The sequence below is a fragment of the Ictidomys tridecemlineatus genome, chromosome 10, assembly GCF_052094955.1.
Source record: "Ictidomys tridecemlineatus isolate mIctTri1 chromosome 10, mIctTri1.hap1, whole genome shotgun sequence".
NCBI classification, from domain to species: domain Eukaryota; kingdom Metazoa; phylum Chordata; class Mammalia; order Rodentia; family Sciuridae; genus Ictidomys; species Ictidomys tridecemlineatus.
The window spans coordinates 46,846,308-47,066,200 of NC_135486.1; the positions used below are offsets into that span (position 1 = coordinate 46,846,308).

At 36.6% G+C, this 219,893-nt stretch overlaps 2 protein-coding genes and 2 pseudogenes across 8 annotated transcripts; 3 read left to right on the forward strand and 1 right to left on the reverse strand.

Moving 5' to 3' along the window:
- Positions 1-26,241: 26,241 nt before the first annotated feature.
- On the forward strand, positions 26,242-27,150 carry LOC120887642 (UMP-CMP kinase pseudogene; annotated as a pseudogene).
- A 13,757-nt stretch (positions 27,151-40,907) lies between these two features.
- On the reverse strand, positions 40,908-41,480 carry LOC101975810 (eukaryotic translation initiation factor 1 pseudogene; annotated as a pseudogene).
- Positions 41,481-54,567: 13,087 nt separating this feature from the next.
- Positions 54,568-182,687, forward strand: Mark1 (microtubule affinity regulating kinase 1). 7 transcript variants are annotated; one of them, XM_078022847.1, is made up of 18 exons: positions 54,568-55,245; positions 121,476-121,679; positions 122,866-122,919; positions 140,068-140,116; positions 141,367-141,432; positions 145,074-145,144; positions 149,747-149,803; positions 151,908-152,144; positions 152,233-152,352; positions 160,678-160,777; positions 161,829-161,941; positions 165,529-165,682; positions 165,985-166,178; positions 169,659-169,759; positions 171,022-171,186; positions 172,430-172,681; positions 176,769-176,813; positions 180,588-182,687. In XM_078022847.1, the coding sequence occupies exons 1-18, from the start codon at positions 55,195-55,197 to the stop codon at positions 180,940-180,942; spliced, it is 2,388 nt and encodes a 795-aa protein (XP_077878973.1). In that variant the 5' UTR covers positions 54,568-55,194; the 3' UTR covers positions 180,943-182,687. The 7 variants fall into 7 exon arrangements, 6 of the variants coding, with proteins under 6 accessions (XP_077878973.1, XP_077878974.1, XP_077878975.1 ...); XM_078022848.1 differs by lacking the exon at positions 176,769-176,813; XM_078022849.1 differs by lacking the exon at positions 171,022-171,186.
- A 19,476-nt stretch (positions 182,688-202,163) lies between these two features.
- Positions 202,164-213,618, forward strand: C10H1orf115 (chromosome 10 C1orf115 homolog). Its single transcript, XM_005335859.5, has 2 exons — positions 202,164-202,543; positions 211,301-213,618. Exons 1-2 carry the CDS (start codon positions 202,253-202,255, stop codon positions 211,418-211,420), a joined length of 411 nt encoding a protein of 136 aa, XP_005335916.2. The 5' UTR covers positions 202,164-202,252; the 3' UTR covers positions 211,421-213,618.
- Positions 213,619-219,893: the final 6,275 nt, after the last annotated feature.

The window sequence follows — 219,893 nt, forward strand, 5'->3', positions numbered from 1 at the left end:
TTAATATCATTTTTATTTGGACTTCCATATGGGGGAGAGTACCAGAGTACCTCATAATCTTTTTCAGTGCTTAAAACCTGCAAAAGTCTGTTTGGTTTTGACCCCAGCCTCCCACAGTGCTTTACTGTCTTTACTCTGGATCACATACCCAGACTTCCTTCAACTAGCCCTTTTTTTTGACTAGAGGCAATGGCCTGGTCTCTGTGGTTGCCCTTCCACATTCTTATTTTCCTGCATCATTTGATCTTTGCTCTGTTTTTAGTATCACCTCTGTTGCCCTCTCTATAGAAGCTCCAAGCATCCTATGAATCTTTTGGTCCCTTGTTTTATTTCTTTCTTGTGAGAATTCATTGCCTCTAACACAAATGAATTCATACACATGTATCTAGGCTAGTTCTTTTCTTCAGCTAAAATGGGATGGCTATACTACACACACATTTGTATAGGTAGCTCCTCAACACTCCCTCACCCCAACACCTGCTTTTTTCAGCTCCCTCTAAGCATTTGGAGACTGTGGCAGGTGGGGACAGCTTATCTTAAATTGCCTGAAATCATTCATCATCAAAAACTGCAGCAGACCATCACTGTCCTAATAGCTAGCATCATGTCCCAGAAAATTTAAGAAAATGCATATTTTACCTACTTAGGGTAATGATAAAGTGACACCACTTTATGCTTACAACAGCGTTATAATTAGGTTCATAGTCAACAAACACCTGGGGAATAAATAAACATGTGTTTTGGGGCATATGTATGTGAGATACATACAGAGAGTATATATATTATATATATACACACACACACACATATATATTTGAAGGGTCTGTTCTCAACTATTTATTTCACTAAAATGTGGAAGCATCTCGAGATTGAGCAAAAAGTGGTGGTATGTAATCAGTCCTCACCATACTTGATATATACACATACGTGTGTATGTTGTATATACATATACATATTTCCTGTGTAGTTCTTTTTTTAAGAGAGAGAGAGAGAGAATTTTTTAATATTTATTATTTAGTTTTCGGTGGACACAACATCTTTATTTTATTTGTATGTGGTGCTGAGGATCGAACCCAGCGCCCTGCGCATGCCAGGCAAGCGCGCTACCGCTTGAGCCACATCCCCAGCCCTGTGCAGTTGTCTTTTGTCAACTACTTTGGGAAGGAGCTAGGGCCAGAGGCCCAACAATCCAATTGGCAGGTCCATACCATCAGCTGTATTTTTTGTTTACATATATTGCCTTAAAATGTGATACTAGTAATACTTAAATATATTCTTATCATAAATGATTTAAATAATATCAACTATAAGAAATACATGGACAGAAAATGTAAATACCTTCCTTCTTTCCACTCTGACTTATTTAACCAGAGGGGAGAATGTTAACATTTTGGTGAATGTCTGCCATAGTCTGAATGTTTGTGCTTCCCAAAATTCATGTGTTGAAACCTAGTGTCCAAGATGGGGCCTTTGGAAGGAGATCAGATCATGAATAGGATTAGTACCTTTATCCAACAGGCTTGAAGGACACTGTTTGCCCCTTCTGCTCTGCAAGGACACAGCAGGAAGATTACATCTATGACAAAGGTCCTCAGCAGCTACTGAATCTGTTAGCGTCTCGATCTTGGACTCTCCAGCCTCACTATTTGTTTTATATACATGTGGCCATTATATATGGTCGATTCCTCAACTTGCTTTTCCATTTAGTATTAAATCTTGCAGAGCTTTGCACATCAGTGCAAGCAGCGCTACCTCCCTCTTACAATGGCTACCATTGTTATGCATGTAATATATATAGTTTGGCCATTAGCCTATATAGCTAATAATGAACATTCTTGTATTTTTGTGGAAATAAAGAAGTATTTCTTGAGAATGGGGAAGTTGCTGAATCAAAGATCACATATATATTTTTGTGGGATTAACTTTCAGATTTACTCCCTTCTGCATTTTACATTACCCATTAGTTCCTACTCAAACAATTAATATTTTAACTGTTAACATTCTAACAGGCAAAAAATGTTACACTTATTTTAATACTCACTTTTCAGACAATAGTGAAACTGAATATTATTTTGTCATTCATTTATAACTTTTCTATTAAATTTTCTTTCCATCTTCTGCCTTTTTAAATAGGCTATTTGGCATTTTCTTATTAATATGAAAAGATTCATTATATGTTAGATATTAATTATTATTCCTTTGAGTATGTTGCAATGTTTTCTTTTCTGTCATGCAATTTAATGTATGATATTTTTGCTGTACTAAAATTTTTAATTGGTCCAGTCTACCAATATTTTTCTTTATGGTTTTTTTTTGCCTTGTTTAGAAATTATTTCCTTATTCCAAATTTAGAGACACATTTTTACTATATTTTCTTCTGACTTACATTTAAGAATAACTCTTAAATTCACTTGGCATTTATTTCAGAGAGTAGTGTTAGGTTGGTATAGTTTTATACATGGTAGGGACTAGGTTTTTTTTTTAACATTACATTCTGTGTTGATTTTTAAAAATTAACATCAGATAAACTAAAATTATAGTAAAAAAAAAGGTGTTTGGAGAATATACATATTTATTACACAAAGAATGTTATACATAGGGATAGAACTTTAAGGTTATTTTCTGAATACAAAAATATGTTATATACATTTACAAAGATCTCAGAGAAAATTTAGGTTGGTATGAATATTGTATGAAGTGATTATATGGGATTGGAGAGTTCTGCACATGCTCTTAAGAGACATTTTAATGTTGAGATTGCTTTTGAGAATTATTAACTAGTAAATAATTAAAATGTTGTCAGAATGGATTCGAGGCCAATTAGTTTGGTTGCAGATAAAGAAGTAAGCATAAGAAATCCATGACTGCCAACAAGAGCAAGTAATGTGGTTTTATCTGCTTGCTAAAAAAAAATAATAATAATTTAAAAATCACTGTGGGACCCAAAATGTACATTTTTTTAGAATAGAATAATACAACTTTCATGCCCCAAGTGGAAATGTGATTCTAACAATAAATGAATCCAATCATGGAGGTACAGGAAAATAATGACATAGTAATAATATAGGACGCTTGCATAAGCTTTATTACTTTTCAAATAAATTTTACAGCTCTTTTATCCTGATTGTTAGACCTAATATCTATTTGTAGCCATTTATGTAGGCTGGAGTTCCCTTCAGTTTGAATGAATAATTTATGAATTTCAAGTAACCCTTTGACATTTTTCTATCAAATTAGCTGGTTATTTGGTCAAAGCAAATCCTTGACCTGCTTAGTGACAGTCCATGCCTTACCAGCCATCCCAGCCCCAGGATGAGCAAAAGCCAGGTCTGGAAGACATGCCTGTGCTGGCACATATCCTACCACATAAGTTCTTTGAAGCAGTTGGGGCAGGGCTGTCACTGTAATGGGGAACTCTCCAAATCTTGTCAATAGACTTCCATCTTTATTCCTGTTCTTAGTATCCTTTGGCTCTAAACTCTCTTTTTCTACTATTACTTTTCTAGCTGGTTCTCCTCTCACTTCTACCCATTGATGATAATGAATGCTACAGTTTAGATCTTGAACATCTCCCGAAGGCCAATGTGTTAAAGACTTGGTCCCCTGGTCGGTGCTATTGGGAGATGATTGAGTCTTGAAGAAGTGGGACCTAACAGGAGATATTGGGTTGTCAGAAGTGTGCTCTCATAAGGGATTATGGCACCTTGGTCTCTTCTTTTTTTTTTCTCTTCTGCTTCCTGGCCATGAGGTGATAGGTTTTGCTCCACCACATGATTCTGCCATGATGTGCTTTCTCACCACAAACCCAAAAGCAATAAGGCCAACTGATTGTGGACTGAAACTTTCAAACTATGAGTCAAACCTTTTCCTCTCTATAAGTTGATTATCTTGGGTATTTCTTATAGTAACAGTGAAGAACTCCACTGAACAATAGGATCACACCATTCAGGAAAATGTACAGTTATTTTTTGGGGTGAAAATTCTACTCATTGAAAATATATTTGGTTAAATAAATCTACTTTTCCTGCTAGTAATATTATTATTAATAGTATAGTGATAATTTTAATTATTAAAATCAGAACCCTTGTAATGAAAAGCTATAGCCAAATGGTATCCAGTAAGATATTTAATAAAATCTGTAGATGCCTTTGGTTATTAAATTAATACAAAGCTCCCAAGGGATATTTAAGTTTCTTTACCATCCAAGCAAGTTGTGGGCAAATATATGGGGGGGGGGAAACAATTGAAATAAATCTAGGGTGTTTCCTATACATTTTAAAACTCTTAGCAAATTGGAGATGTTAATTTAGAATATTTTGTGGATAACACAGATCCCCAAATATTTTGAACTGAAATATTCTGATGCTGAAATTAACAGATTAATTGTTTAAATTTTTACAACAGCACATCTGTGACCTTTTGTTAATTATTCAGTTTTATTGCTGGACATTTAGTTCACTTCACCAATCTTCCAATAAGATACTATCTATCAAAAGAGACTCCTGGAGGGACTCATTCATTGGTGACCTAAGGGATTAAAAACTTAGTTTCCCTCCACTTAAAATAAGAGGGGTAGCCAACTCTTCTTCCTAGTACATATTAAATTTTTTAAGGCTATAAGAAAGCACATTGGTTTATTAGCTATCCACATGAATTTCCAGCTGGAAACAGTCTTTCTGGGAGTTATGTGAAGGTTTCATTCCAGAAATAAAGTTCAAGGTGAGGGAATTCAAGAAATCTTTTTTCCTTTGTGTGACAAGTGTACATCAAGGTCATTATTTCAAAGCCAGACTCTGACATTTAAAGAAATATATACTCCTTCAACAACATCAACATATTTTCTTCTTTTCCTCGAGGACCCCATGTTATAGCCCCAGTGCATGTGAAATAACCAGTCAGCTTGGCGATTTATTACCTGACTCATTTGTAACAACTGTAAAGTTTCATTGGATTCATCATTGGTTTGTACTCCATTTTGGCAAATCACGCAGAAGGCTGCCAGAGATGATGATCTCCTGGAGATAGGAAATAAATATTTTATATCATTATTTTCTTCCTAGACTGTAATCAAAATTACAATTGGATCATTACTATTTGGTGTAATCTCCTTCCCTGATTCAATCTCTGAAAGTTACCTCACATTTTAATAGAAATGAATTTTTTTTAATATTTATTTTTTAGTTTTAGGTGGACACAATATCTTTATTTTATTTTTATGTGGTGCCGAGAATCGAACCCAGTGCCTCACGTATGCTAGGCAAGCGCGCTACCATTTGAGCCACATCCCCAGCCCCTAGAAATGAATTTTTAACCAGTTGATTTTGTATTCATACAGAGTTTTTATTACTGCTTAGTTCTTTTGTTCCTGTTGAAGTGTCATAGACTTCCTGGTCTGCTCTGCAGTGGGATGTCAGCCACTTTTAGGTATAGACAGGATAGTCAGAGCAGCCGAGGTAAATGCAGTATTTAATCAACCTGATGGACAATGTGATGGTTTGTTTCAGATTTTGTTGTTGAGATAGACAAAACAATTTTTTTGTTATGGCAGGAAGTTATTTCTGTGTGACTTTAACCATCATTTTAAAAAATCTCAAGTGCTATTATAGCAAAATGGACTGTGTCAGAACATTATCCCATTTCTTCATGTAGACACACAGCTCTAAATAATCGTATCACTCATTATAGAGTATTACTCTGGTGCCAGAAGTGAGTCAACTCACGACTCTCACACGTATTAACTCAGTGAACTCTTATGATGATCCCATGAGATAAGTACTATTTTTATTCCCACTTTACAAATGGGGAAATTCAGACACACAGAATTAAATAATTTACCCCAAATGACACAGTTTATAAGTGGCAGAGTCAGGATTTAAACCATTATTAGTACCACTTATCCTTAACACTTATTAACCCAAAGTGAAATAATCATCAAAAAAATCACCTATACCTTTGGGGGTTCCTACATGCTCTTGTAAAATAAAGCTACATGATCTAGATAATGGGGCCAGTACTTCACCTGACATATGGAACCATAACTTTATATTCCTAGTGCTGAGTCATTTGTCTTTTCTATGCTGAGCAGTAGAGAAATATGGTAGCTTATCTTCTAGGAATCCTATTGTTAGTACTGTCCTTTCTAGTGGGCAAGCCATAGGCTTAAGAGGGAAAGTCTGACTTCTAAAAGATCTTCATATAAATGCTTTCTATGCTAATTCCTATTGCTTGAAGCATAGGAAGTTAAGACCTTGTCTTGTAGTGTTCTCTAAATTTCTCTCACATCTCTGCTAGTAAATCATTTAATTTTCCACTCAGGGCTTCACTTTGACATTATGAGAATGATCTTGGAGGGATTGTGACCATTTCATTCCCTAAAGAGTTGGTTTCCATATCTATGCAATGGTATGGAAATACAGACCTTTGCATGTTATGGAAAAAAATGTCATCTACTGACAGACATCTAATTCTTTTAATAAGTGTTCAGGAATACACAGCATTACCCTTTTGACTGCTGATACAGAATTTTAGCAATTGTCAGTCATCCACTGGAGGAATGATAATCCATTTCTTTGCTAATGTGATTTCTTAATGGTTGAATTTCCTGGCTTTGATCATTATAATAAATTCAGCTTCATTTAAGAATATTGCATTCTTCATGCAGCATTTTTACGGTGTCTATTTGTGTTTTCAACAGCAATAAAAACTGAAATATCATCCTTCTGCCCTCCTGCCCCCATCACTAGCATTTAATCTCCATGAGGCCCAGAAATTTTAATTGTTTTATTGAAGTATCATAAATACCTGGCACATAGTAGGTACTTAAAAATTTTTTATTGAGTAAGTGAATTTTTTAAATTACATATTCAGATTTTAGGGGAAATATAACAATTTTAATTATTAGCCTTTGGAGCCACAAAATTCAGAGTTAGAATTTTAGTCTGGTTTACCAATTGTGTGACCTGGGCCCAATTCTTGGCCTCTTTGAAATATAATTTTCTTATTTAAAAATTGGAGATGACATCTAAGTCACAAGGCAGGTGTGGGGATTAATAGGTGCTGCAGGGCAAGCTCTGGTGTCCAAGTGTTGGCTCCCGCCCATCTGTGGATCTCCAAGTACTTCTCTTTTTTTTTTTTTGATTTTTTAATATTTATTTATTTTAGTTCTCGGCAGACACAACATCTTTGTTTGTATGTGGTGCTGAGGATCGAACCCGGTACGCATGCATGCCAGGCGAGCGCGCTACCGCTTGAGCCACATCCCCAGGCCCCCAAGTACTTCTCAAATCCTTGCTCTATGTAGTACCCAAGTATTCTCCTCACTTTGCCAGTGAGGTAGGGGAGAGATGATTGGTTAAAGGCTACTTAGAGTGGTAACAGTTTAGCTAGGGTCATCTTTTGCTGTCCTGCCTCTGCAGCTAGAATGCCTAGGGATGCCTGGGAATCTGGAACAGATTTGGGGATTGGAGGAAGGTGATCATGTGGAGACTGTTTATCAGGTTTTGTATCTTGTGCTGCAACCTTCAACAATAAGGAAGGAAACACCAGTTATCAGTTCAGGACTTGAGATTCTGGCAGGGAGTGGGAAAGTGGGGATCCAAAGAAATGATATGAGAGCAGGTGATGACATGCTCGATGACTTTAAAATGTTATTTATAGCTCACTGAGTTGGTCACAGCAATTTCCATTGCAGCTCTCCTTTGGAATTCTTTGGGTTGGGAAACAGCAGCTTCAAAGTCCTCTCTCTTAAAGACAACGAATCCTGACCTTTTGCTGACAGTGTGGTCAGGGTGGAGGCTGAGCCTCTGACTCTGGATAAACATCTCCATATTGTTGCGTGGGCTTGTGTTGCCTTCCCTCTCCATGCTGTAGGGGATTCTGGATTAAGAGGAGGCTGGAAAGGGAGGATTTGCCCATATGCTTGCAAGGCAGCCTTACAGGTTCCAGCAAAGCTGCAACCCCAGCCAAAGAGAAGAGCATATGTGTTGCACATTAAACTCCTACTGGGTGGTGATGGGATGGGGGTGGGGAATGTAGAGGGACGGATAACAGAACCTTTGGAGTGATGCTCCCAAGGAATGCTGGCTTTGTCTGTCACCAGCAATCATCCTTGCTCTGGCAGCATGTCTACAGAGAAAGAGCAAACATGAGTCTTGGCGGAACACTTTCCATTACTCAATTTTTGCAAATATGGCTCAAGATGCTTGTGTTTGGTGGGCAACTGTCCTAGCTATCACTTCAGTGCCATTAATGCTCCATGACTGTATTAACCATACAGCCATCTGTTTTAAGGACTCTTGTTTTTAATTGTGACACATCTCAAGCACGATACTTTAAGAACACATTGAATAAAAATGTTTCTGATTATGAATGACTGGGGGAGGGTGACTTGATTCTTCCATTCTGTCATTACTTGGTAGAAATTGGCCACAAGTGGCATTTCAAGAACAGGGTGATGAGTTAGTAGAAGAGGCCAAGACCAGACAGGACCTAGAGTGGGAAGAGGTCAGTTGTCCGCATGGAGATGGGGAGGCCCATGGAGAAGATTGAGAAGAGAAGAAAGGAGAGGAGAGGAGGAGAGAGGAAAGGAAAAAGAGACTGCAGTGGCTTGAGATATGGACAGGTATCCTATCAGCAGAGGGATTCAGTTCACAGATAAGACAGTCAGAACCCTGGATATGAGTTTTGGGCATTTATTCCTGCACAGCAAAATCTCATTCAACAAAGATGGATTTGAGGAAGGGCTCACAGGCTAGAAACAGGCAAAGCTAGACTGTGGACTCTGTATGGCCAGGCCTGCTCATATGTCTTTATCTGGTTGACAAGGACAATACCTGATGTGAACATGCATCTAAAATTTGTCAAATAAACAAATGCAAGAAAACCAAACAAAAACCAATCCAAGTCGTGCAGATTGAGCTAATACTGGGGCAGAGTTACATAGGTATGCATGCACTTAGGATGATAGCCCATGAGTCCAAGGCAGCAGAACCAATTAAGTCCAAACTGTAACAGAGGCGACCATAAGCTGTCATGACTGACTCACAAACTACAAGGGGCAAAGCCTTCATCTGAAGAAGATCACCCATGACGGCACCATTGCAAAGGGCTGACAGAGGTTGACATATACAGGTGAGCTTTGGCTGTATCTCCTGGACGGGGATGTTTAACATCCCCTTTGGCACTAAGGCTCTGTCAAGGAGAACATAGACACTCAGGGCACACACTTCAGCATGACAGATTTAGAGTATTTCAAAGCTGGAAGGGGTTTTGAAGACCATTTAATCCAACCTCTTTCTCATCAGAAAAGAAAATTGAAACACAAAGAAGATAAATGACCTGTTGGATAGGTTCCAAAGTATTTTTTCTTTATTCTGTTTATTTTTTTTCATCTTTACATGGTTTTTGTTTTATTTTGTGTCCCTAGTAGACTGTAAGTTCCCTCCAAGGAAGCTATTTTTGTAATAACACCATCTCATATATACATGGCATAATTTTATGGACAGTCTCCAATATAGCTGTTGCCTGACTGGTGAAAGGAGTAAACAAAAAATAAAAGAATGCATTTTTAAAGGGCAATGAGTCGTTTTAAAACTCTCAATCCTTACGTAAGGAAAAGGCTCCTGAGAGTGCTTTGTAGCTTCTGTTCTACTCACATGTGCTAATCTCCCAGATTGAGAAACTGTTCTGAGTAGAAATTGTACTTCAGGTAATGTTGCTTGTGTTCCAGAGCCTATAATGGAAATTTAGTGGAGTTGGCCCCTTGCAGAGCAGCAAGCTACATTCCATCTTAATTTACAGGGAGTATACACTAGGACAATCATGATTAGTCCTTTGAAAAATTGGAAATCCATGTTTGGGAAGGAAAATGTAGCAGGATAGGGATACTGGATAATTGCCTGTGGCAGATTAGATGGAAACCAGGTGTGCACGTCATAGTCACCTGAGAAGTTCTTTAAGAGCACACGCCCACGCCCAACTCTAAATGTATTTCAGGGAGGATACCTAAGCATATTTATTTTGAAAGAACTCCCCCAGGGGATTTTGATGTACATGCTGATAAATTAACCAACTGCATTAGAGGAGCAAATATAGCACCTCTACCAGTGAAGGTGAAATTTCCTTTGTGGTTTCAGTTTTGAATTATGTCTACCTACTCTCATAACTAGTCCCAGAACCATACCCGAATATTCTACTTTCACCCATTAAAACTGTTCCTACAAAGAATCTGTTAGAGCATTCACACTAAGTATAGTGTAGATAACTGATAAAGTTTAAAACTTACTCCCATTTTGGATCTGGTTGAATTTTTCTTCGTTATATTATTAATATAGCTGAAAATGCAAGGGTGGCATCCATTAACTAGAGTAGGGTTTCTCAGTCTTGCTACTGTTGACATGTTGGCTTGGATGATTCTTCATTACTGGGACTGTCATGAGCTCTTAGACCTACTAGATACCCAGTAGCACCATCCCAAGTTGAGACAACCAAAAAATGTCTCCAGACACTGACAAATATCCTTTAGGAGATGCAATTTCCCCAAGTAGACAATCACTAGACTTCAGAAACATACAACATGGTGTATTGGTAGACATGAGGTGCTTAGTACCCAAAGACAGACACTATAGGAATTCAGGAATGAGGAAGACCATGTAGGGCTAAAGAATCCATGGCAACTCCATGCAAGAGGCAGAATCCACAGGACCTAGATTAATAGGAAAAGGACATTGTTGCCTTCACTCGCCTTTTTGTACTTGAAAATGAACTTGTAGTTATTGAATTTTAACTATGGTCAAAGGACAAGAATGACTCAGATGATAAAAATCTGAAGTCTGAATTAGTTCACCTTAGGAGTAGAGATGTCTCCAAATCCAGGTACATAAATTGCTCACCTAAAGTAAAAGTGGACCTTGGGAAGCAACTCCTGATCTGAAGAGGCTCAAAGAATCTGGAGGGCAGGCCAGACAAATTCTAGAAGTCACCACAGGGCTGCTTGCTTTGTGGGGCTATCACAGCACCCCAAAGTTCCAGGACATTGGGCAGAAAAATAGCTTTGACCCTTCTTGTAGGCCTTTCTGTAGAAAGAATTACAGTTCAGAAATAGTGCTTCTGCAATAGCTAAACTGTGGAGCCAAACTAGATGCCCTTCAGTGGATGAATGGATAAAAAAAAATGTGGCATATATACATAATGGAATTTTACTCAGCAATAAAAGAGAATAAAATCATGGCATTTGCAGGTAAATGGATGGCATTGGAGAATATAATGTTAAGTGAAGTTAGCCAATTCTGCAAAAACAAACGTCAAATGCTTTCTCTGATATAAGGAGGTTGACTCATAATCGGGTAGGGAGGGGGATTATGGGACTAATAGATGGATTCTAGATAGGGAAGAGGAGAGGGAGGGAAAGGGAGGGAACAGGGGATTAGCAAGGATGGTGTAATGTGATGGACATCATTATCCAAAGTACATGTATGAAGACACGAATTGGATGTCAATTTACTTTATATACAAACAGAGATATGAAAAAATTGTGGTATATATGTGTAATAAGAATTGTAGGGTCTGGGGATGTGGCTCAAGAGGTAGCGCGCTCGCCTGGCATGCGTGCGACCCGGGTTCGATCCTCAGCACCACATAAAAACAAAGATGTTGTGTCTGCCAATAATTAAAAAATAAATATAAAAAAAGAATTGTAATGCAAAAAAACCCAAGTACATGTATAAAGATGTGAATTGATGTGAACATACTTTATACAAAGACATGAAAAACTGTGCTCTATATGTATAATAAGAATTGTAACACATTCTGCCGTTGTGGTATTAAAAAAAATAAAATTAATTTTAAAAAAAGAAATAGTGCTTCTGTTTTCTGCAAAAGAATAAAAAATAACTATAAGGGGTGCAGTGCCAGCAGGTCATAGAGGCCTCTGGAAAAGGAAGCCTGAGAAGACAATGCTAGGAGACATTTCTAAGTCTGAAGGGGTGTGAAGGGGTAGTGTAAATTCCATGGTTAACTTTTTAAAATTAATTCATTTATTAATTTATTCATTTGTTCTAATTAGTTATACATGACAGCAGAATGCATTTCGATTCACAGCACACAAATGGAGCACAGCTTCTCATTTCTCTGGTTGTACACAAGTCACACCCTTTGTGTCTTCATACATGTACCTAGGGTAACAATAGTTAATTTTTAACTCCCTCCTTGGTGAGCTCTGAATCAGGGGACAGTGTTTCTATAGTGTTAGGTGATGTTCCTGTTCAGGCTGGGGCATCACCTGATGGCACTAAGTGAATAAGGCAATGGGTGGTGGCACCATTGTAACCCTCTGCCATTTCCCCCGGGACCCTGCTTTATTCACACCAGAAACCAGTGTCTTACCCTTGTCCTGAATGGCACTGTCCCTTCCAGTTACCTTTCCATTGTTCCACCCTCGTCTTAGTTGCAGCATTCAGGCGACTACAGTTTCACATTATTAACTCATTGCCATGGTTTCCATTCCATGTGCAATGATGTCAGAGCCAATGAGGAATAGAGCCTCTTTTTTTTTTTTTTTTGCTCTGATTACAGCCTGCTGCACATCTCTTTTCACACTCCCTGTAATACGGCTAACGCTCACAGTAATCAGATCTCTTTCACATGGGTTCTGCCTTTCACTGGACATGTGATTTCCAGTTGATCACAGAGCAGGGGCTGAGCGGAAGTGTAAAAGTGGGTGTGCGGGATCAGCGGTTGGCATTCAGGGGCAGGTCTGGTCCATTGTCCCAGAGATGACCTCAGGCACAGTCATTGAGGACTACTGAGAGGAGATTATTACCCAGATAGAAAATTTTAAACATAAAGGTAAACAAAAAGACATTAAAAACCACTGTCAGCATTTCCACTCACCCTAGACTTTATGCCACACAGAGATGCAACAGGGTGAGGAATTGCTAAATGGGGATAGGGTGTGCGGACATCTTCTTCCAACCAATTATTTGGATTTTGTTGTCCATATGCATAGGGACTTCAGCATTCTAGATGAAGGTGGGGAAAGGGATTCAGCAGGAATATTGGAGAAAGAAATAAGGATAATAGGGAATATGGTTTGGGGTATACTTGGCTTGGTCCCCCTAAATGGTTCTGAACCACTGTGGAAGAAAGAGGGTTAGAAAGAATTAGATGTGAAAAGAATTAATTCTTCTAAGATCCTGAAACTTGGAGCAAAAGCAGCTTTGCTTTAGTGGCCTTGGGGGCAAAGGAGGACACAGAATGGGGGGAGGTCCTTTCTCCCTGTTTTTACTGTCATAAAACCAAGCAGCCTGAGTTCTCAGGCCTTTGGATGGCTCCAGTGGGGTGTCTTAAGTCATTTTGCATTCAATTAGTCCACAACAGAATGCAGATTCTCTTCTTACCAAGTCCACTCCTCTTGCTGTGTTCCCAACTGGTGACTGTCACCGTCACCTACTAGTTATACAAGTCACACACCCCAGTCATCCTGGCCTCTCCCTTCCCCCTCTTCCTCCAGACCCTATCAAGCATCAAGTCTATTGAGTTTACAACCCAATTATCTCTTGAATCCATTCCCCATTGCCACTCTCCTAATGCAGGACAAAGTCACCTGGATTATTGCATTGTGTCCTAGAGGGTATGCCAGCCTCTAGTCTGAGATCTCCTTGGTCCTTCCTCTCCAAAGCCGCTGGAGCAAACCTTTAACACTGAAATGGAACCACATCACTGTGCTGCCCACCTGATGTCAGCCTCTTCATCGTCATCTTCATAGTCATTTGAGCAGACTTGTCATTTTGCCCCAACACACCTCTGTAGCCTACTCACTCTTCATACTTTTATAATGTCAAACCGTGTGACATTCCCTGAGCTTGCTGTATGTTCTCTTTTTCTTCATTCCCTTTCTTCATCTCTATACTTTTCCCTGCTTATCTTCCTAAACCTACTCTTTAAAACTTAATTTTAAGGGTTTCTCATCTTTTAACTCATCTCTGACTCCTCCGGGGAGATTTAAGTATTTCTTTTCCTGTGCTCTTATTGTCGTGTGTTCACAAATTCACTTTGGTTCTTTCACACTCTACTGTCATTGTGGGTTAGAGAGTTTATGTCCCCATTAACTTGTAAACCTCCTTGAGAAGAGGAGCATGTCTTTTAGTCTTGAGATCCCCAGTATTTAACACCATGATAAGCACATAGTAGGTGCTCAGTAAATTTTGGATATACATATGAATGGATGAAAGTGTGGATGGATGGATGGATGGATGGATGGATGGATGGATGGATGGATGGATGGATGGTTGGAAGCTTGGTTGACTGGATGGATGAGCAAATGACAAACAACAAGCAACAAACCCCAACCCCAAACTTAGAAAAATAACCATTAAACCTTTCTTCTGTTTTTCTATTTTCCTCTTAGTGGATCTTGCTTATTAACATAAGACAAACTCCTCTTCAGCCTATTCATACAATAGGAGGCTAGAACTCACCAGCATCGGGAGTTATGGCTTTGGCATGTTATCACTGACTTCAGATTTGGATTGTATCATTTATTAGTCATGGACAATGATTCTACATGACCTTCTGTTTCCTGGACTTAAACTCAGCCATATAGTCTTACTTCTATCCATTTGGACAGTCCAACTCTTTATTTATGTAGGACACTCCTAAAACATGCCACTCTCCCTCTTTCTTTATAGTAAGTAGGGATATTGCTTCATGCCTCATAGTATTGTTGTGAGGACAAAATGATACATTTTACATTAAGTACTTAGCATAATACCTGGTACATAAAAAATTGTCCCACAAGGATGATTATTGTTATTTCTATTGTTTTTAAGGTTTTAATTCACTATCATGTCATTAATTCACTGGAATAGTTGTTCTTAACCTTTTTAATGTCAAAGATCCTTTTAAGAGTCTGTGCACATAGAGATCAACCTCACAATTTTTAAGAGTATTACAAAACTCCCAAAGCAGTTGCATGGAATCCATTTTGAAATTCCTTGTGCTAGAAGATATGTCATTTTAACTGTATTTTGCTTTAAAAAAATAAGAAGGAAAATGTCCAAAATGCAGTTATAAATTGTTGATAACTAGGTGACAGAACAGAGATGCATCTGAATTTCTTATACTTCTTGTAAAATGCCATCAGACTAAGACGAATATTTTAAATATATTTTTATTAGTACATCATAATCATTCATAGTAATTGGGTTAATTCTGACAAAATCATAAATGCAAGGAATTCGATTTCAAGCTCTATTCCCTCTACTTTTCCTCCCCTCCTCCCTTCCCCTATTCTTCCTCCTCCACTCTACTAAACTTCCTTTCTTCTACATATGTATAAAGGTGGAATTCACTTTGGTACCTTTATATGTGAATATAATATGATTTTGTTAAATTCATTCCACTTGTCTTTTCCTTCTCCTTCCTTATTCCCTTTCATTCCCTTCTTGTATTCCATTGATCTTCCCTATACCTTTTTTTAAAGATTTATTTTTTAGTTGTAGTTGGACACAATACCTTTATTTTTTTAATTTTTTTTATGTGGTGCTGAGGATCAAACCTAGGACCTTGCGCATGCTAGGCAAGTGCTCTACTGCTGAGCCACAACCCCAGCCCCCTCCCTATATCTTTATGGTACTAGAATATTAAAAGAAAAAAGTTCTGATGGATTTGGAAATGTCAGCTCAAAGGGTCAGTCTAATTTTCTTGTGGGTTCTATATGTTCATCAGTTGTATTCTGGCCAGTGGTTCTGCTAACAGGTTTCAAGATAGATAAAATTAGTGGAAATTTCTTAGCTGTATAATTAGCCTGAATTGGCACAAATAATACAGTTTAGACAGATTTTTAATTTAAGTAAAAACCTTAAAAAAAAAGAGCCTAGAGTCTTTCTTACTTAAAACAGAAGAAACTGTAGACTGTGAAGTAAGTGTGTTACTGAATGATAAAACATATGTTAAAGATACCAAAAACACTGGGCATCATCCCAGTCTCCTTCTGTTGATGGGATTAGTCTACCACCAATGACTGGAAATGAGTCTCTGATACGGACAACATAGCAATCAAAACCTAATACAGAGGGCTTTTTTTTTCTCTTTTAAAATAAATTAATCTCTTTAAATAAATGCATAGGGGCTCTCTTGACTTGATAGACTACAGTGCTGAAATGCATAAAAAGTGTTCTCTCATCTTAGCAAGGATCCGATAATTTAATTATCTTATAAGCTTGGGTTTTAACATTTAAGATTTTAATAACAAAGTACAGCTACATGATGTTAAGGTAATCTGTAATGGACTTAAATTTTCTTTCCAATTTGGGAAAACATTACACTTGAACTCTCATTAAGACTGGAATTAGTATTTTAATCAAGCAGAAAATTGCTCATCTAGGATTGCCTGCCAGGTCTGCCAGCATATAGTAATTTCCAGGTAGCCGTCGGAGTGTTAAAGACAATGTCAGGGTTGGGACAAATAAACATTTGTTGCATGCTCTGAAAATAAGAAACGTTCAACTTTCCATCCATTCTTGGTAACCATGGTGGAGTCTGCTTATTGTTCCCCATTATCCATTCTCTCATCTTTGTTTAATCACACACTCACCTTGAGTTTTGACAGGCACATGGATGACCAGTAAGAGACTACAGTTTTCAGCCTCCTTGTAGCTCTGTGTGGTCCTGTGCCCAAGTACCTACTAATAATATGTGAGTGGGCGCGATCTGTGTAATCACCCTGTTACATCACATCCTCAAAACAAATTTAATTCCCAGGTATTAGAAGAATGAAGATGAAGTAGTAATCTATTTTTAATCATAGGGAATCAAACTATTTTACATATGTGTGTATATGCATATTCATATATGTGTATATAATTTATGTATATATCTACAATATATATAATTGCTTCTACTATTGCTGTATAATATATTACCCCCAAATTTAAAACTACTCACATTTACTGCATCCCAGTTTCTGTGGGCCAGGACCCTGCCAGAGCTCAGCAAATTCCTGCACTTCAGGGTCTCTAATAGGCTTCATGGTCTCTAACAGGGTCTCTAACAGGTCTGGTATCATCTGGAACACAGACATCTTAAGGTTCAACTAGGAAAGGGTTTTTTTTCAAGTTTGTATGGTGGTTGGCAGCACTGAGGTCTGTGTGGACTGTCTGACAGTGTCACAGTCCTCCACATCCTGGAAGAGAACTGAGCAACAGGATAAAAGGAATCTGTTTTTGCTGGTACCTGGAGAGGCATTGCCACCTCTTTGCCTCAAACTGTTTGCTGGCCACTTATCTTTTGAGAGAGAGAATTAAACCTATTTCCTTAAGTTACTACATTTGAATTTCCTTGTTCAAACAACTTAGCTTGTACCCCAATGAGCCACAGTCCCCATGAGAACAATATATGATGGTCTAAGATAACACATGGTAGCCTAGGTAGCCTCTAAGATGCTCTCCAAAGACCTCTGCCTCCCGGGGATGCACACCTTTGTGTAATCCCTCCTCTGGAATATGGGCTCATCCAGTAATTTCTTCTATTCCAAGGAATATGGCAAGATTACACGATGTCACTTCTGTGATAAAGGTCCAAAAATTGCCATGTTCCTCTTGCTACAGCTAGACATTCTCCTTCCAGGTTTTGATGATGCAAATTGCCATGTTGGAGGGTTACATGTGGCACAGAATTGAAGGTGGCCTGTGGCCAGTAGCCTCAGGAAACAGAGACCCTCATTCAGACAGTCAACAAAAACCTCAATGCTGCCAACCAGCATGTGAGTTTGGAAGAAGATCCTTGTTAAACCTTAAGATGACTATGCCCCTGCTGACACCTTGAGTGCAGCCTGTTAGAGACCCTGAAGTGCAGAAACTAGCTAAGGCATGCCCAACTCCTGATCCACAGACACTGCGAAGCAATAAATGTAGGTTGTTTTAAATTGGGGGATAATTTGTTATACGGCAATAGGTTAATAAATGCCACGTAGACATAATTTTATTTCTGTGCGACACGTCACAGAAGTAGGATGTTAAGGTCAGAACGCAAGTTTTAAAATATCAGAGAAAGAGTTGAAGTGGATTCTAATGTAGGACCTCCTGGCATCAGTTCTCTGTTGTGGTCACTGAGTTCCAGAACAATACATGATCCTCTTCGTTGGAGGTCCACAGACTTAGTTTATTAGCAAGCTCAATCGCTGAGGCTCTGGGGAGCTTCATTGGCTAAACAAATTCCCAAAAGAGTTCTGTCTAAATCAGAATGCTAACTTGTTAATTTACCTTCGTAAATAAAACTGCTGAGTGGATCAGATAAATTATATCTTTGTAAGTTAGAGTTTTTCCAAGGCTCAGTTAAATGCTACCTTCTTTTTCTGCTTCTAGCCTCTCCCTAAAAAAAAATCTTCAGTAAACACATACACATCACAAATTTCATCGTCTCAATTAGACTTCTGTGAGCTTAGACATTGTTTCTCTTAATATGGTGATACCACTGATTAGGCCACAGCTTGCTTTCACAGTCAGCCATGGCTTGATTAGGTGTCTGGATCTGGTTAAACCTTCTTGGTCCTGCTAGACATCTGGATGCCCAGGGGAGCATGGATCTTCCCATCTGGCCCCCTTCTTTGGAATTTAGTCTTGCTCAGGTGCAAGATGACTTTTCATCCACATTCTTTTAGAGTCCTAGATTAAAGCTCTAACTGGAACTTTGGTCACTAGTGCCTACAGGGACTTCTTATTTGCTTAATAACAATGACTCCTTTGCCCATGTCACACACTTCTTATGCCCTACCTCGCATTCTCTGCCCACTTCTTATTCCAGCCATGGCTGTGACAACCAGCTCCTGGCAGGTGTGAATCTGACAGTATGTTGCCTCCGCTGTACTTTGTTATGATTTGATTTCCACCTGGGGCTTCACAGAGGCCTTAGAGTAGGACACCAGCAGAAACCGGCCTTCTGTTCAACAGTACGGCTGCAGCCGTAACGAAAGGGAGTTCAAACCCCACAGAAGGCAACCTCTGACTTCTGGGGGAAGGAGAAAGTACAAATCAATTCTGAGGTTCATTCTGTACGGCTTCTCAGAGGTTTCCGAATAGGATAGAGCCTACTTCACCTAGAAAGATGATTCCTCACATAAGGATGCTCTTATGTTGGCTTTTCCTGGGCCCCCACAACCCACCTTCACCCTTCTCCTTCCCCCTATCATATTCCCTAGGATGGTGTCCAGAAACTAATTGAAAGCCCTTGACTCAGACTCTGCTTTCTGGGAGAATCCTGGCTAAGATTCACCTTGGAAGCTCATTGTCACTTACCGATGTCCCTGTCACTATCGAATGGAGGTCTTTGGCTTCTGGCTCTTCCTCCAGTCCTACTCCTGCCATTGTCCTACCCAGAGAAGGTGATCCTCCCATCACCCAAGTAGTGCAGATGGTTTTGATCTTCTCTCTCAGATGGCCTCTGGAAATTGACATGACCCTGCACAGCTTCATTTCTGAAATCTTAAACATCAGGATCCTGACCTTCAGACATCAGGACTCCTCTGTTTGTCCCATCTTCTCACCCATGGTCCCTTCTCTGGTCTTTAAATCTCACTGAGACCTCTTAGGTTTTGGCCACTTGATTTTTATTTCTGTTGAGCTTCTTCATTCCCTTCCCTACTCATCGACTTTCAATCACTCTCCGGGAGGCCTCTTTGTCTTTCTATTCCTAAATATTTTACCTTCTGAAACTTATTTTTTCATCCTTCAAATCATCCAGTGATTCCATACATAACAGAGCTACTGAGTACTGCTTCATAAAATCATGCCATCATGCAGAATGGGGACACTCTAAGTATGGTCAACAAACTCAACAGGACATTTTTCTCTCCCAGATCCTGTCTGATAATGTGTTCTGCTTCCATGATATCATAGCTTGCTGTGCATTTGACATATATACACATCATTTAGCATGTACTTAAATGAACATCTACCATGCCAGGTGTTGCATTGAGTGTTGGGGATAGAATCCTGAACAGCAAATGTAGTCCCTACCCTTTGTGATGTTTACATTTTTCTCTAATACGTTGTACTCTAATTACTATATTGTACTCAGCCATCTCTTTTTTTTCTCCAACCATCTCCTTATTAGAAAGGTTTTACTTATATCCTGGATCCAGATTATATGGCATGTAGTAGTGCTTCTATATATTTTTGTTGTATAAATGAGCAAATGAATGAAAAAATAACTACTGCTGATAATTAAGTCTACTTACAATATCCAAAGTTTCCTATTCTATACTAAGAGGGTACTCTATTCTCAGTGTGGGTCTTTGGTTCTTGACTCGAGGCGTATGAGAAGAAGGAATATATATCACTTGACTCTACTTCACAGCCTCAATTGTTTATTGTCATTTTTCCATTAGGATGCTGAGTTTTAAAAAAAAAGTGGATAAGTTTATGATAAATGATGTTGAAATTGTGACTTTCCCCTCCTCTAATTTGTTTGGAATTCCATTTCCGTGTCTGCTAGTTTCTGCTTCTCTTGGTCTCTGTCTCCATGTCTTTCTGTAGGTCTTTTCTAGTTAGGTATTCTATCTGCTAATTTTTCATTCCTGAGTTGGGGTGGGGAGTGCTGGGGTATCTGGGAACAATCTAGGTTATCGTCCAGTTTCCTGCTGATTAGAGAAGATCTCTGGGCCAACTGGAGCAACAAGTGAGTGGGAAGGCAAGATGGAGAGGAGTGTCCTAAGAAAGACAAGACTACTGTATTCAAGAACAGGTTGCCTTCCATCAGATTCGAGCTATCTATGCTCAGCACATTTTCACTGAGGAAGTCTTTTTTACCTGATTACTACATTGGAATGCTAATAGGACACATGGGCCCCAAAGCTGGATGAATACTGATAATCAGGCAATAGAGGAAAAGAGGCAAAGGGCAGAGAGAAACAATTCCACGGGATGAACTATCACCTGCTCGGTGAGCTCTATCCAGTCATTCATTTTTTAAACTCAAGTCTTCAGGTCTGGGTTGTAATAATGTATATATATAATTTATATTTATATATATATATATATATATATATATATATATATATATATATATATATATATATCCTAGACTGTGGGCACCCTGAAGATCTATTTTTTTTAATTTATGTAGCTCCAGGATGTGGCTATTATTATTCAATCATCTTATTCGTAATTATTTATTTATTCTTGTCTCCAAAATGCATAATATTCAGAAAAAGGATTTCAAACCCAATTTGTAATGAACCCGAATGTTACTATTATTTTAATGGTTGGTTAAGAAATTCTCAGGAAAGTTCTTAGAGTAGGATTAAATTATTTATATCAATTAAAACTTTTTGTTTTCTGATAGGCATTCTAATTAAGCTGAGGGGGCCATGAAGATAACGATAGTGCAAATGCACATCCCAGCTTTAGAGAGGTGGAGTCAGGTTCTGAGGGGCGTCTTTGAGATGCTGCAGAGATATCTTGGACTTGGAAACTCTGCGTTCCTTCAGGCAAAAGGGGATGCGGTGAAAGCACCAGCTCAGATTGAGCTTAGGTTTCAGATGAGCATAATGGATTCACCACTGAACATTAGAAACCCGAGGAAGTCGGAGGCAAACATGGAACTTTCCTATCCAGGTTTTTCTGGGGGTTTACCTGCCCTATCACTCCCACACCCATGTGCCTGTCAAAATGAACTCCTTTCTTTTTTTTTAATTAATTAATTAATTTTACAGTAGAACGCATTCTGACATATTGTACACCAATGGAGTACATCTTCTGATTCCTCTGGCTGTACATGGGGCAGAGTCACTCCAGTAGTGTATTCATGCATGCATATAGGGTAATAATGTCTGTGTGAGCTCCTTTCTTGACACCCTCAAGCTGCCCATATTCTCTACTTCCTCACCTCTCTCCTCTCTGTGATCTGTGTTCAAAGACTCTTTCTTTCCCTTCCCCCACACTTCTCTATTTTTCCTAGACAAACTGGGTAGGGGATTTTGGAATACTGCCTCCTTCCATTCTGCACTTCTCCTGCCACATAAGTACATGATAATATTCTAGTTGATTGTTTGATTGCTTGTCTCTCCCATGAGACCACAGACTTCTTGAGGGCAGGAGCCATGTCTATTTTGTTTCCTATTGTAGCTCTGTGATAGTAGGAGCAAATGTGACTCCATTTTGTTTTGTGACTTCATCCTGTAAAACAACCATGCCAAGTAGAAGAGTCATGACTGGGGCGAGATGTTCTTTTCCTTTTGCTATAGAAACTTTTAAGAACACGGAACTACCTAATGGGGTATTGTTTCTGTCACTAGGGTAACGGGGCTCTGTTTCTGTAACTGGGGTGACTGGGCTAACTGTGATTGGTTAGGCTTCCCTCCGCTTGACTGCACTGTCCCGCTTCTGTAACCTGGCTTGCTTGCATTGGCCAGACCCCCTGAACATCCCTTTTCTGGCTTATAAGGAGTGCCCTTGCAATTGTTCGGGGCTGATCAGGGGAACAGCTTTATGTTCTGGTCAGCCGCCACCGGTGTGCTTCAATAAAGGCTTAATTTGATTATATGTGAGTGGTATGGAAGTCAGTTTATGAAACCCCAGGACAAAGCTTTGACTATAACAGCTCCAGCACCCAGCTCAGTGTCTGGCTCATGACACTTAGTGAATAAACTTTAAGCCTCTCCCTCTACTGATGCACTATGATTTATCCTTCTGAACTAACCACTGTACCCAAGTTTTGCCTGGACCCTCCTGTCTAATTAGAATTTAGGGATGCCATGCCCAGCCATACATACAGCTTACTACAAAATTTCCCAAGCCACTTTGACATCAAAACTCCTTTGAATTTAGAATGTACTGATAGATCATTGACAGGTATTACAGAGATGTAATAGGGATTGGTTTATATTCGTGCCAGATAAAACAATTACTGTCATAAATAATTAAAAATCTGACCTATTTTATTTTTTATTATATTTTTATCTTATGGTGACAGTGAAAAAAAATTTGTACATGGTCCTACATGGATTTCTAGGGATAGTTCTGATTAGCCATGTGGGGTGATGGACTTATGTGTAATTAGGCAGATCTGGAAGTGCAGGAAGGCTACAGGGATAAGTCAATGGGGAAAGAGGAAAAGGGAGATGGACAAACAGAGACAATATCAGAAGGAGCAGCTGGCAGTCTTGGAGAGACAGAACCCAAGGGAATTTTGTCATGAAGGCATTCACAAAGTGAAGGCAACATCTCCTGGGGCTCTACTGTATTTAAGAGCAAGTTCCCTTCCATCAAATTCAAGCTACCTATGTTCAGCACATTTTCACTGAGGAAGTCTTGTTACCTGATTACTACATTGGAATGCTAATAGGACCTATGGGCCCCCAAAGCTGGATGAATACTGATAATTAGGCAATAGGGGTAAAGAGGGAAAGGGGCAGATAGAAACAGCTCCCCAGGACATGAACCATCACCTTATTTATTCTTGTCTCCAAAATGCATAATATTCAGGAAAAGAATTTCAAACCCAATTTGTAATGAACCCAAGTGTTACTATTATTTTAATGGTTGGTTAAGAAATTCCAAGGAAATTCAGTAAAATATTCCTGGTACATTAATGCCTGCGGAGTGGATATTCTGTTATGGAAACTGGGGGAAGAACTGTCAGAATTAGCATAGGACAAACAAAGGAAGCTGTGGAGACAGGCAACTTCCTGAGCACCTACAGGAAGACCCACCTCAACACGGAGACTATTTGAAAGAAACAAAGTGGCTTCGGAGAAAGACTCACAGGATGGGAACGATGACTAAGTGACGTTATCTTGAGGAGGTAGCCAAGTTGAGGATTATACTGTAAAGTACAGAGAAGAGCAAGTAGCTTTCCCATCTTTCTCAACACTCAACTACATGATTGACAGATGCCGTTTCCAGTCCCTTTTTCTCTCCCCAAACTCTGATGACCTTCCTCTGCCTCCAAATTTCTTTTTTTTTCTTTTTGATCTTTGACCTCGTAATTTCTCCCAGTCTTCAATTCACCTTTTCTCCTACCATCACCACAAAGGTCCAAAGAACTAACTATGGAACAGAATATTCAGTAGAATATATGCCAGGGAAAAGCATATATATTTAAGGTTTAATATTTATTGTCCATGTGATAAGGTTGTCAGAAGGAAAATAATAAAAGTGTGATACTTTAAAAGAAAACATAAAATCTTATTTTACATGTTAATATAAATATGTCCATCAGACAAAACATTTGCAACGAAAATAGTGTTTTTATCCTTCCTTCCCATAGATATTAATTTGGGGGAGTTTGGGGAATGATATTAATGAGTCAAAGGCCAAATGAGAATTGTAGCATTAGGTCAATTCTGTTTTCCATTCATTGCAAAGTAATATGAAATAATCCAATGTTGTAGAGATGTGTTAGAGGGACAGAAGAGCCCAAATATTTGTGCTTTGCAGAATCTTGTTAGTTTGGATTTAGATTATTTCAGCATAATTCATTGTTTCATTGCAGACAGCTAACTCCTCAGTATCTTAAGACAGCAAAACTGTAAACTTAATTTTAATGAAGGTTATTTGGCCAACTTTTGCTTATTTGTTTATGACACATTTTGAGAACCTCAAGACTTTTTTTTTTTAATTTGAAAACATTCTTCTTGGAGTCAGGTCTAGGGAGAGTGAGTTTGTATAGAATAAATATTTAATATAAAAGAAACATTAAATATTAATTTATGTTGAAATTGTAAGACAAGATACATAACATACAGCAGCGGTCATTGAATAAATGACATGGATCAACCTGAAATCAATGCTGCTTTTTGCATCACTGTAGAGGGTGAATGTTTTGCATTCTTATGTCAAGCAATAATCTTTCAAGGAAAGTCTCGAGTTTGGCTGACTGTCACATAATATTTGGGGTTGTTATATAAAAGTATATTTTGCTTTTATCTTTCTAAGAAAATTTAGATGAAAAAACATTACTGGTTTTGGCTGAATGCTGTGTTTTCTAGAGTATCAGTTCATGTCTTAAGACTCAGTTGTGTTTCCAGGAACCCTGTTTGGGAAATGCTGCCCGTGGTAGACCAACTCTAAGATGAACTTCAATGACTCCTGATTCTTGCCCTTGTATAATCTCTTCCCCTTGAGTATGAGGATGATTGTGAGTTACTTCTAACCTGCTAGCTGACTCTCTCCCTTCTGTCTTTAATAATGGCAAGGCCAGACACTGTTGCACATGCCTCTAATCTCAGCTCAGGAACCTGAGGCAGGAAGATTGCAAGCTCAAAGCCAGCTCCCCAACTTAGTGAGACTCTAAGCAATTTAGAGAGACCCTGTCTTAAAATTTAAAAAATTTTAAAATGGCTGGGGATGTGGCTTAGTGGTTAAGTGTCCCAGGGTTCAATCCCTGGTACAAAAAAAAAAAAAATAGTGGCCAAGGGAGAATCAACAAGTTGCTGAAGCCTACCAACAATTGCATGTGTTTAGAAGCTCATCCTTCCCCTTTAGAGACTTTATATAAGATCCCAGTTCTAGCAGATACTTTGATTGTAATCATGTGAGATATCTTGAAGCAGAGGACCAGGATAGACTGTGGCTGTATTACCAATCTCAAGAAACATGTCAGATATGTGTTGTTTAAAGCTACTAGGTTTGTGATTATTTGTTACATAGTAATAGATAACAAATATCCTGCCTGTATTAGTCTGTTTTCCATTGCTATAACAAAATACCTAAGATTGAGTATTTTATAAAGAAAAGAGGTTTATTTAGATTTCAGTTTTAGAGGTCTAAGATCAAGTTTCTAGTATCTTCTTGGATATTGTAAGGGTTCCATTGGCTATATAGTATCATGATGGGAGCATGTGAGAGAGGGAGAGATCACAGAGCATGATGTGAAAAGTCAGAGAGATTCCGGGGTCAGCCTTACGTTTTAATTTTGTTTCTTTACTTTAAAAAAAAAATTACAGTGGTGGGGAATCAAAATGTACATGCCACTGAGCCATACCTCCAAGCCCAGCAGCCTCACTGTTTTATAATAACTCGCTCTCTCAGGAACTAACTGAGAAGCCATGAGAAGTACCCTAGTCCCTTCCAAGGACGGAGACCTAACCATCTCACCCAACATCCTAAAATCCCACCACCTTAACACCACCACACTGAGGACGAGGCTCTCACACATGAACCCCCAGGGAGAAAAACCATGTTCTACCACAGCACTGCCCTAACCTGAGTTTTAAGTCAGAGAATATTTGCAGTTTCTATTAAGAATATGTGTGAAGCTAAAAGCTTCTTAGTAAAAATCCGAATTACTGGTAAGATATTTTCCTTTTCTCCTTTGGCTAAATGGTGGTTCCTTGGGATGACACAAATTGTTAAGTTATAAATATTAAATGATCCTCCCTTAAATTCATTCTTTTAAAGTAAAATAACAAAATACTAACCTTTAAAGACGGACCACAGGAGAGTGTCCTGCTTCTCTCTGGACTGTGCTTTCTCCAGGCCCTTTCAGACTTGTCCTATTCAATAGTCTTGCTGAATTCTCCAGTTTCTCTTAGGCAGCTTTAGAATCAAATAAAGATGAGAGCAGTTGACAATTTATCAAGAATATTCAAGGAGCCGCCCAAGGTGCTTATTCCTGTGCCCCCTTTTCCTTGCATTTTGGGGACCAGATGCATCTCACAAGTGGGCAAGGAGAAGGCCCCATGCTGAGAAACATGGCTACACTCCCACCTCTCTGCAGGAGAACTTCTCCATGATGAAAGGAAGAGCCCAGATTCACAGTATGGTGAACTCACTGAAAAGTACATTAAAGATGGAAAGATGGTGCTAACCATCAGTTTATTAAAGAGGGAAATGAAGTAAGTAAGCAATGGCTACCAATGCGGAGAAGAATAAGTTCTTGATTGATGGATTTCCAAGAAATCAAGACAATTCTTCAAGGTTAGAACAAGACCATGGGTGGGAAGGCAGATGTGTCTTCTGTTCTGTTGTTTGACAGTAACACTGAGATCTGTATTGAACGATGTCTTGTGTGGGAAAAGTAGGGGTAGGAGTGATGACAACAAAGCCAATTATTGACTTTTATGAGAAAATGTGGAAAGTCAAGAAAATAGATGCTTCTAAATCTGTTGCTGAAGTTTTTGATGAAGTGGTGAAGATTTTTGACAAAGAAGACTGACTCTAACGCTGAAAGCATCCTTGAAATCAAGCTTTAATATTGCTTTGATAGCGGCTATTGCAACCCCCTTTTTAAAGACAATTTTAATTTTCAAATTTACATCTCAATTAATGACTAGAAAATACACAGTAAGTCAAAGTAAAAAAAATAATAATAATAATTCAAGTACCGTCCTATGTGCATCACATGGATTGATCCATTTAATGCCCATGGCAATTCCATGAGGTAGGTACTAAGACTATGACCCTCTTATGGATGTGAAGACTAAGGTACATGAGGTTAAGTAACTTTAGTCTTCTCATCATTGTCCTGTCCACTGCTATAGTCACCCCATCAGCTCCAGACGATGCTAACTCACTCACGGTTCTGGTTGGCTTTGTCCTGGGTCACTTCTTACCGAAGACAGATGATATCTTCCTGGCAGTTCATTGTCTCTAACGCGGGATGAATATCATAGTCCCCCTGGGGCCTTTCAAAGTACGCTGAATCAAACCCGCACAGTGAAAAACCCTGGGAAACTACTTTAGAGATTCACCTTGGTTAAGTTAAATAATCATCCCAACAACCTTTTGACCAACGGATGTGAGAAAAGGACTGGAAATCCAAAGTCCAAGTTGGCCTCTGTGGGCAGCAACCACTGCTGCATGGATTGAAACCTTTCATCAGCTGAAGCTCACAGGATGAGAACAGGTTACCTCAGAACCGTCCCAAATTATACTACCGTATAAAAAGAATGTTCTGATCTACTGAGTGGTTTTACAACCATTTGAGCTACTTCCAACCAACTAATGCCAGCAAAGAGATTTTTGATGATGATGGAGAGTAATGCTTCTGGGCAGGTACGGTTTGATCTTTCCCTTACTTTTATTTATTTAGTTTTTAAAATGTTTAGTTGTTAATGGACCTTTATTTGATTTATTTATATGTGGTGCTAAGAATTGAACCCAGTGCCTCACACTGGCTAGGCGTTAGATGCCACCTTCCTTTCTCCCTCCACACAGAGCTCAGCTCCCTGCTCCACAAACACTGGAGAAAATGGGGTTGCTGTGAACGGAGCAGCCATCTGATGGCTTTTATAGACACTCTGCCTCTGAGCGCTCTGCCCCTGAGCCACAATCCCAGCTCCCTTTCCCTTACTTTTATATCCAACATGGTGGCAGGTGGTGGAGGAGATTGAGCGGGGTGCTGTGGTCTGGACAAGTATATCCCAAAGGTCCCTGAGTTGAAGGATCTGTCCCCAGGGTTTTGCTATTTGGAGGTGGTAAAACCTTTAAGATGAGGTGCATTGGCACTGGGGACATGCCCTTGAAGGGGATGGAAGGACCCCAGCTTCTTCTGTTTCCTCTTTTTTCCTTCTTGGCTCCTGACATAAGCAGTTCTGCTCTATATACTATATATATATACTCTTACCACAAACCTAAATCAACAGGGCTAACCAATCATAAATTGATAGTTCCAAAGTAATCCTTTTCTCTGTATAAGTTGATTATCCCAGTGAATTTGTTCTAGTGGTGGAAAGCTAAATAATACAGAGGGTGAGGTGGAGAAGAGGTATTTCTATTCTTTTCACTCATCAACTAAGGCCTAGTATACACACGGCCCAAGACTCACTCATTCATGTCACTGCTTTACAAGTAATGCTAGACCAATTGTTCATTTATTAGTTTACCAGTGTTTCACTGGTATCATTAAAACTACCTTTCCTTAGACTACAGTAAGTACTAAGGAGTACAAATGCACAACCCATATGTTTGTAGTTCTTCCTGTAAGCCTATAAGAAGGGGGAGGGGCTGTTTGAAAATATAAAAGGAAAAGCTACTGACAGGTTAGATTTTCTTGCTCCGACCCTTGCCACCTTCCCTGATTGCATCTGAGGGTTCAGAATTATTGACCAAGATGAGAAAAACATTTTCATTAAATCAAGGAGCATATATCAAAACATTTGTGTTCTTTGCATATAGTGCAACTTTATTTCACGTGGCACAATAGGATACACACAGGGAACGTTTGCCCCAATGCTAATCCATTAAGGAAGTACATCATATAGCAGCAGGCAAACTCTATATACAGAGGAATTATTACCAAGGCAACTGATACATATAAAGTTGTATTCTTGTCTGCCTATGCCTGCCATAAGTTCTTCAGTTTGAACTCTTTATGAACTTCTATGGTTTCCACCTAAAGATTTCATTTCTGTTTCTTCTTCTAAAACGCATAAGAATTCTCTGGCTAAATAACAGTAGTGTAAATTTTTCATTTTGAGAAAAAAAATTATCACTCTCTCCTTGGAGCATGGAAATGGAGAAAGGTCAGCTTCTCTATGTAGTTCTTCATGTGAAGTACCGTCACCAGAGAGAACTTTGAATATGTACATAAAAACTCAGGTAATGATGCTGCTGATAACATGGTAGGTCATGTTCAAGGAGAAGATGCTCATAGCCTTCCAGTGGTAAATGTTGTTCTGCGTTGCTGCAGCCCATTTTCCTGACCACTCTAGGGGTCAATAAAGATTTCTAGCCCATTTTCTCTACTTTCTAAGATGAGAAAAAAAGCTAATTAGAAGAACTCACCTGCATTTGCGGTGGAGTCTACGAAGAGCTTCCCTTCTCCATCAAGTCACGCCATTGCCTTTTTGAGCAACTTGTTTACCTTTATGATGTGATTCCTAGTTCATCCCTTTATGGGGGAAGAGGAGATAGATACCACAGGCTGGTGAAGCCATATTTGGGGGACATCTGGGGTCTTTGGCTTCCCTGAAAGTGAATCCCTTCTTATAATACTGCTTCTGTTATTGGCTAATAACTGTAATATGCAGGTACTTTTATCTTGCAGCACTTTGATGTAAAATGCAGTTCTATATGATCACAAAATTGGTTTCAGTGCAATTATTTTAAGACTAGTTAATGGACATTTATTATTTAACAGTATTTTCTAAGGTCATTTGCAGCCAGCAAAGAAAGGCTAACTTCTCTCTCCTCTACTGAGATACGTACATTCGTTATGAAAATATCCCCTAACGATGTGAGTTTATTTGTTAATTTGGAAGGTTTTCTTCCCGGTAAAACAGGGATGCAGTTATTTGGCTCCCTAAATTGGTAACAGAGAATCTTTTAAAGAGAAATCCTTCGCTCTCATTATAGCATTTGTTTCTGGAAGATTATCAGCTGCTATTTAGACTTATTCCTAGCCTTTCTCCCCACACGAATTCATTTCTCATGGTACCATCCTCAAGGTTATTACTGTGTTCAGGGAGAGAATGCTATTATAGAAAGCCAGAGAGCTTTCTCCTATTCACCGGTGACCTCTGAGACGTCTGCACCAATCATCATTTCGATTCCAGTCTGTCGAAAGCCACTGCCGGGAAAATCTATAACAGTTGTTTCAGCATCTTCCCCCTGTGATCCTTCAGCCCAGGATAGCAGCTGGACTCGGCTTTGAATCAGCAGTACTATGGCCCTCCCAACTGTTATGAAGTCCCAGGGAGTGTCTATAAAGGCCATCAGATGGCTGCTCAGTTCACCGCAACCCCATTTTCTCAGTGTTTATTGAGCAGGGAGCTGGGCTCTGTGTGGAGGGAGAAAGGAAGGTGGCATCTAATGAAATTACAGTTTAGATTTTTAGAGCTGGGAAAATGCTTGGAACTTATTTAGGCTACCTTTCGTTGTCAGTCTTTGTCTTAATGCAGTAAGGCCACACTAAAATCGTTCTCCCTGCTGTCTGGAGCTGTGGGTATGCAAACATGGCATCGCCCCAAGCAAAGACCATTAGAACAGAGAAGGATATACATCCCCACCCTCACTCCACGGCCAGGAAGAAACAGGGAGGGAAGCAATGCAAGAGTCTGTTTCTGCAGCACAGTGCTGAACACTGAAATTTGGGACTGACCATCTGTGGCTCCCAGTCTGGTGGAAAACAGGAGCTCACCAGCCCTTTCCCAATTAAGTGGTAAGTGCCACAACAAAACGTGTACCCTGTGGCAAAAGAACATGGAGGAGGGCATTTAAATGAGCCTGGGGTAGCAGGTCACTGAAGGCTTCTTGGAAGAGGTATGGCTTGAACTCCTTTTGAATCAGAATTTAAATCCGCCATCAGGAAGATAGCTGTCCAAGGAGGGCAGAAAACATGATTGCAGGTGTGCAAAGTTATACCTGTGACCTTGGACTAAAATCTCTCTCTCTCTCTAAAAATATATATGGCAAGAAAACTTCATGCCAGTGCACAGTAAAAAGCAAGGCCATGCTCCTTCCTCAAACCTTTCTGAACTTGGACCCCACCTGCAAGCAAGAAGACTCAGAAAGGCCCTGCTCACCATGGTGCCTGTCAACAGCAGCAGCTCCTGGGAATCTGGTGACATTTTTTAATATTTGAAGTGACAAGTGAGAACAGTAGTTCTTTGAGGTCCTCTATTCTGAAAAACATTAAGGGTTTGCAACTTACGTTTTTTTTCTGATCACAGTGGACTCTTGGCCTAGCTTTCCCTGCTCACACTTTTGAAGTGTGAACAGTTGGCCAGTGGTTCCCTGAAATAAGGATGAGGGTCCTTCACTCAGACTTAGAGACTGTTTTAGTCTGCTCTTTCATCAGGGTGACCAAAAGATCTGACAAGAACAATTTTCGAGAAAGAGAAGTTTATTTGGTTCTCATGGTTTCAGAAGGCTCAGTCCACAGATGGCCAACTCCATTGCTTTATGCCTTAGGTGAGGCAAGACATCACTGTGGAAGGGTATGGTGGAGGCACGTGGTTTAGGACAGGGAGAAAGACTCTCCTCACCGCGGACAAAGTATAATCCTCAAAGGTGTGCCCCCAATGACTCATTTCCTCCAGCCACACCCTGTCTGCCTACTGGTTCCACTCAGTTCATCCAGATCCAGGAATTAATGTACTGATAGGTTAAAACTCTCATAACCCAATTATTTCACTTCGAAACTTTTTGGCATTGTCTCACACATGAGTTTTTGGGGACACCTCATATTTAAACCATAACAAAGGCTCTCTGCTGCCATGGTTAATTAATTAATTAATTAATTATTAGCAGATATTAAGTCTTTTCAGTGCCATGAACTAGAGAGTAGCTATCATACAAAGATGGCTTCCTCATAAGTCCCAAGATGCTGACAAGAAAGTAAAGGTTTACAGGATAATATAATAAATTCTATGACAAAGACATGCACCAAATGGACATAAGAGTCTGCTGGGAGGGAGAGGTTAGAAAGGAACTTCTAGAGAAGGCAATCTTTAAAAAGGGATATTGGAGAAAGTGAAATTAGCTGAATATGTTTGCATGAGTATTAGAGATGAGTGGAAGAGATACGGCTAAAATGATCTTTTGAAGACACCAGTCTAGCTATGCTCTTTCTGCTAATGCTTTGAGTACAATTCCAACTACTTAGTCTTAAAGATGGAGGAGAAATGAGATATCATTTATCTACAATCCTCTTCAGTGCCCAAAACTTTTCAGGTATTCTCAAGTATTGTACTGTCAATAAAGTATAAGTACAATGTGTAAGTCAGTTTTCCATGACTGTAATAAAATACCTGAGATAAATAAACTTAAAAAGAGAAAGGGCTAATTTTGGCTCACAGGTTTGGAGGTTTCAGTTCATAGTTGGTTGGCCCTGTTGCTTTTGGACCTGTGGTGAGGCAGCACATCATGGTAGCAGTGCATGGCAACACTTCACTGTATTGCTGAGATGCAATGGAAGAGGAAGAAGAGATTAGTGTCCCACAATATCCTCCAAGGGCAGGACCCAAATGACCTAAGACCTCCTACTAGCCTTTACCTTCTAAAGTTTCCTCCACCTCCCAATAGCATCAATTTGGAGACCAAACCTTTAACACCTGGTCTTTTAGGGAACATTTCATGTATAAGCTTAGTAATTTCATGTATAAGCTTCATATGCAACAGAACAATGAATAATAATGAAGAATGTGGGCTCTGAGCCAATAGTAGTGACACATGCCTATAATCTCAGCTACTCAGGAGGCTGAGGCAGGAAGATCAAAAGTTGGAGGTCAGTGTGGGCAACTTTTTGAGATCCTGTCTCAAAATAAAAATTTTTAAAATGTCTGGAGATGTAGATTGTGAAAGAATGCTTGCCTAGCGTGTGTGAGGCCTAGATTAAATCTCTAGTACCACATACGTAGAAGGAGAAGAAGGAAAGAAAGAGAAAGAAGAAGATAAAAATGAAGAAGAGGAAGAGAAGAAAGAATGTGGGCTCTACATGTAGACTGACATCAAATCCTGACACTACAACTTTCTAGGCATTGACCTTGGGAAAATCAGTGACCCTCTACAATCCTCAATTTTATCATATCCAGAATAGAGAGTAATAATGTATCTAACTCATGGGATGATCTTTGTTGTGGTATTAACACAGAATCTAGTACAAAGTAATTACTCAATAAACTATATACCCTATCTGTCTGTCTGTCTATCTATCTACCTACCAGTGGCTACCTGTCCTGCTTACATAAATTCTTCCCTTTACCCCATTCTAGTTTGAGGACCTATAAGGTCGAGGCAGCTGGAACATCCACAGTGTCTTCTGCTTTTACTGGAATTCACATTCACTCTCACTGAAGTCATCATGAAGCTTCAGGGAAAGGATAAAAATCAATTTCATTAGGAAAAAAAGGTCTGATAATTTTAGCTACGAGAAATGGGAACTTCTTGGGAGATGTATTATAAAATTGGGAACATTAAATCTTTGAGGCAACTATGAAGTAAATGTACAGGGGCACTACCCTGCTCTTACTATGTTCCAGTTCATGGTCTTCGAAGGACTAGTTGACCCCATGATACATATGCCATTGACACTCTTAGTTATGTGGTGGCAAGGAGCTGCATGGATAGGATGGTGGGGACTGAGCAATTGTCTGGTCATGCCCTAGTGTTCACTTAAAAGCTTGCGGGCACTTTAGCTGACCTTTATCATTCAGTCTTTTCTTCTCTCTACTCACAACAAATCTGAGCATGTATTCATATTTATTTCAATTAACCCACAATTTGGTTCACCTGGAGGAGATGCAAAAGTCTTGGTTGAAATAACTCTATCACAATACAAATATGGGCAGGATTACGTTAATTTATGTTGTGTTGGTTTAATAGTAATACTGTGGTCACTGGGAAAAGAGACATAATAAAGTAAGAATGCCCGGAGGAAATTTCCAGATGGAGTCAGATATTTAAGGTTACTTGGGATGGAGAACCAGAAAATATTTTAAAATGTAGAGGGATTTAAATGCAGAGCTCCAAATTCAGTATTCATTTTGTTAAGTCACCCTGTACCTGGCTATGGGGATTGAAATATTTATACAGGTTTTTTTGATGTTGAAGGATTCAACATGGTTAATAATGTTTAGTGGTTTATGACCACAATGAATGATGTCTATGCAGGCTTGAAACTGAGGAAGAAAACGGGAGGTGAGCAGAATTGGAAGAGTAAGCCCAATATAGAAAACACAGAAAGAGAGATACAGAATGGCACTTGGTTGGTCTGGAAAGGGCTATTTTCTCTTGGGAATATTGTTGGTTCAGTGTTCTACACTTATCTGTGGAGAATCCATACCAAGACCCGTAGCAGATACCTGAAACCATAGATAGTACCATCCTTATACAGACTGTGTTTTATTCCTATGCATACACACCTATGATAAAGTTTAGTTTATAAATCAAGGACAGTAAGAGGCTAATAACAATAACCAATAATAAAATAGAATAGTTATAACAATATACTGTAATAACATGTACTCTCACACAAAATTTCTTCTTCACCCTTCTTGTGATGATCTTTACTTACTCATTTGGTACCGGGGATCAAACCCAGGTCCTTGTGCATGCTGAGCGTATGCTTTACCACTGTGCTACACACCCCAGCCCCACTGTGAGGTTATATAATCCTTGTATAATGCCACAGTTGGCCACTGGTAACTGAAATTGTGGGAAGCAAAACCTCAAATAAGAAGGAACTACCGAGTTTATAAATTATTTTCGGAGGGTAGGTCCTGTCTAGAGTAAGAAGGAGGGAGTGTTTGGGCACATGAGTTTTATGGAGGTCAGTTACCATTCTTTTCTCAGGAACCATGAATGAATTAATGGAAAGCCGGGATGACACAGATGAACTTAAGCTTATGGCGCGGGGAAGAGTAACATCTTAAAGGTGATGGAAATATGATGGTGGAAGACATGGTCAAGAGAAAGGGGAAGTTAAGATAGAATAGCATAACAAAATGGGAAGGAGACAGAGGAGAGGGATGAGGATCAGAGAATGGGGCAAGAGGCCGGAGAGAAGAAGATGAGTGGATTTTATTGTCTGCTGGCCTTTGTGGTTTCTGGGTAAATTGATTTAAAGGCTCAGGGTTGCTGTTGATTGACAAATGTGCTTGTTTAATGATTCCTTTAACATTTCTTTGTGTTTGGAATATTCTATGTAACAAAAAGTTACTCTGCACAAAAAAAAAATATTAGCTGAAGAATATTGTTGTAGAAGGGAGTGAGTCTCCTATATTTCTATTAGAAAGAGTTTAGAGATGTTAACCTTTTCTGATATTTGCTTCATATCTTCTTTTCGAAGGAAGTGTTTATTGTATAGGGTGTTGTGACTGCTCCCCGGAGCTCCAAATTCACCTGTGAATTGGATACCTTCATCTGCACGTCCATCTCATAGATATCTCAGACTCATTATGTTGACAACTGAACTGTTATGTATACCCCAAGTCTGCTCCTTTTCCCGTATTGCCTTTCTTTCTTTTTCTCTTTTCTTTTTTTTTCTTTTTCTTTTTTTTTTTCTTGAGAGAGAGAATTGTAATATTTATTTATTTTTTTTTTTAGTTTTCGGTGGACACAACATCTTTGTTGGTATGTGGTGCTGAGGATCAAACCCGGGCCACACGCATGCCAGGCGAGCGTGCTACTGCTTGAGCCACATCCCCAGCCCTGTATTGCCTTTCTTAAAGAAGGAGGCCAATGTAAGTGCCAATGGTTCATAAACTTGTTTCATGTGCTTTCCCTGCCTCTTGTCACGAAGCTCATGAGTGCTGAGTGCATCCCTGTTCACCTTTGCTGCTTCAAGTAGGTCTTTGTAAATGGAGGCACAACTTTATTAACTTAAGCAGAGAGTGAGGTATGATGGCAGATATGCAAAACAGGCATGAATAGTTGTCTCCTGTGCCTCAAGTGTTTGTTTTATTCTCTCCCTTCAACTAGCAGCTTCTTAGAGCAAAGATTTTGTCACTTTCCTTCTATATTTGAAGACTCTATTTCCAACGGGGAAAGCAGGACTACAAATCTGATTACTTTCCTTTATCTTCAAGACCCAAGGAAGACTTACATTCAAGGCTCTGCCTTGTTAAGGACAAATGATTTGAAGATTGGGAGCCACTTCTAAGATGCATTTGCTCTCTGTGTGAATTGTGTATGTAGCATCCTTCTTTCCCATCTGTTGCACTGCAGAATACTTTTCTTTGATCCTGTTTTATTATGTCCGATGTCATCATATTTAGGAATCTTCCTGACTCCTCATTCCTGTACTTTGTCCCACTGGGGCTAGGGATCTCGTGTATGTGTATCTGGAGAATACCCCACTTTTTCCTTTAGAATACCTATGGCATCATACTGACTGCTTCTTTTATTGTCTGCCCCCTTTCACTAGAAGGCAAATTTAAGACATAAGGGCTATAGTCATCTGGTCTACCACTGTAGACCGCTGGGCATTTGCAGAAGCTCTGGCTTTTAGCAGGAACCCATTGAACGAACACACATGTGTTCAATTAAGTCTTCTCTGGAATTCCCAGATACCTTGCTCTACTTTCCCCTCTGCTTTTACACCTCTCCATCTGCCCAGCTTCTAACAATCTCCCATATGAATTACAGCAGAACCTCCATCACCTCGCCACCCTATCATCCTCATCCTCCCAGATCATCATATGTGCCGGTAACAAATTCATATGCCCAAAACTCTTCCTGTCACTAATTTGAAAAGAGAATGTAATTGTTTTCTGTTGTCTATAAGATTAAATTCAAAGTCCTTTCATCATTCTAAGGCTAATGCTCCAGGCTTACCTAAATATACCAACTTGGGTACCTCTATTCCTAAATATAAACTGCTACCCATAGCCAGGCTAATTTCCTTACTAATCTCTCATATGTGCTAAAATTAGCCTTCCCTCTTTTACTACTTGATGGCATCTCTTGCCTTCCTTCTATTCATTCAAACCCTACTCATCTTTCAAAGTTCAAACCAAGGCCAAACTCCACAAAAGCTTCTTTCCATTCAATCATACACATATTAATCTGATAACTTTATAACCATTTCTCAAATTTATAGCCAGTTATACAACATTAATGCTTTTTGATTTGTTTCTAATTTCAGAGACAGCATCTTCCACTCAATTGTCAGATGTGTCAAGTCAAAATTTACACCTTGTAATGTGGTGTATGAGGACCTAACCTAGCATGTGAACTTGATTGATATGATATTCCTAAGCCTGTTGATAGATTGATATACCTGAGAAGTAGTCTTAGGTATTAAAGCATCAAAAAATCATATAAGAATGATTTAAGGTACTTAAATTTAAGTAGTTTTCAATTAAGTGTTACCTTGTTACCCAATAGAGTGAGAAGTCCTTTATACCTAAACTCTATCTCTGGCAAATATTTTCTAAACATCACAGAATTGCAAATTGTGATGTTTGTTATAAAGTGTTTGTTATAAGTGTTGGGGGACACTTGCCATTGAAACCTCCAGATGATTGGAGCTGTACTCAGCAAGCCAAGCAAGCCACAAGCAAGAAGAGGTGGAAATTCAAAATGATGGTGAAATCTACTACAGGTAAAATCTACTATTTATAGGTGAGTGCTTTTGTTTAAACTACTTTAACATAGACTGCCTCCTTCATTCTCTATCGCCAACATATGAAGAATGGGACAGTTTTGGTGGCTGACAAGGCATGCACAAAGAATGAATCACAGTTCCTGCCTCTGGCCACTTGAATCCAGTAGGAGCATTAGGACAGCACACAAATAACTACAATACAAAACAGTGCAAGTTAGGTGCGATAGGAGCGTAGGGTAAAATACAGAAAATTTCAAGGTCTTGGTCTGGGACACTGTAACAAAACAAAATACCAAGAAAAAAAAGCCATTGCAAGGAATCTTAAAACGTTTGGTTTTAAGCTCATTTGTAATTAAAGAAGAAATGTGTTTAATTTCAGAGAGTGTAGATCAACAACAGAAGGCCTTGGTAGAAATACACTTTGGAGAGTTGGGGACATATAACAAATGAAGCATGTAGAGAAATTGCCCAGAAACTGAAAGTGAGTTTTCCTATAAGTCTTTTTTTTTTTCATCTCTGCACTGATGTTAATAATACTTGATTTCCACTTTGCATGAAGTTCTGAGACTTATTCTTAGATCTGGAAAGTGCTTTTTTAAACTTGTACTGATTGAGTGGGCTTTCATCAGGCTGCTGAGCAGTTCCTGGGAGACTTTAGTGGAGGGGAGGAGGCCAGAGGTTGCTTTTGCCATACAATCCAGTCGCTGCTGCTGAAAGAGGGTGTTCATTTGTCCAACTATGACCCTGCAGAAGGGTATGGGTGGAAGTGGTGAGTCTTGAACATGCCGGAAATAATTCAGTCCTTGTACTTGTGGTTCTTCTTTCAAGCAACCAAACAGTAGAACACAGCATTTCTGATCCTAATTAAGAAAGTTCAGTCAGCTTACATCAGCATCATAGAAGTTAGCTCACATCCTGCTAATAATACCTTGGTCTATTTATAGGTGAGTGCTTTTGTTTAAACTACTTTAACATAGACTGCCTCATATTTATACTTATATGTGATCTAGCTAGATAAAACTGCACTTTTGTGAATATTTGCTAAGCACCAAATCAGATGTTTTTCATTCCCAGGGCTGGCATAGGTATGCACCTGTGCAATTGCCAAATCAGGGTTCAGAAGGGCTCTGCACTCGATTTAATGTTCTGCTGTTGCCATCTTGAAATTTTGAGTAATTTCTCTAAAAGGAGGCCCCCATTTTTATTTTGCACTGTGTTCTGCAAATTTTGTAGCTGACCCTGCATGCAGGCTATTTCCTATATTGCTTGCAACTACATGATAGGACATTCGATACCATTTTGTAGATAAGCACCCATGCTCACAGAGTCATCTGCCAAGATCCTAAACACAACTGAGTTGGTCTTTCTGCTCTGATCTGCGCACCTCCCAGATGTACTCAGTCACAGCTTCCAGATGAGTGTTTCTCTGAGTGTGCTCACAGCCTACCTGAGTCAGATTCAGTAGAAAAGCTGGTACACAAGCTCCTGATAGGGTTTCTAATAGGCAGGTTCTGTGGGAATCCACATTTTAATTCACTGCTCAGATGATCCTTGCACACACTCAAGTTTGTGAACTAAAGCTCTACATCAATAGCTTTCAACCTATTTTGGCCATAACCCAGGAAAGAAATTCATTTTACATCAAGACCCAATACATACACATGATAACAGGGTTATGAAATAGTACTTACTTTTACCATGCCCGAGACACTAGGGAATATTTCATTGTATTCTTATTCATTTTGTGAATGCCTATAATGATTCATGGTATGGATCACAAATTTGAAAATTTGAAAATCACAGTGTTTAGATGAAGGGGAAACATTAAGCAAGTTCTGAGGGTAACACTGGAGAACTGAGATCAAGAATAAAGAAAAGAAGCTGGGCACAGTGGCACACACCTGTAATCCTAGCAATTGGGGAGGTTGAGGCAGGAGGATTGAAAATTCAAAGCTAGCCTCACCAACTTAGTGAGGCCCTAAGCAGCTAAGTTAGACTCTGTCTCAAAATAAAAAATAAAGAGGGCTGGGATGTGGCTCAGTGGGTACCCAGTATCCCTGGGTTCAATCCCTGGTACCAAGACAAAATAAACCAAAACAAAAATGAATACAGAAAGAGAGCTACTCTTCCATTTCAGATTGCTTAAAATAGAGGTTTCAAACTTTTTTTCCCAAATAGAGGTCTTTTGAAAATCTGACTAAAACTAAGTTCTCATTTTACAGAAAAATTCACATCTATACTTGGTTACTTATTCTATTTCTTTTTTATTTTTTTCTGAAAACGAGTTTTATTTAAATAAGGGTTTAAATACATTACAAAACATTAAAACTGGAAGGGAAAAAGAAAACCAAAAACCAGTTTATCACTTCACATGGCACTGGGCAGCTGTTGCTAGTGAGTTGCAAAGCTCTACAGCTAGCTACAGGACTGATACCATCAGTTTGGAATTTGTTCCCTTGTCAAAAGTTTAACTGATATGAAGCTGGCCTCACATTCTGTTGTTTTGGACACCCCTTAGCTTGAATATGTCTAGTCAAAAAGAAGACTTTGGTGGCAAGCCAGATATCACATCACCTCACTGGAAGGAAGATGGCCTCTGAGTTCTGCCCACCTGGTCATGTTAGACACCAGGGATTCTTTTTTAAAAAATAAAATGAAACAAAAAACCCCCAAAAACTACCAAAGGCCCCCCTTCTAGTGGTGCAGCTGCCTTACCCCATTCCTCCTGATCAGGTCATGACACTCTGAGGGCAGGGGCCTCAGCTGAGGGAGACTTGAGAAGCTTCTGGTCAGACATAGCCATCTGATCTTGGGGCTCTGGGCTTTACTGAAACATCACGTTATTGCTTTGTTTCAGGGTGGACACTGCCAGGCACCTACTGCTTGACCTCTGTTTAAATGAGGGACTTCAAGACTAGACAGCGTGGCTCCTTTCAGTTTATTGCATGAAGGAGTTACACTAGTCCAAGTTAAAAGCCAACCCCAAATGGTTACATTATACAAGCTGTGAGGTTTTTAAACTTGTGACAAGGGACCGAAGGGGAATTCTACTCATTGCAAGGAAATCCTCACTTAAGCTTCAGTGAGCCACAAGCACTTAAAACCCATGAACCTTCAGCTGATCGTCCTTAGCCAGTCCTATCTCTACCAGGAACTGGCATAGGTTCTTGCGCTGGTCACCCTGTAGCTGAATTACTTCTCCATATTCTGGATGCTCAATTACAGTACCATTGCAGGCAAATTTCTTCTTAAACGCCTTCACTAGTTTCTTTTTATGTAATCATCAGCGATCCCTTGGACAGTAGTAAGGGTCTTCCTGCCGTTTCTCTGTTGAATTCTTATATGGATATAATCCTCAGTGCCAGCAGGAAGCAGGTCATCACTCTTACTTGCATCAGCAAAGGGGTCGAAAGAGTGGAGGTTCTGGATAGCGGACATACGATATGATTCCTTTCCTCGGTGGAAACGGCCTGCGGAAGGCGGCTGCGGGAGAAGGAGGGGGGTTGCGTCGGGAAGCGAGGGGGCTCAAGGGGAAGGCTCGGTGACTCACTTATTCTATTTCTGAAGGCTTCTGGATCTCCCTCTTTTTTAGACTTTAGATAAATCCTTCTTAATTTAATGATAGTTCTAGGTAGAAGCAGAAGTCCAGAGAGGGCAACCTCATTACATCATTATGTCATAGGCAAAAGGTGGGAGAGAAGAGAATACTGGATTTTATCAAAGTTTTAGGAGACTCTTTTTAGTTTTAAAGTTATGAATACAGATACCTATTGATTATTTTCTGTTTTTTTTTTATTTATCTTTTATTACAGGAATGCATTCATTAGAGAAAAATTCTTGCCAAAGGATGAGTAAGGATGGCTGCTTAGAAGCAGTTTTGAGGAGGCAGATGTCATTAATGGAAGTGGAAGAGGTCACTGAAAACTAAGGCTGAGAAGGAGGACAAATGCACTTATGAAGTTCCCAAATCTCTTGGTCTCCTGGTCTTGGGACCGGAAATTGGGACACGATGGGTCTGGCATTTTACTTGGATGTGTTCAAGTCTGATTTAGCAACAGCCGCAGCAGGCCTCAGGAATCCCCCCAATGGTGTACGACTGTGGAGTTATTGGGACAAGCAGAGCACACAGATGTATCTTGACTTACGTGCAATGGGACCATATCTGAATAAAGCCATCATACTTGAAGATGTCATAGGTCAAAAGTGCATTTAATACACCTAACCTATTAAACATTTTAGCTTAGCTTAACCTATCTCAAACATGCTCAGAAGACTTACATTAGCTTACCATCGGGTAAAATCATCAACACAAGGCTTATTTTACAATAAAAAGTGTTGAATATCTCATGCAATTTATCAAACACTGAAATAAAATTGAAAAAGGAATGGTTGTGTGGGTACTCATGGTTAATGTATGTTCGTGTTTGTGTTAGTCATCTTTCTGACAGGGTAATAAAATACCTAAGAAAATTAAACTCAGAGAAGAAGTTATTTGTTTTGGCTCACAATTTCAGTCCAAGGTCACCTGAATGCATTGCTTTGAGCCTCAGGTGAGACAGAAATCATGGTGTATGACAAAAGAGGCTTCTCATCTCATGGCAGCCGGGAAGCTAGGGGGTAAAGGGAGCAAGGACAAGATATTCCCTCTGAAGGCATGCCCCCAGTAACTACTTCCTCCTCTAAGCCCACCTCCTAAAGCATCCAACATCTCCAATAGCACCACAATCTGGAAAATAAGCCTTCAATACAGAGGTCCTTGGCAGACATTCCAGATCCGAACTATAACAGTGTCCATTAAAGTATGATTCTCCTAAATGCACATTACTTTTCTGCCATCATAAAATTGAAAACTCAAGTCTAACCATCATAACTAAGGGACAGTCTGTATTAGCTTTCTTTATCAGAAGGCTGAGCCTATTCCCAATGATAACGAAATAGCTCGGATTCATTTTTTGGCCTTGAAATAGAGAAACAAAGCTGGGAAGATGCTTCAAGTGCCCAGTAATGAGAAGGTAGTTTTAAACTTCTGATCCTCCACTACAGAGTCCTGCCATTGGATTAGAGTTAAGGTTTAGAGGGACGACACTGGAATAAATAAGGGACAAAGAGTTCAGGGAGGGTGCTTCAGAGCAGTGCTATTCAAAGTATGGTTGATTCACGTACCCATGCCAAATCTGAATTTTTCAGTCCTGTTTGGTGATAGGTTAACAGATTAGCAGTATTTAGAAATGTATAGAATTTGACAGAGTAATTTTTCATCTGTCGAATCTGATAATAAATTTAACTTTGTATATTTACATTAAATTTTTTTTTCTGTGAAGTAATTCTTGCTGTATTTTACAAAACTATTAGCCTCTGACAGATTTGAAATTGAGGAGAGAAAATCCAGCCCTTCCGAACCATTTGAAAATCAGTGCTGTGGAGTAATACACTTATGTTCAGAAACCTAAAAACGTCAAAGACCAGAGCTATGAACTTCCTCAGAACTGGGACACATAAACTCAACATAATGTTTCAGTGACATTTTTGTCACCATCCAAGAGATCTGAGGTGAATGATTGATTCTTTATTCTAGTGATTTGTGTTTTATAGATTTACTTTTTTTCTTTCTTTTTCTTTTCTTTTTTTTGGTTTGTTTTTGAGCTAGACACCCTGCTCTCTAAACTTTGTATTTTTATCCTAAATAGGAAAAAGCAAGCGCTTTTGAGCTTATATACTTTGCTGGAGCTTTGACATATTTTAAAAACAATTTACAGTGAAAAAATCATTCTTTCATAAAGAAACTGAGGCACAGGAAATGAAAATATCCAAGATACATGGAAACCGTGAGTCAGACCGAGAGTTCCCATCATTCCATCATCTGGTACAGTTTAACATCCAGACCCCGCCTCCTTCCCAGAGGAGATGATGGGGGCTGGGATTGTGTTCGCTTATTTAAAGTTCTTAGTCTCACAAATAAATGGTCTTTAAAAATAACAGACAGCAAAGCAAAGCAAACATATTTCTTTAGCAATGTATTAAAGTATCTTACAAAAACAAGTTTCAACATGTTGAACTGCAAAACCTTCTTTCACTACAAATAGTTGTGGTCTTTTGTTGGGAAAGAATGTCAGAAAATGCACAATAATACATTTCAACTATAAATAAAGATTGCATTCTACAGTTAAGAAAATAGAAAGCTTTTTTTTTTTTAAACTGGCATCTATAGACAGATCCAAGAGGAGTAAGTGCTACTAGATTCAGAGAAGCCCAAAGAAAAGGAGGAGTGAAAAGTTCCATTGGGGGGAAGTGAAAAGTGATGGTTCCCATCCTCATTTTTAAGTCATCTCAGTAGATGCTAATGGTTCTACAGCCAGGAGCAATGTTCCATTTGAAAAAGAAAATGTTCACGTAAACACACACATGTTGAGTCCTTAAATATATATGTGTATATTTTTTTCTTTTGCACAAATAATTCTGTACTGCTTAAAACTTTGTTCTAGTGAAACACAGCTATGTGTCATGTCCCGTCAACAGCATGCTCATTCTTGCCTCCAGGTTTTTCCCCCTTTACATTCTCTTCGGAGAATGCCTGATTCACTCCACTTATATTTGTCCTTTTAAACTTTTAAAACAGATTTTAAAGCTCTGCTCCCCAGAAGGTCTTTCCTGATGAACCCCATGTAACTCGAACTCCATTGGCTCCTTGTGGCCTTAATCTGTGCATTAATTCTGTGTTTCTATGTAGTTACTTTGCTTTGTAGATGCTTTTAGCTGTGGGGTGTGTTGTGTGTGTGTGTGTGTGTGTGTGTGTGTGTGTGTGTATGAGAGAGAGAGAGAGAGAGAGAGAGAGACTGAGAGAGAGATCCTGTGAATGAGATCCTGTGAAACACGATTTATAGCAGTCTGGTCTAACTCTCCTGTGAGCTCCTCCAGAGCAGAGACTATTCCCTTTGGTGGCATCAGATTGTGACAGAGTTGGGCACATTCCCTAAGTGTGTGTGACTTTGGGCCAACTCCGATGGGATTGGCATAGGGACTAAATGAGATGATAAATGTGAACTGCAGGGCACTCAGGAGGTGATAAATAGTAGGATTTTTCTATTTTCATGTGTGAGTCTAATACAAATCTTAGTATGTGAGGTCTTACTTTCCAATGGGCTGGTTGTTTTTATTGCCACTGCCGTTGAGCTGACTTAATGGAAGTAGCCTGCCTTTGTTCATCTGAGATAGGAAGATGGTCATTAAAATTGATGCTGGCCTTTAGGACACACCTGTCTTTTACTGATTCCTTATGCTCCTTGGGCTAGTAGTTATGAAGATAGTGAAGCATGCATGGACTGAGGTCATCACTGACTTTCCCATGTTTCTGGAGCATGACTAATAATAATAATGATAGAGTGACAAAAATAATTAACAATGCTGAGAGCTAATTATGGTACCTGGAAACATTTTATGCATTCTATGTGTATTAATTCACTTAAGCCTTGGAACAACCCTGCCAGCAGAACTGGCTACTTCAATTTGGGGGCCCAAGCAAAGACATTTTCTTCAAAAATTATACAGAATTTTGAAACAGCTAAAATAGAGCATTAAACCAAGCTTGAGGATTGTGAGTGTTAAGCACTGTGTGACTGCACAGATGTGCCAGCCCATAAAGCTGGCCCTGCCTACAGGGAAGTTCTGATCATTATTTCTTTGAGAAATTTATTTCTTTTTGATCAATTGCAATGAAGAGAATTGGATGGTTCATAAATCTTCTGAGATTCAGTCCACCCTACCCACTTTTTTTTTTTCAGTGTGCTCACTCACATATTTTCTCAAACTACCACATGTTTGAACTACACAGCAAATCTGGGTGGATTTCAGACTCACTGCCTTTGCTGCGGGATAGCCTGCCACTCTTCCATGTGCACTGATTGAATACACTTAGAGTCATTTCTAGCATGATCATTGCTTAAGTAGTTTGACCTTCCTCCAACAAAAGAAAAGATCTAATGCCTTCAGCAATAACCTTAGGCCACAAGCTCTCTCCCAGCCATCAACCAGGCTGTTTTTCTGCATTTCTGCATATAGGTACTTTCTCCTCCTCCCCCTCCTTTCAACACATACTTTCCAAGCTGTAAGTTACATATTTTCACTATTGCTTTCCTAATTCTAGTTTGCTCTTGGTTTTAATTCTAATCTGATTTTATCCATATGAAAACATCAGGCAAGCTACATAGTTCAGTTTGGCTTAGCTCAGGCCTCATAGGGCCAGGCCTGATTTTATTTCACATTTATAACAGAATAAGTTCACAACAGTTATTCATATATTTTTATGTCCTTAACTCTCAGTTGCATTTATGATTTTTATATTAAGAAGGCTCACAGAGCAAAAAGGAAGAGAGAGATGTGGATTTGGGAGTTAGCAATCATTACATGGATCCCCATGAGTACGTGTGAGAGACTCAGAAATGAAGGGAAAAGAGGCCTGGGGTCAAAGTTGGGTGACTTGAATTTCCAGATCTATTTGTCATAAAAGGTATGCTACTAGTTGAACCATTTCACCTGTTAAGACATTATCTCTTCTTGGGGGAATGCACTAAGATTTTTACTAGATTACTGTAGACAATGTAACAGAAGACTTTACAAAAATCCACATAAATATTAGCTCTTAATGAAGAAGATGGTGATGCACAGTGAAGCTCCTATATAAAATCTTTCCCTCCCGCTCCTTTGCCTCTAGAACCCTTTGGACACATCACAATTGACATTGTATTTTGTTCTTTAATATCTCATGTCACTCCTTTAAGGCTAAACATTCCTTAACTGATGAACCATATGACCACAGGCAGAAGTGATTATAAACCAGTGCATACATATCTTAAGATAGTCAGTTTTCAGGGATTTTTTCCTTGAAATTAAGATGTCTTCTCTCTGTTTTAGATGCTTCTTTAAAGAATGATCCAGTTTAGTGAATACAATATTGTTTTCATTCTTACATTTTCATTGTTTGATCAAATGTGGGACTATCTAATTCAATCATCCATACTATTTATCAAAGTTGTTTCTGAATGAATCTTCACTGAAAATAAACTGTCAAAACCCAAAGATTTTCTGTACTGAGAATACACATAACAACATGCCACAGGTGAAAAGGTGCTTGAAAAAGAGAAATTCTTAAGAATATCCCATCACTGTTTTAAATATTTATTTCCCCAGAATGTCCACTTTAAAGGTTCAGCTCAACTTTTGCTCTATGTCATAGGTTATATAAGTAAAAATTGCAACAAGTTAGTATTGTATGTTGTATCTAGCTCCTCTTAGAATAGACAGAAACCCATAGTAGGTTCTCAGTGGTCTAGTTGATTGTAGCCTGGTGTTAAGAATTTGACATGAGATGAATAGATAAAAAGAGGGCTATACATTTTTTTTTCACCTGTAAGAAAACCTGAATTCTAGCTATGGTAATCTTCCGAGATGTATGTTTCATTAATTTAATGCTTTCAAAAAGAGACATTTAGGATTAGGGTTGTGGCTCATTGGTAGAGCTCTGGCCTAGCACATGTGAGGTCCTGAGTTCAATCTTCAGCACCACATAAAAAGAAATAAAATAAAGGTATTGAAAAAAAGACAGAGATTTAGGAATTTAGACACTTGTTTTAGAACTAGAAGAGGAATATATTAGCAGACAGAAGGAAATTTAATCTGGGAGGCTTGGCAATTGGTCTCCTAAAGCAATGGATGGCAAGGACCCAATGGGTGACTCCAGAGAGCCAGTTTGGAAAGATTAAAGTCTCTGCACATTTAGGTGGCAATATAGGAAGGTTATCTGAAAGAAATTAAGATATAAAACATATGTTCAAATTCAGAGAAATGGGTAAATCTACTGTTCTTTCTTTCAACGGTGAATTGAGTAACTCGCATATGCTAAGCACTGTGCTAGTCCCTGGAGATTCAGTACTGGCCTCATAGCACCTCCTTGTTAGTTAATAGCACAAGACCTGTCAAGGAAGAATAGAACATATAGTTCATACTAAAGTGAAAATAAGTGACTTAACTTTTAAAGGATGGACTGGGAAGAACATTCTGAAACTATTCCTTTACCTGATTAAAAAAAGTACTACTAAAATGGTCATAAACATAATTTTCTATTTACTATGATTCTTGCTGAACTACTGAAATATTAAGTTTATCTGGAGTTAATGGACATAGAAGGAAGAAAACTTCCAGTGACTGAAGATAAAGCGGTTCATAATGATGAACTGTTGTAAGTATGCTGGTGTCAGTATAATAAAGCTGGGGTAATATTACAAAATGTGGATCAAATACAAGTCATCGGCTCAGGAAGGCATCTTTATTATGGTTTTAAAGCACCCAAACTACTGGTGGAACCAGTTAAAGCTGTTTACACAAAAGCTTGTTGGACAAGGGCCAAGATATTAAGAGAAAACAATTACAGGTACTTTTGGATTGGAGAAAATATCAAGTTACTGCAAATTATTAATTTAAAAATTTTAATCTGAGTGCTTGTAAATTTGCTAAAAGAGAAAAATGATCAATGCATAACATAGTGTTATTTGCACTATGGAAGCCTCAGCTTTTGAACTGTCTAGACTCTGAAAGTGCCTATCCAAATGTAAACTTCATGTGCCGGGGATTTTTGTTTCTTCTGTCTATTGCTCTTTCTGAAAAGATTAGAATAGAGCTGGGCATTAGTAGGGCTAATTTTACTTTATTTATTTATTTATTTAGGTAACTGGGGATTAGACCCAGGAGCATTTTACGACTGAGCCACATCCCTAACCCTTTTATTTATTTATTTATTTATTTTGAGACAGTGTCTCCTTCAGTATCTTAGGGCCTCACTAAATTGCTGAGGCTGTCTTTGAACTTGCCTCCTCCTGCCTCAGTCGCTGGGATTATAGGCATACGTCACCACAACTGGCTGTGAACGGCTAATTTTTAAATGAATTCATTTTTAAATGAACAAATGAATGAAAAGCAAAGTAAAAAAGAAAAGGAAGAAGACCATCAAAATTTAAGTGTTGCAGCAATTGACAGAGAAAAATAAGTGAAGGGATTGAATAAATGTATGGAAGGAAATGATGAAACTAATGTTTTATACTAAGAAAATAAGTGTAAGAATGTAAGAGAGCAGTTCACTCAGTGTATTGTTCATGAAATCAAATATTAAAATTGCAAGACTTTTTAAAAGGTATTGAATTACATTATTTTCCTTTTGTAGTCACAAATGCCAAATGAAAGATAACTGAACTCCTACTTTAGGGGAACTACCACAAGACTTTCAAAAGACTGTTTTGCTTTCTATGGGACATCACAAAATTACATTTTGGAAGTTACAATAATGTATGTGCATCCACACCTATAAATTTATGAATCTATATGCACCATGGTCATTTTATTCGAATATAATACTATTAATACTGATTTTTGTCTGCATTTTCTCAACATTGCCAAAGACCAATGCATAACTCACCACCAAATGTCACTTTCATGTATCTTGTCCCTTTTTTTTTTGTCCCACTGTTGCACTGACAAGTAATGATGATACTGAGTCTGTTGAAAGGCTTTTGCTTAGGAAGAGTCACCTAATTCATGATACTTGCTACCCAGTGTTGGTCTGCGGTTCTATTGCTTGCAACACTAGATTGTCATGTTATTTCATTTTAACATCTTCAACCTACTTGTGAAGGACTTTCTCTTGATGAAATAACTTGCTGTCAGTACACCTTGGTTTATGCAGATTCTCATTTGTTTGTGTTGTATGTATGTGTGTGCTGGGGATTCAACCCAGGGCCTTGTGCATGCTAAGCATTTGAGCAACATCCCCAACACCTCAGGTACTCTATTAATAGACTGTTCTATTAAAATATCAGTGATCAATAATTTCTATGTATAGATAAAAAAAAGGATGATCACAGCAAAATTACAGAGCAGTAAAGTTAGTAACACTATGTTAAGCTATAGGATAAAGAACAGAGTCACTTTGCCTCCCAGTCAATAACTTTATTGAGGAGATAATCTGTATATCAATGTGAACTCTTATCTACTCTTGGCTGTAAACTTTGGTTATTCTCTTATAATGTATTTTCAACTCCTATGTGATATTTCTTAGGAATTCAAAAGTGTATGGAAGTTCCAGAGAATCTGCAACACAGGGCAAATCAATAAAGTCCCCTTAAGAAACTGGCATCTATGAATTTCTAGGCACCAAGCTAGGGCCTAGGCAAAAAAACCCAAAACAAACAAAAAAACATATTTCCTTTCTTTATTTAAGGCACAGTTGCATAGGGGACCACTCAGATAGTGCAAGGAGAGCAACAACAGAAGTGTACAAGGTAGTCCAGGGTACAGAGGTAGAGCAAATAGGAGTGGTAACTCTGTAGTGTGAAGAAAATAGAGGTGTTGGGAATGGCTTCCAAAGGAAGGATTTTTTAAATCCTTTTTAAAACTCTGAGGTCATCAGGCAACAAAAGTAGGGAGGACATTTCAGGAAGAGAGAACAGATGACACAAGGGTGGAGGAGGCAAGTAGTATGGTGTGCTTGGGGAATTCCAAACAGTCTAGTGCTGCTGAATCTGCTGGTAGGAGAGTAAATATCACTTAGATTGTGTTTGTGAGTGTGGAGTGGCATAGCCTAGAAAGTGCATTGGGCTGATTCTTGGGCTGGTGTGTCTCTGTTCAACTGATGGCAGTAGAGACAAGTGTCATTTAAATAATCACCAGGACTTTCAGGTCCTTCCATGACCCATACATATGCAAAATGTAAAAGACAACAGCCTTAAAGTTTTTTTAAGGCCTTGTCCATTTCAGTGGTTCTACATTTTGAGCAGGGAGTATTGACACACAACAAAAATGTACCTTGTAAACCATGGAAGCACAATCAGGATCCAATTTATTTATGAAAAGACTTAATAGTTCTTTACTGATGGCCATTAACCATGTTTCTCTTAGCTGGGATATCTCTTTGTTACCTTATAGAAATGTTCATCCTGTAGTTTTCTAGTGAGATCAAATCAAAGATTGGAAGTAGCCTGTAGTACCTGAAACAAAGTGTGCCCTCAATAAAGAGTTGTTGACCAGCCAAGTCTATTAAGCATGAGACATATTTAAACCATATGATAGAATAAGGGTGTAGTTTTATGACTTAACTATTAACTGTTGAATCTGTCACATTTGATAAATTCTTTGTTTACAAATGACTACGATCTATTAACAATCATTTGTATGATTTCAACATGTTTTAGCTCTGAAAAGCATACAATGCTAACCACTAGAAACTATTAGGTAGGGAATATTCCCTTTGAATAACACAGTATGGCATGTGGTAGAGTAGCACCCCCAAAATGTCTGTTAGACGCCACTCTACCATAGAATAAGCTAATAACTTCTAATCAAGACCTTTGATTCTTCAGCAACTAACTCTGTTTATTCTCACTTTTGACCTCATAGAGAAGTGCTGTCCAACAGATATAAAGTGAACCACATATGTAAGTTTATCTTTCATTACCTGCACTTGAAAAAATTAAAAAGTGGAAATTAACTTAATTACATTTTATGTAGTCCTATGTGTTAAAATATTAGAATTTTAATATGCAATTAGTATAATATTTATCAAGATATCTTACATTCATTTTGCCAACCACATGTTTAAGAATTTGTATGTACTTTATAGCACAACCCCATTCTAGTAATTTTAACAGAAATACTTGATCTGTATTTGGATTTCAAAAATTTATAGTGGATAAGGTAGATTTATTTACTTAGTTTTTCCAAACATAATCTAAAATTTTCCAAATGTGGAATCAAATTACTTTTTAAATTTCTAGGATCTATGGTATTGGACAGTGTAGTTCTTAAACATTCTACTCCGCAGTGCTGATAGTAGACAATGTTCTTTCACCACATTTTAGTGTACGTTTAGGATTTTGTATATGTTTATTTCTGTTTTGTTTTCTTAGAACTACAATTTTCTTCTGAAACTTTTAATACCCTAACACTGTAAGTTAGAAATCTAAATTGAACCTGCTACATATGGTTAATAATCTTAAAGAAAATTACTCAAAAGCCTTAAAACATTCCTCTTGTTATTTCTCCATAGTCACAGACATAAGAAGCTATACAAGAAAATTTTGCTTGTAAGCACTTTCATTATTAAGGACTAGAGTTAAAGTTCTGATTAAATCACAATACTGTCTTATGCCATTTTAAAGGAAAAGAGATCACAAATCAGAATTTTCTTTAGACCTCCGCAAAGTGAGTTTTCATTATGTACTAAGACTGTAGGTATTAAGGAGGATTATTTCAATATCTTTTTTTTTGATGTACACAGTTGTTTCTAGTCTATTCTGTTAGACATGATTATGGATTTGAGTTATCCAATTATGATTCCCTTTGAAGGTAGTTCAATGGGCATAAAATTTGCTTTAGGACTTGACTTAAAAGTGGGTATTCCTTATTATTATTATGTAATGTTTAGTAATGTGAGCACAGTATAACAAACCCAGCTAAAAGAGTTGCCCATGACTTTTAATGTACACTTTAAAGTTTGTGGAAGCTACTGTGCCAAAATCCTGGGCTCTCCTTTGAGCTCTGTCTTTAATTAGCCATTATATTGTACAGAGTTGACCCTGTGGGTCCTGTGACTGGTGCAAGATTGAACTGTACCACATATTCCAGTTATCTTCTTCTGCATCTCATTAACCTGATGCTTCCATGATCTCAAAGAAGTCAATTTAGTGGAATTTTGAAAAATGGAAATAAATATGCCTGTCAGGGTCAACACAAGGATAAGATAAAGGATAACATGTGAGTGCACTTTGAAGAGCAAGATCCAAGCTACCCACTGAAAGAATGATTCATATTCCAATGGGGCTGAGCATCTTTTCAGAGATATATGTTTATTTCTGGGTCAACATCAGTACCATTGTAATGCAAGCCACCCTTGAATTGCTGCAATCATGAATGATACTGATGATATCTTATAGGCAGCCCTATAGGCAGCAGTGACTCTAGCTGATCAGAAAAGTACAAGCTTATGTACTGGCAACTTTAGTATGTTTTGGTGATTCAGAAAAACTATAAAAGCATGGTATTTCCAGATACACACCATAATTTAGGTTGCAGTCTTGCAGTTCCAGAGCCTGAATGCTATTTAAGGAGTGGTGATGACCACCAAAGGGGTCTTGTGATTTTTATTTGCTTTGTGAAATTGGGACATGTTTACAATATAAAATATTAGAGAAATAAATATACAGATGGTGTTCTAGAAACGACTATATACTGGGTGAGAATTTTTTTTCCCCTCAGAGGATTGATGAGTGCTATTTTTAGGTCTTTTGGTCCCATGTTTTAAGGGTCAAGTGTTAACTTTTTAGAAACAACCTTTAATGAGTCAGGATAAAAACCATCTGGTGGAGGAATTCTTTCTTCAAATGGATGAATTCCAGAGAGAGAGGAGGAATTTCCCACCAACATAAGATTCCCATTGGAGGCTTATGAAAGTAGCTCTAAAAATGTATTTATCTTCTCATATCTATTAATCCTTTTATTTTCCTGCCTATCTGTGAAAGGATGTGAAAAAGAAATATTGGAAAGAAGAGGGTTAGAGAGATGGTAAGGTTTTTGTCCTAGAGGCTTAAAGTGTGCTAAACATAGGCTCTCTAGTAAGAGAGAGAAAAGCAGCGTTGCTTATTAAAGGTCCAATAGGCTCTGGACACTGTTCTGTATACGTTGATGTCTGCACGATGTAATGAGTGGCAGGAGGGTGGAAGGGTGAGAAAGCCACCTGGAAGGTGTAGGACAGGGCCAGAATCCGAGATGGCTCTCCATCCTCCCTAATAAATAAGCTCGCCAAAGTGACACTTCCTTGTGTCCCAGGAAGTGACGATCAGCCAGTGTAGATGTCGTGACTCCTGGGTCTCACCCACTCCGGGGGAGCTGTAGGAATGAGGGAGTCCTCTTCCACGTGCCCCATTCGCGAGGAGATCGCGCCGTCTGGGCCGAGTTCCCTGTATAAAAGGAACCAGTCCGACGCTGCTGGTGCATGATTGGGGGGGGGGCTTTTGTGCCCTTTGTCCCAACTGTGAGGGTGACCCTGAACCAACGGCTCCCAGGAGAAGGGAACTGAAAGAGGGTTCTGGCTGGGGCAAGAATTGAGAAAGCCTGAGCACTCGGGCAGAGGAGGATTTAAGAATGGGAGAAGTCCCCGAGATAGGAGAGAGGAGGTGTGGAATCCAGGGCAGGATCCTCCACAATCCTTCCCCAATGAAATGGACCAAAAAAAAAATAAAGGGGGGGGGATATTACTCCGTGTCACCCCAACCCACCAAAAACTAAACACGAATAAAAATAAAAACCAACAGAGGCTCTTAGAGCACCGTAAACTCCGCGGGTGGGGCGAGAAACAAAAATAAACAGGGGCAGGCGGGCCAGGGAGCGCGGAAGGAGGAGGAGGAGGCGGCTCCGCATCCCTAATGAGGGAATGAATGGAGAGGCCCCTCGGCTGGCGCCCGCCCACCCGGCGGCGGCCGCCAAGTGCCTCTGGGCGCTGCGTGCCGCGCCCGCCGCTCCGCGCGCAGCCGACTCGGGCCGCTCCTCCAGGCTGGGGCGCGGCGGCGGTGACTGCGCGGACCGAGTAGGGACGCGCGCGCCGTGGGTCTGGGCGTCGAGAGCCGGGGCGCCGCCGCCGCGGGGCCTTGGGCGCGTGGATGCGGCTGGGCCGGGCGGAGCCGCACACCTGAGGCGGGGCGCGGAGCGCGGGCGGCGCTGTTAGGGCCGCGGCTCCCGCTGCCGAGCCGCGCTCTCCGGGACGAGCCAGGCAGTGATTCGCGGTGCCGGGTTCACCTTCAGCCATGGCCCGGATAGCCTAGCGGGGCCTCGCCCCCCCCACCTCCCCTTCCCCGCCGCGCACCGGCCGCCGCCGCATCCTGCCGGTCTCGCTGCCTGGCCCGCGCCAGGCAGCCGCCCTCGCCGGGAGCCCTCCCTCGTCCCTGCTCGCGTCCTCCCGCGGCGCAGCCGCGGGAAGCAGCACCCCCTCCTCTTCCTCCGTGTCCCCTCCCCTCCGGCCCCCGCCGGGGCCGCTTGTTGCACCGCCCGCGGCCTGCGGGAGCCGCTCGCCGCGGCCGGGCCTGGTGCTCGCGTCTGCACTCCCTTCCTCTCGCCCCCCGGGGCCCGCACCCCAACCCGACCGGAGAGACCCCGGCCCAGCCTCGTCGCCCGCACAAAATGTCGGCCCGGACGCCATTGCCAACGGTGAACGAGCGGGACACTGAGAATGTGAGTAACTGGAGCCTCCCCCAGAAGCGGCGGGGGCCAGACCCTCCTCCGGTCCCCCTTCAGCCTCGCTGGGGCCGCCCCCTAGCCCAGCGCCGGCCACCCGCAGGGTCTCCACCTGGAGCCTGGCGTGACCCTCACCCGTTGCCCAGCCCCTATTCATTCCAGCCCCATTTCGCTTCTTTCTCCTCTAGGGTGAGGGTGGGGGCACGGTGAGCGGCGCCCCCTCGCCCTGAGGTGGTCCTTCAGGACAGGATGGGGTGATGGAGGGCAGAGAGGAGGAAGGCGGTGACAGAGTGGGCATCCTAGACAGCTTTATTTCTGCCTCTGCATTCTGTATCCCCACCCGAATTAAGATTTGCTTTATGATAACTGAAGAACCAGCTACCTTTTACACCCTTGCTTTTCTGGATCTTTCAATCCTTTATACCCCCCCCCCCCACCCCCCCGTCCCGCACGCATTGCCCCATGACTTTGCTTTTTGTAACATTGTGTCCACATTTTGGGTCACCGACACCAAAGGGAGAAGCACGGGAATGGAAGTAGAGACGAGTGTGTGTGTGTGTGTGTGTGTGTGTGTGTGTGTGTGTGTATGAGTTTACCATTGCTGTGATACTGTAGTAGAGATGAGTAGAATTTTCACGGAAAGCTTCTGTGGTCCTGGGGTTAGAGCAAAATATTTGAAAGCCCCTTGAAGCCAACTGGCTTTTGTATTCTCTCCTCCAAGTCAGTGGTAATGATTCAGGGCAGGTTTTACTTTAAATAATCTCTCCTCCTTGGAGTGGCACAAGGTGCATTTCTTTGGAGGAAGGATTTTTCTGTCTGATCAAATTGCCCTCAGGAGTTTTTATCAAGATTTAGATGTCCCCGGTGTTTAAACTCTCCCAAACTAAAAGAACAAGACCAGTCATACTTCCACCTTATGAAAAGTACAATGTTTGTTTGTGCAGGTTTCTTTGTGGGAAAGGATTTTTATGTTTATGATTTGTTAGTTTGTTTTAAAATCCCGTGACCTGTAAATAGGGCCCTGACTGATTTTCCAACTAGTTTTCAGAAGCTGGAAGTGTACTAAGTTTTGGTTTGATGTCCAGAGCTCTTTGGTTGTCTGGTTGACTCATCAGCCCCCAGTGCCTGATGAACCAATGACTTAAAGGGTTTTGTAAAATAAATTAATGAAGTGCTTTGGCGTTCTGAGAAAAAAGATGTGAAAGAGGAGAGGTACAAGCTCACTTTTGAAGTGTTGGAGGGGGTATAAGATATAAACATTATTTAATCTTTAAGAGTAGATGAGCTCAAAAAACCATATAATTATATGAAGGGAAAAGAAATTCTAGTAAGAGGCCATTGTTAGAGGACCCACAAAGATGTTTCACAGTGTGCTTTTGTCCCCTCCTGTGTAATATATTTAAAATGGGAAAGGTACAGTAAGGCTGCCACTATCATACTTTGTCACTTAATTTGCATCATAACTGGTTTTCAAAAAATATAATTGATGCATGATTTTGACTGAGAGACTGAAGAAGATCAGAGAAAAAGATGAATTTTGTTAAAGTTAATTTTAAAGCCAACTTGGTACAGGATTTTTCTAACAGGATTTCTAAAAAAATTGCTGTCATTCATGAGTGTTAATGAAAAGTAAAACAGATGATGACCTTTGTTTTTATTAGCAAAGTACTGTGTGTATTAACCGAGAAGGAGTGGAAAAATACATTTTTATTTTCCTTTGGATTTTGAATAGTACGGCTCTTCTCATGCTTGTATGAATAAGGCACTTTATACAGACATGAGATAGCATTATAGAAATATGCATCAAGGAATAGTACAAAATGCAGCATCACATGGAAGACAAAAATGATTTTAGAGTTAAGCAATAGTAGTGTGATAAATTTTGTTGTGAGGACCTTCTGAAAATGATTTTGCTGCATAAGCTCATTTGCTCTGTTTCTGAACGGTATTTCAAAGTCACAGTTATGGTCTTGTTCTTTATTGTGTCGTGCATAACTATCTGTCCATTTAGCTTACTTTACCTACATCCTAATTATCTTCTAATTGCTATGGAAAATATCTGTTATCCTGTGGCTGTTAATTAATCAATAAGTATGAAATCAACTCTGTTTTTGAACTAGAAGGGTAGTGTAGAAGTATTTAATGCAAGGCCTCTCCCTTTAAGGAATGTGATCTCAAGTGATATGCAATAGAAGACAATGTATAAATAGGGCTAAATTGGTTTATGAGTGTTTATCAAAGGGGCTACCACTGCTGGCTATTAAATCATCATTGGAGTCTCTATTCTTGTTTAATAGTAATGGTATTATCCATTTTTAATTATCTCATGGTGACATAAAGTAGTAAATCTGCCTGTTAGATTAAAAAATCTTAATATATTAATACTAATCAAAATGAACATTTGTTTATAGTCATTTTTAATTGACATTTAAAAATATTTATGAAAAATTTTCTATTTATATGACTACTAAAGGCTTCTATGTCTTTTGGAATACCAAAGGTAGTAACCCAAAACATTTTATTACCCTAAGAAATTAAAATCAACAAATTACGATAATTTAAACCATCTTAGTATTTTTAGTTAGTGTAAAAATTTCTTTATACGTGTAGCATACATATAACATATTTGGATTTTGTGTCCTTGGTAATATGTGATATCTACCATTCCTGATGTCACTAATCTATATATTTAGGATAAACTTAAAAATTCAAAAGGAGAATGCTGTAGCATTGATCTTGTGCATATCATGGCTGTGTATAGTAGAGTGAGAAAGAATTGCTTTTCTTTGAGAACATTCAGTGTGTACTTTTTCAGGAGTATTTTCTTAGATGAGGGATTTGTGTGTGCCTTGTTAATAGGCCTCAGTTGGCTAAATACGACAGAATAACCAATGATTAACTTTTAAGGCAATAAACACTTCCTAGTGAAGCAGGAAAGACGTGTTGCAGATCATAGAATCTTTGCAGAATGTGTTTGATTTTTTTCAGTTCAGAAAAAAGAAAGCATGTTTGAAAGGTTTTTCTTCTTCTCTTTTCCTTCTGTTAGATTATACTTGTATAATTCTGGTATATATACAGATAATTCATGACTATTTCTCTGTGTGCTTTTCATTGAAACAATAACAGTTTTTTTTAGTGTTCGGAAAAACGGATTATGGTATTTTTTATGGGTCAAAAATACCCTGTCTAGTTTTATGTGTTGAAATTTTGATTGGTACGAAGAAAATTGATTTGACTATTTCTTGTGATGTTTTAAAATTGACTTAGTTAGATTAAAAATCTTTACAACAATAAATTCTTGATGATGAATCTTTTGATAAATCTGAAATACTCAGTGATGACTCTACCAAGTACTTAATGTAACCAAGGTGGCCATCAGTATTTGTCCTAGGGGAATCATTGCTAATAGTGTGAAAAGGCAAGAGGATAGCATATGTCTGCGACCACCCTTGGCTTTGCTCAGTACCCAGTGCATCCTTGCCATGTCTCACTACCACGTTGCAATTTAATTGTTGTTCCACATTGCCAATGCCTAGTGTGATAGCATTCCCCTGTGACATTAATGATATATGCAAGAGTAGCATTACATATTACAACATAAGAGGATGAAGCCTTCAGAAAGCCCAAGGTCATACTAAATCTTGGACACTTTCCACAGTTGCTCTACTCATGCTGCTGCTTCCAGAAGGTATTTGTTTTGTTTTGTCTTAGAGATTTTAAAAGAACATGTGCAATGATATAATAAAGAAGAACAGGGTATGCCTCCTTCCTTGTCTACTCTTGAACCTTTTGTGTTTTCTCTGTCTGGAGTGCTCTGCACTTTTCCCTTTTCCCTATACTTACAAATCCTTTGTGGCTTGGCTCTTGGTTTTAACAAGACTTCTGAGGAGATAGCAGCCAACATTGCTGTCTGTTGTAGCTCAGTGCTGGTGTGTGCATATAGTCTGCACTGGATTTCTCAAAGCAGGAGTATGGGACACAGCATTGGAAGAAGAAATATCTTTAATATCTATCACTTCCCTCTGACCCATATGCTGTTAAGTCTTTTTTTTTTTTAAAGCCCATGTTGTGTAGAATTAGCTATGTAATTTTCAAATAATTATTGTCCTTTCTATCATTTCTTTTTCCACCTCAGACTTTGCTTTGGGGGTCATTTTCACTTTAGAAGTTCTTTTGATGAAGGATAAAAATGTATTTTGTCTGAATTTTTAAGTATTTTTAAATTTAGATGGACATAATATCTTCATTTTATTTATTTTTATGTTGTGCTGAGGATTGAACCCAGTGTCTCATACATGCCAGACGAGTATGCTACCACTGAGCCACAACCCCTCAGCCCTTTGTCTGTATTCTTGAAGGTGGCTTGGCTCTGTCCATAACTCTGGGTTGATAGTGTAATTTCTTTTACTGCTTAGAAGATGGCATTCCATTGTCTACTGAGCCCATTGCTTCTATTCAGAAGTCATCTGTTACATAACAGGTGATTGTGTTTATCTCTTTAAAGTTCTTTTAGTATTTTTTGTAGTAGTTTCACTGCAGTGCATGTAGATTTGGAATTTTTTTTATCTTGATTACTTTTTCTATCTATGAATTAATCATTTTCATAACTTTAGGACAGTTACCAGCTATTATCTTTTTGATTATTGCCTTGCTCCTGGTGTCTCTATTGTTTTCCTGTTTTTGATGTTCTGATTATGTTAGACCTTAACCTTGTATGCCTTAACAACTTTTTATTTTCCTAGTTCACTGTCTCTCTAAATGACAAACTATATAATTTCTTTAGAATTTTATCTTCTGTGGATTCATATTTTTCATCAGTTTTAGAAATGCATCAACCATTATCTCTTTCTGTATTGTCTTATCTCTGTTCTCTGGAGTGTTTTCTGATACTCTGATTAGATATGCTAAAATGTTTTATTCTTGTTCTCTGTATGTCTTAATCCCTTAGTCATGTTTTTCTACTGTTCATTATTTCTCTTTACTATAATTTGCAGTACAATCTGCACTATGGTTACTCTATGTAATGCGTTTAGGTCAGTCTTTTTTCAGTTGTGTTTAAATCTCCTATAATCCATCTTTTTTTTTTTTTTTTTTTTGTGTGTGTGTGTGTGTGAAAAAAACATACCCCAGGGGCTGGGGTTGTAGCTCAGCGGTAGAGCAATTGCCTCACACTTGTGAGGTACTGGGTTTGATCCTCCGCACCATATAAAAATATATATAAGTAAAATAAATAAAGATATTGTGTCCATCTTTAAAAAAATCTTAAAAAAAAAACCATATTCCATGAGATCTGCCCCCATGAGATTTTTAGGTGTATAGTGCTACATTGTTAACTATAGACCATGTTTGTACAGCAGATCTCTAGAAAATTTTCATGTTGTGTGACTGAAACTTTATACCTCTTGAACAATAGCTCTCTCTCCCCTTCCTTCCAGCCTCTGGCAACCTCCATTGTTACTTTGTGCTATGATGAGGTTGCCTATCTTAGATACCTCATATAATTGGAATCATGTAGTATTTATCCTTCTGTGACTGACTTATTTCATTTTGTCATAATGTCCTTAAGGTTCATTGATGTTTTAATGTATGACAGGACGTCTTTCCTTTTTGTTGCTGAATAATATTCCATTATATTTATGTGCCACATTTTGTTTAAGTGTCTGTTGATGGACATTTGGGTTGTTTCTACTTCTTGGCCATTGCAAATAATGCCACAGTATACATGGGAGTGTAAATATCTCTTTAAGATACTGATTTCAGTTCTTTTAGATTAATCCCCAAAGTTGAACTACTGGTTCATATGTTATTTCTATTTTTTAAAGTTTTTGTATTTGTTTTAATTAATTATACATGACAGTAGAATACATTTTGATACATCATATATAATGGGGTATAATTTCTCATTCTTTGGTTACACATGATGTAGAATCATAGTGGTCATATAGTTATATATGTACATATACTGGTTGTATAGTTATAAATGTACATAGAATGTCTGATTCATTCTACTATCCTACGTATCTCCATACCCCCTCCCTTTTCTTCACTCCCCTCTACCTAAAGTAACTATTCTTCTCCAGCTCCCCCACCCCTATTGTGAATTAGCAGCTGTATATCAGAAAAAACATTCAGCTTTTGGTTTATTGGATTGGCTTATTTCATCTAGCATGATAAAATAAGCCAATTCGATAGAAAAGAGGGTTCTTCCTCATTTTATCTTTTTATTCTATTTAGTCACTCAGTGGATCGGTATTCTCCAGCTCCATCCATCTACCAGCAAATACCCTAATTTCACTCTTTTTTTTTTAAGGCTGAGTAATATTCCTGTGTGTGTGTGTGTGTGTGTGTGTGTGTGTGTGTGTGTGTATGTGTGTATGTGTGTATTACATTTTTTTAACCCATTCATCTGTTGAAGGGCACCTGGGTTGGTTTCAATGTTAATATTTTTTTCCATAGTAGCTGTACCATGTACTTTCCTGTGTACAGGGTTCCAGTCTCTTTCTATTCTTGCCAACTCTTATTTTATTTTATTTTTTTAATTTGTTTTAATTAGTTACACATAACAGTTATTTTTGTTTTTGATAATAGTCATCCTAAAATTAGATGTAAAGTGTTCACTTATCTCATGGTGGTTTTGATTCACATTTCCTTTATAATTAGTGGTTTTGATCATCTTTTCATATAGCTGTTGGCCATTTTGTGTGTTGTTTTGGAGAAATGTTTATTAAAGTATTTTGCATGTTTTTTTTTTTTCTTTTTGAGACAGAGGTCTCACTATATTGTCCAGGCTGAACTTGAACACATGATCCTCTTGATTCAGCCTCTGGAGTAGTTGGCATTACAAATGTATGCCACTGTTTTCAGCTCCTTTGCCCATTTTTAAATCAAGCTATTTATTTGCTATTGAAATATAGGCATTCCTTATATAATTTGGATGTTATCTTTTTATCACTTATGTAGCTGGCAGATGTTTTCTCCCATTCTTTAGGTGGCCTTTATACACTATTGTTTTCTTTGCTATATAGAGACTTTTTTAGTTTGATGTAGTCCTACTTGCTTATTTTCAATTTTTTTTTTTTACCTGAGCTTTTAAGGTTATATCTAAGAAATCATTGCCAAGACCAGTGTCATGAAGCTGTTCCTCTTATGTTTTTTCTAGGACATTTAATCCATTTTGAGTTGATATTTGCATAGGTTGTAAGATGAGGGTCCAGTTGCACACTTTTGTATGTATAAATTCCATTTCCCAATAGTAACGTTGAGAAGAAGACTTGTGTTACAAATTATGATAATTCACCTGTATTTGTATGGGTTTATTTCTAGGCGCTCTATTCTGTTCCATTGGTCCATATGTTTCTTCTTTATTAGTACCATATCATTTTGATTACTGTAACTTTGTATTGTTTTGAAGTCAAGAAGCATTAGGCAGCATTCAGCTTTATTCTTTCTTTAAAATTTTTAGGCTACTCAGGGTTCTTCATAATTCTATATGAATTCTAGGATTGTTTTTTCTATTTCTGTAAAAGAAAAAATGCCATTGGATATTTATAGCAGTGCAGTTCACAATAGCCATTACAGAACTAGCCTAGGTATCTGTCACCAATTGAATAGATAAAGAAAATGTGGTATAATACACAACATAGTTTTACTCAACCATAAATAAGGGTGAAATTATGTTATTTGCTGGTAAACGGATGGAACTGAAGAACATGCGCTAAGTGAAATAAGCCGGTCTCAGAAAGTCAAAGGTTGAAAGTTTTCTTCCATATGTGAAAGAAAGGGAGATGGAGAGGGATGAGGGATGAGGAATAAGAGAGAGGAAGAGATAGAAATGCAGAAAGAGGAATAAAAAAGAGGATCTAATCAAAATAAAAGGGAGACCAATAGAATAGAAGAAAGAGATTGAGAGCGAGAGAGGAGGGAAGGTCATGGAGAAATACATTCATGAATGAATCTACAACAATGAATCCTGCTTTTATATTTATATGTATATTTATGTGCTAATTAAAATAATAATGGAAGGGAGATCAGTAGAATAGAGGAAGCAGATGGGAGGAGGGGAGGATAAAGGAAGATACTAAGGAATGGAATTGATCAAATTATGTGTGTATGAATATGGTGTAATGAAACCCACTGTTATATATATAATTATAATGTACCAATAAATGTAATAACAATTCTGTTGGGTTTTGACAGGGATTTAGGTAGTATGAACATTTTAATATTCTTTCAATTCATGAACATGGGTTGTTTTCTGTTTGTCTTTAATTTCTTTCAGCAGTATTTTGTAATTTTCAATGTACAAGTCTTTCACCTACTTGGTTAAGCATATTTCTAATTAGTTTTTTCTTTTTGATTTTTTTTGTAATTTTCAGATGTTCTTGATAGTGTATAGACACAATATTTTTTTTTTTTTTGTATGTTGATTTTGTATCCTGGAACTTTCCTGAATTTGTTTATTTCTGATAGGTGTGTTAGGGTTTTCTACCCATGAGATCATCTACAGACAGACAATTTTACTTCTTATTTTCTAGTTTGGATGCCTTTTATGTCTTGTTTAATTGCTTTGGCTTGGACTTCTGGTACTATGTTTGAATAGAAATGGCAAGAATGTTCTCTTGCTACTTGTTCATATTCTTGTTCTTAGACGAAAGCTTTGTTTTCCACCACCAAGTGTGATACTAGCCTTGATGTAATTTCCTTCCATTTGTGTCTGTTGAGTGTTGTTATTATGAAAGGGTACTGGATTTTGTCTAATGCTTTTTCTTTATCTATTGAGATGATCATAGATTTAAAATTCTTTAAAATTCTTTTTTCTGTTAATGTGATGTATCACACTGATTTTTATATGAACTAGCCTTGAATTCCAGGCGTAAATCCCAATTGGTCATGGTATATGATTCTTTTAATATGGCATTGATTTTGGTTTGCTGTTTTTAAATTTGTTTGTTTAGAGGACTTTACCATCTGTATTCATTAGGCATGTTGGCTTGCAGTTATTTATTATTATTTTTTGTAACATCCTTTTAAGGCTTTGGTATTAGGGTATTGCTTAAAAATGAGTTTGTTGGAAAAGTTTGAAAAAGATTGATGTTAATCCTTCTTTAAATGTTTGATAGGATTTATGAGTGAAGCCATCTGGTCTTGGGCTTCTCTTTGTTGGAAGGTTTTTAACTACTAATTCAGTCTCCTTACTGGTTATAGGTCTTTTTAAAAAATTTTTATTATTAGTTGTTCAAAACATTACATAGTTCTTGACATATCATATTTCATACATTTGATTCAAGTGGGTTATGAACTCCCATTTTTACCCATATATAGATTGCAGAATCACATCGGTTACACATCCACTTTTTTACATACTGCCATTCTATTTCTGCACAATTTGGTCTTGGGAGGTTTATTTGGAAGGTATTTATAAGAGGATATTAATTATGGGGATGGGTTCATGCTATTATGGAGGCTGAAAAGTACCTGCTGGAGAGCATCTCTATAAGGTGGAGAACCAGTGGCATAATCTAGTCCAAGTCCAAAGAACTGGGAGCTTCATTGACCAAATGAAGTTGGGTGTTCCAGCTCAAGAAAAGAGAGTTCTTCCTCATTTTATCTTTTTGTTCTATTTAGTCACTCAGTGGATCAAATGATGTGGTATATCTGAAGTACCTGAGATTCAGATTTATTGTTTGTGCCAACTAATTCTTTTAATGAGGATACATATTTTTTGCTATATCCACTTATTAAAATGTTGATCTCTTCCAAAACACGCTCACAGACAAACCTAGAAGTTGAGTTTTACCAGCTATTTGAATTAACTATCATAATAGGTTATGTTTCTAGGAATTGATTAATTTCATGTGTTATACAGTTTGTTGGCATACAATTATTTATTGTAGCATCCCTTACCTTCCCTTTTATTTCTGTTATTAGATATATATATATATGTGTGTGTGTGTGTGTGTGTTGTGTGTATATATATATATATATAAATAAAACAATTCTTCTTTCATTTTTGATTAGGTGTATTTGAGCCCTCTTTTTTTTTTCTTGATGTAGCCTAAGGTTTGTCAATCTTATTGATCATTTAAAATTAAAAAAAAAAAACTCTTGTTCTTTTTTTTCTATTTTTTTTCATTTCTTTTTGCTGTCCTCTTTATTATTTCCTTCCTTCCTTTGGATTTAGATTGTTCTTTTTTCTAGTTCTTGAGGTTTAAGTTGTTTATTTGGGCCTTTTCTTTGTAATGTAGGTGTTTTTTTAATGAAGTTATTATGAACTTTCCTCTTCATGCTACTTTTGCTGTAACTCAAAAATTTTGAAATGTTGTGTTTTTATTATCATTTGTCTTAGGATATTTTCTAATTTCCCCTTTGATTTCTTCTTTGAATCATTAGTTGTTTAGGAATGTGTGGTTTATTTGTGAATTTTCTAGCTTTCCTTCTGGGATTTATTTCTAGTTTTATGCCATTGTAGTTAGAAAAGATACTTGGTATTCTTTTTTAAAATACTTTTTTAGTTATACTGGACCCAATATCTTTATTTTGCTTGTTTATTTTTATATGGTGCAGAAGATTGAATCCAGTGCCTCACATGTGGGAAGTAAGTGCTCTGCCACTTAGGTCCAGTTGACCTGTAATGTTCTTCAGGTCCTCTTATTTCCATAATGATCTTATATGAATGATCTATCTACCATTGAATATAGTTTTTGAAATTTTCTATTATTATTATAAATGCTGTCTGTTCCTGACTTCAGTTCTGTCAATGTTTGTTTCATAGATTTTGGTCCTCTGATGTTGGGGTGTGTGTGTGTGTGTGTGTGTGTGTGTGTGTATTTTATATCTTCCTCATAAATTGGTCCTTCTCTCATTATGTGATGACATTTGTCTCTTGTGACAGTTTTTGACTTAAAGCCTATATAAATATGGTCACCCCTGCTTTTGTTTGCTTACTGTTTGCCTGGAATATCTTTTCTCATCTTTTGACTTTGAGCCTGCATGTATACTTAATTCTAAAGTGAGTATCTAGTATGGACAGCATTTATTGTATGGACAGAATATTATTTTATTAACCCATTTAACCACTTATGTCATGATTGGGGTGTTTAATTCTTTCATTTAATGTAGTTAGTGATAGAGAAGGGATTAATATTACCATTTTGTTAATTGTTTTGTATGTTTTATAGTTCTTTTGCCCATCCTATCCTCTATTGCTCTCTTTATGTTTCTTTTTATTTTTATGTTGGCATTAAGAGTATGATGGGTTCTATCAGCATCCCCAAACAATCCCTCCAGCAGTCCCCCAAAGCCATTCTTCTCTTTCCTTATTGGTTGATTTGCCTTTACCTTTATTTATTTTGCTTTTCTGGGGCTTATTGAATTTTTAATTTCATCAGGTTTTTTTTTTTTTTATATATTGGAGAGCTTAACTACTAAGCCACATCCTCAGCCTTTTTTGTTTTTCATTTTGAGACAGGGTCTTGCTGAGTTGCTCAGGATCTTTCTAATTTGCTGAGGCTGGTCTCAGACTCGAAATTCTTCTGCCTCTACCTCCCAAGCAGCTGGGATTACAGGCATGTGTCACCACACAGGCCATTAATTCTATTTTTAATTTCTACAAGTTCTAAGATGTTCCCTCAAACAACTCTGGTCTCTTGGTCCTTGCTTACTTTTTTTGATTTCAACTTCATTTCCATAACCATTTAATATATAGGCAAACTCCCATTTGCCTCATTTTGTCTGTGTGAAACATGGGAGTCTAAATTGAGGATGCCTTCCTACAGAGAGGGCTTGTGTTAGTGTCTATTGAAAACCTATTGGCCTGGGACACTTTAGTTTCCTGTATCTGTCCTGGTTCATTGAGAGGGCTGGGATTCAGCTGGTCTCATAGTGGGTCCAAGACTTAGAATTTGACCCAGGGTAATTCTGGCTTTTGTGGTTAATTTCAGCTGGTGTTTCTTTTGTTTTTTATATTTGTTTGTTTTTGTTTTGCCCTTGAATGTTTCCCTTACTTTCTTCCACTTTCACAGCACATGTAAAAATAATGCTTCCCCCACCTTCCCATAGGACCCCTCACAATACTGTGTGTACTTCTTTGCAGAAAGACTAGAATAAACTTATGAAAACAGGTGTTTAAGGGCTGAGGGGTGTAGCTCAGGGACAGAGTGCTTGTCCAGCATGCATGAAAACCTAAGTTCAATCCCTAGCACTGTGAAAATAGGTGTTCAAAAATTTCCATACTTAATGTGATCTTATTACGCTCAAGTCTGTGTCATTTCTGAAAATATCATACAGGCATGCTTAAAATGTCCACAGCTTTCTAGCTGTTTATAAGTCTTCCATTTCAAAAATCTTAATGGTCTATTTCTCCCATGCTCCTGCTCTTTATCCCACTATGAATCAGCCTCCTTATATCAAAGAAAACTTTCGGTTTTTTTTTTTTTTTTTTTTTTGTGATTGGAAAACTTCACTTAGCACTGTCTTTTCTAATTCCGTCCATTTACCTGCAAATGCCATGATTTTATTCTCTTTTATTGCTGAGTAATAGTCCATTGTGTATATATGCCACATTTTTTTTTATCCATTCATCTAATGAAGGGCATCTAGTTTGGTTCCACAGGTTAGCTATTGTGAATTGTGCTGTGAGGGAAATGAGGGGTCATGGCGTTATTAATGAGGGTGGAATGTGATGATCATTATTATCCAAAGTACATATATGAAGACACGAATTGGTGTGAATATGCTGTGTATACAACCAGAGATATGAAAAATTGTGCTCTATATGTGTAATAAGAATTGTAATGCATTATACTGTCATATATAAATAAAAAAAACAATGGTTTTGGGAAACTATTTGTTATAACTATTAGAAGATTAGTTTTCAAGAAAATATAATTATTATCAGGAAAGGTAGAATTTTACTAGCAGAACTTCTATAAAAATTTTCATATAATCAATGGGTTAAAATGTAAACATAATAATTTAATAATTATACAATTAAGATGATCCCCTACTTGTGTATTTTCAAAAAAATTCATCTTTCATATATTTTATTGTTGTATAATCGATTCATAAATTAATCCATATATAATTTGTAAGTCAATATTCCTATGGGGTTCATAGTTTAAAAATTTAAATATAGAGATACTTGGTCTAAAGTTTTAAGAGTCCACTTTATTCTACAGAGTTAGCAGTGATCTCTAATTGTTCATGTATAAACTTTTACTAACTCAATTGAACATACATTGAGGTCACAGACTACTTCTAACATTACTTCTATAGATCCTGTGTTATCTAACTTTTTTTTTTTGGTACTCAGTGACTTAATAAATCAAGATCTGTATTATTTATTTATTCTCAATATAGTGAAAAAGGAAGAATTGTTTCAAATTCATATTCCCTGTCCCCTCTTTGGTCTCTCACATATTCTCAATTTCTTTAAAGTCCAGGAATCTCTTTCCCCAATTCCTTAGGTAATTATGATGCATGAATCCATTGACTTTAAAACACTGATGTATGTGATGATGATTGCACTTTAATCTCATCTTTCAACCCAAAGGAAAAGATAATTATAATTGATGTTTATATTATAGAAAGTAGATTTAGGAGAAATGATGAACCAGTCCGGTAGGTGATAACAGTAGAACATACTGGAGAATTGTGTGGTTTTGGAGGTAATAAGTTACATGAATGAGGCACTTGTAGGTGTGAGACAGAAGCTGGTAACAAGAAATTCGATGTTCTTCCCTTCTTTCTCCTATCTTTATGTGATTAAGCGTACTGGTGAAGGGGAAATGGCGGCAAAAGGAGTTCATTGTATGTTGTGTTTGTTTATAGGCTGACTCTTTCTTCCAAGAAAATATTATTTAAAACGGTTTTGATCACCTTATCACTATAGTTCAGGGAGTAAACAGACTCTGAGAAACAGTCCAAAATTCTAGTGCTCTGCCAGTAAAGGCTGTGGTAACAGGTTTAGCATGTCTGCCTTTCCTTCTGGGATCAGCAGTACAGCTTTCACAACTTGAAAAGAGGGTTTATTTTATTTCCTTTTCTTTTTGCTTCATCACTATTGAAGACAATAGGGATACAAAGGCAAATGAAACCTATTCCCTGCTCTGGAATGACTCAGAGCCTGAAGAGGGAGATAGACATAGAGACAAACAAGTGCAGTAGAAAGTTACAGTTCCTTGTCATCTGACTGATCAGAACACTAAACAAAGAAGGAAGGGGGAGGCAGGACAGAGTGCTCCTGACAGCATGTAGCTCAAAAGGGAAGTATTCCTTTGCCAAGAGGCTCTGTAGAAAGTTGAGTTGGGGGAAAGAAAATGGTACTGGGCTCAAGGAACTTATGCCCAAAAGTCCTGAGGCTGACAGTGAGAGGAAGTGAGTGTGAGAGGAGGGGAGCCATAGCACAGAGGAGGCAATATTTAGCACAAGAGAGTACTCAGCAGGGGAATATACAGGGCCCTGTGTGTCTTAGCATGAACTGGATCCTGAGGCTGCTGTAGTTCTTGGAAGATTAAAGTAGAGGGTCAACATGATCATAGTTATATTCACTGAGAGCCTGCATGTTTTAGAACCATTCCAGTTTTTAAATTTAGTGAGCTGCTTTGTCATGATCCATGAAAGAGCTTTTAATATAGCATTTACAAATACTTTATTTGGCATACTGGGAGAAGAGTTTTGTAAAGGGAAGATGTCAGTGCTAGTGACAAAGACTCTTGACCACACTTTAGTTAGGCTTCTCTGAGCCTTCTCAACTAAGCCTTTGATCTTGGTCATCTGTGTCCATCCTGTCCTTGCTGGGGCTGCATAGCCCAGTCTTAACAAAGAATCTTGCTCAGTTAGTTTGGTGAGATAACCACCCTTCATATCAGATCACCCTTGATATCTGGTTGAGTTCTACATCCCCCATCATTGATGTCTCCTCTTACTAATTTTTCCATGTGTGCTGAGCACCACCCCTCACTTCTGCTCCTTGGCTATAAATCCCCAGCTGTCTTGGCTATATTCAGACGTGAATTTGCTTTTTCTTCCTTTTTACAATCGTTTTGTATAAATTGTCTTCTTCTTTTTTAAAATTTTAAACAGTCTTTCTTACTGTTTTAAGAAGCTTGGTATAGAATTGATTTTTCTTTAAAACCAGTTAAGAAAAGATTTATGTTTCCTAATGAAATGCCATATACATGGCACTGTTGATATGTGCTGGGAATAAAGGTTAGAGAATCCCACAGTATCCATAAAACAACCAGTGATTAGAAAGTAGTGTTGCTCTAGATGTAGGGAAGAAGAATAGGGTGATATGAATAGGCTACACGGATTGGTAAATGCTAGAATTGGTAACTCATTGGCCTTCATTTGCATTGTCTATGCTTTTAATCTGTAGTGAATACAGTTGACCTGAGATGAAGATCATTTAATTTCTGCTTTGTCTGATTTAGGTTTCTTTTTCTGTCACTGTCTCTTAACTTCAGTTATTTCAAGAGGTGTATACCCCCTTTTAAAGATAGTCTTCAACCTGTTTATAATAATGAAAAGAGCAAGAACCTAGGGATGGAAGTCAGAAAACTGTGGTGCTAATGAGTTTCTAGCTACCCTTTCTTTGTGGATTTTACTGGCACATCTCACTTGGATACTTATTTATAAACTGTCTTACATACTTTCTCTGCAAAAAATTATTTATTAACTGAATAGTGTTACTAAATCATGCCATTGATCCTTCTGGCCACTCTAAATGCTTTTTATTGCATAAATGCCATACAATAGAAGGAAATAAAGTTAGTTACCAGTGTCTACTTGTTTAAGTCTGAGAAATTGGTTCTAGTGACTCCCCCCCCCCCCACTACTGGGGATTGAACCCAGGACCTTAAGCATGTGAGGCAGGTACTCCACCATTGAACTACATCCCCAGTCCTTTAGTGAATTCTTAACTACCAGTGTTCAAAGGGCATCTTAAGGAGGATAAAGTCTCAGAGAAGGACTTAGTCCCAGCTTCTCTGATCACTTAAACCTTTTCCTCCTACCTTCCTCTCCAAGAAGAGAGAAAAAAACAAGGCAAGTATGTCAAGGAGGAGACTGCTGATCTTTCTGCCAGAATCCAGTATTCATGTTGCTAATTGTATTTTGTATGCATTTTATGACATACAAAATAAACTGTACAGTGATTTTCTTAAGCCTGCCCCACATATAATGCTGCAAACCCCTTGAGACCAAAAATTCTTCCTGATTGCCATATCAAACAAGCAGTGGTGACTGCAGTTTGCAGAATCCCCTGCTGTGCCAGATTAAAATCAGCAAGAACATGTCAGTAAATTACATTCCCGTTCCTACAGTATCTTGGCACAGTGCTGTGCACATAGCAGCAACTTAGAGGATACTTAGTAAATATATACAATTAAGATTCATTTGTTCTCTGGAAATAATGAAGTAATTAAAAGATCTAAGGTGGTTGGTACAAGATAGACACAATATTTGATTTATTTAATTATTTTATTTTTTTATTGGTTGTTCATAACATTACAAAGCTCTTGACATATCATATTTCATACATTAGATTCAAGTGGGTTATGAACTCCCAATTTTTATCCCAAATGCAGATTGCAGAATCACGTCGGTTACACATCCACATTTTTACATAATGCCATATTAGTGACTGTTGTATTCTGCTACCTTTCGTATCCTCTACTATCCCCCCTCCCCTCCCCTCCCATCTTCTCTCTCTACCCAATATTTGATTTTTAATTCCAGTCATTCTTTCTTATAAATTTCAGAGGTATATTGGATAGATATTCCTCTCATGTTCATGTTCATAAGTTAAAGTCGTCAGCTAAAATCTCAGTCTACTTCAAAAAAACTTATTTAGAAAATATACTGACATTTAAATTGATGAGATTATTAGTTTGTATTAGGGACTAATTACTGGATTCTTAGATTGACTTAATATAACTGAACTGAGGGTCTTGGGATAAAGCTTTAACTACTAAAGTATTAAATGTAATGATTTAAAGAACAAACATCTATTGTAATTTTGGGCAGAAGATTGCTATGATGCTTTTGTACATGTGAGAAGGAAAGAACTAGGAAGTTTTAAAAAGAATTTAGGGGGCTGGGGATGTGGCTCAAGCGGTAGCGCGCTCGCCTGGCATGCGTGCGGCCCGGGTTCGATCCCCAGCACCACATACCAACAAAGATGTTGTGTCCGCCGAGAACTAAAAAAAAAAAAAAAAAAAAAAAAAAAAAAAAAAAAATAAAAAGAATTTAGCACCATATTTTTAGATATAATTTAGGCAGATGTTTTCTCTTAATTCTCTGGAGGTTCCATTGTGTTAGCTCCTAATGTCTTCTGGAAAACTGTAATGCACGCCTTCCCAGAGGAGCTTTTTGGAGTGTAGGGGAGTGTCTTATGGTGGAAGGCTTCTAAAATAAAAATACAGTCTCAGCTACTCCCTGTCTGTATCTTAGCCCTCTGGCTGTGTTGGTGTGGGGAGCAAGAAGAACAGGAGTAAATGCCTGATGCCTTTCCCACACTACAGCTCAAATATAGAGGCAGTGTGACTTCTTGGTTAAGAGCACATGCTCTGAAGCTAGACTGAGTTTAAATCCGTTCTCTGCCTTTTATAAGTCAGGACCTTGGGAAACCATTTTATTAAAATGAGTTAGGACCTTGGGAAACCATTCTTTATGCCTCAGGTTCCTTATCTTTACAACAGAATAGCAAAACTGCCTACCTTATAGGTTGTTGTAAGGTTTAACCAATGGAGCACATATAATGCTCCAAGAACAGTACCTGGCTCCTAGTAAAAGTTCTAGCTGCTGCTGTTCTTGTTATTATTGTCAGTGCTACACTCAGATTAAGGTTGTAAGGTGTAAATATGGCAGAGTTGTAAGTGTTTCAAGGTTACAGGATTATACATATTCATTTAAAAAAATTTCTGTATTTTAAAAGTCATGGGTTTATATTCCTTTTTTATACCAAGAAAAAATATTACATTTACCATGGGAAGTGTAACTTTTTGGTTTGCTAGAATGCTTGTATTAAGTGTAAGAGAACCAGAATTATCTACAGATGGCCTGGTGAAGAGGAAATTAGAGCAGGTTACCTAGGAGAGCAGTTGTTTAGTGACATGGATATCCTTTGTGGGAATGGACACACCTGGGTGTTGTGTAATCTTTAAGAGTACAAACTTTTTCTAACTCAGGACAAGACAGCTCTGGGGTTTACTCCCAGCTCATCCGTTTATAAGGTATATAACTTTGGACATGTTTCCTTGTCTATAAATGATGATAATATGGAGAGTTGTCTGTTTAAATTATTAGGTTTATCTAATGTACTTTGTGATAATAGGTGTTCAGTAATGGTACCAAAGAGGCAAGGAATCAAAACTAAGGTGACAAGAAAATTCATAATTGCTAATTAGAACTTCTTAATCCTACTCCACAGTGATGAAAATATACAACTAAATTCATGTTCTTTTTCCCCATGCTTACCATTTCTTCATGTGAATACATTCAGACTGAGTACAAATATACTTGGATTGATCGCTGCTTTAAACATGTTAATGGAATCTCTCTCTCGAGACTGCATTGATTTCACTGAATTCAAATAATAAAGACAAGCCCTAAATCAGGGATTTATAGATTAAAGATAATTTTGATAATGTCATTGTGTATGCTGGAATCCAAATGTTCTTCTACATTTTTTTAACTATAAAGCTTATATTTTTGCCCCTTAGAAATTGTAAGTACTAACTTGATAAGTAAGGTTTAGGTGGAATGATGAGAACTTTCTCTAACTCTATATTCGTCCTCTTTTAAGGGAAGATGTTTCTCTTTAACTTTCTAAAAATAATACTTTATAGGTGTGTTTTTTTAATTCAGAGGAATTAACTTCACCTTAGTCATGTTTACATAATAGTGACTTAATTGGAAATAGAATTCCATGTTCAGCTACCTTTTAAAAGTAAGAACATTACAATTTAACTTATTATTGCATCAGAGTACAGCCAGGGAATAGGAATCCTATGAGCAAATTAGAATGAGGCTTTTGCTATGCTATTACCCTTATACAATTGTAGGAACTGTTAAGCATTCTGTGTACAATTGCTGCTTCAGAGTCTAGTGTTAAGAAGATGAAGTCTACAAGGCCAGGAGTCAGGAAGGAAGAAAAGATGGATGTGATTAAGGGAGAGTTAAGTATAAATTGGAATTTGCAGGGACAAATTCAAATTCATTTTTATCTCACTGCTTTCTATATTCTAAGATAGGTGACCTGCAGGGTAGGCTGGTGCATTATTAGAGAGTTGCCCATCACCTGGACCAGAATTCCTAGCAACTAAAGCAGGTAATCCAGCAGGAGCTGAAGGAACTGTGAGGCCTGATCACACTCCATCCCCCTGAGTTGTGCCAGCGCAGCAGCTAGGTCAGATGTAAGCTCCAGCTGTATTTGGTTCTTCACTGACCTTCAGAGCATATAAATGGCTGCTGTTTTCATATATCTGCCTTCCAAATCTTGTGCAAATTTCTCTTGTGCCTAGTTATAACTCAAGACCTCAGGGAGAAGGGAATTCTGGGAAGCAGTTCCAGCTTGGCTGAATCATCACACTAGAAATTATCACAGTCCATCCCGTTTCCAGTTTGGCCATGTCTTTTAAGTTTGTGATGTGGCTACACCTCTCTTAACCATACTTAACTTTAACAAATAAAGATATTAACAAAATTATCTTGCCAAATATGATGCAGCTATCCTAGATACATAAAAAATGTTTTAATTCTTCAAAAGAAGATATGAAGTCCTTTTATCAGTCTTTAGGTGATGCTCATTTATCTTCTCAGTCATATTTCACTTTTTTATACCCTGTAACTTCAACATTAACTTAAAAATTTAATTTTAACAATTTAATATTGAATGATGGCAATGGAAAGGGGAATAAAAATAAAAGAATTGGCTAATATGTATCCAAGCGTATTCATACCAAAATAAGGATAAATACTCTTAAGTAGTAATAGTCCTTATTCCTTCACTTGGTCAGGTGGTTGTAGATAGTATTTATAATTACTTTCTTCTAATAATTTCGCGTTCTCTCTGCCCTCAGAAACACTTCAGCTGATTATAGTTCCTTGCCTGGTGAAGTAACCTAAACCTTCATGCTTGAAGAGTCTGGGCCATCAGAAGTCTTGTCTCTATTGAGTTAGTATAATTTTTCCATTGACTTTTCTCAGGACGTGAGAGTAGGAAGAGGTGCCCCAGAGGAGAGTGCCTGCATTTTAGATATACTTTTCATAGTCATATGTAATAGCAACCCAGTTTTCCTTTGATAGTCAGGATCAGTCACCCCCACCAGAATGATAATGTCCTTCTTTGCCTATTGATTCACTGCCATAAAGAAATCTCAACTTGCAGTTTAATGGACCATTACTATGACACCTGGTAGAAGCATCTTCTCCCTAGTTACTAAGATTTCTAGAAGCGGCAAAACCCAGAGTTGCAGGGTCTAGAAAAAAAATTTCACTAGTGGGTGTCTGCGGATAATGGTGAAGGGTGATGCTCCCATTTCTCTTTTTTTTTTTTCCTCCCTGGATTTGTGAATCCTGGCTATGAGAGAAATGGAACCATATATTAGTTATTGATTTCGAGCACATATTGCATCCTGGAAGATGTTACACTGCAAAGTTTTCACTCAGTTGGCATTGTAACAGTCTTCAAAAGGCTATTCCAGTATTTTATCAAGGCAGCTGCTTCAAAATTCTGGAAAATCTCATAAAACTGGTGAATTCTTCAAGCATGAGCCCATTATCATGCTGTTTGCTATGAAATGAGTTTCTTGCTTGGAAGCAATGTTGTGTGGAATACTGTCATGGTGAAAAATACCTTAATGGTAAACATTCATTCTGTAAGTCTACCAGTGGAGGTTTTGAAATAGGGACTGTGGACAGAGAAGGCAAATTTCATATCTTTAGTAAGCATCTATTCCAGTGAGGAAAAAAACAATGAGACTAGATAAAGCACTGTCCTTTCTAATATGGAAGCAGTCTAGTATAATCATCCTGACACCAAGTAACTGGCTGACAGCCTACCCTGTAACTCCATAGGAGTGGTACCATTTTGGGAAATAAATATCCTGTGAAGTTGGCAGATTAACTTGGTGAATATTAGTCCATGTTACTAGGCCCACATATAACCTTTATTCCTGCTAATGTCGCTACTTTGTTCATGAGGCCATTGGCAAGGATGTGTGGCTAAAGGGAGGCTGACTGATAACATAAATATTAATCATCTTTTTTGAGTACCAATTCAGAGGGACACAACTATCTCCATGTGCTGTGCTTGTTCAGAGAGATTTATTCACATTCTTCTTTTTTTTTGTCATTAATTTTCAAATCATTTTAACCTTCTGAGTCCTTGATCATTTAGCCAAGTCATTAATACCAGTTTCTGAATGTCTATAGATCCATACTAGACATTCTTTCTGTTTCTAAGCAAACAACTAAGTGCACACTGCTCTTAAATTCTCCTCTCTGGGGAATTTTGTCTTCACCACTCTTCCTCCAGTGCCACCCCAGTATGTGGCTGTAATGTCCCAACTGTTCATTTTTGTGTGGTAGCAGCATATTGTGCAAAACCAACTGTAAACAAGGCTTGGATTTTTTTCTTCCTTCATCATCTGGTCATAGGGAAATTCCCATGAGGCTTTTGGTATGGATTTTGAAAGAATAAGGAATGTAACAGTATAGCAAGAGCATGAGTTGTGCCTTTAGGACCTGCTTAAGCCTTATCTAAAATATATACCACTTCCATTTGGTAGTAGAATGTTAGCTGTGTGTGCCTAGCTTTTTGACTTAATGAGTCTGACACCTAGGTCATAATGGGAATCTTATGCTGAAGGGTAACTTGGTGGCCTATAGCCAACTGTTCAGTGTCTATCCTGACCAGTGGCAATCCAGCAACAATACCAATTGTAATCCTGAAAGACACAATTCCAAATGCCATAATCCTGATTGTGGAAATCCCTAAAGTCTAAAGTCTCCCAAATAACAATCCTGAAAATTAAAATTCTGACTGTAAGATTCTGAAAGTTGAAATCCCTAAAACTGCAATTTCTGTTGAAGAAAAAAAAAAGAGATATAAAATAGCGGTAGAAAGCCAAATTCTGGGGAAATTTGTTTATTTTGGGTTGTATACAGGATAGTTGCATCATGTTAGGTGGAATGAATACCTAGAAAACCAGTTCCATATTTATCTGCATTAGCATTCCTTGCAACTAACGTAATCTCAGGAGCTTTTATGACTCTAGTTAAAGCCGCATGTGCCTTGAAGAAGCCTTGTTTACAGCGTTACTGACTAGTGAGAAAATGATGTGTAGTGTGGGATAATAAGACACACAGTAAGTGTTGTTTCATTGCTAGTATAGTTTCTGCCAAATTTGTGGTCTGTATATGAATGCATGTGGAATGGATTTTCTAATACCTAAAACATCACAGAAGGATGGCACTTAAGATGGGAAATGTTAATGGGGAGTGCTCACATCCTTATATGTGAAATCACAGAACAATTTCAAAAGAACAGTGCCATGTAGAAAGTGATTGTGAATGTAGTTTTAGAGGAGAGGCCATGCCCTAAATTGGAAACAAAACAAAACAAAACCCATTATTCATTTAATGCAAGAGTTTAAAATATAGTTAATGATTGTGAAAACCAGACAACTTATAGAATTCCTCCATGTAATTGCCCCTAATCCATTCCTGTAATATGCTTTTCTATATATGTCAATTTTTCTTTTTAGGTTTTTTTTTGTTTTCTTTTTCATTTTTATTTTTGTAGTTTTTTCTATTACCCTAAATTATTATTATTGTTGTTGTTGTTATATAGCAGTTTGCGCTTCTGTATATTTTATCTTAGTATTATTTCCAATAATGGTCATTCAAATTATGTCAAGACTTTGTAGTTTATAGAGTTCTGATTTGTTTTGTATATTTTTTACAAATTTGACTTTTTGAAAGTACATAATCACAATGTTGTTTTTTTTGTATGTATGTAGCAAACATTGTGCATGTATTAAAAATGCTGAAATTTCCTCAGTAAATCAAGAGGTGTTCTTTTTGTACATTTGCATTTCTTGATAACTGAACTCTTTGGGCAACTGTATGTGCAGTGATAAACTATCACAGTTTTGCATCAATCTTACTAAAAGACATAGGCTGTCTGTCACAGTATTTCAAATGATTATAATTATAAAGTTGGATGTACCTAATTACCAATCATAGTGATATGTGTTTTATATGTTTTGCTTTTTGGCCTATTTCTTTATGAATATGGTTCATCTACTTATAACTTAGATTTGTGTAATTGTCATTAGTGTACTAGAGTGTTTATGCTTGCAAAAATATGTATGTTATTATCTATTATATAAAGTGGTCTATGGTTTTTAAATGTTTCTTAAATAAATCCTTTTATAATGTAAGTAAATGTCTTAAAATTTTTTAAAATTATTTTTTTTCAGAATTTTATTGCTGAGTTTTTGATCTGATATGTTGAGAATACAGGGATTGTATTATTTTGGAATGTCAACATTTGGATTATGGCACTCAGAATTATTATTTTTGGGAGGTGGGGGTGGGGATTATGTCCAACACCTGTCCCAAAGAGGACAAAATAAGGCATACCTTTGCTCCAAAACTCATAAGGTCTGTGCTGTAATTTACTCTAGGGGACTGTCAAAGGCTCAAAGCTGGATTTCTGTCTGCCACAGGTATTTACTTGAAGCACTTACACAAGATTTCTGGGTTCAAGTGGCAGAGCTCTTTCCATGACAGCCTAGGTCTGTTGCAGAACCCTCTTGTTCTGGTCCCCATTCAAAAGTGGCAAGCTTTTGGCTGATCTGTAAGGGTAATAAAGTCTGTATTGCCTTCAAAATCAGTATACATGGTGCTTCTTATGGTTAAAAGAGCCCAAATGTAGCAACTTGTTTTTTATCCTGGGAAGAGATGTTTTGACAGGGGTTACACCATTAAACTCTTATGAATTTCACTGAGGAGACAAGCCCCTGAGTTTTTGTGGGATGAATTTCCCACTCTGTAGATGCTTGTGTCTATCAAGGTGTCTATTGTAGTTGTTACTTCCTGTTAACCGGGTCCAGTCAGCATATCATCAACATAATGGACCACTTTGATGTTTTGTGAAAAGAAAAGTGATGAAAATCCCTGTGAACTAGATCACTGGTTCTCAATCAGGGGAAGTTTTGCCTCCCAGGGAACATTTGCCAATGTTTAGAGACATTTTTGTTTATTTACAAATGGGGATTGGGGAGTTATTGCCACCTAGTAAGTAGAAGCCATAGATGCTGTTAAACATTGTATAATGTACAGGACAGTTTCCTACCAAAAAGAATAACCTGGCTCAAAATGTTTACAGTGCCAAGGTTGGGTAACCCTGGACAACATAAGGCTTGAGATATGAAACAGCCCTGAGGTAGGATAGTGAAGCAGCAAACTGCTTCAGTATTCTTTACTAACAAATATACCGGGAAAGGAGTGTTTAATAGGTCAATAGCTACATATTCGGTGCCAGGGGGTATGTCTGTTTGATCCAGTAAAAAATCTAGAATAGCAGCTATAATTGCAATTACCAACTAATTAAGTTTAGATAACATATTTTCATTATTTAAGATTTATCTGTCTTCTGCATCAACTAAATAGGTGACTTGAATGGAGGTGCGGTGAGGATTATCATTTCTGCATCTTTTACATTATTTGTGGCAATAATCTTTACAGTCTCTCCAGGAAGTAGTAGTTCTTTTGGCTTACTATTTTGATAAGCCCAAGGAGTTCTAATGGTTTCCACCTGCCCTTTCTTAGTATAACAGTGCTTAATTCACAAGTCAGAGAATGATTGTGTGGGTTCTGGCGGGTGCTCAGTATGTGTATTTCAGTTGTGAATTCCAGAACTGGAGAAGTAACCACAAAGATGGGTTTGAGAACCCACTGGTTCCTCTGTGAACTTCACCTGATCTAAAAGTTTATCGATCATCTGATTTCCATAAGCTTCTGCTCTAACTGGTAAAACACAATGGTGTTTTGGGTTTCAAGGAATTGCCGTTAGATTAGAGACAGTTTGGATTCTGTCTACATCTCAGAGACTAATCACGCTAGTAAATTGTTGAAGTTCCCTTAGGGAAAGCTAAGAGGAAGATTTACAGTTTGCATTTTGGTGTATATAGTAGTGGTCTCTCCTTCATTCAAGGGGTTCTGGTCTTGAAGTTCTTCAACTATGGGAGTTGTTTGAGGGGCTGTGAGTCTATAGTTTTATTTAGATCACAGTGTGAACTGCAAAAGTACCTGACCTAGACTTAGAAAATAACATTTGTCTTCTAAGTCTTACACACATTTCACTGTGGACAAATCATAACAGAACCATGGAGGAAAGGAAATTTGGGGAAACATAGTTGCAGCTTAGCTAAATTGACAGTAGAAGACTACCACAGTTCAAAGAAGTTCTTGCCACTCATATTAGTTACAGTGTTTTATGGGTAATTTTAACTTTTCAAGCTGATCTGTATTGCTTATATAGTCACATTAGTTATTGCCTCAGTTTAATTATCCATGTGAAATAATGGAGGTCAGGGCCACTGAGGGCTGCATAGGCTGTGTGAAAGTCTGGGGACACCATCCACATGAATTAGAATGTGACACGTGTGTGGGCTGGGGTTGTAACTCAGTGGTAGAGCACTTACCTAGCATGTGTGAGATATTGGGTTTAATTCTCAGCACCACATATAAACAAATAAATGTCTGTCAACAACTAAAAAATATTTTTAAAAAAGAATGTGACAGATGTGCCCTGACACTGCACAACACAGCATCCTGAAATATTAATAAAGATATTATCCAAATATTAATGTGCATTTAGAAGGAGATGGATTTTGATAACTGTTCATGTAAGGAAGTTACAGAATTTTTGTTTAGATAACATAGGATTTTTTTCTCTCTAAATTTTGGACCATGTTCAAAGTAGTTTTGATAAATGAAGTGAATCAGAACATAGTATACCCATCCTCCTAAAAAATAGCTCAAATTCTCTGCATAGATAGATCTATGTATATTTGAATTATACATATATTTAGAATAATTGAGTTTATCTATTCAGTAATGCTTTGTTACCACTTCCCATGCTACAGATCCTACTCAGTCTTAACTTGTCAAGGGCTTTTGTTTACCTGAATCAATTACTCCCTCACAAACAGACTTCAACCATTAGCACATAAACATATTCTATATTTTATATTAAAAGAGAAAATTTTCCTGTAACCACATGTCCCTTCCTAGCTTAGAGTCTTTTTCTCTGTTTACCTATGTCAAAAACATTCTTAAAAGATATTTTTATAGTTGTCATTGCTTCTCAGCTTCAATCCACTTCAGCCAGGTTGGTCTCCAAGATTCCAGTGGGACAGTCTTGTCAAGGTCACCAGCTACCTCTTTATTGATAAATGCAACAGAGAAGACACAGATGACCTCTGTTTCCTTATTCTCTTGGCATCTGCCATTACCACACTCCAGGTTTTGGTAACAGCAGGAGCATTTTATGGAGGCAGAGAATTTGGAGATGTGTGTATGCTGTATTGAGGTTGATGACCTGTGGTTGGTGTTTTAGTCAGCTTTTTCGTTTTTTGTTGCTGTGACTAAAGGATCTGACCAGAACAACTGTAAGGAGGAAAAATATATTTGAGGGCTCAAGGTTTCAGAGGTTTTAGTCCATAGAAGGCCGGCTCCAATCCTCAGGTGTCCAGGTGAGACAGAACATCATGGCAGGAGAGTGTGGCAGAGGGTGCAGCTCACATTAGGAAGTGGAGAGAGAAACTCCACTCTCCAGATGCAAATATATACCCAAAGCCACGCCCCCAATTCCCACCCCCTCCAGCCACACCCTGTCACTCCAGTTAATCCCATCAGGGATTAACTAACTGATTAGGCTAAGACTATAATCCAATTATTTCTCCTCCAAACTTTCTTGCAATTGTCTCACATGAGCTTTCAGGGGACACCTCATATTTAAACCGTAACAGTTGGCAAATTGGGATGTAAGGGGGGATAGGAGTCAGTAGGTAATGGGAATTTTAGAGAAGGGTAAGTGAATATATTTCAAGTACAGAGGATTATCAGGTGGTGTTGGGTTGTCATTTGGGATAAATTCCCACAAATTTAAGTGAAGTCAGGTAATCTTGTTGAACATATCTCTCATAGTGTTGAGCTTTCAGGTGTAAAGTATAGGGGTTGTTCGGGAAGAGAAGTGGTTGGGTTTCAGAACGGTGGGGAGTTGCCAAGCAAACTTGGAAGAGAGAGTGGAAAGCAGGAGAGGAATAAGGGGGACTTGTGAGGGAGTGGTTATAGTAAAGAACTGGAGCATACATATAACCTTGGTAAGGAAATAGGTGAGGATATGACAGGGACAAGTGGGAATGGACAATGAATTGAAGATTTTGAGGATGAAAAAAGCTTTGCATATCTCAGTGTAAGACATTGCAGATAATGAGTTAAGCACAACCAAGTTAAATGTTCTCAGCTTCTCTATGACACAATTTATTTAGAGGGTCATATGTTAAGTTAAAAGTTAAAAAGGACATAGCCAAGCATATATAAAATTGTGTTTCCAGCATGGCATGACAAGATTTAAGCACTTCTCAGAAAGTCCTTACCATTTTCAAACACATGGTCAGAAAAGTTTTGTTAACATTATCTGGGTTGTAATTAAGATCTGCTGGACTTGTGGGTTAATGAAAACTGGGCTTGAATAAATGAAGGAATAATGTGTTAATGAATAAAAGGTCAAGTATTCTGTATTTGGAGTTTGGCTAGGCAGCTGTTAATTGTATTCTTTTTTTTTTTTTTTTCTTCTAGATGTTCTTGATTTCAGAATTTCATGAATTGATAAGGTTTGTAAAAAATAATAACAAAACCAAAAATCTTTGGGTTGACATTGCCAACTTTCTGTTTGTCAAATAAGTAGGGGAAAGACTTATCATAAACTATTAACATAATTTCGTCGAAAGAATAGCTTAATAGCAAAACTGGTCCATGGTCTTAAAATGGCAGCTCTTAACCCTGGAAGGAAAATTCTTTCAAGTAGTAAATTAGTATGATTCTTGATGCTTGTGAATGGTAAATAAAACCTGCAAAGACAATGAAAGAAATTATTTAGAGATAAAAGAAAATCCCAAGATACTAATTACCTGAATAATGGCCAACATCTATTGAATGGATACAAAGTACCCCTTACTATATTACAAATTACTCAACAAATATAAGAGCTCCTACTTGTATGTATTGGGCACTGTTCCTAGGCATCAGTAATACAGAGTTAATAAGACAGACATTTTTATAGGGGAAGTCAGATGAAAACAAGTGCCCCCCCATATAATTTTAGATAATAGTTAGCTATGTGAGGAAAATAAAGAAAAGTTAAAGGATAAAGAGAAATTGGTGTGAGTCTCCTTTAGAAGTGATCGTCAGAGAAGGTCCATATGTGCATTTGGGTGAGAACTTAGCATAAACTCTTTGAAATGGGTATTATTGTCTATTTTTTCTACCTGTGGTAACCTGGAATTGCCCAGGTTAAATAACTTATCCAGGGTCATACTGCTGATAAGTTTCAGTGCCAAAATTCAAACTGCGTGGCCTATTCAGACTCATTTTTCTTAATGATTGTGCTGTTTGTGGAAATGAAAACCAAAACATACTTTAATGGAAATATTTTATTTGAACTCAGCCATTTTTTTTTGTTTTGTTTTTTTTGCTTTAAAAAGTGGATAATCCTGTTTATACTCAGAGAGCTTCCTTCTTCTTCTTGCAATTTTCCTTTTGAGCATTTCATTGTAAATCAGCACTTCTATTAGAGGACAGCAGTGGAAAACAGAAGGGTTGCCAAGTTAAAATGGATTATGTGCTTATTCATTAAAAACATTAGTTTAGTGAGTGAGTGTCTGTGTAGAAACCATTGCATTAAATGGCTTTTAAACAGCCTGTAGATTGCATTTCTCTCTGTTCTCTGTGCTCTTCATTTAATACAAATAATTGAGTTTTTATATGTGTTTGGCCTATGATTTTTTTTGTGGCTTGGATTGAAGTTTATTAACTAAATAAAGGCTGTGTGTATTCTGTAATTATAAGATGCTGCATTGAAGCCCAGTCGTAGGTCCAAATGCGTTTGGATGTCCAGTTGTTCATTCCAGACATGAGAACCTTTTGGAGGCCATGCAACTTGTACAAAGGTATTTTGGTTGGTCTGAGATGATTAAGCCAGTACTTTTTGTGCTCTCTGGAGGTACACAATTAATTATTTGATTATAGTGATAACTGATAAAAAGGCAAAAACCCAGACATGTATATAAACTGTTTCCTATTTATGTTATTTAAATAGAACCCTTATGGCCATGTTTCCATGTATGCCCAAAGATATTTGTGCTTGAAACTGTTATAGGTACAGATTTATAAAAGAAGATCAACTGAGTAGCTCAGGTAGCTTTTAAGAATAACTGATGTTGGAAAACAACTCTAAAAGAAAAAAAATGGTACCCTGTGTTATTTATCTTATTAATTACCATATCAGATGGAAATGCTTAGTTTCCCTTTCACTAACCTTTAATGTTTTGGACCATCTCTTAAAACCATGTTTACTCCTTCAGCAAAGTTCTCAGAATTTGTTAAACTAGTAATGTTGAAGTTTAGGAGCTCTATCTTATTCCTGAAACAATACTATGTTTTTTGTCTTTAAAGCAGTTTAGTCAAACACTAACGATGATATTCTTCAATATGATTTCCACTTTATTCTTTTTATTCTCATTCTATTCATTAGAAGATTACATTTTCTCTCTTTTTTTTCCATTCTGTTTTGGTAAGGCAGGAAAAACCTGCTTATACTGTAATTTAAGACAATTCAAAGCTATTTATTTTATGCAGAATGATATAAACTTCCCAAAGAGTGCCATTCTGCTCTTTTATTTCAGTAAGACATTATTTGCAATAGCTCTTTCATTAAGAATAGAATAGTAGATATGAAAAATGAGTAAAACTTAAGAGGAAAATATCTGCATTTTAAAATATCTGCATTTATAGTCATCAGATTTTTTCCCCATTCCTTTCTCATTGAATATTTAAGCTATAATGGTTCTGTTTTCTTAGCAACAACCATCACTTGAGCCTGTAAATTTCTTTGATCAGCTAATAGTCTATTTCAGATGATGCTTATAATGTTGAGGTCTTTTGGAAAGCTACCAGTGTCCCAGTGGTAAAATCCACTTTAACATTTGCTTTGGTAAAGTGGTCTATAATCTCTATTTGTTGACATTGTCCTCATTGTTCTGGAGGAACAGAAGGAAACGCTGACGTGTGAGTGTGTGCTTGCACTTGGCACTATTTTGTGAGGGTTCACACTATTCTGCACCCCCTAGTGAGCTCCTAGTTCTGTATCTACTAAAAAGGGTAAATTTGGGGCAACAAAGTGTATCTGGGAGTAGGAAGGAAGCAAAGCTTCCCTAGACCAAATGTTCTGGCTGTAAACTCAGGTAGAGGAAACTAACTACCAGTGGCATCATGGCCAGTGGGAGATACCAATGAGGTTTTTCTTTGTCCTTAAGAACTCTCATCAGATCTTTGATCTCTTCCTTTAACCATGTTGTTTTTAGTTATTGGCAAGACTGAACAACTGTACACCTCTGGTAATGAGGGCAGAGCCTGCGCTGCAAAGCTTACCTATGAATGAGAGTTGACAAGGACATGAGTTCTCTGTAGACACACAGCTCTCAAAGCTTTGAGTCCTAAACAACAACTTTTGGTTTAGAGATTATTAATATTGTGTTAGGAAAAAGGTTTAGGGAGGTAGCTTAGCATTCTATTGAAGAGCAGAGGCTTTAAAATAAGACAGATCTAAGTTTGACTCCTGGGACTGTCATTTAGTAAGTATATTTTTGACTGCTTGTTTGTTGACTGCTCATAGCTCATGTTTAAATGGGATAATATTTTCAATTTGTCAGGTTTACAAAGAGGATTAATAAAATCATGTCTTAAAAGGTACTAAATACAAAAGACATTGTCAATATTAAGTAAATAATAGCTATTATTATTTTTGGGCTGGTAGTAACATTATTTCTATTTTTAGAGATTAATGTAATTTCCAATGTATTTTGCTCATGTGGGAATTAGGACCAAATGGGGAAGGAACAGCTAGATGAGACATGCTATCTAATCTTGAGGGATTTCTTAATACTAGAATGAGTCATACCATTTCACCATAACTTTAACCACTAAAATTTTCTAGTTTGGGTTTCCATGTATGGCCAAAAGATATTTGTGCTTGAAACTGTTATAGGTCAAGCAGTTTACTGAAAGCAAACCATTGCTATCGCTGTTTATTTATTTATTTTTATTTTAAGAAGGAGGTAATGTGAGTTGATGTAAAGAAAATACACTGTACTTGCCAGGCTCAATAAATGGTATTTGAATAGGCATGTAGATCCCTAATAACAGCCACATTAATCAAGTAGGGAAATGAAATTGAAGATAAAATGACAGTACATAGTAAATGTTCAGTTAGCATTTGATGAATGAATTGAGACATAATAATTAATTTGCCTAGAAAGTAACTACTTAGTAGATAGGAACTAGCTACTTAATAATCTTATATTTTGTTTAAATAAACTTGATGATAGATAATACATGCAAATAAGTGAAAATTTTAAAAATTCAAAAGAATATTCAGTAAATTTTCTTCCCAGCCTAGAGTTGTTAGGAAAAATATTTTATTCATATATAATTGGTCCTCTGTATCTGTGTGGGTTCTGCATTCTCAGATTTAACAAACTATGTATTGAGAACTCTAGGGAAAAAAATGCATCTATACTGAACAGATACAGACTTTTTCCTCCTTATTATTCCTTAAACAATGGTACAGCTATTTACATAGTATTTTACATTATATGGGTATTATAAATAATTTATAAATGATTTAAAGTATACGGAAGTGCATATAGGTTATATGCAAATACTGTACCATTTCATAGAATGGGATTGAGCATCCACAGATTTTGATCTTCATGGGGGTTCCTCAAATATTTCTCCCATAGATACTAAGGAACAACTTTACAAGCAAATGTTGATCCTCTTTACACAAATGGCAATATATGATACTTTTTATTCCCTTGATATTTTTTATTTTAAAAGTAGATTTTAGAGATTATTCCATATCTCTATGTAAAGATCTTATTTTTAAAGATAGGCTTAGTATTCTACTGTGTGGGTATATTTAATCACATTTCTTACTGATGGCTATTTAGAATGTTTTTGGCCTTTTGTTGTAAATATTTTGTTGCAGTGAATCGTCTGACTTTTACATATGTCATTTTATATTTATGTGTGCAGGGGTTTATTTGTGTGCTAAATTCTTACAAGTAGAGTTACTGGACATAGAGTGAACACTTAAGAAACTTCTGATAGTGTATAATAAGTATGTGTATTTTGCCTCAGAGAGGAGAAACATAGTTAGGATTAGCTACCAGTTATGTGGTAAACATTTATTATATTAAAGTCTTCTTTAGGTTTCTTTAGAAACCTGCACAAATATGTAAAAAATAGAATTGCTGCTTTGTTTTTTTTCTCCCTAGTATGAAACAACTCTGATTAGTACTGTGTTTCTGATATGAGAAATATTGAAAGGCATTTATTCGCTCAATTGTAGAATATGATAAGGACAAAAATTACATTGGGTTCTGGGATTGAGCATGTGCCAGGCATTGTGTTAAATGTTTTCTTTCATATAGTTGTCATTAAAAACCCTTTCACATTGTAGGTCATTGTCACCATTTTATAGATGAGTAAATGAAGGCTCAGAGAGATACCTTTCCAAAGGTCACATAGCCAAGTGGCATAGGTACTATTGATCCTAGATCTGTCCTTAAAATTTATCTTCTTAATTACTACATGATCCCTGCTTTTTATCCATTTTTAGTTATGTGGCATGTTTTCATATATTCTGTTACTTTTAACTTTTTTAAAAATTCTATTTGTTTTAGATGAGTCTCTTAACAGATAGGTAGCATGTGGTTGAATTTAGGTACACCTCATTTTTTGTTTTAAAATTAGGTTAGTGCTCAGTTATACGATAGATAAGCTTAGCTTTGTTAAATTATTTTCTTTAAGCCTTTCTAGTGCTTTTGATATTTGCACTTTCTCAGGCATTTTGAATACAATATTAAATGAAAAGAGAAATATCTACATCTTTAGGAGGGTGTGGGAAGGAGAAAACTAAAGGTAGGTAGATAGATAGAGTGGGCCTGAAGAGAAAGTGGCATTAGGTCAGAGTAAGACTCACTGTGAAAATGAGATTTAGGAAAAAAATTGAAAGAGCTGAGGGAGCTGGACTGACAGATTATATGAGAGTAGAACCTTCCAGGCAGAGGGAACAGCTAGAGCTGTTATGAACGTGCCAGACCTGCCTGAAGGATGCCTGTGAGGTTAGTTTGACTGGAGCAAAGTGAGAAGAGATATGGTAGTAAATGAGGTCAGAGAAGTAGTTGTGTCAGATATTTCTGTTATTGTTGTTTTGTTTTGAGATGAGGTCTCACTATGTTTACCCAGGCTGGCCTCAAACTCCTGGGCTCAAGGAATCCTGTCGCCTCAGCCTCCTGAGAAGTTGAGACTACAGGTATGTGCCAGGATGCCCAGCTTAAGGGGCCACATTTTGATGAGCAGCCTTAGTGGCCATTATAAGGACTATGGTTTTATCATGATTAACACAGGGATCTGATGCAGGAATCTTTTTAACAAAAGAATGTCTTGATATCACATATATTTTAAAAGAAATAGTCTGTCTTCTATGTTTATAATACACTGAGGAGAAGAAAATGGTGAGAGGCAAGGTTAGAAACAGGATGACCTGTGGAGGCAAATGCAATAATTCAGGTGTTTGGGATTAGGATAGTAGCAGTAGGGTTGATGAGAGTGGCTGGATTCTAGATATATTTATTTTAAGGTAAATCAATAGGATTTCCTGAAGGAGTGAATGTGTGAATAGAGAAAGGGCTTTTGGAGATCAAGTTAGCACTTTTGGAGTTTGAGATATTGACATATCCAAATGGAGATGTCAGCTGAGCTGGCTGCTGGATATAACATTCTGGAATTCAAGAGAGATGGCTAGAGATAGAACTTCGTGATTTTTTTTTAATATGAGTTATTTAAGTTTTGAGACTAGGTGGAATAATCAAGGCAGTTGGTGTAGTATGGACAAAGAAAGGAAGAATACCTAGATCTGAATTCCTGGGGTCCTTCAGTATTAGGAAGTGTGGGAGAAGGAAAACAAATAAGAAAGTCTGAGAAGGTGAGAACAGGCAGGAGGAAAATGTGAAAACCAAACAGTGTATAAAGGAGAAAAGAATCAACTGTCAAAAAATGCTTTTAAGTACAGAAGATATTTTTCTTCTATTCTGGTCTCTGGTTTTCATCTTCTTTCCTCCTTTTAATTTAACTTCTCTTGTTTAAAAGAGGCAGTTTAGTAGTTAAGAACACGAATTCTGGAGCCATACTCCATGCGTTTTAATCCTAGATCTGCTATTTTAGCAGAGTGACATTGGGAACCCTTTTAGGCTTGCTTCTGGTACAAGTTTTTCCAAACTGATCCCCCCAGTCATGTAATCAGCCATTTCTCTAAAGAGAGTTACCGGGTCATCTGTGGTACAAGGACTTTTTCATGGACAGAATCAGGAAAATAGCCTTTACATTTTAAAAGTATATTTAAATTAAAAAAATACACAAAGTAATTTTCATACTTCTCAGGTGTAGTTTGATATTTTAGTACACATGTATAATGATCATATCTGTATCCATCACCTCAAACATTTGTCATTATTTGGGGAATATTTAAAATATTCAAAACTGTATGAATTGAAGCTGATATTTTTACTTTGAATTTAATATCATAGAATTTTTATTTTATTTATAGTGAACAATTTTTATAATATAGTTATTTTATCTTATATATGTGTTTATATAAAAGTGTAATCTCAAGATAATAATGTTAATAAAGCTACTGATTGATAAATTAAGACTGCTTTGCCTAAAAGTATATTCCACTAAGAATATACATTCACAGTAAAGTCCTAAAGGCACTTAAAATATTTTTTCCTTCTGTTTATTTCATCTATTTGATATCTAATTAATTTGTTATGTTTTATATTAGATATTTCAAGACTACTTCTTTTAGTTTTGATTTTATTCTTTGAATGTTTAAAACATTTGCATAATTTCCAAGTTGAAGCTGTGTAACAAGGTATATTCAGGAAAGTCTGAGTTCCTTCTGTTTCATTCATCCTGTTTCCTCCTTCCCAACAATTACTTTTCAGTTTATCCTTCTAGTATTTCTTTTTGCAAGTACATTCAAATGTGTATATGGAAGGTTTATCTAAAATGTTTTTTATTTTTGTTTCCTGTTTCCTGGAGTAATTATTCTTCTATAATGATAGTCTTCTTTTCCTCTTCCACCCACTGTCTATGCATAGGTTGGAATCTTTTCCATATAGTTTACCCTTTAGGTAATTTTATGTAGATTTGGTATGTGCTCAAGAATAGCGTAGGTGAATTCTCCTTGATTTACCTTTCTAATAAGTGGAAATAGAACTTGAGCTGACAGTTGGGTGTAAGTGTTAAAGAGTCATGTCTTTTTTCATTCCTTGAGCAACTTCAGGGAAGTAATGAGGGTAAGGGGATAGAAACTGTGGTGGTAATCAAGTAGAAGGCCTCAGGTAATATGTATTTTCTTAGAACAATTTCGCTGAATGTTAAGGGTCTTGGAGTCACATCCAGTTCATAGGGAAATGCTCCTTAGATTCTGGCCTCTCTCTGTCTTTTTTTTTTTTTTCCCCAGAATGAGCAGATTTGCATTTCTTTGTACTAGTTGACAGAAGACAAGATGATCTTACCAAGTGGTTCTTCTTTTAGGTGCCCAGCTGACACTTGTCATTTTTCATGTGGTCTGTACACTTGGCCTTCCTACTTAGGGAGGGCCTTCTGAAACTATTCATTTACTACTTTTTATTTAATTTGGAGTTGGAAGAATGAAGTTGTCAAATTGTTGCATTCATTGTTACATTTACTTGTTTTCTCCCAACTTTATTAATTTAATGAGTTCTAAACAAATGTGCTATCATTCATTTGCCCCCAAAGTTCTACTTCAAATTTTAATTTTTAAGAACATATTTCCAACCATGTCTATAGCCATAAACACTGGCATTTGAGTCCAGTAATATAACTATTTATTGGATGATATTCAGCTTGTCTAACACAATGTATGGTACATAGTGGACATTAATAAATGTTGATTCTCTTCTCTTTGTGTGTTCTCTTAGACACATTTAAAAAATAATTTTTATATCAAATAGTTAATATATGTGCATTTAGAACAGTATCCACATATTTTGAAAGATAAATCAGAAAGAGAAAGTGTTCCTTCTACTTCTTGTTTGTTTCCCTGTCTCCTAGCTAGTCTCCCTAGAGATGACTATTCACATTTATGTCCCTCATGTAACCTTTTAAAAGTGTTCTATGTTTAATGAAGCATGTGTAAAGATGTGTACATATATGCATGTACATATTTGCAAAGAACATACTATACATGCATAACCACTTCTCTATCGATAGACATTTATGCTTGTTTCTATTTTTTGCTCTTAAAAACCGTAATATCTAACCTTTATATATATACATAGTCTGTGACTATAGTATGAACTACTAAAAGTAAAATATATTTTTCTATTATAATTTTTAAAAATTTGTTCTTTTCAGATACACGTCAGTAGAGTGTATTTTGGCATATTATACATACATGGGGTATAGTTTATTCTAATTAGGATCCCATTCCTGTGGTTGTAATGATGTGGAGTTTCACTGGTGGTGTATTCATATACGAACATAGGAAAGTTATGTCTGATTCGTTCTACTGTCTTTCCTTTTCCCTCTCCCCGTCACATCTCTTCATTCCTCTTTGTCCAATACACTGAATTTCTGTTCTTCCCCACACCCTTGTTGTGTGTTAGCATCCACATATCAGAGAGAAAATTCAGCCTTTGGTTTTTTGTGATTGATTTATTTCACTCGGCAGGGTAGTCTCCACATCCATCCATTTACCAGCAAAAGTCCTAAAGTCATTCTTTTTTATAGCTAAGTAATATTCCATTGTGTGTATATACCACATTTTCTTTATCTGTTCATCTGTTGAAGGGTGCCTAAGTTGGTTCCATAGCTTAGCTGTTGTGAGGGGGGATAGTAGGGGATAGGAAAGGTAGCAGAATACAACAATTACTAATTGGGCATTATGTAAAATTGTGGATGTGTAACCTATGTGATTCTGCAATCTGCATTTGGGGTAAAATTGGGAGTTCATAACCCACTTCAATCTAATGTATGAAATATGATATGTCAAGAGCTTTGTAATGTTGTGAACAACCAATAAAAAATAAAAAATTTAAAAAAAAACAAAAAAAACCATTGATTTGGTTGCGTCACTGCAGTGTGCTGGTTTAAAGTCCTTTGAATATAAACCAAGGGTCAAACAGTGGTTCCATTCCCAGGTTTTTGAGGAATCTCTGTACTGCTTTTCAGAGTGGCTGCACCAGCAATATATAAGTATACCTTTCCCCTCCGACTCCTCACCAACATTTATTGTTACTTCTGTTCTTGATAATTGCCATTCTGACTGGAATGAGATGAAATCTCAGAGTAGTTTTTTTAAAAGTTATTTTTAGTTGTTGATGGACCTCTATTTTTATTCATTTATTTATATGTGGTGCTCAGAATTGAACCCAGTGTCTTACACATGCTAGGCAAGCGCTTTACCACTGAGCCACAACCCCAGCTCTCAGTGTAGTTTTAATTTTCATTTCTTTAATTGCTAGAGATGTTTTTTGTATATTTGTTGACCATTCTTATTTCTTATTTCTTCTGTGAAACATCTTTTTAGTTCCTTTGCCCATTTATTAATTGGGCATTATTAATTTGCCCATTTATTAATTATTAATAATTAATAATTATAAATAATCATATTAATTACTACATTAATCATAATTAATATAATTGTATCAATTAAATATCATTAATTGGTTATTAATAAATTATTGATTATTAATAAATAATTAATTATAGGTTATTTGCCCATTTATTAATTATTATTTTTTTGAATTAAGTTTTTTGAGTTCTTTGTATGTCCTTGCAATTAATGCTATATCTGAGATGCAGGTAGCAAAGATTCTGTAGTCTCTCTCTTCATGTTCTTGAGTTTCCTTTGCTATGAAAGAAGCCTAAAAGTAAATTTCTAATCCAAGAATTGAAAGAATTTTTTGAGGGGGGCGGGATTGCTGAGGATTTAGGAAAAGCTATTTGTTGTTGTTGTTGTTAAATTCTTTGATGTTAAATTTGTCAAAATTTTTGTGGCTTCTGCTCTATGTCATATTTTAAAAGGTATTTCCCATGCTAAGACTAAAAAAACAGTTACTAGCTTGTCATTTGTTTCATTTAGTACTTTTATGGCTAATGCTTCTATGTGTGTATGTGTTTGCTTTTACATTTATATCCTAATCCACTGCAAATTTTTTTGTTGTAAAAAATGATATTTCACTCCTTGACATCCTTGAGATGAACTTTATTTTTTTCTAGTTCCAGTATCATTTATTAAATAACCTATTATCCCTGTTGATATAAAATAATAAGATATCACATTAAGATATCATAAAATTTCCTTTGCATTTGTGTTTATTCCTTAGATAAAATTCTGTAAAATTTTTGTCACATAGTAATTATTTATTTTCTCTTACTGTTTTGTCACTCAGGGGTCACAATTTAATTATAGTGATTTTCTGGTTATGTATAAGTTATGTTTCTAAAAAGTTCCACATTCCAGAATAAACTCAGAAATAAGTTGGAAAATGTTTCTTTGTATCTATTCTATATCCAGCTGAATTTTTATGTTAAATTAAAATGAGGAAAAATTAGTAGCTGCAAAGGTTCAGAAAATATATCACCTACTCATCATCTATCTGAAAAAAATTCTACAAATTAGAAAAAGGGATGTAAGAAAGTATGGTGAATAATGTAACCAGTGAAAGTTGAATATAATTAAACACGGTCTAATAATGTGACTGTGAAGTTTTTTTCAGTTCTTTAAAACGTTTGTAAAATAGAACAGATGTGTATTTTAAAACTGCAAAAGTCCAGAACAATTCTTGGTGGTTTTAACATTTTATACTGGTAGCATACAAAGTTGCTGTATTTTCATTATCACTAAATCCAGTCATGTACTAACTTGCTGTACTTCCATAAATCCAGTCACCCATATCTCTACCTCATGTACCTAGCTTTCTAGAGTTTTCTTTCTTCAACTTGTCTTGCTATAATTATTCTTATACCTCACTGGATCTTCTGGTCTCTACTTCTCCTTTGGCTTTTAAAAAATCTTAAAATTTTCTATTTATTTTTAATATTTCATTAGTGCATTGTAGTTATACGTTATATTGGTGTTCATTTTGACATAATCATGTAAGCATTTGTTCTATTTCAGTCCCTTGTACTTCCTCTCCCAACCTTCCTTCTATTCCCCTTTCTCTACTATACTGGTCTTCTTTCTATTTATTTATAGTTTTTTTAAATTAGTGATTTAACAATGTACATTAAGCTGAAGTTCACTGTAGTCTATTAATAATTAATATATGTAAGTAGTGTAATTTGGTCAATTTCATTCTACCTTTGCTCTCTTTTCCAGTTCCCTTCCTCTGCTCCACTCCTTTCCATTCTATTTTCATGGGATCCCCCCACACCTTTTTTCCCCTCTATTTTGGTCAAGCTTCTGCAAATGAGAGAAAACGTTTAACCCTTGACTTTCCTTTCTGAGTCTGGTTTGTCTTATATGCCATCCATTTACCAGCAAATGTCATAATTTTCTTCTTTATGACTGAATAAATGCCACATTATTTCTTAATCCATTCATCTATTGATAGGCATCTGGGCTGATTCCATAACTTGGTTATTGTGAATTACACTACTATTTATTAATGTGACTGTATCCCTATGGAATGCCAATTTTAGTTCTTTTGGATAAATACTAAGGAATGGGATGGGTGGGTCATATATGGTGGTTCCATTCCCATTTTTTTTTTTTGAGGAATCTCCATATTGCTTTTCAAAGTGGTTTACAAATTTGCAGTCCTACCAACAGTGTATGAATGCACCTTTCCCCCCACATTCTTACCAGCATTTATTATTACTATTTGTAGTCTTGATGATTGCTATACTGAATGGAGTGAGAAGAAAGCTCAGTGTAGTTTTGATTTTCATTTCCCTGATTGCTAGGGACATTAAACATTTTTTCATATATTTGTTAGCCATTTGTGTTTCTTCTTTTGAGAAATGTCCATGTAGTTTTTGTTTTGTTTTGGTTTGGTTTCAATTTGGCCCACTTACTATTACTAGTTGGGTTATTTGTCGTTTGTTAAGTTTTTTGATTCTTTTATATATTCTGGATATTAATCCTATCAGAGAAGCAGCTGGTAAAGATTTTCTCCCATTCTATATATTTTTTCTTCATGCTCTTAGCTGCTGTGCAGAAACTTTTTAATTTGATACCATCCCACTTACTCATTCTTGATTTTATTTCTTCAGCTTTAGGGGTCTTGTTAAGGAAGTTGGTACCTGTGTCAATATGTTGGAGTGTTGGCCCTGTGTTTTCTTAAAGTTTTGATCTGATGCCTAGGTCTTTAATCCACTTTGAGTTGACTTTTGTGCAAGGTAAAAGATATAGATCTAGTTTCATTCTAATACATACGGATATCTAGTTTGCCTAGCATCATTTGTTAAAAAGGTTGTCTTTTCTCCAGTGTATGTTTTTTACTTCTTTCTCAAGTACCAAATGACTATTTATGAGGAATTGTCTCTGTGTCTTATAGTCTATTATTCTATTAGTTGTCATGTCTGTTTTATGCCGATATAATGCTGTTTTTGTTACTATAGCTCTGGAGTATAATTTGAGATCTTGTATTGTGATGCCTTAAGCATTTTTTTTTTTTTGGTTATTGTAAATGAGATAGTTTTCCTGATTTCTTTCTTAGCAGATTCATTATTGGAGAATAGGAAGACAATTGATTTATGTATGTTGATCTTGTATCCTGCTGCATTGCTGAATTTGTTTATCAGCTATAGAAGTCTTCTGGTGGAGTTTTTTGGGTCTTCTAAGTATGGGATCATGTCATCAGCAGAGATGGTTTGACTTCTTCTTTTCCTATTTGTAATCCTTAACTTTCCTTTTTCCTCTTTTCTCTGGCTAGAGTTTCAAGAACTATATCTTGAATAGGAGTGGTAAGAGTGGAAATCCTTTTATTGTTCCTGATTTTAGAGGAAATGCTTTCAGTTGTTATTCATTTAATGTGATATTGGCTTGGGTTTGTATTATCCTGATATCAAAGTCAGACAAAGACACATCAAGGAAAGAAAACTTCATGCCAATATCTCTGATGAATAGAGATGCAAAAATACTTAATAAATATAAGCTAACCACATTAAAAAACACATTAGGAAGTAGTACACCATGATCAAATGGGTTTCATCACATGGATGCAAATTTGATTCAACATATGAAAATCAATAAGTGTAATACACCACATGAAGTTAACAGGAATCATCATGATCATCTCAATAGATGCAGAAAAGGCCTTTAACGAAATCCAGCACTTATTCATGTTAAAAAGGGTAGAGAAACTAGCAGTTCAAGGAAATTATTACCTCAACATTTTTGTTTGTTTCACTTCTTTCCCTAACACAGATTTTGTTATCCATCATTTCCATGACTTGCTAGTAACTTATCTTGCTACTTTCTCTTGTTGGGATCTTCCAGTCCAAGATGAAATCAGGACTGGAAGATACCAATTCTTTTTTGTTTAATTTTTAAAATTCTTTTTAGATATACATGACAGTAGAGTATATTTTGACATATTATACATGCATGCAGTATAACTTATTCTAATTAGGATCCCATTCTTATGGTTGTACATGATGTGGCGTTTCACTGGTTGTGTATTCATATATGAATATAGGAAAATTATGTTCAATTCCTCTCAGTAACCTATTTCTGGGCAGGTGAGTATTGTTACTGAGGACATAAAACATTTGGATAGAGTAGAACCACAATAAATCCATGGTCACTGATCTCAACTAGACTGTCAGTACTGCTCAACAGCCTTCCTAGGCTTCTTTAGTTAACTCATTGTTCCTCTCTTTACAGAGATTATTTCAAGTATTTCTACTCTCTGCACACCTCTGTGGCCTGTCCTTACTCTTAGCAGTATGACCTTCATTAGAGAGGGAAAGTAAGAACCATCATATTGGAACTCCCTCAACTTCCCACTATAAAATGTATGCACTTTTTTTTTTTTTTTTAACATCTAGACCTGAGTTCTCCTCCCACTGTTTGTTACAGGAGAAGAGATGTCTCTTCCAGCAAGGGTGATCTCTCCATTAGTGCTTTTAGTCATCTTTCTTTACACATTTCCAGGAACTAATTTACCTTTTCTCTTTCTCTTAACCAGTTTGTCTCTACAGGGTTCTTCCCTTGGCATTAAACATGTTTGAGTCTCTCTCATCTTAAAACAAACACAGTAACCTCATTCACTTCTGTCCCTTTATTTTCCAGCTGCAGTGCTGTTGCCTCTTTTCATATCACATCAGTCAGGAGTAATATCTGCCCCTGCTCCGCCTTCTCTGCATCTTGACTTTTGACCGTAATATTTTTGAAAATAATCACAGAAGCAAGAGTTAGTGCTTCTAAATCACTAGAAAAAGACAAAAGATAAAAGAAAATCAAATATAAGAAAAAGAAACAAAAGAAGAAAACACATAAGAGTACTTAAACCCAAAACAAAATGCAAAAGTAAATCCAAATATTTCAGTAATTACAATGAATGTAATAGGTTAAACTCATTTTTAAAAAGACTCAGATTACTAGCTTTGTTTCTTGTGTCCCTCAGTGAAATCAAGGTATGTTAGTCTTCATCATGACACAGATCTAAAACAAAATGTAAAATAAAGATGAGAAGTATTAGGGAAAGTTATGTCAGGCAAATAAAAATTAGGAATAGCAGTATTAATATTAAAATAACATCTAGGACAATAAGCATTACACTGGACAAAATGTTATGGCTTTGTTTATTGATCAACAAGCATTTTGTTTTGATTTATCAATAGAATTAGGTCATAATTGTGGCCTTTACTTCATTACCCAGGATACAAGTCTGAATGTATAACTGAAATAAAAGAAGAATTAAATGAATTCTTATTATTGATAGTTTATGATACTCTGACCCATTTTCTGTTGGGGGCCCCCAAGACCATCTGCAGGTTGGGTGAGTCACTGGAAGACCGGGAAGGGCTCAGGCTGCAGTCATACTCACAGCTAAGATTCATTATAGTGAAAAGGAAAATCAGCAAGGGGAAACAACACAGAGGAAACCAGGAGCAAAATTCCAAGAATCCTCTTTGAATGAAGTCTCACAGGATGCCTTCAATTCTCCCCAGCAACTGACAGCACTGAGGCCTCCTCTGCCAGGAGTCTAATTAAAGTGCCTGTACCCATATTCTTACTAAAGGCTGGGTCACATAGGCATACTATGGGCCTGGAGCATACCAAAATTCCAGATTCCCCAAAGAAAGGCAGGTGGTGAGCATAAACCACATCATTTACAGAATCAATTTAGGCAAAGTGAACTACTTTTACCATCAGAGTAAAGTTTTATATTAGGAAAAGGATTATTTACCATTTAAGTTCCCATGTGTCAACCCAGGTCCAAAGTTGCAAGTAGGATTTAAGGACAGAACTATTGTTATTTATCCAATCTCTTACTGTTGGGCTTTGAGGTTGTTTACAAATGTTAACTCTTACAAATAGCATTTCTGTATTTGTTAACTTTTTTTGCGTGAGTATTTCCAGTAGTGAGATACTGAGACTTGGGAGATGTATGTTTTTACTTTTACTGGATAATTGTTTCACAAAATGGTTATGACTTAACATTCCCATTAGCAGTGTAATCAATATTGTATTCCTAAAATTTACACTAAAATGTTTAATATTGTTTTACTTTTAAATTTTTTGATCACCTGATAGGAAAAGAAATACTGATGTAAATTTGCACTGTTTGATTGCTAGTGATTAAAATGTTTTAAAATTATGCCTATTATATTCATCAGAGAAATGCCTATTAATTTCTACTGTTTATTTTAGTATAGGTTGCTTGTGTTTTTTGCACTTTACATTTTACTGAAGAACTTTTACCACTATAAAGTATTTTCAACTTTTTTTAGTCTTATTGATCTTCTAGGTCAAAATGGTTTTTCATTGTGTTTATTTCAGTTTGCTCAACTTTCTTCCATGTTCATTATTCAGTTGTATACTTTCTTTTTGTGAACCATCTGTTATATCTTTTATCTATTTTGCTATAGAATTTCTCCCAACATTTACTGTCAATCTTCTTGTTTAGATAGCATCTGTGTGTGAGGTTTTTTAAAATTTGTTTTGGATATATCTGTCTCTTAAATTATATGCATAATTTATATTTATTGTAATTACATATTTAGACTTATTTCTACCATGTTATTTTGTGATTTCTATTTACTTAACAGGCCTTTTTAATTTTTTTGTTGTACTGAGGATTGAACCCAAGGCCTTGTGCATGCAAGACAAGCACTCTACCAGCTGAGCTATACCTCCAGCCCCCACTTTTTTATTCTTGATCTGCTCAGAAATTTTTTCTGCCTTTTGTTGTTTTGGTTAATTTTTTGTGTTTTTTGCTTTCTATTAATTTTAATTTATATATTCAATTTTTGTACTTATATTGGTCATCCTTAAATTTTGGTATCCATTTAAAATTTTCAGTCTATAGGAAGTCTCTTTTCTTTTTCCCAACAAATGCAAATTCTTATTTAGCACATCTTCTGTCAGTTTCTATTCTAAGTTTTGGGAATAATTTTCAGAAAGGCAATCTCCCAGAAATAAGTAACAAAAAATCAAAGAGATGAACAATAGGGGAGGTGTATCACCTGACTTTTAAGTGTGGCTCTGGAGAGTTTAGATTCCATTGGTCAGAACTTAGGCAGATAGTCCAGTTAACTCAAAAAACATTGAATTCAACACAGGAATGAGCCGAAGGGAATGTGTCAGGATGAAATTTTTGTTACGTATACAGAGAACACTCAGCAAATAGTAAAAAGTTGATGCAAATACTAGCTTCAGAAATTAAAAATTTAATGCGGGTATTTATATAATCTGCAATTCCACACCTCAATATTTAGCTAAGAGAAATAAAAATGTGTATATTCACACAAAAACTAAATGAAAATGTATGTCCACAGAAATATTCATGGAAACTGTTTTCATGATATATGCAACTGGTGGAATGGATTAAACAAATCTTGATACTTTCACACAATGGAATAGTACTTAGTAGTAAAAAGAAAAGGACTAATAATACATATGACAACATGGATAAATCTCAAAACCATTTTGCTAAAGGAAAGAAGCAAGATATAAAAGATTATAAATGATCTAATCTATATTTAACAGTCCAGAAAAGTATAAAATACCACAATAAAAAGCATATTCAAGAAAGGAGGACATTACCAGCAAAGAGGCACAGGGAACTTTTGGGGGATGATGAAAATGTTTTATATACTGTTGTGGTGTTTCATGAACAAATGTATTTGTCACCATTCATCTAGCTGTATACTTAAATTTGGTGGTTTTCATTGTGTGCTAATTATACCACAGTGAAGCTGGCATGAAGTTTTAAAAGAATCATTATAATATACTATTTGGTTTCCAGTGAATTAGTATTTGTAAGTCACATTCCAGTCAATGATTTTGACTAGAAATTTGATTGTATTACATTATGAGAATTAGAGGAAGGAAAGTTTGATTGTAGAAGGAGTGGAGACTAGAAGATCTTAGTCCTAATTGACCATAGTAGAAAATTCAGATGATATGAAATTATTTTGTATAAGAATATCTAGGCAAATATTAGAAGAAAATTCTAGTGAAAAAGTTTCTGGGGAGGCAGTGGGCTTGAAGTTTGAAAGGGTGGTGCAGGGGACAGATTTCTTTGTTGTTACAGCAGTTAGTAGCCTATTAGAGTTACTGGACATTTTGACCATTGTGTCTATGTCAAAAGTTAATTTAAAAATTTGTGGTCTGGGGATGTAGTTCAGTGGTAGAGTACTTGCCTGGCATGTGTGAGGCCCTGGGTTCCATCCCTAGTACTAGGAGAAAATATTGGAGCAATGTGTTGCTAAAAACAATAGAAAGACCAAAAGTGTTTGTTGAGCCTGACAGTTATAGAGTAAAAGCTCTGACATGATGTGTGGTTTTTCCTAGGGGCCGATGTCTAAATTGAAAGGAGATGACTTGAAAGGGAACCCAGTGATTCTCTCAGAATGTAATTGTTATTGAGGATGTTTCTCCTGTCTTCCAAATTTGTTGAACTCAAGTAGTACTTCCAAAGATATTTTATTGATTTACTTATATTTTCTAGGTTTATAGTCATACCAACTGAAAAATATGGTACAAATAATCATTAGCCCCATACATTCTTTTTCTTCTTAAAAAGTGCTGCTAATATACTTAGTACTGTCATTTGAAGGAGTTTGATGAAATAGTCTTGTTTCTGTTTTGGTTTATCACTTGGTTCTGCTAAACGTTTTCAAATCGAAGTGATTCTTTTTTTTTTTTTTTTCTTGTATAGTATTAATTTTGCCTTCTGGGCCTTTGCCTAACTACTTCTAACAATAATTCCTTAAGATGTTGTTAAGTGGTGTTGTCTAAGATTTTCTTCAGATTGCTTGGATCTCTGTTAAACTATATTGGCTATTTTTCTTATTTTTATCATATTATTTAGGTTTTTAAATCAAAGTTATTTATGATTCCTAAAAACAGATGAGATATAGATCACTTGTAATATGAAAGTTTGGAATATTATGCTCTTACTCTTTGAGGACAGGCAGGATCACAATATTGTACATCTTCCCTTGGATTTATGTAGTGTATAACATAGTAGCATGGTCAAAGGTGTTAGCATCAGTTTATTTGAATAGTCTTTTCCCCCATTGCTAAACTTTAGTTTTTGTATTTTATGCTTTTTGTAAATAGCTATATGACTATCTTACCAAAGCTACAAAATAGTTAAAATAAAATCAATTTTTATCTATTTTAAATTAAATTACATTTTGTTGATAATTTTTAGTTTAGTTTTGTTTTTGTTGTGTGGTAGTTCTGGGGATGAAACGCACAGCCTCATGCATGCTAGACAAACACTACCACTGAAGTACATTCCCAGCCCATTTTTTGTTTCTGTTTTATTTTCAAGGTATCAAGGTGTTGTTGGTCAATTTCTGGAAGTATTCAGGTGTGGTACTTAGAATAAAAGCATACTTAGTGGGCCATTCATATAATAGTCACTATATTGAATGATAGAGAAATGTAAAAGATATAGTGCTTGACAACTTAAAAACCTCATGGTTTAGTAGGAGTTAGTATTATTAAAAAAAAGAAGTCAGTTGCATTAAAAGGTTTTAAATATTATATAAAAGAATGTCCCAAGTGCTGTAGGAACACAGGGGAGGAGAATCAGGGGTTTTGTTCTCAGTGAACATTCTTACTTTTAAGTTTTTACACTAATAAAGCTACTATTTTCAGTAACACCACCCACCATTGTACTATTTAAAGTGAAAATTCACCTTGAAACACCATAATGGGAGAAAGAGAGAGGCATTTATGTATGATATCATAACATAATAAAAGATGCATACTAGATGAGAGAAATATTTTAGAAATAAAGTCAAGCACATTCATTGTTTGGATACTTATGAAATAGTTATTGATCACTTTTAATGATGTCTTCAGTCATGCTTTTGTACAAGTTATAGCTATTTTGTCTTGCCCTCTGATAAAAAGCCAAGGTTGTCATTCTAAAGAAAACTAAAATATTATCTGTGTGTAAGGCTTAAGGAATTAAGAAAAAGGTCCTTGACTTGAAGGCTAAGAACTATGTGCTTCTAGAAGTTCGTAACCATCTTTAATTTGATAATGATGTTCAGATTTTCATTACTCTTCATTGTGTGTGTGTGTGTGTGTGTGTGTTTTATATGTAGTTGTTCTTTCAGCCATTGAGAGAATGATTAAAACCTCTAACTGTATCTATGGGTTTGTTTTTATTTTTCTCTTTTGTTTTGTCAGGTTGTGATTACAAAACTCAGTTATGAGGCACAAACATATTTAGGATTGTTATGTCTTCCTGATGGCCTTTGTGTCGTTATGAACTGTCACTTTGTAGTTTGGGGATTGAATCTGTTTTGTATAATATTATTGTAGCTTTTCCATCTTTCGTGATCACAGTTTGTTTATGTTTTTCCCATCATTTTACTTTAAATCAGTGTCTTTGCATTAAAAATGCATCTCTTGGAAACAGTATATAATCGGGTATTTATTTTTAAAATTCACTTGATATTCTCTTTTATATTGAATTTTTAGTGTATTTACATTAAGAATAATTATTAACATGTTTGTTTTTAAGTCTAAAATTTTGTTTTCTTTGTGCTTTTTACTCCATCTGGTTTTAAGTGTTATTATTATTGGTGTTCTTTTTTTTTCTTCTTTGCCTGCTTTTGAATTTATCAAACATTTTCTTAGTGTTCATTTTAATTCCTTTTACTTATACTTTTGCATTTTTGATGCATTTTTTTAGTGGTTGCTCTAGAGATTACAGAATATATTCATAATTTATTACAGTCTACACAGAGTTAATCTTGTACCAGTTTAGATCAAATGTAAGAATCTTAAAATTTTGCAGACCTTTGTACTTTTGTCTTCACATATACTTAACTTACATATTGTGAGTTCAGTATAGGGTGTTATTATGTTTTACTTTACTCACATAACTTTTAAAGAAATCAAGAAATTGAAAAATGTGTACTTTCATATTTACTACTTAACAGAACTCTTTATTATTTTATATAGATCCAGTTTTCCTCCTGTGATCATTTTCTTTAATATTTCTTACAGTCTGTCTTCTGGCAACAAATTCAGATTTTATTAATCTAAAAATGTGGTTTTGCCTTTATTTTTGAAGAATATTTCCTCTGCAAAGAGAATTTTAGAGTGCATTTGTTTTTTTCAAGCTTTTTCTCTAACTTCAAATCCAGTCTCCCTTATAGAATTTCACAGCCTGGATCTTCATGTATTTTCTTCAACTTCTGCTTCCTTTTGATGTGTTCCAAGGAGGTTGTGTTGCTCAAACTTAATTCATAACTGAGCAAAGCACTTGTAGCAGATAGTAAAATTTCAGTTGTCTGTAACTTTATTTTTCTTAACATTTTCTCTCACTTTCCATTCTGTTAGCTCTCAGCTCAATCCTGAGTGCTTTAACCAGTAAAGCTGTTGGTTTCTGCTTAGCTAAGTCACGTAGAGCCAGGTGGACAAGGGTTTGCTCCCAGGTGAAAACTGTAAAAAAAAAAAAAGAAAAAACACACATTTCATATCTGACATTCTTAGCTGCCCTCAGGTTTTGCCTGCTCTTTGTGACTTTTCAGAGCCTTTAAAGAATTGTCTTTAAATTTTTGCCTAGAGATTGTATTTTTATCTGCTGGTGAATTTACATATATACAAACTATTTATCTGTTAGCAGCCCTACTCTTTTATTTGAGAAATGAAAGTTCAGTTATTGTTTCTAAGTTACCAGGGCCTGTATTGATGCTGATATCATTTGACAAAGAGTGAATCCAGGTGTGCAGCAGTGTCATATGGCTAAATCTTGGGGACAGAACTACGGCATCTCTACCTTCAGGGCTCTTGCTGTATGATAGTACTTCTCGGGAACATTTGAATATTCAGTCACTAAGCAGGTTCACTGGCTGTCATAAAACATCACAATATACTTTTCTGCGGGGTACTGGGGATTGAACTCAGGGGCACTTGACAGTACACTGAGCCGCATCCCCAGCCCTATTGGGTATTTTATTTAGAGACAGGGTCTTTCTGAGTTGCTTAGCACCTCACTTTTGCTGAGGCTGGCTTTGAACTCAGGAAAATTCTGCCTTAGCCTCCCGAGCCGCTGGGATTACAGGCATGTGCCACCACACCTGGCACAATATACTTTTGATATTAGAGTAATTTTTAATGAATTCATATGGCTTTGTGTAATTGGTATGATGGCACTGTGAAACAGGATGATGAGCTATATCTGTTAACTGATAACTTGGGGAGTGTTTTCTTTCCCATGTTAGTATCTCTTCTGGGCAGTATCATCTTTTTAGGAGTGCCAAAAGATTTTCACAAGGAGAAAATCTAAATCCATTTTGAGAATCAATAGTCTTCCTTATCCTCTGGCGCCTTATTTGGTCTTCCTTGGTGAGATACTGGGTACTTCCAAGTTGAAGTAACATCAAAGGAACAAGATGAGTAGGTTTTTGGTATGTGCATGTACATGTACACCTGGGAAGAGAATATAAATAAATGCAATTTTATTTTTGCAACTTGGATGTTTCAAAGGGAAAAGGGAGTTTGAAGTGCTTCCTTTAGCAAAAAAAAATATATATATATATATATATAAATTAGTGTCTATACCTCTCCACTTTCCCCTGCTTTTTCAACTCATAATCCTAGCTACGTTATTTTACTCAGGTATCTTGTCAGATGTCATCTCATCCATGACAGCTCTCACCTTCCAATCCCTTACTCTGGCTGATTTCTTTTTTCTTGCCGCAGCCTCTAGTTGTGAATATATTTATCATCCTTTTCTCCTTTTACCCTCCTCTGCTAAAATAGAAATTCCATGAGTACACGAAGACCTTTTGTTTTCTCTCATTTTTCTAGTATATGAATCAGTGTATTGCACACAGTAAGTCAAAGTAAATTTTTATTCATTAAATGAGTAAATGAATTACTGAACAGTGAGATAGAAGGTGGAGTTCAAATAATAAGATGAAGTGAGAAGTTTGGTGTTACATTGAATTAACCTGCTTTTAACTCAGGACTTTTAATTCACTCCATTGTTAGTGCCGAATAGGAGAGCTCTTCTTACTCAACTGTTTCTAAAGCTGCACATGGAAAGATAAAGTGTTTATTCCTTTTAATATCTGTCTTGACAACAGTTGATGTGTAGTGAAAATAATAAAATGAAATATACCTTAGCCACGTTAGTGAGGCAACATATGGAAGAACTGTTCTTTACCTAGGTAAAAACCAAGCATGCTATGTCTTTGTGGGAGGATTCATGTTTAACAATTAAAATTGGGGTTCATTTTTGAGGTATATTTACATGTGCTGTGAGTACAGTGAGCAAAATTGTGGATGCTTAGATCCTGATTGACTTGGAAGGTACCTGGTTTTCTTTGATTATATAAATTATTCTTAGTTGCTTTGAACCTTGTAGTCCCCTACTTTCAGACTTCAAATAACAAGATCAGAAATAATTGCTAGATTAAACCACCCAATGAAATTTTCTTTTTCTTGCATTGACAGGTTAATCCATCTTATTTTTTAAAAGAAAAAAAATAGGACCACCATCTGTATTCCAACAAAATTCTAGTTTTTTGGCTGGCTCTACTTCCAATGTGATTTAAATAAAACAAATGCCTATTCTTGTTTTTGCTTTTAATATGTTACTAGTATGTCTTTCCCAGACATATTATACTTGGAAGTTGGTGTCTTTCTGTATGATCATGATACTATTATTAACAGTAGGAATAGCATAAAGTTATAAATCCAGTAGTTTTCATTTCATTTTTTTTTTTGACATTTTTAACCCAGGACAATATATGAATTCCTTAAGGGTGCAGGACAATATATGAATTCCTTAAGGAATACAACCCACTCCTACATACCAAATATGCATTTTAGGTGATATTCACACAGAACTGGGCATAACTACCAGAAGAGTCAGAACCCAATAGTATATAACCTCTCTGAGCCCACATTTTCCTCCTTTGTGAAATGGTGCCATCACTGCATGCTTCTTGACAGAGTTATTTTGAAAATTAAAAGCATTTAATATAGTTCCTAGCACTTCATAGGAAAACTGATAATTTTTAGTATAATTTGATAACTAAGATATTGCTGTTCTTACAGAGGAAAAAAATTCTGAAAGCAGCAGAAATTCTAGTCCAAGCCAGACTCTCTTGATATAAAAAGTTTGCTTGTTAAGTGAGAGAAACACTCAGGATGAGATATGGCTTACATTTAACATATTTTTGCTTCTTTACTGTTTGTTTAATAGTTAATTAGTTTGTTACTTATTCTTTATCTGTTTGCTAGAGAAACAGCACCTTTCATTGCCTTTTAAATATGATTTAGTGTGATCACTGCAGGGATTCATATTTGTAACTGAAAACCATTTGAATGATATAATATAAATGTGTAGATTTTCCTTTCAGACAACTGAATTTCCAAGAGGTAGAGCTTAGCTGTTTAATTCACTATTTACTTATGTATTTATATTCTTTGAACTTACCAAGCATATCTTTTTTATGAAAAGTATTGTACATTTTTAATCCTCTTCTCCATTATAATAAAAACAAAATAATAATAAAAATAAAATTGATAAAGACAAATAAGTTGGATTGGGTGGCTCTTTGGGTCTCAGGGAATATCTTCATTATGTAACTAAGGAAATTTGCCTGGAAGGTATTATTTCCTCTTTAAAACCTTGGGATTATTACTTTTACTGCCTGGGTATTTTTTTATTATTTAATATTTTTGTAGTTGTAGATGGACAAAATGCCTTTATTTTATTTATTTATTTTTATATGGTGCTAAGGACCAAACCCAGTGCCTCACACGTGCTAGGCATACACTCTGCCACTAAGCTACAGCCCCTTCTATAGGTATGTAGGTCCTGTCGTCTTTTAGGTCCAGCTCAGTTTGCATCTGTTAAATCCATTCTGTCTAAAATAGCACTCACTTCAGCTTTTCTTACTTCCAGTCACTCTGTCAGGTCACCTTATCACCTTAGTTTATTTCACTTTAGCCTTTATTACCAAGTATAATTATTTTATTTTGGTTACTTCCACATTCTTGTCTTCATCCTTCAGAATTTTTTTCAACTACCTTAGACTTAAAAAATTTTCATTTCTATTTGAGTTAGCCTAAATTAGTTTCCATTATTTATAGACTAGAAACCTGTTGAAGGACTGAGCATATAGCTTAGCCATAGACCCTTGTCTAGCCTGCTTAAGGCTCTGAGTTCAATCCCTAGTACTATCAAAAAAAAGAAAAGAAACAAAATGAGGGGGAAAAGTGCTGACTAGAAACCTGTCGGATACAGAAGTTGTTGCAGGCAACAGACATTCAAGGAAATGGGTTTGGTTACGTACGCTAGGAGGTGGGTTATTTTTGTCTCATTTATTTGTGTAGTTTTAATTAAAAGATTTTTTTAAATTAACACTTATGTTGGTTTGCTTACCATGTACTATTCTAAGCAACTTTACATACCTTATTTTATATGATCCTCAGAACAACCTGAGATAGTTCTGAGGTAAAGAGATAGGCTTTATTTATTAGCTCCATTATATAGATAAGGAAGTAGTCACATAAAAGTTAAGTGTGTCCAAGGATGCACAGCAAGTGAGTAGAAGATCATTTCAGTTAGTGTTATAGATAGGAAAACATTTGTTCTTATTTAGGAATTGGAGTCTGGTAATACATGGGATGCAGTGTAAAAGAGTGCTTGAAACTATCATCTCTGATTACTTTGACTACACGGCATATGCAAAGCAAGCTTTAGGGCCACGTTGCCACGGCTACAGAAAAAAATGAAATCAAGGTCTGTTGGATTGAGTAGATGACTTGAAGAAAGAATGACAGGATTTGAACTTATTTTCAGTTAAAGGTAGAAATTAAAACTCGAGAACTGTTATAATTAAGCTAACACAATTTCTTCTATCTAATAACCTTAGGGTTTGGATAGTTCTAATTAAATTCACTGTTTAATCTAGCCTGAGCTGAATTTGTCGTCTTGCCAGATTTTCTACTTGAGAATTAAGCTATTGATTAGGAAGGAGTAAGATCAACTATCTTAAACTGTTCTTTGGAGTCCTTTCAAGGAAAGATGTTCTCCTAAGTGGAGAAAAGATATATTTTTTGAAATGTTCATTTTAATAGGTGTCTTATAATCAGAAATATATAATATAAAATGTGTGGTTATGCCAGGCACAGTGATGTAATCCTGTAATTCCAGTGGCTTGGGAGGCTGAGGCAGTAGGATCAAGAGTTCAAAGCCAGCCTCAGCAAAAGCAAGGTGCTTAATTCAGTGAGACTCTGTCTCCAAATAAAATACAAATAGGGCTTCTGGGGATGTGGCTCAGTGGTTGAGTGCCCGAGTTCAATACCCGGTACTCCCACCAAATGGTTATATATTCTGATTTCTTTTTTTTAAATTTTAAAAATTCTTCTTAGTTATAAATAACAATAGAATGTATTTTGATATATACATGGAGTATAACTTCCCATTCTTATGGTCATACATGATGTGGAGTTATGCTGCTCTTGTATTCATATATGAACATTGGAAAGTTATGTCTAATTCATTCTACTGTCTTTCCCATTCCCACCCCCTCTCCATTCCCCACTCCCCCTGTCTAATCCAATGAACCTCCAATCCTCCCCCCCCCCCGCCCCACATACCAGAACGAACATTTGGCCTTTGGTTTTGGGGGATTGGTTTATTTTATTTAGCATGATAGCCTTCATTTCCATCCATTTACCAGCAAATGCCATAATTTCATTCTTCCTTATGGCTGAGTAACATTCCATTGTATATATGTACCAAATTTTCTTGATCCACTCATCTATTGAAGGGCACTTGGGTTAGTTCCTTAGCTTAGCTATTGTGAATTGAGCTGCTGTGAATATTGATGTGGCTGTGTTACTATAATATGTCAATTTTAAGTCCTTTGGATATATGCCAAGGAGTGGGATAACTGGGTCAAATGGTGTTTCCATTCTAAGTTTTCTGAGGACTCTCCATACTGCTTTCAACAGTGGTTGCAGCAATTTGCAGTTCCGCCAGAATTGTATGAGTGTACCTTTTCCCCCACATCCTCATTTACTGTTACTTGTATTCTTGATAATTGCCATTCTAAATGGAGTGAGACGAAATCTTAGTGTAGTTTTAATTTGCATTTCTCTACTTGCTAGTGATATTGAACATTTTTTGTATACTTGAAATACTTCATATTTCTTCTTCTGTGAAGTATCTGTTGAGTTCCTTTGCCCATTTGATTGGGTTTGTTTGTTTATTTGTTTATTTTGGGCTTGTTTTTTGGTTTTGGTGTTAAACTTTTTGAGTTCTTTATATATCCTTGTGATTAATGCTCTGAGGTGCAGGTGGCAAAGATTTTCTCTCATTCTGGTAAGTTCTCTCTTCATATTCTTGATTGTTTCCTTTGCTGTGAAGAAGCTTTTTAGTTTAATACAATCACATTTATTGATTCTTGGCTTTACTTCTTTCAGAATCTTGTTGCAGAAACTGGTACCTAAGCTAAGATAATGGAGATGGGTCTAATTTTTCTTCTAGCAGACGCAGGGTCTCTGGTCTAATGCCCAGGTCCTTGATCCACTTAAAGTTGAGTTTTGTGCAGGGTGAGAGATAACGGTCTAATTTCATTTTGTTGCATATGAATTTCCAGTTTTCCCAGTACCATTTGTTGAAGAGGCTATCTTTTCTCTAATGTGTATTTATGGCACCTTTGTCTAGGATGAGATAACTATATTTTTGTGGGTTTGTCTGTGTGTCTTCTATTCTGTACCATTGGTCTTCATGTCTGTTTTGGTGCCAATACCATGTTGTTTTTGTTACTATAGCTATTATGTAGTATTATTTAAGGTCTGGTATTGCAATATCTCCTGCTTTACTTTTCTTACTGAGGATTGCTTTGGCTATACTGGGTCTCTTATTTTTCCAGATGAATTTCATGACCGTTTTTTTATATGAAGAAGGTCATTAGAACATAAATAGGAATTCCATTAAATCTGTGTGATGCTTTTGGTAGTATGACTAGTTTGACAATATTAATTCTGCCTATCCAAGAATGTGGGAGATCTTTCCATATTCTAAATTTCTTTTTTTAGTGTTCTTTACTTTTCATTGTGGAGGTCTTTCACCTTTTTTGTAAGATTGATTCCCAAATATTTTATCCTTATCTTCTTTGAGGCTATTGTTAATGGAATAGTTTATCTAATTTCTCTTTCAGTTGATTCATTACTGATGGATAGGAACACAATTGATTTATATATGTTAATTTTATATCATGCTACTTTGCTAAATTCATTTATGAATTTTAGAAGTTTTCTGGCAGAATTTTGGGTCTTCTGAAGTATAGAATCATGTCATCAGCAAGTAGGGTTAGCTTGAGTTCTTCTTTTCCTATTTGTATCCCTTTAATTTGTTTTATCTGTTTAATTGCTCTGGCTAGAGTTTCCAGGACTATATTGAATAAAAGTGGTGAAAGAGGGCATCCCTGTCTTGTTTCAGTTTTTAGAGGGAACGCTTTCAATTTTTCTCCATTTAGGATGATATTGGCCTTGGGTTTAGTATATATAGCTTTTACAAGAGGTATATTCCTACTATCCCTAATTTTTTCTAGTATTTTGAACATGGATGGGTGCTCTATTTTGTCAAATGCTTTTCCTGCATTGAATCATGTTAATCTTGTCTTTTAAGTCTGTTGATGTGATAAATTGTGTTTATTAATTTCTGTATGTTGAATCAACCTTGTATCCATGGGATGAACCCACTTGATCATTGTGCACTATCTTTTTAATATGTTTTTGTACGCAATTTGCTAGGATTTTATTAAGAATTTTTGTATCTATGTTTATAAGGGATATTAGTCTGAAATTTTCTTTTCTTGATGTGTCTTTGTCTGGTATTAGGGTGATACTAGCTTCATAGAATGTGTTTGGAAGGGTTTCCTCCTTTTCTGTTTCATGGAATAATTTGAGGAGGGTTGATGTTAGTTCTTTTTTGAAGGTCTGGTAGAACTCAGCTGAGAATCCGCCTGGTCCTGGGCTTTTCTTTCTTGGTAGGCTTCTATTGGTGACTTCAATTTCATTGCTTAAAATTAATCTCCTAAATTTTTCTATGTCTTCCTGATTCAGTTGTATAGGTATGTCTCTAGAAATTTGTCAATGTCTTCAAAATTTTCTATTTTATTACAGTATAAATTTTTAAAATAGGTTCTGATTATCATCTGTGTTTCAGTAGTGTCCATTGTGATATTTGCTTATTCATTACAAATTTTAGTAATTTGAGTTTTCTCTGTTTGTCTCTTCATTAGCTTGGCTAAGGGCTTATCAATTTTATTGATTTTTTTTTTCAAATAACCAACTTTTGTTAGTATTTTTATTGTTTCTTTTGTTTCAATTTCATTGATTTTTTATCTCTATTTTTTTTCTTTTTTTCTTTTTCTTTGTTTTACTTAGTTACACATGACAGTACAATGATCTTGACATATCATACATTTGAATCAGATGGGATATAATTTCTCATTTTTCTGAGTATGTAGGTTGCAGAATCACATTGGTCATACAGTCACATATATACACACAGTAATAATAATGTCTGTTTCATTCTACTATCCTTCCTATCTCCCCAACCCCAACCCTCCCCTCCCATTATTTCTCTCTACCTAATCTAGAGTAATGCTATTCTTTTTTTTTCTCACATCTTCATACATGTATTTTGTACAACAATGAGGGTCTCTTTCCACCATCCATGCAATTCCCTTTCTCCTTCCCTTTCCCTCCCACCCCTCTTCCCTATGTAGAGGTAACCTTCTTCCCATGCTCTTCCTCTCTTCCCCATTTTGAGTCACCCCCCCCTTATATCAGAGAAGACATTCAGCATTTGTTTTGGGGGGATTGGCTAACTTCACTTAGCATAATCTGCTCTAATGCCATCCATTTCCCTGCAAATGCCATGATCTTATTATTTTTTAGTGCTGAGTAATATTCTATTGTGTATATATGCCACATTTTTTTTAATCCATTCATCCATTGAAGGGCATCTAGGTTGGCTCCACAGTCTAGCTATTGTGAATTGTGCTGCTATAAACATTGATGTGGTTGTGTCCCTGTAGTATGCTGTTTTTAGGTTTTTTGTATATAGTCTGAGAAGAGGAATAGCTGGGTCAAATGGTGGTTCCATTCCCAGCTTTCCAAGGAATCTCCATATTGCTTTCCAATTGGCTGCACCAATTTGCAGTCCCCACCAGCAGTGTATGAGTGTAACTCCCTCGCCCCCCATCCTTGCCAGCACTTGTTCTTGTTTGTCTTCATCGTGGCTGCCATTCTTACTGGAGTGAGATGGTATCTTAGTTTTAATTTGCATTTCTCTGATTGCTAGAGATGATGAGCATTTTTTCGTATATTTGTTGATTGATTGTATATCCTCTTCTGAGAAATGTCTGTTCAGGTCCTTGGCCCATTTGTTGATTGGGTTGTTTGTTTTTTTTAGCTCCGATTTTAATTATTTCCTGTCTTCTACTGCTTTTGGTGTTGGTTTGCTCTTTTTCTAGGGCTTTGAGATGTAATATTCAGTTATTATTTGTTGACTTTCTTCTTTTAATGAATAGCTCAGTGCAACAAACTTTCCTCTTAATGTTGCCTTCATAGTGTCCCAGAGATTTTGAAATGTTGTATTGCTAGTCTTATTTACCTCTCAGTATTTTTTTTTCATTTCATCCCTGAGTTCTTCTGCTATCCATTCGTCATTAAGTAATGTATCCTTTAGTTTCCAGGTGTAGAATAGCTTTTTTTTTTTTATTTTATTGTTGATTTCTAATTTCATTCCATTATGATCTGATAGGATTCAAGGTATTATCTCTCTCTCTCTCTCTCTCTCTCTCTCTTTTTTTGTATTTGCTAAGAGTTGCTTTGTGGCATAAGATATAGTCTATTTTAGAGAAGGATATATGTACTGCTCAGACGAAAATGTATTCAGTCATTGATGGATGAAATATTCTGTATATGTCTGTTAAGTCTAAATTATTATTTGTATTTTTTAGTTACATAGCTTCTTTATTTAGTTTTTCTTTGGAGGATCCATCCAAGGGTGAAAGAGGTGTGTTAAAGTCACCCAGTATTATTGTGTTGTGGTCTGTTTGCTTCTTGAAATTGAGAAGGATTTGTTTGGTGTACATAGATGCTTCATTGTTTGAGGCGTTAATGTTTACAATTGTTATGTCTTGTGTATATATGATTCCCCTAAGCTATATGAAATGTCCTTCTTTGTTCCTTCTGATTAACTTTGGTTTAAAGTCCACTTTATCTGACATGAGGATAGAAACCCTTGCTTGTTTACGAGATCCAGGTGAATGATGTCTTTTTCCCCATCCTTTTGCCCTTAATCTGTGGATGTCTTTAGCTATGTGGTGAGTCTCTTGGAGAGAGCATATTGTTAGCTCTTGTTTTTTAATCCAACTGCCAGGCTATGTCTTTTGATTGATGAGTTTAAGCCATTTAGATTCCATGTTATTATTGAGATATGATTCATATTTTCTGTTATTTTGATGTATTTCTGGTTTTTAATTTGAATTTGTTTCTTCATTGATTCACTTGTTATTTTAATGTAATTCCTCCCATTGCTGGTTTTTACTTTTATTTTTCACTTCTTCTTCATGAAATATCATATTGAATGTGTTTTGTAGTGCTGGGTTTATAGTTGTGAATTCTTTTAACCTTTGCTTATCATGGAAGGTTTATATTTTATCAGTTCTGAAGCTTAATTTTGTGGGGTGTAGAATTCTTGACTGATATGCATTTCTTTCAGAGCTTGAGAGAGAAAAAAAAAGAGAGAATAGTGTCACTATAGATTGGGTAGAGAGAAGTGATGGGAGGGGAGGGGAGGGGAGGGGCTGGGGGTAAAGGAAGAATATTAGAGTGAAATAGGCATTTTTATTGCTGTGTGTATATACGTGACTGCTTTACCAATGTGATTCTGCAACTTGTACACTCAGAAAAATGAGAAATTATACTCCATCTGATTCAAATATAAAAAAAGACTTTTATTTAAGATAATATATTCTTTAATATGTTATTTAAGGCAATTTTTAATTTAAGTCAGTATATTCTATGTTTTATGTATTTATGATCTATATAAGATCATAAAATCATCACATTTAATGTCGAGAGCTAGATCTTTTAAAAAAGAAAAATCAACTGGACAATTTAAAGCCTGCATTCCAAAATGTGATGTGTTGCACCAGAAGTTGTTCAACTGTAGTCTGTAGACCCATGGGTAGTATATTCTCCAAAATCCTTTGCTGATTCCTCTGTTATACTGTGTTTGGTGTTAGGGATACAAAACAGTCCCCTCTACAGCTTACATACCTATGACCGAGGGTTTCTTCTTAGGGAATTGATTACACTGCCCCTCTCCTCAGATTCTGCTAGAATTTGAATATGTTTGATAAGAATATTTTATAAGTATTTTCCCTTATGTTCACCTCCTAAATTAAAAATGGTGATAGGGGCTAGGGATGTAGTTTGGTAAAGAGTACTTAATGTGCTGAAGGACCTGGGTTCATTTCTCAGCCCTGCATTCAGTCAACCAATGAATCAATCAATAACCAGTCAAACAGTCAAATAATGGGTTTGTGTATCATCTAAAATTGCTGTGTAACAAATCTTCCTAATACTCAATAGCTTAAGCTATTGTATGACCAACAGTCATTTATGATTTCTTATGAGTCTGCGGGTCATCTGATGTCAGTTGATTTGTTCTGGGCTTAGCTGGGAGTGGTTCTATTCCATGTATGTCTCATCTTACTTTGGTGTCATCCTGGGTAAGTTCTTACGGTGATGCAGAATTTTATGAGAGTAAGTTGACACATATCACTTGAAGACTTGCTTGGGTCTTTTATAAACTGCTACATCCAGTTTATTCTGTTGGCCAAAGAAAATGACACGAATCCAAAGACTGGGAATTTATTCCCCACCTTCAGTGGGAGGGCACTGGAAAATTAACATAGGAAAGGGTGCAGAAACTTGGAGTTAATCAAATCTGGTAGTTTGGTTTAGCATCAGGATCTAGCCTACAACTGCCTTTAGGAGCCAGGTACATCTCAAATATTTTAACTATTACTCTTTTTATACACATCATAGATCTGAGCAACAAGGAATCATTTCTTAAAAGTCAAGGGTATGAGGTCTCATATTAAACCCCTGCAATACAGTTAATGTGTATTGGTGCCTTTTTTGTCCCTAACACTATGTTAAATTATGCGGATTTGGGAGCTTTGGATCTATAGCAAAAAGAAATCTGGGACAGCCAGGCATGGTGGCACATGCCCGTAATCCCAGAAATTTGAGGCAGGAGGATTACAAATTTGAGGCAACTTCAGCAATTTATTGAGTCCCTGTCTCAAAATAAAAAATAAGGGCAAAGAATCTGACTCAGTAGTAAAGTACTTGTCTAGTATGCATGATACCCTGAATTCAAGCCCCATTTCTCAGAAACTCTAAAGAGCTGGGGACAAACCTCAGTAGTGAAAAATGCTGCTGTCTCTGCTGCTGCTGATGATGATGATAGTAATAATTATTTAAAATTTTAAAAAAATAGACTGTGGATAGATATTTACAAGATGGTGTGATAATTCCAATTGTGGAAATATTTACTAGATATAAAAGTAGCAACAGAAGAGAGGAATAAACTCTTTCGTGAAAGGACAAAAAGCTTCATGAAAGAGGAATTTTCATATTGAATTGAAGGATGGACAAGTCAGCATTCTCTGTAGAACAAGTTCAGACAGAGACCATTTGTGGGAAATATTATAGCAGTCTGCTAACTCTTAGAATTGAATGGAGTTAAAAGCTTGTTTGTGCCCGGTTAATAGAAGAGTCTCTAAGAGACACTAAATAACATTTTCATATGATTTATTGCAATAGTTCTCAAACTTTGGTATGTATCAGAAGACACTTGTTGAAACACAAATTGTTGCAACCTACCCATAGAGTTTATTATTTAATAGACCTGGAACAGGACTGGAGCATTTGCATTTCTGATAAGTGCCCAGATGATGCTGGTCCAGGATAATACTTTTGAGAACTATTGATGTATTGAATCCTTCCTGTGTATCTGGCACTTTCAATGTGGTGAGCACACAGAGATGAAAAGAAAATATCCTTGCTCTAGAATTGTTCATGATAGAGTGCCAGTGACAGATCAATAAATATATAATGATGGTACAGTGTGATGGATGTTATTTACATAGAAACAGGTCACTGTAAGAGTGCACCAAAAGGGCCTCTAATTCAGAAGGAGGCCGGAGACTAGAGTTATATATAAGACTCAGAAGAATATCTGTAATCTTGAACTGAATTAAAAACAATTATTTATAAAAAAATCAGGAAGTAATAATAGAAAAATGAGTATGAATCATGCTTTGCACCAGGCTGGTAAATAGATTCATTCTTAGTTTTGCTTTTAAGAGATTTCTATTCAGCAGAATCTACCAAATTATGCTATGTCTATGTACAAATATATCAATGAATCATGTGTGTGTGTGTGTGTGTGTATAATGATATGTATACTATATAGGTATATATATATATATACACACACACACACATATATATATGAAATGCACTGATTAAAATAATAATTATTATAGAAGGGAGATCAGCAGAGTAAGTGGATCAGGGAAAGGGAGAAAGGGAAGGTACTGGGAAAGAGATTGAGCCAATAATGTTGCATACATATACAAATGTGGCAAAATGAATCCAACTATTATTGTGTACCTATAATGCACCAATGAAAAAAGCAAGGAAAAAGAAACTTCTGCTCAAAATATTTATTTTTTATTTTTATTTTTTGATTCTGAGTCACCTTTCTTTCTTTTTTATTGATTTTTTTTAAAATAAATGACAGCACAATGCATTACAATTCTTATTATACATATACTGCACATTTTTTCATATCTCTGATTGTATATAAAGTATGTTGACACCAATTCATGTCTTCATACATGTACTTTGGTAACATCATTGCTAACCCCTGCCCCCTCCATTTCCATCTTACCTCTCTGCCCTATCTAGAATTCATCTATTTCTCCCATGCTCCCCTTCCATACCCCACTGTGAGTCAGCCTCCTTATATCAGAGAAAACATTCAGCATTTGTTTTTGTGGGGGGGGATTGGCTAACTTCACTTAGCATTATCTTCTTCAGCTTCATCCATTTACCTGCAAATGTCATGATTTTATTCTCTTTTATTGCTGAGTAAAATTCCACTATGTATATATGCCATATTTTTTTAATCCATTCATCCACTGAAGGGAATCTAGGTTGGCTCCACAGTTTAGCGATTGTGAATTGTGCTGCTATAAACATTTATGTGGCTGTGTCCCTGTAGTATGCTGGTTTTAAGTCTTTTGGGTATAAACCGAGAGAGGGATAGCTGGGTCAAATGGTGTTTTCAATTCCCTAATTTCCAAGGAATCTCCATACTGCTTTCCTTATTGGCTGCACCAATTTGCAGTCTCACCAGCAGTGTATGAGTATACCTTTTTTCCACACATTTTCGCCAACACTTATTGTTGTTTGTCTTCATAATAGCTGTCATTCTGACTGGAGTGAGATGACATCTTAGAGTAGTCTTGACTTGCATTTCTCTAATTGCTAGAGAAGATGAACATTTTTTCATATATTTGTAGATTGGTTGTATATTCTCTTTTGTGAAGCATCTGTTCAGGTCCTAGGCCCATCTGTTGATTGGGTTATTTGGGGGTTTTTTTTGGTGCTTAGCTTTTTGAGTTCTTTATGTACACTAGAGATTAGTGCTCTATCTAATGTGTGAGGGGTAAAAATTTGCTCCCAGGATGCAGGCTTTCTGTTCACCTTACAGATTGTTTCTTTTGCTGAGAAGAAACTTTTTAGTTTGATTCCATCCCATTTATTGATTCTTGGTTTTAATTCTTGTGCTATAGGAGTCTTATTAAAGAAGTTGGGACCTAACCCACATGATGAAGATTAGGGCCTACTTTTTTTCTAGTAGATGCAGAGTCTCTGATTTAATTCCCAGGCCCTTGATCCACTTTGAGTTGAGTTTTGTGCATGGTGAGAGATATGGGTTTAATTTCATTTTGTTGCATATGGATTTCCATTTTTCCCAGCATCATTTGTTGAAGATACTATCTTTTTTCCAATGCAGGTTTTTGGTGTGATTATGTTTGTCTAATATAAGATAATTGTAATTTTGTGAGTTAGTCTCTGTGTCCTTTATCTTGTACCATTGGTCTACCAGTCTGTTTTGGTGCCAATACAATGCTGTTTTTGTTACTGTTGCTCTGTAGTATAGTTTAAGGTCTGGTAGAGTGATGCCACCTGCTTCATTCTTCCTTCTAAGGATTGCTTTAACTATTCTGGGTCTTTTATTTTTCCAGATGAATTTTATGATTGCTTTTTCTGTTTCTAAGAGGAATGTCATTGGCATTTTGGTCAGAATTGCATTAAATCTGTATAGTACTTTTGGTAGTATGGTCATTTTGATAATATTAATTCTGCCTATCCAAGAGCAAGGTAGATCTTTGATTTCTTTCTTTAGGATTCTGTAATTTTCATTGTATAGATCTTTCACCTATTTCATTAAGCTGATTCCCAAGTATCTTAATTTTTTTTTTTTTTTGAGGTTATTGGAACAAGACAGGAATGCCTCTTTCACCACTTCTATTCAACATAGTTTTTTAAACACTGGCTAGAGCAATTAGACGAAAGAAATTAAAGGGATACATATAGGAAAAGAAGAACTTAAATTAGTACTATTTGTTGATGATATGATTCTATACCTAGAAGACCCAAAAAGCTCTACCAGAAAACTTCTAGAACTAGTAAATGAATTTAGCATAGTTGCAGGATATAAAATCAACACCCATAAATCAAAAGCATTTCTGTATACCAGTAACAAATCCTCTGAGAAGGAAATGAGGAAAACTACCTCATTTACAATATACTCAAAATATTTTAGAGAAACGTTTTCTTATATAGGTTAGGACAACATGAATCTGAATTACTTTGCAAATAAAAGATGACCCTTCTTTTGTTAATTTGTCATACTGCAATTATTTTTATTTTATTTATTTATTTATTTTTGGTGCTGGAGATTGAATCCAGGGCCTCATGTATGCCAGGCAAAATGCTCTATCACTGATCCACATTCCTGGTGCATCTGCAGCTATTTTTTAAAAAGTCAGAGAAAAACATTATGTTTATCATGTGTGATTATGTTTGCAATAGCTTTTATGTATGTCATAAAGCAGACAAAATTAGCAGCATAAATAATCAGAGCTAGGAAAAGATATGGTTAGGCAGCTTGAACTGAGAGTCCAGGTACTGAGACCCCAACTGAGCAGGATCAGCTATCCACTGAAGTCATATGCTATCATGAGACTGTGAGACAAAGTGACATCTTTGTGTCAAGAACAATATTAAGGAGGAATGCAAAGAATCTTGAACCATGAACCTGGGTAAGAATATAGATACCTCTTACAAGAGCATGGTGAGCTGGGCAAGGGGGCTAGGCAGTAATTGATCAGAGATATACTTGTAGCAGGCACCCATTTGGTCAGTTGATCAAGTTATATTCGCAAGAAATGTAAGAGAGAACATAAAGTGGCTAGTCTGAGAGGCTGGGCTAGTTTAGCCAAATATTCTATATTATGAGCTTGTTTTGTTTTGGTAGTAAAGACATTCTGTCCTTCTAATGGAGCAGTCCTGGTCTATGCTGTCATTCAATGTAAAAGGGCAAAACCCTGTATAGCAGTAATGGTCTGTTGAGTGTCTGGCTACGTACCCATTTACATTTTTCATTCAAAGCATGTAAAGGCCAGAGATATGACTCAGTGATAGAGCAGTTTTCTAGCATGCACAAGGCCCTGGATTTGACCCCCCCAGCACAGTAAAAATAATAAAGTGAATAAATAAAAGTATATACTCATTTTATTTTAAATGGTTGAACTTACCAGTAAAAGGAGTTGAAGTCAAGAAGGAATTGTGAATAGAATGCTCAACTTTAAATTGTATGCACAGTATATTTTCATTGAGGAATAATTGTTAATAAAAATTATTTGTAGTCTTTTTAATTGCCCTTTTATAATATAATTTAATTAATGATGAAATCTTATAACCTTTTTCTTAGCATACATCTGTGGATGGATATACGGAACCACACATCCAGCCTACCAAATCAAGTAGCAGACAGAACATCCCCCGGTGTAGAAACTCCATTACATCAGCAACAGATGAACAGCCTCACATTGGAAATTACCGTTTACAAAAAACAATAGGGAAGGGGAATTTTGCCAAAGTGAAATTGGCAAGACATGTTCTAACTGGTAGAGAGGTAAGTTTTTATGATGCCTTTTAATATTTGCCTGGACTTCTCCAGAGTGTTGTGAAAGAGCTTTCTTAATAGTTGATGTTGAGGAATAAATGACAGTTGCAACATGTGATTTATTATGTGTGAATGGAACATTAGTAAACTGATCTATATCATGGCATAAAATTTGATCTTTTAGCATTTAGGAAAGATTCATCCCTACATATTAACATCTCTTGTAAATCAGATGTGCTGCAATTGAGCAACTTTTGGCCTTCCATCTTTTATTATATGATTTCTGTAAACATTTCTGATTACCATTGCTACTAATCTCAGGAGCAAGGCTAGGATAAGCTCTTAGCTTAAGGTAAGCTAAGTGCTAATATGTAGAAAATTCCCCACTAGTTTTTGTTTAGAGACCCCAGTAAATGAATGTTGCTATACAGGTGGTTTTCTCAGTGATAAGAGAATTGGATTTCTAAAATCCCTTGTGTTTTAAATAATCTGTACTTGTGTGGTAAAAATTTATATATTTGCACATTGTACATTTTATATATATGTCTGTATGTTTGGGTTAAAGACTTCATTTAAATAAATAGCTCACGATCTTATTATGTAATGTTTACTAGATCTGATTAGGACATTATTTTTAAAAGTCTCAACTACAAAATTACTTTAATATTTTCACTTTATGTATACTTTTATTGTCATTTTCCATTTAATTTAGTTCATTCTAACCCTAAGAGCTGTTTATATACAGGTTATACCAGATGGAGCGTTCAGTGATATTTAAATCCATTTTGCCTTTTTGCTATAAGAAGGCTTACATAGCTAATCTCTGTATCCATCTAATCATTTTATTCACATAATATTTTAATTACTACATATTTATAAGTTATCCCCCTATATTTGTTGCTTATTGAGATCATGAGTAAACAATTAAGATACAGGGGTGATTTTTACAGTAAAAGAGAAAACTTGGAATAAATAGCAAAGGCTTAATTTCATTGACACAGGATCAGATATGTTAAAGACAGGTCAATGGAATATATTCTAAGACTGACAAGTTTGCAAAACTAGCAATATCATGAATACTCAAATAGAACTAAATAATGCATAGTTAGGAATGAAACAAAAGACATTTTCTTTGTAAGTTTTTATTCATTAAAATATATATTCTCAAATACAGCTTAATGATTCTCTTTTCTAGGTTGCTGTGAAAATAATAGACAAAACTCAGCTAAATCCTACCAGTCTACAAAAGGTAATTAATTTAGCATGTAATTAGAATGTGAGTTTATTATTAATACATAAAGTTCTATAAAGTCAGTTATCTGAATTCTTCTATTAAGTACAATACTACATTTCATACATATATGAAGAAAAAACATGATATAAAACATAACGTTTACAAATAAATAGTTGTTTGAAAAATATCTACTGCAGGTTGAGTCCCCTTTACCCAAAAAGTTTGGGAATAGAAGTGTTTAAGATTTCAGAGATTTTTGGATTTTGGAATATTTACATAGACTTTATTGTAATGCATATTCCATATGAAAGGAATTTATCTCTTTTAATTGAGAAGAATAAAACTTTGTATCATATTTTGAAGTATTCAGGCTTCTTAGTTTAAAATCTAGTTTTGAGTTAATATGATAACAAGTGAGTTTTCTTTTATTGCTTCACTTAGCTCTTCTTTTTTCTCATAGCACTTGCCTTTCAGATTACTCACAGTAAAAGACAGGAATATTTCTTTAAAGAGTGAAAAAACAAAACCACATGGGGAGAAAAAAGAGCAGTTAGAATGGGAATTATCCTGGTAAACCAAAGTTGTTTCTTGTTACTTCATTTATTACTTCAATGGGAAAACTTTCTCAGATGTACATTTTCATATTTTAAAAATGAAGCAAGTAATTTATTGTTAGGCCGTGTATACTGTTTGTATATAGTGAAATTTTATATACATGTATAAATATTTCACATACACATATATATTATTAGATAGATAGATAGATAGATAGATAGATAGATAGATTTGTATTAAAACAGAGTAGGATCATAGTCACATAAGCAAATGTGATAAGACTTTTGGAGTCCCAGAACAGAGAGAAGGAATTTTTATGCCAGGTACAGTGGTGTACCTATAATCCCAGCAGTTTGGGAGACTGAGGCAGGAGGATTGAAAATTCAGAGCCAGCCTCAGCAACTTAGTGAGGCTCTAAGCTCCTAGTGAGATCCTCTTTCAAAATAAAAAATAAAAAGGGTGGGGGATGGAACTCAGTTAAGTGCCCCTGGGTTTGATCTCTGATACCAAAAATAAATAAATAAATAGATAAATAGACAGGTAGATAGACAGATAAATAAATAAATAAAAGAAAGTTTTAGTATGGCATGTTTAACTACATCTGCTATGATTCTAACACTACATTTTAAAATACAGATTTGTGATATCAAAACTTCCTTCCCATTTGGCTTAGTGCCAGATAACTCAAGTATATTTTTATGTCCCTTTAGAGAACTGTCTCTGTACTTTCCTGAGATTCCTTTTAAATTTGACAACCAATATAACTTTTCATAGCACTGATATTTCTGCTCAGTGAGAACATGAAAAGTTTCCTGGATTCTTCTTTTGCAGTGAATGTGAGATAATTATTATGGATTTCTTCTGGGAGAAAATCTCTTCTACATTACCAGTCTTTCAGCTAATGAGGCATTTGTGTGAGTGACAAAGGCATCCTTCTAGGCTGATGCATTACCCAAAGGTGTTATCTTTTACTGGGCTGAAGCCACAGTGGGACAGAATTTTGTTCACCCATTTGAAACACACAGACTACTAACAGTACCCAGGTGTTCTCTCTGTAGCCCACCTAAGTTTTGTTTTTTTTCCTGGATTAAGCCATGGATTACTTTGGCAAACTGAGTGATTTTTAGTGACATTTAGAACTTCTAGCTGGGATACATAATAATGTGATCTCCCACTCTGTCTTTAACAAGGGGTTGCAGAGAACGCTTTAAAGCACAGTTTTAGTTGTTGAAACATTTGAACATGAAGCTGAATGTTGCTTTATTTATCTGCTTTTATTTAACTAAAAGATTTCCTTGTTGATGTTAAATAATTTCTGAAATTAAATAATTTCTGCTAATCTTTGCTGATAAGTGTTGCTTTTTTAAAACAAGCATGTAAAGAATGATGGGATTTTTTATTATAATCGCTAGCACATATTAATTGCACATATTAATGGAATTCACTGCGCTATTTCCATACATGCATAATCATGCATTCGTCATGTCCATTCAGGCATGATATAATTTTGTTTTCCTTAGCCTGTGAAAATAATAGCAAAAGAACAATTGAGATTCACTAATTATAACCAGTATACATTGTTGTTTTTAAACAGTTGCATTTATGTTCATATAGTTGCTTTCTATTAAGTTTTGAGGAGAAAAACAGATCAAGGTTTGATTAGTTCTCATCATTAAAGAACATTCATTTGGCCTTACCTGTCTGCTCAGTAACATCTCCCAGTTGGTCATATCTAAAAATTAAATAATGGAATGAAGGGCAATTCATTTGTTTTCCCTAACATTGTCAGGTAAGTTCTCTTGGTAAAGAAAAAAATAGTAAAATATGCCTCCATGTCAGGTATGCATACTAAAAGGCAGATAAGAAGATACTTAAGGGGGCTGGGAATGTGGCTCAGGCGGTAGCGCGCTCGTCTGGCATGCGTGCGGCCCGGGTTCGATCCTCAGCACCACATACCAACAAGAATGTTGTGTCCGCCGAGAACTAAGAAATAAATATTTTTAAAAAAAAAATTCTCTCTTTCTCTCTCTCTCTCTCCCCTCTCTCTCAAAAAAAAAAAAAAAGATACTTAAGAATTCATTTTAATCACACCTTCACAAGTATTTTGTTAACTCTTGTTCTGGTTCTATCTGAACTTAGCTATCCCCTCTTTCATCCTCTTCATGCATAATATATTTATAAGGACTATTGCCTGCCTTTGCCAACATCAATAATAGATAAATGAATCTAGATTTGGACTGGAGATGTAGCTCAGCAATAGAGCACCTCATACATGAGGTCCTGGGTACAGTCTCCAGTACTAGGGGGTGGGGAGGAAGAGAATCTAAATTTGAGGTGTCATAAGTTTAAAACTTCTAAAATCTAAAGTTCTTAAAAACAGTTTGGTCTTTGGAATTGTTAATTGTCTTCAACATTATTCATTAATATGGTCATTATTTGTGTCATGTATATTAAATTAATGGGATCCAATTTGATGAGTTTTCAAAGTTTAAAAAGTGTTTGAGATAGATATTATAACTTCCTCTTCAAAGTATGAGTCCCACCTCATGTATTTGTGTTTTTTTGAGAATGACCCAGAACCCGTACTAGTGATCCCTGGGGTTCTTTTAAGCAATGTAGTAACGTTGAAGGAAAACTAACACAGTAAAATGGTTTTGTTCATAGTTAATAAATTTCAAATGTATAATCATAATTTTCTCATAAATTCCACTACTTTTGAAATGTGGACATGTTAGTTTATGCACAGATGGCAAAGTGTGTGTTAACCTGGCTTAGTTCAGAGTCACTAGCATGCAGTTCATCTCTGCTAACATTTTTTTCTCTTGTGTATTGTTTATTTTAATTAATTAATTTTGGTACAAGATATTGAACCCACTTAACCACTGAGTCACATCCCCAGCCTGGCATTGTGTATTGTTTATTAATTTATATTTTCTGTGGTTTTACTTTTGTGTGTGTGTGTGTGTTATGTGGTACTAGGGATTACACTCAAGTGCACTCAACCACTGAGCCACATCCCCAGCCCTATTTTGTATTTTTTATTTAGAGACAGGGTCTCACTGAGTTCTTAGCATCTCACTTTTGCCAAGCCTGGCTTTGAACTCAAGATCCTCCTGTCTCAGCCTCCCAAATGACTGGGATTACAGTTGTGGGCTACTGAGCCAGGCTGTGGTTTTACTTTGTTACATAATATTCCATCCTCACAAAAATGGCCCAGTGGTTCAGAAGTGATTCCTGGGTGGTAAAACCTATAATGAAAATAAAGACAAGACTGTTACAACTTAGAATTACATTGTTAAGTAACAGAGGACAGCTGCATTAAAGTTATAAATGATGTAATTCACAGTGGTAGGATAGTGATTTTGCGGAAGTACTCCTACTTATGAAATTGTAAAAAAATTCAGTAATTGACATCTTAATTAAAAAATCCATTTATTGCTAGTGTCTGGTGGCCTAAGCCAGTTGAACTTCTGTGCATTTTCAGATAATGCCAAGAAACCTTTCTGATAATCTAGTTATATTTTCCAGAACTGCAAAACAATCTCTTTTATGTTGAAGAATTTGGTCACTAAAGATAGAGAAAAGAACAGAATTACAGAAGAAATATTGAGAATTTTAACATTTCTTAGCAGATTACCAAGAAACTAGGTTTATAAAACCAGATCACAAAATTATTGGAAAATATTTTGATCAAGGCAAAAGCAGCAGAAGCTCTTTGGTGCTGTTCCTTAACAGATGTCTCTGTTGGACATATGTTGAACTATCAGTTCTCCTCATGTATCCATGCTTTAAGTTCTCTTAAAAAAAAAAGTATATTTCATTTTATAGCTGAGCAACACCACCTACGAGTTCTTTTTTCCATAGTTCTTGTCACATGTGTGGAATGAAAAATCTTGACCAATGCTTATGTAGGTCAGTGGAAACCTAAGTGATACTTAGATTTGCAGAGTTGTAGACTGAAAAGTTGTTTTGAATCAGAAATGATGAGGTACCTATGGAGGTTTTCTTTTCATTTTCTTCTTTCATTCTGCAAAAATGATACTGTCATGTGAGTAAATAAGATTATACCTAATGTCCAGCCACTCATTGCTTTATTTTCTATGAAGAGTGGATAGTAACATGCCTCTGATCTTGATCTGGTTTTAAAGAAAATACTGAAAAATAAGGATTATCATAAAATCATAGCTAAGAGTTATTCTTTAGAATACAATGTGAAGAATTGATGGGAAGTGTGTCTTTTACTTTGAAATAAGATAGGTTTTGAGAGAAATAACATTCTAACAAGTTTTTAAAAAGAAAGTGATAATAATATAATATTAATATAAATCTAATATATAAATAGTTTAAATGTTGAGGAAAAGATAACAAGATTTGCTGTAAAGAATCAAGCTGTTTCAAGCAGTTCGCTGACTAAATATCTGATGTCTAAAACTCATTTGCTCTCTTTAGTTATTGGAGAAAGTTTTCAATAACATATTATTGGGCATGTGTAATATACAGTTCTGCATCCACATGTGAAAAATACCCTCCACAATAAGCATATCCAAAGAGTATACTATTTGCTAGTCTTTCTCAAATTAACACTTCCAATCTTTCTATTTTTGAGTGGGATGAGGTTAGCCACCTAGGATTTGACAACTATACATAATCTTAAGGGAAGAATATCTCTGTAAGGTTGGATACAATTTGAATATCTCTGAGGGTTTCTGGCCTATAATCTAATCTTTTCCCCAGTCATCTGTGATTGTGGTTTGGGACTTTTTTTTTTAAGTTTCATAGAAACAAAAGGTAAAATAAAAGAAGATGAAAAAAGGTAATAATTATAAGTACAAACTTTCTTGTAGTTTAAGCTAAATATCTTTTCCATTAAAGAAAATGGCTTTTTTGTGATATTTATCTATCATACTAAAATCTTTTTTCTCAACTTTTTAAAAAATATCAATAATACATCACAGTTATATTTGAGACCCTGTATTCAGTGCATTGGTCTCATTTTTGTATCTTCCTACCTAGAAGCAACTACTATTCTGAACTGAGTCTTTCTTATTCCCATTCAGAGTTTTCAAAAATATTTTACATGTGTTTGTACATAAATTTCTATATATTATTTATTTTTAAACTTCCTATTCTTCTGTAACGTGTTTTCCTTCATTGAACATTGTCTTATAGTATATTCATGTTAGTTATATAGTCTGTTTTCCTGTCTTTATATCATAGATTTTTGTGTTTGTGTTTCCATTTTATGCTTCTAGTTAGTTAACTTTCTGTTTTTGCTGCTACAGGCAATACTGAAATGATCATTATGGTTTATATCTTTTTTTGTGCAGAAGTGTAGAGGACTATATCTCTCCAAGTGCTAGGTTGAAGGGCATACATATCCTCATCTTTACTAGGTAATGTCAAATTGCTCCAGGTGGTTGCACTGCTACCTACTTCTCCCAGCATTGTATGAGATTTACTATTACTTGACGTTCTTGCCAATACTATATTTCCATATTTTATAATTTTTTGCTAGCCTTATGGATGTGAATTACATCTAGTTTTAATTTTAATTTTAGTTTTAATTTTCATAATTTCTTATGAGATGACCATACTTTTAAATTTAATGTATTTGTAAACTTAATGCCTTCTTTCTTTTTTTATTAATTTTTTTAAAATAAATGACAGCGCAATGCATTACAATTCTTATTACACATATACAGCACAATTTTTCATATCTCTGGTTGTATCTAAAGTATGTTGATACCAATTCATGACTTCATTCATGTACTTTGAATAATGATGAAGTTATTTAATTTCATATCTCAAACAGTTAGCATTTACTGAACATGGTCTTGTACTCCAAGTGGTACAAGGCCATTTGAGAGACTCAAATAATGTAAAATTGCTACCAGTTTATAAGAATAAGATTCTCATAATCTATCTGTGAAGATAAAAACTTTGAGAAACTGACATAGTCTATCATTTAAAGAGTATTTCCTTCTTTTGCTTTGCAGTGAAAAATTGAAAAGTTTTATAGTTTAGGATTGGAAGTAATGCTGACTAATCATTTTATATTTTAACTAGAAATAATCAAATATATATTTAATTATATTCAGGTCTCTTTCTCTGTGCTACTATTTCATGGGAATAACTAAGAAATTAGATTAATTTTTTCTTTCTTTCTTTTTATTTTTGGATATGAGGTCTCCCTGTGTCCCTGGTCTGGTCTGAAACTCATGGACTCAGGCAATCCTTCCATCTGAACTTCCCAAGTAACTAAGACTCTTAAGTGTATACCACTATATTTGGCTTAAGTTAGCTTAAATTTTTAGAGTACTACTAGCAATAGTTTTGATGTTTGATATCCTAGTAAAATAAAATGTCTGAAAGCTAAAAAAGGAGTGACATGGTGATTCTAAAAATTAAAGAAAGTTTGATTTACAGTGTTCTGTTAATGTGGGCAAATCACAAATATATTCCTTCAGTGAATGGTACTTCTGAGAGTATAGCCAAGGATCTGGCAGTCTCTTGGAACTGTCTCCTGCAGGGTGTTAAAGCAGTGCCTGCACTTCACATTAATGGACTGATAAACTGCTGTTAGAGATACAGATGGGATGTTTACAAATATTGTACAAATATTGTAGTGAAGGCAAAGAATACTGTAGTGATTTGAGTTCCTAACACTCAAATCAGAGCAAAATAGACAAAAGGCCAAGAAGGCTGTGCTGAAAGGGACAAGAAGATCTGCATGTCACCCTCCTCAGTTTACTGTTTAAACCAGCCTGGAAGAGATCTCCCAGGCAGAATAACCTTTGTCAAGTTTCCCACAGCTGCAGCTTCACCCTCCACCTGCCTCAAGATCAAGCAATCTGTGAAGGAGTCCTATGACATGGATGAGGAAAAAGACCACACAGCCAGCAGGTCTGCTGCAGAGAAGTTGATGTGTATTTGACTGGCTCCTCTTGTGATGCTTTGCATGCAACTGGAATGACATGTCCCGTTGACTAGTTCTAAATGTAATAGATTTTCCCACTATTAAAAAAGAGTAATGGGCAGAAGGAATGTAAGAGATTGGAAGGAGAAAAGGGAAATACTCATCATCAAGGCATAATTACACTCATTGTGTTTAGCCAATCCTATCCTCAGCCCTAACCAGGAAGGACTGAATTGAAAAGTAAATATCTTCCATAAAGTTGAAGATTATTTACTAATTTCAGTTATGTGGAACAAAGCCAAGAACCAAGACGGAAGCAATAATGAACAACTAAAATAACTATTGTCATATCTAAATAGTAAAGTCCTCGCCTTTTAGTCACAGAAGACCCATCTCAAGCCCTCACTCAACATTTATTTCTCTGATTTTACATGTAATTTCAACAAGTTTTGCCCGAAATTTCTGGCTCACAGCAAACCTAAAACAATAAGTTTGAAACTAGTGGACTTGGAGCTCTCTTGCTAAATTTATGTATTCTAGAAACATCACATCACAGTTTGAAAATGAAAAAAATAGAACTAAAAATTAGACTCAGAAGCTCAAATACTAGTGTGTGATTAATTTACACTTGTAGGCACTTCTGCTTTCCTTACTTGTACCCAGAACATATGATACATAGAATAATTGTCTTAATTAAAACAAGTCTACATTTCAGGGTAAACTTCTAACAAGGGTCTAAAGATTCAGCTCTTCCTCTCCCCTCAACACTCTCTACTTTCTAAGAAAAGACAAACGTTGATAAGATTGGTACCCTTGCTGGAGAGGACCCACTGTGGATTACAAGATCACTGGTGCATATGTGGCTCACTTTCCTCATTCTCCCTGCTCCTTCTAACACTCACAGTTCATGCAGAAGACTCTGATGTTAGCTTCAATTTCTTTCTTCTTTGGAGACAACTGGAAAATAGAGATTTAGGCAGGATTTAAAGGGTGTCATGGAGATTGAGACATTTGAGACCTTTGCTAAAATGATGGGCCACAGTTCAGTTGGTTGGAATCCTCTAGATTTGAGGGGGTTAATGTATTTGTTTGCTGGGGCTTCCGTAACCCAATACCACAAACTGGATGGCTTATAAGACAGAATTTTTTTCACTGTCCTGGAGGCTGGAAGCCCAAGATGAGAGCATTGGGAGTGTTGATTTCTATGGAGGGCTTTCTCCTTGGGGTAAAATTTCCATCTTCTCATTGTGGCCTCATATGGCCTTTTTTCTGTGCTGGCTTCTCCCTGGTGTCCTCTTTAAGTACAGCAGTCATATTGGATTAAGGCACAACCTGTATGACCTCACTTAAACTTGATTATCTTCTGAGAGACCCTATCTGTAAGAACAGTCATGTGACACTGGGGGTTAGGGTTATAACGGAAATTTTGGAGGTACACAGTACAAAGCAGTGATCCAAATCTAACTGATAATTCATTTTCTTGGATAGAAGTGGTTGAGGGATGATTGATGGGGCAGGATTCTGGCATTTCATTATCCTTAATCAGTATGCCATATAAAATATCCACATCCTTTCAAAAGCAACCACTCTTCCTCTTTGCACAACTGCCTGTCATTTTTAGCCAACACACTCCCAACCCATACACACCTTCATGTTCTTGTTACATTTTTTTTCTCATTCTTTTTCAAAAACTGATAAAGAAGAGGAAACTAAGTCTAGAATAATATATTTAAGACATATTTGAGATGTAGGGATCCCCATGAATGTGTATTATTGTTTTAACTAGAATAAAAAATATCTGATGAGAACATTGGCCCTGCCTATAACTATTCCCCATGCCTCATCTCCCAGTGGAAGTAGAGTGGATTTATGAGTAGGTGCTAATTATATTATATGCCTTAATTTTCACAAGATAATCTTAATCCTGTCCCCAGGATAAAATGGAATGAATACATTCTGGGTACCAGTCAGGGACTAAATTCATGAACTCAGTGTTGCTTAAAAGCCCATCTTATAAAGCAATGAAATAAAATAACATTACTTAGGGAATAATGCCTAAAGGATATATGGTTAATCTATTCTTTTAGGTAAATTATGTTCAAACATGAAGCTACCAGGAGACATTAGTATGTTTCAGTTAGTTTTGAGATATGTCATAGCCACTTTACTGCTAGAAAACTGCTAAATTTGCCAGTAATTTAATAAATTAACTAGTGTCATCCATATAGCAATACTGTCCTCACGGTTCTATAATTTGATGTGCTTTCGAAAGACAGAAAAGAAGTTAAAGTCAAGGAACTGGTATAGCTTACTCATGCTGCAGCTCCTTGGGTCACCCTTCCCAGTATATAGGAAATGCCTATGCCAGTTGAAGAGTAGGGTAAGAGCCCTGTTTCCTGGGCTAAAAGTGAGGAGTTATTTAAAAGGATACAATCTTTTAATTGAACACCTAAGTGTACCTTTATTGACCAACATAAGTCAAGGCATTTTTTCTTTTCATTTTGAGTCTGCAAACTGGAATTCTACTTTGTTTATCTAGTGCAAATCACACTCAGAAATTCACAATCCATTTGGTATTATTTCCAGTTTTGCTCTATTTGTTCTACTTGAATTCATGAAAGGAGAGTTATTTAATGACATTCAGGAAGCAGTCTGAGAGCACAATCGCAGATTTTATTTTAATCTTTTACATTTAATTCACCCACACCTAGTTGAACAGCAATTTTGTTAGCAGCTTTTATTCAGTATTTGCAAAGTATCTCATTTGGTTTGTTGCATTAAACAACAAACCTGTAATTCACTGGTTTATGTAAAGTTTAATCGTGTTGGGCAGACTCTAAGGCAATCCCCAGTGATCCTCACCTTCTGATGGGATGATTCCTTCCCTTGATTAGGGTATGGCCTGTGACTTGGTTCTAACTGGTAAATAGGGAAAAGGTAATAGGTTTCACTCCCAAGATTACATTATATTAATAAGTCTGTCTTGCTAGCAGACACACTTTAGCACTTATCCTTGCTGGTTTGAAAAAGTAAATGGCCATGTTGGAGAAACCCACTTGACAAGGAGAGGTAAGGGTGCTCTTTAGCTGAGAGCCAGAGAGAAGCCAGGGTCTGCAGTCCTGCAGCTAAAAGGAGATGGATTTTGCAAACTACAGTAGCTGGAACATAGATTCTTTTCTAGTCAAACTTCCAGACAATGCTTTAATTGCAGCCCCGTAATAAGCAGAGACTCAGTGAGACCATGTCTGGAGTACTAAGCTATAGAAACTGAGGTGATGTGTGTTGTTATAAGTTGCTAGGGTGTGATGATAGAAAGCTAATACTTTAGCCAGATCACCTATTTGCAGTGGCAAACATGTTTGGGACATAAACAACCTTTGGTAAGCATACTGCTCATTCATAGAAAGTGTACTGGTGCAGGGAGTACAACTAGCTGTGCACATTTTGGATTCAGTGCTGTCACTTGTGTTTTGCATGGGACTCTAGAGCAAGAGAACTGACAGACTGGTTCAGTGGAGACCAATTATAAAAACTTCCTCTCCACTCAAGCACTTGTTAGTTATATTTTGTAGTTATTTTCTACAACTTAGCAGATACATTTTAATAAGAAAGAAAGAATAAATTAAGAAAGCAGAGGTAGTAATTCATTTGCATAAAAGTCTAGAAGAGCAAGACTGACACCAGGGATTGTTCTTTTAGAAATACATAAAGAGTGATAATAAGGATGAATATAAATGAAACTTAAAATACTATTCACATTAGTAACATTTACCACCTTTAAGAAGACTATATGTATGACTATAAGAAAGCCAAAATTTTGGTCTGTTTAAATTGTGTATATCTTCTTGATTCAATCTGGACAAATCGTATGACTAAGTTGTCAGTGCCTTCAATGTCTACTATTTTATTGGAGTATAAGATTTCAAAATAATTTCTAGTTATCTTCTGTATTTCTGTAGTATTACGGTGTCTGTTATGATATTACCTTTTTCATCATGTATGCTGGTAATTTGAGTTTTCTCTTTCCTTCTCTTTGTTAGCATGGCTAAGGGTCTGTCAATTTTATTTATTTTTTCAAAGAAACAACTTTTTGTTTTGTCCATTTTTTCAATTATTCCTTTGTTTCAATTTCATTAATTTTAATTATTTCTTGCCTTCTACTGACTGCTTTTGCTGCTGATTTGAATTAAGACTGTTTGCATTTGTAATGTATGTGGGATGCAGGTTAGGTGGGGTTAATTAATATTTTTAAAAGATACCGTCCTGTGTTTTTTTTTTAAATTAACTTGGTTACGATTAAGTATTTTTCTTAAAAATGATTTTTAAATGTTTAAATGGCAGACTCTATTACTCAGTGCTTATAAAATGATTTCATGAAAATTATCACAAAATAAGAGGGTATCATAATATTTTGTTTTTTAAAAAATATTTTGTGGTTACATTAAAACATAGGATCATTAGATTTATGAGTTTTGATTTTATAGTTACATGTTAAGAAGGGGAGAAAAAAGGTTGAAACCAGAAGTCTAGAGCCCCTGAAAATGTAACCCATGGAGTTCTCCCTTTGCTTTCAGTCCTTGATGAGGTGCCCATCGAAGAGATGAGCTTTAGTTTGGGGTTGGGGGATCAGGTTGCAGAGAAAAGAGGCTCAGGTGAGGTCAGAAGCCCAGGTAAGAACCCTGAGTACATTATGAGGAGCTCCCCACAAAGAACAGAGGAGACCCTACAGAGCTTTACCCCTGTGGTCAGTCCTGGGAACAGACAGGAGTAGCATCTCCTTTGTTTTAGTATGGAATGTTCCTTCCATGCTTCATTCTGAATATTCACCCATATTCCAGGCATAGTCTTTCCTTCTGACCTGAGGGCACACTACTCAGACCAAGGTCCTAACCTCCCTGAGACCCCCAGGGAAGAAGTGAGAGTATGTAATTTCTAGCTCCTTCTGCCCAGGGCCTCCAGGACTGCCCAGAGTAAAGACCCATTCTCTTATGTTACAAATGAATCAACCTGATGTATATTCCATGTTCCTCATTGTCCACAGGCCTGCATCTGGTGTTATTGAGGATTGGAACAGCTTCCTCAAAAACTGGTTTGAAAAAACTTATGAAAACAAACAGCATAATTTGTTTATTGAAACATGGAGAAATGATCTGAACAAATCTTTATTGAAGAAACTATACAAATGGCAAATAAATTGGAAAGATGCTTTACCTCAATGTCATCAGGGAAATGAAAATTAAAACAATGATGAAATACCAATACATACCTGTTAGAATGGTGAAAATTCAAAACACTGACAACACCAAATGCTGATAAAGATGTGGAGCAACCGGAACTCTCACATTGCTGGTGGGAATGCAAAATGGTACAGCCATGGTGGATAAGAAACTTGGCAGTTTCTTATCAGACTAAATGTACTTTTATTCTGTGATCTGCAGTTGCCCTCTTCAGTATTTACCAAGGAGGTGGAAGCATAGGTCTACACAGACAGCTGCACACAGATGTTGATATCAGCTTTCTTCATAATTGACAAAACTTGGAAGCAACCAAGCTGTCTTTCAATGGGTGAATGGATAAATAATATGTGGTACAGTTAAATAGTGAAGTATTGTTTGGCATTGAAAGGAAATGAACTATCAATCCTTGAGAAGACATAGAGGAACCTGAAATGACTATTATTGAGTGAATCTGAAAAGGCTACATAACATATTATTCTAAGAATATGACATTGTGGAAAGGCAAAACTATGGGAACAGTAAAATGACTAGTGGGTACTAAGGTCTGAGGGTAAATAGGTAAAGTGCAGAGTATTTCGGTATAGAGGAATATTACATGTTATACTTTTGTCCAGACTCACAGAATGTACAACACAAGAATGAACCCTAATATATAAAGTATGGTCTTTTAGTGATAATGGTTTGTTAAGTACAGGTTCATTGATTAAAATAAATATACCACGCTGGTTTGGGATTTTGATGGGGTTGGAGATGAGGCTGTATGTGTTTAGGAAGGGCAAGGGAATATAAAAACTTTGTACTTTCTGCTCAATTTGCTGTCAACTTAAAATTTTAAAAAATTAATGTGTGTGTGTGTGTGTGTGTGTATGTAAAACAACTTCTGGTGTTACCTTTCTTGCCTTTTCCTGATTCACATGTCTGAATAAGACAATTTGGTCAGTGAATGTGGCTGTCCCTCTGTGGACAGGTATTCAGTTTCAACAAGAGCCCAGGAAAAGGTAATATTCACTTTTCAAAACCTGTTATCCCTGTTTGGGAGATGAAGAGTCCAAAACATCAAGGGGCTCTTCTTGGGTGTGAAGCTGCCTCCCTTTGTTACAGGTTCCAGTCAGCAAAATCATGAGTGACTTGGAGCTCCAAGAAGTCATTAGGACTATGAGGCCCCAAAGGTAGTCTAGGCACTGATTGTCACTGATATTTCTTCAATACTAGGCCTTCAGATGAAGAATGGGGCAGAGGCTGGAGCTAGTAATTTGGCAAGACCTAACAAAATTTGATGTGTATACCCCGCTATCAAACAATTATTTCTAGGTATACCTTAGGGAAGCATTCAGAAATGTTCATTATAGCAGTGTTTGCAGTAGTGAAAAGTGGAAGTAAATTAAGCATCATTTATACACTGTGCTTCCCTCGGTAGGAAGCACAGTGTATAAATGATAGTGTCTTGAAATAATGCAATAGAACACAGCAAGTAAGATAGATGAGCCAGTTCTATATCTAAATATAGGGATAATTCTCAAAGCAGGATGTCAAAAGAAGGATAAGTTTAGAAAGATATATTCAATATGATTCCATTTATCTAAAGTCTAAAGCACAGAAATTGAACATTGCTACGTATAGAAAAAGTATGAAATATGTACAATGGTATGTACCTTAGGGTAATGCTTAGGATGAAAAGGGAGAGAAAGCGGTGGGGGAGTCTCTAGTTCTGACTGTAATGGTTAATGTATTAATAATACCTTATTAAAATAGTAACCAAAATTCATAATTCTTAAATAAAAAAGATAAAGCTATAACATAATGCACATACATCATTTGTTTAATCTTGGTGATAAATTTTGAGGTTCTAATTGATTTTTGTACTTTTCAAAAGATTTGAAATATTTTATGTCCCAAAAAACAAATAGGGAGAAGAACATTCATTCCAGTCAGAGGCTGATTTTGTAAGGCCCTGAGTATCAGGGAAGGACCGAATGAGTACAGAGAACTGAGGGGAAAATGCTGGATGGCTGGAGTGCAATTCTTCTGAGAGCAAGAGTTTCATGAGATGAGGCTGGAGAGGGAAATGGGATCTTGATTTTCAGGGCTTGGTTGTTCACAATTATGGATTTTGATCTAATGGCATTGGTAAACTACCAATTTGAGAGAAATCAAATATTGGGCTTAAATTCCTGTGAGAGAATCAAGTGAAAATATAGAGTACATAATGTGGGTATGAACTTTTGAGATTAAAAAAAATGTTCTGGATGAGGAATATAAATATAGGAGTTGGCATCAAATTGCTGATATTTGAAGCTATGAAAGCATCCAGGAAGAGCACATAGAGTGGGAAGATAAGGGGGCTAAGAACTGAACACTTAGGAGTCCTTGTGTTAAAGGCTGAAGAGCAGGGAGAGGATCTAGTGGAAGACTGAGCAGTCAATAAGATAAGAGGAAGGCAGATGGTTAGGAAAATAGTTTCAGAGCTGGGGAGGATATCTCAAGTGTACTGAAAACCATCAAGAGGTTAAGTTGAGTGCTTTGTCCCAAACACAAACCAAGAACATATTTCACAGTTATAGAGAGGGGTTGTCTTGAATGTGAATTAACTTGTCTTTGTATTCTATTTACCGTTGTGAAGATTTTAATTATTAAGTATTATGGTCTTCATAAAAGTTTACTTACATGAATATATACACTTACAGACTTAGAAACTTCCTAGATCTCGTGTAGGAATTATTGAGGATAGCTAGGGCAAGCTGTTTGTAGCAGGTAAGTCTTAAGTATTAATTAGGCTTTTCCATTGGAATGAAATTTTATTGGTGTGTTTTGTACCTTATATTTACTTCTTTTCAGATCATTATAAAATGTGAATACAATTCACTATTTTATCCATTTTTAAGTGTACAGTTCGGTGGCGTTAAGTATATTCACATTGTGCAGCCAATACGATCCATCTCGAGAACTATTTTCATATTCCCAAACTCTGTACTTACTAAACAGCAACCGTCACTCTCACATCCTCCCAGCCCTTTGCAACCTTATTCTACCTTCTATTTTTATGAATTCATCTACTCTGCTTTAGATCCTTTTATGAATATAGTTGTACAGTACTTGTCCTTTTGTGATTGGAGTATTACACTTAGCAGTTTCCTCAAGGTTCAATCCATGTTGTGGTATGTGTCAGAGTTTCCTTCTTTTTTAAAGCTGAATAATATTCCATTATATGTATATACTGCATTTTGTTTATCTGTTTATCTGTTGACAAATTCTGAGTTGCTTCCACATTTTAGCTAAAGTGAATAATGCTGCTGTGGACATTGGTGTACAAATATTTGTAGAGTCCTCAATTTCAATTATTTTGAGTATACGGTATATACCTAGAAGTGCTAAATCATATGGTAATTCTGTTAATTATTTTAAGAATATTGTTTTTTATAATACTGTATTGATCTAATTGATTCACAGAAGCTTCATCATTTAACATTCCCATCCGCAATATACAATGGTCCCATTTTAACCACATCCTACACTTATTATTTTCTTGGAGTGTGTTTTGTTTGCATTTTTGTTTTGTTTTTTTTTTTTTTGTATTAGTCATCCTAATAGGTGTGAGGTTATATTGCCTTGCAGATTTGATTTGTGATTTCCTAATGATTAACAATGCAGAGCATCTTTTCATTTTCTTTTTTAGCCATTATATATCTTTGGACAAATGTCACCTCTGGAAGTACCGAATTTAGATTTTATTCTGACACAGCTCATATGTCTTAATATAGACTTTTTGGAGTATCACCAATTCTTGGTTATTCTCTTTTCTTGAACAAATTGCTTGACTTAGAATCTAACATACATGCAAAGACAGAAGAGAGGGGAAAAATGCCAAGTCATACCTTTGAAAAATGGGCCATATAGAGAAGCAATTTCTTGCCATTTTGTTTTAGTTTCATATAAAGTACTGAGTATATTTTGTTATCCTTTCTTATTATTCTACAGTATACCTAAAAATGCTCCTGAATGTTTCATTAAAATGTCTGGTCAGCCAGAAGAGATATATTTAAACAGTTGTACCCCCAATGAAGTTGTTTCTGGATAAAGAACATGTGAAGGATCATTTTATTTCATTTCCACAGTATTTTTCTTTTGTTCCTAGTCACAGAGTCGTTGAATAAAAATGTTAGTTTTATTGCTTATAGTGCATTCACTTACCACACAGGCACAGAACCATTTATGTTCACTTAGTTAAAATTCTTTTCGAAACCAAGTCTCTGAGAGTGATCTGTTAAATCTAAGTTACATAGCTCATTTGTGCATAGATAGCACTGAGAGACATCTCTTGTTTCTACTCATTGCCAGAATGTTGTAGTGTCTTGTAAGCAGGTGAATTTTTTCAAGTAAATATTTCAATTGGCTCTCTGCTTGAGTCTTGTCTTTTTTTTTTTAAACAGAACTATATCTACCTGTTTTCTTTAACAGTTGTTTCGAGAAGTAAGAATAATGAAGATACTGAATCATCCTAATATAGGTATGCAATTTATATATACAATTAATGACAAAGTATTATCCTTAATTTGAGGGCATTTGAAAAGGTCCAATGTTAAGGATGCTTTATATAAACTGAAAAAAAGTGATAACCTGGGAAAGTGATACATTGTATAAAAAAAGATGATAAGGAAGTTAACTGAAGATTACAAATTATGTTTTTTACTATCTTGATGTCTTCTGCTTATCACCAGAATAATTGGTATAACTTGGAGCTAATACATACAAATATTTTTTATCTCCTTACTAAATCTGGGTACAGAGAGATTGCATATCATTTACATGTTTATAAAATATGAATTCCAGATATTTTGATAATATGCACTTGAGTGCATATTATCAAAATATGATAAGCAAAAGAACTTTGCATTTTAAAGAAATGCTTACATTCAGTTTTAATGGATTTGGTTTTTGTGAGTTCTGATTTTCTCCATCTTTACAAAAAAATTTTATAGATCAGATATATTATTATACATAATTGTAAAAAGTAAAAAACCATGGTAGTGCATGCTTATAATCCCAGCAGCTTGAGGGCCTGAGACAGGAGGATGGTGAGTTTAAAACCAGCCTCAGCACAAGCAAGGCATTAGCAACTCAGGAAGATACTGTCTCTAAATAAAAAACATGAAATAGGGCTGGGGATGTGACTCGGGGGTCAAGTGCCCCTGAGTTCAATCCCTGGTATCCTCCCTGTTATTTAAAAATCTGTTTATTTTTATACACTTGTTTCTTGAGCATTTAGAAATCTTATTTGTATATAGCTATTGTGATTATTTGTGGTGAAGACTTTCAACTGTGTAAGTCTTATTTAGTTTTTTTTTTTTGCCAGACACTTTTATAGTATCATATAAATTTAGATTTTTTTTTGTATCAAAGCTCGCTTAGTTTTTTATGAGACCTCATTACAACATAGTCTGTTTTTAAGCTTTGGTTAAACTTTTATATTTCTGATTTTTAAGATTTCACTTTTATTAACTTACTCTTAATTAGAAAAGGTAATTTTTTTTAATCTTAGAAACTTTTTTCACTTAAGAAGTTTGGGCATATACTTTTCTTCTGTAGGAGTAATACTCTTGAGAGACTTTTTGAGTTTCAAGTTGTAGTTTCAAATGTTTACTAAACATTTTTAGCAAATACTCCAATTTTCCACTTGTTTAGTGTTACATTAGATTTGCTTAGCATATCCATTCTGTGCTAACAATCATAAAGTTATATCTTTAATTTTTTTTACAGTGAAATTGTTTGAAGTTATAGAAACTGAGAAGACTCTCTATTTAGTCATGGAGTATGCAAGTGGGGGTAAGAAATGAGGGGGATTGAAAAGTTCCCTTTAATGACACAGAATTAATAACACCTAACAGTTCAGCATGACATTTGCTTTCAGTGTTATAAACCAATCTATAATTTATTAAAATACCTTTAAATTATAATCTTAAGGAAAATTCAGTGTTTGTTTTCAAGACCTTTTGGTCCTATATTATAAATAGAAGTTTTGGCTTATTTAAAAAATACTTAGGGACTTTTTTTGTTTTGGAATCTTTTGACTGTTTTGATTTGCATATTTAAATACAATATATTATAATATGATTAGGAACTCTTGGCTCTAAATAGAATCTCAGTACAGAAAATACTGACATTTAATCAAGTCTATAGTAAAAGTATGTTTGAGGTCAGATGTTTATTTCACTGACTGTTCACATGTGACAGATTTTTCAATTTATGTACTTTTCCAAAATAATCCATAAAATGTTTCAATTTAAATAAGTATCAATCTATATATTTTATATTAGAGCACTGCATTGACAAGGAGATAGAAAAGATACATATGTAGATTTTTAAGTGCTGAGATATAATAGAAAATCCCATTTATTTTCTTCGTATAACAATACATTGACTCAAAATTATTATTATTAGGACTTCTCTGGAATTTATTTAAAATTTATGGAATTAAATCATTTAACAAGTAAAAACAAAGAGTACCTAAAGAAACATTTTGAAGACCTAGAGAACTTAAGCAACTGGAAAAGAAAGGATAGCTGAAATTACTTGGTTGTTTAACTTTTTGTGTTCAACAGAAAAACTTAGTGTTTAACTTAATATTTAGTCCTTTTAACTTGTAAAGTTAATAGATTTTATGGTGATGCTCTAGTCTGTAGCATGTATACTATATATTTTTATATGGTCTCAAATTTCTAGGAATTTTACTATAAATATTAAACATACTTGATTACATTTTCAGTGATTTATACAGATTAGATGTTTTAGTGGATTTGCTTTTTATGAAACTTTTTCACTCTGAAAATATTTTGCTCTAGATTTTTTTTAATTTAACATGAAAATATGGGTCAGTAATGCTTATTATTACTGGATTTTTATAATTTATTATTTATATAGTCATGCATATTTGCATAAAACAGATCTATAATAAAAGTAATAAACCTGCAAATATCACATAGTGAATTTTTATTTTTCTATCCTTTAGTTAGATATGAGAACCTGGGATGTTATTTTTAGTTCATTTAGACTATTTTTTTTTTTTTAGGAAAAATAGTTTGGGGCTAGACATGCTTTGAAATGAGAAATTATAGGGCATTAAAATCTATGCATACCTTTCTGTGGTTGTGAAGGTCCACCACAAGGCTGAGTTAATATTAATAGAAGAGCTGATTTAACTGTTACTGGCAAGTACAGTCAAGTCTCTATTGGTGCTAATAAAAGGGAGTGATGGAGGAACAGAACTCACAGGGTCATCACTGCTTTCCTTTAGTGGCATAGCTGGGAGGGGCAGTAGGTAGTGGGATAGAGAAATGGGTTCTGGCATTCTACCCAATCCAGCCAGTCTCTCATTCAATTCTGATTCCTGGTGATAACTTTTCGTTGGTTCTTGCTGATCAGTGATTCTGTAACACAACTATCATGGTTCTTTGGTAGTAAATATAGAATCATTTTCTTGCCCTTTAAATCCATAAATGGCATGGTGACTATGGAAAATAAAACACTGAATATTTTTCATCTGAAATATCTAGATACTTTAAGATTGAATATGACATGCACACTAGAAATTCAGCGTGAACAAGAGCTGAGTCAGACAGCTACCTCTTTGCCAGGATTTGATTACTTGATTCTTATTCACTAATGAATTTTCAGTGATTAGGAAATTAGAGAAATCCTTCATGATTTTTGAAGCATATTTAATCCAAAGGAACCTATAAAAAATAGGTGTCAGCGCTACTCTGGAATAGTGTATTTATTCCTTCTTTTGTTCATGCCAACAATATTTATTAAACATTTACCAGGTAATATTCTAGGTCCTGGGAATAAACAAATGAGCAAAGTTTAAGTCTCTGCCCTCAGGAAGATTACAGTAGAGTTGAAGAAGCAAATCATACACCAACAGTATATGATAAATGAAGAGCTAAGTTACATAAATATCTGAAGTATGAGCAATCTCGGAATAACTTATGAATAAATCCAAATTTTTGAATTGGACATCTTTTCTAGCCTCAATCTATATATCTAGAATTAACTACTTTGATGGGTTAACTGGAATTAACAACATTAACACATATCTAGAATTAACTGCTTTGATGAGTCAACTAGAGCATCCATTCATTTCTCTGTTCTCATCCCATTTAATCACTTATGTATTCTTGATATAATATGCTGTTCAGCATTGTAGATATATAAGTTCATCTGACATATCCATTACATATTTGATTTTTAATATTTTGCTTATATCCTAGGATTGATATTGCATATACGTATATGTAATATATTTGTATACCTAGGCACAAATATATCATTTATTGAGTGCTTACTATATGCCAGTCATTGTGCCAAGCACATGCATTATTTCATTTATTTCTCACACCAGCCATGTGAATAGGCAGTTAATAAAGTTTAGAAATCTAAATATTTTCTAGTAGCTACTTAGAATTCATGCCAAAATTGGTCATATTCTAAAGCTTGAATTTTAACTACTCTGCTGTACTTTACAAGAACTCTTTAAATCATTTTGCAGAATTTTAATATTTATATATGTCTATATAGTATAAATTACAAGGACATAAAATAAAATTTTCTCTGACACTGAGATAACTTTTTTAAAATTGTAATTAAAAATTATTTGTTTTCTAAACTATTACTGATGAGGGAAAAATGAAAAAAAAAAAAACTAGGAACATGTGAATAATGGATCCAACAAAAATTTTCTTTAGCTTCTAGTTATTTTCAAATTATTTCAAGACATATTTGTTGCCTATGCACTTTGTATTCTGTCATGGAGATGAAGATACAAATAAAGTACAGATACTATGAAGTTTTTCAAGTAGTTTGCAGTTCTCTGGGGATAATAGAGATATATTCAAGGATTATTTAATTCTTCATAATTTGTAGTTAGCTACCAAAATAAATGAGTAGAGTAAGAAAAGCATAATCAGAAAATCGAAAGGAAAAGAAAGAAGTCAGTGTGGTAATTAAGTAGTGAGATGGAATTTGACCAAGACTATATTATGCGTAGAAACAGAAAGCCAACATAATATGACTTTATTTTGTTTGAAATGGAGGCCCCAATACAAAGCCAAATATAATTTTTGATTGCTCATGCTGTGGCTTCCCTTTATTAGCATGGATAATAAAGAATTGACTATATTTTTACATAATACCTGAAAGCAGAAAATGAATTTTGGTTGGTTATGGTTTTATAATTTTTAAAAGAATTTTGTTAAATCATACATTGCTGCTCAATTCTATATGGGATTTTTCCTTTTCTTTTTAAATTTTTTTTCCTACTTGTGTGTTAGGTTGTGACTTACACAGACATAAGCAGAAAATTGTGGGCCAAAAGTTTCTTTATAAATAAGGCAAAGTCTTGATATTGTATATATTGTTAACCAAAAATCTACATATATTTTACTGTCTGCTTTACCTTTCTGATTCAGGTGAAGTGTTTGATTACTTAGTTGCCCATGGAAGAATGAAAGAGAAAGAGGCCCGTGCAAAATTTAGGCAGGTATGGAAAGTAGTTTTCAACTTTGTTTTGCTAATATTTTCAGTGATGTACAGTGGAGAGTATCACAAACTGGACTTTAAAAGTACCTGGCATTTTTGTTAAAGTATGATTTTAAAAGAAATATGATTGTCATACTTAAGAATGGAAATAAAGCCTATTTTCCTGAATTTAAATTTAAAATAGTTGCAGATAGTTACTTTTATATGGTCATAAATAGTGAATTTTTGTAAGTGAAACTCATCTTGTTAACTCTTTGAGTATTGGAAATATAGACCAGACTCAGATAGAAAAGAAACACTTAATCCTTTCATGCTTATGTCCAGTAATTCTTATCAAGTATTATTAACTTTATGTTTACAGCATATAAATATACTATTTAAAGAGGTTGTTATATTATTTTTTATAATAAAAGGTGTCAAAATCTAATACTCATAGATTTAAAGAATATAGTTAATTTTATTTAGTCTTATAGGGAAGGAATCATGATGTCTGTGGTTGAAGGCTGTGGTAAGACATTCATATTTCCAATTCAACTTCAATATGACTTGTTACAGAAATGATAAAATAAGAAAAATAATTTGAATCCATCTAGAATTTTTATTTTTTAATTTTTATGACTCAAGTAGTTAAAATAAACCTGCTTAATAAACTATAATAGAATGACTAATTAATGAGTTGTAAACCATTCATAAAATGTACTAAAGTAAAGTTTCAGCAGAAAACATTATATCCTAAACTTTCCCTCAGTCAATTTAAAATTTGCCTTTAAAATGACTCAATACCTCTTTTCTAAGCATTAACACTGATTGTGCAATTAAAGAGGTTCTATGATCAGTATGTTTAGACAACACTGAATGCCCACATATGATCTGTCTCTTGAGTAGTTATGTGTATGTTAACATATTAAACACTCAGATGTCCTCAAGGGCAAGGGAAGTCAATACCTATTTGTTCTGGACATGGCATTCTCCAGATTGATTGTGGAGTGACTTTGTTTTGTGAAACTTTTATTATTGATATTTTACAGAATTATTACCTTTTTAAACACAGTTGGTGAAATGCTTTATACCAAAGCCATGCGTAATCCTTTTTTCAGGATAGATTCCTAGATGTATTAATATAAAAAAGTGAAGGTAAAAGGTAAAAGCAACTAGTAATGAGAAAAGCAACATTAAGAAGCTGAAATTATGTTCAGCCCATTGCTGTTAAATTCTTTCCTGTCCTGGGACAAAATTCTAAGCTTACTCTTAAGTAAAGCACTACAAACTTCACTTTTGTTCTTCTTTCATTATAAGTCACAGTAGTTTTAGTTAGTAGCAGACCTGCAAGTCAATTCCAATTGGTGTTAAATATTTCCACTGATATATTAATGTATATTTTAAAGATGATTGCTATTTATACTTTTTAAATTAGTCAGCTAATTTCACTTTTTTACTGAAGAATACACTCATGTAGAAAATTATTCTTGGTACTATATGAAACTAGAGAAGTTGAAAATGCCTGCTATTCTAAAAAACTCACTATCGTGGCTGGTGGACAAAAGTAGGATAAGAAGTTAGGACAAAAATATTTTCATATACCTTGCACACACATAGGGCCTTGGGTTCTGTCCCTGGCACTGCAAAAAAGAAAAAAGATTTTTTTTTAAATACAGATCAAATAAATACTAAAATTGGTTTGGTCTTTTGAATAAAGTCTGAATTATTTAGAAATCAGATTTATATTCCTCATGTTGCTGAAGCTGTGTCAAATGAATGCTGTTTAAAATATAAAACAATGAAATATATTTTCTTTAAAATTATTCATGTGCAGTAAATATTAAATGTATTTAATATCTATATGTGTTCCCTCAAAATTGGAAAGTTTATTTCTGAGGAGCTTATTTTTCTTTCTGGATTTAACATGAACTTCTAAAGAACCAATAAAAGTAGATTTTCTTTTATTTTTATTTTTTTTCTATATTTTATGGACTTTTTTTTTAGCAGTAAAAGGATGTACTACCTTAGCAAGGATATACAAATACATGTCTTTCATCCCACTGTGAGACACACCAAAGATGTATATGACAGTTTAAGACCATTTGTCAGCTGTCACTGATAGAATACCTCTGCATTCCTGAAATTTGAGGGGCTACAAAAAAATAATAGTATTGCTTTCAATATAGGAACTTCTGACCCACTTGTAAGTAATGGCAGAGCAACCTCAACCACTGCACCTTCCCAAAAACACACTGATATTTGTAGCCTTAAGATTAGTGCAAGGCTGATTATAAATCCATTTTCAAGGTCCATAGTAAAAGGATCATCAAGAAGCTCCCACATACTGTTTATGGGATACAGAATGTTTTGAGATGGAAGAGTCTAACCACAGAATAATGCAGTGAAACTGGTTTGTGGATGGAGAAGTTTGCTGTGAGTCAGAAGCCAGAACTTCTCTTGTGGCAGAGACTGTTCCCTGTAACACAAGCATAGAAACACTGTGAACCACCACATTGAATGAATGCTAGCTCAGAGGTCATTCTTTGTGATAATACATGCTTAATACAGAGAATTCTCTTTAATTAGCTTTCCATTTTTAAAGCTTAAAGGCGTGGAGAATTTTTGATTCCAGATATCCCTGTGGAACTGCTTTCATGAAGACCATTCTGTCTGACGTGAAATGCATGGCTTCTGATTATATTTGATAACCAAATCATTATTTGCAGCACATCTTCACGGTATCTTACAGATGTGTGACTTGTAAAAGATAATAGCATTATCAGCAAAATTCTGTCATCTGTGATACAAAGTTGCCTGGTACTATAACCTATGGGGTATATTCAATAAAATATGCATATAAATGTAGAGCGTCCTATGTCCAGCACACATAATTTAGTGAAAATTGGGTGTTGGAATCTTGAAGCATACTGCTTAAAAAGACTAATAGAACAAATATTTGTTGTTAAGTTCTACAGTATTTTAAAAGCCTCTAACTTCTAAATGATCATAAGCATTCATAGTCACCCTGCCCCAAACTTAGTGGTTCTATAGTACTTGCTTATTTGGGAATTCAAGGACTTTTCCCAGCCTCTGTATCAAAGTTGGACTCCCACCCTGATCATTTTTGTGTCAATTTTTCAAATACATTGTGTCCCCTTGTCGTTAATACATTTCACCACCTTACCCCCCCTACTTCCCCATACCAAAATCTCAATATTTTCAAATATTTTCGTCCTTCAAGAATGGCTTAGATCAAGTAGTACCTATTCCAGGAAGCATTTCCAACTGAAATTATTCTGTATCTTTTATTATTCTCTCACTATTTTCTACTGCTTTTATGATGTTATCTTGTATTACAGTTACTCACGTACGTGTTTTTCCTTTTCAGTCAGATTATAAGCTTCTTAAGAGCAGAGTTCATGTAGTGTTCATTTTTGTGTTCCCCTAGCAACCAGCACATTTTCTTGCACATAGCAGGTACTCAATAAACTGTTGAATCAAATGAATTCAAATGAATTATATATTATTCATTTTATGTTGATTATTTTGTTTTGGATTCATGTCTTCTCTGTCTTTGAACCATTTCAATACACATTAGAATTATTTTCTAATACCAAAATATCAGTTTCACTCTACTTTGAAGTTCCTTTTTTCACCCATATTCCTATTAGTCTGATCATATTTCACATCACCTTTAGACTTTAAAAAATCTCACTTCTTTCTCCGTTTGTAATAACTAACCAATTTTCAGCATTCAAACTGTGTTTTCATTTAAATGAATCCACAGAATTGAATTTTCTGCTGTGCATTAAAATGGTCATTGCCTTATACATCAGATACAATACAAAATAGCCTTTTCATTGTTATCAGTCTTCCCATTTCCTTGTTTTGCGTAGTAAAGAACTGTCATAAAATTGTTTATAATCTACTTCTCACTTTATATTTTAGCCTTTAAACTTGTTTAAACTGTCTTCCCTGTTTAGTCCTTGTCACCAAAGAGATATTGTAATGGTTAAAAATTATGGCGACATACCAAACGTAATTATAAGTGTAAAATTCTTTGCTTTTCTGAATTAGTGAGAGGTGTAAGATTAAATTTCATTTTCATTTTGATAACTGGGTGTTTTTAGGGCTCAAAATTTTTTTCTATTTATGTTTAAACAGGTAAATATAAGATATTACTAAATACTTCATTTAAAAGGTCTTAACAAATTGAGGAAACATGCCTAGAACACATTGATGTTATTCCTAACATCAAAGATTTGTTTTTTAACTCTAGCCAGATAATACTAATTCATGTGTGTTAAAGTACTTATTTCAACACTGTAATAAACTGTTTGGCCAAAAATACAAATTATACACATTCAGTCATGTAATCAGACAAAACCTTCATGGACTCTGACAAAAAATATTTTAGTATGTATTAGTAAGACAATATTATATTCCCCCATTTTCGTTTTATCACTTAAATCTGCATAGTTTTCTTAACTAAAGGAATAGTGAAATGACTATCACTTTGAAATCTGAGGTAGTAATTTATTTAAATTGGAGGTGGTGATTGTGGAAAAATCAGAGTGTCTTTACCATAAAATAATTTTGACTCTTATTCAAATGTTTATTTCAGATTGTGTCTGCCGTACAGTATTGCCATCAAAAGTGCATTGTTCACCGTGATCTTAAGGTAAGCATCTGATTTTATAACAAAAAAATCTTGATTAGCAGATATTTAATAATAAATTTGGAGCTGACTCTTTGATTACCTAACAGTTCTAAGTGCTATGCAGGTAGTTTTATATAATTCTCATGATAATTTTATGAAAGGATCCATGAGCAAATGAAGAAAAATATGGATATGAAGTTACTTAGCTCAGAGACTAGAGGATATTATTCACCTTTGATTAGCTTGTTTTAAATAGATAAACGCAAAACTCTGTCCCCAACAAAAAAGCCTGAGGTCTCATTCAGACAGAGGCAAGGTCAAAGTACAAATCCATGTTTACCTATATAGCTTTAATGTCCATTCTCTGCATTAAAGCTCAAAATAAGGAAAGCTTCCAAATGTTTTTATGAACATTAAAATATATGAAAAATCAAGAAATGATGGTGGCCAACTAGGTTTCAAAAGAAAATTAAAGTAGATTCTCTGAGCTAAAATATTTTAGTTTTTTTCTTCTTTTCTTCATTCTTCCAAATCTATTTTGCATTGTTCTTTATCTCTTTATCTAGGAGTTTATTTTTATTTTTCACTTCTTTTTCCATTGCCTTTATCAATTACTAGTACCAGTTTGGGATATATTTGAATATACTTTTTTAAACGGTTGTTAAAATTGTTAACTTGTTTTTTGGCTCCATTTCTCTGAGCTCACAGACTTTCTACTGCTCCAAATGTTTCTGTTTCTCACTTTCCTCTCTCAGATAGTTCAAGGGGAAATCACTTTCACAAAGAAAGAAAAGATTGTTCCCTCGCTTTTATGTTTGACTCTCAGCTTATCATCTCATTTCTTACATGGAAAAAAAAATTTTGCCAAAAAATCTTGTTTAACACCATTGATGTTTTCTCTCCAGTCCAGTGGAGAGAATTTTCCCAGTTGTTTCTAATAAGAGAGCTTGGAACCCCTTGCAGCTCTCATCTGAGGCAGAATGGGTACTTTAATATCCATCCAGACAGTTCAAGGGAGAGTAAAGAAGGTTCGGCTTGCTCACAGACAGCCTCAGAAACATACACTGACCAGACCCTTACATCAGAACTTCATTTTTTTTTTACACAGTCCATAATTGTTAGGATCTCATATAAATCTCTCAAATGTATTTGTTTTGTAATATTTATATCAAAAGTGATACCACATTTTTAATTCCCTATTTTGAGTGTGAGGCATATTTCCATTTTCCAAAACAATGTCCCAAGCTCTAGTATACCATAAAATAAGGAAAAGAAGAAGGGATGTGAAAGGAAAAGAAAAAGGAATGTGAGGCAGGGAACAGATATATGATAGGTAGAGTGCCTGGTGATGATGCCTGTTGGAGCCTCCAGAGGTAGAGCAGAAGTGTCTCTGATTTTCATTTTGGCCAAATTTTACTGTTTTGGAATCTGATAAAACATACCTACAAGATAACCTCTAACTTTGTTAGCCTGTTCATCAATTGAAACTCAGAGTTTGAAATGAAATATGTATAAAAGCAAGTCCTTTAATGAATTGCTTACATTTACAAAAGGCACATTTAAAATTTTGTCTTTGAATGATTCTGTGATCAGATTTTAGGAAACCAGCCTAGGGAGGCTGTATGATTGTGTTTTGTTTCTCTTAACTACTACTTTATTGAGGAAGTATTCTAGAAGAAAGGACAAAGGAATGAATAAACTAGTCACAGAACCCTTGGCTAGTAGATTTGTAATATGACCTTGAACCTTGCATCAACCAAGGGCACCCTGTTAAATTAGAGCTCCTCTGGGTAAACTTGGTTGAAGTCCCAGGTAGAATAGGATTTTACTTTAGAATACATCCTACTGAGGTATAGTTCTGTAATGTTTCTTAACCATAAAGGAGAAAATGGGTCTTAAATAACCTTTCTTAAATTGTTACATATGTGCGTGTAAATGAAAGCTTTCCTTTTCTGGTGTTGAAATTCAGTCTTACATAGATGTTGTATTGGTATGTCATACTGGGCTTCTAAATTTGGTATTTTAAAATGAGAGGCAAGAAATAAGTCTAGGATCTGAAACAAGTATGTAGATTTTTATTTCATATATGCTTTTTACATTGTGCTTTTTATTATTTTCCTCTTAGGCTGAAAATCTTCTCCTTGATGCTGATATGAATATTAAAATTGCTGACTTTGGTTTTAGTAATGAATTCACAGTCGGGAACAAATTGGACACATTTTGTGGAAGCCCACCCTATGCCGCTCCTGAGCTTTTCCAAGGAAAGAAGTATGACGGGCCCGAGGTGGACGTTTGGAGTCTTGGCGTCATTCTGTATACATTAGTCAGTGGTTCCTTGCCTTTCGATGGCCAGAATTTAAAGGTATCGGCTGAATTTGATGTTTATGTTTTTATCCCCATACCAATAATTTTAAAAGCTAGTTGTAAGTACTTTTTTTCATGTTTTTAAGGAACTGCGGGAGCGAGTCTTGCGAGGGAAGTACCGTATCCCCTTCTACATGTCCACAGACTGTGAAAATCTTCTGAAGAAATTATTAGTGCTGAATCCAATAAAGAGAGGCAGCTTGGAAGTGAGTGAAGTTTTGTGCTCCAGATATAAAGTTTAAAAGTTAAGATGTTTCAGGAACCAAAGAACACCGGCATTTTCTTTAGAAAATTGCCAAGTTATTTAGTTTGTCTTTTGTTTAAGGTAGAGAAAGTGATTTGATTATTCAGAATTTGTTGTTGTAGGTTTTTCTAAAGACTATTTCTTTTTGATTTTCCAATGAAGTATTAAAACGAAATAAAAATGGGGATAAAATTGACTTTTAGTTAGAGAAAAAAAGAAAACAGCCTATGTCAGAAGCCACTTGGTCCAAAACAGAAGCCTTGTTTTCAGTAAGGACTCAATAAAACAGTGATGAAAGAAGATTGTGAAAATTCCAGTGTCTACTTCATGGCTCTTTCTGAAAATAGTATGTGATATTAAAAATTTAATAGAAACATTAATTTTCTATGTATTAGTAAATTTACTAATACCTAAGTAGGACATATTAGAAGCAGTTATTTTCATTTTTTGACACACTGCTGTTGTGTACATACATTTTATATGTTTTATTATACGTGTTACTAATAAGTATGTTACAGCCAAATAATATCAGAGATTTGCATAACCAAAATGTCTAATCATTTTTCCTTCTGATCCTGCAATTAGAATAACTTACTTCTTAAGTATTTTGCCCATCTGTTTTTAAGAGTGAAATTTTGGCCTGTACTTAATATAATTGCAGAGATTCAGCATGCATTATTATTCACTTGTGCTTTTTGTCTTCTTTTATTTGTCTTAATTGGAAGGGTAGAAAATTCAGAGAATTAACCTCATTTAAACTGTACTTTTTTAGTGTAGCAATGGGGCTTTCTGGCACGGACTCCATGCTGGTTAGGAGGCAGCCTTATAGTGAGCCATCCCTGTGTACAGAGCTCTCAGGTTAGTTTGGGCTTTGTAATTCTATTTCCACAAATATTTTTCACAAAAAGATACAATATGTTTTGATGGAAGTTAAGGGATGGTCACTTCCATTGGGAAATTATTCTAAATGCTTTGTGTCAGTGGATCAGTTATCAGTTATTTTTTACTGAATTATTTGTTTAAATTTGATTAGTTCTAAGCTTAAGATTTTTGTGTTTTTTTTCCTTTATGGGTAAAAGGATATATTAGTGATATTTTAATGGAGAACATATACAGTAAAAAGGCCCATTTTTATATCACTGCTTTTTCTAACCTACCTATAACCATTATTCATAGACAATAACATGAAGTAATTAAAAATTAGAATTGTTAACACTCTATTGGTTCTAAAATTCAAGAAATTTAGAGGACATTGATCTTCCTATTCTTACCTCATGATCCTCTTTTATCACAGGAACCCACTTTACCTGAGTGTCACTTATCAAAAATATCCAAAGTTCAAGCAGCAGCTCAGTCAATAAGCAGAATGAAAAGAACATACAAAACTTATTTGGGGAGAGTAGATCTTACAAATCTCTGTGGACAATTATAAGATGTACTTATGTCTTAAAGATGATTAATTTTAGGGCTGGGGATGTGGCTTGAGTGGTAACGTGCTCACCTGGCATGCCCAGGGAGCTGGGTTGGAGCACCACATACAAATAAAATAAAGATGTTGTGTCCACCGAAAACTAAAAAATAAATATTAAAAAAATTCTCTCTCTCTCTCTCTAAAAAATTTTACAGTAGCCAAATATTTTAGTCTTTTACCCATAACATTAAATTGCTGAGGATTTAAACTATTAGATTTATTTGAATTCAATTTAAATGACAAATTATAATTATTATTATTAAAACATTCAATCTTCTAAAGTTCAAGTTTGACACATTTGAGTAGAGCCTGGAACCTTCCATTCCAACTTACCAAAACTAAGTTTTTCAACTACAGAACCATGTGTTCACATTGAAAATATTATCATAATAGTGCAGGTTTCACTATACAGAGGCTGGTCTGCTTCACAGTTCCCCAAAGAGATTTCCTAGAGAAACTGTCACCAAACCTTGGGAATATCAATGACTTAAAACATTATATTAGTCTATTTTTATTTTAATACAAACTTTATTATCAGCTTTATAGTGAAAATCTGTAACCTGTTTTTAAAAATCTATTTTCAAAACACTTATCTTTGATGTGTATACATAACTTTTTATCCAGAAGTAGTGTTTCCATGTCATTCCTTTTTTTTTTCTTTTTTTAGCTTTAAAATTTTGAGAATGTTCTTTTTTGCTTTATTGCAGGAATGAGCTCCTTCCTTTTAATTAGCTGTGTCCTTTGGTTCTCCTTGGGTTACCTATCATAATTTATTTAACCATTCCCTGCTTGTTGCACATTTGAGTTGTTTCCATTACTTTTGCTAAAAATAATATGGTGTACTTATTTTTCCTGTTGAGATATATACTTAGATAAAGTCTCCAGAGTGGAATCACTGGGTCAAGGGTCTAAGTGATCTGATAGCTCTCATATATCTTTGCTGAAAAGAAGTGTGTGACTCAAGGCTTTTGAATATGCCTGTTCTCCACTGCTTGATCCAGTGTTGAATATAATGAGTTCTAGAGTATGATATCTTTGTGTAATTTGTTATAATTGCTTTATAAATTGCTTTAATTTGTGTTTCTTTTATTAGTGATAAAGCTCTATATTTTTAATTAATAGGTTGACTGTGCTTTTTCACATATAACCTCTTTAATGTCTCTTAACTATTCATCTAAGAATCTGTTAATTGCCTTATAGATTTGTACTAGCCTTGTAGCTTTTAAGATGAAATATTGCCCTTGCTAATTCTCATATTTTAAAAAATGGAATTTCATTTGTTTCTCTTCAGTGTCACACAACTATCATGAATTATTGATTTTAGAGTAACTTCTAGTCTTTCTTATGTGCTTTGCTAACACTGAAATTTAATTTAGGGAATCTTGTTTATTGTTTTACTAAACTTCTTATTTAGCTTGCATTCCTTTCTTTTCTTTACCAGATATAACCACATATTATTAAAATGTTTCTTAAGGATTTGTAAGTTAAATACTATATTTATACTTTATGAAAATAATGAAATTAGTTTCACATTCTACTTGTTTGACCAACAGTTGTTTCTAGACCTAAACAGTTGTAGAGCTTTTTAGGTGGCATGTGTAAATGCTGTTAACTCTTCCTGTTTGCCCTAATATTGGTAGGAAACTGTATCACACATGATTCTAAAAGGATTTGTGTTTTATATTGTGTAGTGGGATCTCCCCATCTTTGGTTTACTGGATATCAATGTGTCTAGATTTATCTATTAGAAGGAAACAAAAAAGCTTTTCTCCTTTCCCTTCTCTCTATGTTTGTGTTTATTCATTTTTCTAGTTTTTGTTGTAGTAGCAGTGCTGTGGATTTTGTTGTAGCAGCAGTGCTAGGATGTTTTGGCATCCTAGGAAGGAACTCTAGCACTCCCCAGCTCTCATTTTTACAATTCTTAGCCACGATAGACTTTACTACTTTTCAAATAATACAAAATGTGATCCTCAAGTACCATTCCTCTTAATGCTTTCTTTGTGTCATCTTTGGCCTTCCCTCGAGAAGTATATATTTTGACTTTCAACACTTTCTTCAGGAGCTGCTAAAATAATCTTGTTTATGTCCATGCAGTACAAGTGACAGTAAAGCAAAAAGAATAATAATTATTCTTTTTTTAGAAAAAAGAAAGCTATCTAAGTACAAATACAAAGATTTTAATAATTTAAGTAAAATTATTATACTGACCACCCTAAATTGTACTATTTTTAAATGTTCACCATAGTTAATTATTCTAATTCTTTATAATTCATCTGAAGCAATTATTTTCTTAGTATTTACTCTACACAGTCAGCAAGTAGCCATATCTGTTCATTGGCAGTGATGGGAGAGTAAGCTTTCTTTTGTTAAGTTTGCAATTGTGTTTGTCCTCTTTATTTCTCATGAGGTATCTGAAATGAAATCTGAAGTGGATTAATTTATCCAACTGGTTCCTATGTCTAGTACACTTTGTTGGCCTAGTTCTTTTTTACCTTGCCTAAATCCACCCAGATTAGGGTTTCATGGCTTCTCTGTCACACAGTACCTCCAGATCCTGAAGACATTTCTTCCTCAGCTTTTAACATTAATTCTTGTGTTTGCCATAAAAGGATTTTGTATAGGACTGAGTTTCATGCAACTAATGACAGGTACTTTTTTGTCTCTCTTTTCTTTCATATATCCCTATTTTATTTCTTTTTGTGCCTTATTCTTAGAAAAGATCCTCTGCTTAAAAATTTATTAAATTTATTATTTCTTTAGGCATATCTTCTCCTTCTTGTCTTTACCTTCCATCCTCAGTTTATTTTTATTCTGCTTTGAAGTACGACTGTGGTGAGACACACTGCTAAGTAGACTCTTGGCAATTCCCATTGACTAGAGTAACAGGAAGGAGACCTAAACTTTGCTGATTCTCTCATGGCTGCCCAGTTGTCTTTCCTAATCACTGAGTTTCTCTTTTTCCTGGCTCAGTGTTGCCTCATATCTCTTTCATGTGAGGGTGGTCAGGTCACTGCTTCTTCTGTGTCACTGCCTATTACTCTTTTTCTTGTATTTTTTCTAAAATGTGGTTTATCTTCTTTGTTAATAAAATGTAGCATTTCTTCATTGGCCTTTCAAATCAACTTTCAGTTGATCATCAGAAGATACTAACTGTATCTTCCACTCTTTCATTGCATATTATCTTTGTTCCAAGTCAAAGGGAAGTTTCCTCACTACTGTTCACATCTTTCTGCCTTAACTTTCTACCAGTTCAAATACTACTTATATCTTGAGTAAGTTCACTTCCTACATCTTTATGATTCCTTCCCAGAAAACTCCAGCACATTTTGGTCTTTTGTAAGAACTTGATGTTAATAGCACAACTTTGAATAGATGAATATTGTATATTAAAATATTTTTAGATTTTATGAGTAAATCTTCTTTCCTGAGTAAGAGAAATAGCACTTACCAGTATACACACACACATACACACTTTCAACATTGGTCTAGGTATGTGTATTTTTTTCCTAACATGGACATATGAGTATGATGAGTATCAAGTAAACAGATAAAGACATCAGAACATTTGAATTATCTTCATTTTGCTTTAAGTTGCCTGTATTCCAACTGTCAGATCTGCTGTCTCCTATATAGTTCTTATTTAATTCATAGAAACCCTAATTTGCAGGCCCTTGAGTTAAAATCTTCGGAGCTCTCTTGGATTGGCCCTTTTCATTAATACCCAAACAAATTTTGTCATTAAGGTCTTGAGATGAATCTGTTTTCTTTCTTCCATTTCCATATATCCAGATGAGCCCTCTGTTGTCTCCCTCCCGAACATTTTCACAGCTTCCTAAAGTGTCATCCAGCTGCTAGAATCTCTGCATTCTATCTTACCCATGGCTCTTTAGCATCCTCATTTTATTTGAACTACCTTCTTCAAACACAACAAACATTTGTGCCAAAAAAGATACTATAAGGCCATGGAAAGCAAAACCATAGATAAAGGAAAGACATGTCTTCATCTTCTAATTTAGGAAATTCTGCAGACTATAATATTTTATTTCTATAAATGCTACTAATGACTCTAGCCTAGGCTTCTGTCACATATACTGTTAGAGAGGGAAGGAATGAGGAACAGAAAGGAGGAAATTATGTGGCAGAAATTTGCAGCTCTGCTTTGTCCTTATTTTTTCTTTTGGAATGCAACCTCCCTAACAATTTTACTGATGAATAATCACTAAAAGTTTACATGGGCCAGGTGTGCTGGTGCACTCCTGCCATCCCAGCAACTCAGGAGGCTGAGGCAGGAGGATCACAAGTTCAAAGCCAGCCTCAGCAGCTTAGTGAAGCCCTGTCTTAAAACAAAAAATAATAAAAAGGGCTGGGGATATGGCTCAGTGGTTAAGTGCCCCTGGGTTTACTCCTTAGAACTAAAATAAAATTAAAAAAAAAAAAACCTTACATAATATCACTATTATTTTAAAATTTGTAGTAGATTTGCTTTTATTTAATTTATTGGATGATATACTTAAGTTATTTTTATAACCATTTTTTATAACCATTGGTCAGAGTGGTTGTAAAAAAATCTGCTTGTTTTTGTCTTCTGGTACTTGACTTTGGGTAAATATTAATATAAACAAGGGGAAATATCTAGGCACTCAAGGAGTCAGCCATAAAAAGAGAAAGTTATTTTTCTAATTAGTAGACTCTTGGCAAATAAAGTATAGAGTTGGAGAATATATTTTACAGGGCTTGAAAAAAAACTAATATACAACACCTACAATGAAAGCATAGAATTCTGTAATAATAAAAAGTTAACCATTTTAAAAATTAATACAGAATTATTCAGATTTGTTTGTCTTTAAATGCTGAAGGTGAGGTTTTCCATCATCTGCATAATGATTTTATCATGGATCTCTAGCTCCCAGTTTTTCTATTGCTTGGCTGTGAATGTGGTAATTTACCCACTAGGTTTTTCTTTTGGGGGCAGTCCTAGGGATGTAGGTTAGTGGTACAGCACTTGCTTAGTGGGTGGAAGGCCCTGGATTCAGTCCCATCACCACGAAATAAATTTTAAAAATGAATAAAAGGGCAACATTTTTTTAAAAATAGCATAAACATGCCTTTTTTTCTTTTTTGGTACCAGGGATTGAACTCAGGGGCATTCGGCCTCTGAGCCACATCCCCAACCCTATTTAGTATTTTATTTAGAGACGGAGTCTGACTGAATTGCTTAGTGCCTCACTTTTTTGCTGAGGCTCTCTTTGAACTAACAATCCTCCTGCCTCAGCTTCCCAAGCAGCTGGGATTACAGGCGTGCACCACTGTGCCTGGCTTAACATGCCTTCTTAACCATTTCTTTTTATAATTATAATTTGGTTAACTATCACTCTTGTACAAGATCTCCAGAACTTTTCTATCCTGTGGCTAAAACTCTAAACCCATTGAACAGCTAGCTCTAGCATGTTCTTCTCCTTCAGTCTCTAGTAACCACCATTCTGCTTTCTGCTTCTGGGAGTTTGACTGTTCTAGATGTCTCATCTAAGTGGAATCATGCAGTATTTATCTTTCTGTGGTTGTCAAGCATTTTACTTAATGTTCCCAAGGTTCATCCAAGTTGTAGGATGTGACAGAATTTCTTTTATAAGGCTGAATAATATTCCATTGCATATATACAGCACATTTTCTGTATCCATTCATCTGTCAGTGGTCATTTAGGTTGCTACCACATCTTGGTATTGTGAATAATGCTACAGTGAACACAGATGTGAAAATATTTCTTGGATACTCTGTTGTAGTTCTTTTGGATAAATATCCAAGAAATGGGATTACTGGATCATGTGGTAGTTCTATTCATGTCCTGAGGAAACTTAATACTATTTTACATAGATGTAGTCCCATTTTATAATCCCATCAGCATTGTTCAAGGATTCCAGTTTCCTCACATATTTGCCAACAATTATTATACTTAGGGGTTTTTTTATAGTGGGCAGCCTAAAGGATTTCAGATATTTCATTGTGGTTTTGATTTTTCCTGATTATTAGTATTTCATGTAAGCATTTTCCTATTGTTGGCCATTTGTATGTCTTCTTTGGAGAAATGTCTATGCATTTTCTTTGATCTTTCTTAAATTATTTATTTTTACCTTATTGAGTTGTAGGAGTCCTTTTGGATATTAACCACTTAACCAACAAATGGTTTGCAAATGTTTGTTCCCATTCCACAGGTTGCCCCCATTAGGTTGTCTTAACAGCCAGGACTGATGGTTGTTCTGCAGCCTCAGCTTAAATCTACCTGTGGTAGTTTGCATCAATACCTGTCTTCACCCTGATTTTCACCTAATTTATAACTCTAGATTCAAATTCTTTCCATATTCTCTTGGAGTTATCTTTACTAACTAACCCTCTCCTTTCTTAATATCTTAATAAGTGCTGATTTTTAAACACAGGTATATATTTGGTAGAAGACCAGACAAAAATTAAAATCTTTTCAGTAATCTTTAAATTATAAATATGAAGAAAAGATTAAAGTTGGGAGGTTCTTAAGACCTTCAAATTTGAAAATATTCTTTTTAAATGAATATGGAAGAAAAGTTATTTTGAATCATTATATTTGGTAAGTATGTGGGATGACAGTCACAGTTGTCTTAAGATACTGTATGTGGGTTCCAAAGTTCCATACCTTTTATTGAACTGGTAATCAAACTATACGCAATAACTTTATTTGAAAATGTTACATGATTCTTGTTGAGTAAACCAGTAAATTTCACATTTGCTAAAATAACTCATTGAATGTTTCAAGTGACCAAACTTAACATAGAGTTTATTTCCTAGCAAATAATGAAAGATCGATGGATGAATGTTGGTCATGAAGAAGAAGAATTAAAGCCATATACTGAGCCTGAACCAGACTTCAATGATACAAAAAGGATAGGTAAGTATTTAAATATTGTAAGATGTGATATAGTAAGCCATAATAAGAGTCTTTAGTCTATAAAATAGAGTTTAAAACTAGGAAGCAATTTTTATTAGAAAAATATTTATCATCTTAATGATAAACACTATACATAAAAAATTACAGGCTCCTTAGTTTGTTCTCATATATATTATGGTCTGAGTTAATTGTTGTCAACTTTAACATAAAAGTTAAAATCATGTAGATAAACCTACTTTTTTCCTTTGTCAGTCTCTCACAGGAGGGCTGACTGATGCAACTATCAGCACTGATCAGACTGATAAGTATCAGCAAACACAGCATGTACTTTTACCAAAACTCTAAAAGCACTCAAATAAAGGGAATGAACTCTTCAGCTCACCTTTTGTTTTCCACTTTCTTAGCAGAGTCCACTGGCCCTCTGCCCTGGTCCTGCTGTCTGCCCACACTCAACCATCACTCTGCTTCCAAAATCACTTCCTTTGTTTCTCTATCCCTATCCAAAGCCATCAGAAACTCACAGGAGTCATCTCAACTAGGCTTTTATCTGACTGAAAGGCAAAGTGGCAGGGGAGAGCACTAAGATCCTAATCAGAACCATCATGGAATTCAAGCCCTCCACAGAAGAATTTGTTCTCCAAAGCAGAAATTGTTAAGAGATGAGAGAGATCACTCCATGAGTAGCTGGGGATGCATTGAGAGAGACAGATAGAAAGAGCCAAAGAAGAGGGATTTTGTATGGAGTGACACAGACTAATAGTCTGACTAGACAAAGGAAGTCAGCTCAGGAATGTAGTAGGCAATGAGAAACTGAGTTGGCTCATGCGTATATAATGTACAATGTAAGTAATTCTGCAAGAAAAATTATGAATGTGTGCCTGTGAACACAGTATCTGTAGGTTAATAATCCAAAAATTTGTAAAATTAAAACTATACTTTAAATTTTTTAAGACTTAATTTTCATATCTAGTCTCTTGGAAAACTTGCCAATTTTTGCTGTTTTTTAATAAAATGAACCCATATTCAGAAAATTTATACTTTCTTTTCCTAGACATTATGGTCACCATGGGTTTTGCACGAGATGAAATAAATGATGCCTTAATAAGTCAGAAATACGATGAAGTTATGGCTACTTATATTCTTCTAGGTAGAAAACCACCTGAAGTAAGTCTTCCTTCTTTTTAAATTAATGTGAATTATTTATTTAATTAAATAACAGCTAAGTGTAATATATGTTTGTAAATGATTTTTATGATATAAAAAATTCTAATATTCTTATTAGAATTCAAAAATCAAAGTGCTAAATTATGAACTAATTTCATTTCTGGGTAACAAGAGGGATTTTATGCAAGAGTAGGCCCATTGCCCTGTGTGGCTTCAAGAAGCACCACTCACTGTCTGGTCTTAGAATGAGGTCCCCCAGAGTTGTACAGTACACAGCTTCTGCATCCAAGTGTACCAGCCTCATCAAAGCCACTACGATAATTCTGGGTGTACAGATAAGACAGTGACTGAAACAAAAGAAAGTGGCAGTATTTCAAACTAAATGTATGTATGAAATGATTTGTGTAAGTGGAAACCCAGGGAAAGGTTGTTTCTTGATATTTTGTCTCATAGCATATCAAGTGGCTTTAATGCATCCCCAAGGCCAGAAGAGATCCGTAATAAGGAGACAGATTCAGGAAATAACTGTAAATAAATGGTGAATCGTAAAAGGAAATTATCCTTTTGGAAAACAGTTATAAAGGGTGTAAATTAGGAGTAGGAATGGAGGTCAAGAGAATTAATAGTTTGTTAAAAATTAGATATCTATGGGGAAGGTATTTTATAGAAAAGGCAGAAATTGGGCTGGTGATGTGGCTCAAGCAGTAGCGCGCTCGCCTAGCATGCAGGGGCCGCTGGGTTCCATCCTCAGCACCACATAAAAATAAAATAAACATGTTGTGTCCACCAAAAACTTAAAAAACAAATAAATAAATATTTTTAAAAATTCTCTCTCAAAAAAAAAAGAAAGAAAAGGCAGAAATTAGTTGTAATTAAATAGTAACTGTGAGTGAAGCACATTCCAGCTAATATTTATTGAATCTTCCCTGTACCAGGAACTATGCTCAGTAGTATAAATATGAAAACAAGAAAGTTTCTCCTCTCAAAGAGCCCACAGTACGGAGATAAGTACTCAACAATATGATACAGTGTGGTAGGTTGTTGGGGATGCTCTGGGAGCTATAGGAGGATAGGCACCTACAACAGGCTAGGTGAGATCTGTCAAGGTGTTCTACTGAGATGGAGGATGTAAGTATAATAGTACTTGGCAACCAGTTGGAATAAAGAATAAGAGTCCCTCATATTTCTTATTTCCTCAGTATGGATGACTGGTTGTATAAGGTGCATTTGCCAAGATAGGAAAGCTATGGATTCTAGGGGAAATATGGGAAGTCTGGGGTGGTTGAATTGGAGATTTCTCTTGGAGTTGTATAATAGATATTCATATGTAAAGATCTGGATCTGCAGGAAAAGATTCAAGTAGATCGAAGGCGCTGGGGGGGCGGGCAGCTCTGCCCCTCCGAGAGGTGGGAGGGAAAGGGAGAGAGAAGGGAAATTGTATGGAAATGGAAGGAGACCCTCAAGGTTATACAAAATTACATACAAGAGGAAGTGAGGGGAAAGGGAAAAATAATACAAGGGGGAGAAATGAATTACAGTAGAGGGGGTAGAGAGAGAAGAGGGGAGGGGAGGGGGCATAGTAGAGGATAGGAAAGGCAGCAGAATACAACAGACACTAGTATGGCAATATGTAAATCAATGAAAGTGTAACTGATGTGATTCTGCAATCTGTATACCGGGTAAAAATGGGAGTTCATAACCCACTTGAATCAAAGTGTGAAATATGATATATCAAGAACTATGTAATGTTTTGAACAACCAACAATAAAAAAAGGGGGGGGAATCCAATAGTGGACAACCAAAAAAAAAAAAAGATTCAAGTAGAATTAACAGATTTTTGGAGTCATCATCTGAGGAACACATGTTGCATGCACTAGTGTGTCAGAAACTGTTCTAAAGGATTTAACAAGTATTAATTCATCTAATTCTCTTAATGAATGCCCCAAGAAGGTGCTATACTGGAGGAGAAGAATCTTCAGTGGGGATACTGATAGCTAGGAAGTGGTGTCTAAGAAGCCAGGTCAAGAGAATTTTAAGTGGGAATGGCACAAAAGATTTTTTTTTTCTGAAGTCTTAACTGTTTCTACTTAGATTTTTAAATTTCAGTCCTGAGATCTTTTGATTTTCTTATTAATTTAAATACAAAGGAAGCATAAATTTTATAAGTATACAGTCCACCCCGCCTGTGAGTTAAAATGAAGTATGAATTGTATTGAATATAAACTAATGAAGCTACTGTGAGAGTAAGCCTGAACTTAAGAGCCAGGTTTACCTTCCCTACCTACACAGCATCTCTGTCATGTAGACAATTTAATTTTCTATGCCTCAGTTTCCTTATCTACAAAGTGAAAATAAGAATAGTACTTACCTCTTAGGGTCATTGTGAGAATATAAAAAATTAACACTTAGAATAGTTGCTGTCAGATTACTGTGTGCTCCATTTTAGCTAATATTTGTCATGATTACCACCATCATTAATCTGCCATTTGTTATTAGTTTCATCTACATATGAATTTAAATTTCACATTGGAATGTCAGTGATGCAGTGTTTTAGCTAGCTCTTTTACTGCTGTGACCAAAAGACCTGACAAGAACAATTTTGGAGGAGAAAATGTTTATTTGGTGCTCACACGGTTTCAGAGGTGTTAGTTCATATAAAGCTCTGGGCTGGAGGTGAGGCAGAACATCATGGCAGAAGGGCATGTCAGAGGAAGACATCTCAGGACATTGCACCAGGAAGAAGAGAGAGACTTCTCTCACCAAGGACAAAATATAAACCCCAAAGGCATGCCCCATCTCCTCTAGCCACACCCTACTTGCCTATAGTTACCATCCAGTTAACTCCTATCAAGGGATTAAAGCTCTGGTTAGGTTACACCTCTTATAACCCAATCATTTCACTTCTAAACTTTCTTGCATTGACTTATGCATGAACTTTGGGGGAAAACTCATGTCTTAAACATTCAGCCAAAAATTTGCTGGCATCAGATCTCTGTGTTACAGAGAGAAGTAGTGTATCAACCCCCAAGCTTAGTTCTAAGTAGAAGTAATTTCCTGTTCAGAGCCAATAAGTCAAATTTTGTTTTGTAAGTGAGGAGAAAAAAAAAAGTAATTTAATCTTTGTTCAAAATGTAAAACAAATGTAGATATTTTAATACAGTCTTTGTATATGTGTATGCATATATATATGTATATATGTACATGTATTTACTTATATAGGTGCATATGTGTTTAAAGTTTTAGATTTTATCCCTTGACTCTTAACTTCACTTTTTCCATCTAGAAAGTTTAGGGTAATACATTATAGGTTTGTTGTAATGATTAAGTGACAGGTATAAGTGAAAAGCTAGGACAGTGTCTAATATATAATTACCATATTATTTGATATTTTGACTAAACTAAGGATACAGGTACTCATGGGAGCAAATTATATCCACTTCCCTCCAACTCAAGATTCTATATCATGAGCTACCTTCCTTTTCTGATTACCCCTTATATAGCTTTGAATCATTTAGAAAATCAAGAGTGCATTTTGTTTGTCTAAACATTTTCCTGTTTTAAAAGTCTGGTGGTCTTTCTTCTTGTAGTTCGAAGGCAGTGAATCGCTATCCAGTGGAAACTTGTGTCAGAGGTCCCGGCCCAGTAGTGACCTAAACAACAGCACTCTTCAGTCCCCTGCTCACCTGAAGGTCCAGCGAAGCATCTCAGCAAATCAGAAGCAGCGGCGTTTTAGTGATCATGGTGGGGGAACAAGTAAAATAAGTGAAAACATGAGCTGGTCTTACCCACACTCATGTATTTTAAGTATTATATAGTCACATCTTCGTGGATTGTATCATGTAGTTCTCACAGATTTACATTATCGAATGATAATCAGGAACCCTTTTGCAGGAACTGATCAGATTCTTTAATTGAATAGTCTAATCTCTGTTCAGAGTATAAACCACAGATATTTTTGTTGTAGCGTTCTTGTTTGTGAGAAAATATGCCAGTTGTCTTTTTATCTAATTATGCTGTTTTGTTTTGTTTTGTGTTTATTACAGCTGGTCCATCCATTCCCCCTGCCGTATCATACACTAAAAGGCCTCAGGCTAACAGTGTAGAAAGTGAACAGAAAGAGGAGTGGGACAAAGATGTGGCTCGTAAACTTGGCAGCACCACAGTTGGATCAAAAAGCGAGATGACTGCAAGCCCACTTGTGGGTCCAGAGAGGAAAAAATCTTCAACTATTCCAAGCGTGAGTAAATATCCTGTTATATTGCAATTTGTTGAATGTATTTATTATCAGTTTTTTGTAAAATGTTTATCTTTTGTGTTTTGAAATATTTCAAAATGAATCATAATTTGAAAACTGTGGAAAGGGAGCCATGCTTCTCATAAATGCAAATTAAGAAAACAACTAGCTGGACACAGTGGCGAGCAACAGTAAACCAAGCAACTTGGGAGGCTGAGGTAGGAGGATGGTAAGTTCAAGGCCAATCTCAGCAATTTGTCGAGGTCTTAAGCAACCTAATAAGACCCTGCCTCAAAATAAAAAGGACTGAAAATGTGGCTCAATGGTAAAGCACCTCTGGGTTCAATTTCCAGTACCAATAGATAGATAGATGGATGGATGGATATAGATAGAACAATCAAAAGAATTCTTCATGTAACAGCCTTAGCACAAAATGGTACATTAACCTTCCTGCTTTGTTTTTCCTGTTTGTAATATTGTCTTAATCTTACATTGGTGCATTTAATCTTACATTTACAAATAAACTGTTCAATTGAAGCAGATTCAGTTAATGATTTATAAAGTTACCTCATGTTACTCACTGAAGCTGCATACTATAGAAATTATACAATGATAACTAGAAGACAGACTGAGATGCCCCCTTGTAAGGCAACAGGGAAGAATAAAGAGAAAATATAAAAGAACACTTAAGACTGGAGGGAGCATTTAGATAATAAGGGGGCTTTTTGGGAGTGGGTACAGGGGATTGAACTCAGGGACACTCGACCTCTGAGCCACATTCCCAGCCCTATTTTGTATTTTATTTAGAGACAGGATCTCACTGAGTTGCTTAGCACCTCACTTCTGCTGAGGCTGGCTTTGAACTCAAGTTCCTTCTCTCTCATTCTCCTGAGCAGCACCGTTGGGATTACAGGTGTTTAAAAACTGCCAGTCTTTAGCTGCCCCAAAAGACTAAGATATGAACTCTCAGTAAAAAATAACTTTGAAATGAAGAAAGAAATTACTTCTTTCTGGGAGACTCAGAAAAATTGAGACTGCAATAGTGATTATAATATATTGTATGTAAAAGTTATGACAATTATGTAAAACATAAACTCTTTACTACAAAATAAACCCAAAGAAGTCTTTTACATGATTGGTTTCTGCCTTGGAGAAGTTACCAAATTGGAGTTCAAGGAAGGGTAGTTTCCAAGTGCCCCAAATTATCAACAGAAAAGTCTTCCCTGCTTAGCAGTCACTAGATAGAGCTTTGTTATTTGAAATAGGAAGGTCAACCTGTAAAAAAGTCAATTTTATATGGTACCTATTTCCGATGGAATCAGTGAGACTTTTTCTTCCCTTTGTTTTTAAATATTTTTTTAGTTGTTGATGGGTTTTCATTTTATTTATAGATATGTGGTGCTGAGAATCGAACCCAGTGCCTCACACATGCTAGGCAAGCGCTCTACCACTGAGCCACAACCCCAGCTCACAGTGAGACTTTTTCTATAACTTTTGCTAATTATATCCTAAGTTCCCCTGTGAATTGCAGCTTGGGCAGATTGGCTGCCACACTTGGGCATCACTGGCACCAGAGGCTCAAAGCAAGGGAGATAATAGAAGAGCAGGACTCATTAGCACTACTTGGAAGGAAATGCCATTTACCATCACACAATGAGAAGGAAAGACACATCATTGAGAACAGTCAGAAACATCTCAGAGACTTCCAAAGGATGGATGGCCACACAATTTGATGTTTATTCAAACTCAGATAACTCATAATGAGTTGCCAAAATAATAAAAATGTCAAAAGCTAATATTCTTACATTGATACTTTTGGTGCCCATGGTGTGACTGATGTAGCCTGTTAGTAACCTAGGTGCAGTTTTAATAATTTTTCATATTTGTCCTCTGTTTTCATTATTATTTCTAGGGTTTTTCCTCTAGATTTTAAGTTTTCAGGGAACTCTATACAATTTAACCTCCTCAATAGCTTGTAGAAGCAAAGTAGAAAATAATTTAAAAGGGCTGGGGATGTGGCTCAAGCGGTAGTGCGCTCGCTTGGCATGCTTGCGGCCCAGGTTCGATCTTCAGCACCACATACAAACAAAGATGTTGTGTCCACCGAAAAACTAAAAAATAAATATTAAAAAATTCTCTCTCTCTCTCTTTAAAAAAATAAGTAAATAAATAATTTAAAAGCTCAAAACCTAGAAATCTATTGGTCAAAATAAAATATGGTTCATCTGCAAAGCTGCAGACTCTGAAGCCATAAAACTTTTTATCACTTAACATAGATAGAAATTAATGACCTATTAAATGAGAATGCAGTAATGAAATGACATGTTTCAGAATATGAAATGCAGATTGTATTTCTAGTTTTTTTAAGAGCTGTAATGCAAATTAGTTTCATAATGGATCTCTCTGTTTCTTTTTTTTTCTTTTGGTTAATATAGACAAAGTCTAAAAAAATTTTTAAGTAATCTTAGCTTCCTTTGCTAACATACTTTTATAGTTTTTAATTTATATTTTTTATCTAGTATGACAAAACTTATTCTGCCTAGGAACCTGCACTATTGAAAAGGTTTAAATCTGCACTTACACAAATTCTTGTCCTTCTCCCAACTGAATTCAAGCAGTTGTCTATGGACTTTCTAGCCCCCATTATTAAACAAATTTTATGTTAATGTGTATTTTAAAGAATAGTGAAAGGTAGATTATCTAAAAATAGGGAAGACTTTTTCTGTTGGAGTAAGAGTAAAACAAGACTTTTATCCCTTTTGAAAATCATTTTTGTATATTTTACTACTGGTAACTAATAGTCAAGGTTTTGGCAGGCATAACAATGGGGTTATAGGACAACAGTTATATATGTGGAGAATTATCCATCTGTCTATCTCTTTTTGCTTATTTTTTTTTTCTTCCTTTGTCTTGGCCTGCCTCCTGGCTAAAACCTGAGACCAAAGGAAATATCCTCAAAGTATGGCACTGACCCTCTCTGATGGCAGCCTCTGTGAAGAGTGCCTTTAATCTGGAGCTTTATTCTCCTTGCTGGTACCATTGGCTGGGGGTAGATGAGGCTGCAAGTGAAGGCATGGAAGGCATGCCATCTTTACTACACAGGTTCCTTGAGATTTAGTGGGGAGATAGCACTCCTAGTTACTTGGAGCTGCCTATACCAATACTCTGCCCTCTCCCCAACACCAGCTCACAAAAGAGGGAGTAAATGAAAACCCAGCCTTTTGTTGCTTCCAAATGACTGCTCACTGCTGCTGTAGGATTGCAGTTGTGATAAATTTGCTTTTAGCGCTTGGCCTTCTCTCCAAAAATCCAAATATGAGAGAGAAGAAGAGAGGGAGAGGAGATAGAGCATGTTAATATAAAATTCTGAGGAGTTACCACTCTAATATGAATTTTTTCAAATCCTTAGGAGATTAAATACATTTCTTTGACTTTCCACAAATATAGTTATAATTTTAAAATCACTTTTATTCCTTCTTAAAGAACAATGTGTATTCTGGAGGTAGCATGGCAAGAAGGAATACATACGTCTGTGAGAGGACCACAGATCGATACACAGCATTGCAGAATGGAAAGGACAGCAGGTAAGTGTCATAATGCCAAGTAGTAATATTTTTGTCACTTTTCATAGTGCTTTTGCTGAAGTACCCGTAAATAAACATATCAACAGGAAAGGAATACAAAATAGTAAGATTGTAACCAAGCATTCTTACTAAGACATCTCCCTTTTATAACAGGAAAATATTTAGGGAAAGCAGGAGATAAATCTCAAAACATATGAATTTCCAGATAATATATGATAGTAGATATTTCCCTGTAACAAAGCAGATTATCTGGTCCTAATCTGTTCCTCATAATTTGAATCTTATTCTCTTGGGCAGCTACTGCTCCCTTCTTCCCTCCTTCCCTTTCTCCCATCATTATTATCCAAAAATTAAGGGTTTACTTTACTTTACTTCATCTAAAGAAAATGTGGCCATCCCAACTGATTAGTCAAAACCATGAAATTCTTAGTGTTTTATGTAAAATATGATGAATTGTATTTTTATTATTTTAAGAAATTAACTTCATTTATCATGAGTAGGAAGATTTCTTATTAAAGTAGCTCAAAAAGGTATGGAATCTTTTGCTACTTAAACTAAATTCTGTTTTTAGTTCTACCTCTAGTCATTTCAGTGGAGTGGACAGAAAAAATTCTCACATTTGTTTCTTCTCAATGAATAGGCATGTGAAGTAAGTGTTAATGTAAAACATGAAAAGAAATGTATCTTCTTTGGACATAAGATGCTTTAGGATAGACAGTTGGAAATAGATTAATGATTTATTATTTTTCCTATACTAAATACTAATGTACAGGCTCTAAGTCTACACAGTTAACCTGTTGATTCATGATATGAGCTAAAAGTATTTTGATGATATTTCCAGTGATAGTGGTTTTGGTATAATTAAGCCTTCTTTTATGAATAATTTAGTATAGTGTACCCCACAGCAACACATCACACAAAGTTGTAATTTAGAAGAAGTGAAAAACACCTTTAATCATAATCATTTTATCTAAAAGTATCACAACTACACAAAAATCATTTCATACTTTCTCAGGTTCACATATATAGAGTAAGAGTGTGTGAAATCTTTTCAGTAAAAGATAAATTCCCCCTATATACTTTTAACAAGAATATAGTTCCATTAGTTACTAATAATACCACTGTTAGTTTCTTTCAAGTGTTTCAGTCATGAAAAATGTTAGTCAATTTAGACTTTTCAAAACCTATTTTTAAATTTTAATAAAGTGCACTTTTTCTTTTTCTCCATTTCCATGGTCTTCTCAACCATTTCATGTTGAAAGCCTTACAGAGATGTCTGCAAGTAGCATATCTTCCACCGGCTCTGCTGTGGCCTCTGCTGTTGCCTCAGCCCGACCCCGACACCAGAAGTCTATGTCCACTTCTGGTCATCCTATTAAAGTCACACTGCCAACCATTAAAGATGGCTCTGAAGCTTACCGGCCTGGGTAATATCTTGATCACATTTTATCTTCTTTGTTGTTTTACAAAATATAGAGCCATTTGAAAATATATTATAGTCACCATCACAGGACAGTTTTGTGGAAAGACTGACTATGGTGGAGGAAAAGTGTAATTGTAACATGCTTACTATGTACTTTAGCTATTATCAGAAATGTTGCTATATAATTTAAATCATTTTCTAGAGGAATTTTCTTAAAAGTACTTTATTTTAAACCCATCCATGAAGTAAAATAATGCTGCCTAATTTATCATTTAAGTAAATTGAGTTTTTTGCTATTTAAACACTGCCCCCCATTTCCCTGCTGCCCCCCTCCAAAAAAAACAATTAGATAAAGAGTAATAACTAGCTCCTACCAGTTACTTGCTCTTTTTTTTTTTAATTGTAGTTGGACACAATATCTTTATTTTTTTTTTTATTAATGTGGTGCTGAGAATTGAACCCAGTGCCTCATACATGCTAGCAAGCACTCTACCACTGAGCCACAACCCCAGCCCTTACTTACTCTTGTGTTAATGAAACAAATTAACTCAGAGAGCTGTCAGGTATAAACTAAATTAAAATTAAGTGTCTGTTTTTCTAGTTTTTATCTGTTTTAGAATTTCTCAAATTCAGAACACCTGAATATTTTAACCCTTTGGTAATTAGGTTTTGTTAGTCATGCTGATAGTGCCATATAGCATTATGCTATCACTTACACCTACATTAGAAATAGGAAATGATTTTGTTCAAAGGCTTTTTAATAAACAATAAAATTCATGTTCTACATTTACAAATAGATTAAGAATACAAACTGAGTATTCCTTATCTGAAATTCTTGGGACCAGAAGAGTTTTGGATATTGGATTTCAGATTTTTAGATCACAAAGTTTAAATATATATATATATATGTATACACACACACACACATACATACATACACACACACACACATATACATATACATACATACATACATACGTATGTAAATGCAGAACCCTGGTTGGGCATTCCTGATACAAAAAGGCATTTGTCTTTGTGTTTCAGTAGTTTTCATTTTATAAATGTGTTGATTTCACTCTGCAAAGCCATAGTAAATACAGTTAACCCATTTATCACATCTCAACAGTGAATACATAAAATTGAGCAAAAAGAAGTAGCCATAGCCATTTTTATTTTTTCAGTTTTTAGCTAAGTAAAAGCATTCCCTGTCATTATTCTGAATAATACATCTTAATTTGTTCCAACAGTACAACCCAAAGAGTGCCTGCTGCTTCCCCATCTGCTCACAGTATTAGTGCCACCACTCCAGACCGGACCCGCTTTCCCCGAGGGAGTTCAAGCCGAAGCACTTTCCATGGGGAGCAGCTCCGGGAGCGTCGCAGTGCTGCTTATAATGGGCCACCTGCTTCGCCATCCCATGAAACGGGTGCATTTGCACATGCCAGAAGGGGAACGTCCACTGGTATAATAAGCAAAATCACATCCAAATTCGTTCGCAGGTCAGTACCAATGTACTGTCATGTTTTGTTTCCCCTAGGAATCATGAATAAACTTGGTTTTTTCATTGATCTTTTCAGTAAATTTTTTTTTCCAGAATGGTTTTATGACATTTCATTAGAGCTGCTCTTTTATAGAAGTTGGAAGAAAAACTTCAGGAAGACATAAAGGCTTTTTCCTTAAGAAAGAAAAAGAAAAGATGGACAAAATGAGGATTTAAAACTTCTATCAAATAGGGTAGAAAAATCAAAAACTTGAGATTGAAAATGTACATTTTAACATAAGAGTCTTTCTTATTTAAAAGGCTTCAATTTAGAAAAAGGAATTAATTGTGAGCTGATGTGTATCCTTCAAATAATATTTTTTATCTTAAAAATACTTTTTTTTAACTCTTTTTTTTTTTTTTTTGGTGATTATGAGGATTGAACTCAGGGCCTCACACATGCAAGGCAAGTGCTTTACCACTGAGCCACATCCCCAACCCTTAAAAATACTTTTCAGTTGCTCACTAATATATGTAGTTTATCTTTTTTTTTTTTTATAAAAATACTAAATACTGGAATCACAAATTTCTTATGTAATTTAACCTCATAAAATCTTAACATCACATCAAAATATAGTAAACACAAAATAAATGCATGCATAATAAAATAGTACAGTTAAACTTTTTTTTCAAAAAGCAAGCATATGTGTACAATGCACACCAATTATACAGGTTGCTGAACATATACAGGCCGATATAAATTTGACCATTACCATTACCACTAAATGCCTACTTAGGCTCATTATGTATAAAGCACTGTGCTAGGTACAGAGCAGGATTTAAAGATAATTGTGATGACATCTTTTTTTCTCCATACACTTAAGTCTTGGAAGAAGCAGACATGTAAACAACTAGTCATGATATGAAGCAGAATGTGGGATAGAAAAAGTATGTACAAGGTGCTAAAAGAGTACAGAGGAAGGCACCATTGTTTCTGTCTAGGGGCTCCTTCAATATAGATAATTCAACTGTTCGTTAAATAATAGGTATGAAATTATTATACTTCCTTTAAAGGATATTAATTTTCAATGTTGTTAGTGTTCCTAGGATTTCAGAGTGGGTGTGGGAAAGAGAAGAATCATCTTGAGTCTCCTACCTTGTTGTGGAGCTATTTATTGGACTCAGCTCATAGATCCACTTGCCCAGGATCACACAGTTGAATTTAAAACTTTAAGTCCTCAAATGCATCACAATTTCTGACTATATCAGTCAATTATTTTATGCTATTTGGGCAATTACTATGCAGCATAGTAATTTTTTTCTCTTTGCTAGAGAAAGACCGAGGCTTAGGACAGAGTCAGCAGGAAAGTTAGAGGACAATGTTAACTGCTTTTGGAATATAACTGACTACTTAAGCTATTTTTAGAAGCCAGAACCTTCTCATGGTTAAACCTGGATTGATTTTAAAGTATAGAAAAAAATAGTTTTTTTTTTTTTTAGTTTAATGCTTAATTGCTATTAAGCATTGTTCAAAACATTTCTCTTTACCTTGCAAGAAAAATTTTAGATTCTGGATAAAATGTAATGGAAAGTACTATGGACAAGAAGTCAGGTGACAGAATATCAAGAAAGTGCCTTAGGAGAAGGTCTGTTGGGGGTTTCAGAAAAAGGATTGCCATATTGTTATTTAACACATATTTGAAAATCTACCATGTGCTAGGCACTTTATTAGGTGCAGTTAGTACAGCACTTAGGAGACAAGTATGTCTCTGCCTTCCTGTAAGCAGCTTACTTTCTGCAACATTCCACACAGTTGAAACATTTTCCTCACTTGGCTCTAATTTTCTTCTATCTCAGAAACTAACTCTCCCTCTCAGGCTCCTTTGCTGGCTCTTTTCATATTTCAGACCTCCTCTTTCATTCTTCCCCTTGCTAGTTGCATACCTGCCATGTAGGACCCTGTCTATCCTTGGGCACCACAGGCATACCTGATCCAGGAGTTAATACTCGCTATTCATTCTGCCTGGAAACCTCTGCCCCCAATATCCACATGGCTTGCTTTTTCTGCACCAAACTTTGTGATTTTCTAACCATAGCTCATTCTTATACAGGGTTCTGTTCAGTTGTGTATATGTTGCCATGTATAAGGTAATTGTTTTTTAAGTTTTAGGTGTTGGAGAGTCATACTATGCTGCGTGTGATCTTACAGCCAGCCACATCTTCTGTATCACTGTCTGCCTTCCACCAGGGCTACTTAGAGCAGACTCCCTGGGCTGTGTGAAACAGTTGCCAAGTAGCAAAAGTTCTTCCAGTGTTCCTACTGGCAAGTAGGCAGGACAGGATAGGAGCCAATTGCTACTTCGACTCATGATAACAGAGGAAGTAGGGTCTAAAGGAAATTTCATTCCTAATGCTTAAAGTTTAGCCACAGTAGGGTAAGTGTCTTAAGAGTGAATTAAAATGCAAAACATTCAGAAAAGTCCATTGATACCTGTGTCCCTTTTAGTAAAGTCATTTTGTCTTCACCTCAGAGATCAACAGCATTACGTATTTGCCAAATTAGAGCACTACACTTCTTTGTAGTATATCAGTACATCTATATGTAACTGAAAATGTACTTTTCATTTTCAGCATGCCCAGAATTCTTTTATTTCAGTTTGTTATAATGACAATAGATTTGTAGAAATGGTATTGGATTTTTTTCTATTATTATTATTATTATTATTTGTTCTACTTAGTTGCACATGACAGCAGAATTGCATTTGAATTCATCGTGCACAAATGGATTGCTACACTTCAGTTCTCTGGTCATACTTATGTAGAGATGCACCATTTGTGCAATCATAAATGTACCTAGGGTAATGATGTCCATCTCATTCCACCATCTTTCCTACTCCCATAACCTCTCTCCTCCCTCCCCTTTGCCCAATCCAAAATTCCTCCATTCTTCCCATGGGTATTGGATTTTTATTAAACTTTCCAATGAAAATACTAGTTATTTAAAATAGAAATAGAAGAAATTTTTTAATGTGAGAATACAGTTTATTATTCTTTTCAGTTCTGACAGAAAAATGTTTTTTATGCAATATGTTTGTCAAGAAAAGCCTTAAGGTCCTTCAAAGTATGAGATACTCATATTTCTAATAACCATTTCAGCAGAGCTGGTTTTAATTTAGGGAATGGGAGAGTGGCACTGATTTTGTTCCTGTTGCTTCACTTTTCATAAATAATGTCAATGTGTCTGGAATGGTTAAAACATTAAGACAACCTTAACTTACAGGTTCAAGTTGATGAGCTTTCCCAGCTACTTCAGAGTACTTTGCTCTCTATCACAGGCCATCTCTTAATATTTTTGAACTGGTTTGTAACTTGATACTCCTATGTAGATACTGAATTACTTTTGAAAATGACAAAATGGTCTAAATTTGGGAGATTTCAGAAATATTAATAACCTTCTACATAAGGACAATTAGTAGTGTTTTCCTGGTTTTATTTCACAAATGGATATTCAGGTAAGATCAGTGTTTTTGTTTAAGGTTGAATCCCTGTTTTTAGACTCACTTGTTTCAATAGGCTATTGACTTGCTGTGCATGAATTGTTAATATAACTTGTGAAGTTGATTGCTTATTTAAAATTGGTATTTGTTTTTAGAAATATATGTTTACTAACTGCAAAGCTAATTCTTTTTCTCAATTGAGCGACTACTAGAATTGTATGTAATAAAAAATATGAAGTTAAATCTTTCTACTAGTAATTATTAAATAGTCTTACCTTTAGATTTTGCTAAACTAAAAGATAAATTATGATTAAAATTATGTCTCAGAATTGGAAGATCATGTTAAAACAAAACAAAAAAAACCTCCTAAGCTCTTAAGCTTTCACCTAGTATCTCCTCTTGGAACAATACCCAGTAGACGCTCAATAAATGATGGCAACATGCAATTATAATGAAAAATGTGAGCAACAGCATTAGACTGCCTCATAATAGAAAACTGTTATGATAGAAGTTTGCTCAACAAGTTAATTTTAAAATAATTTTAGATATAGGATTTCTGATATATTTCTCAATTTTATCATTAAATCTCAACCTTCACTTTGTTTTGAGGGATCCAAGTGAAGGCGAAGCCAGTGGCAGAACCGACACCTCAAGGTGAGGAGCCACTATTAATACTTCGCTGCTAGGTCCCTGTGAATGGAAGCGGATATTCGAAATACTTTCAGCATTTAATAATCATGAATAGAACTAATAAATAGATAGTATGTATATTGTAAATTTTTATATTGGGGTGGGTTTTCCTAATGTTGCCTAGCATTTAATTAAGTTAAATCAATTTTAAGTTTGTGTTTTCCAGAAATTGTTTTGAATTGTATACTTTGTGAAGAAATAGCCTTTTATCCTATCAGATATTTCTTGGCAGAAAAATTAATAGGTTAAAAGGAACTGCTTTTTTTCTCTATTATGGTGTAACTAAATTAGCCTAAGTCAAATCACACAAATACCAGTATATTGGTAATATGTAGGAAGATTTGACATTAATGTGTATTTTAGGTGAGTGCTCAGTTTTAGGCCACATTTTAAAACTCTCTCCTGCCAAACTTTATGGGGGTTTTGACCTTTAATACTACTTGGATGTCCATTTTGGCAATGGGTCTCAAACTTGAGCACAGTCAGAATTATAGGGAGGATTTGATGGGGGTTTTTTTGTTGTTTTTTTTTTTTTTTTTTTTAATGTGTTGACCCTATGCCCAGGGTTTCTGATTCAGTGAAAGGTAAGGGATATCTGAGCATTTGCATTTCAAACAAATTTCCAGGCCTTGTGGATGGTGGTCTGAGAATCACATTACAGATAAGTTAGTCTGTATATTCATATTTAATAAGTGAAAATTTTGAAAAATTAAGGCATTAAGTTATTTTGAGAATACACAAACATTATGGAATACAGAATAACTCTCAAAGCTGGCTTTATTTAGAAATAATTTTGAGCAGCTCAACATGGGCCTCTGATTTAATTTTGACTTTTGTTCAAAGCATTTGAAATATGAAACATAATGAGCTTTAGAAAAACTTAATGTTTACCATGCAGTATTCTTTACAAACTGTGCTGTATTTATGTTTAGTAATAATCATTGACCTGCTTCTTTGTAGAGGTAGGTACCTGAGTCTCCATGGTAGGGAGCAAAATCAATATTTTTAACTTTTTTCTACCTATTAAATAAACATGGAGTACTTTTGTTTTCAGCCCCTTGCTCGCATCTCATACCACATTTTTATTAAGTTTTTCATCAAGACATTGAGTAGTGTGTGGTGTCACAAGTGGCTACTAATAATATTGTAATTAATCTACATGCACTTTTATCATTTTAGTATGACTGCTGATTTAACATAAGAATTTAACAACTAATCTTTTATACATGTTTGTTTACAAAGCCCTTTTCACATTTCCTTTTCTTTATTATTATTGGGTTTTGTTTTAATATTTTTGAAGAAATATTCAATTGAATACCTACTACCTATAAAGTGCTTGCTGGTCATTTAACCCTCACAACAACCAGGTTAAAAATACCCTTTTTACAAATGAGGAAATAGCAAGGTCATAGGCGGGACTCCCTCAGTCCTAATGAGGCTCCTTCATTTCAGAGAGATGGTGTGGTACCGGAACTAGAAGCACAGGCTCTTGAGCTAGGCCATGAAGGTTTGAGCTGTGTTCTACAATTGACCTATTTGTGTGACTTTGGAGAAGTTACTCTAGTGCTTCATGCCTCTATCTCCTCATCCTGACTACCTCATAGGATTGTTTTGAGGCATAAATTAGTGAATAACATGGCAGACACATAGAACAGCTCCTACACCTACAAAGTCCTCAATAAATGTTAGCTGTTGTTCTGAGCACTATCATCAGTGATAATGCCTGTAAGACACAAGCAGAAAAATAACTTGTATCTGTCTGTTGTTCCTAAGGTCACCATATCATCATCTGGAGGAATAAGACATCTAATTTTTACTCTTCAGCTTTCAACTCAGTAGTTCTATGACCTTAGAAAATTATGTTTTCTAGGCATCAGTTGTGTTTTTAAAATGAGTGCCCAATGAAGCGATCTGGCAGGCCCCTTCCATTTCTAGTACAGTGAGTCCACCACTGGAATTAGGCATGTGATGCTAATAGAGGACTCTGGTTGGCTCTGCCAATCCAAAGAGGCTATGATGCAATGGCTTAGATTCAGTAAGCAAAGAAAGGGAGGTAGAGATGTGAAAGAAATACTTTCCATGCCTATTTAACAGTACTTGGAAATTTATTTATTTTCTCTACCTTTTTCCTTATTTTCTCAAGTTTGCATAGTTAGCAAAATTTGGGGACTCAAATATATAGAAATGAGAGGCACAATGTATATGTGTATATAAATAATTGTATAAAGGGGATATATACATATATATCAGTATTGATATAAATAGAAAATATTTATATAGTAGATTATGAACTTATTTCAAAGTATGCAGTTTTTTCCTTAAATCACAGATTAGTGAGATAGGTTAACAAGTTAAAGTTGTAACATTTGTCTGTATTTGGATAATTGATAAATTACTTGGTATTAATGAACAGTCTACTAGTTTTACTTCCCTATGGTTGTTTGAAATAGATTTTTCTGGTTCTATGTTATTTGTGAGGTACCTCCATAAACAGAATTCAGTGAGGTAGATTAATGTAACAAATATGTCTTAATTACATACCAGCATAGTTCTAGGTGCCTGAGGTATGTCAGTGAATGAAATAAACAAAATTCCTGGCCCTCTTGGAGTTTACAATCTAGTGGTAGATTTAAATGTATGTTAACCTAATTAATGGGTTAAATAGTATATTTGAATGTGACAAGCACTGTAGAGAAAATAGAGTAGGATAGGGGGGTTTGTCATGCCGGAGTCAGGGTATAGTAAGATTTGGAAAATGTAAGGGAATTAGCCATGCAGCCATCTGGGGAACTGTGTAAAAACCTGGAGACAAGAAGATACCCAGTGTGTTCAAAGAATAGCATGGAGACAAAATGGCCTGATTAAAGTGAGCAAGGTGGAGATAATAAGAGGTGAGGGGGTGGGCCCTGTGTAGTGGCTCACACTTATAATCTCAGTGACTCAGGAGGCTTGGGATGGAGGATTATAAGTTTGAGGCTAGTCTCGGGCACTTGGTGGGACCCTGTCTCAAAATAAAAAATAAAAAGGCTGCAGCTCAGTGGAAGTATGCCCCCTGGGTTCAATCCTCAAGAGAAAGAAAGAGAGAAGAAAATAAAAGCAGTCTTGTAGATGATTTGAAGGTTGTCTTTAGTGAAATGGGAAAACATTGGAGAATTTCAAGAAGTATACTATGTGACATCTTTACATAATTACAATACACAATACAACATTCTTTCTCAGCATTACCAGGTGTAAATAATTCTCTTTTCCTCTGTAGTCATTACATTCCTCCTACTCAAAAAAGACAGAAAAAGAGGACATTTTTCTTTATATTTCAAAAATATGTGTTTACAAGCAGAATGGTGCCTGCTAGCGGTTCCTGGTGTGTGTGTGTGTGTGTGTGTGTGTGTGTGTGTGTGTAAGAAGATAGAGAATCTATTTTTGCAAACTTGAACAGAGAAATGTGGAAGAAAACTGAAAAAAAACAGTTCTTCATTTTAAGCTGCAAATTTGTTTCCCAAAAACAAATGTATTTAAGAAAATGTGCTATGTTAGATGAGTGATGCTGAAAGTCAAAACAGATGACATCCACAGGTCTGCTGTAGTAGTAGCGAGATAACATGAATCTTTCTATCTACCTACAAGTTGAATAGCTTTATTAGGCACTAAGTTGTGATCACTCATATTTTTATCTATGTATTGATTTCTTTGCTGAATGGAATTCTGTTTTCATTCTTTCCCTTTGCCCTCTGCTTCCAGAAGTACGTCAGGGGAAGCAAAAGAAAGAGACAAGGAAGAGGGTAAAGATTCCAAGCCGCGTTCTTTGCGGTTCACATGGAGTATGAAGACCACTAGTTCAATGGACCCTAATGACATGATGAGAGAAATCCGAAAAGTGTTAGATGCAAATAACTGTGATTATGAACAAAAAGAGAGGTTTTTGCTTTTCTGTGTCCATGGAGATGCTAGACAGGATAGCCTCGTGCAGTGGGAGATGGAAGTCTGCAAACTGCCACGTCTGTCACTTAATGGGGTTCGTTTCAAGCGAATATCTGGGACTTCTATTGCCTTCAAGAACATTGCATCCAAAATAGCAAATGAGCTTAAGCTGTAAAGAAATCCAAATTTACAGGATCAGGGAAGATACATTCATTAATGAGGTACAGTTTTTGAATGTACTGGTAATGCCTAATGTGGTCCACCTGTGAATCTCCCCATGTAGAATTTGCCCTTAATGCAATAAGGTTATACATAGTTATGAACTGTAAAATTAAAGTCAGTATGAACTATAATAAATCTGTAGCTTAAAAAGTAGGTTCACATGTACAGGTAAGTATATTGTGTATTTCTGTTCATTTTTTGTTCATAGAGTTGTATAATAAAATATGATTGCTTAAAAACTTGTATAGTTGTCTAGATTTCTGCACATAAATGTACATTTGATGCTTTGAGTTGAAAATGTTTTTTCCCTGTTATTTACATTTTGGTGGGTTTTTTAAATTCTTACCTCCGTCATGCAATTTTGAAAATTGTGTCCAGGATTAAAAGTGCACAAAAGTAGTCTTTACAATTGTAGCATGGACTTTTAAAAATTATTTTAAAATCATATTGAAAATTAAATCAGAAGCTGATCAGCTTTATTATACACAGAATTATTCCTGTTTATCTTTGCTCTTAGCCTTGTTATCAAACAAGGTTTAGTTAAGAAGATACGAAATGTTTACAGTGTCAGCACTTAGAGTTTTTAAAATAAAGTACGTGAAAATAAATAATAGCTTTGGCTTGAGCTAGGAAGTACTGGGGAAAATTAAATCTATTCCAAGTTTCTTTTGAACTTTGAAGTGTTTTCTGTCCCACTGCTAATTATAGCAGCAAAATTGAAATGAATCAATACTTCAACTGACTATTATAATGTAAACTGTCACTTAGGTCAGCTGCCTTCAGAATACTGCAATATAATTGCAGAAATGTAATATTGGGACTGTTTCATAGCACAAACTCGTCTTTACAGTGTTGATCAATGCATCAGTTAAGAAATAATGCCACCTCAGGAATTAACTGGCATTGGGAACATTCGCTTCATTCTCCTCCCATCCTCTTCATCCACCATGCACCCCTGCCTCTATAATCTCTGTAAGTACTTAAAAGACTTGTGAGCAAAACATACTATTTATGACAGTTTATCAATGATTTACGCTTATGTGGCTGTTCAGTTTGTTCCCACGTAACCCATTTGATTTCACTATTTTGCCAGATTTCTTGTATTTATTCTTCTTCATTATGCCTATAATGTGCAGCTTTGTAATTGGCATTTGCCTACTTTTCTTTCATAATTAGTGATGTATACAATGTAAAACCACTAGTAAAGGTACCTTTTAATACTTGTTATTTTATATTGAATTAGCCTTGGAGGTTGACTGTGCAATGTTATTTAATGTTGTAATTACTGTAATATCAACATATGGGCCCCATCTGCACACTCTTGAGAAATAGAAAGTGTATTCAGATTTTATCAAAGAGAAATAAAGCTGTGATAAATGCTGTATTTCTAACCTACACTGGAAAGCTCTAAGTGTAGGTGATGTGCCATTCCGTAATGGCTTCCAGACGAAGATGAATTTTACATTCTGTACTGTACTGTGATGTAGCTTTCTTCTGTAATAGTTCTGTTCAAAAATGAAGTGTATTTTTGCCTTAGAAAAGGGTGATGTTTGAAAAAGCAAAACAAAACTGTGTAGCCCCTTTATACTCCAGTGTCCTTCAGAACGAGCGATGCAGTCCTTTCTTCACTTTCACTGGTGCACACTGAAATTTTACTTGAACAGTTCTCATAATAAAGCACTTGTCTTTGGCTCTTTATCAGAATGTGAATTCCCTGTTTACTAGGACAAAAATATTCTGTAGGGGGAGTTTATTTGATGTGTTCTAAATTTACTTGGCAAGGAGTAAAATTATGTAGGTTTTCAAGATGTCATTATGAGAAGGATTTAATTTTTTTAATAAGAATTCCTTTCATTGAAATACTTTTCAAAAAATAGATAGACCTCAGGCATTTTCCATCAGGCAGAAACTGACATTTTTTACATTTTCTCACTCAGGCCAACTCTTATGTTTTGTGAAAGGAAATTTTACTTCACTATTGTTTGAACTAAAAATGAAATCTTGATATTTACTTTAGATTTCCATTTTATGTGTTCATAATAACATAAATAATTTTTGAAGACTTAGAGGAATTTTGAATGTTTTCATTATAAATACCAGTGTGTATTAACTGACTATGTGATACCAGGATTTTCTTGGCTTCTATGGAACTACTATTTGATATGACATCCCTTATGTTAAATTAATTATTTTGTAGAAACTGAGGGCACAGTATTTTATTTGTTAAATAAAAATAATAAGATGAAATATACTCCAGAACATTGACCCAATAATATTCTATAAAATAGAATTTGATTTTAAATTCAAAAGGCTTTATTATGAGGTGCTTTTCATCGGAACTACCATTGCACATGTGAACAACAAATGCAACATGATAAGTTAGGTGCCAATTTATTGTAAGAAATTCTGTCACCCTGTGTAAAACTAATCAAGATCTCTGCCTTCATTTTTAAAATCTCTATTTAAGATGTGTAAAGGAATTGTAAGAAAAGGTTCTTACCTCTCCAAGATTTTCATCCATTTGAGAAGACAAAATGTAAATGTACATAACCGAAAAAAAAAAAACCCACTCAAATAGAGAACTATGAAAGTGCTGAGACAAACACAGACAACAGGTGCTGTGGAAATTCAGAAAAGAGTAGGGTCTGTATGGATACCAGAAAGGAAAGCCTTTTCAGAGTTAGAATGGAAAAGACCCTACAGATGGAAGACACATGCAAGAAAAGGTTCGAAGGTAGTGAGAGTTTTCAGACACATGTTAGAAATGAACTACATATTCTGGGTGGCAGCAGGCTTCTCATGGGTCGATTAACAGATCATACAAAGCAACGATTTGTAGCCTCATTCAACTTCACTAACTTGATATATGGTTAGCGGGGAGCAATGAGATTTGCTAGATTTTCTAATACATCATTGTTAAAGAAGAGTAATTCGTTAATTCAGCAAGGTGTTGTTTGTTTTTTTAAGTATGAACATATATATCAGATTCTAAGTTCTGAGGAAATAGTAGGTTTTTTAAAAAATCTATAACAGATTTATATGCTGGGTTGAAGACAAGCCAAGAAGATCTTTTCAGAGGTTATTAGCAGTAAAATATCTATAAAATAGCATAGATGAATGGCCAACCCAAGGTTGAAAAATGTAGAGAAGGATATATTTGAGAGGTATTTCAACAGATCTGCCAACAAGATATTAGAAGTAGGATTTGTGGATTATAAAAAAAATGAGTGGATAGCAGAAGCAGCTTCCTGGTGTGATTCAGGTTTTCAACTTGTGTATCAAAACTTCTAAACCTAACCCTAGCTTGCATGAGGCCCCAGGTTCAATTCCAAGTAGTACCACCAAAAAAGCTATTTTTATCTAACAAGGAGTAGTACACTTACCCTCCTACAATGAATAGACAAAATACATGAAATAACAATTTCATACAGTGTTGTCATCAAAACAAAAAAATGTTTTCCAGACGTTGGATATCAGCCCACAAAGGACAATAATCCATAAATGGAAGGAAGTGAAAGGAGGCTTACTTTTGACCCAACTCTCTACCCTGAGAGGATTTTCAATCTGTGGCACAGAAAATGAGGGACCTGTGTGGAATCTGTATCCTCCATATTTAAGAAATCAGAACTGAGACCAGAGAGGCTAAGACAATGCGCAGGGCAGAGAACTGGAGCTGTACGAAAAGCTCCAGAAATCTGCAGAGATGGGCACATGCGTGTGAAGAAACTATCTGAAGCCAGAGAAAGAGCCACCTGAAAGTATTAGAAGGAAAAATCATGTCTCATGCAAGAGTGCATATACTCTAGCCGGCCATGGTAGAAAGCTTCGTAATTCATGGAGCAGTGAGTATAGTGTTGATAAATTTGCCTCAGTAGTAGTGGGAATAACTATTCCTTGGGTCCTGCTTAACAATGCTATATCTACGAGGATAAATGTCTCTAATAGTTTCAGAACAAAGCTCAAGAATATGTACAGGAACACAAAATGCATATCATCCAATGAGTAACTAACCTTCACCATATCTAGCATCCCAAGATTATCCTGCATGCAGATGTGAAAAAAAGTACAATCTAGAATGAGGAGTGGGGCAAAAACATCCATGAACACTGACCCAGAAATGGAAGAGGTGGTAGAATTAGTAGACAAGGACATTAAAACAAGAGGTTAGAGGAAAATTGAAGGGAAATACAGAAGTGAGTGGTATAAAAAACAATTCAGATGTCTAGAAATGAAAATTACCATTTCCGAGAACACACTGGATGGAATTAGCAAATTAAACATTGTAGAAGAAAAGATAGTGGACTTGAAGACGGAATGGAAACTATCCAAAATGAAACCAGAAAAATAGTGTATCAGGGAAGAATAGGGTGGCAAAACAACCAACCATTTGAAGATGTAATAGCCATAATTGTTCAACATGTGCTAGAACATAAGCCTGCAGACCCAAAATGTTTAATAAACACCAATGGAGAACACAAGTTTTCATATCACAAGTTACCTTAAAACTAGTGATTGAAATAAAACAGGCCTACACCACAGGATGAGGGGATTCATTGCAGAACAAAGAACAAAGATAAGAATAACAAATTCTTGTCAGATACAGTGCAAACCAGAAAACAATGGAAGAAAATAAAAGTAGGATTATATACCCAATAAAATATCTTTCCAATATAAAGGTGTTTTGTATGTGCAAAACACAAAAGTATGAGAGATAATGTATACGCTAAATAGTTTGTTTGATTTGGCCCATTCCATAATGCATACATACATTATATACTGTATCAAAATGTTGATAAAATGTAAAAATTTTATATAAAAGTATACAGTGTTGTAAGTTATACATTTATAAAAGAATTTATCAATAGTAGACATGTACTACAAGAAATGTTAAAGGAAATCCTTCAAGCAAAAGGAAAAATACACTGGATGGAAATCTGCATCTACTCAAAAGAAAAAAGAATACCCTAAATACCAACTATATTAAGAGTAAAAACAGTAACAATGTATTGAGGATACACAACATGTAAAATTAAAACTTAGGATAATATAGCACAAAAGCCTGAATGTTTTTCGCAAAGCTTTTATATATATATATATATATATATATATATATATATATATATATATATATATATATATAGTTTAATACCACTTTAAAATGGGTTATAAATTAAAGTTGTATACTATATACCACCAAAAATACATAAATTACAGCTAATAAGTCAACAAAGAAGATAGATTTTAGCATTCTTGGGATTACATTGATCTAAAAAGTTCCTTTAAGCTAAGGAAACAATCAGCCAAGTGAGATAGACCAAGGAATGGATCTCTTTGCAAACTATATACCTGATAAGGAGTTATATATAAAATATGTAAGGAACACATCTCTAAGAAAACAACCCAATTTAAAAATGAGCAAGGGACCTGAATAGATAATGTATACGCTCACAAATGAAGACATCTGGATGTCAACAGGCATCTGAAAAAAATGCTCAAAATCACTAATCATCATGGAAATGCAATTCAAACCACAATCGCATCTCATAATCTTCCTTTTTAATATTTTTTTAGTTGTTGATGGACCCTTTTTTAAGATTCTTATGTGTTGCTGAGAATTGAACCCAGTGCCTCACACATGCGAGGTGAGCATTCTCCCCAGTCCTCAAAACCTTTTTATCAAAAAACAAAAGGTAAGTGTTGGTGAGTACGTAGAGATGAGGGAATCCTTGTACACATTTGGTGGGAAAGTGGAACTATATGATCCAGCAGTCCCACTTCTGAGTGTATATCCAAAGGTTATAATGTCAGAATGTCAAAGAAATATCTGCACTCCCAGAAAGATCAGTAAAGGGGAAGAAGCACAGGGAAGGGGAGAGAAGGTACTGGGACTGACATAATTTTATAATTATGTCAAAATGGATTCTACTGTCGTGTATAACTAAAAAAAAAATTAAAAAAATACCTGCATTTCCGCATTCATTGCAGCATTATTTACAATAACTAAAGTATGGAGTCAACTTAAGTGTACATCAAGAGATGAACAACTACCAAATGTGTGGTCTATTCATACAATGGAGTACTATTCTGCCTTTAAAAAAGAAGGAAATTCTGTGATTTGTGATGACATGAATGAACCTGTATATTAAGTGAAATGTACTAGACACAGACAAACACAGCTTGATCTCACTAATTTATGGAATCTAAAAGTAAAACTCAGAGTAAAATAATGGTAATTAGAACCTTGGAGTTGAATTGAGAAAATATTGGTGAAAGAACAGAAAATTAGTTAGAATGAATAAATTCAAGAGATCTATTGTACATCATGGTTATCATGTTGCCTGTATGTAATAACCATATGTTGTACAATTAAACAGCGCTAAGAGTAGATTTTAAGTGTTCTCACTACACATACACCAAAAAAAAAAAAAAAAGTATGAGAGATAATGTATACACTAAATAGTTTGATTTGGCTCATCCCATAATGCATACATACATTATATAACATGTATCAAAATGTTGATAAAATGTAAAGATTTTATTTTTAAAAAGTATTCAGTGTTGTAAATTATACATTGATAAATTTTACTTGCCAGTGTGTGAATGTATAAAATTTTACTTGTCAATTAAAAAATTTTAAAAATTGGAACAATTATCCTCAAGACATAAGAAAAAAAGGCCAAAAAAAAGTGAGGGTGGTGGGGTGGGGACGGACAAAAGAACAGATCAGAAAACATAACAAGTGGCAGTTTTAAACACAACCATTTACAATAGATTTAAATTATAATAGATTTAAATGGTCTAATAGCTTCAATGCAAAGGTTGCAATTTTTAGATTTGATTAAAAAGAAGTCAAGACCCAACCATATGCTGTCTACAAGAAACCCATTGGTGTCGTAATGAATTCCACTATTATGTATAATTATAATACACCAATTTTTAAAATTCTTTAAAAATATAAGTAGCCAATTGTTAATGGTGCATGCCTGTAATCCCAGTGGTTTGGGAAGCTGAGACAGGAGGATCACAAGTTCAAGGCCAGCCTCAACAACTTAGCAAGACCCTAAGCAACTTAAGTAATTTAGATGTCAAAAAAAAAAAAAAAAAGAGGCTGGGGATGTAGTTCAGTGGTTAAATCCCCAGTATCCACCCCCAAAACAAAACAACAAAATATGTAAGTAGAAAAGTATACTCTTATCATGGTGGTTAAGCGGGAGGGATTTGATATTTGCCAAATAATAATATGCCTAAAATAAAAGGAATAATTGATGTTGCTTAAAGAAAAGATATATGAGAGGACAGTAAGCACATGAAAGGAGTGATGAACATCATCAGACATCAGGGCAATATGAATTAAACCTTATATCTGCAATTAACTTTGAAATGCATAAATAATAATATGGATAGGATGATGGAGAGATGAAAATATATGTGAGAAAATAAGCCTAGTAAAAATGTAAGTGGTCAAATGTAGGTGATAAGTCTTCAGATGTTTATTACAAAATTTCCTCCACTTTGTTGTAAATTAAATATTAAAATAAAATTTCCGGGAAAAATGGTAAGTTGCCTGATTTAGACGTGAAAAGAAGGGCTTGGGGATGTACTTTGATAGATCACTTGCTTAGCATGTGCAGGGCTCTGATTTGAATTCCTGCTACCATCAAATAAATATATAAAGGGGAAAATAAGAAGTATGCTTTTATGCTTAAAATCTTGATTTTTTTCTTAATACCATCAGTAATTAAATTCACCATGAGGCATTCTGAAGTTTAATATCACTTTGCCAACTGTGGACAAATTTTTCAACTGCAACAGTAATTTATATAGATTATCATTATCCACCTCCAGATTAACTAATAATGAACAGTCCAAGAATTAAAATATCATAGATTGAATGGGCTTTATGATGCTGCACTTAATATAAGCTCTCTCCACAACTGGCCATGCTGTTGGTGCTGCCATAATGACAGAGGAGAGCACAAAGATGACCACTGTCCCAAAGCACACCCCTCCTCTGCCTCCTTCCTCCCTTCCCACTCCATCCTGCACTCGATGGGGTCTTACACACACTCCATGCATTTCATGACACTGCATGTATTTCATTCAGCTAGTTGGGAGTCTTACTAAATCTTTTAACTCACAGCTTCATATTTTGATTTTGCCAAATATTTCACTGAAACAGATCCAGAAATACTTTTTAACAATATTCATTGTTAAGGAGGTCAAAGAAAGGTTATCTGGTATAGTTTGTCCTAATGAACACTAATTGCTAATAATTACCTTTCATTTTCCTAAGTGCTTCATTCCTAAGCCACTCAAAGATTTTTCTAGAATCAGTGTTGATTAGTTTTTGTAGTCTTTTTTGTAGTCTTTTCTGTTTGGCTCAGTTTCTCAAAGGCCATTTAAAGCAATTTAGAAATTTCACTTTGGGCTTAAAAATGTTACTTTTCTAGCTGAAAGTCATAAAATAATTCAGAACAGCAATGAAAATAATCTTTACATATGCCCCTTTTATAAAAAAATAAAACCAGCTGGGGTTGTGGCTCAGTGGTAATTGCCCCTTGGTTCAATCCCCAGTACCCTCCCCCCCCAAAAAAAAGAAAAAGAAAACCTTTAATTTTTTTTCTTATAAAAATTACACCTGTTTAATGAAAATATAGGCAAACCAAAAGAAGAAAAAATAAAACTGAAATATCTCATAAGCCATTTTGACATACGTCCTTCATCTTTTTTCTGTGGGAAAATCTGTGTATAGTATAGCCATAGGGAATTTGGAGATCGGAACTGATTGGGAGCCAGGAGATGCAGTAGCATGCAATGAACTTGGTCAGGTTTCATGGAGGGGAGTCCTTCAGAGCAGGAGACCTTTCAGATCCAGCTTGAGACCCTGCTCAAAGGGAGAAAGGGCAAGAAAATATGCTGGGGAGAGGAGCTTACGTGTCTCAGGGGTGCCACTCACCAGCATGGTGAAGAGTGTCTCTGTGTTAGAGAATTCTGAAGGGCAGCAGCCCTTGGGGGTCTCTTAAAGCCCAGGGCTTGTCTTATCTATGGCAAGAGGATATTGGTGTGGGTTTGTATAAATAAAGCTGCATTCTGACTGGAGTGAGATGAAATCTTAGAGTGGTTTTGGTTTGCATTTCTCTAATTGCTAGTGATGATGAACATTTTTTCATATATCATCTTCTGAGAAGTGTCTGTTCAGGTCCATTTATTGATTGAGTTATTTGTTTTTTCTGGTGCTTAACATTTTGAATTCTCTAAATATCCTAGAGATTAGTGCTCTGTCTGATGTGTGGAGGGTAAAAATTTGCTCCTAAGATGTAGGTTCTCTGTTCACCTCACATATTGTTTACTTTGCTGAGAAGAAACTTTTTAGTTTGAGTTCATCTGTAAATATACTTTGTATACAACCAGAGATATGAAAAATTGTGCTTTATATGTATAATAAGAATTGTAATGCATTCCGTTGTCATATATAAATAAAAATAATAATAAAAAGAGAAAGCATTCATGTTTTGGGAGCAAATTTTTACCACACACACACATACCAGATAGAACACCAATCTCTAGGAAATATAAAGAACTCAAAAATCTTAACACCAAAAAAAAAAACCCAATCAATAAATGGGCCAAGGACTTGAACAGACATTTCTCAGAGATGATATACAATCAATCAACAGATATATGAAAAAATGTTCATCATCACTAGCAATTAGAGAAATGAAAATCAAAACTACTCTAAGATTTCATCTCACTTCAGTCAGAATAGCAGAATTATAAAGACAAACCACAATAAGTGTTGGCGAGGATGTGGGGAAAAAGGTACACATTAAAAGAGAATAAAATCTTAGCATTTGCAGATAAATGGATGGAGTTGGAGAAGATAATGCTAAGTGAAGTTAGCCAATTCCCAAAAATACAAAATGTTTTCTGTGATATAAGGATGTTGATTCATGATGGGATTGTGAGAGCATTGTAGGATTAGACGAACACTAATAGGACAAAGGGCTGGGAAGGGAAGGGAGGGGGCATGGAGATAGGAAAGATGGTGGAATGAGATGGTCATCATTATCTTAGGTACATGTATGAAGACATGAATGGTCTAACTCTACTTTGTATACAACCAGAGATGTGAAAAATTGTGCTCTATATGTGTAGTATGAATTATAATGCATTCTGCTGTCCTATATAATAAATTAAAATAATTTTTTAAAAATAAAGCACATATGGAATGAATATAACAGAATCATGTTTTATACATATATAAATATACCAAAGTATCTCCTTTATGTATATGTAGAAGTACCAATTAAATAAATAAATAAATAAATAAAGGAGTGAAAGGAAAATCTACTAGTAGAATGGAGAAAAAAGGGGGAGGGAGGAGGGAGGAAAGGAGAGGGGTATGGGGATTGAAATCAAATTCCTTATATGTATATTTATGTCAAAATGAATCCAAGTAATTAGTACAAATATGATGCTCCAATAAAAAGAAAAGAAACCATATGGAGGCCAGCACAGAAGGCCTAGTTTATAGAATTATCCCCTTAGCCTCATGTTTCCACTGCTCATGTCTGTCTGTTACCTATACTAGGATGACTGCTATCAATCAATCAACAGAAAAGAATAAGTCTTGAGGAAGATGTGCAAAAATTGGAAACCTTGTGAATTGCTGATGGAAATGGTGCAGCCATTGTGGAAAACAGCATGATGATTTCTCAGAAAATAAGAAATAGAATTATCTTATGATCCAGAATGCCTCTTCTTGTTATATCCCCAAAAGAAGTGAAAGCAGGGTCTCATCCAGATGTTTGTACACCCATGTTCATAGCAGCACTTTTTTTTTTTTTGAATTTTTAATGTTTTATTTTTTAGTTCTCGGCGGACACAACATCTTTGTTGGTATGTGGTGCTGAGGATCGAACCCGGGCCAAACGCATGCCAGGCGAGCGCGCTACCGCTTGAGCCACATCCCCAGCCCCCATAGCAGCACTTTTCACATTTGCCAAAAGGTGGAAACAATCCAAGTGTTCATTGACAGATGAATTGATAAGCAAAATGGAATGGAATAAGTAATGAAATACTATTCAGCCTTGAAAGGGCAGGGGATTGATATGTGTAACAACATGGATGAACCTTGAGGACAATATGCAAAATGAAATAAACCTGTCAAATATCATGTTTCTTCTACCTAGAGTAGTCAAATTAATAAAGACAAAGTAGACTGGTGGTTCCAAGTGACTAGTGAAAAGGAGAAATGGGGAAATCATGCTTAATGAATATAAAGTTTCAGGTCTGCAAAGGAAGAATTCTGAAGATTGCTTGAACAACAGTGTGGATATACTCAATACACTGATATATATGTTAATTTAAAAGACAAGAATAACCCAATCTCATTGGAGCCAGATACTCACCCTAGGCAAATATCACTTAGTGCCAATAACTTCATTTTAGTGGACCTCTTTGATGGTCTCCATTCAAGACAAATAGTTCCAAATTTGCAAACATTAGGATGACTTTCGTAAAATACATTATTATTATTATTTGACTATTAAGTACCTCAGAATGGGAATAAAGTAGACAGGTTTTTTTTTTTCTCAGCTGTTTGTAAAGGGGGTGGGAAGGGTGAACTAATCCAATTACTTTAGCTTCAAATGTTGAGGTCTAAAATGTGAGCTGTAATATTTTCTTTAACTACTTCTTTGAAAGGATGATCCTGTTCATTAAAGGGATTTAACTTAACTATGAAAACAGATATCCAGACTGAGAAATCAGTTCTGATTTTTAAACTCTTCAACATTTTTGTTCTCCGAATATTACAGACAGATGAGGCCTGAGAAACCATTCATTCATGGCCTCCTTTCTCACAAGGAAGAAAGGAAAACAGTTCAAAGATGTTTAAGTGAGTTGGTCCAAATCAGCAAGGTCTTAACCCTGGCTGTTGAATACCAGCCTACTGTGCTGCTAGCTATTTCAACATCATCCCAGACAAACACCCACCAATAACCACATTGTTCTTTGTACACCCAACTTCAGAAAGTCTTGTTCCATCGAGCTGAATTTAAGTAATAACTCACTTGTCCAAGATTCTGCTTGGTATGAGATAATTCCTGCTACCAAACTGAATGGAGATAATAATTCCAGCCCAAGGCACAGAAATGTCATACCATTTCTTTCTATTTTTTGACACGTTGATGTTGTTGTTATACCCTGTTATTACCAGAGAGAACCACTAGAGGTCAGAAAACACCCTGCCCAGGACACAGAGTGTGTTCTGCAGCCCACAAGAGTTGGAAACCTATGGACCTGGCTGAAGGGCAGGAGCTCCAATGTCTCCCCAAAAGCACTTGATCTTATAGCCATCATTCCTTAGGTTCAACAAATACCATATCTTATTTCAGGCAAACATCCTTCCCTGCTTCAGTGGGATTTTGCACTTTTTTCATTCACTCTTGTTATTTAACTGTCTTTCCATCAGGCTACAAAGACACCTTAATTCCATTCCATTGGATCCCTCACGTCCTTATGTGATGCTTTCATAAATTTGGGGGGATTTGGAATTCTCCATTTTTTCTCATTTTGTATGAGTCTAGCAGGGCCAAAGCACTTAGGGATATTAAAATGGCGTCACAAAATGACAGTCTTTTAGAGCTGTATTGTCTTTGTGCTATATCTTTTCCCCCAAAACACTGTGGTGAACTCATAGCTTCCACCAATATAATCTGTTTGAACTATTTGTAGTCATTAGTTCTTTCTTTGGTGCTCAGAAAGTCACAATTTAGCCAAAAGAGCCCTTGAATCAGCTCATGTAGCCTTAACAAAATTTGACAGTTTTGACCAAAATGCACACAAATTTTAAAGTGTTTTTGGTTGGGGGCAACAAAATATTCCAGGACCATTTTGTACATTCTTGGCCCCAGAAGTACAATCAACTGATTTTCTAAGTCCCAGTTTCTTTCAGGGGACACTGATATTGGAGACCCACTGGATACTACACAGTGTGGCTTTGTGCTGTTGGTATATGCATGTGTGTGTTTTAGATATACATATGCGTGTTCTAATAATATACATATTACAATGGCATTCTGTGGGTAAGGGAGAAAACATGAATGCAGGGATTTTAGATCTTGTCCAAAATATTATTTTAACTTATAAGGTCATAAATCTGACCTTATTTCGCTATACATATATTTTTCTTTCTTTTTTAATATTTATTTTTTAGTTGTAGTTGGATATAGTGCCTTTATTTTATTTATTTTTATGTGGTGCTGAGGATCGAACCCAGGGCCTCGCACATGCTAGGCAAGTGCTCTACCACTGAGCCACAATCCTAGTCCCATACACATATTTTTCTATTATACATATTATTAAGCACAGATGGCTCAGTAATCTTCCAAATACTCTGGTCTTTTAGATAAATACAGCCAAATAAGATACAATTCCATTATATCATTAAAGAATTGTTTTAAATGTCAGGTAGTATGCTTTAAAACATGATCCTCCAGAGACTTCGGATTCTGCTTCTGAGGTAGAATGTTTCAAAGGGCTTTTCAATCTAACAATAGCACAGGTCTAAATCTATGCACACACAAATTAAAAGCCGGATTCCAAAAATGGACAGGTCTTTCATGGGTGAGCCCCCACCATGGCAGTTTCCAAACCTGCACGAGTCGCTGCTCTGGATGCAGGTGTGCAGAAAGTGAGTTTGCTTGGCACTTAAGAACGCCTCTTCCAGGTAAGGAGAAGCCAGGTAAGCTTTTAGCTACAGTGTGGGCTGGCAAGACAGACTGGAATCTGAAAAAAAGCACTCAATAAAAAGTTTCCCAACCCTGAGAGTCATCCTTTTCATTCCCAGAGTTATGCTGAGAAAGCTGCTCCACCCAGGAGAGGCTCCAGCAAAGCCAGGAGCCTGTGTGCTTCCTCCCACATTTTTGCAGTGGGTAATCCAAAACTCAGACTCTGCCCTCCAGTTCCTACCCTGGACAGTGATGGCAGAGGTTAGAAGGTTTGAGCTAACAGACTTGAATGCAGTCTAATTAGACCCCGGGACCCCCCCGCCCCCCCTCCCCCCGCCCAGCCCAGGCTCAGCCAATTCTTGGTGGGTCTCAGTGATTAGCCCTTCACTGTTGCCATGGACACAGGAAGAAGTTGCTCTCTCTGAGAACAAGACATAATTTTTTTTAATTCTTCAGATTCCAAGAAGAAACTATATATGCAAGGGTCCTGATTTCTGATTTTAGCAAATTTCAGTTTTAACACCTTTACCTGCAACCCTATGTTTATATTTGCCTCAAATCCCTTTCTTTTTGGTGCAGAAATCTCACCCCTTAGGTGATATACAAATGTGCCCTGCCTGAAATTCCAAATTTTCATTTTATAGGACCTGCATGATTATCATATATACTTTGGCAAAAAACTTAAATGCAAAGTTCATTTTTTTTATTATGCCATCGATTTTGATCACCTTTTGAACTAAAAGGCATTTATGAGAGAAGGTCTCAAATTAGAAAACAATCTTTTAGAAAATAAAGTGTTTAACCTAAAAAAGGTGGTGGTTTATCATCCTCCATTTTTAGATTGCTAAAAAAAAAAATCAAGGCTTAGCTGGGATTAAAAACTGCCACACACACACATATACACACACACTTTTAAGTTGCAGTCTTTGGAAAATTAAACCTATTATCCTGTTTCATGGGTGGTTGTTGTTGTTCTTCTTCTTCTTAGTTATACATAAGAGGAGAATGTATTTTGACATATCATACATACATGGAGTATAAGTTCCCATCCTTGTGATTGTACCTGATGTGGAGTTATACTGGTCGTGTATTCATATATGAACATAGGAAAGTTATGTCCAATTCATTCTACTGTCTTTCCCATTCCAATACCCTCCTTCCTTCCTCCCATTGCCCATTGCCTCCATTCAATCTGGTGAACCTCCACTCCCTCACCTCACCTATTGTGAATAAGCATCCACAATCAGAGAGAACGTTTGGCCTTTGATTTTTTGGGATTGGCTTATATCACTTGGCTTACATCGTTTGATAAGAGATATTGGCTTATATCTGAAATGTCTTTCATTTATTCTAAAGAAGTGGACCATTTCTCCTGCCTGTAGTTGCACGGTGTTGTGTGATGGAAGATTTTTTGCATATATTGGAGAGACAGCACGAATGAGAGTTTAACAGGAAGCTTCATCTCCTTGAGGGTATCTGTCTTCCTAGGTGCCTTCCACAAAACAGAAGCATCAATGCTATGATAAAAAAATTGTTTTAATAATCTCTTTTGTACCCTGCTACTTTGTTTCTGTATCTGCAAAAATTGGGGATATCATAACTTTTCATTTTTGTGCTGAATCATTGTTTGATTGACTGAGTCTCCAGTTTCATCCATTTACTGGCAAATGCCATGATTTTATTCTTCATTATGGCTGAGCAATATTCCATTGTGTATATGTACCACATTTTCTTTATCCATTCATCTACTGAAAGGCACCTAAGTTGGTTCCATAACTAAGCTATTGTGAATTGAGCTGCTATGAACATTGATGTGGCCACCTCAGTACAGTATGGTGATTTTAAGTCTTTTGGGTATATTCCAGGAGTGGGATAACTGGGATAAATGGTGGTTCCTGTTTCATGGTTTATAACCCGTTCTTATCAGCTCCAAAGTTATATTTCTTTTTCCAACTAAATCTATCCTGTAAAAAAAACCTAATAATTTTAAATAACTTTAATTTATACAACTTCAGGTTCATATTATCTCTCTCTCAATTTACACATTTATTACAAAAGATTTTTATATGTCTACAAATGGAAAAATATCCATAACTGTTTCTGTGCAAGTTATTTCATGTAAATAATTGTTCTTAAGCCTCTGAGATATCTAAACATTTTTTTAACTCAATCACAGATAATACATTTTCATGAATCTCAGCTCTCCGGTGTCTTAGCTCCTTTGAAAGGTAGCTTACTAATTCTTACTAATAAAGAAAGATTCCAGTGGCAGGTGATGTGGATTGTCCTTCAACATCCTTCCTTCCTTCCTTCCTTCTAGAGTTTAGAGGCTAGGAAGTTAAAAAAGAAGGAGGAGGAGGAGGAAGAGGAGGAGGAGGAGGAAAAATAAAAATAAAAAAAGCATGCTCAGTCTCCCTTGGGGACTCAAGAAAATTAAGCAAGTTAGCTTAGGCTAATCAGGTGACTCCCAAGAATTCTGGAAGGAGTAGAATGGAAACCTTGCTTCCACTATTGGAATTGCTTCTGCTAGCAAGCAGTCCTGCAGGACTGGCTTTTTAAGTGCCAGAATGCTAGTGTTTGGTCCAGTCTTAGGGATGTAAAGAGACAAGGCAGGGGTGTCTGGGTTTTGCCAGTGTAGCCCCAAGGATTGTTAGGAAATAAGTTGTGTTTCCCCAAAATAAGTTGTGTTAAAGCCCTCACTCCCAGTACCTTAGGAGGTGATTGTATTTGGAGGAAGGGCCTTTGAAGAGGTAATTAAGGTTAAATAAGGTCATAAGGGTGGGGTCCTAATCCACTAAGACTGATGCTCTTATAGAAAAAGGCACCAGGAGTGCATTCAGAGAGGAGGGCATGTGAGGACACAGAAAGAAGGTGGCCATCTGCAAGTCAAGGAAAGAGGCCTCAGGAGAACCAAACATCTGACACTTTGAGCTCTCTGATTTCTAGCTTCCAGGACTGTGAGAAAATAAATTTCCGTAGCTTCAGCCTCCCAGTCTACAATAACATTGTTACAGAAGCCCCAGCCGACGAATACACAGGTATGGTGGGCTGTAGCTAACTGGGGGGTGGGGAGGATTCCTAAATGGCATTGGAGGTGGTGTGTCCTTACAGCCAACAGCTCCAGGGGAGCCTCCTGGTGTCCCAACCTCCTGATTATGGCACAAGCAACAGCTTTTGTGGAGTTACACTGGAGGTGGCCTGGACTACAGTCTGCTTTTCCAGTCCTTTGGGTGAGTTGGAAGCACTCAAATATCCTGTATCAAATCTTGTCTTCACATCTAGAAGGACTCACAGGCTTGGGATAGGAGAAACAGTTTGTTCTTAGTCTGTTCGGGTTACTCTATTGAAATAGCACCAACTGGAGAGTTTATCAACAACAGAAGTTTATTTCTCACAATTCTGGAGGCCAGGAAGTCCAAGATCAAGATGCTGGCAGATTCAGTTTCTTGCTGTATCCTCACATGGTAGTGAGAAACTGATGTGACTCCATTTTTGAAAACAGCTTCTATCTCAAAGCCTGTCCAAGGAAGGCGGGGCATGACCCTTGTCCTTGGAAAGACCCACAGAGCCCTCTTAGGCACATACCCACCCTGCTGAGTTGTTTATCTACAATTAACAGGAGAGATCTGTGGTGCCAGGTGTCCCTGACTCAGTTAGGCTAGGTGAGGACCCATAGCAACCCCCTAGCAACCACCAACCATCATGAGACAGGGAAAATACCTGGGATGCCAGATGACCCCCCAGTAGTTTGTGGTGGTTGATAACATGTTGGGAAACCATGTAGTTTAGCATGTACACCCTTCATGGCTTAAACCAATCAGTTCAAAGGAATCCCTCTCTTGTACTAACCAATCACTCCTACCCAACTTGTTCCCGCCAGTGAATGTGCTAATCAATGTTAAGAGTTGTTGTTTGATTTTCCCTCGATGTGAAATGATTTGCTGTGTGATGTTGTGACGCATAGAGTATCCCCCAAAACCTATAAAATCTCACTGAACAAAGGGCCAGGACTCACTCCCTGGGACCGCTGTGTAGGAAACGGTTGTGAGTCCAGGCTCGAGCTTGCAATAAAGACTCTTATGTGATTGCATTGGATTCGGCTCCTGGAGGTCTATTGGGGTCCCACAAATCTGGCATTACAATAGAAGGGGTGAATGCTCTCTTAGACTTCATCATAAAGGACATTAATCCCATTGATGAGGCCTCCAGTCCCATGACCTAGTCACTCCCAGAGATCCCACTTTATAACATCATCACTTTGGGTGTTAGAATTTATTACATAGATTGTTGTGGAAAACAATGAGATCATAGCACTAGTGAAACATGGGACTCCTGGGGATTGAAGAAGGCACAGGCAGTTGGGGATTAGAGGACATTTACAGGGTCATGACCAATAGAATAGAGCATTCCCAACAAGGGCCCTTAAAGAACAAAGGAAAGTGTCAGCTTCAAATACATGTCCTAAAGGTGGGAGGACATCTTGGGCAACACCAGTGAAGAATGTTTTCTGCTCTCTATTTTGGCTTTGGAGGGTTCAGAAACCCTTTTGCAAGTTTGGGAAACCAAGAAGCATAAATGAGAGAGAACAGAAAAGAAATTGTCCTGTCCCATAACTTCCACCACATACAAAATGGACAGCTCACTAAAGGTGCTGCCTGAGGAAGGAGAGAGGGTTTACTTTAAATCAAGTCCAAGTTCCTGAGTATTACATGGAATCAAACATTATAAGATTTGACCCAGCTATGCCTCTCCTCAGACTATACCTAAAGGACTTAAAAACAGCATACCACAGGGACACAGCCACATCAATGTTTATATCAGCACAATTCACAATAGCTAAACTGTGGAGCCAACCTAGATGTTCTTCAGTGGATGAATGGATAAAAAATGTGGCATATATACACAATGGAATTTTATTCAGCATTAAAAGAGAATAAAATCATGGCATTTGCAGGTAAATGGATGGCACTGGAGAAGATAATGCTAAGTGAAGTTAGCCAATCCCCAAAAAACAAATGCTGAATGTTTTCTCAGATATAAGGAGGTTGACTCATAGTGGGGTAGGGAGGGAGAGCATGGGAGGATTAGATGAATTCTAAATAGGGAAGAGGGGTGAAAGGGAAAGGGAGGAGGCAGGGGATTAGCAAGGATGGTGGAATGTGATGGACATCATTATGCAAAGTACCTGTATGAAGACTTGAATTGGGTGTCAACATACTTTATATACAGAGATATGAAAAATTGTGGTATATATGTGTATTAAGAATTGTAATGCAAAAAAGTACATGTAAAAAGGCATAAATTGGCATGAACATACTTTATATACAGAGATACAAAAAATTGTGCCCTATATGTGTAATAAGAATTGTAACGCATTCCACTGCTGTTGTGTATTTAAAAAAAAAAAGAAAAGAAAAATGCACCAAAAAAAAAAAAGATTTAAGATTATATAAAGTGAGAATTTTTATTACTTCAATGGGAGCAGAAACACTATATGACTGTCTAAATTTCCACTCAGGAGCAAGGGAAACACTGGGCAGGAATAACTTCTAAAAAGACAACAGAAAACAACATATGGATGGATTCTGATTACATCTTGAATCCTGCTCAATCACTGATGATTCCAGTAGGAGAGTTTTAATCTGGAGATTGGTTTTCACTTGTTCTAGGGTTTTGCCTTGTGATAGTTGAACAGTATTTTGTATAGACTAAACACATGTTAGACCCTGCCGTTTCTCTACCTCTGTCTTCATTTGATAAGCAGTCTGGGCATCTCTGAGGTTCATTTTATACAAAGAAAAGGGACTATGAGGGTATCTATTTGTTTAAAAATTAATAGTTGCTTTAGGTAAACTTAAAGATCCACAAATCTACTTTCCCTTGATTTTTAAAATTCAATACCATATTGTTTTAAACTATTTACAAATTAATAATTTCACAATCCCTGTGTGTGTGTGTGTGTGTGTTTTTGAAGGTACCATTTACTTAATTTAATTCTGTTAAACATTTTAAGCCACTTTTACAAACTTAATACTTGATTTTGTCTCCAAGTACTTCAATTATGTAACAAGAGTCTATGTAATTTTTCTAAATACATAAAATTATATATATTTTTATCTTTTACCTTAAATTGAACTATATATATGGAATAGTATTTTACAGAGCTTATGTATATTTAAAATATTAAATATAATTTAAATCATTTATTACTTGTCAATTAAGAAAATCTAAATTAAGTACTTGATTACACATTGTAAATAGGAATCCCCAAACTAATTTTATATTCTAATATGCTAAATTACATAAACATTTCACATACTTATACCAAGATACCCAAATTATTTTTAAATTTATTCCAACTTTAATGTTAAAATATTTATTAAGTTAATGTTATATTTATTTCCATATTCCCCACAATTCAGAGATGTTGGACCACATAAAAAGAAAGGTAAAAGCTGGTAACAAGAGTCTATTGGAGATTGGTTTTCAATTGTTCTACAGGTGGCCAGCACCTGTAGTGCCAGCTATTCCAGAGGTCGAAGCAGGAGGGCAGCTTGAGCCTGGGCAACAGGGGAGAAACTGGTCTCATAAATAAAACAGTGGGGGATGTTACTGGTAATCTTAAAGACTGGAGAGGCTGAGGGAGGGCAATCACAAGTTCGAGGCCAGCCTCAGTAATTCAGGAAAATCCTGTCTTAAAATAAAAAATAAAAAGGGCTGGGGATGTGGCTTAGTGGTAAAACAAAGCACCCCTGGGCTCAATCCTCAATACGAAAACAAAACAAACAAACAAACAACAACAACAAAAAAAAAACCCACAAACCACCACCGAGGGGCTGAGATTCATAGTACACTGACAATGCATATCTCCTAGAGTGATATCCTGAAAATCATGATTTTAAGTTCATTACAAATCCTGTCATACGCACTAGAATCGAGCTTGCCCATCCTGTTGGCTTGCTTCAATTTTTCATGTTGTGTCACTGTGATGAACACTGTGGACACACTGTTTGGTGTTTCTGAATACGTCTTAGAAAAATATGGACTTTCCTGGCACTTGATAAACATTTTCTTATCCCAAAGATTTGTCATCAATATGCATTCCCATTAATATCCTATTATCATCATGACCCTCTCCTCACACCCTTGATAGAGCTGTGGTCTTCATGCATCAGCTCTATCACAATCTTGAATGTAGGTAAATAGAGTCTCCTTGTTTGGGGCTCACTCATTTCGTTGTAAGTACGGTGGAGCGTGTTCTCTACGTGCATTGTCACTGAGCTTTCGCTTATTCTGCACCTGTTTGGGCAACAGGTGGGATGCAGGAGGTCGGGCTCGCCGTGCTAGCCACCTGGACGGGTCAATCCCGGGCGAAATCGCCGTAATCCCGAACCCCATCGCCAGGGGACGCTGTGACCCAAGTCCCCCGCGGGGACCGGGTTGGGGCGGGAGGCGGGTGTGAAGGAGCGGACTGGGAGCAAAGGTTGGCGTCTTCGCTCTTAGACTGTCGTCGGAGGGGCAAGCGACATCATGACGGTGGGAGCCAGGCTCCGAAATAAGGCGGCGAACAGCTTCCCTCTCCGCGGGCCCCTGGGACGAGCGCGGACCCAGAGGGACGAGGACACGGACGCCATCCTGGAGCACCTGGAGTGCGGGGACGAAGCCGCAGAGAGCGAGGCGGGCGGGCGGCGCGCGGGGAACCGCAGCGCCAGGAGGGTGCACCTCGCCGTCCTGCCCGAGCGCTACGAGCCGCTGGAGGAGGCGGCACCGGGCGAGAAGCCCAAGAAAAAGTACCGGCAGAAGCTGAAGAAGTACGGCAAGGTAGGGACCTGAGACTGTCGCTGTCCGCGGGATCGGGGCTGCGGCGCCCCTGCCTGCGCCCCCCACCCCCGCACAAGCACAGCCCGGATGGGCTCTGGCGCTTCTCTCAGCCGGGGGTCTGCAGGGACCAGCTGAGAGCGGGAGTCGGTCGCGATGGTCTGTCGCGACTCAGTTTATCTGGGGTGTCCTGCAACTCGGATCAGCCCCACTCCCTCGCCGGAGGCGAGTGGGGTTACATACTCGATCCTGGCTGGCGCGGGGTTGCGTGGTGCCCACTGCCTTCTACGGGTGGGTGGTGAATAACCTTCTCAAAGGGTTTTGCCCAAACGGGTTCTTATTTTACTTGCGCAGGACAAGAATCAGTTCTGTGTTACAGAGGCACATACTGAAGCTTTGGCGCAGTTAGATGACTTGGAGGAGGTGACCCAGTTGTGAAGTAGGGAGCTCCAGCCAAGTTTATGTTTTCTGGAAACCTCCTCACCATGATATCCCACTAGCTGAGAAATGTTTGGATTATTCTCCTGAAACTCCAGGGTTATTTCCGGGTCCTGGATGCTCAACAAGTTCATAGGCACCTGTAAAGTCTACTTTTGAGACCAACTATGTCTGTTCTCCGAGGCCTTCTGCCATTTGCCTTGGAGTTGAGGGAGAGGTTCAGGAGGAGGAAGGGAAACATGGAGATGGCCCTGAATGACAGTATCCTTCCCAAAGATCAAAGCCCAAAGTCAGTTACCAGGTCCCCTTATTGGAAGCCGCAGAAGCTTGATCTTGATCAAGCTCCCTTGATCTAGACAAGGTCTCCCTTGATCTAGAAAAGAATCACGAACTAACTCATTGTGAACTGGCCAAAGGCCATGTGCTCCACCTGATTTATTGTCCAGATATTTGTGTCCTTTAGTGATCTCTTATCAAACCTGAAGTATTTCAGTCTCCACACAGGGAGCTTAGGTTTATCATTTTCCGAAAGGTATGTCATCAGCTTTGGAAGCAGTACACAAGCAGACAGTGGCTAAATATATATTAATTAAAACTACAAAGTTGGGACTTTGAGTCTGGAGGTTATGCCAGGGTTAATCTTGAGCCCAAAGAATCCAGCATTTGCCTCTTAGCTGGTAGGCTGAGGATATGGAATCCTCAGCTCAGGGGCTAGCACTTGATGTTTTGGGGATACTTACTCTGTTCCAGGCTTTGTGCCTGCACTAGAAATGCAAAATTGAAAACAATGGAGCCCTGCCCTAGAGGACCCACAGCCTCCAAGAGAGACTTGATATAACTGGAGCATTACTGTGGAGCTTCATGGAGCTCAGCGGTTCCTAATGAGAATGAGTAAAATCCAGGCAAGTCTTCCAATCATGGTGAAGTAAACACTGGACATAGAAGGGTTAGTTAAGTTTTCACCAAATAGCAAAGAATTACCAGTTACACCCACGAGTATGGCTATTTGCTTTTTAAAAAAAAAAATGTAAAATGTGAGAATGCAGAGAAATTGGGACCCTTGTACACAGCTGGTGGCAATGTAAAATGGTGCAGCTACTATGGAAAACAATTTGGAGGTTCCTCAGAAAGCTAAAATGGACTTATTCTGTGATCCAGCAATTCCACTCCTAGGTATATAACACAACAACAAAAATTGAAAACAGCTACTCAAATATTTATGCACAAATGTTCATTGAAGCATTATTTCCAAATAGCCAAAAGGTAAAGACAACCAAATGTCCATCATGGATGAATGAATAAAGTGTGGTATGTACATTGAGTGAAATATCATTCAACCATTAAGAGAAATGAAGTGCTAATGTATGCTGCCACATGGATGATGCTCAAACAACATGGTACTAAATGAAATAAGCCAGACCTCAAGGTTACACACGTTTCTTTGATTCCATTTATAAAAAAAAAAAATCCAAAGAAAGAGAACCCAGATTGATGGTTGCCAGGAACTGGGGGAAGGAGTAGAGATAACTGCTTAATGGAGTGTGTGCTTTCCTTTGGGGATGATGACAATATTTTGAAATTAAATAGAAGTAAATGTATTAAGTGCCATTAAATTGTACTACAAGTGGTTAGTTTTATGTTATGTGAATTTTCCCTGAATTTAAAAAAAAAAAGATTTTGACAGAAAAAGAATGTCACCCATGGTGGAAGGAACAGAGAAGTATTCATGCGAAAGCTCTAGAAGGTTACATGCTAGTTCAGTAGATCCAGGAGGCCAAAGGAGATAACATTCCCATGTCAGGATTCAAAAGAGAGACTTTGTCTTCCACTTTCTCAGAGCCCACTGAGAAGGTTCCAGTCTCCAACAAAGAGGAAGAGAACAGCAATCTCTTTTTGCTGAAAAGCTATGAGAACAACTAAGGCTCAGCTAGGAACATAAGAGGTAATTTTTAGCTGCTTTGGTCACTAGGTGACATTTTCTTACTTCGGTCCAGTAGAATAAGGAATGATGTACAAATAGCTCCATATTATTAACAAACACATTTTCTTTCAATTCCTATTCCTGTTAACTTCTCAGATCCCTCACCCTAGCCCCTTCCTGCTTCTATTTAAAGAAAAGTGTTTGCCTTTGTGGAACATGAAAGGGTGGCTCACACTCCCAAGCTGCCCCCCTAGTCCCTCCTAGGGCTAGACCCTAATGCTGAGCTGGTCCAGCCTTCTGGAAGCCTGTGTTCCTGGGACTCTTCTGGAGATTAATGTTCTCAATAGATTTTTAAGTAACGATAATAACATGCATATGGTGCATTTATTGTTGTTCAAATGCTATTTGCTGAGCATTAGAAAGGTAGGAACATACATTTGTTGTGTTCCTCCAGGGTGCCTGTGCCCTGCTTTGTACTTTATATGCAGGACCTCTGAATCCTCTCAGCAACCTTGGAAAGCTGTGATTATCCCTGTTTTGTAGCAAAGGAGGCTGGAGTTTCAGGAAGTTAAGCTATTTGTTCAAGTCCACCATAGCCAGAGAGCAGCAGAGAGAGCTAGGACTTGAGTCTGGCCTGGCCTCTTCTTGTGCAGGATCAGTGGGCATCAGAAGGAGAACTCCTCAGAACTTAGCTTCGCTAACAGCACTTTGTGCCTGGGGGTATAGCTCAGAGGTAGAGCACTTGCCTAATATGTGAGGGATTCAGGGTTTGATCCCTAGCACCATAAACTTAAAATAATAATAATAATAATAATAATACAGGTTGCCTTTCTCAGATACCCTTGGGAACAACAAGGGGGAGGTGTAGGTAAGAAAAGTAATTCTATTTTGTTAATCATGTAGGTAGGAGGTGTTGGAGAAGGGAAATAGAAGCCATTAGAAATAGCCCCTTGTTTTAGGCTGGTGACTTAACTCAGTGGTAGATTACTTGCCTAGTGTGTGTTAGATCCTGGGTTCAATCCCCATCACCACAAAAAGAAAAAAGAAGAAAAGAAAGCAAGCAGAAAAGGTGTACCTGGTTACCTACTGGCGTCAGGCTATGTATGCTCCCCTCTCTGCCTTGGTATCCACATCTGTAGTATGAGATAATAATAGGGTAGTAGTGAGAATAAATTCGTTAATCCACGAAGAAGTCAGAGACTCTACCAGGCTTCTAGCAAGGATTTTGTAACTCTTGACTATTATCATCTAGGAGGGTAGAGGAGAGGTGGCTGTTTTTCGGTTTTTCTTTGTTTTGTTTTGTTTTGTTTTCTTTTCCCTTCTCCTTCTCCTTCTCCTTCTCCTTCCTTCTTTTTATTGTTGTTGTTGTTACCAGGGACGCTTTATCACTGAGCCACATCCCCAACCATTTTTGTTTTTTATTTTGAGACAGGGTTTCACTAAGTTACTTAGTTCTTAAATTGCTGAGCCTGGCCTTGAACTTGTGATCCTCTTGCCTCATCCTCTTGAGTTGCTGGGATGTGCACCCAGCTCCTTATGGGTTTTTAAGTAAGTTCTAACTCAGAATAAAATCACTGACTACCAACCAGAGGCTAAGATCCTGACTTCATTTCACAACTGAATACTTGATCTTTGTGCTCAGAGAAAGTGATCTTTGAGGATAGATGGTTTCCTTTTTTTAAATATATATATTTAGTTTTAGGTGGACACAATATGTTTATTTTATGTGGTGTTGAGGATCCAATCCAGCGCCCCACACACGCCAGGGGAGCCACATCTCCAGCCCAGATGGTTTCCTTTTTGAAACTGAATGGGCCTCACTAGGGATCAATTGAATCCGAATGAGCCTGCAGAAAGCCCTCCTACCTGTATTAGTTTCCTATGGCTGCTGTAACAAATTGCCACAGGCTTCATGGCTTAATACCAAACAAATTTATTCTCCTACACTTCTGGAGGCTAGAATCTCAACTTAGTCTTGCAGAACTAAAATCATCAGGGCTGCTTCCTTCTCTCCAGGAGAGAATTCATTTCTTTGCCCTTTGCAGCTTCCAGAAGTCACCTTCTTCCATCTGCCAAGTGGGTAGTGTAAACTCTTCAAGTCTCTCTCTGTCCCTCTGCTTCCATCATTACATCGCCTTCTGTCTGAGTCCTCCTACGTCTCTCTTTATAAGGACAGTCACCTGGGCTGGGAATGTGGCTCAGTGGTAGCAGACTTGCCTAGCATGTATGAGGCTCTGGTTTCCATATACAGCACAAAAATGAGATTCACCTGGATAATCTAGGATAACCTCCCCATCTCAAGATCATTTCTGGAAAAAAAAATCTCTTTTGCCATGTAAGTTAATAGAGTCATATATACTTGTTCTGAGAATTAAGACATGGGGGCCATTATTCAGCCTGGCACACAAAGGCTCCCTCAGTGCCCTTCTGAGAGATTAATTTTACTCAAATCAAAGACTCTCATCTGGGCACAGTTGGGCATTCTTGCAATCCTAGCTGTTTAGGAGGCTGAGGCAGGAGGATCCTCAGCAAATTAACAAGGCCCTAAGCACTCAGTGAGACCTTGTCTCTAAATAGAATACAGAAAAGGGCTGGGGATGTGGCTCAGTGGTTAAGTGCCTCTGAGTTCAATCCCCAGTACAAAAAAAAAAAGAAAAAAAAATCCCAAGCCTGTTCCCTGAATGACATTAAAATGGAAATTGATACTTTATATTTTTTTGCATTATATTTCTCAATTCTTTGTTTTGACAATGTTCCAGTTAATGAACTAATTTAGTAGATTCCCCTCCCCCGCCATATTGCAAAGATGAAGCTATAAAGCAATTTAAAAATATATCAGGTTAAGGAAAATGAATACCAAAATACCAAAATGAATACAAATACCAAAAATGTCAAGTTTAAGGCAGGCAATTGTGATACTCTGGCATTGTATATAAAGGATCACTCGATTATTACTCTTTCTCCCAGAAAACATGGTTTTGGTTGTTGTTTCAAACATATAAGTAAAATTCTCCAATTCTCATCATCACACACTTATAGAGATGTATCTTTTAGCAACATGATACACACACACACACACACGTACATACACGTGCTCACGTGCACACCAGTGTCTCACTGGGAAATTAATGAGGCAGTGTCCCAGCAAGCAGTGTCTAGAGAGGACAGAGATGCACCCAGATTTCCCAAAGCTCCTCTTGTAACCAGAGAGGTACCAAAGGAGACACCTGGGATCTTTCTGCATGCTGGGGGTGCCTTGATGGGTGTAAGAGAATTTTTGCCCTCACTCTGTTATTGTGGGGGAATTTGACATTTAATTAGCAGAAAGCTCAAGTAAGCCAGAAATCCTAGGAAATTATACTCTTAAGAAACTTTCCCGAAAAGAGCAAAATATCTTAGATGGACATATCATGTCATTGACACACATCTAAATTCCTATGTAATAATAAGAAGGAAATGTTGGGCTGGGGATGTGGCTCAAGCGGTAGCGCGCTCGCCTGGCATACGTGCGGCCCGGGTTCGATCCTCAGCACCACATACAAACAAAGATGTTGTGTCCATCGAGAACTAAAACAAAATAAATAAATATTAAAAATTCTCTCTCTCTCTCTCCCCTCTCTCACTCTCTCTTTAAAAAAAAAAAAAAAGAAGGAAATGTTATTTTACAGTTATACTAGCTGACACTGTGGGCACCCAGGCTGCTGGAGCTTATGTCAGGCACAATTCTAAGTGCTCTCCTTTATGGGCAAGCTCAGGGGTAGAGCATTTGCCCAGCGTGCTCTAGGCACTGGGTCCCATCCCCAGCACCATCAAAACATAACAAACAAGCAAACAAAAAAAAAACCCCAAAACTACATACTTTCCTTGAATAAGCTCATTTAATCTTCTTAAGAAACTAACGATCATGGCATTTGCAGGGAAATGGATGGCATTAGAGCAGATTATGCTCAGTGAAGTTAGCCAATCCCCCCAAAACAAATCTTCTCTAAAGGGGGTGACTCCAAATGGGATAGGGAGGAAGAGCATGAGAAGAAGATTACCTCTACATAGGGAAGAGGGGTGGGATTGAAAGGGAGGGAGAAGGGGAAATGCATGGATGGTGGAAGGAGACCCTCATTGTTGTACAAAATACATGTATGAAGATGTGAGGAAAAAAAAGAATAGTATTACTCTAGATTAGGTAGAGAGAAATGATGGGAGGGGAGGGTTGGGGTTGGGGAGATAGGAAGGATAGTAGAATGAAACAGACATTATTATTACTGTGTGTATATATGTGACTGCATGAGCAATGTGATTCTGCAACCTGTACACTCAGAAAAATGAGATATTATATCCCATCTGGTTCAAATGTATGATATGTCAAGGTCTTTGTACTGTCATGTGTAACTAATTAAAACAAATTAAAAAAATAAATAAAATAAAAGAAGCTAATGAGGTAGTTGCTATATATTTCCATTGTAAAAAAAACGAGGAAGCTGAGAGCAAGGAAGGTTAAGTAAACAATGGGGCAGCCATTCACTACCAGGCAGTGGGCAGTTAACTATACATACGGCCTCCATTACAGAAGTATGTTAGGGAGTGGCTAAGGGAATGGGTTCTGAGTTATTATTTCTGTGGCATCAAACTTCTAGTCTGCCTCTTACCATCTGGATAAATTTAACTCTGCTGTACTTTCTTCTTGTTGAAGCCCAATAGCCAAAGGCCATCAGGGACATGCCAGTAGCCCAAGTTAGGTTTATTTGGTGCAAGGAAAGAGAGTATATGTCAAAGGGATTGTAGGATCTCAACAAGGGGGGATCTCCAGTCGAGTTGAATATCTGAGCTAAAAAGGTATCCGCATCCTGGAGATACTTAAAGTCCTAGGAATGGATGACACAACCTAAGTAATGATTGTAGGCATGGGGGGCAGAGAGAGGGAAAGGGGGACCCAGGTCTGGGTCCTGAAGTCCTTTAACATTTTAATCTTTTGTCAGAGGGATAAGTAGGTCCCTGAGAAGCAGAGGACAACTGAGAGAACATGGTCAATGGGGGCCAAATGATTATTTTACAAAGCATGTCAGAAGCTGCTGAGAGGGCAGGGAAGGGAAAGGCAGAAAGTTATCTATTGGATCAGGTAACAGGGAGATTGGAGATGGCCAAGCAACCCCCGAATAGGTGGGGGCAGGAGCCAGAGTAAGAGGGAATAGAGAGTGCAGAGCGGTGACCTTATGTGGATGTGTCTTTCAGTTGGTTTGGCTTGAAGGACAGCAAAGACCTGGGGCAGGCTGTGTAGCACCTGAGCATCAGTGTAAGGTACTGGGAATGATCGGACAGAGAAAGGAAGGGTGATGCTGGACAAGGAAAAGCCAAAGGCATGATGGGAGAGGGGACGACAGCAAGTGTCAAGGGAATGACCCTGCCAGAAGAGAGCTATTGTCTCTGTGTCACACAGGCTAGAGAGGTACAAGTAGGGTACCATGGGCAGGTACAAGTAGGTTTATAGAGAGTGGTGGGAAGGTGAACAAGTTCCCTGACAATGTCTCATCTTTGCAGTGAAAGAAATGGAATCATCTAATGTATGGAGGTTGCTGAGGGTAAGGAGACTTGACAGGAAGATGTAGGACAGAAGAGGAAAGACAGCCTACCAGATTGGTATGGTGGGGTTGATCAGTCAGCTTTGGAAGTCAGAGCGAACTTTGTGATCAGGATCAGGAATTTTAAGTGAAACCAGTCAGTGGGGTTATTGTAGTTGGGAAAGTCAAAGGGCTGAGAGACAAGGTGTGTGAGATAAGGTCCAGGTCAGCTTCATGGACCCTGACATCACCAAGAATGATGACACAATTTGGTGGTGAAGAGAGAATGACTAAGGACAACAGTGCAATAAATGTTAGCCCTTGAGTTGTTAATTTTTCTGTTGCAATTCTATTTTAATCCCTTGGGTGTCCCTTGGCCAGCCCCAGCAGAGAGGGAGAGAGAAGATTCCAAGAAAGCATTTTTCCAGTTTTTGCCCTCAAGAAGCATAGGATTGTTTAGGAGACACAAGACTTTTATGCGTGCAGTATTTGGATAATGTCACAAAAGGGATAAATATGTGGGGTAGAGAGGCTGGGCTTTCAGACAAGGCTCATGAAGGAGAACTTGACCCAGTCTACAGATGCTCCAATAAATTTTAGCTGGAACATAGAAGAGGAGTGGGGTTTTAGTTTGTTGTGCTTGCAAAGATGGTGCTTGTTTTGAGGCCCCACAAGTTCCAATGTTGGGTTGGGCACTGGACACCAGCAATATGGAAGCATGGCAACTTGCTAATTTGCCCTGGGAGACTGAGGATAAATGATTCTTTCTGTATGTCACCATGGCTCATGCTGGAATTAAAAAGTGGTCTAACCTAACCCTTTGCTTTTCTCTTTTGTTCCTTAAAACAGAATGTCGGGAAGGTCATCACCAAAGGATGTCGCTACATAGTCATCGGCCTGCAAGGATTTGCAGCGGCCTACTCTGCCCCTTTTGGAGTAGCCACCAGTGTGGTATCCTTTGTGCGTTAACAAGAGCCACCGGCGCAGGCACCACAAGAAGGAATAGAAGCCTCTGCTCCCGGAACAGTGCAAACCCAGGAGCATTTCAGACTTGAACTCACAGAAAAACTTAGAAGGGAAAAAAAAAATGTCTTTCTTTGTTGAATTGGAAGAATGTTCTGATGGTGCCATCCCTGGCCAACTGCTGAGCTTTTCACATCTCTTGGACACGGGTGGATCCGGTAGTCAATCCTGCAGAGAATTAGGCCAGGTTAAGTTTGGGGATTAGAGTTAGTTTGCATTGTATAAAGGTGAGAGCTTCACGGGAAGGTGACAGGGACAAGGATGGAGACAGACACTTGACAGATATGAGCAGATGATAATTTTGAGCAGGAAAAACATGTTGACCTGGGATCAGAGGGTTTTCTAGATTCTCCTGCAGAGGTTCTGGCTGACAGAACCTTTTACAGCCTTAGGCTGCCTCATTTCTGCTGGCAGCAAAGGAGCTGTTTATTTCCAAAGTCATTCTGCCCCATCTCTTTCCTCTACCAGTCTGTCACCAGGAGTTTAATTACAGTCTTGAAGAAGGAAGAAAGGGGGGGAGGGGGAAGTCTCTTTAAATTCTATGATGCTTTGAAAACTGTGTACACAGTTGTGTCACGACTGTTTAAAGTAGATAAAAGCACGTCACTTTTACCCATCTCTGCACAGATGAGCAACTGGCATTGAGGAAAGGGCAGTTTGGACACAGGCTGGGTGGCCGGGACAGCTGGTTTGAGGGACTGCACCTGGTTCATCCCAGACCAGCTTAGCCACATGTTTGGAGCTGGCCAGATCCTCCTGCAACTGTGTGGCTGGCTCATCCTAGGCCTCCTAGCTGCGTCAGGTCCCTCCTGACAGCTACTCAGCTGCTCCTCTATGCCAGGCCAATGAAGGGTGCTTTGTCCTGAACACAGGGGAGGAGGAAAAGAGAGAGGGAGACACAAAACCTGGGAATGAAAGTGTAGATTAAATGAAGAAACCATTAAGTAGGAGACAGGGGTGAAGGAAGTAGAAACAGGGTGAGAAGGATATTGGAAGAGACCGCTGGAAGTCAGGAGTCAGGTCTGGGTGCTCAGTGGTGGGGAATCTCAAAAGGGCAGAGCCTTTGGCGCTAAGTAGGAACAAAGGAAAGCTGGGTGGTGAAGGGTGCCATGGTGGCGTTTAAAACCCGTCTGGGGCCAGTGGTGTGGGTTTGCTTGTAGAAATGTCCGGAACTGTTCTGCTCTGTCTGCAAGATCAGTGGCAACCCATTACCCCAGGAGGTTTCCCAGGGCATAACAGGGAGGCCTTCACACTCTTGCCTCACGCATCCAGCCCAACCAGGAGGCACTGAGAGGTGGAGAACACAGGAAGACAAGACAGGTGGACAGAAAAAGGCATGGGTGGAAGAGAAAGTGGTCGCTATAAGGCTGGACTCGGCTTCTCTTTCTAGAGGCTCATGTTGAAGATACACAAGGGCCCAGTGAACATTTGAGAGGAAAAGAGTAAACAGTCTTGTTTTAGCCCAAATGGTGAAAGTTGATAATGGCATATTTTCACATGTGAGATTATGATAGCTTGTCTGGCTATCACTGGCATGGGAGAAAAGGAGAGACAGACCCAGGTAGAGGAAAACGCGGTGGCTGAAGGAAAGACAGTCAGGACCTGTGAGGGTTTCTGGTCACAGGAAGTGAAGGCAGGAGAATGGGAAGTGTGCTTCAAAGAAGGGACCAGGGCTGCTGGGGCCTTTTCTTGCCTGACAAGTCTGTCCAAGGAAGAGCTCCTCCTCAACCCCCAAATTGGAAAAAACTGCAAGGTCAAGCGTATCTGGCCCTAGTTAAGAATTAACTCAGGAATGTCAAAAGTCGAAAGCTCACAGGGATTGACCTGGGAGTCAAGTTCAAGTATGCAGAGATGGACTTCAAACCCTCTCCCAGCTTGTGTGGTCATTTCCCCTCTGGTGGGCAGGGCTCCGGGATGTTCTCATAATCAGTTCTTTGAATTTAAGAATTTGCATCATGTTGCAAATTACTCTTTTGTCTTTTCTTTCTCAATTTTTTTTTTTTTTTTTTTTTTTAGTATCTGGGGCCACACCCTACTGAGAATTAAATTTTAGAGCTTTCTCTTTACTGGCTCAACCAAGAGGCTTCTTTTGTATCCCTTTCTTGCCCTGTGATGAAAATAAAAATCCCAGCTTGTTTATTGTTTGTGTGTGTGAAGGTTGGTTTCTCCCTCGATTTTTTCCTTGCCGGAGGGAGATTCTTGGAGCTCCTGCCAAGCCTGAGAATTGGTACAGCAGGTGATGGTCAGTGGCAGAGATATCCTTGGGGAACTCAGTAGGAATCTACAGCTGTTCTCCAAGAGGCCAATGGAAGGAGAAGCTCTGAATCACCAGGGTATCAAAAGGATCCATTCCCTTGAAGTCTAGCAGAACAGACCCTAGGCTAACAGAAGCCTTAGCCCATGTGTCTGTTAAGACTGAAAATTTTCAGAATCTCTGATTTGGATTTGGAGAATCCAATGTAGGGCCTGGGAGGCTGCATTTTCTATAAGCAGCTGAGATCATGGAGAATGCTCTAGCACAGCTGTCCTCTGCCTCACCTGAGAAATGGTGGCCCCCAGTTGCACATGCCAGAGGATCTTCAAGGCCCGAGGCTGGGTGCCAGCACCTTGCTGGGCATATGTGACATGCCTGCTCACTGAATCTTCACAAAACCATGAGAAAGGACTTGGTGGCGGGGAAGGTAAAAAGGAGAAGAGTGGCCCTGGGTGGCCATGAGATTTTGTACCTGAACAGGTTTGGGGTAATGGGGTCCCCACCTGCTGTAGGCTTAAAGCCAAAACAGAGGCAAGGTACCAATATCTTCAGCTACCATGGAGTCACCCTGATGCCCCTGAACAGCCCTGTGTCTGGTCAGAGAGCCCCAACTGGCATTTGTAACCAAGAAGCTCTCAGAAGGAGGACTTGAACCTCCTCTATGCCATCCAGAAGTCCCTGGGACAGGTGATCACAGTGTTTGACTTAGTGACTGATGTTAGGGGGTTTGTACCCGTCATGTCTTTTTTGGACTCCTGATTCTGCAGAAGCACAGAGAAATGAAGTTAATTCAGAGTGTTGGGAACATATAAGTTAACCCTGAGTTCAATCCCCAGTACCCCGCCCTGGCAAATAAGGGGGAGAGTGGAGGCGCATACTTAGCATCCCTGTAAGGCTGCATTTGAGGGGCTCCATAGTTTTGCCAAAAGGCCAGATGGTTCCTGAATTAAAAAAAATAAAATAAAATTCTAACTCCCTTGACCATTCATAGGGAAATGTGGGAAAATAATACTTTTTTTTTTTTCTTCCAGAAGCAAGGTTGTTTTTGAGCCAAAGCACTCTGCTGAACATCATAGCCAAGGGGAAAAGGAGATCTCTTTAGATCTTCTAAGTGGCTCAGTGCCAGAGCCTGGTGGGAGCCCAGCCCTGCAGGGGCACGGGGGTGTGGTGGGGGGGTGGGGGGGCGGGGGGGTGAGGGGGCGGGAGGGCGGGGGGTGGGGGTGGGGCTGGGAGGAGCAGGGCACAGGAGAACAAAGGCTTGATGGCTGGATGCCTGGGCCACATCTGCACCCCTGGGGTGCTTCATGCTTTCCAAACTTCAGCTGTGTCTAGAGACACAAATGAGATCAGAATTCAGCACCTTAAGGACTGGCTTTGCTTTTTAAAAAGGGTGTTTTTCAGGTGATCCCTCTTGTGTAAACCTGGTGAGAAGGCTCTAAACAAATGCATCTGGTTCAAACCAGACATAAAAATCAGAGCCAAAGAACTGGAAAGAAATAGGACTAAAGGGTTCATGTTTCCTTCCCTGTCCCTGCAAATCCAGGGTAAATCACCTCTAACCCGCGCTTGCTTTCTTCACTCATAATCAAGAGTGGTTTTGTTTTTAGCTTGCGTATGAGAAATATTTGGAATTGCTTACAAAAGATAAAGAGTGGTGAAATGACCTTTTTTTTTTTTTTTTTTTTTTTGGTGTAGGCATCTATGGGAGAAACATGTTTACAAGTTTATCTTTTTGAATTCTTTCAAGAGTGAAGAGAACATTTGAAGCCAACCTGGGCAACTTAGTCAGACACTGTCTCAAGAATAAAAAAATAAAGAAGGGACAGGGATGTCACTTAGTGACAGAGTGCCATGGGGTTCAATCTCCAGTACTGTGAAATAATAAAAACTATAGCAATAAAGCAGAAACAAACAAACAAAAAAAAAAGAAAGAAAAGAGAGAAAAGAAAAATAAGTAAACATATGTCAATTGTGAACTTTCTTTGTAGCTCTCATTCTTCCATCCAAAACTAGACTTGAATTTGTCTCTCCATCTTTCTGTATTTGTAAATCAGTGAGTCATTTATAGAATCCCAAAAGCTCCTTATCCCATCTACTTCCCCTGGTCTCAGAACTGGGGCTTGTGGGATTGGAGGTAAGAAACTAACTTGCATTCAATATCTGGTAGGTATGTGAGGCAGTGTGTTAGAATATTTTATTTAATTCTCCTCTCATTTTCATTAACATCATTGATTTCCCAGGTTTTAAAGATGTGGAAACTGAGCTTAGGGAAGTTGCAGGGTAGTCAATTGCAAGGCCATGGTCAGGGGATGCTGAAACCAGACCGAAGGCTGTGCTCTTTCTGTCAGCTTCAGCTGCCTCTTATTTCTACTCCTTCTCAGGCTCTTGATACCTTGAGTGACCACAAGGAAAAGAGAAGCTTTACATGTAATCCCATCCAACCCATATTCTTTTTCTTTTGGTACTGGGGATTGAATTCAGGGGCACTTGACCACTGAGCCACATCCCCAGCCCTATTTTGTATTTTATTTAGAGACAGGGTCTCACTGAGTTGCTTAACACCTTGTTTTTGCTGATGCTGTGTTTGAACTTGTGAGCCTCCTGCCTCAGCCTCCCCAGCCACTGGGATTATAGCCAACCCACATTCTTAGAGGACTCCAAGAAAGAGTGGAGGTGTTGTCCAGCCCACTACCTTCTGGATTTTGGAGATGCTGGGATGGCTCAACTGCTGATTTGCCACAGTCAAGGCACATAAGGGAGGACACAGGGCTGGCCAGGGAGGGGATGTGTGACCCTGAATGAGCGGTGTTGCATTTATTTTGCAATGTCTCCATGCCTCGCCTATTTCTAGAGCTGCAGTTACTGTTCCCACTGACTAGTCATTTTGTTTCCATTGTCCACCCCAGGATCCTGGGGCCACATGCCAAAGCCCCAGGGGCTGCAAAAGCCACCCCCCACCCCCCCACCCCCGCATAATAGGAACAGTATTGGCATCAGAAAAAAAAAAACCTGGCTTCTGATCTTCTAATTATGTGACCTTGGACAAATTCCTTAGCTTCTTCGAATTTCAGGGTTTGTTTTTGATTCCTTTGTGAAGTAGAGCAAATGGTATCTCCTCCAGAGCCTTATCTGTTAAGGTTAAATATGAAGTTCACTAAGACCCTGGTAGGTAGGATACTAAGTGTCCTCCTTCTGCAGCTGCTCTTCTCCCACAGCCCCCTCTTCATTTGTCCCTGACTGGTGGGAAAAGGAAGAAGGCCTGAGGCTCAGGGGTGAGCCAGACTGGAGAGACCCCACCAAGGTGGGGAGGAAAGAGACAACCTGCCTGTCCATCCACCAGTGAGCGGTTTTTCTCTTTCCAGGTTCACGATCTGGATTAGAGGCTGCTTTCCCATTGCTGGTTGGAGCGGCAGGGGTGTGGGGCTGAGGACTCAGGAGCTTGAGGAGCAGGATCAAGGGCTGGGGTGAAGGTTGGAGATGAACGACTTACTTGAGGAGCAGGAGAGAGTCTGTCTGTGGGTTTTGGTTTCTGCTAGCCGCCCCAAGAAGGACTCCACCCTGAACTCATTCCAGTTTGCCCTTAGCCTTGTTTCTGTACACCCAAACTGCCTTATCTATAACACGGTGTTATGGTTTAGGTTATAAGCTCTCCCCCAGCCAGGTATGGGGGTACTAGCCTGTAATCCCAGCGACTCAGGAGGCTGAGGCAGGAGGATCTCAAGTTCAAGGCCAGCCTGGGCAACTCAGGGAGAACCTAAGCAACTTAGACCCTGTTTCAAAATAAAAAAATAAAAAGGGTTGGGGATGTAGCACAGTGGAAAAGTACCCTTGGGTCCAATCCCCAAGTATCAAAACAACAACAACAACAACAAAACCCTGTTCCCCAAAAGCTCATGTGTGAGATAATGCAAGAAAGTTTAGGGGTGAAAGGATTGGGTTATGAGAGCCTTAACCTAATCAGTGCATTAATCCACTTGAATGGATTAACTGGGTGGTAACGACAGGCAGGTAGGTTGTGGCCGGAGGAGGTAGGTTACTGGCAGTGTGTCTTTGGGCTTTTTATTTGCCCCAGGTGAATGGAATGCTCATGCTCTCTCTCCCCCACCTTCCTGATTGTCGTGTCTTGAGCTGCTTCTGTCCTCCACACCCTTCACCATGATGTTCTGCCTCACTTTAGGCTCAGAGCCATGGAGTCGGCCAACCATGAACTGAGATCCCTGAAACTGTTAGGGAGCAGACAGGTGCCAATGGTGGGAATGCCAGGTTAAGGGAATAATTCTATAAAATGAGCCCACTGTGCTGACCTGCACATGTTTTCTTCTCTAAGAAGCAATTTTCCTGCAACAAGCCCTGGCTTCAGTGGACAGGTTACGTCACATTCCACAGCAAACTATCTGTTATCTGCAGGAGAAATGCAGGCCTGAAACAATGTAGATAAGAGAAAACCAAGTCACCCTGAAGGAGGAAACTCTTGTGACTCTTCATAGACCAGATCCCCAAACTCAGGGAGATAAGGATCTTCCTCCTAACCATAAAATCCGGTGAGGTATCCTATTAGAACTGGTCAACGTGGGCCAAGGTAGCCCAGAGTTGTCATGGCCGTGGGGACTTGAAAGTCTGAGGTTATCCTGCCGTCAGTCAAAAGTCAGTAAGTGGGCTTGGGCAGGACTCTCTGGAAACTTCTCTGGGACCCCCAATAAAGTTGGAGAGACTTGATGTCCCTCTCCTCTTTGAGAGGACCCACCCTCTCCCTTGAAAGTGTCCCCTTCCCCTTTTCCTATCCCTTCAATAAACTCACTCCTATTCCTCTGAGCACCATGTCTGAAATCGTTGACTTGATCATAAGAATTGGGGTTTGAAGTGGGGGAGTTCTTCTCACTGTCTCAGTTTTCCAGACGGCCCCAGCTCTGTAGCAAAACCATGAGCACCAAATAAACTTTTCCTCCTCTAAAATTGTTTTTGTCAGGTCTTTTGTCACAGCAACAAAAGAGCTGACTAAAACACATGGGCAGGCAGAAGGCCCACCTCCCCAGTGTACCAAGTGTTCAGAGGACAAAGGGGCAGCCCAAGGATGTCAGGGAAGGCACATGGTGAACTTGATGGCTACCTACTTACTTAGTAAGAGCTACTGAGAACCTGGAAGGTGACTATGCACGTTCCTTAACCACACAGTCTCTTTATTTGTGCATTTGCTCCTTTATCCAACAGATCAGTGTTGAGCACTGCTGTGTGCTGACCCCATGCTAGAGGCCAGGCCTGTACCATGGGGCAGTGCTGGAACCAAGCAGCTGTGGCTATGGGTGGCAGCCAACTCATAGGGTGACTGTTGGGGAGCCTTGGAATCAACCCCACAAGAAGGAAGCAGGACTGAGCCAGGGAGAAGGTGAGCTATAAGGTGGGTCCAGCAAAGGCCTCTGCCCTCCCCCTAGGGAGTTCTGCAGCTGAAATGGCCCCGTGAGATGAGATGACCAAGCTTTTGTACCCCCCATTGATTGGTGCATGGAGAGATACTCTGGGAAGGGCATGTCTCTAAGTTGCTGAAGCTGTACGTGAAAGGGCTCAGAATGAAAATGAGTCTCCTGATGGCCCTGCCAGCTGGCCAGCATAGTCTTTCCTTGAAGGAGAATCTGGATGGGACATTGTCCTGTCCTCCCAACTGGCTTCATATAATCTGACTCTATGACTCACTGTGTGATCTTGGGCAAGAGGCTCAACCCCTCTGAATCAGTTTGTTCGCCTGAAAATGGGCGAAGTAACACTTTACATCTGCCACAAGGATAGAGTGAGCGAATTCTCACAACAGTGCAAACCACGGAAGAACTGTGTGTGTTGTTGCGTATAGTTGCAGACAGTTACAATCCAGTGTGATGACTGTGTACAGCCAGGATAGAGGGTTCCTTAGGAGAGGCACCTCACCCCATCTCGGGAAGGCCTACCAAAAGTAAGGGATGTCCCAGCTGGAGCCTCTGGGATAAGCAGGACCTGCACAGGCAGAGGAGGAGCTGGGGACAGGAAGATTTCAGGCGATGGGAAGAACATATGTAAAAAGGCCTCAAAGCATGAGAAAGCCAGAGACTGTGGCTGTACTGGGGCAGCCAGGGCCGGCAGAGAGAGGGCAGTGGTCCAGCCTGAGTCATGGCTGATCTGGGTAAATGGAAGAGTAAA

Excerpts from the sequence above, each read along its gene's own strand:
- C10H1orf115 (XM_005335859.5), top strand. The coding sequence starts at position 202,253 with ATGACGGTGGGAGCCAGGCTCCGAAATAAGGCGGCGAACAGCTTCCCT. Across the intron at positions 202,544-211,300 it reads AGCTGAAGAAGTACGGCAAG|AATGTCGGGAAGGTCATCAC; the intron begins GTAGGGACCTGA and ends TCCTTAAAACAG.
- Mark1 (XM_078022847.1), top strand. The coding sequence starts at position 55,195 with ATGTCGGCCCGGACGCCATTGCCAACGGTGAACGAGCGGGACACTGAG. Across the intron at positions 165,683-165,984 it reads GCGGCGTTTTAGTGATCATG|CTGGTCCATCCATTCCCCCT; the intron begins GTGGGGGAACAA and ends TGTTTATTACAG. Across the intron at positions 166,179-169,658 it reads AATCTTCAACTATTCCAAGC|AACAATGTGTATTCTGGAGG; the intron begins GTGAGTAAATAT and ends TCCTTCTTAAAG.